The sequence below is a fragment of the Pelodiscus sinensis genome, chromosome 4 (genome assembly GCF_049634645.1).
Source record: "Pelodiscus sinensis isolate JC-2024 chromosome 4, ASM4963464v1, whole genome shotgun sequence".
NCBI classification, from domain to species: Eukaryota; Metazoa; Chordata; order Testudines; family Trionychidae; genus Pelodiscus; species Pelodiscus sinensis.
The window spans coordinates 6,616,795-6,903,893 of NC_134714.1; the positions used below are offsets into that span (position 1 = coordinate 6,616,795).

At 49.4% G+C, this 287,099-nt stretch overlaps 2 protein-coding genes and 1 long non-coding RNA gene across 8 annotated transcripts; 2 read left to right on the top strand and 1 right to left on the bottom strand.

Moving 5' to 3' along the window:
* Positions 1–30,077: 30,077 nt before the first annotated feature.
* Positions 30,078–160,693, bottom strand: TRIM9 (tripartite motif containing 9). 6 transcript variants are annotated; one of them, XM_075926184.1, is made up of 13 exons: positions 159,733–160,693; positions 91,765–91,860; positions 87,486–87,608; positions 68,941–69,051; positions 65,614–65,767; positions 62,217–62,362; positions 53,601–53,739; positions 44,074–44,262; positions 39,735–39,776; positions 38,918–38,941; positions 36,414–36,717; positions 33,340–33,502; positions 30,078–32,267 (listed from the first exon to the last, which is right to left on the bottom strand). In XM_075926184.1, exons 1-13 carry the CDS (start codon positions 160,552–160,554, stop codon positions 32,205–32,207), a joined length of 2,376 nt encoding a protein of 791 aa, XP_075782299.1. In that variant the 5' UTR covers positions 160,555–160,693; the 3' UTR covers positions 30,078–32,204. The 6 variants fall into 6 exon arrangements, 5 of the variants coding, with proteins under 5 accessions (XP_075782299.1, XP_025037098.2, XP_075782300.1 ...); XM_025181313.2 differs by having other exon boundaries at positions 62,217–62,374; XM_075926185.1 differs by lacking the exon at positions 44,074–44,262 and having other exon boundaries at positions 62,217–62,374.
* On the top strand, positions 35,400–43,889 carry LOC142829047 (uncharacterized). The gene is made up of 3 exons (XR_012903244.1): positions 35,400–35,575; positions 41,244–41,341; positions 43,730–43,889. It is a non-coding gene; the product is annotated as an uncharacterized LOC142829047 (long non-coding RNA).
* An 83,562-nt stretch (positions 160,694–244,255) lies between the features above and the next one.
* Positions 244,256–255,815, top strand: TMX1 (thioredoxin related transmembrane protein 1). The gene is made up of 8 exons (XM_075926186.1): positions 244,256–244,463; positions 245,546–245,661; positions 247,423–247,468; positions 248,218–248,346; positions 250,089–250,134; positions 250,231–250,332; positions 250,444–250,513; positions 251,364–255,815. Exons 1-8 carry the CDS (start codon positions 244,309–244,311, stop codon positions 251,540–251,542), a joined length of 843 nt encoding a protein of 280 aa, XP_075782301.1. The 5' UTR covers positions 244,256–244,308; the 3' UTR covers positions 251,543–255,815.
* Positions 255,816–287,099: the final 31,284 nt, after the last annotated feature.

Sequence of the window (287,099 nt, forward strand, 5' to 3'; positions counted from 1 at the left end):
TGTTTGTGAGCAGAAGGTCAAGCTGCGCACGGCCCCTGGTCGGATCCTTCAGCACCTGTGTCAAGAAGTTATCCCCAACATTCTCCAAAAACTTCCTGGATTGCCTGTGTACTGCCGTATAGGTTTCCCAGCAGATGTCAGGGTGATTAAAGTCCCCCACTAGAACCAGGGCCTGCGATCTGGAAGCTTCGCTCAGTTGTCCGAAGAAAGCCTCATCTACCTCATCCACCTGATTCGGTGGCCTGTAGCAAACACCAACCACAACATCAATGCTGTTGTTTGCTCCTTTAAACTTAACCCACAGACTCTCAACAGGTTTTTCTCCCTCTTTATACTGGAGTTCAGAGCGATCGTAGTGCTCTCTTACATATAGTGCAACTCCTCCTCCTTTTTTCCCCTGCCTGTTGTTCCTGAACAATCTATACCCTTCCATGACAGCGCTCCAGTCATGCGAGTCATCCCACCAAGTCTCTGTTATCCCAATTAAATCATATTTCTTGGTCTGGGCCAGGGCCTCCAGTTCTTCCTGTTTGTTGCCCAGGCTTCTCGCATTAGTGTACAAACACTTCAGGTAACCAGTTGATCGCCCTATCTTCTCCATTCGAAACATGGGTCTTCCTTTCTTGCCCCTTCCTCTCTGCATTTCTTTCCGGTATCCGACTTTCCCACTCCCCTCAGGGTTTTGGTCACCGTGCCCCGACGAACCTAGTTTAAAGCCCTCCTCACTAGGTTTGCAAGCCTGCCCGCGAAGATGCTCCTTCCTCTCTTCGTTAGGTGGATCCCATCTCTTCCTAACAATCCCTGTGCCCGGAACAGAGTCCCATGGTCGAAGAAACCAAAGCCCTCTCTGCGACACCATCTGTGCAACCACGCATTTACGTCCTCAATTCGACGATCCCTGCCCAGTCCTTTCCCTTCAACAGGGAGGATGGAGGAGAATACCACTTGCGCTCCAAAATCTTGGATCCTTCTTCCTAGCGCTACATAATCCGCAGTAACACTCTCAAGATCATTCTTGGCCGTATCTTTAGTTCCCACGTGGAGAAGCAGGAAGGGGTAGCGATCCGAAGGTTTGATCAGCTTGGTAAGCCTCTCAGTGACATCCTGAATGTGAGCTCCCGGTAAGCAGCACACCTCTCGAGATTCCAGGTCCGGACGGCAGAGGGATAGCTCAGTCCCTCTTAGAAGGGAGTCCCCGACCACCACGACCTGTCGTTTCCTTTTGAGCGTGGTGGCTGTGGAACCCCCATCCGTAGGACTACACATCCCATGCCTTCCAGTAGATGGTGTTCCCTTCTGGTTTCTTCCTTGTGAGGTCCCTTCCAGAGCTTTCAGCACTGCAGAGTCTGTGGAGAGAGCCTGAAAGCGATTATTTACCTCTATAGCATCGGGGGATTCCCGTGCTGGCCTTTTTCCCCTTCTAGAAGTTACATGCTGCCAGTTCTCTTCTTGGTCACGTACTGCCCTGTCTGGCTCTTCTGCCTGCCATGCTTGAAGGATTAAATGCTGCCTTCTATCGAGGAAGTCTTCATCCTCTCTGATCAAGCGTAGGGTCAACACTTGGGCCTCCAGTCCTCTAATTTTTTCTTCCAAAATGGCGACCAGCTTGCACTTGGTGCAGATGAAATCCGTTCTTTCTTCCAGGAGGAAGACAAACATGGCACATGCTGTGCAGGTAACAACAGCAGACCCCTCACCAACCATCGCTGCTGTCCTGGAAAAGGGATTTAAAAAGAAAGGCAAGAGAACCTCCCAGCCTTCCCTCTCCCCTTCCCAACTCCCTCTCAAAACTCCCTGTTAGCACTCACCTGTTCGCAAGCTCCTTGGTCGCTTGCCCACTGCCTTATAAAACCCCTCCCCCTACCAAAGCTCAGCCAATCAGCAGAGGCTTCTAGAATTCAAACTTTCATTAGAAGCCAACAGTTTCCACCTGCCAATCACAGCCAATCACAGCACAGACTCCATCAAGGGGAGGGGAGGTCAGACGGGAGGTGGGGAAAAAAAAAGCCTCACTCTCAAACACAGGGGAAAATAAATAAATAAATAAACAAAAAACAAAAAAGAACGCACACCAACCCTCACTCACAAACACAAGCTCAGCGCACAGTAAGAAAGCCCCAATAACAAAACACACTTCCCTCAAGAGTCCTGTATCTGCTTCTCCTTCACCTGGAGAACTCCCTCTCAAAACTCCCTGTTAGCAATCACCTGTTCACAGGTGTGTTGACACCCCCCCCAGACTCCTCTCAAATATCCCTAAGGGTACTCGTACCACTGGTTGAGAAACACTGGCCTATTTTACTAGTAAAGAATAGTTAATAAAACCAAACTCAGTTCTTGAAAGTCCTTTTCTTTAATAAAAAACAGCACTTTAAAGTGCTTTAAAGACTAACAAGCACTTTAAAGACTAACAAGCACTTTAAAGACTAACAAGATGGTTTATTAGGGGATGAGCTTTCGTGGGCCAGACCCACTTCCTCAGATCAAATAGTGGAAGAAAATTGTCACAACCATATATACCAAAGGATACAATTTAAAAAAATGAACACATATGAAAAGGACAAATCAAATTTCAGAACAGAAGGGGGATGGGTCCTGTTTTTTGTTTCAGCTACACCAGACTAACACGGCTACATTTCTATCACTTTTCGTTAATGACGCAATACAAGTTAAAAGAATGTTAAGAGAGGTGGTCCTGGTAGACAACTAATCCATGGCTTAACGAAGGTTTACTTTATACCTTATCTTTTTTATCCAGGGAGACAGGGTGTTCACTAAACACACAACCTGAAAACTGCACACAACTGACCTGGACCGAACCAGCCATGTCTAACCCTTCTCATTTAACAAAGAGCAAATTAAAGGATTATTGTGTAAATGGAAGCTTAGGCGCTCTTTGTCCATCAGTAGGTGCTAACTCTGGACAGGAGAGAGGCTCACTGATTATAAATGGTATTTAGATGTCAAGGAGAGTGTGCCCTTTAGTTTGCAACAGGATCTTAAACCCAGAGGAAATAATTATGCACTGAGGTCTGGCAATCCATTGCAATATTAACTTGGGTCCGAAAGGAAGCAGGAGGCTTTTCTTCACAGAGATTGGACAAAGAAGATGAAATGAAACACACAGCTGTTTAAAATGGTCTTGAAAGAGCAATAGGCTGGCGCGTGGACGCCGACTCTGTGGGTGGCTAATGGTGGGCAAGTGGTAGGTAGGCAGGGAAAGATGTGATGTGGGAGCAGGGCTTCAGGGCAGGGGGCGGGGTGAGCGTGAGAAGGGGTAGGGTGAGCATGATTGTGGGGGACGGAGGTGGAGCAAAGGCGAGGGTTTGTGGGAGGGGGCAGGAGAGAGTAGGGACATGGGGGAGAGGCTGGGGCGGGGCCTTGAGGCAGAGAGAGGGCGGAGCCCCCCTGGGGGAAAATAAAAGCCAGCACCTAGGGGGTGGAAATGGAATCTGTCGTGCTGACGAGCAGAGGGATATACTGTGTGCAGGTTTGCGAGTCACATGTGGCCACGGCTGGTTTTATCTGCCCCAAAGCCTCCAGTTTCTTACCTCTATGACTCTGTATGTTGATTTTCGCTGCTGCGTGACATAGTGAGGCTACTCCAAGCGAGCAGGGCTAAACAGGTCTCGTGTGCTCACAAGCGAGTCCCGCTCACCGGCCGCGATGGCCAAGAGGCTGAAAAAAAAGCAAGCAGCTGGCCCAGCTCAAAATCAGCTCCAGTCCTGCCTTGCGTGCACAGATTGTGGAGGAAGGCTTCTGTTACATCCAGGAAGGAAAAGCTAAAAGCTGGGGAAGCAGGTGGCATCAGTGGGCGTCCTGTCCTAAAAGATTTGAACACACCAAACTAACTGCATTGCCCTCTGGGGGGCTTAAAATCTCATCGAATCAGGTCCACCTGCAATAATGCCAGGGACAGAGGCAGTAGAATCAGAACTGTAGGTGCACAAGGAACACCGACTAAACAACTCTAGGAGCTATAAAGGCTGAAGTGCACAGGCCCAAAGTGAAGTGACTCAGGTTGCTAGAACCTCTCCCCCTACCCCATGCAGGATGTCTGAGTAATTACAGATTTCAAAGGGCTGCCAATTTTTGCATCTTCATATTTTACCTGTTTGAAATCTGGATATTTATTCTCAACTTCTGCCAGATCCGGCTGTATTTAGAAAACATGACACACCCATCATATTCCAGCCTCTGGGTAGTTTTCAGTTCTAAAATATAATTAGGTCCACAACCACAATCCATTTACGAGAACACTCTGTTTCCTTTCACAAGGAAATGAACTTACTATGTGAGCGAGAGGAAGAGGTGTAAACAAAGACACAATATGGCCAGTGTAGAATTATGGCACTTTGTCTCTGCCAAATGTAAAGGATCAGCCCACGGAAAGTCACGCTGGGAAAAGTTCTTGGAAGAGGCAACCCTATGCAGAGTGAGGGGAATTGGTAGAGACTTGGGACTCAGAAAAGAAGGACTTCATGCGGCTATGTCTGCGTATTTCGTGACCCCCAATATATCTCATATTGAAATCATATGGCCAGAAACGGAAATTTCTGTTCTACAAGACAGTCTGTTTCTCCCCTACCCCACCATCACTGGAATTAAAAACGGAGATTTCCAAATATCCTATGGCATGGGAATTCTGAAAAACGATTCATAAGTATCAAAATGCTTTATTTCAATAACGTTGAAACATAAGATACAATATTTAATATATTTAATCACATCACAAGATGTCTAATACACTATTATACAAAATTCCAAACAAGCTGATTGTGAAAATAAAACAGTTCAACATTAACAAACCAAGAAAGTTGGAACAACTGGTTTTGATTTTTTTCCCCACTGAAAATGTCGTTGAAATGGGCACATTTCTTGTGCCTGCACCTTTTTACTTGCTACACAGTTTCTTTTTGTACCTACCTGCTCCAACGTCTGCTTTACTTACACAGCTTCAGAATCAACTTTAGCAGCTTGCCAAACCCAGCAAGTTTGCCACAACAACCATGCCACCGCTGGATCCTTGGACATTAGGTGGGGACCACCATGGAGATGGGCATATAATTACCAATTTGAGAGAAGGCAGAGGGGTAGGGAGAAGAAGAGTCATTGATTTTTCCTGCTTACTGCAATATCCCCTCTTTTCCCAAAACAATACACACTAATGCTAGCATTGAGACAAATGCCACTAAACAACAAACATAAAACACAACACACGAGACACATCACATGAGATGCAATTTTTGTTTCTACAATAAATCTATATTATTCTTGATTACTCTTCAGCTGGTAACAGCTCTTTCTGATGTTCTAAAAGACAAAAGAAAACATTTTTCCACCCACTTGGGGGTGGTACATTATATCTTAAAATACTTTTTTTCTTTTACAGATATTCTTGCTGATTTTTTTTTTAATTTGCCTGCAGTTGCCCTAATATTTATCTGTACTCTGGTTTTATAAGCAGGCCAACTTAATAATAACTTTTCCCTTTTTAGGTTGAGGGTGAATTGCCCTACTGTTTAATCATTAAAATTAATAAGATGGTGTACCTCAGTTTCCTTTTTACTGCAGACAAGAGGTGTTTTTAACTACCATTTTATCATACTTAAAGGCTACGTCTTGCGGCATGATTTTCCGCAAATGCTTTTAACGGAAAAGTTTTCCGTTAAAAGCATTTGCGGAAAATCATGCCAGTGTAGATGTAGCCTAGGTATATTATGCATGTAAGCAGATCCATCTGCTGCTGCCACTGTATTTATACAGACACTTTTTGGCTCACTCTGATATTTAAAATGATCAGCAGCTTAGAGTCTCTGCCTTAAAAGAGAAGCAGTACATTTTAGAGTTTTGATTGCTGTTTACTTTAGAATCCTGCTTGTTTGCTATTTTGCCAAAAACAAGAATCCAGAATCTCTTCCCATTGATTTTTTCCTGTTTTTCTGGTTCTGGCTGCCTCTTATAACAGCCACAACTTGATCTATAAAAAAATATGAAGCATTGCAACACCTTAAGGGTTAAATGCTAGATATAAAAAGTCAAGCAACACTAGTTATCTATATCTGGCAAAAGTGTCCTGTCAGTTTTACAACTCTGAATGAAATGGCATTATTAAAACCAAAGCAAACCAATTCCTTTACCCAAAACCTACAAAACAGAATTCCATAAACATACAAAAACACTGGATAAGTCCTAGAAACTTCACACATTTACACAATATATACATACATATACATGCATACTCTTTTTAAACTTGTATTTACACTATTTCCTCATAGCTATAAAAAAATTACATTCCCTTTTATTCATTTGGGGTAGTTAAGTTTTTCACTAAAAAACCCTTATGCTCTTTTAGGAAATTCCACTAAACTGTCCATGGCTAAATTATTTAAATCAGGTTGGCTTTTTGGCTGGATTCCTTTACAGACATTCCTTTGGAAAAGGGCCCATTTTCCTTGCAGAAAGGCTGCAAAGAAGCCAAGAATTCTTTGCCTATAACACTTTTTCTTTTCGGCATTTTCAACAATTGCTCAATTCCTTCCAGACTTCACAGAGTTAACTTTTTACTCTCTTTCCCTTAAATGCTTGCGTGTTTGCTTTCTTGTCTGTCCTGGCCTGATCCTGCTTTCTCTGCTGAATGGCCCCATTCCACAGACACAGGTGTTGTCCTTCACTAATTTAGTAAGAAGGGTGGGCTCCTTAATTAGCCCCCACACTTCCTGGTTCCTTATCCTTTCCTCCTATACCACTCCTGGAAAGTGGTATGGTTCCCAAATCTCCTGGACTGTGTAGGTCCCTCAGATCCCGTTCATGACGCCAGTTGTCATGTGGTTCGATTTTTAGATCCAAGGGAAACCAGGACTCTCCAGAGGTTCTTAACCACTTATTTATTGCAAGCTTTAAGCAGTTAATAGAGTTGTTTACATTTTATGAGCCTTAAAAACAATGAATATGTAATTGAAACCTTAAATCCTATAAATTTTAAAGCAATCAATACAGTGCAAAGCAATGCAAAAGTAATTAATAGAAAATTATTATAATATGATAATTAAGCCCCGTTCATTTACACTTCACCCGTATGCTACCTACAGTACCTTTGATTCCCAGGCTTCAGGACACCAAGCACTGCTGCAGCTAGTGTGCAGGGGGCCCATTACTTCTAGTTACAACATGCAAGACCTGTGGGTCAATCCTGCTTCCTCACTCCCACTGAGTATCTTTTCTACACCTGTATTTACACTCCGCTTGGTTGTTCTAGTAATAGCTACCAATTAATTATGTATTGCATAAAGTACCTATTATGCCCATATTTGGGATTCATCCTGCTATTCAGGCTGTTGCCAAAAACTATATACTTGATTGACAGTTCTATGGCTGTTCCTGTGATTTTTGCTTATAAGAAATATTATGTACCAGTGCCAAGTTTCTCCCAACATTCTTGGCATGGTTTCATTATACCATACTCCCTACGCCAGTATTTCTTACACTTTTTAAGACTGAAGAACACCAGACCAAAAAAAAAAAAAAAAAAAAAAAAGGAGGCTTGCCCCTTTAAGGGCAGCCATTACCCAGAGAAAAGTTCTTGACCAAAAAAAAAAAAAAAAAATCCACACGGAACACACTTTAAGAAACACTGCCCTACAGACTCTTGTTTAAAGCACTCCTGTCTCTCAAGCTCCCTCACCTCGGCCTGGCCTGCATGCTTACATGCACCAGACTTGAGTCAGGCCTCTGTTTCCTTTGTTAGAAATCCACACTTTGGGCAAGACAGCCATCGTTAGTCCGGTCAAGGCAGGGCCGGACAATGCAGACATTATTTTACTGGTCAAGATGGGGTTGTCCAGGCTCCCCTACAGTGTTGCACGTGATGTCCTCCTATCAGCTGAGACACATGATGAGGCAATGGGGATAGATGCTGTCTATGTTGCTTGGATTCTTGAAAGCAAGGTTTTGTTAGCTAAAGCAAGAGATCCCCAGTGTTTCACCTACGTTAGCCCTAAAATAAAAAGCTTGCTTGGCCTAGAAACTTCTATTAGGTTGTGAACCTTAAGAATGTAATTCCGTTGAGTGTGTCTACTTGCTGTATCCTTGCAAATAATTCTCTGGTTTCCTTTTCCCAGTTAATAAACCTTTAGCTCGTTTATTATAGGGCTGTCTACAAGCATTGTCTTTGGTGTGAGATCTCAGGTGCAGTTGGCCTGGGATAGAAACTGATTTTTTAGCACAGGCAGTAACTAAAATATTGTTGTGCTTTTAGAGGTAAGGGACCATCCATCACACATGCAGGTGGGCAATATGGTACGTCTACACAGCGACATTATTTTGAAATAACCGGCGTTATTTCGAAATAACTTAGTTCGCATCTACACAGCAGGCAGCTATTTCAAAATAATGTCAAAATACTGTCAAGCTGGAGGACTTCTTACTCTGAGTCCTGTAACCCTCATTGTACGAGGAGAAAGGGAAGTTGGAAGAAGATGGCTTTATTTTGAAATAAGTGCTGTGTAGACACTCCCAATTTCGAAATAAGCTACGCAAGTGACGTGGCTCAATTTGAGTAGCTTATTTCGAGTTAAGACTTGCTGTGTAGACGCACCCAAAGAGGCCTGCAGACTGGATGTGGTTTGCCAGTGTTGGATGCTGGCGGGCCACCAGACGCTTTATTTACCTGAGCAGGTTCAGCCGCTCACAGCTCCTGTGGGCTGCTGTTTGCCATTCTCGGGCACTGGGGCTGCATCTAGATTACAATGTTTTATCAGAAAAAATGGAAAACGGCACTCCGCAATTTGCGTACCTTTTGCCAATAGTTTTGTCGGGAGCGGCTTTTCCGAAATTTGGCCTGGCCACATTGAGCCAAATTTCAGAAAAACCTCCTCTTTTGGAAGAGCCCTTCTTCCTCGTGGAATGAGGAAGACAGGGATTCCGAAAGAGTGTGTCCGCTCTTCCGCAAAAAAAAGCAGAAGAGCAGACATGTTCCCTGGATGAGGCGGAGTTTTTCTAGTAGTGGTCTAGTTTGTACCACTTTCCACAGCTCCCTTTGGCCGTGAATGGAGAACCGTGGCTAATAGGAGCTGTGAGTGGCTGTACCTGCCAATGCTCAGGTAAATAAAGTCCACCCAGTATTATAGCCCACCCTGGATCTATGACAAAGGTAGGTATGGGGGTGATGAGATGCTATTCTGATAAAAAAGGACTGTCTGTGACTCCAAGCCAGCCTTCCCTTCATTTAACACTCCATTTTTACATCAAAAGGTAATTATGGGGCACTTCCAGCCCACTTAATTAGCCTCATTAGTGTCCATCCTACAATTGCCAGGTACTGCCCTCCCCCCCCCCCCCACACACACACTTCCTTTTTCTGTTATAAATTCTGAGTTCCTGCTATCCCACTCCAGCTCATCTGAGGAAGTGGGTTTTACCCACGAAAGCTCACGATTCCTATATACATATATTTGTTAGTCCCTGAGGTGCCACAGAACTACTTGTTGTTTTTAAAGTTACAGACTAACACGGCTGCCCCTCTGAGACTCCATTGTTAGCTTATTGTGGTGCCTGAAGAATTTACACTGAATAAATTGCTGGTGAAAACAAAGGCCAGGCCTACGCTACAGATTTCTATCACTAAAGCCGTAGCTCAGAGCTGTGAGAAAGCCACACCTCTGAGTGAGACAGTAATACCAGCTGAACTCCCTGGGTAGACAACACTATGGGTGCGTCTAGACTACCGCGTTTTGTCGACGGAAGTTTTGTCGACAGATACTGTCGACCAAACTTCCGTCGACAAAGAGCGTCCAGACACATTGAGTTCTGTCGACAAAGCAAGCTGCTTTGTCGACAGGACTCCGTAGTCTGGATGCAACGTTACAGGCAATAGCACCTTCTGTCGACAGAGTTCTGTCGACAGAAGGTGTTATGCCTCGTAAAATGAGGTATATCAGCGTCGACAAAACTGTTGAGTTCTGTCGACGTTATGTCGACAGAACTCAGTGGTAGTGTAGACGCTGGTATAGTTTTGTCGACAAAAGTCCACTTTTGTCGACAAAACTAGGTAGTCTAGACACACCCTATGTCTGGAGAGTTTCTCCCCCAAACAAAGCTACTTCCTGTCATGCAAGTGGATTCTCTACGCTGATGGGATTGTTTCTTCCGTCGGTGAAGGAATATCTTCACTTAAGCACCCCAGAGGCGCTGCATGGATGCTGCTGGTTGGATGCAGGATTTTAAGTGTGGCTCAGCCCGGCGTGTAAAATCACAAGCAGTTCCAGGTTTATTCCCTGCTTCTAAATAATCTGACTGAGACTGGTGCTCGCATGACAGCTGGCAGGCAGGGAAATCAATTACATTATTTCCAAATCTAACTCCAGCTAGCAAAAGAGAGTTGCCAACCAAAATCAACTGAAACTTTACACTCCATTCCCCCCTTGTAGACTGTACTGCAGATTGAGAGAGAATTTAAACCACTAAACTCTGATAAGGCTGTTTAATAGTTTTCCTCACTTGATTTCAATTGCATTGTTTGAAGACTGCAATTATTGTTGTTCTGAAAAAATAATTAGAATTGCGAAATTGTTGCCTGTCGGATAAAATTCATGAAAAGTAATGTTCGTTTTTTTCAGTCCAATGAATTAAATCATTACTGATTGTCTTAGATTTGCTTTGCACTTGTCTCACTGGTGGTAAGAATTGAACAGGGCTCTTGAGGCCTGATAAGTTTTGCCTTTTAAAAGCATGAATTTTATTATGCAGTTAATACCGCCTCTTTTTGTGATAGCTCTTCTCTTTAGTCCTGGATTCTGATCCCTTTATGAGCTCAGATTTTAAAATTCATTTTAAACTTAATTTAAATGTTATAAAATTCAATTTAAACTTGCAGTATAAAAATTAAAAGCATCCCATATATTGCAAATTCCTCGCACACTACTGAGATGCGTATATATCCTTTATTGAATAAACCTCTTCTTTTCTATTTTAACTTTAAGCTTATAACTTTGCTTTAAGTTAAACATGAGTGGTTATCGTAAACTGTCACCACTATCTTTTTGTACAGCACCTTGCACAATGGGCCCTTGGCTTTTGATCAGGTTTCCTAGGCATTACTATAATATAAATAATTAATTATAATATTAATTAATCATTCAATCTTAATATGAATTAATGAATTAATTAATGGGACGCTAACGCAGCCAGTGCAGTTAGATAGCACTGTTTAGCAAGGGGGCCAGTGCAATCTGCCAGTCACCCTTAAAAATATGGATCCACAGAATATCAAATGTTGTACATGGACTAAATCTGCTGACGCCCACCTTATTACTAAGGCTCTGTCTAGACTACAAAGAAAAGTCAGAAAAAGATACGCAAATTGCGAACTACAATTTATGTATGTTTTTCCGCTTTTCTTTCAAAAGAGGCTTTTAAAAAATTCGGGCTCTTTTCTCCACGGACTGTCACAATCACAAAGTAGAGATAGCAACACTTAGACAGTGGAAAACCGCACCTGCCTTGACTGGTCTTAAGCCGGTTTAGAACACTCCACAGTCTCCGGGGAAGATCGAAACCTTTCAGTTCAGTGGTGGCATCCGGCACAAGACGTAATAAAATAAACTGTCTAAATCTCCAGTCTGGAGAGAGAAGAGCCTGAAGCATGGCCAGTAATAAAACGGGGGGCCATGTGCGGAGGAACCGACTGCACACGCCTCACACCAGCCCTGAACGATTGCTCCGTGAGAAGCCTGATTGGACATGCACTCTGCAATCCAGGTCACCTGGCTTTCTCCCTGCCTCCTCCTGCTCTTCCAAACAGACTCATTCTGATGGCTAAGCACTTTTGTACAGGTTCTCTCCTGCTTTGCCGCCGCTTGGATTTGTTGATTTTGGGCGGGGCTGCTGCCTTTTGACCTAGTTCTGATCACTGCAGCCTGCAGCGGTTCTAAAGCCAGTAGCAGGGCCCTCAGGACCCAGGTCTGATTCAGAGGAAGCAGGGTTGTGGGTCTGCCACAATCCAGTGGTGTCCTGAGTCTGTGATCTTGTGTCACGTTCTTAAGCAAGGCAGGGGAGCTGCTTAGATTCAGGGACGGCTGTCACTGCTGGGGAATCACGGGCTGCATTGATCTTGGGTTTTGTAGTGTGTTGTCGTCAGCAGAGCGGGGGAGCCTGGGCCGTTCATAGACTCTGGTGTGTAGAGTCACACTGTGGTCGGTGAAAGGTGGCTGTCTTAGCCTGTAAGACAGCACGGAATGGCATGGAACCTGCGGGGAAGAGGGCAGGGAACTGCAGGGGGCTGAACAGGGGGGCAAGTACATTCATTATATGCCCCCTATGCCTAGCCATCTGGCAAATGTTCCACGGAAGGGGGTTGTGTGGAGTCTCTGCCGAACGCTAATTCCTAGCTCATCATCGTGGTTACTTTTTTTCTTCTTGTCTCCCCTCCCTCCCACATTCCCTAATTATTTAGAAACTGGAACGTTACTCACTCCACGTCCACTTCGTTGGAAGAAGTGGTCTGTGCCCACGAAAGCGCCCGAAGCCATCGACGTGTTTTGTTAGTCTCTAAGGTGCTGCTAGACTACTCATGGTTTTTTAAGTGTTTCCTAGCTGATCGTCATGGTTACTGTGAGATGTTGGTCTGGGAAACAATGTTAGAGTGAGGTAAAATGTAGGCTTGTATGTTCCCAGAGCGTTGGGAGTGAAACGTGCTGCCACCTGAGGTGTGGGAACCTGACCCAATCAACAGGAGAACAATGAACTACCAGGGAGCCGACCTGAGCTTACCATCTGGGCTAGATGCAGGCTAGATCGTTACAAGGTGTAACACAGTGGGGGGGGGGGGTGAATTGCTAGCCTGCGGAGGGAAAGGGCATGCTGCAAAGCACAATTGTGTTGGCAGCAGCAGCAGCGTTTCCCCCGTGGGCACGAAGAGGGATGTGAACATGTGGTAGTGACTCATCTTTCACACCTCAGTATTGAGGTTTAAAACAAACAAAAAAGGATTTTCTTTTCTTCACACAGCTCACAGTCAACCTGTGGAACTCCTTGCCAGAGGATGTTGTGAAGACCAGGACTTTAACAAGGTTCAAAAAAGAACTAGATAAATTCACAGAGGTTAGGTCCATCAATACTTATTAGCCAGGCTGGGTAGGAATGGTGTCCCTAGCCTCTGTTTGTCAGAGGCTGGAAATGGATATCAGGAGAGGGATCACTTGATGATTCTCTGTTCTGTTCTCTCCCTCTGGGGCATCTGGCATTGGCCACTGTCGGAAGACAGGCCACGGGGCTAGATGGATCTTTGGTCTGACCCAATAGAGCTGTTTTTATGTTCTTATTGCCCTTTGATCTCTGACTGAGCTAGAAATTGACTATTGTCATGTCTACATTAGGATAAGCCAAACTGCTGAAGGGAACACTGTTATGCAAAGAGGGAGAAACAAGCCCTAAACCACTTTTGAAAACAGGCTATTCCAGAAGCAGGAGGCAAGGCCTGGCAGTTATTGTACGGTAGCATGAGTGTCCAATCTAGATTACAAGGGCCCTGGGAGCTCTTTGCAAAATGTCTCTTGCCACAAACCAGAAAACCACAAAAGAACAAAACCAAGGTTTGAAACAACAGATTCCTTGAGGATTTTTGGCACATGGAGCCATGCGATGAACTAGATGAATGTTATGGAAATATTGGGAAATGTATTGACACAAATAGCTCATTTCAACAATGGGCACCCCAGTTATGGACAGCCACATATAGGCACGGGACTAGAAAGGAACCTCAATAGAGTGGCCAGGCATGTGTGCGAAAAGGTAAACCTGGTTTCACGAGGCATACCTGCGCCGGTCGACAAAGGCTTCCTTGTCGACCACGGGGCGTCCAGACTGCCCCGATCTGCTGACAAACAGCTGATCATCAGCTGGTCGGCAGAGCGCGGCAGCCATTTTAATTTAAATGAAGCCGCTATTATTTAAATTGCGGCTTCATTTCCCTATGCCGGTAGCCTAATCTTCATGCCTCTGACGACAGAGGCATGTAGTCTAGACATACCCTAGAACTGGAAGGGATCTTGAAAGGTCATCAAGTCCAGTCCCTGCCCTCATGGCAGGACCAAGCACCATCTAGACCATCCCTGATAGATCTGTCCAACCTGCTCTGAAATATCTCCAGTGATGGAGATTCCACAACCTCCCTGGGCAACTTATTCCAGTGTTTGACCACCCTGACAGGAACTTTTTCCTAATGTCCAACCTAAACCTCCCTTTCTGCAATTGTCCTCAGAGGCCAAGGAGAACAATTTTTCTCCTTCCTTCTTGTGACACTCTTTTAGATACTTGAAAGCCACTATCATGTCCCCTCTCAGTCTTCTCCTTTCCAAACGAAACAAGCCCAATCCTTTCAGTCTTCCCGCATAGGTCATGTTCTCTAGACCTTTCATCATTCTCGTTGCTCTTCTCTGGACCTTCTCCAATTTCTCCACACCTTTCCTGAAATGCGGTGCCCAGAACTGGACACAATACTCCAATTGTGGCCTAATCAGCACAGAGTAAAGCAGAAGAATGACTTCTTGTGTCTTGCTCACAACACTCCTGTGAATGCATCCCAGAATCATGTTTGCTTTTTTTTTTGCAACAGTGTCACACTGTTGACTCATGTTTAGCTTGTGGTTCACTCTGACCCCTAGCTCCCTTTCTGCAGGATTCCTTCCTAGACAGTCGCTTCCCATTCTGTATGTGTGAAACGGATTGTTCCTTCCTAAGTGGAGCACTTTGCATTTGTCTTTATTAAACGTCATCCTGTTTACCTCAGACCATTTCTCCAATTTGTCCAGTTCATTTTGAATTATGACCCTATCCTCCAAAGCAATTGCAACCCCTCCCAGCTTGGTATCATCTGCAAACTTAATAATCATACTCTCTATGCTATCATTTAAATAATTGATAAAGATATTGAACAGAACAGGTCCCAAAACAGACCGCTGTGGAACCCCACTTGTTATGCCTTTCCAGCAGGATTGTGAACCATTAATAACTACTCTGAGAATGGTTATCCAGCCAGTTATATACCCACCTTATAGTAGCCTAACGGTCTTCAGGACATTCCAAGTATGCACAATATAGGGGATTGTTTTGTTTAACTTATTTTGCTTTTCTGTGATTGCGATTAGACATGAATGTATTTTAATACAGGCAGTCCCCGGGTTACATACAAGACAGGGACTGTAGGTTTGTTCTTAAGTTGAATTTGTATGTAAGTCGGAACTAGTACATATTGTAGGGGAAACTCTAGCCAAACATTTCTCCAGAGCTCAGCTTTATTCTCCCACACCTCACTTCCCTCAGTCCTTTATTCTCAAGCTGAGGTGTCTGCTGAGAAAAGCCGCTCCGCGTCTCCCTGGTCTGCTGGGGGGGAGGGGGGGCGCTAGCTCCGCGTCTCCCTGGTCTGCTGGGGGGAAGCAGCTAGTGCGGGGTTGCCTCACCCCGTTTGTAAGTAGGGATCCGATGTAAGTTGGATCCATGTAACCCGGGGACTGCCTGTACAGTGAACCTCTCTAGTTCGGCACTCTCAGGGCCTGACCAGAGAATTTTCCACTCCGCAGGAGGTCAATATTGTCTAGCAGCATTACCAACACTTCTGCTGCTCACTGGGATGTTAGAAGGTAAATTTAGGGGTAAATTAGAGCTAAACAACAGCAAAGGGGGCTGTAAACACACTTTATGGGACCACGGAAACTTGGCCACACCCATGATAAGTGGACTGCCAGCTAACTAAAATCTTTCTGGACAATGGATGTTTCCGGACCAGACAGTTCTGGACTGGAGAGTTTTGACCTGTACTAAACAGTTCTTATGTCTTTTGTGATTTTCCAGTCTTATCTCCAATAATAAATTTATATAGCTGCCTGAGTAAAATAACCTGTTATTAGTGACCTTCGAATTTTGCACGCTAAATGAATCAAAGACTACCAGTGGCTTCATCCACAGGATTTATGAGGCGTGCAGCACAGGCTGCTATGGTTTCAAAGGTCCCGACTTTGACTAGGGATGAGGAAAATTTTCCAGGCTAAAAAATACCAAAACCAAAAAACCCTGACTTGTCTCCTCCGCCTGTGTAATAATTAGAAAATAATTTGCAGAATTGCAGCACAGAGAAAAGGAAGTACAGTCACTTCCTCTTTGGTTAATGAGAAATGACAGGGTGAGCTCCCTCTGGAGTGTTTGGCTCTAAAAATGGCTCAGAGCAGAAGACAGCAAAGCAAGACAGTAGAATTCCTGGGTGTGGTTCCTGCTTAAGAGGTCTGATGTCCCATGTGTACAGTGGGAAGGCAGGAGGAAATCCAGAGACCGGATTCTCCCTGCTGTCAGTCTGGAGACAAACCAATTCCTCTGGAGCTGGTCTGACCACAAGGGGCCATACACAGGACAGGGAGACAGCATTTGTAACGCTCTCTGGTACAAGCCAGTGGTTTTCAAACTTTTTTCCTCGCGGCCCAGTTGAAAGGAAATTGTGGATGCCTGCGACCCAACACTATGATATCTTTTGACTAGAGTGAGGGCTATGGGGTGAGGCCAAGATGGGATTAGCAGGGAGGTGTGGGGCGGAGAGGGCTCCATCTAGGTGTGCAGGGTCTGGGGTGGGGTAGGATGAGGGGTTTGGAATATAAAGGGAGTTCCATGCTGGGGGGCAGGGCAGAGGGATTCAGGGTATGTGGAAACTCTGGGCTGGGGTAGAGGTGGATTTCAGGGGGGGTGCAGGCTCTGGGGTGAGATGAGGTGTTTGGAGTGTGTGTGTGTGGGGGGGGGGGGCTCTGGGTTTGGAGAGGCTCAGGGCCGGGGCAGGGGGTTGGTGCTCCGGGTTTGGACATGGACTTTCCTCTGCCAGTTCCCAGGTAGCAGTGCAGCAGCAGGGGGCCTAAGGCAGCTTCCTGCCTGTCCTGGCACCGCTGACTGTGCTGCACCCCAGAAGTGGCTGGCAGCAGGTGCACCAGGGGCTCTGCATGTTGCTTTCACCCAAAGGCACCAGCCCCCAGAGAGGATGCCCTGGGTGGAGGCCGTGCAGTGGTCTGCAGTGGACAGGGAGGAAGCCTGCTGTGGCACCTGTCTGGTCACCCCACAGCCAAGCCGCCCAGGGCCTGCCATGCCCGACCCAGTCCCAGGTGAAATTGCATGCGAATCCCATGCGAGGTTAAACGGCAGTGACTCAGGTTGGGACGCCCTCTGCTGTCTGTGGGGCGCACCTTCAGAACGGCTGCTGTTCGGCTGGATAATCGTAAAGCAGGGCTGGGGAACCTTTTTGGGGGCGGGGGCTGCTAGCCCGCAGGAAAATCAGTCGGGGGCCGCACACAACTGAGAAGAAAAAAGAAAAAAAGAAAAAAGGACCAACCCTCACTGACATGGCTCCTAACGGAGAAGGAGAAAGACCCTCCTTGCGTTCCCCTCACACATCAGAATCAGTGTGGTCTAGGCTAGTAGATTTTGTGTGCTCCAGTCTCGCAGTAGCCATGGGCCCCCCAATGCTGGGGGAACGCTGAGCCTCAGGGGCTGGATCTAGGCAAGCCGGGGGCCACATCTGGCCCCTGGACCTGGGGGTTCCCCACCCCTGTCTTAAAGCTTTGGAAACATTCTACTGCTGCCCAACCAGGGAGGATGTGGTTAACTGCTCCGAACACTGGAGACTTGCATGGCTCATTAGCCACAGAAGCGGAGAAAAGGAACAAAGCAAGGGAATGAAACTGGCTTTGAAAAGATTCCACGGAGGCCGAGGCGGGTTCCAATTTCCTAGGGACCTGAGCCAGAGCAAGTGGGGGGCGTTGACACCGGAATCGTGGCCCCGCTTGATGACCTTGATGCCTAGGGCTAGTTTATTACGGCTCGTTGAATGATCCGACCACAAGGAACTTAAGTTCTTGTCCAACTTCAGGGAGCTGAATGTCTAGTGTGGATCCTTGAGATGTGTGGCAAGGACACTCGCTCTGAGGACAAAACCAACATTTCAAGCTCTTTATTAAATGAGAGCGCAAGCAAAGCTATAAATCAGACTCCCAAAGAAATAATACAGCTCTATTGTCCCTAGGGGCAACGCCCCTTTTCTAAACAGCTACTTAAACTAGCTTGTTCATACCCTTCAATGAATTCAGTCCCGGTCGAGTGTGGAGTACCTACGCTATGTCGCAGACGCTGAGCTGAGAGCTTAACAGACGAAAACGAAAAGGAAAAGCGACCACTCCGCATGGTGGTTTGCCTGCTTAAAAAGTCGTGACACTGCCCCGGATAGTCATCTCTTTGCCCAACTTTCCTGCCTAGATCTTATTTCCCCACCCAGATAAATCTCAAGTACACTTAACGCTATAGGCCAGTGTGTTATGACGTGTAACCCTCCTTCCGGAAGGGCCCGGTTCAGTATCTAGAAAGGTTCTTTCAACAAGGTGACCAAACTGGCTTGAGCCCCCATCCAGTAAACTGGGAAAGTTCCAGTCTACCCACTAGGTGGTGTTAGAGGCAATTCTTCCCTTCTCGCAAGCACCGAGTCGGAGATAGAAACAGTCTGTTTAATAACAGTCATCTAGCATCAACCTATAGGAACACACATAGACAAAGAAAACCCGTAAGCAAGGTACCATCCCCGGAGTCCACAGGGCAGAGTCTTTTGCTTAAAGATCTTTAGTCCAACCCCCAACTCATATAGTATGGTATCCCCCCACTTCAAAAACCCCACTCACAGCTCTCTCTAGTCAGCGCAGACCCAGAGTCCATAGGTACATCATCCTGATGTCTCCACTCATTGGCTGTGTCTACACTGGCCAGCTTTTCTGGAAAATCAGCCGCTTTTCTGGAAAAACTTGCCAGCTGTCTACACTGGCCGCTTGAATTTCCGCAAAAGCACTGACTTCCTACTGTAAGAAATCAGTGCGTCTTGCGGAAATACTATGCTGCAAAAGTTTTGCACAAAAGAGCCAGTGCAGACAGCTCAGATTTGTTTTGCGCAAAAAAGCCCCGATGGCGAAAATGGCGATCGGGGCTTTTTTGCGCAAAAGCGCGTCTAGATTGGCACGGACGCTTTGGCGATCGGGGCTTTTTTGCGCAAAAGCACGTCTAGATTGGCACGGACGCTTTGGCGATCGGGGCTTTTTTGCGCAAAAGCACGTCTAGATTGGCACGGACGCTTTTCCGCAAAAAGTGCTTTTCTGTTAAAAGGGCATTTCCGGAAAATCATGCCAATCTAGACGCAGCCTTAGGCTATGTCTACACGGGCGGTTTCTTGTGCAAGAACACGTCCACACTGCCATGTGCGAGCTGTGATTTTTCACAAGAGCATCCATGGCAGTGTGTATGCTCTGTGGGTTCTTGCACAAGAAGCTGCAAGTGTAGACAGCCTTAGAGAGAACACTTCCCCCAGCTTTCTGCCCCCAAGCTTTCTGCCCCCAAGCTAATGTCATACACAGTGGGTTAGTGCAGGTTAGCTGCATGCCCCAGGGGGCAAACTAATCCCTGTTGATAGGAGGATGGTGGGAAAAGCCCTTCAAGAGGGGTGACATGACACCTTTTACTTCTGGCCATGTGTCCATTTTGCCCTGAGCATGTTTTTATTTATAATGGAGATTGCCTATCTCCTAGAACTGGAAGGGACCTTGAAAGGTCATCAAGTCCAGTCCAGTCCCCTGCCTTCACAGCAGGACCAAGTACTATCCCTAATTTTTGCCCCAAATGGCCTCTGCAAGGATTGAACTCACAACCCTGGGTTTAGCAGGATTGAACTCACAACCCTGGGTTTAGCAGGCCAATGCTCAAACCACTGAACTATCCCTCCCCCCCATGTGTTACCTACAGAGGCGTGGCTAACGTGGGGGGGAAAGGGGAGGGATTGGCAGGGTGCGTGGCTAATGGGGGTAGGGGGCGTGGCTAATGCGGCACCACCAAAAATTATACTAACCTGCCGCCCATGTGCACAGCTAAATTAATGCTCCATTTGGATTGACTCCGCTGCGTCCCAGCCTGCCCGGTGTTTAATGATGGCTCTTTATCTACCGGGGCGTCAGCCACGTGATCTACCAGTCAATTAGGAGACAGTATTGTAGCATTTAGATAAACGGCAATCGCCACACATAGCAATCAGCATCCTGCAAAAAAATAATTAGGAATCTCATTTCCAAACCATGACTCATTCATTATGGGCTCATTAGCTGCGTGTTTGACAGGGTGCTACCGCCACAGAATCTGAAATAGATCAGACACCAGCAGCAGCTTTTCCATTCAAACAGCTCCTCCTAAATAGCGGTTGGGTTCAAGGCGGTCATTAATTCCTTCCAGCATCGCGTGCTAAGACTTTCAATAAATCCCAGTCAAGAACGCCAAGGGCTAGATCCCCCGCTCGTGTAGCATGGCTGAGTTCCACCGAGTTGAACAAAACTTACACAAGTTGCGTTTTTTGTCATGTTGAAGAAGCAGAGGCACGTTATAGTTAGGCCAGGGCTGGGCAAGATGCGGCCCAGGGGCTGGATCCAGCCCACCGAATGCTTTGATCTGGCTCGCAGACTGCAACTGGCCACTTCCTATTTATATCCTGTTGCCTGTGCCACCGAATTTCCAGGCAGCAAGATCCTATATAAATGGATCCCAGTTCCTCGTCACGGTGCTATTCCAGCCCAGGGCGGAGCCAAGAGTCCTTTAAATAGGTGCAGCAACCCCAAGTGGTTGCTAGGCAACACGGTAGTGGTGGGGCTGGGAGCCTCGAGCCCTTTGCTGTGTTTTTAATTCAAAGCCTCCAACCCCGGACAAGTCCCCAGCCCCGCCCCTACCACTCCAGACCCCGCCCATTCCATCCCAAGCCCCGCCCATTCCGGAGTGGAGCCGGTCCGTGACCACGTACCAAAATTCATTAAGAGGCTCCCCTGCCAATTATTGCCGGCCCCTGAGGTAAGCCCATTTATACAGGCACTTAAAAGCAATGGTGAGTGAGGAACGAACGGGGACACCGGCTCCACCTCTTTCTGCCCGGCCGGTGCCTTCCCTGCCGCCGCCGCCGCTGCTGGTGAGAGGCAGGGTGCCGTGCTAAGGACTCCTGCTGCTGGCCCTCCTGTCAGCTGCTGGACGGCTCCTCCCGCCTTGGGGGAGGGGGTGTACATGAGGCCCCCATGTGCACCCCCCATGCGTCACCTAGGCTTAAAAGTATTAGAAGAGTGAAATATGGTTACTCTGGTGCACGGACATTTTAATTTATAGCCGAGCGTTTGCTCTCAGACGGTGGCGGTGTGCAAAGCGTGTACCGGTGTCGGCTGCGTCCTCCTCTGGGTATATTTCTAGGCGCCTTCTTGGCTGCTGCTGCAGGGAGCCATTTTGCGAGGACCAGTGCAGGGAAGGCTTGTGTATCAGGGCGTGACTCACTGCCTCAGTGACCCACTGCGAGGTGCCATCTAGCCCCTTACCGCAGGGGCAAACCGCCGTCCGACATGGCCACTCCTCATTGGCAAAGGGTATGGACCAGCTGCCTTCTCCTGTCCTGCAGTCTAGTACCTCTCAGGCCTTGAGGGCTAGGCCTGAGCCCAGGAGTTTGGCTGGCCAGAGCTCCCCAGCTCTGCCTGCCTCTCCCCAGCCCTGCTCTGCCTCAGGAAGCCGCCAGCTTCTCTCCTGCTCCCCCACCGAAGCAAGAGTGTGTCTGTTTCCTTCCATTTATACAGCCCCAACGGGGCCCTAATGGTCTGCAGCCCCACCTGTGGCTGCCTGCCACTCAGCCCCCTGGACTGGGAAACTAATTGTAGAATAATTAGTTTCTGGGGGCTGTCTGCCCATGTCTTGCAGACTGCCCTGCGTGGGCCATTCGCAGCAGGATCCAGCCAGGCAGCTAACTGGTCGCAGCCGGGTCGGCTGCCTAAGAACTTGCTTGGCCACGTGTACCGGCAGCCTGGCTTTTACTGCCTCGTGTTTGAACTTCACGTGGCGTTTGTGTGCTGGAGACGATGTATCACCAGGGCCGTCCCTGGTGGGGTGGGGGGCCCGAGCCTTGGAGTTTGTAATGTGCTGGGGGGCACTTCCCACAGGCCGCTCAGGCCCCAGGCCCCCCTCCACCCCCTTCCCCACAATCCCACCCCTGCCCCACCTCTTCCCATTGAGCCCTGTCCCCCTCCCGAGTGCGCTGTGCCCTCCCTCCCTTCCCGTCTCCTCCAGCACCTCCACAGCAGGAGAGGGAGGAGTGGGCAGTGGGCAGGAGGCGCAGGGTGGGGGTTCTAGTAGGAAGGCTGCCACTGACTGCTCAGGACCCCTCATTTTTTTCCCATGGCTGCCACGGCCCCAGAGTACCCTGTTGGCGTCTGCCTTATCGACGTGTGGGGTTCCCCCAAGATGTGGTCACCCAAATTCGCCATCCCCAAGGGATGGGTCTGTGCACAGTGCATCACACGGTACATTCACACACAGGCGGCCAAAGAGGACTGGTAGAAGCAGCCTCCATCCTTGCACTCGTGCCCACCTCTTACGCCACCCGGGTCACTCTTCGCTGGAGGATGGGCCCCACAGCTGGATCTCTGGGTCTCAGTTCTCTCCGCCCCTGAGCACCCTGGTAGCCAGGATCCACGTGCTCAATCTGGCCCTACTTGAAGGGGCTCCAGTCCTGGGATTTCTTCAGAATTTCCTCTGCAGCGGCTAAGCCAGCACAACACTGGGCTTTGGGACCTTGAGTCCGAACAACTTTTGCGGCTGATGCGGTGTTTCCAGACAACAGAGTCCTTAGCACACCCCATGCATTACCCATGCGCCAGCAATTGTTCTGCAGAACTCCCTCTTAATTGTGTTGACGAGCTCCACTTAAAAACCCAGTCTGCACAATGCCACCCCATGTAATTACATGGTAAGTAATGACATGTTTCTGTATTTGGCATGTAATTAATTAGGCTGACTGAGTCCAAAGAGCAATTACTATGTAACGTAGGCTGTGATTTAGCAAGTGGAAATAACAATTCCTGAGTTATTACATGACACACTATGAAATAGTTGGCCACCACAGTAGAATTAATAGCTGTATATACCAGGGCTGACTTTGCTTGTTATCATGTAATTAAATGGTTGCCAGTTAGCAAGTAAGTAAAGGAACATCATAATCAACCGGTGTTATGACTTTGGGCATGTCTACACGAGGAAATTATTTCAATATAAATAAAATTGAAATATCAGAGGGGTGGCTGTGTTAGTCTGAATCTGCATAAACAACGAGGAGTCCTGTGGCACCTTATAGACTAACAGATTTATCGGAGCATAAGTTTTCGTGGTCAAAGACCCGCTTCGTCAGATGGAAATTTCCACTACACGCATCTAACAAAGTGAGTCTTTGCCCACGAAAGCTTGTGCTCCAATAAATCTTTTAGTCTATAAGGTGCCACAGGACGTCTCGTTGTTGATGCAAAATTGAAATAATAACTCCTAAAATAACAAAATTGAAATAGTATGTCTCCACTATGGGGGAGCCTCAAAATTAGTCCGAGGCAGGCTCCCTTAATGTGGACGCGCTACCTCAACTTAGAGCCCCAGGAAGCACTGGGGAGTAATTAGTTCAAATTACTCTGGGGAGTAGTTTTTTCGAAATATCACCGCAGTGTCCACACTACAGATATTTAGAAATAGCCATTTTGAAATAAGTGCTATTCCTCGAGGAGAGCAGGTGTACAGATTTTGAAATAACCAGCCTGTTATTTCAAAATAACGGGGTTGGTCGTGTGAACGCTCCGCTTCTTATTTTGAAATAAGGGGAGTTATTTCGAAATAACTCCCTAGTCTAGATCAAGACTTTGTCTTCTCCAGAATCTTGACAGCACATAAGCAATAAACATAGACGCCCTGCCTTGCACTGCAAACATCTGCATTGATTGTTTGTATTCAAATGCATTGGGCCTGCCTTCTGATCTTTTTATGCTACGTGAGAGATGTGAACAGAAGTGACAGCAGCAGCTGTATTACATCCACTGAAATTAGACTGTTACTGATGGTTTCTTCAACATCACTCCGCCTGTCTGCCGCACGTTTTCAGCAGCAATAGCTCCATTCGGCACCCTCCGCCCACCCCATATGCTTTACTTCACTGTTGCAGACGTGCTCATTAATAATTGAGACCAAACTTGTTTGGTTTAAAAAATAAAGAACAATTCTCCCCGATCTCATCTCTTGCAGCATGTCCCCCTTTTCACGGCGCTCCTTTGTTGGCCAAATGCAATAGTCGGCGATGGTGTGCAGCCGTCGCAGTGGAAATGGCACCGTCTCAGGCTATGTCTAGACTACAAGCCTCTTTTGAAAGAGAGCGTCTAGACGACAAGCAGATTTTTCGAAAAAGCAAGCCGCTTTTTTGAAAGAGAGTCTAGACGCTCTCTTTCGAAAAAGCACAGTTTGCATTCAAGAGCGCCTTTTTTCTTTTGATTTTCTTTCAAAGGAACACGGCTGCAGTCTAGATGCAGATGAAGGTTTTTTGAAGAAACCCTGTAGTTTAGACACACCCTCAGAGATGTTCAGCCAGTCTCTAGGAAAGGAGGCAAGAAGATGAAAGGACTTGCTGCAGTTTCTTACTAGAACTTCCCCTGGGTTGGTGGCCCACTCAGATAACATATACCTATCTCATAGAGCTGAAAGGGACCTTAAGAGGTCAGTGAGTCCAGTCTGCTACTCTCCTAGCAGGGGGACATACCCACTTTTGGCCTAGATCCCTAAATGGCTCACTCAAGGATTGAGCTCATAACCTAGGGTTTAGCAAACCAATGCTTGGGCCACTGAACTATCTAACCCTCCTGTTGCCCTGAGTAATAGATGGTACCAATATTGTTGACTATATATCGAGGAACAGCGCCGGAAGCTTGAAGGCAAAAATCCACTGACTTAAACTTAAATCTACTTTTGGATTCCAGAGACCTACCACCGTGTGTCCTTTAGCTTCTTACGCCTGTTTTACCCGGCCTTTCTCGGATGGATGACAACTCGCCTGTGACAGTAGCCTTAGCAAGGGGGAATGTGTGAGCTGAATACACAGCAGCAGCCCCCGCAGGCATCCTAACAGCCCTCTCTCTCCTCCTCCACCTCACCCTTGCGCCTGAGGCGCTAGAAATTCATTGCTGGCTGTAGCACCGATTCATGACTTCCTTGCTACAATACAACTGCATTGGCTCCACTAGCAGAGGGTTCGCCTCAGGTAAACACAGCCGGCCACCCATGGCTTGGTACTTGGCTTGGCTAGAGGTGTTTAAGTCTCGGCTTGACAAAGCCCTGGCCGGGTTGATTTAGATGGGATTGGTCCTGCCTAGAGCAGGGGGCTGGACTTGACGACCTTCTGGGGTCTCTTCCAGTTCTATGATTCTATGATAAGGGGATGGTTGGATGAAATAACATGATCGTGGTAACTAATTGACCATTCATTATCAGTTGGAAATAGGTCAATGGAGGGATGATAGGAGTTGCTATAGGGAACTTTCTGGGTGTCTGGCTGGTGAGTCTTGCCCACATGCTCAGGGTTTAGCTGATCGCCATATTTGGGGTCGGGAAGGAATTTTCCTCCAGGGTAGATTGGCAGAGGCCCTGGAGGTTTTTCGCCTTCCTCTGTAGCATGGGGCACAGATCACAGCTGAAGGACTCTCTGCATGTTGGGGCCTTCAAAGTATTTGAAGGCTTCAATATTTGAGATCTAGGTGAGAGGATTATTCTAAGAGAGGTGGGTGAGATTCTGTGGCCTACACTGTGCAGGGGGTCAGACTAGATGATCATAATGGTCCCTTCTAACCTTAAAGTCTATGAGTCTATGAGAAGCACTAAGTGGGAAGCTGAGGGAAAACCAGCCGTCTGACACATGGATCACACTATAAGGCTACGTCTACACTGGCAGCTTCTTGCGCAAGAACTCTACACTGGCATGTGCTTCTGTGCAAGAGCATCCGTGCCAGTGTAGACGCTCTCTTGCACAAGAAAGCTCTGGTGGCCATTTTAACCATCGGGCTTTCTTGCGCAAGAAATTCATGTTGCCTGTCTACACTGGCTGTGACAGGGTTGCCTCACCCCATCACTCGCTTACAGCGGGAGACGCGGGCACGGACTCTGCTGCGACGGCACGCCCAGAAACTGGGGAAGCGGCGCATCATCAAGACGCGCCAGTAACGGGGGATGAGGTCACTGGCGCGTCAGTGGAGGAGGGCGACGCACCCGGAAGTGAAGGGGAAGGAGCGGGCATCGGCGTGGGGATATATGAGGAGTCTGAGCGGGGAGAAGGGGGGAGAGCGTGGTTGGAAACTGATGGAGGTACCTGGGGGGAGGGAGAGAGTGTGGACCGACGGCGGGGTGGAGAAGGGGGCGTCCGGCCCGTGTCGGGGTTCAGGGACGTGTGACAGCAACTGGCCGGAGGGGTGAGTTAGGCCCAGGGAGGGCAGTGGAACCCGTGAGCAGGCGAGTTTAGGGGTAAACCCCCACCTGCTACCATCGGGAGCTAGCTCCTGGTGTTAGGGCCCTGGGCCGGGGTCCGGAGCGAGGGCGGGCCCGGACTCCTCACCCCGCCCGGAGGGGCAATAGTTTACCATACAGTGGCACTCGAGGCGCAGCCACGGGACAACTGCATGACACTGGCCTCTTGTGCAAGAACAGTTGCGCAAAAGGGCTTATTTCTGAGCGGGAGTGTCAGAGTTCTGGCACAAGAAGCCCTGATTTCATACATTAGAACGTCAGTTTACTTGGGCAAGGAACACGCGACCAGTGTAGACAGGCAGCAAGTTTTTGCACTAGAGCGTCTGCTTTTGTGCAAGATCGCGCCAGTGTAGATACAGCCTAACTATGTTGGAATCCAGGCATGCCTGCTGGTTGCTAGGGCCACGGGCAGCCTTGCTGTGGAAAGTCACTCCTTTTTCCCCCGAGTTTTGGGGGAAACCAGACACATTGGCCTCTCTGAGGTGGGCACACTTAGTTCATACCCCCCGACTGGGGGCACCCACGCTGCTCAGAGGCTGGGGGAGAGCAGCCCTACTGGCATGGCACTGAGAGGTGGACTTCACGACTCGCTGGCCTGGGTAAATACCCTTCTTGTGGCCGTGCTTAGCTGCAAACTTTGCCGGACGCCCTCCCCTTGCTCTAAAACATACACGCAGGCCCCGACTCTTTCCCTTCCCGTCTTCTGCTGGGCAGCGAGCGAGAGCCCCACACTCCTCTGTAGAGAGGCAAAGGACAGAGGGAGGCTGCTGAGGGCTTGGTTAAAGAATCGGGGGGTGGGGATTGTCGCTAGGGGCGCTCTTTGTCTCCCTCTTGTGCCCACACACTCTAGCCCCTAGAATGGCACCACAGGCCCTGGAGTTGCTCCAGACAGTATCGGTGGGTGGGATTATGAGACTGCTCTCCATGACAACCTCCCTGCTCTGGCGGCTCCGGCACCGCAGCCGGGATCCTGTCAGCACTGCCATGCCACTTGGTGGGTCTAACCCAACTCGCCAGGCTGAGTCACAGCAGGAGGGAGCCCTGGCTAGGGAAATACACCTCAGCCACCATCGGCTGGCAAACACAGACCCTCACTCCAGGCCCTCAGTTCAACTCTCTCCTTAGCACCAAACACTTAGATATGTCTCTAGTTTAAAAAAAAAAAAAAAGGAAGTTTATTGAACAGCGTTGCAGATAGATTCGAATACAAGTTAAGTACAAGGGTTTGGAAACATAAGGTTGCAGGTAAAAGGAGAACATAAGAATGGCCAGACTGGGTCAGACCAAAGGTCCATCTAGCCCAGTGTCCTGTCTGCCCACAGTGGCCAATGTCAGATGCTGCTGTGGAAGTGAACAGAACAGGGTATCATCAAGAGATCTGTCACCTATTCCAAGCTTCAGACAAACAGAGCCTAGGGGCACCATTCCTACCCATCCTGGCTAATAAGTATTGATGGACCTAACCTCTGTGAATTTATCTAGTTCTTTTTTGAACCCTGTTAAAGTCCTGGCCTTCACAACATCCTCTGGCAAGGAGTTCCACAGGTCCACTGTGCTTAGCCTAGGTTTATTAACAAGTTCCTTTCCATCTAATAAGGTATTTCTCACCCAATGTTCAACCCCTACTGCGCTTGTCCAGCCCAGAAAGTTGGGATCCTCCTTTTATGAGATAGGCCTGCTGGAAGAGAAATTTCAAGAAATTTCATCTCAAGAAAGATGTGGAGAAATTGGAAAGGGTACAGAGAAGAGCTACAAGACTGATTAAAGGTCTAGAGAACATGACCTATGAAGCCAGGCTTCATGAACTGGGCTTGTTTAGTTTGGAAAAAAGAAGATTAAGGGGGGACATGATAGCGGTTTTCAAATATCTTAAAGGGTGTCACAAGGAGGAAGGAGAAAATTTGTTCCTCTTGGTTTCTGAGGACAGGACAAGGAGTAATGGGCTTAAAGTGCATCAGGGGAGGTTTAGATTGGACATTAGGAAAAAATTCCTAACTGTCAGGGTGGTCAAATATTGGAATAAATTGCCAAGGGAGGTGGTGGAATCTCCCTCTCTGGAGATGTTTAAGAACAGGTTAGATAGACATCTGTCAGGGATGGTGTAGACGGAGCTTGATCCTGCCTTGAGGGCGGGGGGCTGGACTCGATGACCTCTCGAGGTCCCTTCCAGTCCTATGATTCTATGATTCTAAGAGTGTCTCCTCCCTACTGGAGAATAGCTTGTGCAGTGTCTCCTTCTGCTATGCAGCTACAGCCTGTTGGCTCGTGAGAGGGGTTATTTTGTCTTTTCAATAGCTCCAGCCTGCCTCTGGGTGGGCCAGGAAACAGGGGGCTTGGACGCTGGGTGTTCTCAGGGCTGATGGAGTCGGTTCTGAGACCTCCCCCGAATTTCACTTCCAGCCGTGCTGAAACGCAACGGCCTACCTGTGGGGGCGCTCTGCAGTTGGTTCCCATGCAAACCTTGCGCCGTCACCATGACAACCAGCTAGTTTGCCGCGCTCGGCAGAGACCCCGCAACACAGCCTTCAGGGAACCGCTGAGAAGAGGGTCGGCCATGGGGTAAAGTACCGGCCTGGGCGGATCTGCACAGCGCTCACGGTGGGCTCCCCAGTTGCAGCTTCTGGAAAGGAGGTGGAGGAGTGAGTCCTCCTGGTGCCTGCTCTCTTCCCTTTCCCGCATGGAACTCCCACCCAAGCTCCAGCTGCATTTGCACCCTATGATCTGCATATGGGGGGGACCCTTCCAGCCCCTCACACTAGCTCCTCCTTGCACTAGCTTGCTGGAGACTGAGAGGGGACATGATAGCCGTGTTCAAGGACATAAAAGGGTGCTACAAGGAGGGGGAAGAAAAACTGGTTCTCCTTCACTTCTGAGGAGAGGACAAGGCAGAAGGAGCTCACGTTGCAGCAACGACCGTTAAGGTTGGACATTAGGAAAAAAACCCACTTCCCCACAGTCAGCATGGTTCATCACTGGAATAAATAGCGCAGGGAACTATGCAATCTCCATCACCGGAGGTTTTTAAAGAGCAGGTTAGACAAACACCTTTCAGGGACGGCCTAGATGGTGTGTGGTCCTGCCAGGAGTATGGGGGACTGGCCTAGATGATTTCTTGAGTTCCCTTGCTGCCCTACAGTTCTGATTCTATACTTGTGTTCCTCACCAACACACAGGCCTCCTCCTTCCCAGGGCCACAGTCGAACATAGGCGGTCCCCAGCTGGTCTCAAGGGCTATGTCTAGATGACATGTTTTTTTTCGAAAACGTAGCCTTTTTTAGAAAAAACTTCACTTGCGTCTAGATGGCCACGGCATTCTTTCGAAATTAAATCGAAAGAACGCGGCGTTTTTTTCGTCAGCGGTAAACCTCATTTTACGAGGAAGAACACCTTTTTTTTTTTTTCTGAAAGAGCTCTTTCGAAAAAAGGCGTTCTTGAATACAAACAGGGCTTTTTCGAAAGAAAACAGCCAGATTGGCTGGGTGCTCTCTTTCAAAAAAGCAGATTTTTTTTAAAAAATGGTAGCTGTCTAGACAATCTCTTTAGAAACAAGTGTGTAGTCTATATGTACCCTACGTGTCTGCTGTACAGGAAATTCTGTCACTACAGGTAAAGACCATGGCTTGATAAATGCCCCCAGCGACTGTACAGGGACTCCCAAAGGTGCTCAGGTGGTCACACATGCAGCGTTCTCTCATAAAAGTCATTTATTAGAACAGCAAACACTTGTCTTTAGTACAGCAGTTGTATGCAGTTATGATTGCAGTACAGTGTAAACTACATGGTACAAGTCACTAGAAATCTAATAAGCATCATGAACATCATAAAGAACTGGGAATGTAACGACTATGAAAAACGAGTCCACAGTGGCCCGGCAACTGAGTCTCATAAGAAATTAAACAAATAATCGCTCAGCGTTGTCCCGCAACACAGCTTCTTCTGTAGCCGAGATAAACGAATCCGTTGAAATGAACAAGATAGCACCCATTCAATAAATTAGGAAAACTGAATACTAGAACAACAATATAACAAAAAAAGAATATTCTAAATAGAATGGTAAGCACTAAAAGTAAATGGTTATCTATTTACACAAGGTCTTTTCGCTGGAACATTATTTCAGTAGCTTCCCCTCCCTCCCTACCCCCAGTTCCATTAATTACGTTTTTCTTTTTTTATCAACAAACTCAATTGCTTGGCAGATTGGCAAATAGTTAGGCAACAAAACAGAACTTTTCTCCAGCCCCGGAAATTAATCTACAGAGTGTCATCAACTGAAGGAAAGCATACTAACATGCAGCATGCGGTCTCCTCATGACAGAAACGGTAAACGTTAACGTCCTGGCATTTTAAACACAGTGATCATCATCTGTCATGTTTCCATGTGACATTTGTCTGAATTACCAGAAAGTTGAGCTTGTGAATGGCAGCAGAATGTAACTCTGGTTGATGTGAGGCACAGGTAGGCATAGCAACAAGCATGTTTATTCCTGAGAATGTGAACGCCATGAACCCTTTCCTTGTCTCCCTCTGCTCTCTCCTGATCCCCACGCGACGCTCCCCTCGGAACAGAATGACTCCTCTCTACGAAAAGAAGGACACTGTTGGGTGTTTTTTTTTTAAGGCTAGGTTGTCGCTGTTGCTATAAAAAAATAAATGCTAATATCAAAAGGGCCGCCAGCCGGCCCTGTGAGATATGGCAGCACCATGTCCGATGGCACCATTATGTAGAGCGCAGTTTATAAAGCCACGGCGTGGGCGCAAGTGGTCGCAGCAAGTTGCCTCGCAAATCCGCACTGTCTTGCAGTGCGTGGGGACAGGAGGGTGGTTAACAGCACGGTCCGCCGACTGAGCTAAACCGAAAAGCCTTTGGACATGAGACATTATAGAACCAGAGCTGTTCAATTAACATCAAATTATTCTGTGGAAACCAAGTGACCGTCACCTCAGAAATGTAATTATCTTCTCAAGTTTCCTATCCATCTTCATTACAGTGGTCTGATGAAGCCCTGGCATATCGCTCAGAATTTAAAAGTAGTATCTTTGGACCAAAACCTGCCCCAGGATGCATGAAGGTGGTTCTCCCTGACTTCTGTGCGAGCCACATCCATGCATGAGGGAAGAATTTTTGACCCTGCCTGCCATCATAGATATGACTATCCCCTAATACTTGATGCATTCCACCTGGCTCTGTATAGACTAACTGGTAATCCAAGACCAATGTCTACAAAGATGCTTGAGGGTACTGCACAAGAAAGGCCACAGGGAAAGAAACATCACTGGAGGCAATTTGACTGGCATCAGCAAATGTATGCCCACAAAGGGCCCCCGCACCCCAGTCTCTCCTGGCTTCTTTATACAGCATCTTTTGTCTGATGCATAACTCAGTCAAAAGCTATTGGAAGGGTTTCACTTGCGAGGTCAGCAGCTAAGCTGGTCAACAGCAACCACAGGGTGATGAGGAAATGATAAACCCACGTTTAAAAATAATACCAAACCAAATCAATGGCCCAAACCGAAAAGCTGGCACAGAGGGAACATCTCAGGCTACCTAGGTACTTTATCAGCCAAAAGAGCTAAACAGCAAAGCAAACACGCACAGTACGGTGCTGGAGACGCCAAGCGGGTTTGCCGTGCGGTCGTGGAGTTCAAAGACTGGAGAAGGCCAGTTCCTTCTCTTCTTGCGTGTGTTGTTTGTTTTGGTGTCCCCTGGTTTCCAGTTACCAGCTGAGCAAAGATTTCCCGGCTCCTAGGAGGTCTCGTCTCGACAAGGCAAAGCAGCTCCCCCTGAGAAAAGGCAGCTGGCTTCAGCAGTCTCATTACTGCATGGCTCCCCTGGGCGTGTAGAATTCGGGCACCGGCAAACCGGTGTGGAGCGTCACCTGTAACGACAGCACTGTTACCAGGGAGCAGTCTCTAGACCGCCACCCGTAGGGCTACATCCTGACTTCACAGGCGTGAGCCAGGGGTCGAAACACCACGTGCAAGCAGCGCCGTGTGCCACTGGCCATCGGCTCGGGCTTACAAGAGTGCCCTGGCAGCTGTGCAGGGCTGTGGCAGAGCAGCACTGCTTGGAGTGGGCTTTGCACCCGCAGTGACCACAGGAGAGGAGTTGCACAGGGTGCTTGGTGGCATGGGGGGTGGCTGAAGGTAGGGCTAGTAGCCCCGCCCACAACCCCGCCCCTCTACCTAGGCCCCACCCCCACAGGAGCCAAGCACCCCCATTTCCAAATCACCAAAGGGCGATGAAGTGGGCAGGCCAAACCCAGTCTCGGTGAAAGAGTCTGCTGAGTGAATGAAACAATAAAGCCCCGAAGAGGACAATAAAGAGGCTGGGAGAAGGGAGGGGAAAATAAAACAATTAGACTAAAAATACCAGGCTAGCTCCGAGCAAGATAAACATTAAATGGTCTTCGCTGCGGAGACAGAGTTTGTGAATGATCCAGAGTGCAAGAGAGCCTGTGTTTAGAACGGCCGTGTGTGGAACACGACACAGCACATGCCCCACACCGTGGTAACACACAACGGGGAGCCGGAGGAGAATAACGAGGGCGAATCCTGGAGGATGTTGAGAAACCGAGTTGCCAGGCTCCACTGAGCCAAAGGCAGGGGCAATCCTGTTCTCCTTCCATCCACGGGGGAGCAGAAGCCCAAGGAACAAGCCACGTGTTGTCCAAAGGCATATCTTCGTGACAACGGCTCACCAGTGACCAGCGACATTACGTTTAGTCTTCCAAGCCGCCCAGTTGCACAAAGGTTCACACTCCTGCTAGCAGCTGCTAGAGTATTTTTTTTTTACCCCGTCGAGAGCACTCTTGTGGATAAGATTGGTGGTAAACACACAGAAAGACAGTGCTCCAGAGATAGGAGTTCCCCATCTGGTTGAGATCTTTCGTACGCTGCTCTCGTGAAACCTCTTTCTCCATGTTGCGTGGTACCCGACAAAGCACATACCTGCACGTTCCTGTTCAGACTGACAGCAGGGAAGAACAGGCCCTCCATGTTCTCAAAAGCCACAGGGCCTTGCTGATCTTCGTTGATGGAAAATGTGAGGGTTCTTCTGGTTAAGTCAAGGAGCACTCCCACGGTAGCCCCTTTTGTTATTCCCCCTTCGGTTCTGTTGGGGAAAGAGGAAGTCAGAGGATGTGCATCACTTAATGCTACAGAATTGCTACGGAATGGCCTCCCCAAAATGCACAAAATAGGGCCCCGATACATGGCAGTCTCCAGTGAAACAGGTTTCCGGGGGTAGCCAGGTTCGTCTGCGTCTGCAAAAACAACGAGGAGCCCTGTGGCATCTTAGGGTACATCTACACTAGCTTGTTAGTTCGATCTAGGTAGGGTAATGAGGGCAAGTGGAGTTGCAAATGAAGCCCGGGATTGAAATATACCGGGCTTCATTTGCATGTTCCCGGGTGCCGCCATTTTTAAATCCCCCTTAGTCCGAACTCCGTGCAAGCGGCTACATGCGGCACAGACTAGGTAGTTCGAATTAAAGATCCTAATTCAAACTACTGTTACTCCTCATTCCAGGATCTTTAATTCGAACTACCTAGTCTGTGCCGCGTGTAGCCGCGGGCACGGAGTTCGGACTAAGGGGGATTTAAAAATGGCGGTGCCCGGGAACATGCAAATGAAGCCCGGGATATTTAAATCCCGGGCTTCATTTGCCACTCCACTTGCCCTCATTACCCTACCTAGCTCGAACTAATGAGCTAGTGTAGACGTACCCTTAGAGACTAACAGATTTATTTGGCATCAGCTTTGGTGGATAAAACTTACTTTGTCAGATGCATCTGGCAAAAAACCACTGCATCAGGTGCATCTGACAAAGTGGTTTTTGTCCACTTATACCCAAATAAATCTGTTAGGCCTTGTCTTCACTCCACGGAAGATCGATGTTGCCATGATTGATCTTCCGGAGTTTGATTTAGCGAGTCTAGTTAAGAGCCACTAAATCAAACTCAGAAGGCACCCCTGCCAGAAACCAGTACTCCTGCTCTTGCGAGGAGTAAGGGAAGCTGACAAGAGTGTTTGCTCCTGTCGGCCTCTGGCTATGGGGACACTGCTAAACTTGACTTAAGGTAAGCCAACTCCAGCTACGTATTCTACTTAGCTGGTGTTGTGTACCTTAAGCTGAGCTTCCAGGTCTAGTGTAGTCCTAGCCTTCATCTTTAAGGTACCACAGGAGTGCACGTTGTTTTTCCAGTGAACCAGTGCAGTCACAAAACCCTTCAAGCGATAAATACAGGTGTAAATACTGCACAATATTGTACTTTAGTGAAAATGGGCCAAATTCTGCCCCTTGGATACACACATGGGGCTTCCATTATTTGCAATGGAAGCAGGGGCAGGCAGGTGTGTTTAAGGCTGGAATTGCATCTATAGACAATCGCACTGTTCGCAGAGACCTGAGGAAAGACCAACTTCTCTGAATTTTTAAAACCGTGGCTCAGCCATTCGTAAGGAGCCATGTGGGAAGACAGTGGGAGTTTGCCAGGCTGAGTACAGCTCCCTGAATTGGGTCCAAGCTCTTTATGCAGTCGAGAATCTATGACATAAGAAGTAAGGCAACCATTCCACCATCAGTGCATCTCCTGAAATAATATACATTGGTGCAGTAAGGCTGTGCCACACGTTGCGGTCTGGCATTCCACAAAACAGAACACATGCCACTGTCTATCTTAGAATGTTCTAGACTGTATTACTACAGAGTCTAGTCTAGAATGTTCTAGTCTACCGTAGAACATTCTAGTCTGTATTACTACAGAGTCTAGTCTTACACTGTTCTAGTCTACTGTAGAACATTCTAGTCTGTATTACTACGGAGTCTAGTCTTACACTGTTCTAGTGTACTGTAGAACATTCTAGTCTGTATTACTACAGAGTCTAGTCTTACACTGTTCTAGTCTACCATAGAACATTCTAGTCTGTATTACTACGGAGTCTAGTCTTAGAACGTTCTAGTGTACCATAGAGCACTCTAGTCTGTATTACTATGGAGTCCAGTCTTAGAATGTTCTGGTCTACCATAGAACATTCTAGTCTGTATTACAGAGTCTCACTTCTCACTTAGCAGCTGAGGCCCTGATCCAACTCCCAATGCCATCAATGGAAAGGTTCACCCTACGGGTGAGTCCCAAGGGCTATAAAATCGTCTTGCACTGAGCAGGGAACTCTTGTTTCCATGGTAAGATGGAGAGTAATGATAGACAGCCTCCCAGACACATCTTAATACCATGACTTGTTCCTCCTCTGTATGGTGCCTGCGGACATTTTGTCTTGTTCCTTTCCTTCTAGGTCAGGAAATTATGTGGCGGGAACACACAGGACACACAAAAGAGTAACATGCTGATTTACAGGCGCTAGGAGACCCCACTACAGTGCCTATTCTAAGACAAGTGCACATACCAGTCTGATCTGAAACACAACCCCAATGAGAGTAACCCTCTGAGCTCAACGCTAACGGCATCCAGGCGGGTCTTGCCCAACTACAACCACTTAAGTCAGACGACTGGCTGTCGAAAGCACTTCTGTCTACTCCTCTAATGGAGGAAGAGCCTACGGGAAGAATGCATTGCTTCCAAAATAAGCGTAAGATCCTCACCAACTGGCTTGTCAGGATCCATGGAGACACGTTCTCCACCACAATATAGCACTCCAGATGGTATAAAGCTATCAAGGTTTATTGGCATGAGTCTGGGATAGGTGCTTTACTCACTAGTGGTGAAATGTTCTGCACCGATGGGTGGGCGACCGTTCAGAGGACTAGGAAGCAGAGACAGATCAGGAACAATTCATTCTTAGTACAGAAGGTGGAAAGTTCTTGGAGCAGGTATAGTCCCAAGGATGTCTGAACTAGTTTATGCTAAGTATAAGGACTTCACTTTAGGTGCTAAAGAACAAATTCATTCCCAGAATAAATGTGTGAAGATGCCATGAAAGATGGCTTATGTCAGGGTTGAATTTGGGACGTTGATCTTCGAGAAAAAGCCAGTCTAGAGAAGACCTGATTCCAGGTGGCATACCTGTTGGTGTGTGAATTGTTGTGCATGAACCAGCTCCGGTTATTGTCCACATACATTGCCCAGGCTTTGTCGTCCTTCCCTAGCATGACATCCTTGAGGACATCAACACGAGCCACGCCAAAGGCCGGGTCTGGGTGGTTATCGTATCGGTCGATCGACAGCTCCCAATAATGGAGCCCTTTGGAAAAGCCAGTTTTCCCCAGCACAACCCTGTCATCGTAGCTGTTACAGGTAACAGTCAGGTTGTCATTGGAAAAGAGGATGTCAGAGTGTGCGGAGCCGGGATCGAATGAAAACCAGGCCACTGGAAATACACAAAGGACAACTGTTTAGTATGGCTGAAAGAATCCATTCCAGCAACAAAGGAACACCAACGGGATCAGAAGCACCAGGGGCCCCTTGGCAAGACGGGAGGTCAACTTTGAGGTTCAGCCATGGACTCGGGCTGTGTATATCAGCAAGTACATCAGGGAACTGTCTGGCTATAAACCCAGAGGAAGGTAGAGAGAGACTGGACTGGCTCAGTAGAATCTACCCATGGGAGAAGGCCTCCTTGCTCACAAATCTCTGCCAGATTATCCGCTGGCGATGGAGGCAATTGATACCTAGGCCTGGTAACTGGTAGATCAGTGACACCAGAGTGCCTGATCCTGCGAACGTTTACAGAAAAGCTAGGGGAAGTTATGGTCTAATGGGCGGGCACAGGACTGGGGCTCTACAGAGCAGGTTTTTATTCCTGGCTCAGTCACTGGCCTGCTGTATGAACCTGCGGGGTACTCACTGCTTCCCTGTGTTCCTTCCCACTTTTCACTGGTCATAGCTATGCAGCCTGTAACCTCTTTGGGACAGGGACTGCGTCTCGCTGTTGGTTTGTACAGCACCTTGCACAACGGGGACCAGAATTTGTCAGGGCTGCTAGGTTCTAGTGTAATACAAATATTAATAATAGATACTCTGGAAATAAGAGGTGATTTGCAGGATTGAGAAGGGGCATTAAAGATTAGCTGGCACTCCCTATGTGAGTGTGTGACAGGGGGAGTGCTTGCAGGACTAGGAATCAATAGTACACACACAAAAATCCATCAGAGGGGTAGCTGGGTTAGTCTGTAACCAAAAAAATACCAACTTAAAAAACAACGAATGGTCTTGTAGCACCTTAGAGACTTACCAAAAAATATCGATAGTATCATGGGCTTTCGTGGGCACAGTCCACTTCTTCAGATATCATCGGAAGATGTGCCCACGAAAGCTCATGATACTATCAATATTTTCTGGTAAGTTTCAAAGGTGCTACAGGAGCATTCGTTGTTTTTTATGTTTTTTTTTAAATAGAAAATCTATGTTTACAGAAAAATTAAACATCAAGAAACCTCCTTAGCGAACCCTCAATCTTATTCTTATAAAATCTAGTTCACGTGAGGTCTGGAAAATGTTGAGAAACTCTAGGAATCAACATGATTGATGATTTGGATACACTGGCTGTGTCTACACTGGGCCACTTATTCCAGAAAATCATCCGCTTTTCCAGAATAAGCTGTGAGCTGTCTACACTGGCCCTTGAATTTCCGGAAAAGCAACGACGCTCTACTGTACAAAATCAGCCGCTATTCCGGAAAAACTATTCTACTCCCGCTCGGGCATAAGTCCTTATTCCGGAACACTGTTCCGGAAAAGGGCCAGTGTAGACAGCTCAGTAGTCTTTTCCGGAAAAGCGCGTCTACACTGGCCACAGACGCTTTTCCGGAAAAAGGGCTTTTCCGGAAAAGCAGCCTGCCAATGTAGATGCTCCTTTTCCGGAAAAACTGAAAACGGAATAGTATTCCGTTTTAAGCAGTTCCGGAAATTCATGCCAGTGTAGACACAGCCACTGAGACTTAGACACAATAAATTGGACAGGTATAGATTGAACCTCCCTAGTCCGGCACCCTCGGGACCCGACTGGTGCTGAACCAGAGAATTTGCCAGACCATGGGAGGTCAGCATTGTCTAGCAGCATTGCCAACACTTCCACTGCTCGCTGGGCTCTTAGAAGACATTTTGGGGTAAATTGGAGCTAAAGAACAGCACAGAACACTGAGAGCCAGGACTGGTGGCTAAAAACAAACTTTATGGGACTGCGGGAAACTTTGCCACATTCATGGTAGGTGGACATCCGGCTAACTCAGATCAAGAGGACCACTGATGTTGCTGGACCAGAGAGTGCTGGACTGGTGAGGTTCGACCTGTAGAACATCATTTTTTTGATAATACACAGAGTAAGGTAATTTCATAAACCAGTATCCAAATTTCACGGATGATTTTTTTCTCTCCTGTGGTCTTTGGTGGATTTAATGTAGTTCCAATGTGATCAGACATATCCACAACACAGTCTCACGCCTGGACATACAGTCTCACCCACGGAAACACTGCTTGAAAATATAACAGATTTATGCATTGATTTACTGAGTCTGTTCACAAGCTAGCTCACTTACTGGATTGATAACTCAGTAGAAATGGTTCCATACCTGCCACCATTTTTTTAATGTCAACTGTTGTCATTCCAAATTCCAGGCATGCAGGAAAGAAACAGGAAGTAAAATTGGCATTTATTAAAATAAAGAATCCAGAAATAGATATATTTTTTGCTCATGTACTTTGTCCTCGTACGGCATGAATCTTTTTTATTTTCTTTTTTGTGTAAGTAAACATGGACTCACCAGGGGCCTACATTACAAATGAAGTGCATGTTAAACTGCATGGTACAGGAATAGTTTGGTGAATTTAGCTGAGCTGAGTCAGCTTAAAAAGCTTTGCTTATTCCAAAAAAGAATTACATGGCCTGAATTTGCAAGCTGCAGAGCACTTGCTACTCCAACAGAGATCACCAGGAAATGCAGGTTTTCGGCACCTGTAAAAATCAGACCCAAATCCCTGATTCAGGCAGTTCCTTGTCTAACTTTGAGTGCACGAACAGCCCAGTTATGTACAATGGGGCTAATTATGGACTTAAAGTTTGAAACATGCTTAAGGTGCGGTCCAACTTCATTTTATTTTAATGGTAAGATTGAGAGGGAGTCCATATCCACAGCCTGACTTCAGGTTTCTCCTTAAAATCAAGAGGAAGAACTTAAAATTCTGTCTATACCAAACTAAAATGACTATTCCTCGTTCAAATCCCAGGGATGGAATTTGAGAAACAAGGTGTAAAGCAGGAAACACTCTTTGATTATACCGAGCTGTTTATTTCCTTGGTCAGAAACAAGGCTCAAAATAAAAGTAAATAATAATAAAAATGACCAAACACCAAGTAAGAAACGACTGAATTGTAATAAATATACTTGCCCAATTGAGAGTAAGACGCTGACTGTGTCTCAAAATTGCATCCTATAAAGAGATACTATATTTCACACATCAAAGCTAAGATAGAACAACCGGTCACACCCAAAACCCCCAGCTTGTAAACATTTACAAAATGACCCGTTTCATCCTGTCACCTCAGGCCTGATTCATTAAAAGCCAAAGGGCACGTTCAAGATTTTCACAGTGATGAGTGAGTTTGGGTGCCGTGAAGGGGCCTGATTTTCAGAAAGAGCCGCACAGAGGTTTTCTGACAATCAGAGCTCTTTAAAGTGACTTTGGCTGGGAACCTACAAACCCAAACTACCCCAAACCAGTCAACATTTTGAAGATCCTGGCCTCTTTTTATATTACAGTCCAATGGATTACACCAGCCTCTGAAAAAGGTCCTTTAGCAGCAAAAGGACCTTAATATTTCCCCCATTCGGGAACTCAAGAATTCACGGCATGGTTCAAAAATACTGTCCACTACTTCCTGTGGGGATAGAAATCAGACCAAGATGGGGAAATGGGTAGCTAGCATCCAACATAGGGTGCATCTACCCAGCAGGGCTTAACTCGAAATAAGTCACACAAACTGAGCTACGTCAATTGCGTAGCTTATTTCGAAATTGGGAGCTTCCACACAGCACTTATTTCACAATAGAGCCCTCGTCCTCCGACTTCCCTAACTCCTCGTCCAATGAGGGTTACAGGAGGAGGAATAAGAAGTCCTCCAGCTTGACAGCATTTCGACACTATTTTGAAATAACTGCTGGTTGTGTAGACGCTAGCTACTCTGAAATAATGTTGCTGTGTAGACGTAACCTTGGAGAAAACATTCCCAGTAAAATTGAGAATATCTAATTATTCTGCAAAGATAACTGGAAATCTACCAAAAAGCCCACCCCAAAGCAAATGGATTAAGGTTGACCAAGTACTTGTACCCGACCACTTTTCACGTTAACGTAGGGAGGTGTGAGGTAGCTCTATCACCCTAGTTTAGCTGCTGCCGTATTTTAAGAGCAATGATGCTACAGTGCCTCGGAGAGGGCTAAGCGTCACCAGATAACATGACACTGTGCATTTACTGATGGCATGGGGGACTCTTGAAAATTAGAGGCTGATCACTCCGCAATCTCCTTCTCTGGGTCCCGGGACGTAGCCTGGAGCTCAGAGGCGCAGCCGGGAGACTGTTTCAGCTGCTTCTGGCTGCTGGCAGCTGCAAAGGGCTGAAAGAAGGGGATTCCAAAGTGTGGGAGCTCACCACCCTTTGATGGTGGCTGGGGAGGGGGCGGTGTAAAACCCTCCATTTTGGCTGTGTGCGAATGGAGGCGTCTCCTTGCACGGGGGTCATCTTACTAGGGACGTTTACGCCATCTCTATGGCTGGGTTCTGACAGCATCACAGGCAAAGTTGTTCCCTTGAACTGGCGAGTCTGGCCCAAATGTAGCTTATTTGAAGAAGAAGCTGTTGCAGCTTCATACAAACGGCTCTTCCCTTATTGCTCCTCAGTGACCGATCGAGACAAGGGGATACCTTTGCATCGAGGGGAGAAAGGCACCCGCTGGAGAGTGAGCGGATCCCATTTGGTCGGACTATTTCAGCTCTGGGTGAGTCTGTGATGGCTTTTAATCTATTCGCCTGCAAAAAAAGGGAGGTGTTCTCTTGGGGCCAATGTTTTCCTCTCGCACTTTCACACCAGCCCTTCCAGGCCTGGGACATCCTGTCTATTTCTCACTGCACCTCATGCCGCCCTTCACTCCTGCTGTGTGAAATGACGCAGGGGTTGGTGAGGCAGTTTTAATGAATCGTGCCCTGGGTCCCCTTTCCAAAAGGTTTTTTTTGCAAGGTTTCTGGGCTCCACCGTAACACAAATTTACCATCCGCAGGACAAATAAGTAGAGCCCTGCAAAACTGTGGATATCCACTTTATATCCGCGGATATCCCCATTTGCGGATATGGATGGGGATATCTGCGGCTCATTGTCGTAGATGCAGATACAGATGCGGGTACAAATTTTGTATCCAGAACCCTGCAAATTTGCGGCTATCCACAAGAATCCTCATCAGCGAATATGGATGGGAATATCCATGGCTCATTATTGTAGTTGCAAATACAGATGTGGATACACATTTTATAGCTGAATTTTATAGCTAGAGCTAGAATCCTGTAAATTTAGCCACGACTCATTTCTGCGGATGCAGATACAAATTTTGTCTCCACGCAGGGCTCGACAAAGAAGCACCAAGTTGTTCGAGATGTTTGTAAAATTCCGCCCCCTAATCTCCACTCCCACCCCCTTCCCAGACCTCAGCCTGTGGTCCAAAAGATACATACGCCACACACAGGTATCGATCAAAGCCGTTACAATAGATCTCGATACATTGGACACAAAGTCAAAACGTCCAGTCACGAAACATGGTTCAGGCCAGCAGTGCACAGCAGTACAATGAACAACATAAAAGCAAAAAGAAAAAAAAACGTTGCGGAGAGGGATAGGAGCCCCGGTATATTCTGGCAACAGTCATGCTGCGGCATTCCTCATTCCGCGTTGTGGGATGGAAACGAAATAAAAAGGTCTCCATTCTCTCCCTTGTTTAACCAGAGTAAGCCCGGGGTGAAGCCAGCTGAGTAATGCTGATCTAAACCCAGCCCGATGGGGGAACGAAGCCCTGGGATCTTCAGAAATTAAAAAAAAGTGTACAAAACTGCTTCTCCGTGGTTTCGAAATAGCACCCAAGAGATCTGCTCTGCCTGCCACTCCTTTGCTAATCATTGTTCCCCGCAAGGCAAAGGAGACTGTCTGAGCTTTGCATAGTAAATCAGCCTAAACTCTCGTCACATACCACTAAGGCAAGGAATGAAGAGGCAGCTGTCCCCAACTGTCCCGTTACTCAGAATTATATTCCTGTTCTTTCCTCCCCTCTGCCGAAAAAGAGGCTTTAAAGGTCAAAGGGGCTGATTCCGCCAGGAGTTGAGCACGCACAACCGAAGTTAAGTCAGTGGGGGCCTCAGATGCTCAGCGCCTTTACAAACCAGACTCTCCAGTCTTCCCACATGGCTATAGGGTTGCCAGATGGTTTAACAAAAAATACTGAACACCCCCCTCAAAAAAAGAAACCACCGGGAAAAAATTCTGAGAGGAAAAAAGAGGAGGGAGACTAAGGGTATGTCTAAACTACATGGCTCTGTCGACAGAGCCATGTAGATTTGTTTGTTCGGCAAAGGGAAATGAAGCCGCGATTTAAATAATCGCGGCTTCATTTAAATTTACATGGCTGCCGTGCTGAGCCGACAAACAGGTGATCAACTGTTTGTCGGCTCAGCGTGCTAGTCTGGACACTCCCCTACCAACATGAAAGCCCTTTATCGACCTCCACGGTAAACCTCATCCTACGAGGCATAACGGGGAGGTCGATAAAGGGCTTTCAGGTCAGCGCGGGAGCGTCCAGACTAGCGCGCTGAGCTGACAAACAGCTGATCAGCTGTTTGTTGGCTCAGCGCGGCAGCCATGTAAATTTAAATGAAGCCGCGATTATTTAAATCGCGGCTTCATTTCCCTTTGCCGATCAGCCTAAACTACATGGCTCCATCGATGGAACCATGTAGTTTAGACACACCCTATAGTTGTTAAGCAAAAAAAAAAAAGAAAAAAGAGCGCTGTGCCTTTAAATGGACCTGTGCTCCTTACTCCCCTGCCCCCGCCAGATGCTGCAGCTTCCATCAGAGGGACACAGGAAGTACCGGACATTTCACATGTCTGGTATTTTTTGTTTTTTTACCAGATGGGGGACTCAAATAACGGACAGTCCAGGAGAAAACCAGACACCTGGCACCCCTATGTGTCTATAATCCCCTCGATGCATTTGCATTCTTTTAACTTATCTTTTAAAAAAAGTTCTGCTGGGTGGAGGATTAATCAAACAGCCTGAAACCGAGGTGTAATGAAACAACTTGGACTGCAGCAGCTGAATTGCCTGGGACCATCTCTCCCCAGGAGTCCCTCCGAGGGCTGGGAGCGGGCAGTGCTCCTAACGCCAGTCTGGCTCCTCCCTTGGTTATAATAGCCATCGCCTAAATTATGCACCGACCTGGGACTGGCTATTCCCGGGCGTCGAATGACAGCTACAACGGTACCGTCGCTACATAAAAACGTACACCACAAAGCTACAGCATCCGACTGCCTCTCCCTTCGGAAGCAGGCCACCGACACACAGAACAACGTATCCCCCTGGCATATGAATGTCATGGGAAAAAACAAAACCAAAACGAAACAAACGAATACTTGGGCGATGCCCAAAAGCACAGCTCGAGAGGAAACGCCAGACGTGCTCGGCTCACCGGCTGAATTCAGAGACTGCAAGGAGGAGTGTAAGCTCAGGGGGTGAGACGAGGATCTTAGCTCAAAGTAGGATCTCCCGGGAAAGCTGGGCTGCAGGTTAAGTGTGGAGGAGAAAGGACTCATTCTACGGAGCTGCAGTCTTTCCAAAGGCACTGGGAAAGGGAGGGTCTGCTCTTCTGACTCGGTGTCTAAATACAAGATCAATGCAAATGCCACGTCAGAATTCTGCCGGCTGTTGTCACACCGTTACCTGAGCCGAGACCCCCGGTGCAGAACGCAGACGCCGTCGCATGCAAGGGCTGGTCTTGACACACAAGAAATTCTGGATCACAGTGAAACCGCTCAATAAAGAATCATTAAAAAAAGGAATCGAGAATAAGACAGAGAATAGCTTATTGCCTTTATATAACTCCGTGGTGCGTCCACATCTTGAATACTGCCTACAGATGTGGTCACCTCATCTCAAAAAAGATATACTGGCATTAGAAAAGGGCAACAAAAATGATGAGGGGTTTGGAACGGGTGAGATATGAAGAGAGATTTAAAAGACTGGGACTTTTCAGTTTAAAAAAGAGGAGACTAAGGGGGGGGTGGATGGATGATGGAGACCTATAAAATCATGATGGGTATGGAGAAAGCGAATAAGGAAAAGTTATTTTACTTGTTCCCATAACATAAGAACTAGGGTCACCAAATGAAATTAATAGGTAGCAGGTTTAAAACAAACAAAAGGAAGTTTTTCTTCACACAGTGCATAGTCAATCTGTGGAACTCCTTGCCACAGGATGATGTGAAGACCAGGACATTAACAGGGTTAAAAAACCCCCCAAACAAACAAAAAACCACCCAGATAAATTCATGGAGGTTAGGTCCATCAATGGCTATTAGTCAGGGTGGGTAGGAATGGTGTCCCTAGCCTCTGTTTGCCAGGGGCTGGAAACGGGAGGCAGGAGATGGATCGCTTGATGGTTCCCTGTATCTGTTCATTCCCTCTGGTGCACCTGGCATTGGCCACAGTCAGAAGACAGGATGCTGGGCTAGATGGACCTTTGGTCTGACCACAGTGACCGTTCTTATGTAATAATACGATATCATTGATGCTGTAAACATGTTTGGATCTTCACAAACATCTCTTTGTAGCTGAAGGCAAATCTGATCAGCTTTTCTTGGGCAAAATCCTATTTTTAGATTATCACCTGTAATACCATTAACTCACAAACATCCCACTCTCCCTACCTTTAATATCAGCAATTCACAGACACTTACCTTCCTTCCTCCCCCTTCCCACCCCCCCGCATTCCCCTTCTGTTCTGCAATGTGATTTGTCCTTTTCATATTTGTTCATTTTTTTTAATTGTATCCTTTGGTATATATGGTTGTGACTACTTTCTTCCACTATTTGATCTGAGGAAGTGGGTCTGGCCCACGAAAGCTCATCATCTAATAAACCATCTTGTTAGTCTTTAAAGTGCTACATTGTCCTGCATTTTGCTTCAAATTCTGGAAGGCATCACAATACCGTATCCCACCAAGGGCGATGCCCATCGTATTGTACCCAAGTTCCTGGAGATGAATTTTAAATGTAACCCTGTACGGGTATGTCTACACTACCCCGCTAGTTCGAACTAGCGGGGTAATGTATGCATACCGCACTTGCTAATGAAGCCCGGGATTTGAATTTCCCGGGCTTCATTAGCATAAGCGGGGAGCCGCCATTTTTAAATCCCCGCTGCTTCGAACCCCGTGCAGCGCGGCTACACGGGGCTCGAACTAGGTAGTTCGGACTAGGTTCCTATTCCGAACTACCGTTACTCCTCGTGAAACGAGGTGTACCGGTAGTTCGGAATAGGCACCCTAGTCCGAACTACCTAGTTCGAGCCCCGTGTAGCCGCGCTGCACGGGGTTCGAAGCAGCGGGGATTTAAAAATGGCAGCTCCCCGCTTATGCTAGTGAAGCCCGGGAAATTCAAATCCCGGGCTTCATTAGCAAGTGCGGTATGCATACATTACCCTCCTAGTTCGAACTAGGAGGGTAGTGTAGACATACCCTACACTCTTATCCAATAGACTCATCATAGTAAAAGGCACTTGGTGCAGGATTTGTGTTGGGCTGACAACCTTTCCATACAATGTTGATTTAAATGGTGTTACTAAAAGTACCCTCATTACTCGCTCATTACTGGCATAGGGTGGTGTGTTTAGCAACATCAGAATGTCCAATCTGGGACAGACCAATGGTCTATCTAGCCCAGTAGCCTGTCTTCCTACAGTGCCAATTCCAGGTGCTTCTGAGAGAATGAACAGAATCACAGAGTGACTCGCCCCCTGTTGTGTGCCTCCAGCTTCTGGCAATCTGGATACCTATAGCATGAGTGGTATTTTCTGCCCATCCTGGCTAAAAACCATGGTTGGACCTTTTCTGCATGAACATATCTAGTTTGTCTTTGAACCCTGTGGTAGTTTTGGGTTTCACAATATCCCCTGGCAAGGAGTTCCACAGGTTAGGAGTTTCTGGATAACTCTTTGTATCTATCATACACACCTGATCCTCCCAATGGGAGTTTTGTTCAGAGTGAACCCTGTGATCTGAGGACCTGATCCTGGCTGCTGGAGTTGATGGGAGTTTTCCCAGTCACTTCTATGGTTCTGTCAAGCTGCATGGGTGAGATTTCATGGTCCCACCACAGCAACTCTGGTCCTTTGTGGCCACCCCATTCCCAAAGTGCACTGTCATTGTCTTAATACCCCTCCCGACAGCCTTTCCACTGTCGCAGCAGGGATCTCTGAGCAGAGGTGCTGGGGGGAGTTGGGAGCCTCCCTTGTCCAGTACTTCTGAATGCTTATGAGTCCGATGGTGAGCCTAAACTCCACCCTTTCTTCTAGTTTGCTGACCTTCTACAGGACTTCATATTACCAGCCTCACGGGGTAATTGGTTCTTATGGAGGTCGGGGGACTGGGCACAGCTCCTGCTGAGCCTAATGTCTTTGGACTCCAAAAGAGCTGGGTTGTAGGAGCACAAGGAGCTGCTAGAAAAGGCAGAGGGCTGCTGGCAGACAGCGGGAGGGAAGGAGGAGGTGAGGTCTGAGCCAAAGGGTCTGCAGCATGCACACTGCCTTACAGGCGACGCTGTCTTTTGCGTCTGGCAGCCCCACGACAGGGTATCGGATGGGAACCTTTGGCGCAGGCAGCCGTGCTGTCAGAGGTGTTCTCCGTCCGCACTCCTACGGACTCCTCCAACTGTGCTCCCCCACAGAGCCATGCAGTCACACGTCTCTTAAGCCAAATCTAATGCGCCACACGCCCTCCCCCCCCCCGCCATACTGCTCTCTGCTGGGGAAGGCAGGTTGCCAAAGCAATGTTCTCACTCATTTTTCCCATTCGTGTGCAGAATAAAATTGTGTTACGTGCACTGAGGCAAGTGTGGATGTGCACCACCAGTAGAAACACACGCTGCCAGCTTTTGAGTGGCCGCCCAAGCACACAGCTTCAGGGAAACACTGGGGTGCCAGCCATTCCAGGCGCATCTTGATCTTCCCCTTCTGAGGACAGGACAAGGAGTAATGGGCTTAAAGTGCAGCAGGGGAGGTTTAGATTGGACATTAGGAAAAAATTCCTAACTGTCAGGGTGGTCAAATATTGGAATAAATTGCCAAGGGAGGTGGTGGAATCTCCCTCTCTGGAGATATTTAAGAACAGGTTAGATAGACATCTGTCAGGGATGGTGTAGACGGAGCTTGGTCCTGCCTTGAGGGCGGGGGGCTGGACTCGATGACCTCTCGAGGTCCCTTCCAGTGCTATGATTCTATGATTCTGCGCAGCTCAGTGAACCTGAGTTTCCTTGCTTGGCCTGTTCTGTGTCCTCGTGAAAATCTGTTGTTCGTGGGAGGAGCTGCTTGTGTCCGAACCAGACAGGAAGGCTTTACCAAGCTGCATGCCAGAGCCAGGCAGCTCGGTAACACCTCTCGAAGCTGGTTTCATAGAACCTCTAAGAAATCCCCAGCTTTGGGCACCACAAAGCTAAGAAAAGACAGACCCTACCAGGAAGCAGGCAGCCGATGGAGTTAAGTCTGACTAGTGCACGTTTACAATAACAACGCCCTGTAAGGCTGCTAAGAGAGGGACACATAAATGGTCATCCGAGCACAGGCAGAAGATGCATCTGCTTGGATACTTCTTTTCAGGGCTACCCTACACAATCGCCTGCTTCCAACTTAGGGAGATGAGATGATCTCAAGCTATCATGCGGCCACAATGACTTTCTCTTCCTCGCCAAGAGTCGCCAGAGCGTCGCTGCCGTTTTTAGGTCGGGTGGTTAAATACCGAGTATGTGGCTCTGCATCTCGGGGACACAACAAAGCTCGCGGGAGAATGGTGCTGCACGTCTTGTGGGACGGACGGCTTAAAATGGCTCAGTGCAATGAACAGCCTCAGAGCTAGAAACGCACCCGGCCCAGCTGTAGGCATCTGGCAGGACTCTTAAAAGAGCAAACTGTCATCTCTTAAAATGGAAAACGAAACAGCCCTTTTAGGACAACAGGGAGTCTGTTTAGCAGGATTGCCTGTCTCTGTCTGTCATATTTATGAGGTCTCTATCCCCTGGAGACCTATCGCATGGAACAGTCCCATTGACTTCAAGGAGCAGTCTCACAGCTGTGCTTACGGCTGAGCGTGGGCTGAGCTGAAGCCGATGTCTGCGGATGCCATAACTCTTGAATTTTGGACCTTTCAAATCTCCTGCGACAGCTTCTCCTGTTATTTCTGCCAGGAGAAACTGCCCCAAACAGATACTAGCCCATTGCTAGTTCCTCCTAGGGTTGCCAGATGGTTGAAACCAAAATACCGAACACCTCTCCCCCCCGCCAAAAAAAACACCGGGGAAAAAAAAAGGGGGAGGAGGGAGGAGACCAAAATTGTTGAGCAAAAAAAGAAAAAAAAAAACCCCACCTCCAAGGACTTATTAAACCAAAAAAAAAAAAAAAAAAAAAAAAACCCGCACTAAAACAGCATGCCCCTTTAAGTGCAGGGATAGGAACAGGGGAGCCGATGAGCACTAAGCATTGCTTCCCCTAGGTCTTTTGGCCAGCAGCCATTTTGGGCCAGCAGCCTTGGAGAACCAGGTAAGCATGGGGGCTGGGGTCAGGAGGCTGGGGGTGTTGGGGACCGGGGGCCTCGAGGGAGGCCGGGTGCTTAGTGTTTGTAGGGTTGCCAGGTGCCCGGCATTTTCACCTCTTGGCCGGGGAAAAATTCCGAAAATATCAGACATTTTAAGTGTCCGGTATTCTCTGAATTTTTTTACCAGACAGGAGCCGAAAATAACAGACTGTCCGTGTGAATACCAGACACCTAGATCTCCCCTCTGAGCCTCCTTGCTCTTCACACTGTCTCCCTCCTTAAGAAAGCGAAGTTATTTCACCGCTCCTCTGCCTGTGCTGCGGATGGTGCTGGGGCACGGCCCATGCAGCCCCACAGATCCCTAGAGTCTATTTCAGTGGGCACAACAGAAAGACTTCCCTTGACTACAGTGGGTTTTGGATCAGGCCCCATATGCCAGAGCTGGAAATCAGGAATTAAGCAAATGAACCAGACTCCCAAATGCCTTCAGCTACATAACCTCCCCCCGTAACCCGTTACTAACAAGGCATTAGCAGTCGCGTGGCCGTCTTCTGACTGGGTCTGCTCTTCTTGGCTCTGTCCTCTTCTCTTCTCACTTCCCCGCCTCCTAAAACGCCCCGCAGCATTTTGCAGAGCGGAGCGGGAGGAGAAAGCACTTTGCTAAGCCCAGGTCATGCAAAGCTGCACTCAAAGGCCTATTCTGCTATAGGCCCAAACCAGGAACTTCCACCAGTCCTCAGAGCAGCAGGATTCTGTTCAACGACTCGCTTAAATACCGTTAAGCTGAACCGGGGCACGAGTGATTTCTCTGCTTTGAGCCCAAAGAGCTCCGAGTGCCTCAGAGAGGAGAAAACACTTGGGGCCATATGCATATTTTTTTTTGCACTGGAATAACAAAAAAAGCCACTCAGTTCAAAGACTCCAGTGAACAAAGGACGTGTTTCTGAAAGCCTGTCTCCAGGCAAATGCTGTAAACAGGGCCCAGCAAAAGACCCCTGACCGGCTCCTTTGTTATGTGAGGCCTGCAGGGAGCTTAGACCCCACACTGCAAATATCCATCCCAAGGAAACGGAGCCAGAAGGAAGGGAGAGGGTGTGTCTGGGCGAACGAATGCACTTTAACCCCGGCTACCCCAGTTTCTCCGGTGGACAAATTCCATTCTGCAGGTTTGACTGATTCATAACTTCTAGAAAACATGAGCTGTGAGGGAAGACTGAAGGAATTGGGCTTGTCTAGTTTGGAAAAGAGAAAACTGAGAGGGGATGTGATAGCAGTTTTCTAGTATCTAAAGGGTGTTACAGGGAAGAGGGAGAAAAATTGTTCTCGGCCTCTGAGGACAGGACAAGAAGCAATGGGCTTAAGCTGCAGCAAGGGAGGTTTAGGTTGGACAGTAGGAACAACTTCCTGTCAGGTGGTTAAACACTGGAATACATTGCGGAGGGAGGCTGTGGAATCTCCATCACTGGAGATATCTAAGAGCAGGTTGGACAGACACCTGTCAGGGATGGTCTAGATGGTGCTTGGTCCTGCCGTGAGGGCAGGGACTGGACTTGACCTCTCGAGGTCCCTTCTGGTTCTATGTAACAAGGGCTGGGTTTTCCCTGCTCCATTGTCTTGGGCAGGAAGCTGAATAACAAAGCTCTTTATGGGCTAAAGATTAGAGAGGAATCAGAGGCCCCCTGGGGTGTTGCGAAGGCCCAGTCCAGCTCCTAGTGAGCTCAAGGAAAGGCTTTCTCTTGGCGGTGCGAGGGATGGGAGGAGTGCTGTCCTTTTCTGTGGTGCAGAGGCATCTGGGCCAGAGGACTTTTGGAGTGTGTCTACACTGCACCCTACACTCAAAATAGCGCAAATTGCGTAGCTTATTTCAAGTCTATTTCAAAATAGGCTATTTCGAAGTTTGGTGCTGTCTACACAGCACCAAATTTTGAAATAAAGTGCTATTTCGAGCCATGCCTGACTCCTCGTACAATGAGGCTTACAGGGATGGTGAAACAGCTATTTCGGTGTAGACATACCCTTGGTGTGACCCCGGTGCAATGAGCTGCTCTCAGGGCAGTTGGCCTTTACATGCCCCAGCTCACTACATTGAAAACACTGCCCAGTTGGCTGTCACTGGAGCAAGGTAGATGGCTGGAGACATCGGCTCCCTGCTGGGTTCTGGACTTGGGTGTGGTCCCTCTGGAAGCGATGCAGGTATTGTGTGAACCGGGGTCACCCCAAGAGTCCTCCGGTCCAGACGCCCCTCCACCCATCCATCACTGATGGTAACAGGGGTCTTTGATGACCCATGGTATCTTACCTCATTCTTTTTTTGAAAAATAACAACTACGAGCAGAGACGTCCAAAAGTGCCTACATGAATTAGCATCACAAAACCCTACTGACATCCTCCTAGACTTGTGCTCCCGAGTCCATCGCGAGGTTTGGAAAATCCCACCCCAGCCGAAGTAAGAACTTGTGAACAAAGTTTCCATCTCCAAGGCAGCTGGGAAGTGTTCGCTGCCCCTCGTTTCTCCTCAGGACACAGAACTCTGCAGTACGCTGCCCCGGCGAGGTTCGGTTCCTTTTCCTTCGGCCTTCTCCAACCTGCGTGATGAACCCTAGCACCCCTGTGGATTTCCACGGGAAATCCCCGCTGTCCCAACAGCCTTTCATCATACATCTCCCCCATCTGGAGCACAGGTTCTCCCTAGGTTTGCGCCTGCTTCTCAACAGCTTCACTCGCACTCCTTGTTTTGGGGGACAACATGCGTGAGCGTCAGGCACGGCACGTGTGGCAAATGAACGCTGAGAATCCTACCCCCCTGTCGGTCAGGAGGCTCACAGGAGGGACTTAGCGCACTGTAAATATAAGCAGGAACAAGCTAGAAGGTGGAGAAGCTACATATCGTCATCCGTCTGTACTGCAGCCATGCCCAAAGTAAAGGGCAGCGTTACGGCTTCCTCTCGAATAACCACCGTCATCGCCTGACAACAGGCGGAGTGAAACAGTGGAAAAGGACACGTCCGGATCTGCTCACCCGGGTCTGTGCTGAGGTTTCTGATCACATCTGTCCTCCGCACCGCTCACAAGTCACAGCTGCTGCTGTGTGTTTAAACTGCCTTAGGCCCCAGCACCAGAATGACTCGTTACTTTCTGCTTCCGCTCCTGCCAGTGCTGGGGATGACGGCGTGACGTGGAAGGAGCATGGTTTGGTTAGGCCAGGCTAAGTCTGCTGTGCGGGCAGGTAGGGACATCTTGCTTTGGCTTGGAAAATGAAGTGTTTTGGAAATTATGGAAAGGGGAATCCCTTTGGTTATGCCAAACAGCTGCATTTAGCAATCTCACGGGGGCAGCTGAAGGGGGTGGATATAAGCAGCTTCTGTACATGGAATCAGCGCGACTTTGCTGTTACAGGGTACGGCTAGACTACAAGTTTTTGTCGGAAAAAGGTACGCCAAATGCGCTCCGCCTTTGGTGTACCTTTTTCCGATTCTTTTGTCTGAAGAGGCTTTTCTGACATTTGGCCCATCTAGACTGGGCCAAATGTCAGAACCCTCCCTCTTTCGGAAGCCCCCTTCTTCCTCGTAGAATGAGGAATACAGGGGCTTCTGAAAAAGCGTGTTTGCTCTCCTGCAAAAAAAAGCAGAAGAGCAAACGCATTCCCTGGACGTGGAGGAGTTTTTTCAGGATACCGGAGATATCTTGAACCCCCCCCCCCCCAGTCTAGCCATACCCATATAGAAAGAATTCTGGATGGCCCCACAGTCTTTCTCTTTCTGACAATACACCACTGGGGGCATGTCTAGACTACATGGCTCCCTCGACGGAGCCATGTAAACTAGCTTACCCAGCATAGGCAAAGAAGTGGGGATTTAAATAATCCCCACTTCATTAAAATAAACATGGCCGCCGCACTGTGCCGACGATCAGCTGATCCGGCACAGCACGGCAGTCTAGACGCGGATCTGTTGGCTGGGGAAGCCTTTGCTGACTGATCCCTTATGCCTTGACGGAGCCATGTAGTCTGAATGCGCAGCTCAACAGCACACATCCCAATCACCGCGCGGCCCAGCACAGTCCTTGGTTTCTAAGGAGGGCTTTTTTTTTATTATTATTAATTTCAAGGGAATGAAAGACATTGGAGCTTCGTTTAAAAACAACACGGCCTCTGAGGTGCAAAGCTGCCATCCTTCAAATGCCTTTTCTCAGAGTGGCATGCCTGTCGCCGCATCCCCAGCTTCCCCCCAGGAGAGCGCCGTACCTCGCTGGCTATATTCTCCTGACTGATCACCTTTACTCTTGCCACAGCCGCCATTCCGCAATGCTTGGCTTTTAAACTCAGAGACCACGGAGTTACGCGAGGTGGGTGCTACGGACCCTGTGTGTGGGCAGCACCGTCTCGCTTCTGAGTGGCACTGCTCCAGCGGCTTACCCTCGGACGTCTGCAGGACCAGGGTCTTGCTGTACGGGCTGACGCCGGTTTTGTTGAAGGCTTTGACGCGCGCGCTGTAGGTGCTGTTGAAGTGCAGACCGTCCACGGTGCACATCGTCTCTTTCCCGACGTACACCTCCTGGTTAGCGGGCAAAGAGCTGCGTTAGGGCCCGAGGCACACGCTCCATACTGGGCAGCACACGGGGAAGACTTCCGCAGGAGGTCTGCTGCACCCATCTCCCACCGCGCGCTCAAACGCAGGCATGCTAGGAACGCGCCCTTTTGGCTGTGCTACAGGGCAGGAGATGGATGAGTTTTACCAGCACTAAATCATCAGTTTGTGTCTAGATCAAATTATCTTAGGGCTTGACATTGAAGTGCGGACAAACCGCCCAGCGGCTGTACAGCAAGGCCATTAGGCTGAGCCCTGAAGTCCTTCCTCAAGCAAAACTCCCAGTGAAGTCCAGGGGAGCTCTGCTTGAGGAAAGTTTATAAACTCAGTGAAGGCCTATAACCAGAAACTTGCACCTAGACCAGGGTGGGCAAGATATGGCCGGCAGGCCGCATCTGGCCCATCAAGTCACTGGATCCAGCCTGTGGGCTGCTCAATCTGGCCCACGGGTCAGTGAATCTGGCCCATGGGCCACCTCCCCTCACTGGAACACTGAGGCACAAAGCAGCCAGTCACCTCAGAGCAATCCTCTGCTGCTTTAAGCATGTGGCGGCTCCCCCATGACTCTGCTCTGGGTTCGGGGGGGGGGGGGGGAGAAGGGGCAGGAGGGGCAAGGGGAAGGCTTTGTGGAAACCAGCCAATGAGAGCGGAGAGATTTTGCTGGGGGCAGGAGCAGAGCACGAATCCTCCCCTCCCTCCAGTGCCCAAAGCAGAGAGCCACAGGAAGCAGCCAGCCATTTTGAGCAGCCTCATGCTGTGGCAGGCAGGGAGCGTCTCTCAGGATCCTGCAGGGCTGCTGGCTGGGAGCCGAGTAGGTGAGTGCTTTCTGGCCACAGCCTGCCTCTGGCACCCCGGCCCCTCCCTCCCCTGAACTACCCGCCCAGATCACCACCTCCTCCTGCCCCAGTTCACCATCTAAACCCTCTGCACTCTCCCTCCCCTCCTCTCCCGGGTCACAACTCCCTCCCAGACCCGGCACCCCAATCCCCTGCTCCAGGTCACAACCCCCTCTTTCACCCAAAGTCCCGCTCTCCTGCACTTTGTTTTCCTATCCCGAGCTCCCTTGTGCACCCAACCTCCGTCCCAGACCCCGCAACCCCTCCTCGGAAAAGAGCGGCCCTTAACACCAAAACCTAAGGGTATGTCTACATTGCCACCCTAATTCAAACTAGGATGGCTAACGTAGGCATTCAAACTTGCAAACGAAGCCCGGGATTTAAATATCCCAGGCTTTATTTGCATGTTCCTGGGCGCTGCCATTTTTAAATGCCCGGTAGTTCGAACTACCTGCCCCTGGCTACACGCAGCACAGACTAGGTAGTTCGAATTAGGAGCTTTAATTCGAACTACCTAGTCCGTGCCAAGTGTAGTCGCAGGCAGGGAGTTCGAACTACGGGGCATTTAAAAATGGTGGTGCCCGGGAACATGCAAATAAAGCCTGGGATACTTAAATCCCGGGCTTCATTTGCAAGTTGGAATGCCTACATTAGCCACCCTAGTTCCAAGTAGGGGGCTAGTGTAGACATTCCCTTAGAGTGGCCCCCTTCAAAAATTACTGCCCACTCCTGGCCTAGACACGACTTCTTTGTAAGCTCAGGTGACAAGACCAACACTTTAGTGACAACAAACAGACAGGATGGCCCCCCCCCCCCGACCATTTCACCAATGTGTAATGTTGATGCCAGCGCCACACTGTTCGAATGAACAGTTACCGAGGCCTAATGCTGGAGCACCCAGCAGGGACTCCGGCCGACGTACGACTGAAATCCTTGAGCACGACAGTTACAATATTTGCTTTCAATTAGAGGGGATGTGATTGAAGCTCTAGCGTGCTGTCATTTGGATTGCCGGGGGTAGGTTTGCTCTTGGTTTCCTCGTGAAATATCCTTCACTCTCTCCCTCCTTCCAGGAGTCCTTTGTGTACCTCTGCTGGGATAACAGACAGGAGTAGGCTGTTTAAACAGCCTCGGGGTCAATACGGCATGATACTGCACACTCCTCCAGTCCTTAGGGAAAGACTAACTGACCCATGAGGTTCCTTTGGGAAAAGTTCCCGGGACAAAGAACTCAGAACGCTACCTTGTATTTTTCCAGTGAATCTTGAGCAAATCGATGGGAATGATGTAAAATTGCAGCTCTCCTCTGGAAAGTTACCTGTCAGCGCTCAGTAGTTAGCAGGGCAACTGGCGTGTGTCCACACAAGCAAAGTTCGTTTGGAATAATGGCCGTTATTCCGAAATAACTATGTGAGCGTCTACATGGCAATTCCATTATTTCTAAAATATTTCGCAATAATGGATGGCTTATTCTGGCTTCTGTAAAAATAACGCCTAATCCAAAATAGCTATTTTGAAATAAGGCGTGTGTAGAGGCTCCACTTCTGCTATTTTGAAACAGCCCCTCACCAGGGCCATTCTAAGTTATTCCTCCTGGGGCTGTAAATCGAGATAGCACGTCTACCTTAGGGAAGCCTGCCTGGGACTCGTTTTGAGGCTTCTGGAATAGCTTATTCCAAATAGCTATTATTATAACTATTCCAGAACAGCTTATTCCAAATAACTGTGCAGTGTAGACGTATACCCTTTGAGTTGGGAACTCAACTTTCTGAACAAATGCAATAAAAAGGAAACTACCCCCAGCACTGGGTTACAGAAAATGTGTCACAGTCGTGTTCTAATGCTAACAGGTTTCCTGCTGCCTCACGTCACCCACTGGCTCTCCTACATTATCCTCTTATCACTGTCCAATTGGATGCTCATTGGACTTGATTATGGTAAAACACTCTGCCTCTGGACAGCTTAATTACGCTGCATGTCCTGGCACATGGGTCAGCCCTGAAGATAAACACTGCAAAATACTTCGGCTCGCTTTTACATCCTTATGTCCGGAGTCTTTTTTTCATGGTTTCAGAGAATCTGGCGGTTTGGCTTTAATGCAACATCTAACCTAATGATTAGTACAGCAGAGAAAAGCCACGGCCAGGACTTCCAAGGGCAGGTGGGGTGGAAACCCTGGATTGGAACCCTTCCTTTCTGGCCCGGAGTCCAACTAGGGTTGCCAACTTTGAGGCTACGGCTACATGGCCGTTTTTTTTGGAAGAAGATACGCCCTAGCTCACCAGAGTGCACCTTGCTCTGTCTGGGCCCCGCCCTACCCTGGGAACCCATCTAGGAGAGGGAGAGGGAAGTGGGCAGCTAGAGCCAGGTACGTCGGCTTTAAGCCACTTGCAGGGAGCTCGTGGGCTGCCCCTGTCAAGCAGTTTTATGTCCCTGTTTCTGGACATAAAGGGACTCAGCTGGGCTGAGATCCAGCCATGGGCATACACTGTACCACCAAGGGTGCCCCCCTGTGCAGCTAGATAGGGAGCATTCCCATGTCAGCACAAGGCAAGAGGGGTCAAGGAAACTGGCTCTTCCAGTAATGAATGCCAGAGCACAGCTCTCGGTTGCGCCTGCCTGGCGAGAGGAGAAAGGCCGAAGTGGCAGACGCATGGCACATGTGGGAGCAGGGCTAAGCTGGTGTCTCCTCGAGACATACCCAGTGTTCACCCTTCCTCGCCTTGCACGGCAGTGAGCAAGGGCCCGGCCACCCAAGGGACCCAGCTTGGCTCCACCCATGGCAGCCGCCTGCAGGGACCGGCGGGATCCAGCCCTAACGGGGGACCGGAACTGGTTTAAAGCACTAGGTCGCTCGGCGGCCATGCTGTGAGTCTGAAAACCGGCACGGGCCATGGCTCCTGGGATCACACACATGCCACGTGGGCAGCTGTCTCAGCCCTGAGGAGAACGGGGGCAGAGAACTTAGCATGGCTCGCCCTGCAGAGCCTTTGTCTGATCCCGGAGCAGCGGGGATGGACTCTGAAGCAGCCATGCCCAGTTCTGCTTGATTGGCAGGAGCCGGAGGCTTTGACCGTGAGGCGCCTACAGTGGAAAACTTGGTGGTCCTGAGGCGCTGAGTCCTCCAGTGAGGACACTGACGGGCTGAGTTTAACCAGCCCCCAGTCCCATTGAGAATACATCTGTGGGACTCCGAAACAAAAGGCGATTTCCTTTTACATCCTACCAACGTTCCCCCCATCCCACTGAGCTAGAAAACGTCATTCCCGGCTTGGTCCTCTGCAGCTTTTTCCCATTCAGCTGAACGCATCCCCGCTGTCAACTACCCAGCTTCTGCCCAGGATCTCGCCTGGCTGCCTCACGCAGCGCTAGAGTGCAGGAAACACAGCGGGCTGCCCTCTCCTGCCTGTCCTGAACGGTGATGAACATGCTGGAGAATAATGACGAGCGTGTCGGATCAGAGACAAAAAGCCCCACATTTTAATTGTGTAATTATAGCAATTGAAAAGTCCCCAAGCGTTAAACGCCTCTGATTGCCAGTCGTGCAGCAAACCGCGTCCTGCCATGGGAATGAACAGCCTTTGCAAGGGATGTTTGGCAGCCTACTTTGAAGCAGTCCAGAAGAAGCGCTTGAAAAGGCGTTCTTTGCTTTTCCAAAGCATGCTGATCATCGAGGGCGTGTGACGTTATCGGGAAGGAAGGAGGAAGCGTTGGGGAAAGAACTCCAGCGTTCTTTGTAAGTTCTAGGCATACACATCACCTGATTCTGCATTACGGGAGGAAGCTTCCTGCTCATGAGTAGGAGCTGCAGGATTTAGGGAGTCGGGAAGATCAGTGTAGCCAGGGGAATGTTTCTGTGAGTATTTGCATTCCAAGTGGATTTGGAAGTGGATTTGAAAACAGGAGAAAAGTCCACCTGGACTTGGAAATATTTTCATATAGCTAAAATAGGCAGGAATGCACATTTAAAAAAAATGTGGAGCCCAGTCCTCGGCCACCTCTGTGCTTCCCGGATCCCTGGGCTGGCTATGGTCAACTAGCCTCTAGGGGTGTCACATTACCGAATTGGAGGGAAGCAGCCAGATCGCTGCTGCACCCCTAGGTGGGGGTGTTGGCCCCAGAAATCTGTATAAAAGGGAGCCATGTGGGGTATTGAATGGGAGCTTGTTGTTTTCTGATCCTGTGTACACTGTTTATGTGAGTATATAATGTCTGTGTGTGTAGATCTGTAATCTGTGTGGAAACTGAAGATTTCCCTGCATGTGGTTAAGCATTGGGCAGGGCCGAGCCTGTGGAGCCTGTGGACATGCTAATTACCTGTGGAACAATGGTTCTCAATGGGCCAAAGACACACCCAAAGAATGGGGGCTGTCCTGAGAGCAGCCAGCAGGGAACACAGAGAGGCTGAGGACCAGGTGACCTGGTACATACTAGAAGAGGCCAGGAAGGAGTATAAAGAGGCCATGTGGTCAATGCCATTTTGTTCTCAGCTCAGCACTTCATCCCAGAGGCAGCACTGCAGGGATTGAAGAGCCCGGAAGACCTGTGGACCCATCCTGATCGTAGGATGTGCAATAAGAACTTTTAAACCAGCAGCTGCAACATCTCTGCTAGAGCCTGCATCGAGAACTGGGAGATTCGGTGCATGTAACGTACTGTACTTTAATAACCTTACTCTCAGGCTTTTCTTTCTTGTAATAATAAACCTTTAGATATAGATGCTAAAGGATTGGCCCAGCGTGATTTGTGGGTAAGGTCCAGAGGGTAAATTGACCAGGGATCTGTGGCTGGTTTCTTGGAACCGGACAGAACTTGTTCGGGGTAGGTGGGATTGGGTGCTAGGACCCCCCACCTGTGTATAGGCCCGGGGCCATCTGGGGCACGGATATTGCTGGGGTGTCGGAGGGGTTTTGCTCGGGAGGCTTCAGGCAGGCAGCTGAAGCGCTCTGTGGGACTGGTTTGTGGCCTGTGTGGAAAGGTCACCAGTCGGGGGCTGTAAGAAGCCCCGGATTCGAGCAATTCGCCCTGAGCGGACGCCCTCAGCTGTGCCCAGACACGGCCCGGTCCGTCACAAGGGGTATGTCTAGACTACATGCCTCTGCCGACAGAGGCATGTAAATTAGACATACCGACATAGTCAATGAAGCGGGGATTTAAATATTCCCCGCTTCATTAGAATAACACTGGCCGCTGCATTGTGCCGGCTCAGCTGTTTGTCAGCTCAAAGCGGCAGTCAGGACAGGGATCAGTCGACAAGGAAAGCCGTTGTCGATCGATCCTGTAAACCTCATTTCACGAGGCATAAGGGATCAGTTGACAACGGCTTTCCTTGTTGACCGATCCCCGTCTTGACTGCCGCTTTGAGCTGATAAACAGCTGAGCTGGCACAACGCAGTGGCCATACAACGCAGTGGCCATTTTTATTCTAATGAAGCGAGGGCTATTTAAATCCCTGCTTCATTGACTATGTCGGTATGTCTAATTTACATGTCTCTGTCGGCAGAGGCATGTAGTCTAGACATATCCTGAGTATAACTGAGACAGGGTAGATCAGGCCTTGAGGCCGCCTCCTGGCGGCCTTGTGGTCCTGCCACACCCTGCCCCTAAAGGCAGTAGAGAAGTCCTTCAAGCAGGCTAGAGTGGCAACAGAGGAAGCAGCCAATCAGGGGCCAGGAAGGCCCTATAAAAAAAGCTGCAGGGCCACACAACAGTCAGTGTCTCTAGACTTCAAGATACGCAGCCTGGGAGACTAGCTGGCTGAGACTCATAGGCTTTAGGGTCAGAAGGGACCATTATGATCATCTAGTCTGACCCCCTGCACAGTGCAGGCCACAGAATCTCACCCACCCCTCTTAGAATAATCCTCTCACCTATGTCTCAGATATTGAAGCCTTCAAATACTTTGAAGGCCCCAAGATGCAGAGAATCCTCCAGCTGTGATCTGTGCCCCATGCTACAGAGGAAGGCGAAAAACCTCCAGAGCGTCTGCCAATCTACCCTGGAGGAAAATTCCTTCCCGACCCCAAATATGGCGATCAGCTAAACCCTGAGCATGTGGGCAAGACTCACCAGCCAGACACCCAGAAAGTTCTCTATAGTAACTCCTATCATCTCTCCATTGACCTATTTCTCACTGAAAATGAATGGTCAATTAGGGTATGTCTACACTACCCCCCTAGTTCGAACTAGGGGGGGTAATGTAGTCATACGGAGTTGCAAATGAAGCCCGTGGAACGAGGTGTACAGCTAGTTCAGATTAGGAAGCCTAATCCGAACTAGCTAGTTCATGCCGCGTGTAGCCGCGCGGCACGGGGTCCGACCTAGCCGGCATTTAAAAATGGCGCCGGCCGGCTTTATGCAAATGAAGCCCAGGAAATTCAAATCCCGGGCTTCATTTGCAACTCCGTATGACTACATTACCCACCTAGTTCGAACTAGGGGGATAGTGTAGACATACCCTTAGTTACCAAGATCATGTTCTCAAACCATCCCCTTATCATAGAATCATAGAGAGAGGGGCAGTACTGTGGAGAGCTACTGAAGACTGGACTATGACCAGCCTCTGAGATAAAGCCCTGCCAGAGTGTGGAACAGACTCAGAAGGACGCTACAGAGGACGATGGGCCTGTTAGGTGTGTACCTCGGAAGGGCTTTGTGCTTTGCACACAGGGTGTGGGACTCGGCCGGAGGGCTGAGTTGCGGAAGAGGCTTTAGGAAGAGCAGAGAGTGCAGGCACACACACTCGGCCAGAGAGGGGGCCCTCGCGAGAGGTAACCGTCATGTAAATTCTTCAGCCACGGGAGGGCCGCTTCTAAGCGAGGGAGAGAATTAGGTACAATGTCTGACATGAAAACTGGAGAGAGACAGAGCTCCCCCAAGAGGGAACCTGATGGGTATGGTCATAGCGAGTGACTCCAACAGCTGAACAACGGAAGTTGCCACAGGAGGCCACATCTCTGCGGGGTCCTGCTGTTGCCACTATACCCTTGTAGGATGGGTATGGCCCTGTATCATCATCTATCCCCAGTCACTGCAACAAGGTGACTGTACGGTGCCTTCCGTCACGGCGTTGTTGGCTGATGGTTTCCATAGTCTCTGAACCTGGTGCTTACAACAGCTTCCCCCTGCAAAGTTAGCAGCTGTGTTCTCCATTCACAGAGTCACAGACTCGTACAGCCAGAAGGGACCAATCTGACTATCTCCTGCATCCCACAGGGCAGAGAATACCACCCTGTGGTTTTTGCACCAGGTCCCTCATAATAAAAATAGTCATAGAAACAGGACTGAAGCTGTTGACAAAAAGTGAAAGATTCAGTTCAAATCCAGGGGAGGATGATACTGTATAGAAATAAACTCTTCTACAAACAATGCCAAACTGGCCTGATTTCCCACTGGTTTTCACCTTGGGGAATCGTTTATACCCGTGTGCATCACGACACAAGGCGAAAGGTATTCATGATTCTATAAGGCAGGGGCAGTGTATCGCTGCAGACTGTAAGCCTGCTTCCTGTCTACCAGCAACAGTCCTGCCGCGGCTCCCACATCACTGGCATTGTCCTCAGCTCCAAGGTGCGTGTTAGAAACAGAACCGACGTTCGCAATACCTACCCGGAACTGACCACCGTTCCCGTCATCCAGCTCCAGAATGTATCCTTCCACCTGCACCGTTGATAGAGGGGGCTGTTTCCAGGACAATGTGGCGCTGTTGTTGTGGGTGCAACATTCTTCTAGCTGTAGGATCGGGGGTGCCGGCACTGGAGAGGAAGCTAAACAAAAATTAGTGTAACCCTGGCTTCTACGACCAAAGTGGACACGGGGGCATAGCAAGGGCACTCAAATTGCTGCGAGGCATGGAAATGCATGCACACATTCTCCAATCGATGGAGACCATGTTTATCAGCTTGTCGCCCAGCCTGCATTTCACACTGAGATACGGAGAAACAAGAAGAAATAATTTTCTGAACTTCCTTCCCATGAGTAGATTTGCAGAATTTTGGGTTTCTATCAGCTTGTCAACCTGAAATTTTACTGAGGCTGCCTCCTTTTTCCTTACATGGTCTTCATTATACATTTTACATGAGTGTGAAAACACAGCGCCACGCCTGTACCTTTGAGAGCGTGCTCCCGTACCTCACCCACCCCTCACCACGGCATAACCAAAGACCAGGAGGGCCACGGGAGCACCTTCCTGATGTACTCAGAGAGTCCAGCTGCAGACGGACTGACATGATCACGGCTGGGTGAGAACACAGCCACCGGTGGCAACATCAGTGGAAACGGAGGGTCTAGTTTGTCTCTGGGTTACCCCCGGTTATCACCAGGCAAGTTCACGGAAGGACACCAGTGTATCGCTAGACAGGGGAGTGGTGAGTCAGGCTGTTGTCATTGTGGCTGGGCACCAGATCGTCCCGAGGGCGAAACATGATGGAGCCGTAATTCAGGGCGGCGTGTTGCCGCAATAGGTGTGGTGAGCCACATGTGGCAAGAGATGAATGTGTGTTTCAGTTGGGCTCATGTAGGGCGAGTAAATGTTCTGGGTCAAGGCCGTCCCAAAAGGGGCGTTGGGTCTGGGGCAACCAGTGCCCTAGACACAAGGCCCAACCCCCCACCGTGGTATAATTCAGTGGGTAGGCGAGGCCCGTGTGTTGCTGCTGCTCTTCCACTGACATGCAGACTGTGCACTGGGGCGGTGTCTAGACTACATCTCTTTTCTTGACAAAGGGACGTAAATTAGACACTTCGAAATTGCCAATGAAGCCGGGATTTACATTTCCCACGCCTCATTTGCATAATGGCAGCCGTGGTTTTTTTTTCCGAAATGTGGTTTTCGAAAGAAAAACGGCTATTTAGACGGGGCTCTTTCGGAAAGAAAACCCTTTTTCGAAAGACCCCGTACTCCTCAAAAAATGCGGTTTACAATTTCGAAGTGTCTAATTTACATCGAGAGAAGGGATGTAGTGGAGACACAGCCTGGGAGTAGGGCGGGTTTGCGTTTGGGGCAATTCCAGGGTTTCCGAGGTTCTTGTCCGGACTGGGCCCAGCAGGGCCACATGGCTGAATTCCCTCCGTAGCAGAACATTGTTACCCGACAGCGGGGGGCAGACCAGGCCTCCAGCTGCCGACACCACCTACAAATGCCCAGCGCCGTGTCTCTCCCTCTCGCAAGGGCCCCCGCACCACAGGCTGGCAGCAATGCTGCAGCTGGCACCGTTTACAGGCGCCTCTCCGCCACCGGTGGCTTGGCAGCTTTTTCGGCTGGGTCCTTCCGCTGCACGGCTTCCCGGCAAGGCCGGCCTTACCATGAGGCGAACTGAGGAGGCCGCCTCAGGTGCCAGGCTGGGGGGAGGAGGGGAACCACTAGGACCCAGAGAATTGAGACCTTTCAAAGTTTTGGCCCAAGCGAGGGGGCGTCATTTGAGCTCCCCACCTCAGGTGCCAAATGTTGTGGGCCGGCCCAGCTCCCTGTAAAAGAACAGCACAGCAAAGGGACAGCCCAGGGATCAAGGCGCCGCGCGGGGCAGGTGGAGATGGGCAGGGAGATCGGGAGGGTGGCAAAGGAAAAAGATACGAGGCAGGAAAGGGAAACAGAACTCAGGGGAAAGGGGAAAGGGAAGCCATGTGGACATGGCAGTGCTTAGCTATCGAGGGAATTCTCAGCAGCCCTGAGAATGGCCCCGGCCCCAGAGGAGCAGGTCAAAGCAGCCAGGCGCTGGACCTGGGAGAGCTAAGCCGTGGGGCTGACGTCGGCAGCAGCCTCCCTGGGGGTTATCGCTTGGTCTCGGATGGTTTCTCCGGGGCGCTTCGCGAGCAGGCTCCTCTCCAGCAGCAGCAGCGAGACGCTGGCCTTTCCCAGCTGTGTGCTCCTGACCTGCGGCTGCCGAGCACCCGCTGCCCGGCACCTCAGTTCTGACCTGCTCTCCCTTTGACCCAGTAGCGCAGCCTAGGACGCTCTCCCACATCTGTAGGGCGGCAGCCGCTCTCTGGGCCACAAGCAGGCCCACCGGCGGGGGGGAAGGGCCCAAGGGGGCAACCGCCCTGGAGTCCGGTGACTGAAAGGGGCCTGGGTCTCCCAGCCGCTGTTGCTGTACTGCTGTACTGTACAGCGGCAGCTGGAGCTTCAGGTCTTTTAAATCTCTGGACAGCTCCAGGGTTGGGGGGCTGGGCCAGGTGGTGCTGAGGGCCGGCTGCTCCAGCCCTGCCCCTCCTGCCGGAGGTCCAGCCCCTTCTGGGAGCACGGAGCTGCCCCCTCATCGTGCCCAGAGGCCAGGCAATCCTGGGAGCCCGCACTGGCGAGTCGCCTCCCGGCTCAGCCGGGCTCCGAAGACCTGCAATGGCACTTCCTCCCCCGGGGCGCTGCCGAGGGCGCGCTGGCGCCAGGCTGCGTGGAGGAGGATTACGCCAGCCTTTGAGGTCGCAGATCGGAACTCGGCCTGGTCACGTCCATCCCTCTGTGCCCGCGGAGGGTCGTTCTACGTGCCCGGCTGGGCACTAGGCTACCTGTCCCACCCGCCTCTACAGGAGACTCCGCTGGACTGTGCCAGGGACGAAACACCTTCCCCATCCCTGTCCTGCCATGCCCTTTCCAGCCTGCGCCTGGAACACACTCGTCTCTCAGATCCATCCTGGAGCCCACACACACACCCTGAGCAAGAGACAGTGCTTCCCTCCGGAAACCTACCCTCTCATGAGACACACAGGGTGATAGAAAGGAAAGATTATCCCTATGTCACTGCTGGGAAACTGAGGCACAGAGCAACGGCCTGCCTCCACCCAGGCAGAGCTGAGCACTGAACCTGGCACCTCAGCTCAGGACAGGATCGCCTCTGAGGTTTTAAACCCGCCTTCTCAATTTTGATGTGGAACGAAACAAGTATCTTAAAAAAACAAGTCCGACGCAGATGAAATTCGCTCCCGTTTCTTGCCCCCTTGTGTTTTTCACTAAAGCCAGCGATTGGGGTGAGCACAAGGAGGGGGATTTGTACATGGCCTGCGGACAGGCTCTTACCTTTCATCTGCACAAAGTCGAGCTGGTGGATGGACTGCAGCAAAGGGGCACTGTCCAGGTTCAAATCAAAGTCAGTGGTCATCCGTGGGGTCAGCGTCCCCTTCCCCCACTGGTCCTCGGTCAAGTGCACTCTCCTGATCAGCGCGTCGGAAATCTGATGGCAAGGAAGACCACAGCCTCGGCTATGACACGCCACTCTGGCGGGCGTGCTATAGGGAGAGATGGTGCCTGATGACGGTAACACTCAGCAGGGCCTGACCCCAAAGGCTTGCCCAGGTGGAGTTCTGGCATCGCGACAGTTTCATAATGGCTTGCGTTTCGCCATTGACTTTGTTGGGCCAGGAAGGCACCCAACGGCGCTGGCAAAGCCCTTTGTTTTAGGTGCCGCTTTGGAAATGACTCAAAGCAGAACCGACTCACGTATCTGGAGCTACCGAGCCTCGTAGGTCAAGTGAGTCAGTCCCACCTTACGGAGACGACCCCATGCCCAGAGATGTCAGTGGAAAGATTTCACTGGCTGCACTAGGAGCCCGATCGCATTCTTATGAACTGCTATTGTTCTTGCGAGCCACCGAGTGCGTCTTAGGGCTGTTAAACATCGGTTAATTGAATAGTCGATTAACCTGGTGAATCCTTATAGGCTACTCAACTATTCTATAGTCCCTAGGGGCGGGGCTGGCAGCCAGTGACCCCCGGCCCCACTCCCAAGCAGCCCCCTGCCAATCCATGCCGATGCCTCTGTATCAGAGGCAGCGGTGCGGGGTGCCAGGCCGGAGCTGGTCCACAAGTGGAGACAGCTGAAAAACCAGCTCCCCTCGTGGACCAGCTGCCTGTCACCTTGTGCTGCTGTCTCTGATACAGAGGCAGCAGTGCAGGGTGGCAGCAGCCCCTGTCTAGGGGCTGAATTCCCGAATCTGGCGTGAGCCAGAACTGAGCCAGGCTACCAGCCTGGCTCCTAATACGCTTTAAATGCAGAGCTGCAGCAGAGGTAGATCCCAGACCTGTTGCAAGCCAGGACTAAGCCAGGCTGCTGACCAGCCTGCTAAAAAATTTACTAGCAGGGGGCAGAGGGTATGTGTGCAGTCCATAGCATTAACCAATAAGCTTTTGCTTATTGATGAATCAGTTAATTAACTACACTATTACATCCCTAGGGTGTTTGTATCCCATTAGGCTGCATCTAGACCGGCATGATTTTGCGGAAATACTTTTAACGGAAAAGTTTTTCCGTTAAATGTATTTCCGCAAAAGCGCATCTAGATTGGCATGGATGGTTTTGGGCAAAAAGTGCTTTTGCGCAAAAGCATCCGTGGCCAGTCTAGATGCGATTTTGCACAAGAAAGCCCTGGTCGCCATTTTAGCCATCGGGGCTTTTTTGCGCAAAACAGTTCTTCCCTGTCTACACTGGCCCTCTTGCACAAGTATTCTTGCACAAGAGGGCTTTTTCCCGAGCGGAAGCGTGAAAGTATTTGCGCAAGAAGCACTGATTTTGTACATTACAAAGTCAGTGCTCTTGCGCAAATTCAAGCGGCCTGTGTAGACAGCTGGGAAGTTTTTGCGCAAAAGCAGCTGCTTTTGGGCAAAATCTTGCCAGTCTAGATGCACCCATAAGGTACCTTAGGGCTGCGTGCTGTAATATTTATTCTAGAGATGCAATAAGAATCTTCCTCCAAACTCCTCGCCCAGTGTCCGTATAAGGCAGTTTTCTCACAGGCGGAAACATACAGCGCTTTCTCAAAACATTCCTGTTTTGCCTCCTACCTTACACGCAGCCTTCTCCGCCTGCTTCTCTCCACCATCCGCATAAGATTTTTTCTCCTTACAGAGAGCCCGTTCCTGATGTGCTCGCTCACAACGAGGAGTAATTTGGCACGGTGCCACTGAGATCACCCACAGAGAAAAGTGCTACTCATGTGGGTGAAGGGCATCAGGGCCTGTCTCACAGCGAGTGCCTCTGCATTTCTCATGACCAGCTGGCACAGAGATGTGTCTCCCTTACTCGGCCTTCGTTAATAAGATCTCTAGACATACACAGCTAATACCGGGTCTAATTCTCATGCTACAGCTCATGGGAGTTTAGCTGCTAAGTTCCAGGGGAGCAGAACTGGGCCCCCAAATACTAAGGAACCCTCTTAACATTGTTCCTATTCTAGGCTGAAATTGGCAGGAAGAAAATCTTCCTAGATTCCCTTGCTTGTGCTTGTACTGAGCACAATCTTGTATGCTCACTTGGAGCCCTCTTCTCCACACTACAAATTCCTGAGCCTGCATCACCCCTTGGCACAAGGGAGAGCAACCTTATGTTTGCTGTTAGCAGTAGGACCTGTTACACGAGAGAGCAGAAGCATGCTGGCTGTGTCCCCTCTCCTTGCTGAGGCCCCTGACATGGCTCCTATGTTGGTGGCAGGAAGGGGATGGGGAGTGATGTACAGCTAGAATAGTCCTTTACAAGTATTTTTAGATCTGTATATATGGGATTATTACATTCTCTGCATCTACATATACACACTCATGCACATGCATGTGTATGTACACAGGTTCAGAGAAGGGCAACTAAAATGATGAGGGGTTTGGAACGGGTCCCCTATGAGGAGAGATTAAAGAGACTAGGACTTTTCAGCTCGGAAAAGAGGAGACTAAGGGGGATATGATAAAGGTCTATACAATCATGCGTGGTGTGGAGGAAATGAATAAGGAAAAGTTATTTACTTGTTTCTATAATATAAGAACTAGGGGCCACCAAATGAAGCTACTGGTAATGGGCAGCGGGTTTAAAACAAATAAAAGGAAGTTCTTCTTCACACAGCGCAATCTGTGGAACTCCTTGCCTGAGGAGGTTGTGAAGGTAGACTATAACAGGGTTTAAAGAGAACTAGATAAATTCATGGAGGTTAAGTCCATTAATGACTATTAGCCAGGATGGGTAAGGAATCGTGTCCCCAGCATTTGTTTGTCAGAAGGTGGAGATGGATGCAGGAGAGAGATCGCTTGATCATTACCTGTTTGATTCACTCCCTCTGGGACACCTGGCACTGGCCGCTGTTGGCAGACAGGATACGGGGCTGGATGGACCTTTGGTCTGACTCAGTGTGGCTGTTCTTATGTTCTTATGCTTACCAATAAAATAGTGTGCAATTTTCAGATATTCCTGATGGACCAATTGACCTAAAGATCTGGGGTTGTGCTCCTCCATGGTGTAGCTCCGCTGACTTCACCCCAGTCAGGGCAGGGGTGAACGTGGCCTCTGGGATCTGCGGTCACTCACGCTCCCAGCCAGCCCAGCTGTTTAGCGCGAAGACCCCTGGAAGTGAAAAGCCGCACACCCACCTGTAAAAACCCACTGGGGTCGTTCTCTTTGATGACCTCCAGGCAGTACTCCATCAGGCCCGTGGTCTGCCGCAGCTTGACCGTGCAGTGAGAGATCTGGTCTCGTACCACCTGCAACGAGACGAGGAGAAGAGAGTTTCCAAGGGTAGGTGGAAGCAGTGAGAACTGAAAGGCCTGTGTTAACAGGGGCGTTGCCGCTGGGAACGGGATCAGGCCAGGAAAGGCTCCGACTGACGAAATCTGTCACAAGACGGGAGCAAAAGACCGAACAGAGCATCGTAGGCAAGAGTTAAACAACTGGGCTACGTCTAGACTGGCATGATTTTCCGGAAATGCTTTTAATGGAAAAGTTTTCCGTTAAAAGCATTTTCGGAACAGAGCGTCTAGATTGGCACGGATGCTTTTCCGCAAAAGCACTTTTTGCGGAAAAGCGTTCGTGCCAATCTAGACGCGCTTTTCTGCAAAAAAGCCCCGATGGCCATTTTCACGATCGGGGCTTTTTTGTGGAAAACAAATCCGAGCTGTCTACACTCGCCCTGTTGCGCAAAAGTTTTGCGCAAAAGGACTTTTGCCCGAACGGGAGCAGCATAGTATTTGCTCAAGAACACTTACAATCTTACATGAGATCGTCAGTGCTTTTGCGGAAATTCAAGCTGCCAGTGTAGACAGCTGGCAAGTTTTTTCGGAAAAGCGGCTGATTTTCTGGAAAAACTGGCCAGTCTAGACACAGCCCTGGACTGCAGAGCTCTGACTGTGGGAAGAGCACATGACTGGTATCGGAGTGGGCTGGAGCAAAATCTGTCACCCAAGCATGCTCATTGCTCAGGGACCGCAAGGCGAAATGAAGCACGCTCTGATTTTCTGCGCCCAAGGTGACTGGCTGTTACAGGGATGCAATTTCCCCCCCAGGCCAAGCAGGGAGTTTCTCAAATATAATTTAACCACCTCTGCAGAATTACCTGCCAGACTGAACTGTCCGGAGCCCCCTGTATCTCAGGCTGATCTGCCCACAGATGTAGCGATGCATTAGTGAAAGGATTGCCAATGCATCATTTTCTGTACAGCTCTTGATTTGTATTGACTCTCCATTGGGTGCAAATACCCTTTGGCTGGCTTTAGCTCTCTTTCTCGGAAAGCATTATAGTCTGTTTGATTGCTGGGAAAGCGAAGCCAGAGTAATCGCCTTTGGTTTAATTCCTTGGGTCAGAGATTGCTTTCACTTATCCTGGTGCAAACCAGGTCGACGTCAGGAGCCGTACCAATGGACTGAGAAGAGAATCAAGTCTAGTCTCAGCGACCCCACCCTCGCCGCACAGGAGCAGTCACAGCTCTGGAGAGTGTTAGCTAGTGCACAGTGGCAGTAAAACCAGCAGGGGGTGCTCACAGATTGGTTTTTGGTATGTTCCGCCCCACCAAAGTGGTGAACCCGAGTACGGCTGTGTCATCTTTCACGGCAAGGCTGCAATGAGAGGCTGCCCTCCCCAAGATGTGGGAATGAGAAGGGCACATCAGTTTTTGGCCCTAGACATATTGAACATGTCCAATGGACTTTTCAGTTTAGAGAAGAGAAGACTGAGGGGGGATATGATAGAGGTCTATACAATCATGAGTGGTGTGGAGAGGGCGGATAAAGAAAAGTTATTTATTAGTTCCCATAATAGAAGAACTAGAGGACACCAAATGAAATGAATGGGTAGCAGGTTTAAAACTAATAAAAGAAAGTTCTTCTTCACACAGCGTGTGGTCAACCTGTGGAACTCCTTGCCAGAGGAGGCTGTGAAGACTAGGACTATAACAGAGTTTAAAGAGAAGCTAGATAATTTCCTGAAGGTTAGGTCTATAAAAGGCTATTAGCCAGGGGATAAAATGGTGTCCCTGGCCTCTGTTTGTCAGAGGCTGGAGAGGGATGGCAGGAGACAAATCGCTTGATCATTGTCTTCAGTCCACCCTCTTTGGGGCACCTGGTGCTGGCCACTGTCGGCAGACAGGCTACTGGGCTAGATGGACCTTTGGTCTGACCCAGTACGGCCGTTCTTATGTTCTTATGTCCCGGTAATTATACAGAAGATGTCATTCACTGCTAATTTCTGAGCTGAAGTGGAATATATTGAGAGGAAGGAGCATGGTCTAGTGGTCAGACCTGTAGACTGGAGGCCAATCCTGGCTCGGCCATTGATAACCTGTGTGAACATCCTCAAATCACACCCCTGCTCTGTGTCTCAGTTTCCCTCCTTTATTTGTTGTAATCTTTTTGGGGGAGGGACTGTCTCTCACTATAGGTCTGGACTGTGCCTAGCCTAGACCCTGTTGGCACGAGCATAATACAAAGGATAGTATATTGCCTACAGATCCTATCATCCAATACGCCATCTTCAAATACCAACCAGCCCCTTACGACTCTGCTGTTCCTTCTGCCAGCAATGTCTCGGGCAGCTCCTCTCTGCCCAGGCGTACGCGCTGGGGTTTGGCTCTTGCCGTCAAAGAGCCAGGGCGTCGCTGGGAGTGTTGTTACCGGCTCAGATGATGTTCTTTCCCTAGCACGTTGCAGCGAGCGAAGGTCACTGCTTCCGCTGCGTTTGGTCGCTTGATATGCTTGGGCATGTTACGTTAACCAGGTTAAACGGCAGCCAAGGATCCCCCGGCACAGCAGCTGTTGGCTGTCTTAATCTCGGGGGAGAGAAGGGGGCTAGCCTCAGCTCTCAGTCAACGCTGCCTTTTCCAGGGAAACGGTGTAAATGGGTTCCCTGATGGCAAAGGCGTTGGGACGGTTTCCCTAGTCACTGCCGCCACGGCTCGCTCCTGCTCAGCAGCCTGCTCAGAGCATCCTTTGGGCTGGTTTACACTGGCCAAGGGAATGGCGCACCTGCCTTGCCCAGGGGGAAAGGGAAGTAGGGCTGGGCCCGAGAGTTTCGTCGCCTGCGTGAGCTGAGAGCACGTGCCCACGACAAATCTAACCCCATGGACGCCTGTCGTTAGCGCTGCTCCTCCGGGACTCGGCAGCTCTCTCCAAAAGCCATTTCTGCTGCTCTCGCCACAGTGGTTAACACGTGAGCCTGTACACGGGTTCTCAGCCCGGGGGGTTGCAATCAGGTCGAGGCGAGGGCTTGATTATCCTCCGGGGTGCGGTGGGGGGCGGGGCTTGTGACAACGGGACAGGTCCTGACATTTTCGTCTCTTGTGACCAAGGGTCAGGATCAACGTTCCCTCTAATCCAGGGGTGGGCAATCACTTTTGACGGGGGGGCCACTCCAAGGCTATGTCTACACTGGCGAGAACGGCCGATCTTGCGCAAGGACCCGCAGAGCGTCCACACTGCCCGCCCGCTCTTGCGCAAGATTTACAGTAGGGTGTGGGAACAGAGGGCTTCTTGCGCAAGAGCTACGCTCTTTTCTAACAAGTGCAAGGCCTCTTGTGCAAGAGGGCAGTGTGGATGGGTGGCAGGGGTTTCTTGCGCAAGAAAGCCCTATGGCTAAAATGGCCATCAGAGCCTTCTTGCACAAGAGAACATCCACACTGCCATGGATGTTCTTGCGTAAAAGCACCTGGCAGTGTGGACGTGTTCTTGTGCAAAAGTTCTTGCACAAGAACCCTAGTGCAAGATGTTCTTGTGCAAGAACCCGCCAGTGTAGACACAGCCCAAGAGTTTGGAAAGTGGTTGAGGACTGCACTCTTCCAGGCTATTAATGGAGGAGGTGCCAGATCTGGGATGGAGGTTGGGTGCAGAAAGGGAGCTTGGGGGAAGGGAGGGAGTTTGGGGGAAGGAGGCAGTTGTGACTGGGGTGCAGGGGGTTGGATTGTGACCTAGGGCAGGGAATTGGGGTACAGGAGGGAGTGCAGGGGTTTGGGCAGGAGGGGACTGCGATCTGGGGCAGGGGATTGGAGTGCCGGATCTGGGAGGGAATATGGGTACAGGAGGGGTGCAGAGGATTTGGGTATGTGGAGTGGGGGGCAGAGGGTTGGAGAAGGGAAGGACTGGGGTGCCAGAGGCAGGCTCTGCTAGGAGACTTACCAGCCAGCAGTGGTTCCTGAATCAGTTTCCCTGCCTGCCCTGCCCCTGCACAGGCAGCAGCCATGAAACTGGCAATGGGGTTGTGCTGGGGGTAGGAGCAGCTCCTAAAGTTTTACCCCCTCCCCTCCAGGCTTATAGCTTTTAAAGAAAAACTGCCCCGCCGACGTGTTTCTGAGTGGGGCGAGGCAAGCGGGGAAACTACCTGGGGCTCCCTGCAGCATCCGCAGGCTGGTTCTGGTGGCTTGGCAGGCCGGGGCTGGCCCATGGGCCTAATTTTGCCCAGGTCTGCTCTAATCGTTTCCAACCACTTGCAGATTTTTTTCCCATCCACATGCAGAATAAATTTTATTACGTGCACCAATGCATGTGCAAAAGTGCACCACCAGGAGAAACACAAACCTAGCTGTGGGCACTCTGCTAATCAGCTGGGTGGCACTGGAATCTCTCCGGAGTGGCCGCACCAGTGCCCAGGTTACAGGGAACACCGGGCAAGATACACCAAAGGTGGGGATTCACTTTGCTCATACTCACTTCATGTAAACCCCTGAGATCCCACCGGGGTCATCATTAACCCTTCCCTTCCTGGTTCATTGGGGCTGATTCCCTGTGGCCTTGTAACCTTGTCTAGTCTAGAGGGTGCAACAAACTCCTTGGGTCAGGTGTGACGTAGTGGGGGTACTTGCTGGGCTGTGGTGACCCCTGCTGTCTGGAGCAAGACCCAGCAGGGAAAACCTCGCTAGGCAGAGGTAAGGCCAAACTGGTTGAACCAGTGGCCAGACACCCCCCATGGAGAGGAACAAAGGAAGGGGGAATGCTGCCCTGACTGCGGGGGCAGGGCGGCAAGGAAATTGAGTTAGACTGTGGGAGAGCATGGAGGAGAGCCTAGGAGAAGGGGCTGGAGTTTAGGGGCCCAGTCTCCCCCATCTCAAGGGGGCCTGAGGCATCCTAGCCCAGCTCTGTGGCCAGACTACATCTGTGCTGTGCTGTATCCTGGAGAGGCAATAAACTTCCTCTATTCCACCGGCTGGTGCAGTCTGTTTGTGCCATTTCGGGGTGCAGGAGACGGGGAACCCCCAACGCGCCGTCACACTTCAGGTATCCCGGTTCCAAAGCTCTGCAAAGGCATGTCTACCCTACAATAACCAGCCCATCGCTGGCTCAGTGCAGCTGACTCGGGCTCATGGGGCTGCCAGGTTGTGGCGTAGGCAGTTGGGCTTCGACTAGGTCCTGGGCTCCAGGATCCCACAAGGACAGAAGGTCCCGTAACTTGGGTCTAGCCTGACCTCAAACATATATCATTGATCTGTAGCCCAATAACCTGAGCCCCACGTGGGCCGGCTGTGGCCGTGTCTTTTCTCAGCGCTGACCCCGTGGCTTTCTCAGATTCTCGACACATCGGCAGCCATTCAGGGGGCCTGGTTTGGGCCCAACACCTGCTCTGCCGGCCCACTCCTGGGCCCTAAAGCAGGCGTAGACCAGAAACGCTGATGCACGATGCACTCCGCCTGACGGGACGGCGCGCCACGGATGGGTTGTATAAGCACCGTGCCAGAAGCCCCCAGCAGCAGCAGCCTCCGCTAGCCCCGTCCTGCTGGGAGACGCTCTCCCAGGAACGCGCAGGCTGCCAGCGAGGCATGAAATATGGGCCAGGCAAACCAATCTTCTTATCTGCTTTGCAGCTTACCTCGCCGCCCAGTCCCCACCGGATAATGAATCGGTGCGCCTCTCTCCAGAGCCAGCGCTTTCAAAGTGTCACCCGCGGCGTCACCATCTGCTGGCCCGGGCGCTGCCTGTAAATCTCAGGCCGTTTTGTTTTGGCTCAGCATTGCATTAAGAAAATGGTTTCAAGGGGAGACGAAGGGCAGTGGCCAGTCAGACTAACCCAGGGGCCTCGTGCGATGCACCTTGCTGGTTCACGTGAAGCTGGCTCACACGCGTCGTGCAACTCGCTCGGAAGTATAGCACTCCGAAGCCTACGTGCAACACACCGTGCAAGGGGACGCACAGCTCGAACTGCAGAGGCCAGGCACTGGGAGCGTGCAGAGGAAGCCACTAGACTGCACGTGGGCATTTGAAGGCTACAGTATCATGCACAGCCAAGCCATTTCCGGCTGCCGCCAGCCGAGCCAGTAGCTGGGCCTGAAGCCCGATGAAGGCGATTCCCACGCAGGTCAACAGAGGCTGTGTAGCTGCGTTCAGCTGTGAGCCCCACTGTCCCAGCGCCCCTCCTGCCCCCCACAAAGGCAGGCTCGTCTGTGCAGGGCGGGGGGACTGGCCCCATCCTGCAGTGACTGGGCCTCCCTGTGATTCAGCCCCTTGAGCAGGGGAGAGGGCGGGGGGCGGGAGGGGGGACACGCTGGTGTTTGCAACCCCATGAAAGAGGCTCCCCTGCTTCGAGGCGGCAGATCCTACTGGATTAACCAGCGGCCTGAGGCTTCTACACAGTCACCGTGGCCTCTGCTGCCCATCCCCCTGGCTTCGGTGCTGGTCCCACAGAGGCCCTGGGGGGGAAGGGAGGAGTTTCCCAGCCGAGAGGTTTCTTCTGGTTTTGCCTGTAGGTTTGAAGTTCTGAATCTGGCAGGGAGCTCCCGACCCGACCCTGCCCTTCCCAAGCCCAGAGCTCCAGGGACGCCCACAGAGGGGCACCTATGGTGATGGGGGAAAACGAGGGTGCACCCCATGGAGCATTCCAGCCTTCCCTGACCCCCGAGCCAGGAGCCATGGATTGAGCTGCGCCGTCTGCGCACGCACGAACATAAGAACGGCCAGACTGGGTCAGACCCAAAGCCCATTAGCCCAGTGTCCTGTCTGCCCACAGTGGCCAGTGCCAGAGGGAGTGAACAGAACAGGGAATCATCCAGCGAACCCACCCCTGTCACCCATTTCCAGCCTCTGACAAACAGAGACTAGGGACACCATTCCTACCCATCCTGGCTAATAGCCATTGATGGACCTAACCCCCATGAAACTAGCTAGCTCTTTTTGGAACCCTAGTCCTCATCTTTACAACACCCTCTGGCAAGGAGTTCCACAGGCTGACTGTGCACGGCGTGAAGAAAAACTTCCTTTTGTTTAACCTGCTACCTGTTAAGAGCTTGATTTGATACTGGTTCCCCAGTTCCGCTTCCGGCACTGCTGGGGCGCCCTCTACGGAAGCAGTGCTGCTTACTGCCATCGCAGAAACCTCAGCGTACCATCTCCATGAAGGCTGTGTCTACACTGCACGTTTTGCCGAAAGAGATTATGCAAATGAAGCGTGAGAAAATGCTAATCCACGCTTCATTTGCATTGCCTCCTTCAGCAAAACGTGCAGTGTAGACAAAGCCGAACTGACCAACTTCCGGCTTGAAGCCACTCAGGGCTTTTGCCCTCACGGCTCGCCCGGGGAGGCTGCCCCAGAGCCTCACCCCACTTCTAGTTAGAAATCTCTGTCTCATTGAAATGCAAAGTGCTCCACTTAGGAAGGAACAATCAGTTCCATACATACAAGATGGGAAGCAACTGTCTAGGAAGGAGCATGGCGGAAAGGGATCTAGGGGTCATAGTGGACCACAAGTTGAATATGAGTCAACAGTGTGATGCTGTTGCAAAAAAAGCAAATATGATTCTAGGTTGTATCAACAGGTGTGTTGTAAGCAAAACTCGTGAAGTCATTCTGCCGCTCTACTCTGCACTAGTTAGGCCTCAGCTGGAGTACTGTGTCCAGTTCTGGGCGCCACATTTCAAGAAAGATGTGGAGAAATTGGAAAGGGTACAGAGAAGAGCGACAAGAATGATGAAAGGTCTAGAGAACATGACCTATGAAGCCAGGCTTCATGAACTGGGCTTGTTTAGTTTGGAAAAAAGAAGATTAAGGGGGGACATGATAGCGGTTTTCAAATATCTAAAAGGGTGTCACAAGGAGGAAGGCGAAAATTTGTTCCTCTTGGTTTCTGAGGCCAGGACAAGGAGTAATGGGCTTAAAGTGCAGCAGGGGAGGTTTAGATTGGACATTAGGAAAAAATTCCTAGCTGTCAGGGTGGTCAAATATTGGAATAAATTGCCAAGGGAGGTGGTGGAATCTCCCTCTCTGGAGATATTTAAGAACAGGTTAGATAGACATCTGTCAGGGATGGTGTAGACGGAGCTTGATCCTGCCTTGAGGGCAGGGGGCTGGACTCGATGACCTCTCGAGGTCCCTTCCAGTCCTATGATTCTATGATTTCCAGCCCAATCTTACCGATGGCCAATTTCCAGCCATTCGTTCTCGTGCCTGCACTGGCCCTTCACGAACTCCACTGACCCAGCCAGCGGCCAGGGCCCTGATCCCTGAAGGCCTCAATCCTCAGGGAAGGGCTGACGATGGGGCTACGAGACTGACTGTCTGTTCTGAGGAGAAGCCGGGACGAACTTGATACCACAAGGACTCGCCGGGGGTGGGGATTGATGCCCTGCCAGAGCCCATGTTAGTGAGGATGAACCCTGATAAGCTTAGCAGCAGGCGGGTCGATTCTTTTTGTGACTGCAGTGGGGTTTCTGGGGAAGGCTTGGTGCCCTGCCAGTACAGCAGGCCGGCAGCAGCAGGGCGGTGAGAGACCTTGTCACTGTAGCAACGACACCTCTTACCCGTCTCTGTGGGGAGAGCCAGCCGGTGCGCGTGGGCAGCCTGTCTCTGCTGGGAACCCCCCCGGGCCGGCAGGGGACCATGCACCCTGGGCAGTCCCTGCTCAGAAGGGAGAGACACGTCTGCGCCCCCCAGGGGCTGGGGAGCAGGAAGGCCAGAGGGGCTGCCCTTGCTTTTGAGGTCCCTGTGTCAATAGCCGGGGTGAGCACTGAGAGCAGCCTTCAGATCCGGCCTCTGCCTGTTCACTAGGCCTGAGGAACGCACTCTCTCAGGCTGCCGCCCCCGACTCCCAGCCTGGCCGGTGACCCAGGGTGGACTGAAAAGGCTCCCCTCCCGGGCCTGCCGCTTCGCTTCCTCTTGGCCTCCATCCAAGCCCGGAAGAGCCCGAAGGTCTGCTGGCTTCCTGGCGGGCCGTTGCCATCACAACCCAGGACCCCCGAGGCCCTGTCACTCTGCGAGCTGGCAGCCCCACGCAGAGGAACCGAACGCGTCGCCTCACGCCAGCGCCCAAGCCCTCCAGCGTGTTCACTGTGGCAGCCAAAGACGTCCTGCTGGGAATCAATCCCCCACCTGGTTCCCGGCTGCAGTGTTAGTGTAACCACCATCGGGCCGATTTGAACCTGGGCCCTCTGGAGCTTAGTACAGGAGCCGCTACGGCTTGAGCGATAATGCCAGCTGGCTCCCAGCCCGTGCTGTAGAGGACTCCTGTTCTTAGCTGTTGCTGTGGTCTAGGTGCAACTGCATGGGACAGTGAACCACACTAGGGCTACGTATACACTGGCGCGATCTTGTGCCAGAGATATGCAAATGAGGCTAAGCGTGGAATATCGCTGAGCCTCATTTGCATATCTAATGAGCTGCCATTTTTGCGGAAGAGGCTGTTGTGCCAAAAGGAGCTGTCTACACGGCCCCTTCTTGCGCAAGAAAAACCCTCTTGCGCAATGCCGCTAGTCCTGAAAATAATCAGCGTAGCAGCATTGCAAAAAAGGGTTTTTCTTGCGCAAGAAGAGGCCGTGTAGACAGCTCCTTCTGGCGCAAGAGCCTCTTCTGCAAAAATGGCGGCTTATTAGATATGCAGATGAGGCTCGGTGATATTCCACGCTTAGCCTCATTTGCATATCTCTGGCGCAAGATCGCGCCAGTGTAGACATAGCCTGGGTGTGTGGGTTACACTAGGAACACAGGTAGGGTTGCCAGATGGTTCCAACAAAAATACCGCACACACTTGACATGATATCACAATCGACATGACATCTGATTTAGAAAATACCGGACATTTCTATTTTCTCAGTTCTATTGTCTCCATTTGTTTCCCGGACAGAAAGCTCAAATACTGGACTGTCCGGTTCAAAACCAGACACCTGGCCACCCTACCCACAGGAGCGGAGCATCCCATCTGCCCCCCGCCTCTGCTTTCGTACTCCCCCCACCCTGCTTCCAGCCAGCCGGGAGGATTTAACGTTGTCGCCCCCAGACCCCCCGAGGCCTGGAACCTGGCTGCCTGCTGCTGAATTAGCTCGTCCCGGCGGAGAGGAGGCGAGCTCCGAGCAAGTCTCCGGGTGGTCTGGGCTCAGGGACGCGAACGGCTCCATCTCCGCTCCACACGCTGGGCAGCCCTGACTCAAGCCAGGGCCCCATAATTGGTCATCAACTCTGGGGCCTCGGAGTTATGCCCCGGCACCGGGCAGCCAGGGAGACTGCGCCTCAGTACACTGCTATGAAGGCTGGGTTGGTCTGCCTCACAACTACCACCACATCAAAGGGCTCCGGTGTAGCCCACGTGGTTAGGAAGTGGGGCTGCGCCGGGCCAGTCTCTGGGCTACCTAGTGAGGACTGCTGGGCTGGGGCAGGCTGCCAGACCGATGGGAAGGGCGAGCAAACTGGCTCTCAAGACCACCAGCAGCAGCAGGTTAGTGGCTGTGCAAAGCATTTGCCAGTGGGGATGACGGCCCCATGCCTGCCTGGCCCCAGCCTTCCTCCTGGCTCGTCTCACTCCACCTGACCTGGTTTTACTTCCTGACCTTTGATTCCAGCTCTGAACTTGGGCAATGTTCCCTCTATGGTGGGAACCATCTATGGTGTGAAATACATTGTTCCCATATAGGGCGTGGAATAAATGTTGTTATGCGCACCAAGGCATGTGTGGATGTGCACCACCCACAGACACATATGCTGCCAGCTGTGGGCGCTGTGCTAAACCGCTGGGCAGCATTTAAATCTCTCCTGGGTGGCTGCCCAAGTGCGCAGTTTACATGCAACGGTGACCCTGAGCTTCCATTTTCGGCTCCTGACTCCTGTTCTAACCATCAGGCATGACTCCTGCACCAGGTTCTGGTGGGCCACTCTATCCTCCCCTGCCCCTTTAACTGGTTAACCAATGAAACGGGATTTTACATCCCTACTCCGCACGACTGCCCCCATCCTGGTCACCGTGGTGATACGGACCATGCGGTCAGAGAGGGAGGGAGACCACTGCGTTGTCACTGGGCCCCTGGACCCGGCTGAAGGTGGCGGCCGGTTCACAGTCATTCAGAACCCCCAATTCCCAAGGATGGAGAAACAAACCCAGCTCTCCCGACGGCACCAGAGCAACCAATGCAGATTTCCTCTGCTATTTACCGTGGACAAAATCGCCCGGCCCCATGCTCAAGGCCCCCTGCACTGTTAAAGGGCATTTCAGGTAAGACCAGCAGGTCTTCAGCTGGGAGAAGGCCGTTTAGAGCCCCAGCAGTCTCCTGGATACATGTGCAAAGGCCTCACATTCTCAGGGGTGCAGCTTTCTGTGGCTACTTGCCCTGTGCTGCGTGGGCGTGCTGGCCAGAGCATGTCTGACTCCTCCGCATAACCAGGCAGGAGTTTCTTCCTGGGGAGCAGCTCAGATACCCAGCAGGCCCCCAGAATGAGGTCAGGACCTGCTGTGCATACGCCGCAAGCAGCAGCTGGTTCGCTCTGTTCCTGCAGAGAGCAGTCGGCAGGCGCACTTCCAGGCCATCAGCGATTAGGCGCACAAGAAAAATCCAGCCCCAGCCCTGTACCTGTATTGCTACTCCAGTCTCTGAGCTGGGACAGCAGCTGCTGTCCCTCCAAGCCTTTGGACAGGGAATTAGCCCCCTGCATCGGAGTGGATTTCACCCCCAGAGAGCCCCAGGGCCATATCCAGGTGGATGTCACACTACACCTCTGGGCACAATGCCAGGAGCAGGGATTGAACCTGGCACCTTTGGCTCTCAGAGCCAAATGACTCAGGCTATGTCTAGACTGCAGGCTTCATTCGGAAGAAACTTTTCTGGAAGAGGTCTTCCGAAAAAAACTTTTCCGAAAGAGAGTGTCTACATAGCAAAAGAGCATCGAAAAAGCGATCTGCTTTTTCGAAAGAGAGCGTCCACACTGACTGGACACTATCTCGCATGTCAGCTGTAATTGCTATAGATGGAATGGCCACCAGGGCTCCTGTACTTTTTCCTCTTGCCTCTTCTTTCAAAAGAACTCCCTCTTCCCCGTCCACACACCCCTTTTTGCGAAAGAGCTCTTTTGGAAAAGGCTCCTTCCTCGTAGAAAGACGTTTACCAGTGTTGGGAAAACCCCTCTGTGCTTTCCATTTTATTTGAAAGAACACGATTGCTGTGTGGACGTAAGTGAAGTCTTTTCAGAAAAATGTCAGTTTTTCCAAAAAAACTCTGCAATGTAGACATATCCTCAGTAGGCCTGGGCTGTATCTGGCTGTGATGATGTGTCGGGGTTCCCCTCGATCCTGCAGCCCCGTAGCAGCAAGAACAGACTCCACCAGCCAGTAGAACAGAGCGGGTGTATTGCTCCTCCAGGATACAGCACAGTACAGACGTGATGTGGCTACAGGAGTCAAGGCGAGGATGCCTTAGACCCCTGAGGTTAGGGGGTCCCGCCCCCCCAGACCTTCAGTCCTTAGCTTAGGTTCTTCCCTTCATGTTTTCCAGACAGCAACTGATCCTTCCCCCAACACCTAGGCTATGTGTACACTTGCGGCTTCTTGTGCAAGAAATATGCAAATTAGGCTAAGTGTGGAATATTGCCGAGCCTCATTTGCATACCTAATGAGCTGCCACTTTTTGCAGAAGAGGCTCTTGCGCCAGAAGGAGCTGTCTACACTGCCCCTTCTGGCGCAAGAAAAACCGTCTTGCGCAATGCCGTTATTCCTGAAAATAATGGGATGGGAGCAGGCTCCTTTGGTTCCAAAGAAGGAAGGTGTATCAGGTTTAAACAGACAAACTGAATCTCAATGAAACAACCCTCCCTCCCCAGCCCCAGCCCCTTTGGGGGGCTTAGCCACGTCACTCAGAGGTGTGGGGGTCCTTAAACTGACCTAATTTCCTGGTGTAGACCAGGCCTGCTTCTCTGCAAATCTTTTCTTTAGAAGAAGCAGAGTCTGACATTGCAACATATGCAGAGCAGGAGAGTTTACACTGGTAACCCACTTTCCCAACAAAGCGGGGGGAACCATTTCAGGGCGAAGGGACTGATGCGTAGTTGGGACTTTAAGGGCGCTACGCTGATCGCCATGAGCCAAGCAACTGGCACACAGTTCACGTGGGACAGACACCAGTGTGGAGAAACGGAGCTGGGACTCCTGGAACCATACTGCCCAAATTCACGACAGCTTAAATAAAAGCTTTTTTCCAAAAGTGGCTGCAAACATCTGCCAGATTATTTATGGGCCTGATCCAAACCCCACCACTAGCAATAGAAAGATTCCCGGTGACTCCAGGGAGGTTTGGAAAAGGCGAGAAGAGTCCAGCAACTCTGCGGCACGCATGACATTGCAATGAGAGAGTTGAAAGCAGATTTCAGAAGAACCCCAAGCACTTGGCTCCTGCATAAATAAGGAGAAGGCTCCAGAGGCTGCCCGTGGGTGATTAAGAACATCGAGTATTCATCAGCTTATGGATGGAAACTAGGCTCACATTAATTTTGCATGGAAGCAGATAGGTTACAAAGCTACAAGTCCCGCAATGCTCGGCTACAAACCAAGCTTTGCTGAATTGTGGAACCTGCTGGGAGGAGGCTAATGGGATGTAACTGAATGGGTAAGTTGGGGAGTTTGGCAGTGCAGGGCTGGAGGCTGGGAAGAAGTTCCGAGCAGCTGCATACGTTTTGGTGGGGCTCACTTTGTGAACACAAAGGGACTTTTTTTCCTTGATGTGCTTAAGGGAGGCAGCGACCAGAACCCTTGGTTGCTAATTACTGCCTGCCAGGAAGCATTTTTGTCAGCCACTGCAGTTCACGACAACCTTAAAATAGGCGATTTATTCCAAAAGCTTTTCTTCCCAGTAAGATTATGTTAACTGTAATTTGCATTTTAATACAGCTCCAAAAAGAGTCACAGCTGTGTTCATTCCTGCGCAAGTGTCTTATTTCTTTTTCAGGACTTAACACTGGATTCCTGGAATTTGCAACCAAACCTTGGCCACTCTGAGGTACAGGGGGTGAGCTAGGCTACAATTACTATGCAGGAAGACTAACAGTTCAGGACACCCCATAAAACTCCAAAGTCCGCATGTGGCTGGTGATCACTCTCAGGACTTGTCTACATTGTGCATTAGTCTGCACAGAGGGGTGTACCTTTTAGTTTGCACTAGTGGGTTACGAGCTGTCTGGCTTGGGTCGAACCTGCTGGTGCACACTAAAAATTTCCTAGTGTGGATTAATATAATACTGTTTGAAACAGAGCTACATTAATGCACCTTAGGAAAATCTGAGTGCACATGAGTATAGTTAATGTCTGATACGCTTAAGACGACAATTTACTCCTCCCCCTTCTAGTGTGGATTAAAGCACCGTGTAAACAAACCCTCAGTCTCCTGAACTGATTATTGCAAGGGTCAGGAAGGAATCATTATGCTTTTTCCATCAACTGGGGCACCTTCTATTGGCCATCCCCAAAGGCAGTCGTTGGCTTGATGGACCAATGACTTGATCTGACATAGCAAATCCTATGGCCCTATTTGATCTGACCGAAAAGTGGTGGCTGGATAGGGTAGATTTGGGGATGTAGATTTCTGATTTTTTAGCTGAAATTCAAATACTGAAAAAATGTGGCCAAAAGCAGGGGAAAAAAAGTCAATCTGACATTACCACTGTAATGTCTCATGTTCCTGTTCTCCTTTATCCATTGGGTTCCCTGCTTGGACTACATCTCCCATGATGCACTATGGTCTAGTCTCTTGGAGGCAAATCTAGTGCACCATGGAAGTCCCTGGCCATAGGGCATCATGGAAGATGTAACCCAATGTGAGAGCCTGGCCCACAGAGGGAACCTGATGTACCTAAACTATATCTGCCATGATGCACTGCAGAGGGCATTCCAAATCAAAGCAATTTGGTTCTCAGGCATTCATTTGTTGATGAAAAATTGACAGTTTCCACAGAAAGTGGACGCTATGCGGGGAAAAATTCTCTCTGGAGAAAATCCAACTTTTGGTCCAAAACCAATTTTGACAGAACATTTTTGAGCTGCCTACCGTGCTATGACAATGGAAGCTTCACTTCACCAATGAGATTATTTTCCAAATCCAATAGTCCAGTTGGAACTTTTCACGAGACACCCAATAAATCAAAATCAATGGGCCCATAGGGTATCACAAGCCAGCAAGACTGAAAGGCAAAGGCCATTACATCACCGACATTCGCCTTGCCTCCTTCTCTTGTTTAAAATGGCCATTCATTTCTGGCTGCTGTAGATATCAAATATCTAGTTCCCTCATTAACCCTTTGAAGAAACAAGTAAGAGGTGTGGTAAATTCTCCATCGCCAGGTGTTTTTGAACCAGGATGGAATGCCTCTTTCTACCAGAGGTGCTCTAGGTCCCACAAGTTGGACCAGATGCCCAGGGAGAAGTCTCCTAGCTAGTGTTATGCAGGAAATCACAACAGATCATTACGGTCCTTTCTGGACTTAAAATTTCCAAGTGAAACTAAAGAAGGGCTGTCTCCCCAAACACAGCTAGAAAAACGGGTTATCAGTCGGGGGGAACACACCTTTCCTGGTACAGAACTAACAGAGGAAAAATTTACATCAGTGGTTAAAATGCAGGTGGAAACATTAACTGGAAAGATTCTGCCCTTCAAGGCCAACTTATAAGGCCTATGTGTAATTTGTACAAAATATTTCCAATCGGACAAGTTTCAGTGGTGATCTAAGGGGACACGATGGTATTAATGGTCATGCTGATGCTGCACGTACCATAGGTAGGAAACCTGAATAATCTCATTTCCACTAACGGCTTTGTGAGATGCAGCAGAGAGCCCAGATTGCCAGTGCAAAGTACACACATAGGGGCTGTGTCTACACTGGGCCACTTATTCCAGAAAATCAGCCGCTTTTCCGGAATAAGCTGCGAGCTGTCTACACTGGCCCTTGAATTTCCGGAAAAGCAACGATGCTCTACTGTACAAAATCAGCCGCTATTCCGGAAAACTATTCTGCTCCCGCTCGGGCATAAGTCTTTATTCCGGAACACTGTTCTGGAAAAGGGCCAGTGTAGACAGCCTAGTAGTCTTTTCCAGAAAAGCGTGTCTACATTGGCCACAGACGCTTTTCCAGAAAAAGGGCTTTTCCGGAAAAGCAGCCTGCCAATGTAGACGCTCCTTTTCCAGAAAAACTGAAAACGGAATAGTATTCCGTTTTAAGCATTTCCGGAAATTCATGCCAGTGTAGACACAGCCAGGGTGTGTTTACACAGCAAAGTTATTTCGGAATAATGGCCGAAGGAGTGAGGTGCCTCACGAGAGCTGGGTGCCTGTTTGCCTTAAATGTTTTGGAAAATCTCAGCTCTAATTTCACCTCCCTGGGGTCTGGAAGCATTATGTGAGTAGCCTTTCACCTCCGGGGTAGTGCAGCTGTTAACACCAGCACACCCTGGTCATCTGCAAACAGAATTGAACTTGGGACCTGTACAACTTAGTGCATGAGGCTCTACCCCATGGGCTAAAAGCCATCCAGCTATTAGCTAAGCCTGTAGAGCAGACTCATTATTCTCTCTATAAGTGGTCTCAGTGTCACTTGATGGGACGGTGAACCACCCCCACATGGTATGTGGGTTACACAGGAACAGATCAAAATGCACCGAAGGCAAAAATCATCCATATGCCAAACGCCAGAATAGTCCACTTAAGCCTTATTATCATCTTACTCTATATTTCAGAAACATGCACCTGTCTGTCTGTCCAGCCGTGAGTCTGCTGGTCCAAGAACTTCAAAACGGTCAGAGCTAGGACCACCCCATTTGGTACACAGCTAAGTTATCGTAACTTAGAGCAAGGTCAGGGTTTGGTTGTGCCAAGACAATCCGGAAACATTCTCTCTGCAGAGAGGGGGAGGCTGCGTGCGATCTCCCTGCCCCCAGCCCAATCTTCAGCTCTGAGGGGCCAGAAACAATTGGCCAGTAGGAACTGACCCCGGCCAATCTCTCAGCTCCTATTGGCTGGAAACTACCAGCTGATAAGACCTGAGAAATTGGCCTGGGGATGGGACCAGCGCAAGTTTCTTCCCTGTCCTGGAGCTGAGAGCCACTGTGGGGTTTGCAGTCTGCAGTTTTAAGTGATTTGGGGCTGCAGCAGGCAGGGAGCCCAGCTTGCCTCGGGCGTGCTATAGGGCTGCTGACTTAAGTAAGCGTCTCTCAGCCACAGCCTGCCTCTGGACCCCAGCCCCTCCTGCTCCCCAACTCCCTCCCTAGATCACCATCCAAACCCTCTGCACCACCTTGCCCCTGATCACAGCTCCTTCCCAGAGTCAAAGCCATTTGGACAGCTCAATGCCGGGCCAGTCTCCAAACGCATGTGGAGGGGGAGAGGAGACATGAGAACTTCTCTGCAAGCAGGTCTCAGCCGAACAACTGGAACGTATCCTGATACCAGCCCCGGGGAGCTCAGCGGGACGCGGTTGTGTTTTCTCAGCACCTTTGGGTGACCCACGTTAGTGGTATTGCCCTCTGTCTGCACGGCTGGCTCCTTGACGGACAGTTACACCAGCCAATGGATCCTGCACTAGCCCACACCCCTCGAATCACGCCCCCCCCGATTTAGCCCAGAGCCCGGACTCTGCTTGGCAGCTGCAAGCTCGCAAAGAAGAGCAGGCCGGGCTCCTCCAGGAACCGCAGAGTGACTAACCGAAGGGTAACGCTAAGCAGTCGGCCTTCCCTTCTCCGTCACGTCCCACGTCTGCCTCACTTCATGCACCTCCTCTCCTGCTATCTCTCTGGGGGTTTCCTCTGGCACCCCCCTCTGGAGCACCCGGCTGCCATGTCTGGCCTGAGACCCCGAACATAAAGATGCCTGCCCTACAGACAGGGGAGCCGGCAGCCACGCCAGGTCCCTGTGCAAGGTGGCAGGTTTCACTCTCTGCTCTCAGAATGGGCAGGTTGTTGCGCAGAAGGGGCGGAGCCTCAGGAGTAAGGGGCGGGGCTAGGTGCTGCCAGCTAGGTGCACCACCTGGACAGCAGTGCACCCCGAACACCAGGAATGTGAGCAGTGATTCAGAGCCTGGGCCGCTGGGTCCTTTTGAATGACAGGGCCCTGGGGCAGTTGCCCCCTTTCCCGGCCCCCCTGTGGGCAGGCCTGCTTGCAGGGCAAACACACTTACCGACCTCCTCCTGGCGCATTCCTGTCCCTTCCCCCCATGGCTAATTCAGGGGCTGGTCTGACCCTCACCTCCTACTGACATCAGCAGAGCTGAGGCGTTTTGCCACCTCGCAGGCCGGCGTGGCCTGTCTCCCTGCCCGCGGAAAAGTGGGGAAAGCTTTGTGAAGTGCTGACCGCCGTCTGTGACAGGAGGTGGGTTAAGAGAGAGTGTCCGGCGGGAGACCCCGAGACGAATGACTTTAATCGGAAGGGGGCGCTGAGTCCCCACTCCAAGGCTGGGCTAAAATTACGGCGGGTAAAGAAGCGGCGCAGGGGCTCTGACCTTCAGTTTGTGCTCGTGCTCCTTGTTGACCCGGGACAGCAGCTGGGCCTTCCGTCTGTTGAGCGCGTCGATGAGGGCGTCGCACTGGGCTACCAGGCAGGCTTCGAACTCCACGCTGTTCTCCTGCGTAACAAAGCATGTCTCACAGCCGCGGGGATGTCACCGGCACCTGCTGCCAGCCACCCAGTGGGGGTGGAGGAGGGCCCGGGGCCCCAGGTGTGCGCTGGGAGGAAGGGCTCTGTTGGGTGGTCGCCATTACCTCCGGGACAAACGGCGCGCGGGTGCGTCAGACACGCCTGGGGCCCAACCGTGCAGCCCTCTCTCCGGCAAAGTGCCCGCCGCCTTCCGTCAGGTGTGACGCTTGGGGCTATTTTAGGCTCTGTTTGGGTTAGTTGAGCTACCCCGCACAAGTGTTAAACGAACGTCCATGGGCCACGATGAACCTTCCTGGCGCTGAGCAAAACCTACTCCGGGAACAGTCCCAGCGGACACCGTGGGGCGCCAGGTGCTCCTCAGGGTGGCTCAGCTGGGCCCTGGACACTGTCCTGCAGTGGGGCTTTCTATGTCCATGGGAGGGGAGATGAAGGGGGCAGGCTGCTCTAGGGGTCAGCAAGGGGCTGGAGGAGGCGTGGAGGAGCGCTTGTCTGGAGGGGCCCCCCACACGCCAACTACTCTGACTCCATCTAGCTGGAAGCTCCCATTGGTGGGGCGCATGGGTGAGGGGAAGGAACCAGGGCCGTGTCCAGACTCAGGGTTTTTTTCGGGAAAAGTAGCCTTTTCCCGAAAAAACTTCCCCTGCGTCCAGAATCAAGCCGCGTTCTTTCGAAATTATTTCGAAAGAACGCGGCTTTTCTTTCGATGGCGGTAAACCTCATTTCACGAGGAAGAACGCCTTCTTTCGAAAGCTCCTCTTTCGAAAGAAGGCGTTCTTCAATGTAAAGAGGCCGTCTTCGAAAGAGAACATCCAGACTTGCTGGGTGCTCTCTTTCGAAAAAGCGGATTTCTCTTTCGAAAGATCCGCCTGCAGTCTAGACGCTCTCTTTCGAAAGAGGCTCTTCGATGGAAGGGACTGGGAAGGGACTGGGAAGGGTTGTCTTGGGGAGGGATAACAGTCTGCAGGCTGGGATGCATATAGGAGGTTAGATTAGATGCGATGGGTAAATACCGGAGGAACTGGAAGAGCCGAAACCAGGTGGATTTGATGGAGGATGCATATATTTGTCCCAGTGTTCGAAGGGTTCAACCACTTAGCTGAACTCTTCCTGCCTCCACCTGGTGAAATGGTTACTTTGTGCTGCATATTAAATGTTAATTGCACTAATGACGAGCTGGAGGATGGCACCTGGTAATGTCCTTCAAGCAATTTACCCATGCACAGTCTGTGCAGTGCTGTCAACACGCTTTGTTGCCTTCGGGCTCATGTGCCTCGCGCCCAAAAGATTGCAGATTTGATCTGCACGTTATCAGCACCACGCTAATTTGGGCCTGCAATAATTCCTTAATCCCGAAGAGTTTCACTGAGCTGTCGGAATCTGTATTCCCTTGGGGGTGCTAGTTGGGATGAGAAAACCCTCTGATGGTTTGGGGGCTATTATGTTCATCCGGTCAGATCGGGTGGTTGCGAACCTCGATTTCGGGGGTTATCGAACCAAACAGGAACTGCACACGACACTGAGCTGTACCTCGGTACCCGGCGAAGGCACCACCTCGTCCCTACATCCAGCAGAGTTCCCTCAAAATGGGGCCAAGATGGGAGCCACTGGCCCAGCCTATAACATGAAATCTTGTCAATAAGGCATTTGTTGGAATAACTCACGAGCACTAGGGCGCCGCTAAGGTGACAGCATTGAGTAAGTAGGACTGAGGTTCCCGATTACCTCAGGCAGGGTCTGATTTGGCTACCCTTACTCAGGTGAGACCTCTCACTACATTCAGCAGACTCAGGTATCATTACTTAGTATGTCCGTTGCCGGAGCAAACGGGGCCCCTCCCCCCCATCGTGCTAGGGGCTGGACAAACACAGAACAAAACGATGGCCCTTCCCCCAGAAGTAGCCGCGGCGTCCTCATTGGGAGGGCTTCCAGGCTTAGCGTTGAGGACACGCTATTTACGCGCTTCGCTTGGCGGGGGCCTCCCTGACTTGAAAGGGGCGTCGCGTGCGAGCCAGTGAAGCCAGTGAGACAGCTCGTGCGAGGAAGTGCTCACCAGGAAGGGAGAGGGCTGCACGGTTTAGCCCAGTGGGCCCCCTTGCCCGAGGAAGAACTACAGGCCGGCTAGTGTGGGCCACTCTCACACTGATGTCACCTCGCTCTGACGTAACATCCCTCAGGGGGTTCCATGAGGTGAATCAGGCCCTGAACCAGAACAGGCTCCGGGATAACTCACAGAGGGAAGGACGCAGCTAACTCGGTCACTGTGTACATGAAGTGCGTTCAGGGGAACTAGGCTCCAGATCTAGTCAGTGCTGCAATCCACGCTGCTCCCCCGGAGGCACATTCACATCCGACACGTACAAACCGGGGCCGGGAAGCCTGCTGGATTCGGCTGGCGGGGCGGGAGGAAGGGGAAAGGCTGCCCGTTGGCTGGGAGGGGGCGGGGAAGCGAGCATTTGACTTGGGCAGCAGCGGAGATGGCTGAGGGTTCATCCGCGAGCGCCATGGGGAAGGGAGAAAGTGGCCTGGGCGAACAGCCAAACAAGCTGCCTGCGTGAGAGAGAGCGGCGCTTTACGCGGTCGGAGTCTAAGCCGCGTCTGCTGGAAGCTTTGCTGAACGTTAGCCTCGAAAGCCTGTTTTTCTGCGCCACCCGCTCGCTTTCCCCTCGTGCGGACGGGCGCAGTTCGGACCCACAGTCTTGCCATCCCCAAAGCTTGAGGGACGGGACACTAATCCTTCCACTGAAGAAACCCAGGGGATCAGAAACAGCCAGACTGTAGCACTGCCTCCTGCTTAGGTAGGGCTGGATCCCAACCCCTCTCTCCCACCGAATCGCACTGTGCTGTGAGGAGATTCCTGTTGATTTCTGTGGAGATCACTGCTCCGGGTGAGGGGGTCAGAATCTAGCCCCAAATGGCTTGATTTTACGCCCACAACAGCGTGACTCTGGCAGTATTTCCAAAGAACATTCAAACAAATTCCCTTAAAAATCAGACTAGCATGTTTAAACTCCCTCATTTTGTGGGCATGGCTAGGCAGAGGAATCTTTGCTTCTCCTACAACTGGTACACGGACACCCTTGCTGACTGCCAGACTGCAAATTAGAAGAGACTTTGCATCTCCCACTGGCTATCCATCATCCGTGTTCCTTTGGTGAAGCCAGGACAGGCCGAGGCAGTGTTGTTCTATGGGCAGTGAGGTGGAAGACTGACTGATAATTATCTAGTATAGGTTGAACCTCTCTAGACCGGCACCCTCGGGACCTGACCGGTGCCCAACCAGAGAATTTGCCAGAGGTCAATATTGTCTAGCAGCATTGCCAACACTTCCACGGCTCCCTGGGATGTTAGAAGACATGTGGGGGAATTAGAGCTAAAGAACAGAACAGAACACTGAGGCTACGGCTACACTGTCATTGTTTTGCAGAAGAGGATATGCAAATGAAGCTCTCATTTGCATATCTTCTTCCGATTCTTTTTGCGGAAGAGGTTTTGCCGCTAAAAAGCCCCATGTAGACGGGGTCATTTGTCAGAAAAAAACCCGTTTTGCGCAAGATCCTTTATTCCTTAGAAGATTGAGGTTTACGGGATCTTGCGCAAAAGGGGTTTTTTTTTCTGACAAATGACCCCGTCTACTTGGGGCTTTTTATCAGCAAAATCTCGTCCGCAAAAAGAATTGGAAGAAGATATGCAAATGAGAGCACCATTTGCATATCCTCGTCCGCAAAAAAACGGCAGTGTAGCTGCAGCCGGAGAGCCAGGACTGGTGGCTGTAAACAAACTTTATGGGACTGCGGGAAACTTGGCCACACCCATGATGAGCGGACATCCAGCTAATTCAAATCATGCCGGATCACGGATGTTGCCGGACTAGAGAGGTTCAACCGTAGCTGCTGCTCCTTGCACATTCACGAAGAAGTCCTGGTGACAACCCCTGAGGGAGGGAATGAGTACATCAGCTAGCAGGAGGCTGAGGGAGGAATGCCAAGGGGTCCGTAAATGTGGGGCCAGCTCTGTGTGTGGGAGGGGGGCACCAAGCAAAGACAAGACATGGAGGTGATGCATGAAGTCACAAACGGCGTATTAACCTGTTGGGGGTTTGTTTCTCTAGCGGGTTGGTATGGTACCTGGATTTGCTGAACCATGTTTCGTAGCTGCACCAGGAACTCTTTGGCTTCCTTGGCTCTGTCTGACAATCCATTCAGCGCCTGGGAGAGCTGGCTCTGCACACAGAAAGAAATGCAAAGCAGGTTAGCGATAACCGGGGAATAGAGGAGTAAGGCATGGCATTCATTCACACCGGGGAACATGTACTCTGGCCCCATGTCGTCCATGGAGGAACCATTCTCTAGTGATTGGTCTGGAGTTCAGAGTCCAAGCCCAGACCCCCTTTAGCTGTGTAACCTTGGGCAAATCACTGGTGGTAGCCCCGTGCCTCAGTTTCCCCAAATGTAAACAATGAGAGGAAGGATGGTCCAGTGGTTAGGGCGTTACCATGTGACTTGGGAGCCTTGGATTTGGACTTTTCTGGGTGACCCTGGCCCAGGCACTTAGGGCTTGTCCACACAAATATTTCATTTGCGGCAAGCGAGGGCGTGATTCTAGCTCCCCTGCCATGCACTGTGTCCGTGTGAACCCAGCTGATGCCACTAACAGCTTGTTAGTGAGCACCGGGAAGAGAAGCTGGCCCCAAATGGCCTGATTTTACGCCCACAACAGCATGGCTTCAGAGGTGTTTCCAAAAAACGTTCAAACAAATTCCCTTAAAAATGGGACAGCAGCACTGCAGGTTAGAAGCAGACTTTGCATCCCCTGCAATAAATAGACACAAAGGCTGAACGTTTCAAACTCAGGCCACTAGATCCACAGACAGGCACCCCGGTAAGCAGCCTGAATTTGATGAGAGGAGCACTCAGTCCTATCGTGCATGGCACCTTATAGATTATCGAAACTGGCGACTCTCCGACAGGGGGTCAGAACCAGGGCTGGCTTAGACTCCCGTGAGCCAAGAGCTGGAGCCAAAGCCCAACCCTCACTTTCCAAGGCCCCAGCCTGTCTGTTATTAAGTTCTTCTCCCTAATTTCTTCTATGCACACTGTCGCTACCCTCCAATTGCCTGCCATGAATTGTAATTCATTGGATTATGTTATATTAACACTTCAACATTATTGGGGGAAAACACCCTTCGATAAAGATGTTTCACTGTTTCTGAATCAATCATTGTCGGAACTCCAGTGCAGTGATACATTTTGGAATTGGAACTTTTCATCCTGATTCAGGGGGAAAACAAATTTCAAAAGGCCGGAATTTCCCACAAGCTGGACATACCATTCTGCAGCAAGCTCCACTCAGAATCTTTATGTATTTACCCGCATGGACACCTGAGACGCAGGGCAGTCCTCTAACACTCATCTGGCAGAGGGACACTGAGGCACAGAAGGCATGTCTACACTATGGAGAAGATCGACCCCCCAAATCAAATGCTGAGGGCAGCCCCCTCTGATGATGTGTACAGGAGGCCCCCGCTTTGCGACGGCCTGATTTACGACCCCCCGCACTTACGACCTTTTCCGTAAGTGTGGAAGGGGCCCAAATCCCCCAACTTACGTCCTCGGCCCCGCATGTATGATGGCGTGTGACACCTGTCGTAAATGTGGATTCAAGTTACGACGCCCCCGACTTGCGACGTTATCTCCGGAACGGATCGCGTCGCAAGTCGGGGGCAGCCTGTACTCCTCTTTCTGCGAGGAGTAAGGGAAGCCGACTGGAGCATGTGTCTGGTCTAGTGTAGACATAGGCAGAGGGACTAAGTGACTTGATCAAGGTCACGCAGAAAATCTGTAGCACAGCAAGGGACTGACCCCAACTCTCCGGGGTCCCATCTTAGCACTCTGTCCCTTCGAGCACAAAGGTTACTTACACTGTAGCAGCTTCTCACCTGAGCTACTCCAGCAGAGAATGATAGAGCCACGGGGCAAAACACAATGCTCCTACTAACTAGCTAGCAGTTTTCATTTTCATAAGGCTTTCCTATCTCCCCCCCCGATTTTGAGAAGTGCCAATTCCACATTTGCTCTATGCAATTCTCCGTCCCGTGGGCTACAAGTGCTGCTGTTTCTGTGGCGAAGGTATTTGCTAGAAGACTGGTGGAAAGTGACTGTCAAAGGGGCGCAAGCACAGCCAATGAAAATTCACTGAGAAATGGCCACTACTATTTGCAGCAATTCGATCGCCATGGCAACCTACCTCATCAGTTCTGTCAGACCCTCCCCCTCCCCGGGGACACTGAGGCAGAACAGCTGGGAGGGGGATGAGTCCGAGGTCCACACGGTGCCACCAGGCATCCTGCACAATGCAAAGCCACCCTCCCGCAGTACCCCTGTCCTCTGTGCACTTTGGGAGCCCCCCTGGTGACATCACAGTGAGGCTGGGGGCTGAGGGTGCTCCTCACCCCTGAGAATCAGGCCCCGTGTGTTTCAAGAAGCAGGCCTCGGCTAAGCAGTTCAGCCCCCGATTCCAGCTCTCCTTCCTCCCACCCGTCGTTCCATTTCGAGGCTTTTGCTGTGGGTTTGTCTCCTAAAGTTTTGCAAAATGGAATTGGCAGGAAATCGATGTCACTCGTAAAACCGATTTCTCCTTCCTGATTTTGTTATGGCAGTGCCTCCAAACCCCGGCGCAGGCCCCTCCGTGCAAGGTGCTGCACCGGGGTGCTCAACACTGACCACCGGAACCTTCCCCGCCCCCTGCTCCGCCTCTTTCCCCAAAGCCCCGCCCCCTGCTCCGCCTCTCCCCAAGACCCCGCCCCCTGCTCGGCTGTTACCTCTCTCCACCACAACCGTTCCTGAGTGATCCTCCAACTGACGTGCTTGCTGCCCTCTAGTGGGGGAGGCCAGCTATTGCAGGTAACTAGACTTACCAAACACTGCCAGCTTCCCTTTTCGACAAAACTATCTGGTTGAAAACTGGACACCTGGCAGCCCAAGGCTGGACACGCATCTGTGTGCATTCCCGGTCTCCAGGGTCCAGGAGTTTACAATCTGAACAGACAAGAGGAGACACGGTGCAGGTGTCCAGGGTCTCCCAGCGGCAGAGGTGGGAACCGGCCCAGCTCTCTAGAATCCCAGTTCCAAACTGCAGCTATTATCTCACCTGGCGATCACGAAAGTCTAACAACACCTGCCCCCTCCCCCACACGCACGAGAAGTCCCAGCCTTCTGCCAAGTGGAGCTGTTTTCAATGACTGTACTGCAGATGCGCAAGGGGACGGCCCCTTCCTGCCTTTGAGCCCGCGTTAGAGCAAAGCTTCCTTTGTCAGCGAGCTGGGGGTCGGCGGCTTGACGGCTGGCGAAACGGAGCTCCAGCCGCAAAACTGCTCCTTGCCATCCATCACTCCTGCTTGTGCAGACCAGGCAGCTGACAGGATGATACACAGCAAGGCAGATGCGCAGTGCATAGACAATGCTGCTGAATGAGGGATTAGAGCAGGCAGTCGTAGGCACATGCACAGCAAGCAGAGGGAACCGTAAGGTACAGGAAATCCATCCATCGGCTGTCGCTGCTTTCCCTTTCTCAGGCCCCAAGAACGGCCTCTGTTTATCTAACGCAGTGATTTCACAGAGCGCTGCAGAGCTAGGGAGGGAGGTGGGAGGCAGAGCAGGAAGGCTTCTTTTCTTTGTGGAAATTGAGCCCGGAGGCAGTAAAAACCCTGGGAACTACATTTGGTCACAAAAAAGTAGCTGGGCCAATTGGTCCCAGGAGTTCTGCATTTGCGCCTTGTTAGTGGCTTCTCCGCTGCACAGAAAAGCAGCCCAGAGGTTATTGCTCGTTGCTTTCGTTTTGCAAGCAGGGATGTAAAATCCCAGTTATTCATATAACTAGTTAAACCTTAGAGTTAACCAGTGAACTGGCTAAGTGGGATCCCACTCCCGATCCCCCCCACTCGTGCTTGGGGCTGCTGCTCCTGGCTCCCTCCTCCCCTGTGTTTGGGGCTGCCAGCTTCTGATCCCCCCAATGTGGGTAAGCCAGCTCCCAAGCGCAGCGCACTGCTGCGGGCAGAGGCTGTTCCCAGGTACCGATTAACCAGTCCCCAGTATGGATCACCTGATAAGTGTGATGCTTACCAGGTAACCAATCAATCAGTTACCCTTTCACATCTCTATTGGCAACTAGGGATGTTAAATGTAGATTACTTGGCTAATCGAATAGTCAATGCAATTTACATCGACTATTCGATTAGCCAGTAAGGACTCCCCAGCTGGCTGCACACGGCGATCAAAGCATCAGCGCCATGTGGAACCCAGAGTCTGACCCCGGGCTTTGAAGCACCTGCTCTTCTCCCCACATTTGCTGCTTCTTTCTGAAAGAGGCACCAAGGGACGGGGGGAGCGACTAGTTGACTAGTGTGTCGACTAGTTGTTCACGTTCCGATAGGCAACTCACACTTTCTTCTTGCCTTTGAATTGTCATGGAGATTCTCTGCACCCAAGCTCCAAGTCACACCGCCACGTTAACCCAGGAGATCTGCCTTTCTTTCCACGACAATGCGCTAGCTTGTGTTCTCTACACAGATCCTGGCAGAGGTACAATTCAAACAGCGGCCTCTTGCATTTTTGGATAGGAATGAGTCAAGTTTCTTTGCTGTTTACTTTGCAATTCGCTACACGTAATTTGGTGGCAGTTTTTACACTTGTTTGGGGGTAGGGGTTTTGTTTTTTTTTTTGGCTGACTCTCAAGATGCAATCGAGATACAAAGGCGTATTCTGAGTCACTGACACTCCAGTTCCAAAGAGGATGGAGAGAGGCTGTTCTCAGTGGTGACAGATGACAGAACAAGGAGCAATGGGCTCAAGTTGCAGTGGGGGAGGTCTAGGTTGGATAGTAGGAAAAATTATTTCCCTAGGAGGGAAGTGAAGCCCTGGGATGGGTTCCCTAGGGAGGGGGCAGAATCTCCACCCCTAGGGGGTTTTTAGGTGACAAAGCCCTGGCTGGGTTGATTTAGTTGGGGTGGGTCCTGCCTTGGGCAGGGGTGGGACTAGATGACTCCTGAGGTCTCTTCCCACCCTAGGATTCTATGGTTCTAAGCTGCCCTCCGCATGCTGTCTGGTCTGAATTGCCAGTTTCAACCCCTCTCCCACGACACTCTTGCCGGCTGTGTCCATTGGTTCTGATTTCAGACGCTCTTTCTCCCCTGTTACTCCAAACCTCCGCTCACAACAGGCATGCAGGGAAACAGGAGGAAGGGCTATTGACTGACAGCACAGGAAGGGACACAAGGTCAGAGCGTGCAGTGCCTGGCAACACTCACTAGGCTCAAATTAAAAAAAGAAATTGACATCAAAGAGATTAGATGGAAAACGGGCGTCAACAGTTTAATGGCCCAGAAAATGGCCGTTCTTATGTTCTTAAATGACCTTTCGGCTGCGTTCCCGGGAAGCTTTCATACAACCTCCAGGATTTCTGCATTTCCTCTGTAATTTATTGTGGCAGAGTCATTAGGATGTGGAGCTAATTGACAAAGGCGTGTCTAATAAAAACAGCCTTGCTCAGTGAGTCCTGGATACCTCCCCCCACTGCATCCCCCAGGCACAAAATACACCGAATCAAGGGATGCTGGTGACACTCTTAGCCCATAGAGCAGCAGGGCCTGTTTTGCACCACCCTGGCGCTGGTGTAAATCAGGAGAGCTGATTTCCAGAGTGGAGAAAGATTTGTGTAAAAGAGGTGTGGGATCGGGATCAGACCGTATCAAGTTGATTCCTGACTAGATCAGTGTACCTAGGCGAGGAAGGTGGTGGGCCAAATTCCTTGCTGGTGTAAACCGGTGCGGCTCCATTGCAGGCAGTGATGCTGCACCTGTTTGCACCTGGAGAGAGCCGGACCCACCGTGTTTTAGTGTCTGGCTTTGAGAATTCCAGCACCCAACCACTGTGGATAAAAGCCCCTACTCAGCATTGCAATAACGACCCATTCTGAGGAGCAGACCCCGGCCAGACGAGATAAGGAATGGACACAAATCAGAAAAGGCAACACACAGAAACCTGTTGGGGAACATTCTGACTTGCCCGGGCACTCCTTAATGCAGGGCTACTCAACCTTGGAAGCCCCGGGGCCCACAATGATACTCACAGCACATGCCTAGGGCCGCAACTTAAGTGTGGTTGCATATAGACGCAAATAAATATGCAAATATATGCAAATAGCTTCTTTCACACTGATGGGCATGAATACAAAGATTAAGGCAAGACTAACACAACACGCAGGCCCCATTTAAGTCAGTTCTGCTGATATTAATCAAATGCAATAGTTACCCCATTTCCACCCCTATGACAGCACTTGTAATGAGCAATGACAGTCCAGGAATTGAACTACTACAAGGCATCTCAACAGAAGACCACTCTGTGGACTCACCATGGAGCGTGTTCCCAGTGGAGGCCACGTTCCAAGGATCCCACCCGTGGGCTGCACGTTGAGTCCCACGTAAACCCAAACCGCACCGGGGGATGCAAGCAAACAGGCCGCGGGCATCGCATGTGGAGTAGCCCTGCCTTAATGGAGCTCAAAGTCACCCTACTGTTTCTGGCCAATTTCACAAGCCAGCTCCACAGGGAGGCCTCAGAACTCAACTTCATTTACAAGTTCAGAAGAGGTATGAGCAGAGACATTGGCTCCCTACACTCCACATCCTAAAACAAACAGTGGGTTCTTAAGAACACGTAGTACCTTCTCTATCAGCTTCATGTAGTATGGGCCCTCCAACTGACTATTCTTTCCCCTTTTCCCCCTTCTTTTTCCTCCCCCCCCATCTGCTATTTATTTAGAAATTGGACCTTTAACAACTCCAGTCATCTGAAGAAGTGGGTTGTACCCACAAAAGCTCCAGGATACTACCTACAGCAGTGGTTCCCAAACATTTTTGATTTTTGAAAAACCCTCACTGCTCCTTTTGAAGCAACGGGTTCAACGGGTGCCAAATGAAGAGAAATTAAAAAGAGTGGGACTTTTCAGCTTTGTAAAGAGAAGAGACTCATGGGGGATACGGTAGAGGTCTATAAAATCATGACAGGTCTGGAGAAAGTGAATAAGGAAAAGTTATTGACTTCTTCCCATAACTTAAGAACTAGGGGTCACCAAATGAAATGAATAGGTAGCAGGTTTAAAACAAACAAGAGGACTTTTTCTCCATGCACCGCACAGCCAACTTGTGGAACTCCTTGCCAGAGGATGTGGTGAAGACCAGGATTTTAACAGGGTTCAAAAAAGAACTAGATAAATTCATGGAGGTTAGGTCCATCAATACTTATTAGCCAGGATGGGCAGGAATGGTGTCCCTATCGTCTGGAAATGGGTGACAGGGGTGGGTTTGCTGGATGATTCCCTGTTCTGTTCACTCCCTCTGGGGCACCTGGCATTGGCCGCTGTCGGCAGACAGGACACTGGGCTGGATAGACCTTTGGTCTGACCCCGTCTGGCCGCTCTTATGTAGTTAGGCTCTGACTCTGGACCACTCCTGCCCAGAACAGGGAGTGGATAGCACCAAAAATTGCAACGCAGAGCTAACGCGAGCCGATGAATGAACACAATTACCATGCAGGAAAGCTCTGCTCGGTTTGGTCTTCCAACCAAAACTGGTGGCTCCTTTTCATAAGCCAGCCTGCCCTTTTACTGACACACTCCTCTCCGTGTGCCGAGAAGAGGCGTGTCTAGCTCGCATTAGCATCGCCGGGAGTGAAGCGGTTTCAATCTCCCAGCACCGAGCTGGGAATACATCCCTGCTCTGTGCCTGTTGCGTAACCCTCTTCTTCCGGGAGGGCTCTCAATGGGATTTTTGTCTGTCTTTGATTTTCTGTCGTTGCAGAGCTCGAATGAATGCTCGCCTCTACTGAGACGCAGAGAGCTTGTGCCATGGGGCACCCTGACATTCTGTGACCCCGGTCGGGTGAGGGGGCAGTGCTAAGGGATTCCAGGCAGGAAGACGTGTGTTTTCTCTTTTTCCAGCAGAAATCCCGGAAAGCAGCATTTCAATCTCCCAGGCAGAGGTCAGGTTATCCTGTTACTTCTCCCTTTTCACATCAGGGGAGTGCCGTGGATGTGGGTGGAGTGACTCCAGTTCTGGGCTGGAGCGAGTGAGCGGAGAATTAGGCCAGTTGGTCTCAAATTCAGTCAGTCTCACTTAGACTTGGCATGATAACACATGACCGAGGGTCTCGCTTCTGTAGGAGTCGCGGACGCTTGATCTGTAATGTTTCCAAGGGGGGCAGAGGGAGGGTTAGGAGCAGGGATATCTGGCACTGCAGTGACAGGCGCAAGAGCGAGCTGTTCCCGATACTCACTGTTGTTACAAATCTGTCCCTTGGGTGTGGGTGATCAGACCACGCCAGGGATCTTATAGAGGAGAGTCGAAGGATTGAGGGCACCACGAGGGTAGCATCCTTATATTAGTTCTAATCCGCATATATATCAACAAAGATGTGACGATCGCTTGTATGTAATTGCGAGATATTCTATTCCCCTTTTCAAGCACACTCACACAATCGCACTGATCAGGGGGCCAACCCTGAGAGCAGCTGGAAGAGTCTGGAGATCTGGCGGTGCACACGTCTATTGATTCGTCTCCACTGATGCCCCGGCGCGAAGGACCCTTAGACACTTCTAATCAGTAGCTCTGTCGATGAGTCACCGAGAAACTGCTGTGTACAACTGTCCTCCGAAACTGCTGTATAGGACTTTCCTCTGGGTAGCACACAAACAGTCACTCTTCTTAGCCTGGCTTTTCTCATGTTGTTCGTCCTATAGTCACTTGGTGCCAATGAGTCCCCTGATGTTTCGCCTCTTGGCCTTCGGCGTCTTCTGTCCACTCCTCAATCACACCCTAGCCACACTTATTCCTATTCATTCTTACCCCGTTAATTCATTATCTTCAATACATAAATCAATACAATCTGTAGGAATCATATCACTGTGCCAGAAATCTGTTGTCGGTTCCCAAATTGGACCTGGCAGTGACTGCCCCATCCTAGCCACAGGTCAGTGACCAGGCATGTGGAGAAGACAGGGAGGAAGAACCCCAAGAATATATGTAACCTACACCCCCTCTTGAGTGTAGGTGCTCTGTTGTGTCTAGTAGCATCCTTCTGCTCCCCAAACTGGTTTCTTGATCTTGTCTTGAGACAGGACTTGAGGCAGTCACATGTTAAACTTCCACCATATTTAGCAACATTTTAGCTGTTTCTTTTTTGTTTATCATCATACTGAATCTTCCATCTGACTAGGTGGCTTTGTTCCTTGTTCACGTAGCTTAGCAAGGATTTAGGACGATCAAAGGGGCAAACAACCGCCAAAGTGTGTCTCGGGCAAACAGGCCGCAATACTGTCTGACCATCACTCTCATCATCTGGCACCTCTCCAGGCGGAGAACGGCAGGGAGACCTCATTTCTTCAGCGTAGCTTTGCCAAAAACTTCTGCATGTGGCTTCCCCTACAACTAACCAGGCTGTTTATCCTCCAGGCTAGGAAGGAAGAAGGGAAAAGAGGGAGGTCTTTATTATTATTTCTAATTCTAAATACCTGGCAGACACTCAGATGGGGCCCATGAAAGTATCTCCTTGGGCAGGTGGAGGGCGATTGTAGATGCTGCACCAGTGGGGTGTGTGGCATAAATGACCTCATATAAAAAAATGAGCAAAAGTGTACGTAATCTTTGACCAGCTCTGCTGGTAACATAAGAACGGCCTGACTGGGTCAGACCAAAGGTCTATCTAGCCCAGTGTCCTGTCTTCCAACAGCGGCCAATGCCAGATGCCTAGGGCTGCCAGGTGTCCGGTATTGGCCCAGACAGTCCGGTATTTGTGGCTTCTAGCTGGTAAAAAAAACGGAAAAATACCGGACACGTAAAATGTTTTTCTCAGACGGAAGGCTGCTTGGGACATTCTTCCCCAGCCGTGTCTGTTGGGGCCGGAGGGAACGTGGGGATTTAAAGGCGCAGTGACTCTTTTTTTTTGTGCGTTTGGTTTTTTTTTTTTTGGCTCAACAACTTTGATCTCCCCCCCCCCTTTTTTTTGCTCAACCAATTTTTTCCCCACCATGTTCGGTATCTTTTGTGAACCCTACCGATGCCCCAGAGGGAGTGAATAGAACAGGGAATCGTCTCCTGCCACCCATTCCCAGCTTCAGACAAACAGAGGCCAAGGACTCCATACCTACCCATCCTGGCTAATATGTATTGATGGACCCAATCTCTGTGAATCTATCTAATGAGTATTGTAACACTGAATGCCTGAAGAGTTATAATGGAGGTGGGGGCTGATGTCATGCGCTGTTTTCTTTTTAATGCAGAAGATCCACATCCTTCCGCTCCTGCTGTGGTTACCAAGTGTGACTAATTAAAATTGGGTATTTCATTCAAAGATAAACAGCAGAAGCTGAGGAAGCTAAACTGCTGATCTGGTGTTCCCTGCAGAGATGGAGGTTAGGACAGCAGGCTGAAGCTCTCTCGTTCAGCACCCTTGGGCTCTGACTGGTGCCGCAGCAGAAAATTTGCTGAATCACAGGAGGTCAATGCTGTTTAGCAGCAGCAGCAACACTTCTACTGCTTACTGGGCTCTTAGCCCCAGTCTACACTAAGGCTTTATTTCAAAATTACCTCCCTTAGGTCGAATTAATAAGCGGAACAAAACACTACCAAGCCTGTGATTTTGAAATAACAGGCCACTTATTTTGGAACCTGTACCCCTGCTTTTCTCAAGGAATAACACTAATGTCGCAATAGTTATTTTGAAATATGGTGCTATTTTAGAATAACTACTTCCCCGAGGCTACGTCTACACTAGGGCTGTGTCTACACTGGGCCACTTATTCCGGAAAATCAGCCGCTTTTCCGGAATAAGCTGCGAGCGGTCTACACTGGCCCTTGAATTTCCGGAAAAGCAACGATGCTCTACTGTACAAAATCAGCCGCTATTCCGGAAAAACTATTCTGCTCCCGCTCGGGCATAAGTCCTTATTCTGGAACACTGTTCCGGAAAAGGGCCAGTGTAGACAGCTCAGTAGTCTTTTCCGGAAAAAAGCCCCGATCGCGAAAATGACGCTCGGGGCTCTTTTCCGGAAAAGCGCGTCTACATTGGCACCGACGCTTTTCCGGAAAAAGGGCTTTTCCGGAAAAGCAGCCTGCCAATGTAGACACTCCTTTTCCGGAAATACTTATAACGAAAATTATTCTGTTTTAAGCATTTCCGGAAATTCATGCCAGTGTAGACACAGCCTAGGGCTGTATCTACACTGGCCACTTATTCTGGAAAATCAGCTGCTTTTCCGGAATAACTTGCCAGCTGTATACACTGGCCCCTTGAATTTCCGGAAAAGCACTGACGATCTACTGTAAAATCATCAGCGCTTTTCCGGAAAAACTATGCTGCTCCTGTTCGGGCAAAAGTCCTTTTCCGGAAAACTGTTCCGGAAAAGGGCCAGTGTAGACAGCAGAGATTTCTTTCCCGCAAAAAAGCCCCAATCGCGAAAATGACGAGCGGGGCTTTTTTGTGGAAAAGCACGTCTAGATTGGCACGGACGCTTTTCCACAAAAAGTGCTTTTCCGGAAAAGCATCCTGCCAATGTAGACGCACTTTTTCCGAAAATGCTTATAACGGAAAACTTTTCTGTTATAAGCATTTCTGGAAAATCATGCCAGTGCAGACGTAGCCTACGAGTTTTCTCGGCAAAAAATATGCTAATGAGGGAAAATCTCATTTGCATATTTTCTGCCGATCCGTTTTTGTGCTAGGATTTTTGCGCAAAAACAAGCAGCGTGAACATTTTCTTTTTGCGCAAAGCTCCCTTTTCCCACAAGACCCTTATGCCCCAATGGTATACCGATCTTGCGGAAAAAGGGTTTTTTGCGGGAAAAGAAAATGTCCACACTGCTTGTTTTTGCGCAAAACCCTAGAGCAAAAACGGATCAGCAGAAAATATGCAAATGAGATTGTGACTCATGCAAATGAGCCCCTCGTTAGCATATTTTTTGCCGAGAAAACGTGTAGCGTAGACGTAGCCTGAGTAATTCAAACTAATTACTCCCTAGTGCTTCCTGAGGCTCTTAGTTGAGGTAGTGCATCCACCTTATCCGCCTGCCTTAGACTCATTTCGAGGCTCCCCCATAATGTGGACATGCTAGTTCAGTTTTGTTAAATCAGGAGTTAAGTCAGTTCAAGTAATTTTGAAGTACTTTCCTAGTGTAGACATGCCCTGAGAAGTCGTTTAAGGGCAAATTAGAGCAAAGTAACAGCGCCAAGAGCCAGGACTAGTGGCTATAAACAAACTTTATGGGACCGTGAGAAATTTGGCCACACCCATGTTAAGTGGATATCTGGCGAACTAAAACCGGACCATAGAGGTTGCCAGAGCAGAGAGTGCCGGACTAGGGAAGTTCGACATGTAATAGCGTCCCTTCAAGCGCCGCATTGGTGCGCCCTTATTGGCTCATTCGGCTGACAGTGGATTTGCACCCAGCACCTGCAAACACTAAAACACAGGCCCCTGCCACTTGAGCTAAAACCACAAGCTCTGTAACTGTGGGTTGGTGTGTCTATTCACTAGAGCCCTGCATTCGCCTAGTGAGGATTACACTTAGGACATTTCTGGTCTGAGACATCTCCTTGCCACAGGACAATCCCGTCTAGCTCAGCCAACCTTTCGGTGCAACTGAGACTGTTTCCACCTGAGAACACAATGAGGAAAATCAAGAGGTTGTCCATGGTCCTTACCTGGAATAGGTAAAAACTTGGCCGTTTCCACTGAGTTCTCCATGTGCAATTTTTGGTTTAGTCCAAAACCGAAATGCAGGCTGTTTGCACACACCCAAGGAAACAGCAACAAAATCCCTTGCGAACTGAAAACTAGAAGTTTGCACAGCTCTGCCAGCCAAGCAGTTCTCAGCATCCCCTGCAGTTCTTACAGTCCCTAGTGTGCTGATGGCTCTCTCATGCAGCCTTCTGAATATTAAGGAATGAATGTCGGGTGAGAAGGCAAGTGATAAGCAAAGACAGCCGGAGACTGGAGCAGCTTCAATAGAAAAGGGAGCGGTTTCATTCATCTGTCAATGGATTATGGTGCCATACCATGAAGGCAGGCAGGAAGAACGGCCTGTTGGTTTGATCGATGCACTGGGACTTGTGTTCATCTCTGCTCCTGATTTGCTATGTGGCCTTGGGCAAGTTACTTAATCTGCCTCCTCTGTACAATGGAGACAATAAAATGTCCTTTGGCTGTTTAGAGTGTGAACTCTTTGGTGATAGGGATTCTCTTTTACTCTGAGGCCTGGTCTATCCTAGGACCTTAGTCCAAAATTAGCCCCCAAGGTCGATTTTCTACGCAATGTAATTCCAGAAGAAGAGGCCGTGAAATTCAAACTCTAATCCTGCTTTTCACGAGGTGTAACACTAGTCCCGAACTTGTAAGTCCGAAATAATATTAGTGTGGATGCTCCGGTGATGCTAGTTCAACTCATTAGACTCCAGGAGGCTGCCTGCAGTTCCCCAGAATGCTTCCTGGGTCTCTGAGTCCAAGGCAGGCGCTGTTAATGAGGACACACTACCTCGGACGACATTCAATTCTTCCCCACAGTGGGGACATGGAACTTTGAATTCGTAAAATCGGGTGCCCAGCCGTCGAACTTAGAAAATTTGAAATAATCGCCTAGTGTAGACACGACCTAAGTGGGTGTGTGTGTGTGTGTGTGTGTGTGTGTGTGTGTGTGTGTGTGTGCGTGCGTGTACAGCACCTCTTACAGTGGGCCCAGGTCTTCAGATTGGACCGTTCAGTGCTACTGCAGGTCACAATACTAATACTCTCTTCTTGCTGCAACCCTGCCTATTCCCTTACAGTGCTCTGGGGAGCGGTACCCAGTGGTGACCGCCTTGACTTCTCTACAAGCGCCCATTGTCGAGAGGTGAGTAACTCACGCCAGCTAGCCAGGACCTGCTACGGTTCCCTCCACCGCACCTCCCTGCCCCTCGCCGCTGGCGAGCACAACGGGCCCCGCCCGCCTCAGCAGAGCCTCTGATTACAGATTCCCCTTTCCGTTCAGATTGGCTGCGTGGAGCCTTTCCTGGCGCTACTGCTGATTAATCCCCCTCCCTCCTTCCTCCCCCTCTGCGCCACTAATTTTGGTCCCGCAGCAGCATTAGCAGTCCAGTCACAAGGCAGCCGGCTCATTACATTCAGCGCACCCTCGACAGAGGCCGCGCTATTAATTCCTCGTGAAGGTCATGGAAGAGAGGGGCTCTCATGGCCGCTGACGGGGAGGAAGAGTATCGGAATTCCTTCGCCCTCCGGAAGCCGCCTGGGCGGAGCCGGGCGATGCGGTGAAACCCGGAGCGCTGCTTTGCGTCCCTGGTGAGCTGCCCTCGCTGTCAGCCCGCCCAGACCACCGCCGGCCTGACTGGAAATCTCTGTCATGCCTCAGGCTGGGGGGCCGCGCAGTGACAGGCCCGATCAAAAGCCACAGGAAGTCAACGGAAAGGCAGCCACTGACTTTGAGCAGCGGATCGGGGCCCACAGGGGTCCACCCTGAAAGTCAGGTGGTGGGGCGGGTTCCGTTGTGGCCTAGGAGCAGGCTTGGGGGAAAGATGCTTTCTGATCCTGCCCGAGCATCCCCGCGCTCGTCCTACATCCTTCTCTCTCGGCCTGGCCAATGAGCCCAGCGTCAGAGTGCGGACTGCATCCAACTCTTCCCAAATGGGACATTTGGGGCAGTGCTTTACACCAGGGGTGGGAAGCGTTTTTGGGTCGGGGGCCACTGACCCAGAGGAAAAATCAGTCAGAGGCCGCACACGAGTGAGAAGCAAAACCAACCAACCAAACATTCGTTCTTTGACGCGGCCTCTGACCGAGAAGGAGAACGACACGCTCCACGTTCCCCTCGCACACCACAGACTGGGGGGGCACAGCCGAGAAGATATGGTGTGCTCCAGCCCTCCCCCAGGTCTGAGGCTCCGCACCCCTGCTTTACACAGCTCGCTGTTGGGCCCCTCTCCGTCTGAGGTAAAGCCCCTGAGAGCAGCGAAAAGCCAGCCAGCCGCAGAGGGGAGCGTGTGCATGTGTCAGCCAATGGGCACACCCACACACACACACGGCGCCGTGAGGACGTGAACACAGCGCAGTGTGAGAACACCAGCTGGCAAACGCTCCCCTGGCTGACTGGATTAGTGGGAAGGGGGGAGGGGGAGGAAGGAAGTCAGGGTATGTCTACACTACCCCGCTAGTTCGAACTAGCGGGGTAATGTATGCATACCGAACGTGCAAATGAAGCCCGGGATTTGACTTTCCCGGGCTTTATTTGCATAAGCCGGCCGGCGCCATTTTTAAATGCCGGCTTGTTCGAACCCCGTACCGCGCGGCTACACGCGGCACGGGCTAGATAGTTCGAACTAGCAAGCCATTCTGAACTATCTGTACACCTCGTTCCACGGGGCAACGCGAGAGGGAAATTACCCCCAAAGCATTCAAAACCCAGAAACCTGCCCAGGAAAACAGTTCAGTTACTGCGCACTTCTCTTAGCCTGGGGCAAGCAGCAGACAGGGTCTCCGGACCAGGCAGGGCTCTGGGGTTATGTCTAGACTGCATCTCTCTGTGGGCAGAGGGACGCAGATTAGGCAGGTTGACATTGCAAATGAGGCAGGGATTTAAATATGCAGTGCCCAATTTGCATAAAAATGGCCACCACGTTTTGCCGAGTCAGCACTTTGTCGGCAAAAAGCGGCAGTCTAGAGGGGATCTGTGGAGAAAGAAAGCCTTTGTCGACAGATCCTGTAAACCGCCTTGCAGGAAGCATAAGGGATCTGTCGAAAAAGGCTTTCTTTTCTTGACAGATCCCCCTCTAGACTGCCACTTTTTGCTGACAAAGTGCTGAGTCGGCAAAACGCGGTGGCCATTTTTATGCAAATTAGGTGCAGGATATTTAAATCCCTGCCTCATTTGTAATGTCGACCTGCCTGATCTGCATCCCTCTGCTGATAGAGGGATGCAGTCTAGACATACCCTGTGAGGCAGAATGAGCCTGCAGTACACTTTCCTCGGGCTTATTAATGCCCAGGAGCGACCAGGCCTTCAGGCAGGACTAGAGGGTCCCTGGCCAGCTCCGGGGGACAAAAGGGCAATCCGATCTCCTCTGTTCAAAGGCCCTGACAGAAATTCTCCTCAGGGAAGCACAGCTGCTCTCGAACCCACAGCAATGGCAGAGCCAGACCACATGTGGGTGGAAAAGGACCCCCTGGGTTTTTACTGCCTCCTTTCATACCTGGTGCAAGGCGTTGCTGCCAACTGCAGGCCGCCAGCAGGCGCAGAGATCAGAGTGACACTAGCCTGCCACTTCTGGGGTGAGGCATCTTCCCTATCGTCACGAGGAAGCTCAGCCCCTAAGGACAGTGGGGGTCAGGGTGTGGGATGCTCCATTGTGATTTGAAACCTGGCCGGTTTCACCAAGGTTGGAGGATGCCCCGGGGGCTCCTCAGCACTGACAAGCAGAATTCAGCTGGACAAAGCTCCGATGGCCTGAAATACGGGATTACCAAGTACGTTCGCCTGCACCATTACAGTACGTCTGGCTGGGTCTCTGTCTAGAGGGCCCCTCCGCCCCAGCGGCTGCAGCATGCTCGCTAGTCCAGTGGCCCTCAGCCATTCCAGAGGGCTGCACCCCTCTCCGGAGTCTGATTGGTCTGGCGTACCCCCACGTCTCAAAACAACTTGCTTACGGAATCAGACACAAAAACGCCAAAGTGTCACAGGCCACGATTACGGAACGACGGCTTTCTCGTTTTGCCACGTAACCGTGGTTCACGAAGCGTGGTCCGCGGATAACCGTCTTGCGGTTGGGGCTCGCCCCACTCCTGAAGTGGGAAGCCTGAGCTGGTGCTTCAGTCCTGCGCCCCGCTGAAACCCCGCACCCCCATCCGACTTCTGCACCCATCCTCCCTCCCAGACCTCCCCCCCCCCCTTTGTTTTCATGGGTGGTTGGCTGGTGGTTCATGGAAGGGTCTGTGTTGAAACCACAGTCATATAATTATAAAATCAATCAGAATACAAATATTGTACTTCCATTTCAGTGTATAATAGCTAGACCCATCTAAAAAGGTCTGTAGGAAAAGTTAGTTGATACTGGCTTTGCTTAGTGCTTTTTATGTCGCCTGTTGTAGAACTAGGCAAGTATCTAGATGAGTTGATTTGGCCCTTGGAAGACCTCAGAGTACCCTGAGAGGTGTACGTGCCCCGGTTTGAGAACCACTGTTCTAGTCCTCTGTATAGTGCCCAGCACACAACCGCCCAGCATTGCTACAGCAATCAAGCCTCTTCTGAAATATAGCTGCTGTGTTCAGCGTCATTGCTTTGCTGAGGTCCTTGGGTACCCTTGGACGGGCCATTCTTCCTTCAGTGTCACACCTGAGACACAGGGCAGGCAAGAGGAAAGAAACGTGGCTTCCATGCCTCTCCTGTGGCTTGCACTAAATGCCACCGGGCCTTTTTCAGTTTAGTGTTTGCGGTTCTGGCAGGGCAGGGCACTGAAGGGAGGATCGGATCCCTCCTGGGTTCTTTTTCACCACCGCCGGGAGCAGGGAGGAGAGTGACGGAGAAATGCAGATTGCAAAGGACAAACCGTAACGGCCCAGCACACTACAAGCCATGGATTCGGGCCGTGTGCCATGATGTGCCGCCCACGCTGTGTGCTAAGACGCAACGCCGGTGTGCAGATACGCTCCTGCAGACATGGAGACACTGCTGGGAGAATAGACAGGCGGCGTGGTGAACTGATACTGCACACGCAGATGGGGACAGGTTGGAGAGGTCCATGCTTGTGACTCCCGCTGGGGCTGAGGGTGGCGCTGGCATTAGAATGAAGCAGGTAGCATCCAGAGTAGATCTATTAGCAAAAAGGAGCGGGAGGAACAGCCCTTTACTTTCACTGTCCGCAGCAGATATCCTGCAGAACTGATGTTGCGTGGTTCAGGGAGCATCCGTAGCCGAGTGGCATAGATGACACCGACCAGTTCTGGTGTTGTGAAGTACGAGGGCAGCCCTGGGCTCACCCCACACGTTCAGCTATTCAGGACCTCTGGCTTTCTGCCTGTGGGTCTGAAGATGCTCTCACCCCACAGCAAGCGGTGTGACTACAAAGCGCTGGCTGCACAGGAGGGGGAGAGACACAGTTGCACTCAAGCACTGTAACCCACACACCTAGGCTATGTCTAGACTGCAAGCCTCTTTCGAAAGAGAGCGTCTAGACTGCACGCGGAACTTTCGAAAGAGCAAGCCGCTTTTTCGAAAGAAAGCACCCAGTGAGTCTGGATGCTCTCTTTCGAAGAAGCCCTATTTACATTCAAGAACGCCTTCTTTCGAAAGAAGCACTTTCGAAAGAAGGCGTTCTTCCTCGTGAAATGAGGTTTACCGCCGTCGAAAGAAAAGCCGCATTCTTTCGATTTAATTTCGAAAGAACGCGGCTGCAGTCTAGACGCAGGTGAAGTTTTTTCGGAAAAAGGCTACTTTTCCCGAAAAAACCCCTGAGTCTGGACACAGCCCTAGTGTGGTTACTGAGCAATGCAAGTGGCACCTAGACCACAGCAACCGCTAAGATCAAGAGACCTCTACAGCACGGGCCGCAGGGCGGTCAGGACTCTCCATTGCTAACAACATTCATGCGGAAGGTGCTCTGTTGCTATGGTGATGGGCAGCGGTGCAAAACCTTAACACGGGCATGTTCTCCTGGGACGCCGGGGAGTCCAGCCCGTTCTGAAGCACGAGCCGCTATCGTAGCGCTCCTGCTGTAGCCAACTCGCCACCTGATTCTGAAAACGTAAATAATGTTGTGAGCCAATTAGCCACACTCAACCGGACCAATAGCCACATGTGGCTAGCGTGTTGGATACCACGGCCTTGGAGCACGTGCAGCAGGGAAGATGGATGGGTGAAGGGACTTAAACGCCACACCGCCACCGACTCCCTGTATCCTGTAGAGTTTTCCACTTGTCTCTATAAAACATTGGGGGGAGAGGGGTGCGTGAAAAAGGAGCAATTCCTTAGCACTTCCCTGGAAAGGTAAGTCAGAAAACAGCCTGGAGCTGGGGGCAGTTGCTCAAACCATCACTGGGTTTGTATTAGGACACGAGCGGCAAGCCATAACCGGGGTCTCTCAGGATGTTCCGCGGAGCAGGAGAAACTAGTGCGAGGCAGGGCTTGCCAAACGGAGCGGAGTTTACTGTACGGGTGTCTCTTGGAGGCAGTTTTACTTCCAAAGAATGCTCCAAGCGCTAGGGCTGGCGCTCAAGAGGTGTAAGTCAGTACCGCCCCACCGATTGCTGAGGGGCTACACTGACGTCACCAGCAAAGGAGCTGACCCAGAAAGTACACGTCCTAATTACAAGCAGACCGGTGCTGCTGGCTCCGAGCACGCTTCAGAGAGAGGCTGAACACTCTCCCTGGATATGTCTACACTAGCCCCTTCGTTCGAACTAGGGAGGCTAACGTAGGCATTCGAAATTGCAAATCAAGCCCAGGATTTAAATATCCCACGCTTGATTTGCATCTTCCCGGCCGGTCGCCATTTTTGAAATTAACAAGTCCGGACGAACTACCCGCGTCTACACGCGGCCGGGACCTGGTAGTTTGAAATAAAGCCCTAGTTCGAACTACCTGTTATTCCTCCTGGAATGAGGTTTAACAGGTAGTTCGATTTAGGGCTTTATTTCAAACTACCGGGTCCCTGCCGCGTGTAGACGTGAGCAGTTAGTCCGGACTTGTTAATTTCAAAAATGGCGACTGGCCAGGAAGATGCAAATCCAGTGTGGGATATTTAAATCCCAGGCTTGATTTGCAATTTCGAATGCCTCCATTAGCCTCCCTAGTTCGAACTAAGGGGCTAGTGTAGACAGACCCCCTGAGAGTTCTCCGCTCATCCCAAGAGGAAGCGGATTTTCTGCACAAAGCGCTCATGTTCTTCCTCCAGCACCCCACAAAGTCTGGACTTCTGTCCCCCCACAGGTGCCATTTCTGAGTGCACTGGAGTGCCGGGCAGGAGCTCCGTGCCGTTACCAGGTCACATGGGCACTGTGTGCGGTGCGGGGAGGATCACCGATGGGAGCTGGCAGAATAAACCCCTGGAACCAATTTGAGGGCGGTTATCCGCCTGCAGAGCTCCCTGCTGCAGCGGGCAGCATGACAAGCATTTTCCTGGGCCTTCGGCTGGCTCGCGCCCACGGAAAGGCGGCGCCGAACGCTGAGCACTTGTTTTTGACAGCAGACACCAGCATCTGGCCCGGCAGCTAATCTTCTTCCCCTTTCTCCCACTCCCGTGTCACACCCACCGCTATCTCCAGCCAACAGATTCGGCATGACTACAATGAAAAAGGCGGCTGTCACGGCTGTCTAGACAGAAGCCATCAGGTATCCTGCTGCTGTGCTCACAAAGGTGGGGGCTGCTGGCCAGTCCTAAGGCTCCAGCCAGTTACAGCGAGGAACACAAGTCGTCTCAGAGGTGGGCTGCCTGGGGCTGTTCATGTTCAGCCTGGCGCTACTGGCCTGCTGCTTTGGGCAAACGGGAGACACCTGGTCACCTTATCCCTCCACCAGAAACAGATCCGTCCAGCCTGTGCTTGGCTGCCCTGAGTTCTTCAATGCATCGCTACAAGTCACTGCATTGTCTACTGCAATATCTCTTCACGCACTTTAGCAAGGGCCAGGATCCTCTATTGAACGCCGGGGTGACTGAGGTGAGCAGTTATCCGTTCTGGCCAGGTTCGGGCAACCCAGGGGCCATCCAAAACACCCATCACGCTCAGCCAAAGGGCTCCCCAGCTGGGCATCAGTGTGTGTACAAGCCCTGGGTTAGCAGCAGGGATCGGCAGGGCTGTAACAGCACAGGCCACGCTCCCTGGCTGCTGGAAAGGAAACATTAAGAGGGTGTCTACATTGCCATTGGACATCCATGGCAGGCCCAGACTCGGGCTAGTGGAGTCTGGGTGAAGGGCTGCTTACCTGTGGTGTAGACAGGGTCAGGCTGAGTTTTGGGACCCTTCCACCTTGCCCAAATGTCTACTCCACAAAGAAACAGCCTCTCAGCCCAAGTCAACTGGCCAGTCGCGGGGGTTTATTTGCACTGGAGACATTCCCTGCATGCCCAGGTTGGGATTTCTCCCTGCTCTTCTCAGGGCACGTCATCCATAAGAACAACATCTACTTTGCTCGCCCGGCTAATTAATCAGAAACGGAAGCTCCCGTGTATCAAGGTAGAATCGTTCCTTTTCCACGCCACCATGCCTGCCCCCCCGGCACTGCGCACAGACTAGCCGAGTGCAGCTCTGTTCGCAGGCAGAATACAGTCCAGTGCCCTGGGCTGGGAATCAGATGGGGATTTATCGTCTCAGGCAAGAAACCCTTTCAGAAATCCTTCCATCCCTTCTCGTGCCTCTCAGAGATTTCCCTTCCTCGGGGAGCTCAGTGCGACACCCCCCCACTGAGAGACAGTCTGTGCTCGGCCTTCTTCTGGCCGCTCACACTGTTGCTGTTAGCAACTTTGAATTGACGTGTAAGCCATGTTTGATTTTGCACGGTCTTGGTAATGTGCTAATCTCTGGGAGCAACTCTGGGTCCATTCTCTAGCAGCCCATCCTTACTAGGAGCCCGATTCTCGGTTCCACTAACGCCCTGCCACTGCTCTGACAAACGTAATGCGCTGAGTGAATCCTGAAGTCAGCTGTGCCAACTATCTGCGCAGAAATGGGACAGCTGGCAGAGAGAACACAGACACAGCCAACATCTGCCCGTCATATGCCCACACGATGCCCAGGAAAGCAAGCATAAGAGGGCAGAACTCCCTGACTTTGAGGAAAGTGGCACATAACCATGCTAGGGGTGACGTGAGTCTCCACTGAATGCCAGATCAGTCATAGATATGTAAAGCTGGAAGGGATCTCAAGAGGTCCTCTAGTCCAGACTGAAGCAGGAATAAGTATTCCTACCTCATTCCTGACTGCGGTATAGGCTGCAATCATGTAACACAGCCCTGCATGCCAAAGCAGGACAAGTTACATTACTTTGTCACATATACTCAATATGCAATATACATCACCATCTACCAAGCCTGCTGCGTGCTGAATTTCTTCCATGTCCGGTACTTCTAATAAGTCCCCAGATATGAGCAATCACAAATCGAGGTTCTGAGTGACGGCTCCTTCATACAAGTGCATGAGAAGCAGAGCTGGCCTTTGCTTTGGCGACACTTGCAAATTTGACAAAAGCTGCTCTCCCGGCGACTGGCGTGCGACCAATAAGCGAGCGTCGGTGCACACAGTGGGTAGCATGCGGATATGGAGAAGATGGGAGAGGGATAAAAGAAATGAGCGATTTGAGAGCTCCGGACAAAGGCAGCGCAAATGGCCACAGAGGAATCACAGCGACAGACGGGCCCACCCAGACATGGAAGTGTGTCATTTTGGGGAATGACCTGTCTCAAGGGACGTCGCCGGAATGACTGCGGTCGGCGGCCGTTTGCCCTGGCGTAGAGCACTCAGAGAGAGGGCTGGGAATGCATGTGGGATGGCATTTCCAAATTGCCTAGGAAGCGGGGGAGGAGGGGCGACAGTTGTTGAAGGCAATGATTTTATGTTCTTTGCGATGAATGCGATGGCAGCCACAGGAAAGGCAGGGAATGGTGCATGCAACGAGCAGGGATTTTGCTCAGCCGGCTGCAGGCAGTTTCCCTCTGGAAACGGCACAGATCCCCAGCGGGTGGAAATTTGGGGGGCTCCACTGAAATCAATGGAGGGCTGCTGATTTACCCCACGGAGGACTTGGTCCATTACGACGCACTGACCTTACAGGAAAAGAGAGAGTGCCACAGAACACTCTACATTCCTCTCTGCGGAAGCTGAAAACAACTTCCTCTCCCAAAGCCAGAGGGATCCCCCCTCACCTCCCAGGCAAATGTTGCTAAAGACAAGGAACAGATAGCAGGCTAACCTCTCCCATCTGGCGGAGCTGTGTTCAGTGCAAGGTGCTGCGTGTGCCAGGGAATGGCAGCTTTACATCCCCTCCACAGCTCTCCAGTCCTCCAATGGCCAAACTCATAAGAACATAAGAACGGCCATACTGGGTCAGACCAAAGGTCCATCTAGCCCAGTGTCCTGTCTGCCCACAGTGGCCAGTGCCAGGTGTCCCAGAGAGGGTGGATCAAAGACAATGATCAAGCAATTTGTCTCCTGCCATCCCTCTCCAGCTTCTGACAAACAGAGGCCAAGGACACCATTTTATCCCCTGGCTAATAGCCTTTGATGGACCTAACCTCCATGAAATTATCTAGCTTTTCTTTAAACTCTGTTATAGTCCTAGCCTTCACAGCCTCCTCTGGCAAGGAGTTCCACAGGTTGACAACACGCTGTGTGAAGAAGAACTTTCTTTTATTAGTTTTAAACCTGCTCCCCATTAATTTCATTTGGTGTCCTCTAGTTCTCCTATTATGGGAACTAATGAATAACTTTTCTTTATCGGCCCTCTCCACACCACTCATGATTTTATAGACCTCTATCCTATCCCCCCTCCAGTGTCCATTTGTAACGGGGCCGGCACTCACCTCCCGCGAGCGCCCCCGTTTGGCCGAGTGCGGGTTCCTGCACAGCCTCAGTTTTAAAAGGCCTTGCGGCTACTCCTCCCTCCGGCCGAGTGACACAGCCTTGTGTGCGGTCACTAACCCCTTCCGGGGTACGTCTCCTACAGGCCCAGCCTGGTGCCCTAGGTAGAGAGTCTCTCCGTTCAATGCCATTCCCTTAGTCGGTTGCCTCACTCTGACTGAGGGTGTCTCCCCTCTTGGAGGAAGGTCCTTTGGCCTTTCCTCAGGTCTTTACCTTCAAGTCCATCAGTCTTTCAATCTGTTTCCCCGCTCAATAGGAGAGTGGGGTCGCCAGAGCTTCCCCTCCTGGAGACAACGTCCCAAATAGCCCCCCACTCTGAGATATCCTTGGTTCTGCCTGCCAACCCCCTTGACTATCTCCCTTCCAAGTCTGGGCTCTAACTGAGCTGCTGCTAGTCCTGAGCTTCTTATATAGTCCCTCTTGGCTCCTGATTGGCTGGTTCCTCCACAGCCACTCTAGCCTCCTGGAGGACTTCTTTGTGGCCCTCTTGGCCTTAGGGTCTAGTCCCATTACAAGATTAGAACAGGCTATCTGATTTGTGTCCATTAATTCTTTCCCGTCAAATGCCAGCAATGTCCATCTGCCATGTATACTGGCTGAACTGGACAGTCTCTATGGGAAAGAATTAATGGACACAAATCAGCTATCCAAAAAGGCGACACACAGAAACCTGTGGAGAACACTTTAACCTGCCTGGGCACTCGTTAATGGATCTCAAAATCACCATGTAGTTTCAGGCCAATTCCACAAGCCAAATACACAGGGAAGCCTTGGAATTTAACTTCATTTACACGTTTGGGACCCATCCCAAAGGTATGAATAAAGACCATTACCTGGCTAGCACATCCTAATGACTTAACCAACCAAACAATAGGTACTGAAGAACAATTTGCACCTTCTCTATCAGCTTCATGTAACATGAACACGCTAATTCACTATTTTTTCCCTTCCTTCTCTTCCTCCTCCCCCTCCCCCACCATCCTCTATTTATTTTGGAACTGGACTTTTAATATTCTGTTCATCTGAAGAAGTGGGTTGTACCCAGTGCTTCCTTTGTGACGGTACGCCCCAGGACCGCGTACCGGCACCTATTTTCCCATCACGCTTTAATTGAATGGGATTCCCCTCTGGTGTATGGGCACCTATTTGCTGGGGCGGCTTGGCGCCCAACAGAAGCCCGCTCAGGATACACAGCTCTTAAAGGGGCTGCGACTGCATTTCAGTCCCCTGCACGGCTTTTTTTTTGCTCAACAACTTTGAGCCTGGAATATCGGCACCTTCTTTCTTATAAAAAACGCACTGGTTATACCTATGAAAGCTCATGACACCATCTACACGTTCTGTGAGTCTCTAAAGTGCTGCAGGACTATTAGTTGTATTTTAAGTTTTTCCCATTACAGACGAACTCGAGTGCCCCTCTGACATGTATAAAACGGCAACTCTGCCATCCTTACGAATCACCTCCTTGGATTTGGCTATGGAAGGCATTTTCGGCATTTTCGGTAATCGGTGAAGCACAAATTAGATTTCTAAACTGGCTCTTTTAATTTCCCAAAGGAAGGAGCTGGAAATAACATCACATTTATTGTGTTCATTCCAGTGACCTTAAAACTCCCCAACACTGGCTGCTTTGGCCTGAGACCACAATTGCCAAGTTATTATTTCTGAAGACAAGGCGTTGTCCCTCACTCTTTCAGACACTCCACACAGGTTCCGAGAGCCATAGGAGACTCACAGCTCAGTATGACGTTGTTGTGAAGGGACTTGCCCTCTTGTGGGTGCCCCTTTATGGCCAAGAGTGTGTCTGCAACTTCTCTGCCCTGATAGCCTCTGGGAGTAGAGGTGTCCCAGATGGCTTTTCTTGTTGGGTGCCTGGGACCAGGTTTCTTCTTACCCTCCCTTTTGTGGCTGCTAGGAGTTAAGGGGAACCCAGGCCTGCCCACTCCTTTGGGTCCCGGCCCAGGTACCCTGTAGGTAGCAGTTGCCTGCTCACTGTCACCGCCATCCGCCTTCCCCAAGAAAGTGCTCCATCCAGCCCACTCTTTCAGGGCTTGGAGGTCAGGTTTTCACTTATCTGAAATCTATCACAGCTGGTCTTCAGCCTCTGGACCCAGGTTTCAACCATGTCTGAAGTCCAGCTGCCCCTCAGAGTTGTCCCATGTGCCACTGTCCTCCCAGTCAATCCGTAGGCCTGACCAGGTCAAGCTTCAGGAAGAACTGCCAGGCGCTAGCTCAGAAGCGTCTTTTATATCAGCTTGCTGGACTCTGATTGGCTGCAGCAGAAGCAGACACTCTAGTTTGCCTGGAGGACCTATCTTCTGCTCTTCTCCGTGGGGCAGGGTGTGGCAAGGCCTCCAGCAGGGGGCTTCGGGCCTAGTCCGCCCCGTCACAGCTACACATAGCAGAGACTCCATATGTGGAATCCCAGCTTGCTGAGTTCCTGCAATTCTTGTAAAGGTTCTGGTGGAGAACAGAAGGAGGCGTAGTTTGGGTCATCTGATTCTTCTCACAGCGCTCCTTGTATATTCACCATAGTCTGGGACATACCCTAGCGTGTGTCCCAACCAAACATACTGGCACAAAGAAGGCAAGATTCTGGTCCCACCAACAGATCTATCCTGCCCAATGCTTGATAATGGACAGATGTTGCAGATGATGATCTTAGAAAAAAAATAAAAAAGATAAATCTATTGCTTGTAGTTACGTGCAAACGTCAGAAAGCTGGGTTCAGATAGGGACTGACCAATGGGATATTTATTATTCAAGGGTATGCTAATTTTCCATGATTTTGTTTGGCATAGAGTCCAATCTAGGCCCTATGAGCCTTACCATGCAAACAGATCTGCTGTGTTGAGGCTACTCTTCTTTCCCGGTAGAGTAAATGGGACTCCTTCAGTAAGCAAGATCCCAGACATACTGATCTGTTTGCAATCAGATGGATACAATAAACAATGCAGAACTAGAATTCATCTACAGATTTGACACTTTTATCTTGGACTTGAACAAAGACATTAACTGGTTGGCGCATTACAAAGGCTATTTTTCCTGCTTTTAACATCTGCATTTTCACATCAAAAGCTATGTATGGGACACATCCAGCCCACTTAATCAGCCTCATTAATACAGGTCCTACAATTGACAGGTACTTTTTCTGCTGTCATATCTAGATCTAGATCTAGATCTAGATCTTGGTTCCTGTTATTTCCACTCCAATCATCTGGTGAAGCGGGTTTTACCCACAAAAGCTCACGTTTCTATATATTTTGGTTAGTCTCTAAGGGTACGTCTAGACTACAGGCTTTTGTCGACAGAAGTTTTGTCGACAGATCCTGTTGACAAAGCTTCTGTCGACAAAGAGCGTCTAGACTACATCCAGTTCTGTTGACAAAGCAAGCAGCTTTGTCGACATGACAGTGTAGACGCAAAGGACAAAGTACATGCAATAACGCCTTCTGTCGACAGAACGCTGTTGACAAAAGGCATTATTCCTTGTAGAATGAGGTTTACAACCATCGACAAAACTGCCGAGTTCTGTCGACGTTATGTCGACAGAACTCAGCGGCATTGTAAACGCAGGTATAGTTTTGTCGACAAAAGTCCGCTTTTGTCGACAAAACCCTGTAGTCTAGACACACCCTAGGGTACCACAGGACTGCTCCTTGTTTTTAATGCTATGGGTGTCCATGGAAACACAGAATTAGCACCAAATTCATATCCAGGAAAGACTGGGAAAGGTATCAGCTCATGCAAAATGCAGGTATTGTCAATTCCAGCACGGGACAGACAAAGACTAATAAGATTCATCATTGTAAGCACAACACAAGAACTGGATCTAATTGTAATCTCTAGCGGACGGCACCTAAACCATCTTCTTAGTGAACATTCTGCTGGTCAGAATGAGGCGTTTCCGAAAGTACCATCATCTAAGCCTAGAGCAGCATCTTAAATTTAATTACGCTTTTAAAGGTAATAAATTCCCTGAATACTATTAATTAGCGTGACGAGCAGTTGATAAAACTGAACTTCATTTATCAAAAATTACATTTAATAGGTAACTTTCATTAGCACTGAACTTTCATTATACCACGGCTATGGATGACCCCTTCCCCTTAGGGTTAATAAACGTACATTCCAACATTCACCGCATCTCCCATATAAAGGAATAGCTACTAGGATCTTAGGGGCATAGCAGTTCTTCTCCACCATAGCCAAACACAGCTGTTCTCACCTGACAGGCGTCATGTGCCAATTTCAAACCACAAACAAGTGGCTGAGGGCCAGGTTTTCAAAGGCATTAAGACCCCTCTGGTTGCAGATTAGGTGCTTTTGAAAATCCCACCCGCAGCTAGGCACCGAACTCATGTCGATTTCTAACAGTCAGTCAATTACGGCAAAGAAAGGATTGTTGCCCAAGCCAACCACTGCTTTAGTCGTTTTCTATAAAGGTCTGGATGTTGTACCCTGGACTATTCACAAACAGCTGACACAATTAAGTAATGTCTCAGTTTTGCCATTGACTCACCTGCTACAGCTTTGACTCTGCCTTGAACAGCCCCCTTGATGTATGAAATTTAAAATCTCACATCCCATTAGTTTACAGCCGCTGGGCCTGATTCTGGTCTGCTCACCCCAACATCCATCAGGAGTGGCACTATGGAAGTCAGTGGAATTCCACAAATGTTGGACCAGTGGGAAAGGAAAAGTCACCTACACTGAGGTATGGCAAGCAGCTTAAAGAACATGTCTAATGGTTAAGGTGCTAACCAGGCATTCAGGAGACTCGGATGCTGCCACTGACACCGTAGGTGGCCCTGGGCACATCCCCTAATCTGCTCCATAATAATGTATGGATCCTGTATGTTGGTGATTGGGATATTTGCTGTTAGCTATATTGATCTAATTTAATAAGGGGCTGCAACTTCTTTCTTTTGTTGTTCTTATATAGACCGCTGCCTCCATAACTCCCACTCCAATGCATCCAGGAAATCGTATGCGTCAATAAATCTGTGAGTCTCCAAGATGCCACAGACTCCTCGTTTTAGGAAGGAAAATGTTTCAGGATAAGCCACCTTTCGGAAAACACTTGAGGGTTGTGAAGAGACACTGCCGGGACAGGAAGAGACTTATGGACATGGCAGATCCAGAGGAGGGCAGTAGCTTAGAAGGGTCTCTTGCGGGCTAGGGAGAGTTATTTAGAAGACCATGGCCGAGACACAGGGCCCCTGCTGAGCTGGCTGAAGAAATGGGGCCTGCCTAAGTTACCAACAGGGGATGGTTAGCCTTTAGGTAAGATAGACATTCATGCCGACTGCTTGTTGCAACACTTCTGACTGGTCACTACATTCACCACTGGCCGCAGGCTCCCAAAGGGAAGAACAACATGTGCCAGATCTCTGTCAGACTCACTGGGGAGGCACGGTTGATTCACAGAGATTGCAACCCCATGGGAGAATTGAAAACTACCACCTAGGGCTGGGTAATAAGCCACGAGGCCAGAAACCTGTTGTGACGGCGCGTTGGGGGTTCCCCATCTCCTGCACCCCGAAATGGCACAAACAGACTGCACCAGCCGGTGAAATTGAGGGTGGTTTATTGCTCCTCCAGCACAGCGCAGCACAGATGTAATCTGGTTACAGGAACTGGGGCTAAGAGGCCTCAGTGCCCCCCCTTGAGATAGGGGAGTCCCAGCCCCCTCCCCAGCTCCTTATACCCTGCCTTCCAGCGAGGAACTAACTAACCCTCTTCCAGCCCTGCCCCCGCAGTCAGGGCAGCATTCCACCTTCCTTTGTTCCTCTCCATGGGGGGTGTCTGGCCACTGGTTCAACAAGTTTGGCATTAACTCTGCCTAGTGAGGCTTTCCCTGCTGGGTCTTGCTCCAGACAGCAGGGGTCACCACAGCCCAGCAAGTACCCCCACTACGTCACACCTGTATGGGTACACTCAAAGCAACCAGGGGTGCTCCTGCCGGCCCTGTAACGGTGACACCGGCTACAAGCGACTAAGGGCCAGCGTCTCAGCTGGGGTAATGCTGAACAGCCTTGGCCACAACGGAGCTCTGCTGATATTCTGCAGCAGAAGAGCTGGCATCCAGCGTGGAAGGCAGGTGTTTAACATTGCTCAGCAAGTTCAAACCAGTGGGAGACGGCCTCACGCAGGGGCTGTTCCCAGGGTGCTCTGTTGCTCTTCAGCCAAGGTGAAACACTCGTTGGGGTCACTGCGCCAGGCCCAGATCTCATGCCTCATTGACTCACTTAGGAGCCGTGGCTACTGGCTGCCAGGGGCGTTGGTCCATGGGGAGTGTGCGTGGGACAGGACAATGCATGGGGCCCTACGTACTTTTTCTTCCTGGACTGTTCCATACTGTTCAAGCAATGTGAAGATGCTGATTTAAATGTATAATCAAGGGGAGGGGCTGTGATCCCTCTGTCATCCTCTGAAACTCCCTATCTCCATGTTGCCTGTCTGTAAAACAGGGGGATGGTACCAGCTTTCTCCCACCAGCCTTTCTTCCTGGCCTGTTTTGTTTAGCAGCTCTGTGAGGCAAGGCCTGTCTCTATCCTCTGAGCGTGTATGGAGCCCACCTAGCTACTGTGTGTGGTGCACTGTCCCATGGAGTGGCACTTAGATCATAGAGGGCACATCTAGACGACATTTTTTTTCCAAAAGGAGATATGCAAATTTGGCGCTAATTTGCATATCTTCTTCTGATTGCATTTTCGAAAGCGGGTCTTTCCAAAGTCAAAGTAGTCTGGACATGTTTTTTTTGGGAAAAAACTCCTTTTTCGGAAAAAAAAATGCTCTTCCTAAAGAAAGGAGGCTTGCGCGGTTTTTCAAAAAAGGGTTTTTTCCTGAAAAAATCGCGTCCAGACTACTTTCACTTTCAAAAGACTCGCTTTCAAAAACGCGATTGGAAGATATGCAAATTAGCACTGAATTTGCATATCTTCTTTCGAAAATTTTTTTTCTCCCTCCTCCTTGTGATGCCCTTTTAGGGTGTGTCTAAACTACATGGCTCCATTGATGGAGCCATGTAGATTAGGCTGATAGGCAAAGGGAAATGAAGCCATGATTTAAATAATAATAATAATCACAGCTTCATTTAAATTTAAATGGCTGCCGCGCTGCGCCAACAAACAGCTGATCAGCTGTTTGTCGGCTCAGTGCGCTAGTCTGGACACTCCCGCGCCGACATGAAAGCCCTTTATCGACCTCCCCGTTATGCCTCGTAGGATGAGGTTTACCGGGGAGGTCGATAAAGGACTTTCATGTCGGCGCAGGAGCGTCCAGACTAGCGCGCTCAGCTGACAAACAGCTGATCATGTCGGCTCAGCGCGGCAGCCATTTAAATTTAAATGAAGCCGCGATTATTTAAATCGTGGCTTCATTTCCCTTTGCCAAACAAATAAATCTACATGGCTCCATCGACGGAGCCATGTCGTTTAGACATACCCTTAGATACCTGAAAACTGTTATCATGTCCCCTCTTAGTTTTGACTCTGTGACTCTTTCTGCGTTTTCCTTCCTTGATCCATATAAAAGAATGGAAGACTTGTCAGATGGGATCCAATGCTCCTGAAAAGCCCTTGCTTCCTATTGACCACAAGTCTCTTCTAGATTCTTATCATCCAGCTGCGGGTTCTAGAAAGAGCCTCTATCACCATGGAGCTGTCAGTGGTGCTGAAAATGTCTTCACTTGTTTGAAAAGCACAGCCGGCCACAACTGCTTTTGCCTGATGTCGGCGTGACTTATTTCCAAGAAATCATTTACTTCTGGAAGGGCACAATCCAAAGGATTTTCGATTGTGCCTAGTTGAAAAACTAGTTTCCCATGGTCAACCTGCTTCTTGTTCTAGTTTATTGCATAGAAGCAAAGAGAAAAAAGCAGAGGTTTAAAAGTCAGCCAGTGTTTCTATGCACTCTCAGAGCTCTGTCCCATGCCTCTGAGCAATTAACCAGAACAAATTATCAGCACATGTGAACAGTTAAAGCCATAGAAGCCACACATTATTTTAGCTTTGCTTTGAAGGATGAGACAGTCTCGAAATCCCTAACTGCCCCAGGCAGTGAACAGCAAAGCTGAGATTAATTATTAACTGCTAATTATGTAGCTAATGAATTCTGCTCTGTCTGTGAGTTTCCCAGGAATTGTTTTTCATTTTTCTGGCCCTGTCTGTTATTCGCAATTGTTTGCCAAATAATTTGGGCAGCAAGAGCACAACCTAAGGTTAGTTCCTGGACTGGCTGCTGAGTTTGCCATTCGTTAATTGCACCCCCCCCCCTCAATAATTGGCCAGCAAAATCACATGGGAGGGATGGTTCCTGTTCTCTAATTGGACAGTTGCTAGTAAAAGAGGGCAAGTGCTCTTGCTCCATTATTACTTAAGGCCAATTTTACTGACTGATGTTATAGACTTTTAAAAGTAATTATGACTTTGTGAGTGATTGTATCTGCCAGAGTAGGGCCGGGCCATACACGGTAGCAGGGTCTTGTCAATCTGGAGGAGAGCAAATAAGAGGAGAGCAAACAGGCGAGGTTCTCAGATGAGTAGACAGTGCATGCTTTGGCCATGAGAAACAAACAATCACCCATGTCAAGGCCAGGCTACAGACAGACAGTTTCTTTCTGTTCTGGAGGGCCACATGGAAGGACTGGAAAAACAGCTGAATTTACAGACGCCTCAATGACGGGCATTGTCTAAGGGAGTAAGATATGTTGCCAGAAGTATTTACAAAACTTAGGGGGACACAATCTGAGATCAAAGAAAGCAGCCACAAGCTACTTTAAACAACAATAAAACCAAAGAGCAAGAAAATCTTGGGTGTGGGGTCTGGGCAGGAGCGCGTTGGGGGTGGGTGAGTCTGGGAGGGTGATAGGGTGCAGGAGTGAACTGGGTGAGTGGGGGCCAGGGTGCAGGAGTGAAGTGGAGGTAGGGGTCTGGACAGAAGTGGGGTGCAGAAGCCGCTTCCTCCACCCACCAGGCACAGCCCATGGGTCAGATCTGGATCTGGCTTCCCTGACTCTGGTCCACAAGGCTTGGGGCTCCCAGCAATGGGGCTCCAGCCCCACGGACAGCCCCAAGCCTCGGGGGCAAGGTCCAGGCAAACTGGGGGCTGGATCCTGCCCCTGGGCCTTACGTTCCCCACCCTTGCCCTACACTGTTCCCGAAGAACTACTTTTAGGTCCTGGGCTGCATTTGAGGAGCTTGAAATAAAAGGAGATTGGACTCAAAGCCTTTAGCTATCCATGCCACTGTTGGGTTATCAGAGACACACAGAGAACAATTTAAAGCAGAGAACTTGACCTGAGATGAAGCCATCCTGGATAGATTTCTCACGGAAGAGGATGACCTAATTCAGAACCAGATGGTATGGGAAGGCTGGCATATGAATATCATCTACTCATTAATAGGACATAGCAATGCAAACTTTTAAATAACAAGAAAACACTGTCAAGGTAATTATAAAATGCATTCAGTGTGCTGCAACCAGAGGAGTTATTGAAGTCCTGGTGGGGTTTTGGTTCCAAGCCCCCGTAGGCTGTAAAACTGTGGTCTAGTGCTGCGTTTTGGGTTGAGTGGGTATGTGCTGGGTGGTGGTTGGTGGCCTGTGATATACAGGCGATCAGATGATCTAATGGTACCTTCTGGCTTTAATCTCTGTGGGTACATCTACACAGCAACGTTATTTCGGAATAACTGACATTATTCCAAAACAACACAGTGCACCTCTACATGACAAGCCTTTATTTCGAAATAATGCTCTTCCTTCCATTTCCTGCTGTGCAGACAGCGCCAAAAGTCGAGTTAAGCTATTTCGACTTAAGCTATGCAGTTGACGTCGCTGAAGTTGCGTTGCTTAATTCGACTTTAGCCCTGCTGTATGGACGTACCCTCAGACACCCTGACTCTTCACACTCACGCCAGGAGCTAGTTCTTTGGCATAGTGTAGGGCATTTTGTCTGTCTTCAGTGGTGGATGATTCCTTCTCACCCTCTGGCTTATTTTTGTCTTGTTACTTAGTTTGCGGGTATGTTCTTCCCATTATCAAATCCTGTCCAGCTGGCTTCATAAATGGTCCTGTTTGTGGAAGAAAGTTGGGCCTTACTAAAAGATCCCAGCTGCAATTTTCAAAAATACCTAAGTGTCGTTTTCAAAATAGCGGAGGCACCTAGAAAACCCAAATCCCATTTGAGCACAGGATCTGGGTGCTTTTGGAAATGTTACCCACCATAACACAGGCACAAGGGGCCACAGCTCCACAGAAAAAGACACACCAGTTAGGGCCTCATGAAAATCTCCATGAATATTTCATGGGGACATAAATTGCAGTGGGAAAGAATCATAGAATCTTAGAATACTAGGACTGGAAGGGACCTCGAGAGGTCATCGAGTCCAGTCCCCTGCCCCCATGGCCGGACCAAATACTGTCTAGACCATCCCTGATAGACATTTATCTAACCTGCTCTTAAATATCTCCAGAGATGGAGATTCCACAACCTCCCTGGGCAATTTATTCCAGTGTTTAATCACCCTGACAGTGAGGAACTTTTTCCTAATGTCCAACCTAAACCTCCCTTGCTGCAGTTTAAGCCCATTGCTTCTTGTCCTATCCCCAGAGGCCAAGATGAACAAGTTTTCTCCCTCCTCCTTATGACACCCTTTTAGATACCTGAAAACTGCTCTCATGTCCCCCCTCAATCTTCTCTCTTCTAAACTAAACAAACCCAATTCCTTCAGCCTTCCTTCATAGCTCATGTTCTCTAGACCTTTAATCATTCTCGTTACTCTTCTCTGGACCCTCTCCAATTTCTCCACGTCTTTCTTGGAATGTGGTGGACAGAACTAGACACAATACTCCAACTGAGGCCAAACCAGCGCAGAGTAGAGCGGAAGAATGACTTCTCGTGTCTTGCTCACAACACACCTGTTAATGCATCCCAGAATCATATTTGCTTTTTTTGCAACAGCATCACACTGCTGACTCATATTCAGCTTGTGGTCCACTATCACCCCCAGATCCCTTTCTGCCATACTCCTTCCTAGACAGTCGCTTCCCATCTTGTATGTATGGAACTGATTGTTCCTTCCTAAGCGGAGCACTGTGCATTTGTCTGTATTAAACTTCATCCTATTTACCTCAGACCATTTCTCCTATTTGGCCAGATCATTTTGAATTATGACCCTATCCTCCAGAGCAGTCGCAACCCCTCCTAGCTTGGTATCATCTGCAAACTTAATAAGCGTACTTTCTATACCAATATCTAAATTGTTGATGAAGACATTGAACAGAGCCGGTCCCAGAACAGACCCCTGTGGAACCCCACTAGTTATGCCTTTCCAGCAGGATTGTGAACCATTAATAACTATTCTCTGAGTACGGTTATCCAGCCAGTTATGCACCCACCTTATAGTAAGAAGGGGAGGAGGAGGAGGCAAAAGCACACAGCAATATAGTCAGGGAAAGCGAAGTACAGTTCGTGCTAGGCCAGGGGTGGCCAACCCACAGCTTACGAGCCACATGCAGCTCTTCTCCCCCAAAAGTGCCCCCCCAATGGTCCCCACACTCCCTGGCTCCCCAGTGCTTACTGGGGCAGCGATTCAAAATGGCACCCAAGATGGTGGCTGTCGACAGGAGCCTGATATGATCAAAAAGCCTAAGCTTTCTTAAAGGTGCAGCCTCTTTTTTTTTTTTTTTTTTTTTGACAATTCTACTGTAGCTCTTTGCATTTTTCCGCCGCTGTTTCGGCTCTCTTTGTTAAATGGGCTGTCCACCTCTGTGCTAGGCAATTGATTAAGAAGAGATGGTCACGCCATTGAGGAATAAGGAGGGTACGTGAACCAGCAATGATTGAAAATGGCTTTCCAAAAGAATGCCCTTTCTCAAATTGCTCTTCAATAAGAAAAAAAAAAAGAAGAGAAATCAACAGTAAGGAAGTAACGAAGACACTGTCAACACACCTATGAAGAACAAGCAGGCAAGCAAGAGAACATAGTTGCTAAATATATCCAAGTCATCAGGTCTGCATTCAGGGTCTTATGGGGAGTAGTTAATGAACTCACGAAACCACTGGCAATTACTTATGAAAAGGCAGCGAGAACCAGGAAATGCCAAAGGATTGGAAAATAGCGAATGCAATCGAGGAATAGTCGTTCAGGTGGGAGTCGAGCAATTACCCTCTGGAAAGGGCAACTTAAATCTTGATAAAATAATGGACACCACAGTTAGTGAATAAATCTGAAAGCGTCGAGAAGATAATGGAAGCAGGAGTAGGAAACCGCGTGGTTTTATCAATAACTGTGTATGCTAGATAAGTGGATAGAAGATGGTGAGATGTTAGCAAAGCACTGGACAGAGGGGCTCATGACTTTAAACGTGGATTCACATCGGTTTGGCTCTGATCTGAGAATTGCCAAGCATTGGAAAGGACCAGACATGATGTGTCATGATACAAAGCAATGCACTGTGTGGCAAGGAGGATGGGAGCAAGACCGCGGGGAACCAGAAACGCAAGAGGAAGCCTCCGGGTGACAGGGAGGAGCAAATAAGCCATTTCTGAAGTTAGGAGGAGAGGGAGGACGAAAAGGTGGCAGACAGAAGGTTGCCTCTAAGGATTCAACCTTGTGTTTTAGGCCCCGATTCAGCAAAGCATTTAAGCAGGCGCTTCCCTTCCAATCCAGAGTAGCCCAACCAAAGTCGTAATTCTGAGCAACCTATAACATTTTGAAATACTAATCACATTGTGAATCAACAGCAATAATGGGTTATGACTATGATTTATTAATATTATTATTAGGCCTGAAGGGCTAGGTGCTGTGCAAACACATAAAAAAGAAGGCGGCCTGAACTCCTTAGTAAGGCCCTAGACAACAGGGGACGACGACGAAGGGACAGAAGGAGCACAAGGAACAATGAGACGATATCAGTCAGCGTGAAGAGCAGTTCCCCCGGGCACGTCTTTTGTAGTTGTCGCTTGCAAGGAGGGTTTTAAGGAGGGCTTTGACGGAGGACCAGGAGGTGGGTTGGTAGAAGTTTCCATCAAGCAACTGAAAATTTTCAAAAGTGGACCATCAAGATTGGCATTGTTTGTGGAATAAAGGCAGGGGGATGGCGTGTCAGGAGAGAACGAGAGATAAGAGGCAGGATTGGCTACGCTGGGACGGGCCTTGACACAGATGACAAACAGTTTGCGTTTGATGCAACAGAGAAGGGGCAGCTAGTGGAGGCTGCAAAGAGGGATGACGTGGTCACAGCAATGGGACAGGAAATTATCTCTGCGACAGTGTGTGACTGGACATCACTGGGGCAAGACGGGATTGGTCAAGGCCAGAGAGCAGGAGGCTGCAGCAGCCGAGACACAAACCCTGGATGAGAGATGTCGCTGCGGGGATGGAGAAGGAAGGCCGGATCTTAGAGATGCTATGCAGAAGGAATCAGCCAGATCTTGGCGCAACGTGGAGGTGAGGATCTAGCAAGAGGGCCAAGCCGAAGACGATAGTCGAGTTCTCAGTCTGAACGACAGGGGAGATGTACAGACGTAAATGCCCTTTTGAGCAGCCAGATTGCCTGGGTTTGCAAACAGGACTCTGTCCCTGCAGTGAGGAGTGGCCCCTTACTGAGTCCGAGGAGGGGGGACCACTTGCTGAGCCCAAGTGGGTGGAGCCAGGCCAGGCCCCTCCCCCTGGAAGTCAGGAGATGGCACAGGAAGTATGAAGGGCGGATCCTGCAGCTCAATTGTGCTGCAGCCCCTGGAGGAGACAGACACCTTCTGCCCGCTCCGAGCTGGGAGCCCCACGGAGCTGAGGGTGGGCCAGCGCTGCTGGGGCTGCCGGCCGAACAAGCCACAGAATCGCTGGGACTGCTGCTGGCGTCCACCCTGAGGACTCAGAGGACCTCAGGGGAGGGTTGGAAGTGGCCCGGGGACGCCCGACTCCAGTTTGGCGGCGTGGCTGGCCGCTCAGCATGCTGCGCTGACCCCGTGGTGGTACATCTGCCCCGTCAGCACCTCTCCTCCACCGGCTGTTTGGTGCCCACCCTGCCTCTTCGGCGCCCTCAGGGCCAGAGCTCAGAGACTGCCCGCTTGCTTCGTCCCGGCCTGAGGTCCAGAGGCTCTGACTGCGCGTTTGTTCTACCCCACCTGAGGGGCAGAACCCGTTGGCTGCTCCCTGCCCTGCCTGAGGGCTGGAAGCGTCTAGTTTGTGGCTCTGTCCTGCTGAGGACCCCTCGCTGCCCTGCCCTGCCGAAGGGCTGGACTCTCACACTACGGGCTACATTGACAATTCCCTGACGGACGCAGTGAGGCGGAGCGGGACCCCCACGGGGAGACATCACCACTGACCCACGACAGCCCCCACGGCGAAGGCCTAGGAAGCAGCGCTGCCGTGCGGTCATGTCTACCCCCTCCAAGTTCTCAGTCTTCGATTTGCTCATGTCGCCCGCCGTAAGCCCCAACTTCTGAGTTAGCCAGGGGGCGCTCAGCCCTCTCCTCAGCCCCAGACCCTGCCCCTACAGCACCCTTTCCCCAAACCCTCACCCCAGTCCCGCCCCTTACCCCAAACCTTCACCCTTGCCCCACCACTTTCCACTCTGTCTCCAGAGCATGCCACGTCCTCTCTCTTCCCCTCCCTCCTGCAGCCTCTGAATGCCACCAAACAGCTGTTTCACAGCAGTGAAAGATACTGGGAGGGCGGGGAAGGAGTAGATCAGTGGGGCTGCTAGCAGAGGGGAGGTGCTGGGGGGAGGGGGAAAGAAGGGGGAAATTGGCTACCGGTGAGAGCTGAGCACCTGCAAATTTTTCCCTATGAGCACTCCAGCCCTGGAGCACCCACGGAGTCAGCACCAACACCACCAGCTATTAAACGGCAATATAAAACAATGCACGTTGTGCGGGCATGAAGAAACGAGGCAGTAGCCAGCCCTAGTTCAAACGTGCGTGCGGGGGCAAGGGTCGTCTGAGCCGTGAAGACACAACGTATCTTCCTTGGAATTGCTCGCTTCCTGGTAAAGAGCTCAGCTCTGCTGCAGCAGATGGCATCACAACGCTCAAATAAGCTTTGGAGCCTTTCTGCTTTCCACACAATACGGGAAGAAAAGGCCACTTCAGCCAAAGTGAGCACAAAGCCGTCCAGAAACGACACCCTGTGATCTCTCGTCAAAGGAGCCCTGGAAATAGCGGAACCGAGTCGTCGGAGGCCTGGCCTGATTCTCATTCAGAGGATCTTTGTGTCAGCGGAAGTTCAGCTCCCCGGCTTTTTTTCTTCTTCGATGTTTTTTAAACCGCTGCTTTAACGTAGGAAATATGAGCCTGGGCACCTGCTCTTTGAGGGGTTTCAAAGCTTTTTGAGCTCGAAGAAGGCAACATTCATAAATTCAGCTTCAAACATAACACTCGACAGGGTACACCCACCCTGCAACACTATTTCAAAATAACTAGCGCTGTTCCGAAATAACTTAGTCCGTGTCTACACAGCAGGCAGTTATTTTGAAATAGTGTCAAAATACTATCAAGCGGGAGGACTTACTCTGACTCCTGTAACCCTCATTGTACGAGGAGTAAGGGAAGTCGGAGGGCAAGTGCTCTATTTCGAAAGAAGTGCTGTGTAGATGCTTCCTATTTCGAAACAAGATACACAATTGATGAAGCTCAATTTGCATGGCTACTTTCAAGTTAGGCCCTGCAGTGTAGATGCGCCCACAGGTGTATCTGCAGCGTGCCAGGGTAGTGTGTGCCAGGAAGCCTTGCGTGCCAACCTACAGCTATGCCACACCACAGACAAAGTTGGAAGAGCTAGGGATAGACTCTGTCTGGCACAGAAAGCAACCACACCCGTGACGTGCTGCAGGTGTGAGACACGTGTTAAAAGTGTTTTGCTTCATGGGCAAACAGCAGGGGACCTGAAACTAACAGAGGTTGGTTTCACTCCCCTTGCTACTTGCACAGGATCCGTGACACATGGAGACCCTTGGAAAACTCCCAGATTCCTAATGCAGATTCTCCCCGTGGCTGTCACCTGTCTGGTAAATGGTGGTCATTCCAAATTGTGCCCGGCCTTGTGCTCAGACAGACCAGTTTTCCAGGCACATTTTCAACACCCCAAGCATTCTGGTCTAGTCCTTTTTGAATGCTGGTTCCTGGACTTAAGGCAATGAGCTAACTAGACACAATCCAAATGTACCCCTTGTTGGAGCTTGCCCTTACTGGCAATTCAGATACCAGTAAGAAACTTAAATCTCAGCCCAACCCTTCTCCCCATTCCTGGCTTTAGAACGTAAGAATGGCCACACTGGGTCAGACCAAAGGTCCATCTCGCCCAGTATCCTGTCTGCCGACAGTGGCCAGCACCAGGTGCCCCAGAGGGAGTGGACTGAAGACAACGATCAAGCGATTTGTCTCCTGCCATCCCTCTCCAGTCTCTGACAAACAGAGGCCAGGGACACCATTTCATCCCCTGGCTAATAGCCTTTGATGGACCTAACCTCCATGAAATTATCTAGCTTCTCTTTAAACTCTGTTATAGTCCTAGCCTTCACAGCCTCCTCTGGCAAGGAGTTCCACAGGTTGACTACACGCTGTGTGAAGAAGAACTTTGTTTTATTAGTTTTAAACCTGCTCCCCATTAATTTCATTTGCTGTCCTCTAGTTCTTCTATTATGGGAACTAATAAATAACTTTTCTTTATTCACTCTCTCCACACCACTCATGATTTTATAGACCTCTATCATATCCCCCCTCAGTCTCCTCTTTTCTAAACTGAAAAGTCCCAGTCGCTTTAGCCTCTCCTCATAGGGGACCCGTTCCAAACCCCTAATCATTTTAGTTGCCCTTTTCTGAACCCTTTCCAAGACCAAAATATCTTTCCCTAAGGTTTCCCTACAAGACCTCGTCTGCCCTGCCCAGAGGTCCCTCTGGCTCTGAAGGAAATACTCTAATCCCCGTTCTGTCTGGTGAACTGCCACTCAGCAGTAACTGCCCTGCACTCCAATTAGGGTTCAAGCATTCATGGGCAGAGTGAGTGGATGACCAAGACTGTCTCTTTCTTTCCTTGTGCTCTGCAGTAGGGTTCCATTTCCTGCCTCTTGCCTTGTGTTTCGACAGCAAACTCCAGGAGTCCTGGCTTGTGACTCAGGGTGCCTAGGTGCTATGGAAACACAAATAATAAAAAATCGAGGAGCCTTGCTTCCCTAGAAAGAATCCCAGGTGCAAAGACTCATTTCATGAGCGTAACTCTACCCGAGTGATCCCATTGACTTCAGCGAGTTCTTTGCAAGACAAACGACTATCGACTGGTTCCCGAAAAGCCAGGCACAATGTATCTTTAAGATCAGGGCTGCACCACCCCATCCACACAGCTACATCTCTTGTCTAGACTCTCCCCTCCCCTCCCGCACCGTCCTCTCCTCTGGCCTTGTCGAATGCGACGATGCCCCCTTTCTGTCCAGTCAAAACGCTGCCGTAGAGCTTGTCACTTGGAATACGTCCCCCTCTTAGTGTCCTTCCGCTGACTCTCTTCCCTCACATGGGACTACTTGGCTTGCCTTTCAAGGCACATCAGTGCCTGTCCCTGTCCCCCCGACTGCCCTCTGATGCCGTCCTGTATTGCCTACTTGCTATGTTTTCCAGGCAAGCACCTCGACGCTTTCTGCCCCTATGCATAGGAGGGACTCCCTGAACCTGTCTGCAAAGTTAACTCACTATCCTCGTTCAAATCCCTCCTCACAACTCTCCTTTGCCACGATGCCTCCCAAACACTTGACAAGAGCCAGTCTACTGGCACGCTCAAGTCTCTGCTTCTCATGCTGATCAGCACCGTCTCATCGCTTCCTTGTATTCCCCCAGCTGCCTCTTGTCTTATACTTAGAGTCTATGCTCTTTGGGGCAGGAGCCATATTTTGTGTGTGTGTGTGTGTGTGTGTGTAACCCACATACTTGCTGGCTGTGGATCACTGCCCCACATAGCAGCACTCAGACCACTTAGAGAGAGAGAGAAGGAGTTCGCCCTACAGCCTTAGCTGCACGCCAGCTGGCTTTTCGCTCAACTGTACAGGCTCCTGCACTAAGCTCCAGAGTGCAGGTTCAGTTCTGGCTGGCGGCATTACACATAGAATCATAGAACGCTAGAATTGGGAGGGACCCTGAGAGGTCACCAAGTCCAGTCCCCTGCCCCCTGGCAGGACCAAGCACCATCTAGATCATCCCTGACAGGTGTCTGTCCAACCTGCTCTTAAATATCTCCAGTGATGGAGATTCTACAACCTCCCTGGGCAACTTATTCCAGTGTTTAACCACCTGACAGGTAGGAAGTTTTTCCAAATGTCCAACCTAAACCTCCCTTGTTGCAATTTAAGCCCATTTCTTCTTGTCCTATCATCAGAGGCCAAGGAGAACAATTTTTCTCCCTCCTCCTTGTGACACCCTTTTAGATACCTGAAAACGGCTATCATGTCCCCCCTCAGTCTTCTCTTCTCCAAACTAAACAATCCCAATTCCTTCAGTCTTCCTTCATAGGCCATGTTCTCTAGACCTTTCATCATTCTTGTTACTCTTCTCTGGACATGTACAGTGCCTATCACACCACAGCTGCTTGAGTCCATGATAAGGATGTTAAGGACTAGTCGATGAGCAAATGCTTATCAGATAGTTGTCGACTAGTTGCTCCCTCCTCCTTGCTGCCTCTATCAGATAGAAGCAGCAAAGGCGGGGGGAAGAAGGGGTACAGGCAGTCCCCGACTTACGCGGATCCGACTTCCGCACTTACGAACGGGGCTTTCTCGCCCCGGAGGTCGAGGTGGCGGATTGCTACCTGCGAGCTCCGGGGCGAGAAATCCCCGTTCGTAAGCTGCTCCGGTGCCCCTGGTCTGCTGGAGACCGTCTCCAGCAGACCAGGGGCACCGGGCGGGTTCCCGCGCTTCTCCCGGGCGGGAACCCGCCGCTGCTGCCACTTCAGTCCGGGTGCCTGTGGTCTGCTGGGGACCGTCAGGCACCGGGACTGAAGCTGCAGCCACGGCGGGGTCCCGCGCCTCTGAGACTTTGCCAGAGCAAAGCCTCAGAGGCGCGGCACCCCGCTGCTGCTGCGGCTCTGCTCCCCGTGTCCCTGGTCTGCTGGGGGGGGGGGGGCACAGCTAGTGTGCCCCCCCCCCAGCAGACCAGGCTTTTGTTTTGGACCCTGGGGCAGAGCAGCTGGGGCACTGCCGATTGGTCCTGCAGCGCCGCTCTGGGCACTACTGGACCAACCCGGCAGCACCCCAGCTGCTCTGCCCCAGGTCCTGATTCAGCTGCTGCTGGTCAGTTTCAGCAGCGGCTGAATCAGGACGCCTGGGGCAGAGCAGCTGGGGTGCTGCTGGGTTGGTCCAGTAGCGCCGAGGAGCGGTACTACTGGAGCAACCCAGCAGCACCCCAGCTGCTCTGCCCCAGGCGTCCCCAAGTCAGCTTCTGCTGAAACTGACCAGCGCTGACTACAGGAAGCCCGAGGCACAGTTGCTCTGCCCCAGGCTTCCTGGAATCAGCTGCTGATCAGTTTCAGCAGCAGCTGACTTGGGGACCTTGGGGTTCTTAAGTTGATTCTGTATGTAAGTCAGAACTGGCAGTCAGTTTCAGCAGCGGCTGAATCTGGACGCCAGTTCCGACTTACATACAGATTCAACTTAAGAACAAACCTACAGTCCCTATCTTGTACGTAACCCGGGGACTGCCTGTACTTCAAAGCAGTAGCACCGCACGGAGCCTTGCATCCTGGGCTCCGTGCAGTGCTGCCCCCTTGAAATGCCACGCTGGCATTTCAAAGGGGGCAGCGCTTCCCTATCAACCAATCGAATAGTCGATGCAAAAATGCATCGACTATTCGATTAGTGACTTACACTATATGTAACATCCTTAGTCCATGACAGGGGGCTCCGAGATGCCCTCACAATGCTGTGGCTACTAGGGTATGTCTACACTAGCCTCCTAGTTCGAACTAGGGAGGCTAATGTAGGCATTTGAAGTTGCAAATCAAGCCTGGGATTTAAATATCCCATGATTCATTTGCATCTTCCTGTCCGGTCGCCATTTTTTGAAATTTACAAGTCCGGACTAACAGCCCGTGTCTATGCGCGGCAGGGACCCGGTAGTTCGAATTAAAGCCCCTAGTTCGAACTACCTGTTATTTCTCCTGCAAGGAGGTTCAACAGGTAGTTCGAACTAGGGGTTTTTATTCGAACTACCGGGTCCCTGCCGCGTGTAGATGCGGACAGTTAGTCCGGACTTGTAAATTTCAAAAATGGCAACCGGCCAGGAAGATGCAGGAAGAAGCGTGGGATATTTAAATCCTGGGCTTGATTTGCAACTTCGAATGCCTACATTAGCCTCCCTAGTTTGAAGTAGGGGGCTAGCGTAGACATACCCCTAGTGATAATAAAAATGTATCCAAAGGTATAAAAGGATTCCAAAGCCATATACAACTAGCCACCCAGCATTACAGTGACTCATCGTGCAATATATTGATGCATTTGGTCCCAAAGAGCATGGAGCAAAGTTGGACGATAAATCAGAGAGGAATAATTCCGGGGTTCCACTCAACAATTCTGGGGGGCTGGGTAAGGCATCTCTCATGCGAACATGCTGAGGAAGGGGTACTGGCAAAGCTGTAGCCATTTGCATACTTGAGAGACTTGGAAAATGAAGAGCCTCCTAAATCACCAGATGGGGCTAGTGAGTTTCTGATATTAACATACCTCGCAAAGTACCAACGCTTCCGAAGTCAGAAACAAAATCCCAAAGCCTGCAATTAGTTGGGAGCGTTGGTCCTTGAAGAGTTTGACCGTGCCTTCATTATGCTTTAATTACACTTATTGCCAATATCAAATGCAGAAGGGAAAATACCCCATACCTAATTATCGGAGCTTACCCATTCCTGTCCTTTCGCTTTGAAACCCGGCGTTTCTCTCTTTGGGGAAGGGGGCGGAGTTAAGGCTCAAAAGAAAAGGCAGCAATAACGTGGCTGCTGCAAATGTGGCCATTGCAGGTGAAAGCAGTGCTGCCGGCACTGAGCAATCCCAGGCAGATTGGTTGTGGGACATCCTGGAGAAAGCCTGGTGCTCAGGTCAGCTCCACGGCCAAACGGTTGTATTTACAGTGCCTGACCCCCCAGACCAGGGCAAAGCTTAAACCCAGGGGCTCTGCACCAAGCCCTTCAATCTCTGAAACGGGGATCGCTGCAGGAAGTACCCCCAAGAAACCCAGAGTGACAGGATACCGCAGCCCTCTGATTGGTCAAGTGCCCCCAAGAAACCCAGAGTGACAGGATACCGCAGCCCTCTGATTGGTCAAGTGCCCCCAAGAAACCCAGAGTGACAGGATACCGCAGCCCTCTGATTGGCCAAGTGCCCCCAAGAAACCCAGAGTGACAGGATACCGCAGCCCTCTGATTGGTCAAGTGCCCCCAAGAAACCCAGAGTGACAGGATACCGCAGCCCTCTGATTGGTCAAGTGCCCCCAAGAAACCCAGAGTGACAGGATACCGCAGCCCTCTGATTGGTCAAGTGCCCCCAAGAAACCCAGAGTGACAGGATACCGCAGCCCTCTGATTGGCCAAGAGCCCCTACTTCACTTCAGGGGTTGGCCTACGAAGTTGTCTGGGCAACCACATGGATTTTAGCCTGCTTCCCTTTCGCCTCCAACTCCAGCCTGGCTTCGGCCTTGCCTCCCGATTGCAACCCGCCACGGCCTCTGCTCTCCGGTCTGCAACCCCAGCCTGACTGACACCCTGACTCCACACCTCCCACAGTTGTCTGGCAATTCCAGCCCCTAGCGGGCAGACCTCAGCCCGGATGTGATGCCTACGTCCCAGTCCCAGAGGGTACGTCTAGACTGCAGGCTTCTTTCGAAAGAAGCTTTTTCGTAAGATCTTCCGAAAAAACTGCTTCCGAAAGAGAGCATCCACACTGCCAAAGCGCATCGAGAAAGCGATCGGCTTTTTCGAAAGAGAGCGTCCACACTCATTGGACGCTCTCTCACATGTAAGCTGTGATTACTATGGATGGAGTGGCCACCAGGGCACCTGTGCTTTTGTCTGGAGGCCTCTTCTTTCAAAAAAAGTCCTCTTCTGCGTCCACACACACCTTTCTCCAAAAGAGCTCTTCCAGAAAAGACATTCTTCCTCATAGAATGAAATTTACCAATGTCGGAAACCCCCCTGCGTTCTTTTGATTTTCTTTCAAAAGAACGCAATAGCAGTGTGGACGTATGGGAAAAATTTTCGGAAAAACGTCTGTTTTAAAAACAAAAACCCTGCAGTCTAGATGCACCCTGACAGTGATGTTCTTCTCCCTGCTTCATTCCAACAGCTGAAACTGGAAGTAAAAACAAACCCTCTGTCTCTGAGTTCTGGCTTAAGACTGGTTCTTACAGTGGCATCCATCTTGTTTGATCTCTGCCCTGGACTCTAGGTACCCTGGAAAATGGAGTCCTGAGCTTCTGTTGCCCCTAGTCCATAAGGTAGAAAGGAAAAGAAGCAGCCATTGCTGTAGGAAGGGACTAGAAGGGATAAACCTCTTCCTAATCTCCCCTCTTCACAACCCTGGACTTGTTTTGGGCTTGCAGAAAAGGAGAGAAAAATTAGATGAACCAACTACCACTGGGAGAGGGAGGTGGCATCTTTGAACTTCTTGCAAAATCCATCACCACCTGCTAATGTGACAGAAACCGACAGAGATTCTAGCCAGCAACCCGTGTCACAGACGTATCGACCAATTAGTCATCCGTTAGTAGCTTCGGAAACACAGCACACTCAACAGCAGCCACTGCACAATCAATGCAATAAAAACCTTCTTGCCTTTCACACTCAATATACACTAACATCTGCTATTAGCAAACCGAAGGGGGAAAAATGAGGGGCGTCTACTCTACTTTTTTAAGTGGCTAAGGGCTGAAATTTAAGATAACGCTGGATTCCAGCCCCTCTGTTCTTACAGGATTTTCTAGCTGATTACCATATCGAAACACTGCACTATGGGGGGGGGGAACCAACCAACAAAAATGGAGATGAGGAATGTCACCAGGTTGTGTGCCCGGGAGCTCTGAGTCATGCACGGCCTATACATCTAACTCAAGCTCCAATCAACGTTTGCCTTCCAAGAGAATTCAGCACATAAACCAGATCACAAAGGAGGCAACAAAGCTTTCACAGAACAGGAGAGATGGAACATGGATCCAGGAGTACATGGGATCGAGCGCTGCCCTCTTTGGCAACTTAGGGTACGTCTACACTGCATCCCTAGTTCAGACTAGGGCTGCAAATGGAGACGACTGGAGTAGTTAATGAAGCGGGGATTTAAATATCCCGCATTTCATTAACATGATCTCGCCGGCGCGCTAGTTTGAATCACAGCTGATTCGAACCAGGAAGTGCGCGCCGGGATGCGTTAGTTCGGACTTAAAGCCCTTACTCTGAACTAACGCGTCCCAGCGCGCACTTCCTGGTTCGAATCAGCTGTGATTCGAACTAACGCACCGGCGAGATCATGTTAATGAAGCATGGGATATTTAAATCCTCGCTTCATTAACTACTCCGGTCGTCTCCATTTGCAGCCCTAGTCTGAACAAGGGATGCAGTGTAGACGTACCCTTATAGACTAACGGATATTGGAGCATAAGCTTTCATGGGTGAAAAAAAAGAAGTGACGCCTTTACAGAGAAGTGCCTGTAAATTAAAAAAGAGGGAGCTGGATAAACAATGGACAAGCAGTAAAACACTGCTTTGGGACATCAGAGAGGCAAGTCAACTACTTTCTCAGAATGTACAATTAAGGCTCATTGGCTTTCAGCGCAAAGACTTCAGTTTTGTTTTTACAGCTTCCTTTCACTAAACCTTGCCCAAGACTAAGTGCACAGGAGGGACGGGGGAACAGCTGCCATTTGGGGTGTTATAGCGACTCTGTTGATTTAGTAGTATTCATTATTAATAGTGCATCAAGCCCAAGATGGTTTCCATGTCCATAAACCTGGCCAACTTCTCTCTTCCGATTCCTACATTCAGGAAAGCATTTCAGCAAGTGACACAGTACCTGTGATGCCACCTTTTAATTAGGCATGTGCTTATTGCTCTGGCTAAAGCCGTTGGTATGTTCTGAGAGAGAACTGCACCTTGGATTAACAAAGTCCTTTGCCAGTGAAACAGACAAGACAGACAAAGGGGAGTATTATGCCCTCTTTGCACATGCAGGGAGCTAAGGCGTGGTGATTAAGTGACTCGCCAAAGGTCACACAGAGAGTCGGTGGCAGGGGGGAACAGAGTCCCTCCCCACATCTTGTCAATCCCACTCCGGTTCCTGAATCACAAATCTTTGCAGCGTCCTCAGAAGGGCGCCAAAGAAATGGTCCCACGTTCCCACTCGCTGCCTTATCACTATCTCTCGCATTAAGCCAAGGACTGATGTTGAGAGCTAGAGTCACCAGTATTCTCTAGCTGCTTTGTGCCACTCCGGGGAAATCTAACGAATGGCTGCTTTGAGTCAGCCAGCAGCACAAAGTGGACCAGTGAATCCGGTCCCAAATCTATACCGCCAGCTCTCTATAGCAATACCCTCATGCAGCGGCAGAGAACGTTTGACATGTCAGGCCCGATTCCCCACCCGCTTTTCCTTTCCGTGGAGCGAGAGGGGCAGGCCGTGGGGAGCCAACCATCACCGTGCAATTCAACTCGGTGCTCCGGGGCGGCATTGGCAGGCCTATCAAAACTGTTCCCAAGGGCAGGGTTTAGACGAACCAGGATGTCCACAGCAAGTGGTAGGCAAGGCCATGACCTACCCCTGGCTGTTTGGAGTGAGTGGGGGTGCGGGGGAAGCCATATCTTCTCATTAGCCTACAGCTGCTGTGTGTGAGCAGCGTGCGAAGGTCAAGAGGTAAGCGGGCGGAGGAAAGTGGGGAAGTTGGAAGAATGCCTTGCCCGAGCCGATCTAGCATATGTTGCCAGGACAGCAGAATGGCAGGCAGAATATTCACCGGCCATCTGCTCAGGTTTATGGACGAGTTCATTTGGCTCCGACTTATAAGGAGCTGGGGTTGTGCTTGGAACAGTATCACCATAAAAGAGATGTACGAATGTCCCCACAGGGCTTTCAGCACTACATCCCTCCTCAAAGGGAGAGCCCCAAAACACTTCATCGAATGTCCGATTGAAATGCCTCATCATTCGCTTTGAACCACAATCAACAATCGTATTCACTTAATATCCAGGGTACAGAGGGATTGCGTCCCAGGGCAATCCAGGCTCGAAGCGTGGGGTGGAAAAATGTAGCTACAAACCGAGAGCAGAGGCTTAAATGCATTCTTCAGCCTTTCATTGGGAAAGCAACCTTAGGCTTCCATTACTTTGCCTATACAATTGCCTGTACAATTTGCCTATACACCCTATACAATCCTGCCCCAGACAACTGTGACAAGCCAGGGGAGGAGGGGGGAAGCACAGGCTAACACCCCCAGGTCAGCATGTCAAAAAGGGAAACAAGGACCGGAATGCAAAGTGGCAGCTGTGCACACAGCATGGTTCCACTGACGTCTGTGGAGCTCCTGCTATTTACACCATCTGCAGATCTGGCCCAGCTGACTTTTTGGACTGCTCCAGTCCGATTTTCAAGATGGGATTATTCTGTTTCTGAAAGGCAAATGCCAGCCTCTGATGAGAACAGATTCCGCATTTCAGAATCAGGCTGGGAACTCCACAGCAGGTATTCGAGAGCTTGAGCCAAATTCTACCGCAAAAACCCACATGTTTTGCTCTATTTGCTTCAAGGGAGCAATGCCACTGTCCATCAGCTGAGGATCTCAGCCCTCATCTTTGGGTGCTGGCTTTCTCTGTGAAGCACGGGGAGTCTGCAGCAGTTATGCCATGTTAATATTCAGGTTGGTCCCACTTTTTCAGAGAATAAAAGACTAATCAAATGAAAGATGTAACTAGCACAGATCTTAAAAACCTTTAACTGCTAGATCTTTCCCCTGAGCTGTGTCTACCGAATGCCCTATTAGTAAACAGAGCACTGATCTATTAGCATACAGAGAATTTGATGGTTAATCAGATGCAAAAATGTATCATTGAAATTAGATGTATTTATTCTCTTTTATGTATCTGTGTGTAGTTCAAGAAGACATCTTGCAGCCTTTAGTCTTCACAATCTAATTTACTGCCTGGCTTAAGAGAATGTTCGAAACAAAGACTTGGTTTCTTTTTGTTGCTACAAATTTTGCTCCTTTGTTTAAGCCATTATGACACTACATCTCTGCATCCACCTTCAAAGAGTATCAATCAATCCCAGAATATTCTGTATGGCAAATACTGGCTCCTACTCTCGGCTGAACCCGGCTCACACTCAGTTATACACTAACACCATGGTCTGGCCTGAAATGTGCAAAATAAAGATATGTTGCAACAAAGGCTATATGAATAACAGATGTTTCAGTGTGGTGGTCGAAGTTAAAAAAAAATGGTTTGGACCAAGCCAAAGCACACATTTTCCAGTTTTTCTGGTAAACTGAAAAAGTAAAACAAAAACCAAAAACCATTTTAAATCAAATGAAACTGTCTGACCCAGTTTGAAACATTCATTTCATTTTGAGAGCTTTATAACCTTTTAAAAAAACAAAAATTGAGTAACATTCCAAAACGAAATCTTTCCGAAGCAAAAAATGAAAACATTTTATTTTGACGTTTCTCTCTTAAAAGAAAACTCAGCCGAAACAATTAGCTGAAATGGACCCAGGCCGATTAATTATTTCAGTCCTCCTGAATTTGAATTTCTCAGTGAAAAAATTATTTGCATGAAAAATTTCACACTGCTCTCATGTGACTGGCTTGAGATCTACACAACTGGGGAATTGTATAGACCGTTGCAGGAGCAAGACTGTCATGCAAAAAACCTCGGAGGGGTAGCCGTGCTAGCCTGTAACTTTAAAAAAACAACTAGTAGTCCTGTAAGCACCTTAGAGACTGACTGACAGACAGACAGACAGATAGAATCATGAGCTTTTTTGGGCAACACCCATAAAACCTGTTCCATTTGTTGTTATTTTTTCATTACTTTATTTTATGTACTATTTGAGAAACTCACATTGCACTTGACCTGATTATTAATGGACGACCTTTGATTCATTTATCTATGTAGCATTCTGAAGGGGCAATTGCCTTCTTTCTTCATCCATGTCCTTTTCAGCACTCAAATTGCACCTGGGCTTGGTAGGACAAATATGACAGGGCCAGTCTTTTTTTCTTCTCTGATCTGTTGTCAAACCAGCATCTCATCAGCTAATTCCTTGTTCAAACACAAGTAAGCTGCACATTCCTCAAGACTAGGAACTGCCAGCCGTATTTCTCCCAAACAGAACAGCCACTCCATTCCAGATTAGATCAAATAAATTGGTCCTGATTGTGCACAAATTTTCCCCGTAGAATGTTGGGAGTAATGAGGTTCCCTCCAGCTTCCTCAGGTGGTGTTGTCTCTGGTGATCTAAAGTGATTATGTCCCTTTGAAGCAACGAGCCTGGTTCTGATCTTATTGACAAATGAGTAAACCAGAAGGAGGAACCAGTCGGGTCCAATGCCTCTAGGTAGACACGGCACAAGTGCATTTGTACTTTTTAAATGCATTTTAGAGAGATAAGCAAATAGTTACTTTTAAGCATTTCCCCCTATTTTTATCTATTACCAATGTCCCAGTTGTGCAAAATTATGGATGGGGCCTGAATACAGAGGGGGTCAAACAATAACTATTTAATCTCAGCAGATGCTGAATTTCAAACAGTTAAAACTTTAAAACCAATAAAAAACAAATTGTCAAGATCACCTGCAAAAATACATAACATAAATCTCCTCAAGTCAAATACTAATAAGTTCTCTAGTAGCATTTCTCCTATTTTCCCTATCTGTAAATTTCTGTTATTATTGGTGGAAATATTTTTTCATCAGTTTGTGTGTGTAGAGTGAAACTGACATTTACTGACACTTATGAATCAAAATTGAATCCCTCCAAAGCTAACTATATTTTCCAATGTACAGGAAATTTAGTATCTTTCCCTCATGAGGTCTATATAATAGGAATTGTTTAGATCCTTTACTGTAATTGGAATTCAGAAGTCAGTCTCAATGTTACCTGCATTACGTATGTCAGGGATTAATTAATGAGTCTGGTTTGGTTAATTACTTTCTTGACTCCCACAATTCTTCATCCTGGAGTTACTAGGGAAACTTATATGAGTACAGGCAGTCCCCGGGTTACATGGATCCGACTTACATCGGATCCCTACTTACAAACGGGGTGAGGCAACCCCGCACTAGCTGCTTCCCCCCAGCAGACCAGGGAGACGCGAAGCTAGCGCCCCCCCCCCCCCCCAGCAGACCAGGGAGATGCAGAGCGGCTTTTCTCAGCAGACACCTCAGCTTGAGAATAAAGGACTGAGGGAAGTGAGGTGTGGGAGAATAAAACTGAGCTCTGGAGAAATGTTTGGCTAGAGTTTCCCCTACAATATGGACCAGTTCCGACTTACATACAAATTCAACTTAAGAACAAACCTACAGTCCCTATCTTGTACATAACCCGGGGACTGCCTGTATAAGGAAGAGCGGGGCTGTTTGTAAGGCAATCTGATACTCTCAGCAGTGAAAAAAAAACCCCATGAAATTCCTAAATACACAGGAAGGTGTAGCCAAGATCAAAAATCAAAACTGGAACAAAACTGTTGTCCATTTCATGTTTATAAGAAGAACATCCCCAATTTGCTTTATTTTGGCAGTGCAATGACAAGGATCTGACCCTCATTTGTAATGATTCCCTATGAGAAAAGGACATTTTTAAAAGAAAAAATACATTTCAAAGGCAGCTGTTACTCAGTTTGCAAATGACTTTAAAAAAGAGACTTGGATATGAATGCTACTGAATTACATCAAATGATGTCAGAAGTTTCTTCAAATTCTCAAAAAGAAGATGAAAATAATTTAGAAGTACTTGTTCTTATGTCTAGAAAGCCTAGGCCCTCTAAGAAGGTTCATAGTCTCTGAAGATTAGTCCTTTTCTTTTTCTTTTTTTCTTGAACAACCTTCTTATTTGGTTAAGAGATTAACCACATGTGGTTATTGTCATTGAAATCCAGTACAATTTCTCTGTTATGCACAGCCGGGACTTCAAATAGAGTTATGCAAAGGGCAGGAGCTTAACAGAATGGGGGACATAAATTAATAAATGAGACGATCTATTTAAAATATGACCCCTCTAACCGTGGGGGATTGGTTTTTACTGAAGAGTGAGAAGAAAGCACATGGAAGAACAGAAGCGTAATCTCTTTGGGGCTGTATTCCTGGCTGAACTCCATGGGCATACGCTTTGTTTGTTCTCACTGTGCACCTTGTGAAGCTTAAATATAAACAGCAGGGTTTTTTTGCTCTTAATATCTTTCACTTAATACCCTGTGCAGTGTTTACACTGCATGATAAATTGCCTGCTTGCTTATCATTGGAATGAAGGAACCAAAGGACACATTGCTAATTGCTCTAGCTTCCAATAGAAAAACAAAAGTTTCAGAGGGGTAGCCGTGTTAGTCTGTAATAGAAATAACTTAAAAAACAAATAGTCTTGTAGCACCTTAGAGACCAACAAAAATGTAGTTGGTATCATGAGTTTTCATGGCACAACCCACTTCTTCAGATGAATGGCATTTAAGGGATCCAAGTTCCGAAAAAATAGCAGAGAGAGGGGATGAGGAGGGAAAGGAAAAGACCAAAAAAAAGGGAGGGGGGAAAGAGGGGGGAAGACTATGACAAATTCGAGTTTCCATGCTAAATGAAGCTGATAGAAAGGGTTCTAAGTACTCTGAAGTACCTGGTGTTTGGCATTTTATGTCATTAGGGTGTGGAATATAGTGTGTAATCCAGTTAAGGTCTATGTTTAAACCTCTATTGTAGGTATCAAACTTGCAAACGAAAGACAAATGAGAGAGATCAAAATTGCAAATGAAGCTGGGATTTGAATTTCCTGTGCTTCATTTGCATAATGGCGGCTGCGCATTCTTTCGAAAAAGGGTGTTTCGAAAGTGAAACCGTTTAGATGCGGCTCTTTTGAAAAAAAAACCCCTTTTTCGAAAAATCCTGTACGCCTCAAAAAATGAGGCTTACAGGATCTTTCAAAAAAGGGATTTTTTTCCAAAAGAACCACAACTAGACAGCAGTTTCACTTTCAAAATGTCCATTTTCAAAAGAACGTGCGGACGCCATTATGCAAATGAAGCACAGGAAATTCAAATCCCCGCTTCGTTTGCAATTTCGATCTGTCTCATTTACATCCCTCGTTCGAAAGAGGGATGCAGATTAGACATGTCCTGAGTGGAAACCGGCCTGTGGCGTTGCCATTTGTACAAATGGCTGAAATCCGTTTTCCATTAAAAACAAGGAAGCTGGGCTGAACTGCGTAGCAGGGATGGCAGCAGCTCCCGAGGGCACTGGGTTCCTGGGCAGGCCTTTGAAGTGTCCGCTCCCCCTGCCTGGCCCTGCCTCGGCAGCTTGTCTGCAGGGAACAAGCAGCCAGGCAGCTAAATTGGCACCCAGAGGCATCTTCCCCTCCCCCCCACACTATGCCACTGACAATCGGCAGCTAGTGCAGAGGTCCCCAAACGGTAGGAACATTCAAGGGGACTCCTAAGAACATAAGAACATAAGAACAGCCGTACTGGGTCAGACCAAAGGTCCATCTAGCCCAGTATCCTGTCTGCCAACAGTGGCCAGCACCAGGTGCCCCAGAGAGGGTGGACTGAAGACAATGATCAAGCGATTTGTCTCCTGCCATCTCTCTCCAGTCTCTGACAAACAGAGGCCAAGGACACTATTTTATCCCCTGGCTAACAGCCTTTTATGGACCTAACCTCCATGAAATTATCTACTTCTCTTTAAACTCTATTATAGTCCTAGCCTTCACAGCCTCCTCTGGCAAGGAGTTCCACAGGTTGACTACACGCTGTGTGAAGAAGAACTTTCTTTTATTAGTTTTAAACCTGCTCCCCATTAACTTCATTTGGTGTCCTCTAGTTCTTCTATTTAGGGAACTAATAAATAACTTTTCTTTATCGGCCCTCTCCATAGCACTCGGTAGGGAGGAAGCACCATCCAGTCCTGTTCCACTCCCAGCTCTGCTCTGGTCCCACCCCCAGTTAGGGTCCCCGCCCCAGCCTCGGCCCCCTGACCACAGCCTGGCTACAGCTCTGCCCCCAGCCCGGTGCCGCCCCCAGCCTCAGCTCCTAGCCATGGCTCTGTTCCTGGCTCTGGGGGGGGGAGGGCACAGAGAGGGAAACGGGGGAGCATGTCCCTGAACAGTTTGGGGGACCCTAGGGTAGTGGGACTACCCAGAGCATACAGGCACTTACTTCCCATTGGCTACTAGGCACCTATCTGTATCTTTAGGAACCTGCATAGCTTTGGCAATCTGGTCCCTGATCCTCCTCTGGTGTAAATCAGCATAACTCCTCTGAAATCCACTCATTGTAGGAATCACCACACGTCAGGGGAGCTGCCCTGATTCACACCATCCGAAGATGCGGCCCAGGGTCCATTTTCATCTGCATGTATTTGGAGGGACTTATACTAGTATCAAATGCAGCGCAAAAGTCCTCCAGACCGGGCAGTAAAACTTGCTGTACCAAAGTTGCCTGCATTAATTAGGAATTCCAGTTTGCATATTATTCTGTGAACTGCAGCGCGGGTGGAAAACACCACCTGACAGAAAGCCATACTGCATGAACATTTGTGCTGAGCAAGACTAAAGCCCTTCAGGGACGGGATCCTCAGCTGATGTAAAACGGGGCTATGTCTAGACTGCAGGCTTCTTTCGGAAGAGAGCGTCCACACAGCAAAAGTGCATCGAAAAAGCGAGCTGCATTTTCGACAGAGAGTGACCACACTGAATGGACGCTCTCCCGCATGTAAGCTGTGATTACTATGAACTGAGTGGCCACCAGGGCACCTGTGCTTTTTCCACTTTCCTCTTCTTGCGAAAAAACTCCCTCTTCCCCGTCCACACGCGCCTTTTTCCAAAAAAGCTCTTTCGAAAAAAGGCTTCTTCTTCATAGAAAGAGGTTTACCAACGCTGGAAAAAAACTCTCTGTTCTTTCGATTTACTTTCGAAAGAACGCGATTGCAATGTGGATGTTACTCAGCTTTTGTCGGAAAATCGGCCATTTTTCCAACAAAACGCTGTAGTGTAGACATACCTTGGGGTAACTCAATAAAACATTAGCCTTACTTTGCTTTCAAAGGATCGGCACGCGTCAATATGTGGGGCTGTCGTCACAAAAAAGTGGTTTCCACAAAAGCTTCTTTCTTCAGCAGATGGCATAAAGCTGGGCCAGGCAAGTACATTCGTTAACAATATCGTCTTCCGTTCAGTCCCATGACACTGCTGGCTGCTCGGATTCTCACTGTCCCTGAGGCTGACACTAGCGTGTAGTGTCACTTTCTGTTCTGCACACATGTGCGGAGCAGCAGGCACAACATTTAGTTCACAAGACTTTGTCATTTTATGACATAAGAGATAATCTAAGCGAGCGGGAGAGGTAGCTACGCTGGAGGGCAGGGATAGGATCCAGCGTGACCTGGACACATTGGAGGATTGGGCCAAAAGAAATCTGATGAGGTTCAAGAAGGACAAGTGGAGAGTCCTGTACTTGAGAAAGAAAAATCCCAAGTTGTTACAGGCTGGGGACCGACTGGCTAAGTAGCAGTTCTGCAGAAAAGGACCTGGGGGTTACAGTGGATGAGAAGCTGGATATGAGTCAACAGGGCGCCCTTGTAGCCAAGAAGGCTAATGGCATATTAGGGTGCATTAGGAGGAGCATTGCCAGCAGATCCAGAGATGTCATTATTCCCCTTTATTTGGCTCTGGTGAGGCCACATCTGGAGTATTGTGTCCAGTTTTGGGGCCCCCACTATAGCAAGGATGTGGACACATTGGAAAAGGTCCAGCAGAGGGTGACCAAAATGATGAGGGGGCTGGAGCACATGACCTATGAGGAAAGCCTGACGGTATGTCTACACTAGCTCGTTAATTCGCGCTAGGTAGGCAAATGAGGGCAACCGGAGTTGCAAATGAAGCCCGGGATTTAAATATCCCAGGCTTCATTTGCATCTTCCCGGGCGCTGCCATTTTTAAATCCCCCTTAGTCCGAACACCGTGCCCGCGGCTACACGCAGCACGAAGTAGGTAGCTCGAATTAGGATCTCTAAGTCGAACACCGGTACACCTCGATCCCACTTAGTGTGCGGGTTGGGGCTCTGGGACTAGGATGGGGCGGTTAGTTCCCTAGGAGGGTGGGAAGCACGGGGATTGGTTCTCTAGGGAGGGGGTGGAATCTCCAACCCGAGAGGTTTTTAAGTCCCGGCTTGACAAAGCCCTGGCTGGGTTGATTGAGTTGGATTGGTCCTGCTTTGGGTAGGGGGCTGGACTCGATGACTCCTGGGGTCCATGTGGCGCTGCCACTTTGAAACACCCAGGGAGCATGAGGCCAGCAGGGGACACCCCAGCTGGCTCCGGGCTGCACTTGGCATTTCAAAGCGGCAGCACCAGCTGGAGCCCAGGGTCTGATCCCAGGCTCCATGTAGCTCTGTCGCTTTGAAGCACTCCCCTCCTCCACCCGCTTTACTGCCTCTTTCTGATAGTGGGCGGGGGGGGGGGGGGAAGGGAAGTGACTAGTTGACTAGCCTGTCAACCATCCAGAGAATGGACTAGTCCTTCCCATCCCTACTTCATACCCCGGCAACACTCTAGACCAGCGGGTTTCAAACTTTTTTTCTTGTGACCCAGTTGAAAATTGCTGGTGCCTACATCCCAACATCATTTGACTAACGTGTGGGCTCCAAGATGGGGCTATGAATATGAGTTTCAGCGTGGGGGTGGGGCAGGGCTGGGGCAGGAGGGGCTGACCTTGAGTGGCTCCCAGTCAGCGGTGCAGCAAAGGGGGCTAAGGCAGCTTCCTGCCTCTCCTGGCCCCGCAGACCGGGCTGCGCCCCAGAAGCAGCCGGCAGCCGGTTCCCAGCCAGTGGGAGTGCGGAGCGAGTGCTCAGGGCAGGGGGAGTACGCGGAGTCCTATGTGCTCCCCCCCCCCTTCTGCATTTAGGAGCTGGGCCTGTTGCTGGCCACTTCTGGGGTGCAGCGCAGTCTGCAGTGCCTAGGGCCCACGATACTTTTAGGGGCCCACGAAAATGTTTTAATTTCTTTTAAAATCAGAAGAAAAAAATGAACTTTTAGGGTCGAAGAAAAGGTTTTAATTTTTTTTCTCCCATCAGAAAAAAACGAAACTTTTAGGGCCCACGAAAATCGATTACATTTTGCCTAAAACAGAAAAAAAATAAAATGTTGATGTATTTAAAGTTATAGCAAAAACAATATTTTTGTTTATGGAGGAATGGGCCCACGAAGGCAAAATTGCTTAGGGCCCATGAAAGTCATAATGCAGCCCTGGCTAGGACGGGCAAGGAGCTGCCTTAGCGCCCCCACTATGCATCCTGTAGCAACGAGACCCAGCACCCAACATGCAACGACCCGGCACTGGGCCACAATCCGGAGTCCGAAAACCTCTCGCTAGACTCGGAGAGGGCCTTCTACTCAGCATGTGCTGAGTCCCCCTGAGATTTCAGCCCGGCCTAACCCAAAAGATCTCTGCCTCCAGCCAGAAGTGAGATTCCTAATTCCAGCAGCAGGAACAGGGCTGCGCCCAGCCATGCAGCCAGGGTCTGCCACCAAAGCCTCCTCTTTCCTTCCTGTTTCTCCTGCAGTTGTCTGGGGATCCTGATGTGTCGCACACAACTGCATTGGGAACAAGCCATCAGACATGGTCCGGAGCTTGTGTATTTGCACTGCAAGTGACTCATCAAATATTTCAATGATTTCCCCGGCCTGTTTCCTGCACGTTATGTCAAGGCAGCTAAATCCCTTAATTAGCACTAGTTGCACTAGTGTGGGTGGTGGCAGAGCACTTGGGACCAGGGTTAACGAACAACAGACATTTCCACCATTTGAATTACACTCCCAGTGATATTCCTACCTCACAAACAGCAGGCAACCAAAGAAGGCCCCCAAACAACACTGCAACAGGTTTGGGGATACCCCGAAAAGGGCAAAACCAAACCCAAGCAGTATTTACCCCCAAAAGGCACACGCGCCAGTGACCTCACTGAGTCCAGTAGGGATTTCACTCTTGCTGTGGATTTTACTTGGGAGGTGCCCAGACACCAAGGGGATGGACAGCAGGCTGACACTCATAGGGGGTGCGTCTACACAGCGCTATGCAAACTGCGTATCTTATTTCGATTCTATTTCAAAATAGCTTACTGTGAAAACTGGCGCAGCTACACAGGGATGCCAAAAGAGCACACCCGTTGTTTTGCAAAAGATTTTGAAATAACAGGTGGCATGTTAAGAGGCAGGGTAGCTATTTCAGGAGGCCTCACCGTGGCATTCACCAGAAATAACCACGCGGCTACATTTTCAGTGACTACCTCAGAAAAGTTGTAAACATCTTTACTTTTCAGCGCAAGTCCATTTTGGCATTCTTTGTTGTGTCTTATAGCCTTTCCCCACCATGTGGTCTATTTAGAAGGTAAGCTCTTCGGGACAGAACTACCAACTATTCCATCTGTACAGTGCCTAGCACAATGGGCCCCATGCTTGTCTGGCCTTTTGTCACAGTTGTAATAAGCATTAACTAATTATTATTAATAATAACAACAACAAAAAGAAGCATTATACTCTCAAAGCCACTGCTGTAATAAGCATTAACTAATTATTATTAATAATAACAACAAGAAGGAGACTCATTATACTCTCAAAGTCACTGCTGTATTAAGCATTCATTAATTATTATTAATAATAACAACAAGAAGGAGACGCATTATACTCTCAAATTTCCCACTGCGATCCAGAGGAGTTTTGGATGTGCAAGACATATAGGCTGTGTCTACATTGGCACCCCTTTCCGGAAAAGGGATGCTAATGTGACACTTCGGAATTGCAAATCCGCGGGGGATTTAAATATCCCCCGCGGCATTTTCATTTACATGGCTGCCGCTTTTTTCCGGCTTGGGGATAAGCCGGAGAAAAGAACCAGTCTAGACGCGATTCTCCGGAAAATAAGCCCTTTTCTGGAGGATTTCTTATTTCTTTCAAGTAGGAATAAGAAATCCTCTGGAAAAGGGCTTATTTTCCGGAGAATCGCGTCTAGATTGGTGCTTTTCTCCGGCTTATCCCCAAGCCGGAAAAAAGTGGCAGCCATGTAAATGAAAATGCCGCGGGGGATATTTAAATCCCCCACGGATTTGCAATTCTGAAGTGTCACATTAGCATCCCTTTTCCGGAAAGGGATGCCAATGTAGACGTAGCCATAGGCATCAGACCAAGTAGTGGTTTTCCCTTTGACAGAACAAGTAATTAAGACTGTGTGCCAAGAAAGCCCAGAGAGCAGCAACTTTTGTATATTTTTAAAATGAGGGTGTATACATCCATTTTCATCTAGGGCTCCACAAAGGCCTTTTCAACAGCTGCTGTGGAAAGCAGGTGAGCAAAGAAAAGGATTTTTCTGTGGGCATTTTCAAAATCGCTGCTCTCTGAAGTATCTCTGGGTAAATGTGCCCCACCGCAGCTACTGCTCTGAAATAATTGTCTAAGAGAATGATACGCTCGGCCTGCTTTCGCTGGATGATGAAAAACTGGGTCACTTGATAAAAGGCTGTATAGAGGGAGCTGACTGCTTTTATCCCGAAGCAAAGCAACTTGCATTTAACAGCAGCCGCCTGGACAGCCGCGTATCGATATATCAATATTGCTTTTGAGGCATTCTGTGTTCATCATAGACTTAGCCAAGGGTCACGTTCCTCTTTTATTAAATCGAATAACACGAAAGCTGAGCAAAGCGTAACTCTTTTATAATGATGCCAAGGGCTCACAATGTCCAGGCAGGTTTTGTCATTCCTTCTTGCAAGCTTCAGAGAGGCAGTCGAGCCCGTAATCCATCTCTCCCACAGCAATAGGGCTAAGCAAAGAACGCTGTTGCCTCGTCTTTGAAAGCAGCTTGTTTTTTAGCCGCGCTTGGTTGCATTTAAGGGTCTGATCTGGTGAGGGTCCCCTGGAAGGGACAAGTGGATACCACTTGGTACCTCCCTGGAGGTGCACGGCGTCCTGCCCCCATGGGATTAGATCCAAGGCTTTGTGGCTATACTGCAGCCGGGAGGTGTTCACTAATGATGTGAAAGGTTCATTGGTTAACTGACAGAGGCTGGAGCAGCTCCCCTCAAGGCCTGCAGGGGGCCGGCCGTGGACAGAGGCTGCTTTCATCCCGAGTCTGCAGTGGGCCCAGGCATGCCACAGGCAGGGGCTGCTCCGGCGCGGACTGGCAGCAGCCCAAAGCCCTGCCCTAGCGTGGAGGCTGGGAGTGGGATCCCTGCAGCTTAGTAGTAGTAGTTGCAGAAGAGCTCCACCAGGATCCCACGTAGTCAGTTCACGGGTTCCCCATACGTTTAACCCGTTAACCGATGAAACGGGATTTTACATCCCTAGTGTACTCCCAGCTCGGGGACGCGTATACACAATAACCCGTGTGCACTGATAAGAGCAGCTGAGATCACAGGCCCATCCCAGATCCTAGGTAGGGACTCCGGGGGCTGCCCTGAGCCGCCACGCCCACACTGCTATTTTTAGCTCACTAGCTGGATCCGAGCTAGCACATCTGTCTGTCTGTCCAAGCTGGGACTGGCACCTCCCCGCTGCAGTGCAGCTGAGCCCTACGTGTAAATAGTTGATGCTTTCGATTTATTTTGACTTATGAAATCTCCAAGGCACTGACCTGTGCTCTGGCTTCCCGGTCATAAATTCAGTTACGCAACCACTTCCCATTCAAATGCCAGCTAACAGACCATCCCCCCTAACACATCCACAGCGGAAAATAACACTCATAAGAACATAAGAACGGCCGTACTGGGTCAGACCAAAGGTCCATCTAGCCCAATGTCCTGTCTGCCCACAGTGGCCAATGCCAGGTGCCCCAGAGGGAGTGAATCGAACAGGTAATGATCAAGCGATCCCTCTCCTGCCATCCATCTCCACCCTCTGACAAACAGAGGCTAGGGACACCATTCCTTACCCATCCTGGCTAATAGCCATTGATGGACTTAACCTCCATGAATTTATCTAGTTCTCTTTTAAACTCTGTTATAGTCCTAGCCTTCACAACCTCCTCAGGCAAGGAGTTCCACAGGTTGACTGTGCACTGAGTGAAGAACTTCTTTTTATTTGTTTTAAACCTGCTGCCCATTAGTTTCATTTGGTGACCCCTAGTTCTTATATTATGGGAACAAGTAAATAACTTTTCCTTATTCACTTTCTCCACACCACTCAATGCCACTGGGTCACAGCAGACACCTCAGCGAGCCCTTTGAATACCTGCAAGAACATCCGATGACTCAGGAGAAGGCACAATTTCACATCCCGAGTCCATTCTCCAGGGGAAGAGGAAACACGAATGAGAAACGAAAACTTCAAATGGCACTGAAATCTACTGTGTGGCACTGCACACCAAGAATGCTCCCCTAGAGTTTTATTTTTAAAAAGACAGGAGATTGAAGATACACCAGAAAAGTGTAAGCTAAGAGTAATCAAGACAACCAAAGTCCCAAAGCATGTATGTGTGCTTAACTTTAACATCAACCAAACTGCACATGTGCTTAAAATTAAGCACATAATTAAGCACTTGGTTGCATCAGAGCTAAAGAGCCCCAGAAGACAAGGGGTTAACTGGGATAGGCCCACAGCGAAAACATTATGAAAATGCCTCTTACCCATGATGCTCTGTTGTTCTGGAGACATTTACATGCATGATTTGCTGGGTCAGTTCCTCCACTATTGTGTATCAGCGTAGCTCCACCGACTTCGAAGGAGATGTATTGATTTACCCCAGCTGGGGGTCTGACCACGGACAGTTCACCGTGTGAAAACAGGATGCGCTTGATAAACTAATAAACATTCTCCTCAGTGGGAAAGCGCTGTTTCTCTCACCCATTGCAAAACACAGCATGGCTCTCCCAGTTCAAGTCATTATCACACACTGATGAATAACATCATGCCCATGAGTTTGGTGAGTAGGTCAATACGTGAATCAGACTGCGATATGCAGCAGCAGGATGATAGAGGCGTCAAAAGGTCAGTGAGAAAACGAGTTGCTCCCAATAACATTCATTTGTATTTTGCTAGGATTGTGAAGGATAACGTCGATGGTTACTTTTAAGCTCTTTCTCCTATTTTTCTAGATTTACATTTCCATCGCTGTGGGGAATTATGGGGAAGGGTGAAATCTCAGACCACGAAGGGGTCAGACCATAATGGTTTAATAACAGCAGACGTAGAAATTCAAAAAGTGAAAGCTTCACAATCATTACATATCAACTGACAGCACATGTCGAAATATACAAGGCAAACATCCTTACCCCAAACTCTAAGGCTACGTCTACACTGGCAAGATTTTGCGCCAATACTTTTAACGCAAGAGTTTTTGCGTTAAAGTATTTGCACAAGAGAGCGTCTATGGCCGCTTTTGTGCAAAATCTTGCCAACGTAGACACAGCCTAAGTTCTCCAGAAGCAGTTTTCTTACTTTGCAAATCTGTAAACTCTGATTATTACTGAAGGAAATATTTCTTGTCTCTGTGTGTATATGGTGAAATCAATGTTTACTCACATTACCAGTAAAAATCAAATCTTTCCGAGCCTAATAATAATGTCCTTAACATGCAGCCATTTCATCCCAGCTGTGGCAAGACTGCAGTTCTTTAAATGCCAGAAGAACAACCCTCTTTCAAACACATGCACAACATTGCCTAATGTAGAACAAGCCTTTAATTCCTTTTCTGTTCAGAATAACAAAGCTGTCAAGCAAAGTGACAGCCTGCCAATATAGAGAACGCCCCCCTAACTCCAGCACCCAGTACCCAGTTTACACAGAGAACTGAATTACAGCATGCCTGTCCTGGGGTGTTCTCCACAAGGCAGTTTGTCTCCATATGTTGTGTCAAAACACAACATGAACAAACGAAGAGGTTCCTGGAAAGTATTTCCTTCGGGGTTGGAAGAGTCGGACACACATGTGAATAGCGTTCACATCACCGATTTCCAACCCCGCCCTCCAGATCCTGTTCATTAGAGAGGGGCAATTATTTCAATGTGAGCCCAAGCAGTGAGATTGAGCTATCAGGTTGCATCAGAATACGGATTTCACTCAGCCCTGTCTGCCTGCATTCAAGTCACTTCTGCCCTAGTTACCTTAGTCTGGAGGTCACCAACATGCAAGTGAGCAGGCATGGGATGATATGTACCAGGGGTGGATTTACCAAGTAAAATCATGTTTTTTAATCTCACCAGGAAAAACGAATTTGTTCTGGCTTAAGGAACTTCCTATTTTCAAAACTGTTTTCTTGCGGCAAACCACATTACACCTCATTGCAGTGACCTATTCCAACTGTGGTTACATATGGCTGTAGATTTAGTGTTGTGCAAAGAAAAAGTTAAACTGCAGGTTAAATCTCTCTAGTCTGGCACCTTCGGGACCTGACCGGTGCTGAACCAGAGAATTTGCCGAACCACAGGAAGTCAATATGGTCTAGCAGCTTTACTAACACATCCACTGCTTACTGGACTCTTAGAAGACATTTATCATAGAATCATAGAACTGGAAGGGACCTTGAGAGGTCATCCAGTCCAGTCCCCTGCCTTCATGGCAGGACCAAGCACTGTCTAGATCAGAACTACTCAACTGTGGAAGCCCCAGGGGCCACAATGATATAGCACATGCAGAGGGCTGCAACATAAGTGAGGTTGCATATACATGCAAATATATATGCAAATCTATGCAAATAGCTTCTTTCTCACTGACGGGTAGGAATACAACGATTATGGCAAGACTACACAACATGCAGGCCTCATTTAAGTCAGTTCTGCTGCTATTAATAAAATGCAATATTTACCCGATTTTCACCCATATGACAGCACTTTTAATGAGCAATGACAGTCCAGGAATTTTACTACTAAAACGCATCTCAACAGAAGACCATTATATTGATTTGCCATTATGGAGCGTGTTCCCAATGGAGGCCACGTTCAAAGGATCCCACCCGTGGGCCGTGTGTTGAGCCCCACGTAAACTCAAACTGCACCGTGGGCTGCAAACAAATAGGCCACGGGCCACATGCAGCTCACGGGCCGTGTGTTGAGTAGCCCTGATCTAGATCATCCCTGGCAGGTGTCTGTCTAACCTGCTCTTAAATGTCTCCACTGACGGAGATTCCACAACTTCCCTGGGCAATTTATTCCAGTGTTTCACCACCCAGACAGTTAGGAACTTTTTCCTAATGTTCAACCTTATTTAGGGGTATATTAGAGCTAAATTACAGCATAGAACACGGAGAGCTAGGAGTGGTGGCTGTAAACAAACTTTATGGCACCACGGGAATCTTCACCACACCCATGATAGGTGGACATCGGCGAACTAAAATCATGCTAGACCACAGATGTTGCCAGACCAGAGAGTGCCAGACTAGAGAAGTTCACCCTGCACTAATATATGTGATTATAATACTGAACATCAGGATGTCTGTGTGCATTCTAGTTTGTTTTTTTCCTCATGGAAGTTGTGTGTGTTGTGAATCAGATGTCAATGTTCACAGGAGTGGCCTGAGGCGGGATGCAGCAGCTGGCGCCACTGGCGGAACATGTGATCGGCACCCCCGCCTGCATGGCCGTCAATGGGGTAACATCATCATTGGGCGCCCCGGGTGCCCCGTGATGTCATCATCAGGCGCCATTGAAGGCGGCACCCTAGGCGACGGCCAAGTCGGCCTATAGCCACGGGCTGCCCCTGAGTGTTCAATATTATATAAACAATAGTGAAAAACCTCAGATTACATGAAAATGACAATAAGGAAGAGTTGTGGGTTTGAAGCCTTAAGAAATCCGAAAGATGGAGAGTTGCAAGTCCATGTAGCTATGCAGCATTCTTTAACAGAAGACGCAGTGGACAGACCAAGTCTGTTCCTCAATTCTGAACCCCAAATTTGAAAAGATTCACCTTATGCCTACTGACTTCACTGGCCACTGCCGATATCCCATCTGACTTCACAGAACAGGAGGTGCAGTTGCATCAGTCTTCAAATTCTTTCACAATGTTACAGGGGAAACAGTCTCCTTGAGAGTGGAGGACAGCACTGATTTTGAATATGGAGTCTCTTCTACTTGAAATCAGGTAAATATGGCAGAAAATCAGGATTTTTGCTGAGCAACCATTGCCTGGCAATTTCTTGTTGTTCAGCTAACAATTTATACTGTGCATGTTTTGGATGAAGGAGGCTGGCCAACACGTGTGTGGGCGTAATGGCCTCACGAAATCTCTTCTGGACTTTTGCTTTGTGTGCTGCAAGAATGTTATTGATCAGTAACCATACTTCCTGGGCAACACCAATTGCTGGTGTGTCCCTTTGGAGTGTATGATGTGCCACAGCAACTGGTTTCAACTAACTGATCAAATTCTTTGCTTCTTGGTAAATCACTGGATAATTAATGATACCGATCACTCTCTCCTTCAGGTTCTGCCTCACGATTGAAAACGCAGGATCCCAGAAAAGCGCTGCTGTCTAGACGTAGCCTTTGAGGCAGCCAAGACAACAGCACACAGTTTTAAGCAGAGACTCTGTTTTGTTTTGTCTCTGTCCTTTCATTAGAGCTAAACAGGACAGATTACCACAAATCTAGTACCAGACTGCTAACTCTTTCAGACATTTTCATTCCTGTAGTCTCCTTACAGCCCAGATTCTGGGTTTACACTGGTATTTACCAGCTCCCTGGCCTCAAGTAGTTTTTCCCAGGAAATTTCCAACCCTGCCTCTGAGTCCTAGATTAAAAGGAATTTCTCGGTGTGGGGGGAGGAATGGGAATAGTAGCCCCCTCTCCAATTAGTTGGCTTCATTACAGGAATCTCCTCCCCCTCCCTCTCACAAGGAAAGGCGCATTACAAAGAGAGAGCACAAGAAAGCAGCTGATCAATATTCAGTGAGGCATGTAGCCCCCGGGGAGCTGCCCACCCACTCCCAACCTGCCTCCTCCTCCTCCTCGCCCAACCCCCTCCCCACCTCCAGCTGATTCCGGGTGCACAGAGCTGCCCAGCTGGCACACCAGCAACGCTGCACCAAACCGTCGCCCCTGGCAAACCCGCATGCCCTGTGGCCAGCTCCCGCAGTCCTTACCCCTTCCTGAGCCAACCCCCCCGCTGCGATCCACCGGAGCCCAGGACTCCAGGCAGCACCAGACCGGCTGCTGCTGGAGGACCGGCAAGAATTGCAATGGGGGGACCCCCGCTGCTCCCCCATCCCTGCCCATTCTGGAAAAGGCCCTGATTCAAGGGCAAGGGGGCACTGTGCCCACCGGTGCCTGGCCCCCAGGTGCCACAGAGCAGCCGGGGGGGGGGGGGGGAACGGCCAGCCAGGCAGACAGACAGACCCCCCCAGGACCAGCCAGGCAGACAGACAGACCCCCCAGGGCCAGCCAGACAGACCCCCCCAGGACCAGCCAGGCAGACCCCCCAGGGCCAGCCAGGCAGACAGACAGACCCCCCCAGGACCAGCCAGGCAGACCCCCCAGGGCCAGCCAGGCAGACAGACAGACCCCCCCCCAGGACCAGCCAGGCAGACCCCCCAGGGCCAGCCAGGCAGACAGACAGACCCCCCCAGGACCAGCCAGGCAGACCCCCCAGGGCCAGCCAGGCAGACAGACAGACCCCCCCAGGACCAGGCAGGCAGACCCCCCAGGGCCAGCCAGGCAGACAGACAGACCCCCCCAGGACCAGCCAGGCAGACCCCCCAGGGCCAGCCAGGCAGACAGACAGACCCCCCAGGACCAGGCAGGCAGACCCCCCAGGGCCAGCCAGGCAGACAGACAGACCCCCCCCAGGACCAGCCAGGCAGACCCCCCAGGGCCAGCCAGGCAGACAGACAGACCCCCCCCCGGACCAGCCAGGCAGACCCCCATGGGCCAGCCAGGCAGCCAGACAGACCCCCCCAGGACCAGCCAGGCAGACCCCCCAGGGCCAGCCAGGCAGACAGACAGACCCCCCCCAGGACCAGCCAGGCAGACCCCCCAGGGCCAGCCAGGCAGACAGACAGACCCCCCCCCAGGACCAGCCAGGCAGACCCCCCAGGGCCAGCCAGGCAGACAGACAGACCGCCCCCCAGGACCAGCCAGGCAGACCCCCCAGGGCCAGCCAGGCAGACAGACAGACCCCCCCAGGACCAGCCAGGCAGACCCCCCAGGGCCAGCCAGGCAGACAGACAGACCCCCCCAGGACCAGCCAGGCAGACCCCCCAGGGCCAGCCAGGCAGACAGACAGACCCCCCCAGGGCCAGCACTCACCTTGTGCAGCTTCCACATGGCGCCCAGGGCCTTGACCTCGTGGCTGGAGTGCTTGCCCTCCTCCAGGCACTGGTAGCAGACGGGCATCTTGCACTGCACGCAGTACATGCTGTGGTTCTCCAGCTCGTGGTCCGTGCAGGTGGAGATCTTGCGCGGGCTGAGCCGGCGGCTGACCCGGCCCTGGGCCGGCGGCACCAGGCGGTGCTTGGCCAGCGGGCCGCGGGGCGGGTGGCAGCGCAGGCGGCAGGGCTCGCAGTAGAAGACGTCGCACTGCTCGCACATGGCCGTGGCCTCCTTGGGCGCCTTCTCGCACAGCTGGCAGCGCAGCGCGGCCGCCTTGCTCTGCTGGTAGCGGTCGATCACCCCCTCCAGCACCCGGTTCTTGGGGAAGCCGCGCAGCCCCCGCTCGTCCAGGATCAGGCTGCGGTGGCACTGCGGGCAGGTGAGGCAGGCGTTGCGGGGCACGGGGGCCAGCGAGGCCGGCGGCAGGTGGGGCGGCGGCGGCACGGCCGGCGGGAAGACGCGCACCCCGTTGGGGGACTTCTGGCACGGGGTGGTGGGCGCGCTGGCGAAGCCGCCGTAGGAGCCGTAGCCGCTGTCCGCCTCGCTGTACAGGCTCATCTTGTCCAGGTCCAGGTAGTCGTAGTCGGAGACCTGGGAGCCCGAGGCGCGCCGGCTCTGCGGGGACTCGGCCTCGGGCGTCTGCACCAGGATGTTGCGGGCGCAGGCCTGGCACAGGTTGTGCGAGCAGGGCAGGATGATGGGCTCCCGGTAGAAGGAGCCGCACACGGGGCATTTCAGCTCCTCTTCCATCTCTTCCATGGGGCAGGCGGCGAGGGGCGCGGAGCGGGGCCGGAGCGCGGCGCCTGCCTGCAGCACCCTGGCCAGCGAGCACCTACCCGCTGCTTGCTCCAGCGCTCCGCCGCGCTCCACTGCCGGCCGCCTCGCCAGCCAGCCCTCGCCGCCCGCCCCTGCCGCCCCATTGGCCGCCGGCCCGCCCCCTGCCATCCCATTGGCTCGCCGGGCTCCGCCCATGCAGACAGCGGCGGCGCAGGGGAGGGGGCGCTGCGGGGCGAGGGGAGGGGCTGCAGTGGGAGTGGGGCCGCGCAGGGCGGGGCGGCTGATGACTGCGTGGGGTCGGTCCTGCTTTGGGCGGGGGGGGGTTGGACTCGATGACGCCTGAGATCTCTGCCGGCCCTGGGATTCTAGGATTCCCCGGCTGCCCTCAAGCGCTCCCCTTGCCAGATCTCTCCGGGCCTCAGTTTCCCCATGCTGGCAGGGGTCTGTAGGGCCCCGGGGCGCAGCTCCCGCCAGAGCTAGCTGAGCTGGGCATAACCCAGCAGGGAGCTATTGAAGGAGCTGGCAGGGCCCCGGGTTGCACTAGGCAAGTCTTACAATAACCTGTAAGAAATTTTAAATTGCTTTCACGCCTGGCTGTAGCTCCTTCCTGTTGACGCTGCAGGATTGCGGCTCTGGCTGTGCATCTGGGCAGCCCCCTACACAATTCGGCCACTGGCTCAGCGGGGGCCCTGAGGTGCCCTTGTCATACTAAGCATGAAGACCTGAAGTTTCCTCCCTCCCATCTACTCCAAGCCACGCCCAGCACCCTGCACCTTGTGCGAGGCAAACTGACCTTCAATCTGCAGCCTGCACCTTGTTCTCTGCAGCTGTAGCCCACACACCTGCTGGGTGTGGTGCACCGTCCCATGGAGAGGCACCGAGACCACTTAGGGAGCGAGAATGAGTGTGCACTACAGCCATCGAGTGCCAGTGGGCTGTTAGCTCAAGCAGCAGTAAGAGACTCATGTGCTAAACTCCAGAGGTCCCAAGTTCAGTTCTGTTATCCTGCAGAGGCTAGAGATTTAGCAGCTGTGGCTTTGGATCCCTTTGCAAATGGAGAGTTAGTCTGGAATTAGCTATGCCTAGGAACGGTGCTGTCCCTGAAATGCCCTTTGGACACACTGCCTCTGAGATGAAAATCCCATTTGCTGCCTGGCACCCTGCATTTTTAATTGTTGTTGTGCGGCAGAAGTTTGTATTGCAAATGCACAGCTCGCTGGTAGAGACGGTCACAGAGAAGCGGGGGGGTTTGGTGGCTGGGGAGTGTAGGAAGTGGTGTGGGGTCCTGGAAAAAGTTGGGTAACCCTTCAAACAACACACACTCTTAGCATGTAAAGGATTTACCTAGGCGTGTGGGCGAACACCCCACAGAGCCGGAGGGAGCAGCTCATTCATCTGAGAGCTATCGTGTCAAGGCTCAGGGAGACGTCACCGCATCGTTTCAGAAGGTTTTCTCCATTGGCACAAGGGCCAGAAATATAAGCCCCAGACCTGCCTTTACTTTCAGTGTGTGGTCTCAAGTTGCAGTGGGGGAGGCCTAGGCTGGATATTAGGAAAAACGATTTCCCTAGGAGGGTGGGAAGCACTGGGATGGGTTCCCTAGGGAGGGGGTGGAATCTCCATCCCTAGAGGCTTTTAAGTCCCGGCTTGACCAAGCCCTGGCTGGGATGGTTGAGTTGGGACTGGTCCTGCTTTGCGCAGGAGGCTGGACTTGATGACTCCTGAGGTCTCTTCCAGCCCTGGGATTCTATGGGCACATCTAGACCACAGGGCTCCGTCGATAGAGCCATGTAGATTAGGGTTGTGGGCAAAGGGAAATGAAGCAGCGATTTAAATAATCGCCGCTTCATTTAAATTAAAATGGCTGCCGCGCGGTGCCGATCAGCTGTTTGGCGGCACAGCGCTGTAGTCTGGACGCGCCGCAGTCGACATCAAAGGCATCTGTCGACCTCTCCATTATGCCTCGTGGGATGAGGTTTACCAGGGAGGTCGACAAATCCTTTGATGTTGACCGCGGAGCATCCAGACTACAGCGCGGTGCTGCCAAACAGCTGATGGGCACCGCGCGGCAGCCATTTTAATTTAAATGAAGCGGCAATTATTTAAATCGCTGCTTCATTTCCCTTTGCCATGTCAACAAATCTACATGGCTCCGTCAACGGAGCCATGTAGTCTAGACGTGCCCTATGATAGGCAGGTCCATTGGAACGGTACCTGGTGACTTCATTGGAATGATGTTTCCAGGCAGGCACGGGCCTAAGTGTTTGTAGGACGAGGGCGTACATTTGTTTTTCATGAGGGGTTGGATGGTAGAGCTGGTTCTGTGGCAAGGGGTAGATTTTGCAGGGAACACAGGAGATGCAGAAGGTGCAGAGCACTGGCCGTACTGTGACATCTGCAGGGGGACAGTCCTATGAAGAGCAGAGAAGGAGGAAGGAGACTTTGTGTTTGTTTGTGGCAGAGATGGAGGTTTTCTGTTAGGGTATGTCTACACTTGCCCCCTAGTTCGAACTAGGGTAGGGCTTGGGGGAAAGGTGGAGTGGGGATAGGCAGGGGCAAAGCAGGAGCAAGGCTTGGGATGGGGTGGAGGAGGTTCCTGGCCATGCGCCCCCTTAGGGACAGTCCTGGCTCAAGGCATAGACTTGGCTCAGCAAATCCTAACTGCCCAAGCACAGTTAGCCTAACTACCCTATTCCAGGAGACTGGAACTGAGCTGGCATCAAGATCTAAACTTTTCTTCTCACAGGCTGCGCCTTTCTGGATTTTTCACAGACTCTCTTCATTTTGCAAGTATACTACGAACCGTGGGGGAAGAAAACAGGCATTTCTGCTTCATTCTGCTGGGCAGTCCTCATTTACTGACACCTGCTTTCTGCCCATGGCTGCCTCTGCTAGCACGTTGATTTTCCTGCTTGCATTCCTCTAACTTCCCCTTTGCCTAAATGAGATCATCCTTTCTTGTTTTCCCTATCCCTGTGGTTTCCTGCTGTCACTTTCCACTGTGGCAGGTAGGTGATGCTATTTCTGTTTTAATTCCATGTGTAGCATGTAAATAGGATATGTATTAAGAGGCAAGAGGGATGCCAACTGAAATGCAGCCGCCCAATTCTGGTGGGTTCCCTAAGAAGACCCCTCAGTCAGAAACACTCTGCAGTTTTCTTTTTGACACAGTGGCTTATTTCTTGACTGTGATCTCAGCAAGAATGCAATATTCTCAGGCTTTGATTGCATGCTGCTTATCTTGCTTGTTATCACCCTCCAAGATGTACCCCGCATGGCTCAAAATCGGCAATTAATTGCTCTCCCCAGTCTCGGAATTCATTAGATCAATGTCACTATGATGAGCAATTAAAAGTTACAAGACTGGGAAATTGTCTTGTTGGCTTTTGCTTTCATCCTGTCCTGCTTGCCAGGTTCTCCTGAACAAGTAACGGGCAGCCCTATTGCAGCCTGAAATGGACTCCTGCTTATGCTGTCAGATTGAAGAGCCTACAATTATTTCTGTTGTAACACAGCTGGTTTTAGGGGTGTGTGGAAAACACCACATGCCAGAGGTACAGTAGGACTGTGCTTAGGAATAAGTGCTATTAGTAGAAGTTGCCACATACCTAGAATCATAGAACCATAGAGCTGGAAGAGACCTTAGAAGGTCATCAAGTCCAGCCCCCTGCCCAAGGCAGGACCAATCCCAACTCAATCAAACGAGCCAGGGCTTTGTCAAGCCGAGACTTAAAAATCTCTAGGGATGGAGACTCCACTACTTCCCTAGGTAACCCATTCCAGTGCTTCACCACCCTCCTAGTGAAATAGTTTTTCCTAATATCCAACCTGGACGTCTCCCGCCACAACTTGAGACCATTGCTCCTTGTTCTGCCATCCGTCACTACTGAGAACAGCCTTTCTCCAGCCTCTGGTTTCCACATGTACTTTAACTCTGGATCCCAATTTTCTGCTCTTAACCATTCATAGCTATGTACCCTCCCAACCCACAGATGCATTTACATTGTCTGCTGGGAATGCGGATTAAAATCACGCACAACACATATAGCCATTGGCATGAGCAACAACAGCTCCTAATGAGCTACTAATAGGCCACTGGGCCAAGTGCCTCCAGTAGAGACATCACATTTATTTTATCCTGGATGAATTTGCACTCAGGTCCTTTTCCAAAGGTGGGTCCCGTGGCCCATTGTATTAACTATTCTATATTTGTAAAGAAGAGCTATCCTATTAAAAGGGGATAGAGAATAAGACAGAGAACATCTTAGTGCCTCTATCCATGGTACTCCCACATATTGAATGCTGTGTACAGATGTGGTCGCCTCATCTCAAAAAAGGTATCTTGGCATTGGAAAAGGTTCAGAGAAGGGTAACAAAAATGATTAGGGGTTTGGAACAGGTGCTATATGAAGAGAGATTTAAAAGTCTGGGACTTTTCAGCTTAGAAAAGAGGAGAGTAAGGAGGGGAAATAATAGAGGTCTATAAAGTCATGACAAGTATGGAGAAAATGAAAAAGGGATTTATTTACTTGTTCCCAAGAACTAGGGGTCACCAAATGAAATTAATAGGCAGCAGGTTTAAAACAAACAAAAGGAAGTTTTTCTTCACTCAACACACCTGTGGAACTCCTTGCCAGAGGATGTGGTGAAGATCAGGACTTTAACAGGGTTCAAAAAAGAAAGAGATACATTCATGAAGGTTAGAGCCATCAATACTTATTAGCCAGGATGAGTAGGGATGGTGTTGCTAGCCTCTGTTTGTCAGAAGCAGGACATGGGTGACAGGAAAGAGATCCCTTGATGATTCCCTGTTCTGTTCACTCCCTTTGGGGCACCTGGCATTGGCCACTGTTGGCAGACAGGATACTGGGCTGGATGGACCTTTGGTCTGACCCAGTCTGGCCGTTCTTATGATCCACAAAATCTCTGTCAGATAATCTCAGGGATCTTTCCTGAACACGAAAGGAGAATGGTCAGACTTAAGGATTAGACTCTACCCTCCCTCTTTGAATCAGGGAATCAGGAGGCTGTGAGCCTATATTCTGTATGTCATGGATTCCATCCTGTGTGGTTCTGACTTGAAGCCAGTGATGTTACTCAGATGCTTTCAGTGAGATGTGCTTGAGTTCCTTGCTGAATTGGGGCCATCAGTGGGAAATGAGGGCACTCAGCCCCTCGCAGAAGGGCTCAGCACCTTGCAGAATTGATCCTCGTGTGAATAGCAGTGTGGCTATTGTTTGTGATTTATACCCCATTGGAGGGGTGTTTAATTTTCCCCAGAGGAGTGTTGGTGCATCTCCTTGCTCTTGTATCCAATGAGCTCATTTCGTCTGATCCTTCTTAATGAAATCCACCCTCCTTTTCTGGAATGTTTTTTCTCCCTCTCCCCATTTTATATATTCTCTGTATAATTTCTCTGGACACGTCTTGGAGTTGGGAAACAACATGAGGTGATATGGGGATGTTCAGTCTGAAAGAACATCTGGCGCAGCCTCGACTTCAACTAAGGCTGTGTCTACACTGGCAAGGTTTGGCGACAAAAGTGCTGTCGACATGCAAAAGTCGCTAAATGTGAAAACTGGTCAAACTGGGTTTTCTGCCTCTTTTTGTCGACATTTCATGGCCACATTGTTAGCTCCCTTGTCAACAGAGCAAAGCAATGTGGGCAAGCATCCCACAGGGCAGTGTTGTGGGGAGGCAGAGCTGATCTCTGCGCTTCTTGGAATTCCCTCGTGAGCTCTCTGTGCTAAGGACTGTCAAAGCAGCACAGCAATTTCTCCAGCCCTCCCCCTGCAACAGCAGCCTGCCTGCTGGTGTGTTCCTAGCAGGGCAGAACAGAAGCATTCCAATGATTTGCTCTTTGTTGCCCAAACGGAACAGCTCACTCAGCTGTCAGATACTTCCTGGAGCTTTGAAAGGGGAGGGTGTGTGTGTGCCTGCAGGGCAGCAGAGATCACAAAACACTGAGCAGAGTTATCAGGGCAGGCATTGTGGGATACTGGCAGAAGCCAGTTCTCTCCACAAAACAAACAGCAGAATCCACACTGGCTCTTTGTTAACATTAAAGGGAGGGGAAAAGACAAAAGTCTCTCACAGGGGTAAAAGTTTTTGGTCACCAAAACTGAGTGTTTTTCCCAACAAAAATTGCACTGCAGTGTAAATGCTCTCATTGTTTTGTTACCAACGTGTGCCAGTGTAGACAAGTCCTTAAGCTGTGGTCATCAGACTCTCATTCAGATCAGACATAGGGTTTGGCTGGCGCGAGGTAACATTCACCTTGGAGTGCCCATCCTAAACAGTGATTCTCAGTTGCCATCTGATCTGGGGAAACCTGGTCTTCTTTCTCAGGGATCTTTCCCTGCAAACGTTTAAGGGACTGCGTTCGTCAAAACAGGAGCAGTCCACGCTGTTTTGTTGGCCAGGGCAGAAAACGTTTTGGCATATCCCACCTGAGGTGACCAAAGCAAAAGAAATGGAAAGAAAACCCACCACAATTGGCCCATGAGCAGAGCAGAAATGGATGGCCAATTAGAGTGGAGCAAAAATTAAATAAAAAAGCTGGCCTGGCGCTCCCTGGAGGTGGTCTCCTAGGGTGACCACCTGGCTTGCAATTCCATCCATGTGCAGATTTTTTCCATTCGTGCATAGAATAAATTTTGTTATGTGCACCGAGGCATGATCTAATGTGCACCACCAGTGGAGACAAAACCTAGCGTTGGGTGCTCTGCTAATCAGCAGGGTGGCATTTAAATCTCTCCTGAGTGTCCACACAAGCGCACAACTTAGAGGGAATGCTGTTGGTTCGCCTGGGACTGGCCCAGGGTCAAAATCAATCTCATGATGTTGTGGTCAGGCTGGCACATCCTTCAGGGAGCCAGGAGTGGCCGGTTGCAGGGAACTGCTTTTGTTATCCTGCTTTCTCACGAACCAAGGGGAGGTTGTTTCAGAAGTCCCCCAACTCTCTGTCTCCACGTCCCTGCCTCAGTGGTGGGAAGAGACCTTGTAAATGAGAAACTGCCCCTTCTCTCTTCTCTGTAGCCCTGTTATCTTTATAGAGCAGTTTCCTACGCTGCCTCTTCTGCTTTGTTCTCCCTTGTTAGGTCGTGTCTGTGAGCTTGGGAGGCAGGGTCTTCCTTCAGGTGTGTCAAAGCTGGAGACAGAGGTGGTTTCACTGTCTTTTCATTCCTTGATTTTTTGGGGCTGCCGGGAGCTTGTCTGAAACCTTGCACAACTTCAGTCCTTGGGGCTGGCTGGTGTAGCTGGCACCAGTGGGTATAGGCTACTGGAAGGGTTATGTTGGCAGGGGTCGCTAGGAATGGAACTGTCCATTCCAGCCTCCACTGCCTGCAGCAGGCCCTGTGCTGGACGGTGGAGACAGGAGGTGATGGTCTAGCTCAGTGGTCACCAACCAGTCGATCGGGATCTTCCGGTCGATCTTGGAGCCTCTGACAGGGGATCCTGACTGGTTTGGCCAAGAGGCTATTATCAAGCGCCGGCACTTCAGCTACCTTCCCCTGCCCCTCCCTGTCCCCGCACTGCTGTGCATCTCCTGCCCTTTGCCTTGGAGCTGCCCCTCCCCCTTGCTGTGCAGGGCAGGGGAGGGTGAGAAGGGTGCTGATGTCAGGGTGCCCCCTCCCACTCTGTATCCTATTTTCACAAAGCAGGGCAGGGAGCACAACAGGACTTGGGAGGGAGTTTGCTGGCTGCTTTAGGGAGTGGGGCCATGGCCAGGACAGGGGTGAACCTGCCTTCACCCCACTGCACCACCACCCAGGAGCCACCTGAGGTCAGCAGTGCCCAGCTGGAGCCCACATCCCAAAACCCCTACCTCAGTCATGAACCCCCTCCTACACCCCAAGCACCCCTGCATCCAAAAACCATCCCAGAGCCCCAAGCTCAGCTCAGAGCCCCTCTCACACTTCAAATCCCTTAATCCAAGACAAGAGAGGGAGGATGGAGTGAGCAGGGGCAGGGCCTCAGAGAAGAGGAGGGAGGGTGTGGCCAGGGTATTTTTATCTAAGGTAGATCTTGGATTGCACTTAAGTTCAAAAAGCGATCTTGTGCTTAAAAAGCACTGGTCTAGCTAGCTGGTTATGCCCACTGGGCATTTCTTTAACCCAATGCTGCACACACCAGACATCTTTAAGTTGTCCAGCAAGTCCAGAGCAAAGGGGACTCAGCACAAGGTGCACTATATAAAATAATAACGAGGCACGGAGGGCGGAGTAGCGCAGAATCGAACCGTGCAGCACCAGAGATTTCTCCTGCAACATTTCCTGCACAAAAGGGAGGAGGGGAAAGCAAGTGCCTGTCTTGCCCACAGGTCCACTCTGTTGAATGATTTCTGATCCACTGATCTTGCTTCCTAGCCAGCGTGCGAAAGAGGCAGGGCACGCAGTGGGCTGTGGAGAGGCAGCCCCCGGGAAATCAGTAAAACATTCACATCAGATCCTGGAGCACAAAGCAGCATGGGGCTGACGGCTGTCTGTCGCCAATTAATCTGCCATCTCCAGAAAGACAACCAATCTCTGCCCGTCTGCCAAGAAATGCAGCCCATTAAAAATCTCCCAGCAGGTAAAACTCAGAGCCTGGGTGAGCCACCCCCAGAGTTTTATGAAATTGATCAATCAGCTGGCGGCTGTGTGGCTAATCGTGTTTGAACTCAGAATGGGGCATCTCTCCCTCACCTAGAGACAGAAGCTATTTAACACCCATTCCCGTCTGAAGGAGTGAGAGGAAGATCTTGCAGAAATGCCCAGATATTTGTTTTAAAAAAAGAATCTCTTGACATGTATATTTAAAGATCAGGGCAGAATTCCTTAAAGAGAGAATCACATCCAAACCCCCCTGTGGAGTTTCGTGAGGCTTCGAGGCCCCCCACTGGACTCCAGAGGCTGTATTGCTTCTCAGGGAGCAAGTTGTTTTATCAGGAAGGAAAATGCCTGTGTCCTTGTGTAACCTCAGGCAGGCTCTGAGATAGCGCCCAGGGATGCCTGGCGTCCCTGGGGACTCAGTAGCTGCCCAGTGTCTTTCCAGGAGGGATGTTTTGAAATTCAAAAGTGGGAGTGTCTGAAGTTGAGAGAGAAAATAAGGGGGAGGCTTCACCCCACATCTGCCTCCTCATCTCTCAGCCAACTCCAGCCACAGCAGTCTGATGGCAGATGCTGCAGCGCTGATCAGACAGGGACTGCAGAGTCAGAGGCCATGTCTACACGGCCAACTTACTTTAAGTCAATGCACATCCCCAGCTGTATTTAAACTGCTGTTGTGTACACGTGCGGTGCTCCTTATGCCGGTGGGGCAGGTCCACAGATGCTGCTCCTGCAGCGAGAGACAGAACAGTGTGTGGTGGGCAGCTACCCTGCTTTGGAGCTCACCACCTTCTGCCGCTGGGAGCTCTGGGAAGGGATCGCAGTGCCTCATGGGGCGGGCTCGCCGACCCAGGGTGCAATTTTCCATGTCCCATCATCCTGTGGGCGGCTGACGACATTTCTGGCTGCTTTTCAACAGCCTGCTGTGATGGTTTGGGACCTGGGATGCCAACTGAGGTGCTTCAGATACCATGGAGCCTTCCTTCTCAGTCAGCTGGGGCCCCTTTTACCTGGACTTGCTGACCCAGGCTCTCCAGCCAAGCGCAGAAGCAGGGCCACAGCCAGCTGCTGAAGCAGACAGTGAGATCAACTCTGGCAAGACTCAGCTCTAGGGACTTACCACAGCACCCAGATATTCATCTCCCCCTGCCTTGGAGTTCAACTTCAAAGTGATATGAAGTTAGCCTCCTTCCTCAATGGGATGGAAGATACCCGCTCCCCTCGCCCCCCTCTGTTAGAAGTTACATCAACTGGGTTATAGCATAAACCAGAAACAGGTGTATGAACTAAGGGAAGGTGAATTGTAAGTGGTCAAAAAGGTAGCAAACAAAACAAAGTGGGTCACAGAGAAGATAATACAAAGCTAAAACCAACTGGTTACAAGGAATAATTTCTCACCCTAGGTATTGTTTCTGGTAGAGTCCCTCACAGGCCGGGTAACGCTGTAGCCTGCGTCCAGCAGTTCTTCTCCCTTCCCCCAGTTACAAACCTTTTGTTTCCAGGTGTTTTCAAGTATATCAGGGGAGGCAGACACCAGGCAAGCTGAAGACCATTGTTGTTTTCCTCCCGTGCCTTATATAACATTTCTATAAGGTGGGACATTCATTGACTGATGTCCCCCCCACCTCCCTGTGGAACAGTTCAGCAGTCCAGGATGCAGGTTAGTATCAGGTGACCAGGTCACCTGACTCTGTTGCCCATGAATCAGTAGCGTTATGGAAGCCAAGTCACAGTCCTCGTTGATGGGTGTGACGTAGTGTGGAATTTGTCCACTCTTGTAGCCCTGTGTTCACTCTGTTGTTACATTGACTGTTTGCTTTGTTGTGCTGTATGTGATTCCTACTGTCCTACGCTGCCCTGCAGTGACTCTGTGTGTGTGCGTGCCTCAGTTTCCCCAGGCACTGCAGCACAATCTGCATGAGGAGGGGGAGGCTGGGCATGACTCACTATGGAAGTATGTCAGTCTCTCGCGTCCTGAGGACCAGGTGACAGCAGATAACACCTTGGGCCTGGAAGCAGGACAAAACAGGAGGCGGGGCTGCCTGGCGGGCGATGAGCAGTGGCTGTGAGTGTGAATTAGTTTTTCTGCTGGCGGGGGGATAAGGGAGCCTAGCTGGCCTGGGGAGCCGTCTAGCCACCATTGATGTGTGGCCTGGGAGGACTGCGGCTGGCCCCTGAAGCGAGGGGCTAGCCCAAGGCTGCCGTTGGCCACAGTGACTGGTGCTAGATGGATTGCTGATGAATCCCAGAAGGGGGATGAGAGGCCACTGGAGTGGACACTGCCGGAGAGCAGTATCTTACAAGATGCCCTGATCCAGGAGCGACATGAGTCTGGAACATGGGCATGGACCGCACACGAGGGAGACACCAGCCAGACGGGGATGCCCTGAAGAGAAAGGACGAATCCCCCAGAGCTACCAGCAGGAGGCGCTGCAGGGGTGAGCCGACCCCATGACAGCATCACTCATCTGGGAGGTCCGAGGGGCTACGCTCACTCTCACCCATCCACAGAAATAACCGACTGCCCCCCTCGGCGTCCCAGAGCTCCTACTGCAGGGGCAATTCAGCAATGGATGGGATGAGCAGGGGGCATTTGAGGGCAGGAGAGGAGCTGGTCCTTCCCCAGCACCTCGGGCATGGGACGAATAGAGCAATGAGCTAGGCCGAGCTTTGCAGCAGCATGTTGGAGGGATGTAAGAGGGGATGACGGGATTCCCCAGAGCAGAAAGGAGGAAACGGCAGCAACCGAGACATCTCCCGCCATCCAACTGGGTTTGGCAAGGCCAGAACAGCATCTCCATTCCTTTCTTCATCACTCTGATCCCCACCACCCTCTCCCTGTCGCTCAGGCCTGTAACCTTACCTTTGGCTGTGCCTCTGAGACAGGGTCTGAATCTTGCCGCATCTTCCCACCTAATGTCTCTCAGGCCATGTCTTCACTAAATGGAAGATCGAGGCTGCTGCGATTGATGTTCCAGAGTTTGATTTAGAGAGTCTAGTTAAGACTCACTAAATCAAACTCAGAGGGCACCCCCTGTTGGCAGCCAGCACTCCTGCTCCTGTGAGGAGTAAGGGAAGCCCACAGATGCGTTTGCTCCCATCAGCCTCCACTATGGGGACAACAGAAAATTGAAACAAGGTATGTCGACTCCAGCTATGTTAATTATGAAGCGAGAGTCAGATCTTGACTTGACCTTCCCTTTTAGTGTACAACTGGCCTAAGATAGGCTGACGCTTCCTCCTGTCGGTGCAGCAACGTATCTCAGGCAAGCCCTCAGCTTCTCCTGGATGAGGAGATGTTAGAAAAATTCAGCATGGATGGAAGGAAACAGACTAAAGGATTCTCCTTCCCAGGCAGGCCTAAAACTGCGATGGAGAATCGCTGGCTACATTCTGTTGGCTGTCAGCAGAGGGTTAGCTTATTCCAAATGCCTTGTCATTCTGTGTCTCCCCTCAATGCTGACAAAGCCTGCGCTGTATGTGCCAGGCAGCTAACTGTCGGAACCATGACTGAATTTTCAGACCAGGAAATTGCTAGAAACCCCGGTTTGTGCTCTGATGTCAAAACAAGCCCCATGGGCAACCAGGAGCCCCATTCTGGCCACGGTGCTGATGGCCGGTCAAGTACCAGCCACATACTTCTGAAGGGAAGATCTGAAAATTCTTTCCCAAGCCAGAACCACACGTTACCAATATGCTGCTCTGAGATGGGAGGCATAATGCATCTCTGAGGAGGCAGAGGGAAAGCTGTTGGGATCTGAATGTTAGGTGCAAGGATCTTCCCAGGTGTCCCGTCTGCCCATAATATTTACTACTGAAGAAACAGGTTGGATCCTAAGCTGGTATAGATTGGCATCGCGCCGATGGAATTATGGCATTTGCCACCTGATGAGAATCTAGCCAAGTGCCTGCACTCAGATGTGCTGCACCCGCCATACCCTTTAAACAGAAGTCTTATCCCCCTCTCTGAAATCTTGCTGGCAATTCCTAGTTTGGTGCTGGTTGTGGGGTTCAAGCCTCATCAATGACACAGCATAAATCACAGGAGTCCCTCAGCAACCCACCGATTCATTACCCACAAAAGCCTATGCCCTAATAAATCCGCTAGTCTCTAAGGGTATGTCTACACTACCACCCTAGTTTGAACTACGGTGGTTAATGTAGTCAATCGAAGTTGCAAATGAAGCCTGGGATTTGAATATCCCGGGCTTCATTTGCATCTTGCCGGGTGCCACCATTTTTAAATCTCCGGTAGTTCGGACTCCGTGCCCGCAGCTACACGCGGCATGGAGTAGGTAGTTCGAATTAGGCCATTTTTAAATGGCCACGAGGAGTAACAGTAGTTCGAATTAGAAAGCCTAATTCGAACTACCTACTTCGTGCCACGTGTAGCCACGGGCATGGAGTCTGAACTACTGGGGATTTAAAAATGGCGGCGCCCGGCAAGATGCAAATGAAGCCTGGGATATTTAAATCCCGGGCTTCATATGCAACTTCGATTGACTACATTAACCACCCTAGTTCGAACTAGGGTGGTAGTGTAGACATACCCTAAGACTTGGTCTACACTGGAGTGGAAGGTCGACCTAAGATACACAACTACAGCGACGTTAATTGCGTAGCTGGAGTTGATGTATCTTAAATTGCCGTCCACACAGCGGGAGGCCGACAGGAGCAAATGCTTTATTTTTCGTGAGGAGCAGGAGTACCGGCACTGACGGGGGTGCCTTCTGAGTTCAATTTAGCATGCCTTCACTAGACCCGCTAAATCAAACCCCGGAAGATCAACCACAGCAGCATCAATCTTCCCTGGATTGTAGATGTGTCCTAAGGTGTTACAGGACTTCTCGTTGTTTTTGCAGATACAGACTAACACAGCCACCCCTCCAAGGCCTGGATAGTTGGTGATGTCAATGAGTGCTGAATCTTCAATGAACCCTGGTGTGCCGGGGAAAATCACTCTGCACGTGTGAAGGGAGAAATATTTATTTCAAAGGTAGCTGGTGTTTCTGTACCACAGTCTGGTAAATAGAAAATATCAACCCAAAAATGGGCATAGTTCAATTTTCATTTCATCTTTGCATTTCAACTCAAAATGCATTAATGGGGGAAACAAAAATATGCTTCTTAAATCCCAGGTGTGTTCTAACCCACATCTGTGCTCACAGCTGCAGTCGTTACCCATATTTGTTTGTGTCAGATGGGCAGGGAAGTGGTTTTTTCTTTCTCCTTCATTATCCTAGTAATGGAAGGGTCATTATCCATTCACCCTTTAAGAAGGGAAATGACCTAATTGTGGGTGTGGATGAGACATTTCACTGATGCAATCTTTCAATCCCTAAGCAAAATTGCCACCAAATAATCAATCTCACAAACATTCTTTGCCCCCACGCTGTCGTGTGGTACCTCTGGATGAAACCCTCTGTAAAAGAAAGGACTGAAAGGCCTCTGGAGACATTGTTTCTTCTAGCATGGCTGGCGTGTCTGATAAAAGATGCCTGCAATCTATAATGCATGGTGTGATGTAGTGGTAACGTTCCCTGGAGTCAGCGCTACAAAGTAATTTTTTAATTTGCTGGGGCTGGAGGTGAGACATTACTGCGAGCGTGTTTCCGTGCGCCACCACGGAAATCTGTAAGGAAACGGGTCCATCCCACACATGCGCCAATTGTTGTAAACGTCTCTGCTCTCTTGCATGAAAATGAGAGACAAGCCACGCTCGTTCTAGCTGTACCATTTTGCTCCCAGCAGCAGCAGCTGGCAGGGCCCCACGCTTGTTTCATTCCAGGGATGATTGCTGCTGTATCCTACGCAACTAAAGGTGTTTGTGTGTGTGTGGGTGTGTGTGTGTGGTGGTTTGTGTTGTGCATGCATTAGCCGTGCCTGATGGTTGCCCGGTTGGAATGTTAGAGCGTGTGCAGCGAGAAGACTGCAGCTGGAAACGAGAGTCGGTTCTAAAGCCAGACGTCTCCTTAGGTCGAAATGTCTATCTTGATGCTATGATCGTAACGTGTGTCCAGCTCGAAAACTTAACTGGGGATTTTAATGCTCAGTTGTTATGTAATTCACATGGAAAGTATCTAGAGATAATGCCCAATTCAAGGCCATGTGCCAGGGCACTTTTAAAAATATAGAAGAGAGTTTCTGCTCCAAAGTGCTCCCCATCTCTAGACAAAAAGGACAGTTTTACTGTCCCCATTTTACAGACAAGGGAAATGAGACCCAGATCGAGAGTAAAATCTTTTAAAGTACCTCTATTACTTGGCTTCTGAGGCCCAGCTTAATCACTCGGGAAAACTTTAAATGTCTTGCCCAAGATCACTGAGGAAATCGGTGGCAAAGCCACGAGTTTATTGAAAATCTTGAGTCTTGACCACAGGACCTTCCTTCCTATCGAGTAGATGGCTCTGCTCGTGGGCAAAACCCACCAAACTGTTGTGAATGCTCCTTCTGTATTGGCGGCAGCAGTTTCTGAGGCCAGTGCGATCGTCTGTGCCCAAGAGACCGGGAACTGCAGTGGATAAGATGGTGTAACAGGTTCAGACTCACTTCAATGGTGCCTCTGGCTGGTCTACCAGAGAATTAGCTCTTACCAGCTTTGGGGTGCCCTTTTTTGGTGGTGTCTCGCCTGCCCTTTCCAGGTCCTCCATGGCAGGACTTGCATCCCTCCCTAACTGCAGCGCCTATCACCCTGGGTACTTCCGTCTGGCTGTGCCCACTTGCGGTTCCTCCCCTTCAGGAATGGCTACTCCTAATCTCAACGCTCACCTCAGTGGCCCACTGACGTCCTTAGCCTAGCCCCTTGGGAAGAATGCCATCTGTATTGCTGTCGAGGGGCAGGCTTCCCCCTCGATGATACACGCATCTCTAATGCCTCGGGCAGGCCCGGTCTATAAGCTGGCTTAACACCAATGCCCCTCTACTAGGGTATTTACGGCCCTGAGGCCTGGTCAGATGTCCCTGCTCCCCTACTGGGATGATTATGGCCCTGAGACCTAGTCAAAAGTACCTGCCCCCCTAATGGGGTGATTATGGCCCTGAGGCCTTGTCAGAAGTCTCTTCCCCTCTATTGGGGTATTTGCGGCCCTGTGACCTAGTCCACCGACAGACGGTTCCCTCTGGACTGTCTCCCTGGCGGCTGTTGCTGCTGAGGGTGCAGCTGCTGCTGGAGGGGCAGGTCAGGAGCTCTTGCCTGGGCTCCTTCCCCTCTCGTGGCCAGCACAGACTGAGCCCTTCCCCCAGCTTTTATAGCCAGGCAGCAATCTGAGCATGCCCGGTAGGGCTGCAGGGGCAGGGCTCAACCCTGCCAGGCCAGTGCAGGGCTGGCACGCCCCGTCACAATTGCCAATGCTCGTCACTGGCAAGGGGGGGTGGGGCTGCTGCCTCTTTCTTTCCCCTGACTGGCCCTCTTGAGCCCGCATACCCCCTCAGGTCCAATATCCCCACTACATTTTTTCCATCCATGTGCAGAATAAAATGTACGTGCACCGAGGCATGTGCAGATGTGCACCACTAATAGAAACACATGCTGCTGGCTATAGACATCTGTGGGCGCTCTGCTAATCAGCTGGGCGGCATTTGACTCTCAGCTGGGTGACCGCCCAAGTGCTCAGCTTACAGAGGACACTGCTCAGGTCCCTTGGGACGTGAGCCCAGGAGTTAATTGGGCTGGAGCCATACTGGCTATCTGGCATCTCCTAGCACTGCTCTGTCTATGGAACCAGTCTCTGTTAGGCAGCCGAGACCATCTCCCTCCAGTGCTGGAGAGAGACTCAGCTCCCTTGATTGGCAGCCCTTCTTATAGGGTCTAGCTTAGCTCTGATTGGTTCCCGTCATCCTCCTTCTGATTGGCTCCTGAAACCGTTCTCTCCCAGGGCTGTTTTAACCCCTTTTCTTCCAGTGTGAGGCAACCGCCCCAACACAGTAGGGATGACTTGATCATCTTCTGAGCATGCCCAGGCATTTCCAGAAAAGAGAGAAAATTCAGTTCGCTCCCACTGACTTGAATGGCAAAATCTGACCCCAGTGAGAACTGGATTTGACCCGAGGACTCGTGCAGGGCAGTGAAGATACTGGGTCTTCCTGCCGACCAAAACCAGCAGCGGCCCTTCCCCCATGTTACCCCAGTGTGGTTAGTACAACAGGCCCTCATCTCCACGGCGACGTGTGAGCACCTCCTGGGAACGCAAGGTTGGATTCCGCCTGCTTGGCTCGTGGGGCGTGGCACCGGGCTGCACGTGGGCCGGCTGACCTCCCGGGGCGGCTCACGCGGGACAGTCCTGCTCACCCCGGCTACATAGGAACGCCTGGGTGGCGGCACTGCCCCGGACCACCTCCCCCTGCGTAGAGAGCGTATTAGAGGTGGGCACGGATGGCGCCGCTGGCCGGAGCTGGTGGAACAATTGCTTGGCGCTGTTCCAGCCAGCGCAAGAGAGCACAAGCCCGGATGTCACTTTCTCCACCATCCTCCCCATCCCCAGATGCATTGGGTCTGTCTCCAGGAGCAGCCTCTCGGCACTGCTCCCCACTAGCCAAGCTGCCTTCCTCAATCCTGCATGAGCCAGGCCAGGGGAGGGCTTGGTTTTCAACAGGAGACTGACCTCTTCCTTTTCAGAAATTTCTATGAAAAAGAAATCCTACGAAAAAGAAATTCCTACGTCACCTTCCACAGGAAACCTCCTTCGCTAGAGGTTTCCAGGGTGAACACGGAACAAAGAAACGTGGCCAGCTAGTTCATTCCAAGGTGGGAATTTATACAGAGCAATTCCTAGCTAACGACTCTTTGTGGAAAGCTGTTTCAAAGCTTATGGATGAACTGAATGAAAGGCAAAACCAACCAAGCAACCAACCAACCAACAAACAAACAAAACCCACCCCACCTGCCATTTATCTGGCACATCTCTTCTTAGACGCTACCATAGTAACCAAACTAACTAAAAATAAAAAATGTTTTCATGCGTGTCAGACACAGCGAGCATTCGCTGCTGTACAGCACACCTGACCTGAAATCTGTACTTATGAACAACGTTCTGTGTTACAGTAATTGCTTGGGGGGGAATTGTTACGAGGCTAGAGGTCTTTAACAACTGAATTAGTCAATGTTGCCTTTATTCTTTGGATATTAATGTCATTAGCATGATAATTAGGTACGTAGCCTGGCAGTTTAACATCTGCTTTGATTAGTTACATGGTTTAATGCAGACTTTTTTTTCCCCCAGTACACCTCATTTCTCATTACAATGCTCCATTAAAATAACTCACCAGGCAGGACCTGCCCAAGCTGGAAGAGAACCCAGGCGGTTTAGTGGTAAGGGCCAAGTGCGATGATTTGTCCCAAATCCGAGGACAGTAAACGGTCTAAGGGCTTGCACAGCCACATCTCAGGGTGGGACCCTATTTTTTGCTTATGTGTCACCATTCAACATTGGTGCCCATAGACTTGCCGGGCCCGGGGCAAGGTGTGGGGGAGGGGCTCTGCACTCCAGGAAAGGGCGTGGCCTCAGGTGGAAGGGGCGGGGTTGCCCTCAGCATCGCCCGGCGTTGCGGCCCCTCCCCCCTCCACCAGCCCTCAGGTCACCTGGAGCGCACCATGCAGCACTCTGGCGGCCATTTAAAGGGCCAGGAGCCTTTTGATTCACCAGGCCCCTGGGCAGTTGCTCCTTTTGTCCTGCCCCCATCAGTGGGCCTGTAATTCACAGAGAGCCTGAGACAAAGCTGGCGTCAACCGGAATCTGTTGGCTTCAGCAACCTCTGAATCAGCCCCTAGTGCTGGTTCCACGCTCACCTCGGAGTGCCCACGGGAGGTCTCTCCGCGGCGCTAGCTCAGCTGTGGGGAGAGGACGGGGCAGCCCACGCGTAACGTGGGAACCTGCCACCACTGTGGCGTGGAGCCAGGTGGTCTGGACCATCTGGGGGATGTTTGTCTGCCTTGGGGGCCCCTGGCAAGAACCTCCGGAGAGGGCCCTAGCTCAAGACGGGCAGGTGCCATGAAGATCTCCCCTTCCCTTCTGCCCGCAAATCTGCCGGCGCATCGCCTTCCTGCTCCTTGAGCGGAGGCGGCTGATCCTGGCCGGGAGGGGGGGTCGAAGACCGAACTGCTGTCTCCTGCTGTCGGCCCCTTGGAGAGGAATCCGGACCCAGGCTCGGGGTCACATGCTACGTTGAAAGGAACAAGCCCATCTGGGCAGTTACCCTGGGCCTGATCTAAGGCCATCAGGGATCAGTTGCTGGGAGGTGGGAGCCGCGCAACCAGACAGCTACAGGCCCCAAAGCCAGGGCCGGGCAACCCCCACGCCTGATGGAAGAGCCTTTATTTCAAGTTCACTCGTCTCTATAAACTATTTTAGAGAGTTTGTGCATCTGTGAGTCTGTGTGTCTGCGAGTCCATTTGTTCAAGAACGCCTCCTAAATGGGAAGAGCTAGGACCACCACATTCGGTAGCAGGCAAAGCAAGGGCACTACGCAAAGCAAGGGCAGGGTTTGGTTGTGCCAGGAAAACTGGAAATGCCTGGAATGGGATTGGTTTCCACAACATGGAAAGAGGCTGATCAGAGGGAGAGCTATACTGCAGAGTGACCACCACTGCAGAGGGAGGGGCTTTCCATGGGGCTGGCCACTGGACCAGGTGAGTGGACTCTTCGCCAAACAGTGCAGCACAGAGGGGAGGAGTCAGTCCCCACCTCCCCTCTGACCAGCTGCAGCCTCCCACCCCAGCATCCTGCCCTAATCCTGCACCTACCACAGTCCTGCTCTGACTCCTGCACCACCCCACATCCCTTACCCCTGCCCTGACTCTTGCACCCCTCCACTCAGTGCCCGTAGCTCTCCCACCCCCAAGCCTCTGCCCTGCCCCCCCCCCGAACTCCATCCCACACTTAAATTTCTCATGCATGCTGTTGTATCACTATCGCTCCCCCCCCCCCGCAGCTGCCTGCCCTGACTGCCCCCAGGAGGGGGTGGGATAGGAGAATACCTGTAAGAAATGTAAGTTACTCTCCCCCCAGAACTGCAAGCCACCTTGGGGCATTTCCTATTGGTGCATGGGGACGCGGCAGCGTGATGGATGGCTCGTTCAGGAAGGCCCAATGTGCCACTCGGCAATTTGCTGATGGAAATTTAACAGCCCCGAAGCATCACATTTGCCCGAAGCATATGGGCTTGTTTATTGGGTCAACAGCTTCCTAATGGCCTAAAGAGAAGGAGGGACCCAGTCCGAGAACACGGAACAAGCCTCGATTTCTCTTGGCCGCTGCCTCTTGGAAGGCGCGGCGAGGAGCTCTGTGAAAGGGCAGCGTGCGGGTGGCATCGGTCCCGTCCGCGCAGGGTCAGAACTGGGCTCGCTAACGTCAATCCTCCGCCAGGCCCGAGAGTCTGTTTAAGTGCAGGAGGAGGGGCAGTGACACCCGGAGAGGAATCAATGAGGCTATGAAAACGAGGAGACTGCAGCCATCCATTCTCCTAGCCCGGACAGCCCGCCTCTAATTAAGGCTCTCCCCTGGCAGACAAAGCCCCATTTTTCATCCCGCTTGATGGATGACCCGTGCCAGCTTGGGAAAGGGCCTGGAGAGGAACCGATCTCCTTTCCAGATGAATGGCGGGGCTCACAGAAGAAGCCACGCCCGGACTTCTGGCGATGCAGGGTCAGAGGGAAGATGGGCTCAAAGACAGGAAGTGACCTGTGGCGCCAGGATGAGGCTGAGCAATTTGCTGTCATAGACTCATAGACTTTAAGGTCAGAAGGGACCATTATGATCATCTAGTCTGACCCCCTGCACAGTGCAGGCCACAAAATCTCACCCACCCCTCCTAGAATAATCCTCTCACCTATGTCTCAGATATTGAAGCCTTCAAATACTTTGAAGACCCCAAGATGCAGAGAATCGTCTAGCTGTGATCTGTACCCCATGCTACAGAGGAAGGCGAAAAACCTCCAGGGCCTCTGCCAATCTACCCTGGAGGAAAATTCCTTCCCGACCCCAAATATGGCGATCAGCTAAACCCTGAGCATGTGGGCAAGACTCATTAGCCAGACACCCAGAAAGTTCTCTATAGTAACTCCTATCATCCCTCCATTGACCTATTCCCCACTGATAATGAATGGTCAATTAGTTACCAAGATCATGTTATCTCATCCAACCATCCCCTTCATAAACCCATCTAGTTTAATCTTGAAACCAGATATATCTTTTGTCCCCACTACTGCCCTTGGAAGGCCATTCCAGAACCTCACTCCTCTAATGGTTAGAAACCTTCGTCTAATCTCAAGTCTAAACTTCCTACTAGCCAGCGTATATCCATTTGTTCTTGTGTCCACATTGGTATTAAACTTAAATAATTCCTCTCCCTCCCTGGTATTTATCCCTCTAATATATTTAAAAAGTGCAATCATGTCCCCTCTCAGCCTTCTTTTGGTTAAAGTAAACAAGCCAAGCTCCTTGAGTCTCCTTTCATAAGACAGGTCGAACCCCCATAGCTATTTCCTGGCATTTCAAGACCAAGTCTCCTTGCGGAGTGTAGCCCGAGGCCCAACGTGCTTCAGGAGCAGCCCTGGGAACTACAAGCTGTGGACGACAAACTGAGGCATGTTGGGAGAACTTCCTGGTTCCCGCCAGCATAGACCCTCTGCCCCCAAGCAGGGTCTGAGCACCAGGACTGGCCAAAGGGCAGGACGCTGGGAGCGGAGCCCTGGACTCAGCCGGTGGATGGTGAATACTCAGCAGCACGGGACCCTAAAAATGTGGGGCCCAAGGCATTTGCCTTGCTCACCTTGTCCTGGGGCCAGGCCTGCTGAGCACTGACAGAGCTGGGCGCACGCTGGCTGCACGCAGAGAGGAGGCTGCTGACCTATGAGCCTGTGAGGGGGGGTCACTCACCACCGTAGCGGGGGTCCATCGTCTGTCCCCGGAATCAGTCCATTCCACCCACACAGGCCTCCGCTCACGTGGCGTTTCCCCTCTGGAATCCTCCGATCACATCGTTCTCTTCGCCACACTGCCCTCCGGCAGTGCTCAAGTCACTCGCTCTGAGCCACCCTTCCGGGGGTTTGGTGTCTCTCCGGCAGGCCTTGCCGTAGGCCTAGCAGGCTGGCCAGGTGGCTGTCCAAGCGCCCTGGCCCAGCCTGACTCTCTAGCCCTGCCCTAGCTCCAGAGAGCGTCCTGCTCCCTCGGCAGCCAGGCTCACACTGCCCTGGCTGCAGCAGCCCTTCCCCTTTATAGCTCCCAGCTGGGCCTTAATTGGCCAACGCCGCCCAGCTGGGCTGAACTCCCCGGGCCTGCTCCAGGCTGGGGTTTGGCCCTTAAAGGGCCAGTACAGGGCAGCTGCCCTGCTATAGAGCCTGTTTTACGTTCTGTACAGAAGAAAGCCCATTCCTGGTGGTTTGTCCGAGTGGGTCGGGTCTGAGGCGCACGCACCCTGACCCTCCACGCAGAGCACACCCAGGAGCCTCCGGCCCAGTCTCCCGGAGTTGTGCACAAAATCACCAGGCTTCCCCTCAGTGAAATACGCTCGCCCGGGGCTAGCAAACAGGAGGGGCTACAAAAGGGAGTGGGGAAAACTTCTCCGGCCGTGTCACGTGCCACGGGGTGGAAATGGTCGAGATGCACGTTGAGCTGCCAGCCGAGCTCAGACCGTCTGAGAGCTGGTGCTGGAGCACACAAGCTACTTGAGGCTTGGTCTCCACTACAGGCTTCTTGCACAAGAAGCTTTTTGCTGAAGAAATCTTCGGCAAACACTACTTGCACAAGAGAGAGTCCACACTGCACAAGTGCATGGAAAAAATGATGTGCTTTTGTGAAAGAGAGCGTCCAGACTGCATGCACCCTCTCTCGAAAGGAAACTCTGATTGCTATGGGCACCAGGGCTTTTTTCGATCGCCTCTTTTTGCACCAAAAAACCCTTGTTCCCCATCCCCCCACACCTTTTTATGCAATGTGCACACATAAGTTTCTGGTGAGAAGAAAGGATGCGAGAGCTCGGCTCAGCGTCACGAAGTTGGCCCTTCCCTGTGTTTGCAGTGAGCGTCCTGGAGGGATCTCCTTTCTCAGATGGCAGAGGGATAGCTGAGCAGCGTGCTGCAGGGACAGCTGAACTGGGTGAATCACGCCACTGCCTTGATTCACAGTGAGTGCTGGAGGTGAATCAAAGAAACAGAAGCAGGTATGAGGAGGAATGGAAAACAGGGGGCTAGCAGGTGACGCCGCACTGCTGGCTGACTCCGAAGGTCTGATGACATGGAGATTACATATGAACATGATCCAGCGTTGGGGGTAGGGACAAGACAAAAGCGAGGGGGTGAAAGGGAAAGGCATGCACGTGCCAGAGAGTGGCACAGCTGCTGGGGCTAGGGATGAGCTGTGCGGCAGCCCTGGCAGCTGGGGAAGGCTGTGTCCTGCCACTCAGGGGTCCCAGTCCACAGCTGCGGTTGGGCGGGGCTTAACTGGGGGGGAAAGTTGTGAAGAGGCCTGGTTTCAGGGAAGGGGTGTGGCTTTGGGTAGAAGGGGCGGGGCTCCGGCTGCCTCCTCCAGCCGGGCCTTCTCCCACTGCCCATGACGACAGCTCTGATGTCCCAGAAGACGTAATGAGAATATCATCCTGGGTTGACTGAGCAACTAACCAGAAAGTCTCGGACTTGAGGGGAACTCAGCAAATGCTCGGTGGAGAGCCTATGGCAAGAGATTGGCAGGGCACGTTTTCGGGGGTTCAGCGGGTGAGGCATGTCTACGGGCGCCGGAAGGGAAAGTTGCCGGCAACGCACATGAGGCACTAAAAGACCTTGGATGGATGACGTCGTATACTGGGTGGCTCCAAAGGAGCATTCATCCACAAAGATCCACCGGACGGAGAACGGACGAGGGTTGCAACCCTCCAGGTATGGAGAGCAGCTGGCAAGGCAGCAGGGATAGCCTGGTTTGTCTAAGAACTAGGGTTGCCAGGTGTCCGGTATTGACCCGGACAGACCGGTGTTTTCGCCTCCTGTCCAGTAAAAAAAATTCAGAAAATACTGGACACCTAAAATGTCCAGTATTTTCTGATTTTTTCCCGGCCAGGAGGCAAAAATCCCAGGTGCTTACCTGGTTCTGCAGGGGAGCTGTCCAGCCAGGAGTAGGAAGGAGCCATGCTGGGTTTTTTTTTTTTTTTTTGGTTAATAATTCTTGGGGTCTTTTTTTTTTTTGCTCAACAACTTTGGTCTCCCCCCTTTTTTTTTCTCAACAGAATTTTTCCCTCATTTTTTTTGGGTGGGAGGATGTTCAGTATTTTTGGTTAAACCATCTGGCAACTCTACTAAGAAATGGCTTGTGGGTCTGAGGCTCAGGTCCATGAAGGATCTTTCTAGGCCTGCCTGGCAGCACGAAGGAGCTGTGGAAGAAGTAGGCCCTGCCCTGCCCAACCGATGTGGCCCCAGTTACCATAATATCTGAGCACCTCAGAGTCTTTGCCATTCACCTCACAACACCCCTGGGCTGCAGGGCAGGGCTCTTGGCTCCCCGTTACAGAGAGACCTGACTGCCAGAAAGGGAGTCGTCCAAAGTCATGCTGGAAATCCGCAGCAGATCCAGGATTTGAACTCAGCTCGCCAGTCTCAGGCCTGAGCCGTTGGGCCATTTTCCCTCCTCCTCATGTCCCCTTTGCAGGAGTGGTGAGCTCCCCCATGCTCTAGTGCTGAGGTCCCCTTGCCCCGGCTGTGGTTATGAACAGCACATTTCATTTCACAGAGAGCCTTTTGGTAACCCCCTTCTAATGCCCCACGGGACCTGGGAGGTGTGCCAGCGAGCCACTCATCCGCTCCGCTTGTCATCCCTGTTTGAAGAGGGGCATAAGCCCAGAGTGAGCCAGGGCTGCTAAGCAAGCAGATTTCCTGACCACCCCGGGAAGGGTGTTGGAAAGAGCCTTTTTACGTGAGACGGGAGCTAGCTGGGTGTCTCCTCTAAGGCCTCTGGCAAGGTCCCAGAGGAACATCCATTAGGCGGTGCTGCTGCAAGCTGTGTGCTCAGCTTGCTTCGATTAGCGCAGGACCGTTGAGCACAGCCCCACTGAAGTGCCGCGCCCAGGCGGAGCGTATCAGCGGCGTAGGGTGAGTTTCATGCTAGCTCTGTGGCAAAGGATACAATGAGTGCGCTAACAGAAATCTCCCATGCCCTCCCTGCGGAGAGACACCAGCCCTTGGAAATGGTTTTGCCCCGGCCATAAAATCTGCAGTTCGGCTGGCTCGACAGACCCGTTCGCTCAAGCGCCCAGGTGAGGAGCTGGCGTTGCAACTGAGATGTGGCATTTTGAACATAAGAACGGCCGTGCTGGCTCAGACCAAAGGTCCATCTCGCCCAGTATCCTGTCTACCGACAGTGGCCAGCACCAGGTGCCCCAGAGAGGGTGGACCGAAGACAATGATCAAGCGATTTGTTTCCTGCCATCCCTCTCCAGCCTCTGACAAACAGAGGCCAAGGACACCATTTTATCCCCTGGCTAATAGCCTTTTATGGACCTAACCTCCATGAAATTATCTAGCTTCTCTTTAAATTCTGTTATAGTCTTAGCCTTCATAGCCTCCTCTGGCAAGGAGTTCCACAAGTTGACTATGCACTGCATGAAGAAGAACTTTCGCTTATTAGTTTTAAACCTGCTACCCATTAATTTAATTTGGTGTCTTCTAGTTCTTATATTATGGGAACTAGTAAATAACTTTTCTTTATTCACCCTCTCCACACAACTCATGATTTTATAGACCTCTATCATATTCCCCCTCAGTTTCCTCTTTTCTAAACTGAAAAGTCCCAGTCGTTTTAACCTCTCTTCCTATGGGACCCGTTCCAAACCCCTAATCATTTTAGTTGCCCTTTTCTGAACCCTTTCCAAGGCCAAAATATCTTTTTTGAGGTGAGGAGACCACATCTGTACACAGTATTCAAGATGTGGACGTACCATAGTTTTATACAGGGGCGGTAAGATATTCTGTGTCTTATTTTCTATCCCTTTCTTAATAATTTTGGGCTATGCTCAGTGTGAGGTGGGTCGTTGGGCTCTGGAGGCTTGTTTTGGAGGGTGTGTGAGATGTGTTGGGGTTTTATGGGCACACAGAGTGAAAACCCAACACGTTGCTGCATGGCGATAGCCGCTAGAAGGCATCGATTTCCAGAGCCGTAAGCAGAAATGCCACCGAGAAGAAAATCTCCTTTTTCAGGTTTATCTTCTCTCCCATTGCAGATAAGAAACAGGTACCCGGAATCATAATCCTGTCACCTGCCTCGTTTGGGGGGTTTGCCATCATCAAGCGGTGATGAGCCAGTTGTTCTTCTATGGAAGTGGAACTGGCCCCCGCGAGTTCCCATGGGGATGGGACTGGTTAGCTAGCAAAGTGCAGTCTTAGCCTGGAGGTATTTCTATACGGGGACTATTTCCAGGTGCTTGACAAACTTGGGTACAGGATGGGGCAGCTCAAACTTCCATCACAGGCTAAGGCAGTCCCCCGCTGGCTCTGCCCAGGAGTGAGATAGACACTGAATATAACGTCGTCTTTTTTCTCGCCCATCTCAGTCCCTGGGCTGGCCTGTCCCTGCCAAACCAGGCCCTGTCTGAGAGCCTCGGAAACTGCCAGGCACTTTTCCTGATAATTCGGCAGGGCTGGCTTATAGCATGTGTGAATCATCAGGCAATCCCTCCCCTCTCCCCCATTCCCAGGTTCTGACAAACTGAAGCTATGGACACTATCCCGGATGATTCGGCCAAGCCCCTGAATCTGCTACTACGGCTTAATTCAGGTCAGATCCCAAACTAGAAAGATCCGATTTTCTGCATCTCCTTGGGATGTGGCCCAAGACTGGGGAAACCTCCAGCCTTAGTGCTGTCTAACTCTTAACCAGAATCCAAATCCTAATCCGGGTTAGCCTCAAGCCCAAACCTGCCCCTAAATCCAGTCTGGATCCAAACCCTACTCCCTAAGCCCATCCCTACAAAGCAGTGGTTCCCAAACTTTTGGGCATCACGCCCCCCTTTTTGATTTTTGAAAAACCCTCAAGCCCCCTCCAAATAGCAGCAAAGCTTGTTGAGCAAAAAAAAGGAAAAAAGGAACTGAACAGGGCAGCAAAACTTGAATTTCTTCACGTCCCTCCAGGGGGGCACTCCCCCCAGTTTGGAAACCCATGCTACAAAGAAACAGCGAGTGATAGACGGATGTTGCTGTCTCCGCTGAGCACTGTGCGGTTTTAAAAGCCTGTCTTGCCAGAGAGAGTAGCATATGCACAATTCCACCACGTACCTGACAGCGCGGAGGCAGACTAAGGCGATTAATTTGCCTATAAGTAGCAATAAGAGGTAATTTATCACTAGTTCTTCAGTTGTGAGTGCTGCACTCATGCTAAGGAGGTGCGCTTTTGCTGTTCCTGGGAGGGGCATCAAGGCTGATAGGTAAATATACTCACCAAACGTCATGGCTGTCAGCTGATTGCATTGCAAGGCGGGGTCCCTCCGATTTACTGTTGCAGTTTCACGAAACAACAGGGAAGCCTTTAAAAAGTGAGCGTTAGACATCAACTGCATTGTGATTGGCTGTCTCTGAGGAGGTCATTTCCTTCCTTTAGCCAATCAGAACGGCTAATGACGTTATTGACCCTGGCATAGGAGCGGCGTGGGTAATAAAACAAGCGAATAAGGAAAAGTTCTTTACTTGTTCCCATAATATAAAAACTAGGGGCCACCAAATGAAACTAATGGGCAGCAAGTTGAAAACAAATAAAAGGAAGTTCTTCTTCATACAGCCCACAGTCAACCTGTGGAACTCCTTGCCTGAGGAGGTTGTGAAGGCTAGGACTATAACAGGGTTTAAAAGAGAACTAGATAAATCCATAGAGGTTAAATCCATAAATGGCTATTCGCCAGGATGGGTAAGGAATGGTGTCCCTAGCTTCTGTTTGTCAGAGGGTGGAGATGGATGGCAGGAGAGGGATCGCTTGATCAGTACCTGTTCGATTCACTCCCTCTGGGACACCTGGTATTGGTCACTGTCGGCAGACAGGGTACTGAGCTGGATGGACCTTTGGTCTGCCCCAATACGGCCATTCTTATGAGTTAGGTGGATGTTTTCAGGAAGCTCTTCCCAAGTGTGAGAGGCACAAGAGGCTCCTTCATGAATTTCCTGCAGCTGAGGGAAAGCACGAAGGGGCCAGTTTGAAAATGTACCACGTAGGCAGCGGAGGCTGGGCTGACAGGCTGACTGCGGGCGGGGGGTGAAGGAGAGATGGGTGGCAGAGCGGGGATAAGCCAGGAAGGTCCTTGAAAGTGAAGGCACGTGGCTTGTGTCCTATGTCAGAGAGCGGGGAGCCAGGGGAGGGATGCAAAGCGGGGGGAGGGGCGGTGACATGTTCAAAGCAAGGGGCCAGGGGAACGATTTTTGCGGCAGCCTTTGGAAGAGGTTCCAGCGGGATGAGACTGCATTTGCCAGGCCAGAGAGAAGGAGGTTTCCGTAATCGAGAGCGTGTCTGAGCGGGGTGTCTCCAGGTCGCATACGACGTAGCGTTACGATTAACAATGGGGCAGTTCATTAACCCCCCTCACACACGCGGCTGCGCAAAGCGAGTCATGGCTGTTGCTCAGCTCCCCTGCGAATCTCAGCAGTGGCCGAAACCCTGCTCTGTGCTCTGCTAGGTAGAGAGGCAGTCGCCCTGCCCTCAAAGGGGAAAAAACCCAGCTGCTTTCAGCAAGCTGGCAGCCAAGAGCAGTTCTTCCTCTCTGCCTCTGGACACACGGGCCTGTTTTACGGCTCTCACTGCAGAGCAGCCGGGGACATCCCGTGGGGGGGAATGGGAGGGACCCTGCATGTTTGGCAGCGGTGACTCGCATGCTTGAGAGGTTTCAGAGAGCCGTTCTCTGGTACCGATTGCATTTTTCTGCTGTCATGGCAACCTCTATAGATTCTGGTCACGGCTCTGGCCTCTCCTGCTGCAGCCGGCCATAGAAACCGTACCTAGAGCAATGCCAATCAACGAAGTCACGGGGGACACCCGGCCAGAGGTCAGACGGGCTCTCTGGGAACGTGCTCTAGGAACGGGGATCTCTCTGAATGGCTAGGAAGGATGAAATCCTCCCATTCAGGCTCGGCCTGCATTTTTTCCCCCCTTTGCGCGTGGGAGCAGCGTGCGGGTTGCTGGAGAGAATCCTTACATAAGTCTTCGCCGACGCAGAGCCCGCAGCGAACTCCATTGTGCGAAGCCTCCACGCCCAGAGGTAATTACACAGCCCTGTGCCGCCGGCACAAACTAACAGGCAGGCTGGAGACACATTGGTTTGGAAACGCGGCTCCCTGGGGCCGCCTCATGAGACACATTTCCTCCTCGGCAGGATGTGGGGGGTGGGGGCGGCAGGCTGTCTCTCTCTCCTCGGCTGCGGGGTGGCTGCAGAGCTGGCAGTCTCAGAGAGGGCTGGGGGCAGCAGGGAGTCGCGTTGCCAGTCGCAATGACCACCGGCTTCAGGCTTACAGCTCGCAGAGCCGAGAGTCGTAGATGGATGGATGCACAACAGCATCCCTTTCCTGCCCAAGCAATGCTGTCCGAAACCCGGACGCCAAGGCTATGTCTACACTCGCGGCTTCTTGCGCAAGAACATCTTGTGCAAGGGTTCTTGTGCAAGAAATCATGTGCAAGAAAACGTCCACACTGCCATGTGCACGCTGTGCTTTTGCGCAAGAGCGCCCATGGCAGTGTGGACTCTCTCTTGCGCAAGAAAGCTCCGATGGCCATTTTAGCCATAGGGCTTTCTTGCGCAAGAAATCCCTGCCAAGCATCCACACTGCCCTCTTGCGCAAGAGCTCCTGCGCAAGACGGCTTACACCTGTTAAAAAAGAGCGTAGACGCCCTCTCTTACCACGCTGTACTGTAAATTTCCTTGTGCAAGAGCGGGCGGGCAGTGTAAACTCTCTGCGCATTCTTGCGCAAGAACGTCCATACGTGCGCAAGAAGCCGCGAGTGTAGACATAGCCCAAAGGGGTGTCTAGCCTTTTTTAGAAAAAAATGCACCTGCGTCTAGACTGCCACCGTGTTCTTTCGAAAGTAAATCGAAAGAACGCCGCCATTTTTTCGATCGCGGTAACCCTCATTTTACGAGGAAGAACGCCTTTTTTCGAAAATACTCTTTCAAAAAAAGGCACTATTGAATGCAAACTGTGCTTTTTCGAAAGACAGCAGCTTGCTTTTTCGAAAAATCTGCTTGTAGTCTAGACGCTCTTTTTCGAAAGAGGCTTTTTCGAAAGAGGCTTGCAGTCTAGATGTAGCCCAAGTGTCCAAGTGATGAAGTATTACCTACCAGTGGTTGATGGAGACTAGGAGAGTCTTGTACAGGTTGGACCTCCCTGGTCCAGCACCCTTGGATCTGGACTGGTCCTGGATGAGGGATTTTGCCCGACCAGCAGAGGTCATTTCTGGCCCCCTGCTACCTGCCCCCCCAGCCCTGGCCCGGATACTGGCCTCCCAGCTGAAGCCCCCCACTGCTACCAGCTTCACTGTGCTGCTGGTCCCACTGGGCAGTCCCCCAGCCGGATTCCCAGCCATGAAAATGAAATGTTGCCGTGCCTCAGTTTCCCTTTTTTACACAGCACACCAATTTTGGAATACCCCTTCTCAGGTGAGAAGCTCCAAACTCAATTACAGGTATCAACAGTGAAATGTCAGTATCACAAGGTTTTTTTAACATACATTGTGTCCTTGGGTATATTTCTTAACCGTTTCCAGGGCCCTTGCACAAAATCATGCCCATTGGACGTTGTTACAATTCTTAGTAACAGCAGTACAGTGGTTACCACAGTTGACATCAGCAACAGGATCAAACCCATAGCAAGTGTATCCTGACAATTTTGCGCTTTTTGATTAAAAAAGCTGCAGCCTTCCTCGGCAACACAAGTCCTGCCCTTCCCCCATTGCCCTGTGGGTTTAAATTGTGAACTCTCCGTCTTAACAAAGACAAAGGGCTGGCTGGGTGTGCTCACACTGGCTATGGAATTCCCTTGCTCCCCATAGCTAATCAGGAAGCAAGAAGTCCAGACACTAACCTGGCACCCTGCTTTCAATCTCGTTTTCCATCTAGTTTTCCAAGTGGGCCTCACCGAGACAGGGCCTAGGTGAACTAGTCTGATAGACTTACAGATTCCTTGTTCACTCACAGAACCAGACTGGAACAATTCCTGTTTCAGCCACACACACTCCTCAGCAAGCTGGTCAAACACAGTCACGTGGTCACCAGAGGGCTATTTCATCTCCCTGGCTGCTTCCACCCCATCTGAAACACCCTCCAATACCTTTGCAACTTCCTTAGTCTTGTCCACACTGGATCTTGCAAAACCCAAGTCCCCTTTACCCCCCTCAGGCACAGCAAACTGCTGGCCAACATCACCATAAGGATCCTCTTCCTTATGACCTTCTGTAAGCAAAAGTTCACCTTTCCCTGGCCCTACAGCAACACCCCACCACTATTTACTATGCTTTCTCTCAGAGCTCCAGGGAGAAATCACAGCCAGTGATTGCTACATGCATATTCATAAGCATACATTCAGCAATATGGATCTGAGCAAAGTCTGGCCTTATGGCCTTTATGTAACAACAAACCTAAACATAAATTGCATTGCTTGACATACCAATGAATATAACAAGAAGGCATAATAAAGAGCCTAACATAAATCGTAACTAGGGCTATGTCTAGACTGCAAGCCTCTTTCGAAAGAGCCTCTTTCGAAAGAGAGCGTCTAGACTGCAAGCGGAACTTTCGAAAAAGCAAGCCGCTTTTTCGAAAGGCAGTCTGGATGCTCTCTTTTGAAAAACCCCTGTTTGCATTCAAGAACTCCTTTTTTCGAAAGAGCACTTTCGAAAAAAGGCGTTCTTCCTCGTGCAATGAGGTTTACCGCCGTCGAAAGAAAAGCCGCGTTCTTTCGATTTAATTTTGAAAGAACGTGGCTGCAGTCCAGACGCAGGTGAAGTTTTTTCGGAAAAAGGCTACTTTTCCCGAAAAAACCCCTGAGTCTGGACACAGCCTAAGAGAGCTACTAGGGTCAAGGGAAGGGGAAAAGCAGAGGGGTATGTTCGCCTAGCTAGACACCAAAGGAGGAGGGGGATCCAATTGGCTACACATATCACCATGTAAACATCATTCAGAAGAATGAGGTTCACTGGGGCCTTGCTATATTCAACTCTAATATAAAAATGCAAGGGCACATCCATGAACTATCCCTCCTGGTCACTTCTTCTGGCATCAGAGTTTAGGAGCAGTAGAATTAGTCTCATGCTGTTCCTTAACTCAGACCAAAGATCCGTCTAGCCCAGTATCCTGTCTGCCAACAACGGCCAATGCCAGGTGCCCCAGAGGGAGTGAACAGAACAGGGAATCTTCAAGTGATCCCTCCCCTGTCACCTATTCCCAGCCTCCAATACGCAGTGGTTTAGGGACACCCAGCAGATGGGGTTGCATCCTTGACCATCTTGTCTGATAGCCACCGACGGACCTATCTTGAACATATCCGGTTCTTTATTGAACCTTGTTTTAGTTTTGGCCTTGCCAACAGTCCTTGGCAAAAAGTTCCACAAGCTGATTGTGCAGTGGGTGAAGTTCTTCCTTTTGTTTGTTTTAAACCTGCTCCCTATGAATTTGATTGGGTGATCCCTAGTTCTTGTGTTACGAGACGGAGTAAATGACACTTCCTTATTTACTTCCTCCGTGCCAGGCATGATTTTATAGACCTCTATCCCAGTGTTTCTTAAACTTTTTAAGACAGAGGAAAACCAAACAATACATTTGTTTTATAAGGAACAACAACGACTTTTTGTTGAGGGAAAAAAAAAGAGGCTGGGAAAAAGTTATTGAGCAAAAAACAAAAAAAATAGGGTCGTGGAAAAGTTATTGAGGGGGAAAAAATATCTCCTGTCTTTTTAAGGGTGGCCATTTTGAACTCTGTTGTTCTCCATGGCACACCTCTGACTGCCTTGCAGCACACTGGTGTGCCACAGAACACAGTTTAAGAAACACTTCCCCATCCTATTTTCTCTTATTTCTCTTTTTCTAACCCTAAAAGTCCCAAGCTTTTTAATCTCTCCCCATACAGAATCTGTTCCATATCCCTAGTGACAGACCCAAAGCAGCAACCTGCCACACTCTGGTGGAAGGCAGATAGGGCACTGGATTAGTGTTTTTCTCTTCCCAGAGTAAACTCCTAAGCTACGTCTAGACTACATCCCTTATTTGGAAAAGGGATGTAAATTAGACGTATCGCTATTGCTAATGAAGCGGGCATTTAAAACTCTGCCGCTTCATTAGCATAAAAATGGCTGCCACTTTTTTTCCGCAGGGAGCTTTGCCGGAAAAAAGCGCCAGTCTAGACGCTGATCTTGCGGAAAATAAAGCCTTTTCTGAAAGATCCCTTATCCCTCATGAAATAAGGGGTAAGGGATTTTTCGGAAAAGGCTTTATTTTCCGCAAGATCAGTGTCTAGACTGGTGCTTTTTTCCGGCAAAGCTCTGTGCGGAAAAAAAGTGGCAGCCATTTTTATGCTAATGAAGCGGCAGAGATTTAAATCCCCGCTTCATTAGCAATTGCGATAGGTCTAATTTACATCCCTTTTCCGAAAAAGGGATGTAGTCTAGATATAGCCCTAGGCTATGTCTACACTCGCGGCTTCTTGCGCAAGTACGGCCGTTCTTGCGCAAGAATCTGCAGAGCGTCCACACTGCCCGCCCGCTCTTACGCAAGTAAATTTACAGGACGGCGTGGTAAGAGAGGGCTCCTTGCACAAGAGCTATGCTCCTTTTTAACAGGTGAAAGCCCTCTTGCACAGGAGCTCTTGTGCAAGAGGGCAGTGTGGACGCTCGGCAGGGATTTCTTGCGCAAGAAAGCCCTATGGCTAAAATGGCCGTCGGAGCTTTCTTGCGCAAGAGAGCATCCACACTGCCATAGGAGCTCTTGCGCAAAAGCACAGCTCGCGCATGGCAGTGTGGATGTTTTCTTGCGCAAGATTTCTTGCACAAGAACCCTTGCGCAAGATGTTCTTGCGCAAGAAGCCGCGAGTGTAGACATAGCCTTGGCGTCCGGGTTTCGGACAGCATTGCTTGGGCAGGAAAGGGATGCTTTTGTGCATCCATCCATCTCCGACTCTCGGCTCTGTGAGCTGTAAGCCTGAAGCCAGTGGTCACTGCGCAAGTACATTTACAGTACGGCGTGGTAAGAGAGGGCTCCTTGCGCAAGAGCTACGCTCTTTTTTAACAGGTGTAAGCCCTCTTGAGCAAGAGCTCTTGTGCAAGAGGGCAGTGTGGACGCTTGTCAGGGATTTTTTGTGCAAGAAAGCCCTATGGCTAAAATGACCATCTTTAAAAGTGCTGTCATATGGGTAGAAATCGGGTAAATATTGCATTTTATTAATATCAGCTGAACTGATGTATACGGGGGCCTGCATGTTGCTTAGTCTTGCCTTAATCTTTGTATTCCTGCCTATTAGTGTGAAAGAAGCTATTTGCATATATTTGCATATAGATTTGCATGTATATGCAACTACACTTAAGTTGCAGCCCTTGGCGTGTGCTGTGAGTATCACTGTGGTCCCTGGGTCTTCCAAAGTTGAGTAGCCGTGATCTATAGTAACAACTGGGGAGGGGAGAAGGAACAGAGGGGCAACTGGACTAATTGAGTACAAACGAGGAGGGGTGTTGGATACCGTTCAAGGACGGCGTGTTAAAATTATGTTTGGCAAAAACAAGAAGCTGTTGCACGAGCAATTAAGGAGCCAAAGCCGGTGCATTGGAGATCAGAGTCAACAAAGAATGAGGGGCTGGGTTATTCCACCCAGCATCCCTTGCAAGGATGTTAAAGAAAGAGGCTTGGTGTATGTGGGTGGAGGGGAAGGAATATGGGTAAGATCTGAGTTATAAATTGACCTGGGAATGTGGTTGGCCCTTTGGGATGAGACAAACCTTTTTCATTTGGTGCGACTGGTGTTCATAGCTCTCACCTGTATAAGGTGTGGTCCTGGTGGTGGCTCAGGAGAACTGAAGTCCATGAGGGGTGTCAAGGCTGTTTCCGACACTGGCACGACAAATGCAGAAGTGGGGACCTGCAAAAGCACCCCAAAACCTTGTCTCTACAGGATATGGTACAAAAACTTTCCCCAAAATCCTAATACTCAGATTTTGGGACAATATCCGCTGCCACCATTCAAGTAATTCCACAAAAAAAAAAAAAAAAAAAAAAAAAAATCAGGGAAGTAATCACTTGGGAAATCTCATTCCTAAGGTAAAACTAGGACACCAAAATGAACCAATACCAGGTTAATTAGAAAAAGAAACAAACTTTTATTATCAAAACAAAACTACAGTTGCAAACATAATAAAGTGGCTAGATGGAAAGGGCCACCAATTGATTTAAATACTCAGGGAAAAAGGACCTGGGCTAGAAAGCTTTCATTACAAAAGAGAGGAAACCCAATTACCAGCTCAGACATTCATTCCAAATTCCCAAACCATGAAACAACAAAATCCTGCCGGACTATCTAAACTTTGCCCTACTTACACATGATAAGAGGTCATTTCTTGGAGAGAGACAGGCCTCCCATCTCCTTCAGTCCTGGAAGAAACCGCTCTGCTTTTCAGACAAAGGAGGGAAAAAATAAAAATTCCTTTGTCCCAGTTTGAAATCCCCACTTGCATTGCTATTGGCTGACCAGATACCTGGCTAGGGACAAGAGACATAGTTAACCCCTTGGGCCCCAGGGTCTGGTCAGCACTCCTGATTATGACAAGGGGCTTACTTGCATGGCTTTTTGTTAGCCACTGTGGTGAAGAGAAGTGCTTTTGATGACTGTTTTGGTGTGCCTTATCGTGAGGGACACCCCTCCCCCACAATCTTGGGCTGTAAGGGTATGTCTAGATTGCGGCGCTATTTTGGGATACTGGAAGTATCCCAGATAGCAATGCCTCATCTTTAAACGTGCCCGCTATTTCCCAAAATAGCGGGTGCGCTATTCCAGTGTCCCTGTAACCCGTGTTCCCCGAGGGTTAAGGGATTCATGGGAACAGTGCCTTATTTTGAAATTTGGCCCTGTCTACACAGAGCCACATTTCAAAATAAGCTCTTTCGACCTAGACTTGGAATAAGCTACGCAATTTGCATAGCTCAAATTGCGTAGCTTATTCCGACCAAAGGGTGCCGTCTAGAGGCACCCCAAGTGGCCAAATCTCTATGCAAGTTGCCCTAAATTGACAATCTCACCGGTGTCCCCCAGAATCCTGCTGGCTATGCTCATGAAGAGCCCCCATGGTGTCAGTGAGAGGCTGTGTGGGTAGAGGGGCCCACCAGGCAGGATGGGGACTTTGGAGAACTCTGCCCCTCTCACATCCAAAGTCATGGGGAATGTTTTCCCAGTTTCCTTTTTCTAGCATTTACAGCTTGGCTCATGCTACAGCTACATCTCTGCCTGTGGGCGAAGATTAGCTGGAGTATAAATTGGTGGTGGGTGGTCGGGAAGGTGTCGGCAGCACAGATGGGAGAGAGAACAAGATCTGAGCATCTTAAGTCTTCATCTACTTCTCCCCTTCCATTTGGCAATATACAATTTAGCACAGTCTAAAAAGGGTAAAAACACCTTCTTTTCGGATTGGAGTTTAACAGCTTTAGGCTGGCAAAGCCAGTTGATTTTCAAATGTTTCCAGATTGAGGTCTAAAAAATCACGCCACCTCTGGGCGATGGACAAATTCCATCATTTTGGCTGAGCGAAAAGGATAAGAGGGAAGGTCCTCTTATGGATTGATAAATAGTTAAAAGACAGGAAACAAAGGGTAGGAATAAATGGTCAGTTTTCAGAACGGAGAGGGGTAACTAGTGGTGTCCCCCAGGGTCTGTCCTGGGACCAATCCTATTCAACGTATTTATAAACAATCTGGAGAAAGGGGTAAATGGTGAGGTGGCCAATTTTGCCGATGATACTAAACTGCTCAAGATAGTGAAGTCCAAAGCAGACTGTGAAGAGCTTCTGTGACGTAGTGGGGGTACCTGGCTGGTTTCTATGCTGCTGGCTCTGGGGTAACCCCCACTGGCTGCCGTGGGTACCATGACCCAGCAAAACAGGATGAGTCACTATGCAAACGAGTATGGCCAGCCACCCCCCATGGAGAGGAACAAAGGAAGGTGGAATGCTGCCCTGGCTGGGGGGCAGGGCTGGAAGAGGGTTAGTGAGTTCCTGTCTGGAAAGCAGGGGAGAAGGAGCTGGGGAGGGGGGCTGGGACTCCCCTATCTCAAGGGGAGCACTGAGGCCTCTTAGCCCCAGTTCCTGTAACCAGATTACATCTGTGCTATGCTGTATCCTGGAGGAGCAATAAACCACCCTCAATTCCACTGGCTGGTGGAGTCTGTTTGTGCCATTTCGGGGTGCAGGAGACGGGGGACCCCCAACGCGCCGTCACAGCTTCAAAAGGAAGTCACAAAACTAGGTGACTGGGCAACAAAATGGCAGTTGAATTTTAGTGTTGATAAATGCGAAGTAATGCACATTGGAAAACCTAATCCCAACTATACGTATCAAATAATGGGGACTAATTTAGCTATAACTACTCAAGAGAGAGATCTTGGAGTCACTGTGGATAGTTCTCTGAAAATATCCATTCAATGTGTGCAGCAGCAGTCAAAAAAGCAAATCATGTTAGGAATCATTAAAAAAGGGATAGAGATATCTTATTGCCTCTATAAAATCATAGTATGCCCGCATCTTGAATACCGTGTGCAGATGTGGTCGCTCATCTCTAAAAATATATCTTGGCACTGGAAAAAGTTCAGAAAAGGGCAACAAAAATGATTAGGGGTTTGGAATAGCTGCCATATGAGGAAAGATTAAAAAGACTGGGACTTTTCAATTAGAAAAGAGGACTAAGGGAGGATATGATAGAGGTCTATAAAATCATGACTGATATGGACAAAGTGAATAAGGAAAAGTTGTGTTCCCATAACACAAGAACTAGGGGGCACCAACTGAAATTAATAGGTAGCAGGTTTAAAACAAAAGGAAGTTTTTCGTCATGCAATGCAGTTAACCTGTGGAACTCCTTGCCAGAGGAGGTTGTGAAGACCAGGACTTTAACAGGGTTCAAATAAGAGCTAGATACATTCATGGAAGTAAGGTCCATCAATGCTTATTAGCCAGGATGGGCAGGAATGGTGTCCCTACACTCTGTTTGTCAAAAGCTGAGAATGGGCGACAGGAGAGGGATCACTTGAAGATTCCCTTTTCTGTTCATTCCTTCTAGGGCACCTGGAATTGGCCACTGTCGGCAGACCAGATACTGGGCTAGAAGGACCTTTGGTCTGACTGAGTAGGACAGTTCTTATGGTCTTATATAGCTTTCCAAAGCAGCCTATGGAATTTAAATATCTCTTCAACTCCTATTAATGGAAGGTGTGTGTCTAAATCCCCTTGACCTCTCTGACAACCTCAGCCCTCATGCCCAGGGTATTGCATGCTGTGCATTGCAGACTGAGGCTGATAGCATGCCTCACTGCACCAGATTAATTTTTCTGATCTTATAAATGAGGATGTTTTCTTTGTTCGCCACGTCGCTGTCAGGACATATGGTGCAGAAGCCTCCGAGGAGCAGGCAAACACACCGTGGCATTCTAAAACGAGGGGTGTTAGTTAATATCTTATTTGGTGGTGGCTGGGGACCGAGCATCTGTTCCTTGAGTGTGGGAGGCATTTCACAGGGACAGGTTTGGAATGGAATGTTTCCCAGGACCCCTTCCCCGAGCACGGAGCCAACAGCCCTCCACCTCCAAGTCTGTCAGCCCCCACCGGAGTTCAGTGCTGGAATAGCTTGAGGATCGGGCTGACAAACTCATGTCAGCGCATGGTTCAGGCCGCGGGGCCAGCTGGAAAGCGAAGGATGGAGCGGAGCCGAGATGTCAAAGAGGAGTTTTCCAGGGGAAAATTCTGCTGCTGGTGCTCCACGTTGTAAGTCTGATGCCACTGCACCACCTCCCACTGGTGTAAGAGAATGCAGAGCCAGGCCCATTCTCACTCCCTTTCCACACGGGGGGCAGCGGACAGACTGTTACTTTATTTGAAAAGACCCACCCTGAAGCGATTAGACCCACTACCTGCTCCCCTCCCCCATCCTCTATAAATCCACTGAATTATCAGCTTTGTGCTGTGCTGCTATCTCTGGTGATTACAGGTTAACTGCAGGCCAGTTCTGGCAAAAATGAAGGATGCTCACAGAAATAGAACGCTGCTTTGCATTTTTGGGGGGTGGGGGGGGGGGGAAGCAGGGGCAGGAAAATCGGCCTATACTTGGTGAGCTCTGACAGATGTGTCGACTGAACAATACAGTGAAATGTGTGCAGTGAACAGGCTATATCAAACATAACTGAATGCCAAACAAAGGTTCATCTGCTTTGAGTTCTGGGCAGGTTTGGCTCTATTCATACCTTACCCAATCTGGAGCATCAGGGAGTAGCCGAGTTTAGTCTGTTACAGAAAAAAACAACAAATGGTCTGGTGGCACTTGATAGACTAACAAACCATGTTGTTGGGATCGTGAGCTTTCATGGGCTGTTTTGTTAGTCTATCAAGTGCTACCAGACCATTTGTTGATTTTACCCAATCTGGTTTGCCATTTCCTAAATTCTAATGCAATTCATATGTGCTTATGGGTTTCTGCGCTGGAGTGGAATATCTGCCGGTGGTCATCCAAAAAGCACAAACCAATTAACCAAATCTAATAGGATTAGCTCCCGTCTCCCACAACTCTTTAATGACCTGATAATCAATATTAGAATCCCACACAGGATGAAGAATTAATCACAGACTCACTGGCTAAGGGATAAATGTCCCCAAGTCGCCTGTTTAGAACTTTGATTTCTCAGCCGCACGGAACTGATCCTTCCACATCAGGGCATGTATGAGAGAGGCCCCAAAGCAGGAGTGTCAAAAACGTTCACATAAAGGACGAGTGATAACAGGCCTTAAATAAAGCATATCAGGTGGCAGATATTTTTGGGGGGAGTAGAGTTAAATAATCATCTAAGGGTTAGTTAGAGCAGTGTTTGTCAACCTTTTTTCATAAAGTACCCCATTAAAAAAAATTATCAGTATCTCCAGTACCTACAGTTTTCAGACACACACAATTTTTTTCTACCATTGCAACACACTTGTTTAAACAACTTAATCATAGCAGGGTGGGTGATGAAATTTTTGAGTGTAAAAAGTATAAATATAATAAAGCGCTGTAAAACTTAAAACAAAAATTCACTTTTCTCCAAATTGTTGACATATCCCCAGACTTCTCTCGAGTACCACTGAGAAACAACTAAGCTAGAGCAATAGAGTTATAATAATAAATAATGAAGGTTTCTTAGTAACATATGAGGTGTTAAAACTGCCACACAGCTGGGTGGAATGTTTTGAATTTAGAAATTCAGAACGTGTTCCTTAAAAATTCCAAGTTTTGTCAGAAGAATGGGGAAAATTCACTGTCCCTTTTCATGAAATCCTGCATTGTACAGCCCTCCCACCCACTTTCAATCCGCTCCGTTGTCACCGATGAGATGAGACTCGTGTGGTAAAAGGAGCCGGAAAAAATCCGTCTATAACTGGAAGTACAAGTAAACAGGCAATTAACTGGAAAGCAAAACCTGAGCGTGTCACCTCTTCTAAACAACCTGGCAGACAGATGGCTGAAGAGCCACAAACTTCTGTTCAAGCAGACCCAAAGTGGGATAATAGAAAAGCAACCGCCTGCCGTTTCGAAGGGAAAGCTTAGACATGCTTAGGCACAGAAAGCAGCGTGTGTCGTGAGCTGTCTCTGGGTGAGCAACACTGGTCTGATCTGCTAAAAGTGGCTCCTTGTACATACGGCGTCAGAGAGACGAGTGTCAAGCTGAAATGGGGAGGCGGCCATTTTCCATGCCATGGAACTGTCACTCCCTCTGACTGGTTTATGGACAGCCATGTCGGAGGAGTGGTTCCTTCACTGCTGCGGCTGAGCGTCTACCCTAGAAGGGGACGTAAGGAGGAGGCAGATGTGACGGGTGAAAAAGCCGCGGATGAGGTTGGCGATTTGTGTCGCAGCTGAAAATGGTTGCTTGAGGGAATCCTGAGCCCATCCTTTTGCATTAGGGCCAGGGACGGCTCCTAGCTGCACCTCTGCTGCCTTCCATTAGCCACAAGGAGGGAAAGAGCTTGGACTTTCTGTGACGCAAGCAGATGAAATGGCTGCTTTTCAGCCCCTACGGCTCGCATGAGCCAAGTTGGAAAAGGAGACACAAACGTGCCTCCATGTTGCACCTCTCGGTAGGAGCTTCTGTCACTCAGCTCCATTCAGTGGCTGGGTGGCACTCCATGTAGGAACATAAGAACGGCCACACTGAGTCAGATCAAAGGTCCATCTAGCCCAGTGTCCTGTCTGCCGAGAGAGGCCAATACCAGGTGCCCCAGAGGGAGCAAACAGAACAGGGAATCATCAAATGATCCCTCCCCTGTCGCTCATTTCCAGCATCTGACAAAGAGTCTAGAGACACCATTCCTGCCCACCCTGGCTAATAAGCATTCCATGAATGTATCTAGTTCTTTTCTGAACCTTGCTAAAGTGCTGGCCTTCACAAGATCCTCTGGCAAGGAGTTCCACAGGTTGACTGTGCACTGCGGGAGCAAATACTTCCTTTTGTTTGTTTTAAACCTGCCACCTATTAATTTCATGTGGTGACCCCTAGTTCTTGTATTATGGGAACAAGTAAATAACTTATTCACTTTCTCCACACCAGTCATGATTTTAGGCAAATAGTCACTCTGGAGCAGCACCACAAACATCCTGCTTCTACAGGGAAGAGGTGGGGCTCAGCATGGGAATGAGCCCTCGCCTCCACCCTCTGTTCAGCTCCTCTTATAGCTTGGTGTTTGTAATGCACAGCATGATACTGAAGAGCAAGCAAGGTATTTAGGATGACCCTATTTTCCCCAAGGGAAAATGGGACATCTTCAGCTCTCTGGAGTGCCCCACCACCAGGCAGGACTCACCTGTGGTTTCCCTCTCCACTGGTGCCTGGAACTCCCCACTAGTCACTTACGATGCTCTCTGCCCACCCTGAATGCAAAGCTGGTTCTCCAAGCCCCTCCCCCAATGCCAGTCTGCAAGTGGGGTTGGTCCTCTGAGCCTCCCGACGCACACCCGTAGCCTCCTACCCCCCATGATCTGTGTCCTATCCACATGTCTGAGTGTCGGGCTGGTGGTCTGAGCTCCCCTGCCACCCACCCATGTGTGGGGCCAGCCCAAGGACTTCCCCTGCTGTATGCTGGCCTGCAGGGCTGCCCAAGTCCCCCCTTCATATGGGGGACAGATTGGCTGGTCCAAGCCACTCTCCCCTGCCCTCCTTAAGAATCCAACTTTTCTGACAGAGAAGGCTGGCTCACAGGGCAGTTGAAAAGCAGCTGGAAATGTAGTTGGATGCCCATGGAACGAGGGAATTGAGAAACCTGCATCATGTGATGCTAAACCTGCTCCCTGAGGAATTGCGAAGCCTTCCCAGTACCCGCTGTGGCCACTCATGGTGCACTTCTCTCTGTGTCGAGGCAAGAACTGCGAGTGTGGCTGCACTCTGTCCACACAAGGAGCATAGTGTGGGCAGTTTAATTACAGCCGTGGCTGAACTTCAACACAACTTATGTCAACTTTGTAATGTGCACAGCCTACGTTGTCCCCCCTCTTCCATCACCGTGCTGAGCGCCTAGCTCAGGTCTAGCTCTATAATCTCTCATTTTGCCCTTTTTGTGTCTGCTCTGTGAGTGACAGAGGAGAAAGTGCTCGCCACTCCCTCTTTTGGTGAAAAGGGAAGAGGGTGACAATAAACAGCTGCATTTGCATAAACTGCCCACCCACAATTCCTCTAGTGACACTTGCAAAGTCACCGTAACCATACAGGGACTTGGGTTTGGGGGGGGGCTTCTCAATAAGATTGGAAGAGTTCTTATTGGAGTAACTATGGTTCTTCCGATCACGCCAAGCTAATGTGCACATGGGCTGTGCTCCTCCTGCTGACGTAACAACGCCACCTTGATGAGAGGCAGAGCACTTAGGGTGACGTACAGAACGACTCAGAAAAATTACCCCTCCTCATTGGGGAAAAGGTTATGCACAGGTTTTGCCCTTCCCAGATATGAATTGTGTTCTTCTGTGCTACGGGGACGTCCCTGTGAGAGACAACCTGAAGTGGAAGGAGACAGGAGGTGGGCTGGAGGAATTTGTGGAGCGAGGGAATGCAGAGGACAGCATAGAGTTGCGTGGTGAGGCTCTGCCTCCCTGACATCTTCACAGGGCTGAATCACTTGCGGGGTTAGATGGTGGCGCCTCTTAGCAGCACCAGCAAAGCAGCTCTTTTGGGAGGGGAGACGGACTTGCAGAGCCATTTGGATTCCTGCTACTCACTGATCCAGGCCATCAGTCGGGTTTGGGGAAGACAGCAGTGGAAAGACGGTTACGTGCCGGACATTCTCACTGGTGGGCAGGAAGGGGTCAGAGGCCCCGCGTACCGGTAATGGTGGTGGGGACTGTACAGAGCTATTATGTTACTGTGATTTCCCAGATATGTGGCCAGGTTCCCTTTCCCCTAGTAAAGAGGAGAAACCTAGATATACGGAAGCCGGCGCTTCCAGCTGTCCTTTGCTTACTATTGGCACACTGTGGTATCAAAGGGGAACTCACAAGCATGGTCAGCAAAATTGTTGCGAAAGTATAAACGTCTTGCTCGCCTCCAGTTCGACTGTTATATAACCGGGCCCCCAAAGACTGCTCTTTCCAATCTGCGCAGATAAAAATATCCAAGAAACACAAAGCTCCGTGACTAAGGCATGGCTAAAATAGAAGATGATGCAAATCCTCTCTCAGCTACCTCGTCCTCGTCTGCTTTGTTTTCTTCTGTGCGTCTCCTCGCAGGCAACGGAGCCCAAAGTCGCCATTTGGCTGATGTCACCTCCTGTGTGCAGCTGCCTGCTCTTTTGGGGTCCTGGTCAGTAGAAAACTGCGACCCTCTCTGGCTACAGGAGCCCCAGGTGCCTTGTTGTACGAGTGATGGGCTGGGCTCCTAATGGTTCTTGCTGTTCCACCAGCCTGAGTCTCCTCACTCTGTCCTAGCCATGCCAGGCCCTGAAGCCTTCTCTAGGCTGTGTCTACACAGCCCTGGCTGGCAGCGGGTCTCAGCCTGGGTCCATTGATTGGGACTCCAGGGGCTCACGCTACAGTGGTAAACGAGTGGTGTGGAGGCTGCAGTTTGAGCAGGGGCCTGGGCTCTGAAGAGCAGGGGGATTTTAGGAGCCTGAGACCCAATGCTGGAGTGTTGTCTAGACAGCCCTAGAGACCTGGGCTCTAGAGAGCTGTCTGTACAGAGGGTTGAGCCAGGCTGGGAGACTCCCCACTGAAGGCTTTATAGGTGTAGGGCAAGGGCTAGTTCAGTGGCTTGAGCATTGGCCTGCTAAACCCAGGGTTGTGAGCTTAATCCTTAAGAGGGCGCTGGGGCAAATCTGTCAGCAATGGTACTTGGTCCTGCTGTGAGGTCAGGGGACTGGACTCAATGACCTCACAAGGGCTCTCCCAGTTCTATGAGATAGGTATAGCTCCCTATATTATTATTTATTCCCTCTGATGTCCTGTCTATACTCTGGGGCTATGTCTGCACTCGCAGCTTCTTGCGCAAGAATCTGCAGAGCGTCCACACTGCCCGCCTGCTCTTGTGCAAGGAAATGTACAGTACGGCGTGGTAAGAGAGGGCTCCGTGCACAAGAGCTACGCTCTTTTTTATCAGGTGTAAGCCCTCTTGTGCAGGAGCTCTGGTGCAAGAGGGCAGTGTGGACGCTCGGCAGGGATTTCTTGTGCAAGAAAGCCCCATGGCTAACATGGCCACCAGAGCTTTCTTCCACAAGAGAGCATCCACACTGCCATGGGTGCTCTTGCGCAAAAGCACAGCTCGCGCATGGCAGTGTGGACATTTTCTTGCGCAAGAAGCCTCCCGTGTAGACATAGCCCAGAGGGGTAGCTTTACCAGCTAAGCCCCTACTGGAGACGCAGCAGAGTTTAAACCAAACAGAATAAACCACATCAGCAAAAGGACTCGAACAAACACAGACCAAAACCCAACCCCTTCCCAAATTCCCTTCCAAGCTATGCTGCTTTGCAGCTAAGGCCATGTCTTTGTGACTGGGAAGATTGAGGCAGCGGCCATCGATCTTCCGGAGTTTGATTTAGCGGGTCTAGTAAAGACCTGTTCAATCGAATGCTGAGTGTGCCCCCATCAACGCTGGTACTCCTCCAATTGTAAGGGAAGCATTTGCTCCCGTTGACCTCCCTTTGTGGAGATGGTGCCAAAGGTCAAATTAAGATATATCAACTCCAGCTACACAATTAACATGGCAGGAGTTGTGTATCTTAATTTGACCTTCTAGGTATGTATAGACAAGGCCTAATGTTTGGAAGCAAATGCTTTCTTGCAAGGCCTATTGGCAGGGTGAAACTGGCATTTCTCTCCTTACGAAGTTGGAAACCACCAGCTTGCTGGGGGTTGTACTGCACAGACAGACTCTGGCAGCTTGTCATATACATTGGACTGTAAGGTTTTATAGAATCATAGAATCATAGAATAATAGGACTGGAAGGGACCTTGAGAGGTCATCGAGTCCAGCCCCCCGCCCTCAAGGCAGGATCAAGCTCCGTCTACACCATCCCTGACAGATGTCTATCTAACCTGTTCTTAAATATCTCCAGAGAGGGAGATTCCACCACCTCCCTTGGCAATTTATTCCAATATTTGACCACCCTGACAGTTAGGAATTTTTTCCTAATGTCCAATCTAAACCTCCCCTGCTGCACTTTAAGCCCATTACTCCTTGTCCTGTCCTCAGAAACCAAGAGGAACAAATTTTCGCCTTCCTCCTTGTGACACCCTTTTAGATATTTGAAAACCGCTATCATGTCCCCCCTTAATCTTCTTTTTTCCAAACTAAACAAGCCCAGTTCATGAAGCCTGGCTTCATAGGTCATGTTCTCTAAACCTTTAATCATTCTTGTCGCTCTTCTCTGTACCCTTTCCAATTTCTCCACATCTTTCTTGAAATGTGGCGCCCAGAACTGGACACAGTACTCCAGCTGAGGCCTAACTAGTGCAGAGTAGAGCGGCAGAATGACTTCACGAGTTTTGCTTACAACACACCTGTTGATACAACCTAGAATCATATTTGCTTTTTTTGCAACAGCATCACACTGTTGACTCATATTCAACTTGTGGTCCACTATGACCCCTAGATCCCTTTCCGCCATGCTCCTTCCTAGACAGTCGCTTCCCATCTTGTATGTATGGAACTGATTGTTCCTTCCTAAGTGGAGCACTTTGCATTTCTCTTTATTAAACCTCATCCTGTTTACCTCTGACCATTTCTCTAACTTGCTAAGGTCATTTTGAATTATGTCCCTATCCTCCAAAGAAGTCGCAACCCCACCCAGTTTGGTATCATCTGCAAACTTAATAAGAGTACTCTCTATCCCAATATCTACATCATTGATGAAGATATTGAATAGTACGGGTCCCAAAACAGACCCTTGAGGAACTCCACTTGTTATCCCTTTCCAGCAGGATTTAGAACCGTTAACAACAACTCTCTGACTACGGTTATCCAGCCAATTATGCACCCACCTTATCGTGGCCCTATCTAAGTTATATTTGCCTAGTTTATCAATAAGAATATCATGCGAGACCGTATCAAATGCCTTACTAAAGTCTAGGTATATGACATCCACCGCTTCTCCCTTATCCACAAGGCTCGTTATCTTATCAAAGAAAGCTATCAGATTAGTTTGGCATGACTTGTTCTTCACAAACCCATGCTGGCTATTCCCTATCACTTTATTACTTTCCAAGTGTTTGCATACGATTTCCTTAATTACCTGCTCCATTATCTTCCCTGGGACAGACGTTAAACTGACCGGTCTATAATTTCCTGGGTTGTTCTTATTCCCCTTTTTATAGATGGGCACAATATTTGCCCTTTTCCAGTCTTCTGGAATCTCCCCTGTCTGCCATGATTTTTCAAAGATCATAGCTAAAGGCTCAGATACCTCCTCTATCAGCTCCTTGAGTATCCTGGGATGCATTTCATCAGGACCTGGTGACTTGCTGACATCTAACTTTCCTAAGTGATTTTTAACTTGTTCTTTGTGTATCCTATCTTCTAAACTTACCCTCTCTCTGCTTGTATTCACTACGTTAGGCACACCTCCAGACTTCTCGGTGAAGACCGAAACAAAGAAGTCATTGAGCATCTCCGCCATTTCCAAGTTCCCTGTTACTGCTTCTCCCTCCTCGCTAAGCAGTGGGCCTACCCTGTCCTTGGTCTTCCTCTTGCTTTTAATGTATTTATAAAAGGTCTTCTTGTTTCCCTTTATGCCTGTAGCTAGTTTGATCTCATTTTGTGCCTTTGCCTTTCTAATCTTGCCCCTGCATTCCCGTGTTGCTTGCCTATATTCATCCTTTGTTAGTTGTCCTAGTTTCCATTTTTTATATGACTCCTTTTTTATTTTGAGATCATGCAAGATCTCCTTGTTAAGCCAAGCTGGTCTTTTGCCATATTTTCTATCTTTCCTACACAGCGGAATTGTTTGCTTTTGGGCCCTTAACAACGTCCCTTTGAAATACTTCCAACTCTCCTCAGTTGTTTTTCCCTTCAGTCTTGCTTCCCATGGGACCTTACCTACAAGTTCTCTGAGCTTATCAAAATCTGCCTTCCTGAAATCCATTACCTCAATTGTGCTGGTCTCCCTTCTGCCTTTCCTTAAGATCATGAACTCTATTATTTCGTGATCACTGTCCCCTATACTGTCTTCCACTTTCAAGTTCTCAACTAGTTCCTCCCTATTTGTTAAAACCAAATCCAGAACAGCTTCTCCTCTGGTAGCTTTTTCAACCTTCTGAAACAGAAAGTTGTCTCCAATGCAGTCCAGAAACTTATTGGATAGCCTGTGCCTCGCTGTGTTAGTTTCCCAACATATGTCTGGATAGTTGAAGTCCCCCATCACCACCAAATCTTGGGCTTTGGATAGTTTTGTTAATTGTTTAAAAAAGGCCTCATCCACCTCTTCCACCTGGCTAGGTGGCCTGTAGTAGACTCCTAGCATGATATCACCCTCGTTTTTTACCCCTTTTAGCTTAACCCAGAGACTCTCTACACAGCTATCTCCTACGTTCATCTCCACTTCAGTCCAAGTGTGTACATTTTTAATATACAAGGCAACCCCTCCTCCCTTTTTTCCCTGTCTGTCCTTCCTGAGCAAGCCATACCCTTCCATACCAATATTCCAATCATGCGTCCCATCCCACCAGGTTTCTGTAATACCAATGATATCATAGTTGTATTTATTGGTTAGCAATTCCAGTTCTTCCTGCTTATTACCCATACTTCTCGCATTTGTATATAGGCATCTAAGATACTGATTTGATCTTGCCTCCCTGTTGTGCCCTGACCCTCCTTTCTCCTTGCCATTATAGGCCGTAGTCCCCCCCATTTCCAACCCATCTCCCAGTCCCGCACATTCAGCACTTACCTGTGGGCTTTGCTCACCTGCCCCCGAGGTTTTATCTGAGTCTGACACACGCTCTCAGAATACATTGTGATCTTCTCCCGTAATACGTGCCTGCTGTGGCTCAGAGAGCGATGAAGGGTTTCCGGTCTAATTGGGTCTGTTCAGGGATTGTTTACATTGGATTATGCTCTTTTGCCCTTATTACGTCAGTTTGGTTTGTGTCATGAATTTTTGTCATGCTTCATTTTGTATCATTTCAATGCTCAGTCTTACACACCCACTCAGCTCTAAGAACACATTCGAACACTTTCACCCACTTTGCTTGGTAGCGTACGCTGCAAGTAACCCTATTGATTCCAGTGTGGTTAGCGAAGACAGCAGAGCCTGGCGCATGGTAATTTCATAAGAGCTAGAGAAGGACCGTTATAAACAAGCAGACCTGGTGCCTTTTTGTAGGGCCAGGGAGAGGAGTCACAGAAACCAGCTTTCCAGCCTGCACTCCCCGCTGTGACCATAGAAGGAGGAAATCTGGAGTGTGCAACTTCAGGCAGGGACTCGGTGTCTCTTCCTTGTGCCCGAGGCTGACAGTTCCTTGTCCTATCTCGGCTTCTCTCCCTGCACAGAACTGGCCCAGCCTAGCCCAATGTGGATTTCAGTAAACTCCACTTTGATTGACAGGAGCTAGTGGTCAGAACAGACGGCAAGAACCCTATGGAGCCTTCTATTGTCTTCCGCCTGGGCAGGAGATTTTGCACTCTAAAGGTATGTCTAGACTGCATCCGATGCAGATTAGGCAGGTCGACATTGCAAATGAGGCAGGGATTTACATATCCCATGCCTAATTTGCATAAAAATGGCCACCATGTTTTGCCGACTCAGCACTTTGTCGGCAAAAGGTGGCAGTCTAGAGGGGGCTCTGTTGAGAAAGAAAGCCTTTTTCAACAGATCCCTTATGCCTCCTGCAAGGAGGTTTACAGGATCTGTCGACAAAGGCTTTCTTTCTCCACAGATCCCCCTCTAGACTGCCGCTTTTCACCGACAAAGTGCTGAGCTGGCAAAACGCGGTGGCCATTTTTATGCAAATTAGGTGCGGGATATTTAAATCCCTGCCTCATTTGCAATGTCGACCTGCCTAATCTGCATCCCTCTGCCGAAAGAGGGATGCAGTCTAGACATACCCCAAGTGATCCTGGGGAGTGGGAGGCAGTGTTCCCTGTAAGCTGAGCGCTTGTGCGGCCACTCTGGAGAGATTCCAGTGCTGCCCAGCTGATTAGCAGAGTGCCCACTGCTAGGTTTGGGTTTCTCCAGGTGGTGCACATTCACCCGTACCTTAGTGCACACAAGAAAATTTATTCTGCACGTGTGGAGGAAAAAACCTGCCTGTGGATGGAAAAGATTAGCGGGAATACTGGTGGGAGGGTGTAGTTTGTGCAATGAGTGCCTGTGCAAATGCCCATTCATCATGCCCAGCATGGGTGCATCGTTGGGAAAATCTGTCTTGGTTTCCTCCAGCACGTGCAGCCCCACAGTCACCATTCAGCATTGCACACCTGGCCAGAGTCAGGGCCCAGAAAGGCTGGATGACTCCAAACCCTCCAGATGCGCTGGAGTTCCAACAAAGGAGGCTCCAAGTTTCGGGAGCTACTCTCCTGCTAAGGGGGGAGGATACTCAGACTCAGGTGTCCAGGTCCCTCCTAACCCCTCCACAATGGATGGTGACTACCTGGGGCACCGGGACCCCAAAGTAAGAACGCAGATCTCCTGGGCTACGCAAGGCAGGAGCTAATGAGGGGGCAAGTCCCTACACTAGAGGGAGCAGTGGTTTGCTCCTGTAATTTCCTAACCGATGGGTCATTTCTTTTATGGGTCATTTCCCACAGAGAATGGGAAGTGATTGTCTAGGAAGGAGCACTGCAGAAAGGGATCTAGGGGTCAGAGTGGACCATAGACTAAACATGAGTCGACGGTGTGACACTGTTGCAAAACAAACATGATTCTGGGTGAATTGTAAGCAAGACACGAGAAGCCATTCTTCTGCTCTACTCTGCACTGGTTAGGCCTCAGTTGGAGTATTGTGTCCAGTTCTGGGTACCACATTTTAAGAAAGATGTGGAGAAACTGGAGAAGATCCAGCGAAGAGCAGCAAAAATGATTAAAGGTCTAGAGAACATGAGCTATGAGGAAGACTGAAAGAACTGAACTTATTTAGTTTTGGAAAAAAGAAGACTGAGAGGGGATGTGATAGCAGTTTTCAAGCATCTAAAAGGGTGTCACAGGGAGGAGGGAGAAAAATTGTTCTTCACCTCTGATACTAGGGCACGAAGTAATAGGCTTAAATTGCAGCAAGGGAGGTTTAGGCTGGACATTAGGAACAACTTCCTAACTATCAGGGTGGTTAAACACTGGAATAAATTGCCCAGGGAGGTTGTGGAATCCCCATCACTGGAAATATTTAAGAGCAGGTTAGACAGACATCTATCACGGATGATCTAGACGGTGCTTAGTCCTGCTGTGAGGGCAGGGGACTGGACTTGACAACTTCTTGAGGCCCCTTCCAGTTCCAGTGTTCTATGATTGATCACCCAGCAGTAACAGAGCAACCCCGGAGATGGCAGCAGAACAGAAACCACAACAGAAGTTGGCACTGTGTCATCCCAGTGGATGGAGGACACAGTGCATTCTATAGGGTGGCAGCAGCGTTGCATTTTGTCCACTGAAAATGAGGATGAACCTCTTTGCTAGCCAGCTCGAGTGGCACAGGATGTATGGGACCCAGATGATTAATCCCTTGAGCTCCTGTAATAAGGGCCTGTCTACCCGTCCGTTCACACGCTTCCGCCACCAACAATAAATCCAGGCATTGTGAAGGTCTGATTAAAATTCATTGGAAGCTGGCACTGAGGGCTGCAAAAACAGAGGCGGCTTTTGATGCCAAGCCAAATAATTTAGGCTGTTCCTCCCAATGAGCATGTAAACAAACTGTCTGTCAGACATCCAGCCCAGAGATGGAAAATATTCATAGAGTGCAATGGCTGATGGGACTCGGCCCATGTTTATTTGGTCTTAGGGTTGTTGCAAATAGATTAAACAGCAATGATTTCAGCGGTATAGACCTCTAGTCCAGTTAGATGAATATAGAGATAACGAGTGTGACTTCTGGGTCATTAAACAAAAAGAAATCTCTCAGACTGGCAACTGAAATAACAGTAGAACATGTGACCCACAAATACAGCCAATATTCTGTTTTCTTTTCCAGTTCCGTTGCTACCAAAAGTTGTAGAGACTGAACCTCTCTAGCACAGCATCCTCCAGAACTGACCAGTGCTGAACCAGAGAATTTATATATGGTGACATATCCATCTCTTAGAGCTGAAAGGGACCTTAAGAGATCATCAAGTCCAGCCCACTGCCCTCATGGCAGGACTAAGTACCATCCCTGAGAGATTGTCCCCAAGTCTGTAAGGGTACGTCTAGACTACAGGCTTCTGTCGACAGAAGTTTTGTCGACAGATACTATCGACAAAACTTCTGTCGACAAAGAGCGTCTAGACTACATTGAGTTCTGTCGACAAAGCAAACTGCTTTGTTGACATGGTAGTGTAGACGCAAAGGACAGTTTACATGCAATAACACCTTCTGTCGACAGAAACTCTGTTGACAGAAGGCGTTATGCCTCGTAAAATGAGGTTTACCAGCGTCGACAAAACTGCTGAGTTCTGTCGACATTATGTCGACAGAACTCAGCGGTAGTGTGGACGCAGGTATAGTTTTGTCGACAAAAGTCCACTTTTGTCGACAAAACCCTGTAGTCTAGACACACCCTAAATGGCCCCTTCAAGGATTGAACTCATAACCATGGGTTTAACAGGCCAATGCTCAAACTACTGAGCTAGCCCTCCCCAAATTTGCTGTACCACTGGAGGTCGATATTGTCTAGCAGCATTACCAACACTTCCACTGCTGGCTAGGCTGTTAGAAGACATTTTGGGGTAAATTAGAGCTAAATAACAGCACAGAGCACTGAGAGCCAGGACTGGAGGCTGTGAACAAACTTGATGGGGCTGTGGGAAACTTGGCCACACCCATGATAAGTGGACACTCGGCGAACTAAAATCATGCCGGACCATGGATGTAGCCGGACCAGACTAGAGAGGTTCAACCTGTAATGTGTGGAATAACATACAGAGAGTTGCTCTCCTGGGTGCACATCAAAACAGATTCAGCAAACAGAGTTATCCAAATACCTACAAATATATTAGCTACTGTGGCCATATATTTACCCTGAGCAGGGGCGGCCCGTGCATATAGGCAGACTCGGCATTTGCCTAGGATGCTGCGTTAAACGGGGCGCCCAATGATGACTCATGACCATTGAGGTCTTTGGATGTGGGGGCACCGATTGCGCATTCCGCCTCCAGTTTGGGCTCCAGGTACCGGCAGCTCATCTCGGAGGCAGGGGTGCCGATCGCACATTCCACCTAGGGCTCCAGTTACCGGCAGCTCGTCTCGGAGGCGGGGGCGCCGATCGTGCATTCCGCCTAGGGTGCCAGCTGCCGGCAGCTCGTCTCTGGCCACCCCGACCCTGAGTCACAGGACAGATAGCAGCTGAAAGCCATAAAGGACTATTATGAACAAGCGGTCTGACCTCCGGCCAAGCCCGGGCCATAGATTTTCACATTGTGATTCCTGCCCGGATCCCCACCCCTGAAAGCTGAACAAGACGGGCACGGGATTTAAGACAATCTTGTGTAGATCTGAAGCCCTCAAATGATGGAGAATTTATCACAGCCATTGGAAAGCCATTGAATGACTCATCCCACTCCCAGTTAACCACGCACAGCTTATTGCATTGTTCTGACTTCAGTTTCCAACCTCCAGTCCACTAGATTAAAGAGCCCTCTGGAGTCAGAGCTCTCCTCTCTGGGCAGGTAACAGCAGGCCATGAAAGGCTCCTGTGGATATTTAGTTTACTGGTCACTGATGAGTCTATAGTTTTGGGAGCCTGATTCTGCAGCCCTTCAGTTTGGCTTGGGTGAGTGCTACAGCATGGGCCCTAAGCATGCAGTAAATAAGTACTGTGTCCGTCTGTCCACTTGGCTGGGTATGAACAACTCTAAACTCCAAGCTGCGTCTTTCAGTCTTTGCCTCTGCACACTCATAACTGTTCAAGCAAGTTCTGCTCCTTTATGGGCCAGGCCCTGCTGCCATTGAAGTGAACTGTGTTTTGCCCCCGACTTCAATGGGAGCAAGGTTTGGCTGTGCTCAGTGTTTTGTGATCTCTGCTGCCCTGCAGGCATGAGCCAATGAGTGGGGGAGATGATGTGAGCAGCATCCTTCTCAGTGTGGCAGTAGCTTCCTGGAGCAAAGAAGGAAACAAGGAAGGAAGGATACTTACTCCCCAAGTCACAATACTACCCCAGTACGGTGTGCTCCTGCTGGGGCAGTACAGCTGTGCACCCTCCTCCCCCACCCAGCCTACAGGGTCCAGTTTGGAGAGATGCCCATTTTTCAAGAGGGGGTGGGGGAAGGGCCACACTAAGCTAATACTAAAATAACTTGACAAGCGGAAACAAATCACTTAGCCACAGTAACTAAGCAACCAAGGCAATCCCACTTCTTTAATTATAGAATGTGAAATAATTACATGCCAGCGTAGCCAGCAATAGCAAATCAATCTTAAGTAGCCGAAGTAGCTAGCCAATGAATCCCAAGCACCAATGCCCTGGCAGAATGCTCATAGCAGGGTTCTGCATTTGCAAGGGTGAAGCGGTACAAGGTCATCAAGATACACATGGTAATGATTTTGGGGTCATTTTCCCCTGCCTTCTGTTCCTGGGTATCTGTTCCACCTGACCAGATTGTCACGGGCAGGGGGTTAAAAAAAACCCTTTGAATAAAAAAATCAAGTTTCTTTTTGTGCCGATATAGGTATTCCCCCCCCCCCTTTTTTAAAAAAAATTTACATTAAATAAACCTGTTTAAAATTAAATTTGAAATTATGAAACTTATGAAAAGGCCTAAACAATTTATCATTAATTCATCATTTTAAAATAATACTAAGCTCCTGCATTAATGCACCTGTCTCAGATTTGAATGAGTTAAATATTCCTTTTTAATGACATACAGAAGCAAGGGGGTGGGTATTGTGATGGGGTGCGGTCACAGACGTCCCCATGGTGTTGTCCCCACTGATACCCACCTTCCTGTCCTCTGGAGCTCCTCACTACCCTGTCCTGCTGGATCAAGAGCTCTGGTATCCCCCAGCCAAAGCAACAGAGTTGGGGTAACAGCCCCCCAGCAGAGCAACACAGACACTGAACCACTTCAGGTCTGGAAGGGCTCAGCCCCCAGGAAACCAACCCACAAAAGGGATTAAAACCCCAAACAAATCCATCTCACCCAGGGTACGTCTAAACTACATGCCTCTGTCGGCAGAAGCATGTAGATTTGTTTTTTTGGCAAAGGCAAATGAAGCCGCAATTTAAATGATCGCGGCTTCATTTACATTTCCATGGCTGCCGCGCTGAGCCGACACACAGCTCGCGCGCTAGTCTGGACGTTCCCCCTGTCGACATCAAAGCCCTTTGTCGGCAGCCCCAGTAAACCTCATTCCACGAGGAATAACGGGGCTGCCAACAAAGGGCTTTGATGTCAGCAGGGGAGTGTCCAGACTAGCGTGCGAGCCGACAAACAGCTGATCAGCTGTTTGTCGGCTCAGCGCGGCAGCCATGGAAATGTAAATGAAGCCGCGATCATTTAAATCGTGGCTTCATTTGCCTTTGCCTATGTGTCTAATCTACATGCCTCTGCCGACAGAGGCATGTAGTCTAGACACAGCCCCAGTGTCAAAGTTTTACACAAAGGAAGCTCATAACCCCTCCCTCCCCCCATTTCAATGAAAGAGAGATATGCACAGTGGTTGCTTTCCCCCTCCCAGGTAACAATTATTTACATTGGGCATGATAAGAAGCAAAAGTGTTTTTATTAAGCATAAGAAGTAGGATTTAAGTGGTTGCAAGTAAAACAGTCAGCTCAGAGTAAACTCACTGGGGTGCTGGCTGTGGGAGGGGCTTGGGGTACAGGAGGAGGTGCAGGATGCTGGCTCTGGGATGGAGCTCAGGATTAGGGCTTGGGGTACAGGAGGAATGTGGGGCACTTGCTCTGGGGGTAGGGTTGGGACAGCGGAGCTGAGGTGCAGGAAGGGGTATGAGGTGCAGGGGAGGTATAGGGTGCGGGCTCTTGGAGGGGGCTCAGGGCTGGGGTTTGGGGTGCTGGCTACAGGAGGAGCCTGGAGGTGATGCACTGCCTCCCACTGGGCAGCATTTACTGCCAGCAGCTCCTTGTTGATGGCGCAGTGATGCTGAGGCAGGTTGCCTGCCTGTCCTGGCCCCGTGCCACACCCGGGAGAGGCCAATGCACCCCTGTGGCCCTAGGCATATGGAGCAGGCTCCACGTGCTCCCCCACTCTGCCAGCATCACTTTTAATGTGTTGGATACACAAGGGGAAAAAGCTCTCATTGGCCACAGATCCCCATTCCTGGCCAATGGGAGCTGCGGTGGGCAGGGCATTGCTTGCAGTCAGGAACAGTGCACTGAGACATCTGTCCCCCCGCGTTCCTTTCCCTCCACACACATGGGCCCATGGAGCTGCGCTGGCCGCTCCCAAAACACTCTGGCTGTGTCCACACTGGGCCACTTATTCCGGAAAAGTAGCCGCTTTTCTGGAATAACTTGCCAGCTGTCTACACTGGCCGCTTGCTTTTCCGGAAAAGCAATGACGATCTACTGTAAAATTGTCAGTGTTTTTCCGGAAAAACTATGCTGCTCCTGTTCAGGCAAAAGTCCTTTTCCGGAAAAACTGTTCCGGAAAAGGGCCAGTGTAGACAGCACAGTAGTCTTTTCCGGAAAAAAGCCCCGATCGCGAAAATGACGATCGGGGCTTTTTTCCGGAAAAGCGCGTCTACATTGGCTACGGACGCTTTTCCGGAAAAAGTGCTTTTCCGGAAAAGCAGCCTGCCAATGTAGACGCGCTTTTCCGGAAATACTTATAATGGAAAAACTGTTCCGTTTTAAGCATTTCTGGAAAAGGGTGCCAGTGTAGACGTAGCCTCTGGCAGCGTGAGGCCGGGGCAAGCCTGGAGTTTTCCCAGTGCCAATTGCAATCGATAGGTAGACTCTCCAGGATGGACCCATCCATCACGATTGACCATTTGGTGACCACTAGCCTAGGGACTTTGAGGATCCCCATAGATCCTGTTGATTTCAGTAGGAGTAACACACTTTGGAAAATTCCACTAGGCAGCTACTGTATCTTTAGGCTCATAGGCACCTTTGAAAATCTGCCCCAGGGTAACTAGGAACAATTTCTCAATTCACTAGCCATCGTGAATCGCGTTTAATAAATCCCTTCCTTTGTTTAATAAGTCAGTTAGCTTTCCACGCGAAACAGTTTTTGAGAAACTTATTTTTTCTCGTTGTGTATCCAGCACATTAAAGGTAGTTTTAGTTAACAAAATAAAAACTATTTGAAAATGTTCATGCTGTACACTTGGAATTTAATTCCAGTTTCGATCCAATGCAGCTTGACTCAAATCCCCAGTAAAAACGTATGATCTGGTAAATCAGAAATGTCATTCACACAGTAGTCTAAATAAAAAAAATATGCAAATCAAGAAACTCTGTATCACTGTGCATTTATCTAAGCAATTGTGTGCCCTCCTGGCTAGCAAAATGAAGCCCCAAACTTACATAAAATCTATCTATGGTTGCAAATCTACATGTTTTAATAGTTACCAACCAATCAGAATGAGCCTTGATTAAAAAAACTAACAAGGACAAATGCAAAACAGGATTAAATCAATAATTTAAATCAGCAAGCAAGAACCCATGATTTAAATCTGTTGACCTTGACCAAGTACAATCAAACGTCACAAAGCCAAGGTGCTGTTTAGGCTCAGATTTCGGTTTTAACTGTGCTCCTTCTCATATGTATGTGTATATGTCTACACATGAGCTCTGTTTCCAGAGACACATGCACAAAAGGATTTTAGCTCCCGGTGCGCCAGAGAGAGATTTCTTTAATTGCAACGCCAAGAATTAAAATGGCACTGGGTTATTTTTAGTCAGAGATTTTTATTCACAAGCCAAGAAGCTTTAAAGACTGCTGGAAAACAAAATGGGGAGGAAAATGGCATAGTGGATGGTTAAACCATTGGCTTAGGAATGGTCGCCCAGCCTGGCTTGAGTTCAAGATTTTAGCCATAAGTGTGTGCAACACAGTAAGAAGCAAACGTTGAGGACAAGGCCAGGGTGCAAACACAGCCTGTTCCTTGCAGAGGCAGCCAGTGCTTGCAGGGCAAGAGGACAGAGAGTGGGCACCCAGTGCCAGCAGTTAAAATCCTAGGGGGACACATGACCCGTCTAGGGGAGCATGTGACTCCACATGCCTCCCCACATCACTTAAGGGTCATCATGAGACACAACATGCCCCATTTAAATAATGTTGTACAAGGACAGCAAGGCAGATTAGATTTTTGATCCTGTTCTGCTGCTAGGGGGACCTTCGGTGTTACCTGACCAGCTTCCTCTCCATCCTTTGTGTCTTTGGACTGTAAACACCTTGGGGAAGGGGTGTCTCACACGGGTGGCTAACACGCCCCTGAATAATACTCCTCCCTTGCTGCAGCTGCATGCATGCATTGCACAGCCGGGCGGTGATTAAAATAAGAACGTCTGGTCCGGAATGGAAAACAAAGGCGAGACTAAAATTCCAAGTTAATGAGCTGCTGCAGCAGACAAGTCTTGAGAGTGCCGGGAGCGGGTAGGGGTCTGATTTGGAGCGTTTTCTGTTCCACTGACACCATATGCGGAGCATCCTCCACAGCCATGACGCACAGCCTGTAGGCTGGGGAGAACGACTGTGGCTCACAGCTTGGCGAGGTAAGAGCTGAGCGGTGGTGGGAGGCCAGCTGGAAGAGCCGATAATACTGTAGCAGCCCAAAATGTGTGCCAGCGGGGAGTTGGGGGGACGCTGGGAGACACGGTGAAGATTTAACAGACTTAACCCCCACAAGCTCCCACCCCCACAGCAGGAGCAGCACCAGTGAATATGCACGGAGACACGGCTACCTGGCTACCACGTCCTTCATCTCAAGTTTCTGGTCTCTGGGACCCAGCCCCTGCAGAGAGATCATGTAAACAGGCCCGTCGGCCAAAGCTGCAGCTTCGGTTCCATTGTTTAATCTCCTAAAGCGAGGGAGACAATCAGGGTCGTGACTTCGTTGACAGCCAAAATCTACTAGGGCAGCACACGGGCCCCTTTCTGAGGTAATTTTCCCTCGTGTGGCTGCCACCCTTTTGGGGACTTGTGGCGTAGTGATTTTGACGTTGTCTGGGATGGAGACTACACCAGGCCCCTTGGCGGATGTTACCTAATTTCATTGGAGACCAATGCAGGGTTTCACTGGCATGGAGTCATTCGGTGCTGCTGTTGGATCAAGCGAGAAGGGAATGGAAACTCTGTCACGCACACTCACACTCAGACACTTCACGCACACCCCGAGTGGCACTGAGCGCGCAGAAGAAGCCACGCATGGTGGGTCTGGTGGATCTGCCTGCAGTCACCAATCTGGGCTGGAGAGCTGATTGCACGGCTCGTGGTCAGCGTGCTCCCTTCTCTTTACTGAGCTGGGTGGCCTCTGTCACGTACACCCAGTTCTTTCTCTGTGTCCGTCACCGAGAGGCCCGCCCAGACCTCATTTTCCTCATGCATAGTCATTTCTTCTCAGCTTCACTGCACCTCCGTGTCTTGTCTTTCCCATGTGCAAGCGAAGGTTACATCAGGCCCCACCTAGCCCTTGGCTCCTCTCTGTAGTCTCATGGCTCTTCTCCACAAAGGTGCAGACATTACCTTATTCACACCACCTATACACCCCATTCACACCACTTACATGCCCTATTCACACCATTTACACACACCCTATTCACACCACTTACACATATCCTATTCATACCACTTACACACCCAGTTCACACCACTAACACATATCCTATTCACACCACCTAAACACCCTATTCACACCACTTACATATACCCTATTCATACCACTTACACACACCCTATTCGCACCACTTACACATACCCTATTCACACCACTTACACATATCCTATTCATACCACTTACACACACCCTATTCACACCACTTACACATACTCTATTCACACCACTTACACATACTCTATTCACACCACTTACACACCCAGTTCACACCACTAACACATATCCTATTCACACCACCTACACACCCTATTCACACCACTTACACATACCCTATTCACACCACTTACACATATCCTATTCATACCACTTACACACCCAGTTCACACCACTAACACATATCCTATTCACACCACCTACACACTCTATTCACACCACTTACGTATACCCTATTCACACCACTTACACATACCCTATTCACACCACTTACACACCCAGTTCACACCACTAACACATATCCTATTCACACCACCTACACACCCTATTCACACCACTTACATATACCCTATTCACACCACTTACACACCCAGTTCACACCACTAACACATATCCTATTCACACCACCTACACACCCTATTCACACCACTTACATATACCCTATTCATACCACTTACACATATCCTATTCATACCACTTACACATACCCCATTCACACCACTTACATGCCCTATTCACACCACTTACACATACCCTATTGACACCACTTACACATATCCTATTCATACCACTTACACACCCTATTCACACCACTAACACATATCCTATTCACACCATCTACACACCCTATTCACACCACTTACATATACCCTATTCATACCACTTACACACACCCTATTCGCACCACTTACACATACCCCATTCACACCACTTACACACCCCCATGTACTCCCTTTTCACAGGATAGAATGTTACAGAACTTAAAGATTGTACAAGCAATAGCTGGAATTTACAATGCATGCAAGAAGTTGTAGATCTTGAAACCTTACATGAAAGTTACCTGGCTTACAATAGAAACGGACACAATTTAGAACCACTGAGAGTTGCATGGCTTACAATAGCAGAGAGCCATGCGACTTGCAATGGCTGAAACTGACATGACTTATAATACACAAAGTTACAAGTCTTTCATTCACATTACACTGGATTGGGTGGAGGTTTTACACAACAGTAAATTGTTCCAGTGATTAATTGTTCTCACCGTTAGCAACGCATGCCTTGTTTCCAGCCTGAATTTATCTAGCACCAACTTCCAGGCCTGAGACTGAAGAGACCATCATGAAATATTTGTTCCCCATATAGGTACTTAGACGGGTCAAGTCATCCCTTAACCTTCTCTGTGTTAAGTTCGATCAGTTGGGCTCCCAGATTCGATCACTATGAGGCATGTTTTCTAACCCTTTAATCATCATCCGTACCTCCCAAATATCTTCCTCAATTGCCCCTTCTTCCCATCTTGTCCTATCACCTTCCATGCAAACCTTCTCTTCCCTCTATCTCAGGCCCACACAACATACGGCCCAAGTGCCGCATGTGGCCTGCAGGGGCTCACTGTGTGCCCCGTGCCGACTATGCACGGCGCAGCCCCATCCGATCCGCCGGTCGAGCGGAGGAGCGGAGTGCCGCTGGGGAGGGGGAAGTGCAGCGATTCTCGCCACTGGGCTGCCTGTGTGCAGCTCCGGCGCGAGGAGGCGGGGCACGAGCCAGAGGGCGGGACGCCAGCAGATGCCAGAACGCTGGCATGACATGGCATCGTGACGTCACGGCCGGCCACTGCCAGATTAAAAAAAGGCTCCGGCAGCCTTGCAAACTGGAAGGCAGAAGCCAGGTGGGGAGGAGAAGGGGCTTGTGCTGAGGAGAGGGGGGCAGATCAGGAGAAAGGGGAAGGCACCGAATGGAGACACGTGTGGTTTATTTTATTTATTTTTTTTGCTCGACAACAATGTTTAGCCTGAGTGTTTGGTATTTTTTGGGAGAGCATCCCTGCTTGCAGCCCACAGCTGTTTTCTTTGGAGTAATATGGCCCTCGCCACTTTCCAAGTTGTGCAGGCCTGCTCTATCTCCCCCTGTGACCACCACCACCATGGTGTGGGAGCCAGGAGATGGAAAAGTCCCTGCCTGTGGAAATGTTTGACTTTCAAACTACGGCTGCCCCAGGTCTGTCTCAGCTGGGTTGAACACCTGCGTTTCTCAGCCTCCATCGGGAAGAAAACAGCAACTGCTGCTTCTGCGTTCCAAACAACCATGAGAGAAAATGCAGCTGCTCTCTGAAAAACAAGCTTTGCTCTGGCTTTAGCCTCTCAGGGTCTTAATCCGTGTTGCCGTAAGATGGGTGCTTGTGCGGCAACTCAGGAGAGATGCAAAAGCTGCCGAGATTATTAGCAGGGTGCACACAGCAGGCTTTTTGTTTCCACTGCTGGTGCACATCCGCATTTGCCTTGGTGCGCATCAAAAAAGTTTAATCCGCACATGGATAGAAACGATTCGAGGGAACATTGGTCTTTATGTCTCGCTGTGATGGGCTAATGTATCTTTCCAAGTCATTGTCCTGTGGTGCTATAATGACTGTTGGGGTCCCATGTCTGGTGGTTAATAGGAACAAATCTGATTTGTGACTATGAGTAGCTAGAGAAGTGCTGGGGAGAAATGGCCAGCTACTCGCCATATGCTTCCTACAGTTTCCATCTGAGAAACCAACCAACAAACAGGAGCACAACGGGCAAAACGAAACTTACTTGGAAGTCCAAGGATTAGACATCACGTAAGCTCTGTTGGAAGATGTTTTCGAGCACTGGCCTTGTGCCAACCTGCTCCGGGTGAATTCCATCCCGAGAGACCGACATTGAGTCATTAAGTGCTTCCCGAACCCATAGAAGGCCGTGGAAATGCTCCAGCATCCGCAGGCATTGGACCAGGCCTTAACATTCTCTCTGCTTCCTGTGTCGTCAGCTGTAACTCTTAAGGGCAAGAGGTTCTGAGCCCAGAAACATCGCCCTGCAAAGGGAGAAGGGAAGCTGGGTCACATCCGTGGCTTGAAAATGCCCAGCTTTTGTTGGTGCATCTGAAATGAAGGTATTTTATTGGGCTCTAGCGAGTAGTTATGAAGTGCTAGTGTAACCCACACGCCTACTGTGGTTCTCTGTCCCATGCAGTGGCACCTAGACCACAACAGCAGATTAGAACAAGAGATCTCTATATTACAGCATGAGCTAAGCACGAGCTGGCTTTTAGCTCAGAAAGTAGAGGCTCCTATATTAAGCTCCAAAGGTTCCAGGTTCAAATCCACTCGGTGTCGGTTACACTATGGCTGTGTCTAGACTGGCCAGTTTTTCCAGAAAAACTTGCCAGCTGTCTACACTGGCTGCTTGAATTTCTGGAAAAGCACTGACTTCCTACTGTAAGAAACCAGTGCTTCTTGCGGAAATACTATGCTGCTCCCATTCAGGCAAAAGTCTTTTTCCGAAAGACTTTTGCGCAAAAGGGCCAGTGTAAACAGCACAGTACTGTTTTCTGCAAAAAAGCCCCGATCGCGAAAATGGCGATCGGGGCTTTTTTGCAGAAAAGCGTGTCTAGATTGGCCACAGACACTTTTCCGCAAAAAGTGCTTTTCCGGAAAAGCGTCCTGCCAATCTAGACATGCTTTTCCGAAAATGCTTTTAACGGAAAACTTTTCCGTTAAAAGCATTTCCGGAAAATCATGCCAGTGTAGACCTAGCCTATACTGTGTCTACACTGGTGCGATCTTGCGCAAAAACTTGCTGCCTGTCTACACTGGCCATGTGTTCTTGTGCAAGTAAACTGACGTTCTAATGTATGAAATCAGGGCTTCTTGCGCCAGGACGCTGATGTTCCTGCTCAGGAATAAGCCCTTTTGCGCAACTGTTCTTGCGCAAGAGGCCAGTGTAGACAGGCAACATGAATTTCTTGCGCAAGAAAGCCCGATGGTTAAAATGGCCATCAGAGCTTTCTTGCGCAAGAGAGCGTCTACACTGGCATGGATGCTCTTGCGCAAAAGCACATGCCAGTGTAGACGCTCTCTTGCGCAACTACTTTAACGCAAGAACTCTTGAGCTAAAGAGTTTTTGCGCAAGATCACGCCAGTGTAGACGTAGCCCATAGGGAGTCAGACCCCCTTAGTATCTGTGCCTGTGAAGGGATGTGCATATCCTGCACTGGGCCAGGAGGGCTTAATGCCCTGTGGGCAGAGGAAGTCCCGCCCCCCAGCCACACTGGGCATGCTCCAAGGGCTGGGGTTGTATAAAAGGGAGCAGCTGAGCTCTGTCTGGGCAGGAAGCTGAAGAGAAAGGACCTACTAAAGGAACTCCAGAGGTGGACCAGCCAGAAGCCCAGATGATGGGGCTGTAGACCCAGGAGACTGTACTGAGCCTCCAGGTCCAGCAGAACTCCACATGGAGCCTGATGCTATGGAGCCTGGATGACCTCAATGCCAGATCTGGTAGGAAGTGACCCAGGGAGGGTGCGGAAGTGGTATCTCCCAGGAAGTGGTATCTCCCATCTGAGTGAGCTCAGCATGTTACAGTGGGATTCCCTGCTGGGCTAGTAGCGGATTGTGCCCCCGAGTCGGCATCTGGTAGGGTAGGGTGGGCCCAGACCCCTGTACTGGGACTGCTGCCCCAACCCCCCCAGACTCTAGCCATTAGGCTGTGCTGCCCTAAACCCCAGAGCTGTGTTATAGACTCTGGTCATTGGGCTGTACTGCCCTGCAACACAAGGGCTACTTTGTGGACTCTGGCCACTAGGCCATATTGCTCGATGACGCTAGGACTGATTTACAGACTGTGACCATTGGGCTGCACTGCCTTGGGATGGAGTACACTGACAGCATGACAGTGCCATTTAGTATAGTGTAGTCCAAGACACAGGACTAAATGAATGAACATATAAATTTCCTGTGTCTTTTGTTTCTGTGATTCTGCGACTCAGATCCACTGCCATAGACTGTAATTGAAACAACCTTCAACGGTTTAAAGAAAACAACCAGCCCAAGGCGCTTGTTTTCAACAAAGACCAAGCTGCCGCTGCAGGAAAATATCCTATTAGAACATTTGGCTCTGTGTTGTCATGGAAGTGTCAAGAAAATAAACTGCAGCAATGTAGGGATTGTCTAGACAGTACTGGGTCCTGCCACGAGGGCAGGGGACTGGACTCGATGACCTCTCGAGGTCCCTTCCAGTCCTAGTATTCTATGATTCTAATGACTGGAATGGCCGGATGTTCAAGAGTTCTGCTCCACAGCAGTGGCCGGTTTTTCAACAAACTAGCCACCTTGGGGTTCAGCTTTTTTCAAGATCTGGCCCAAAAGACTCAGTTCTCCTCTTACGTGTGTCCATGCTGTGTTTGAGAGCAGAGTTTATTTATTCCAGGAAATATACCCAGCCCCGAAATGAATAAAGGCAGGAGATCCCCTGGAAGAGATTATAATCTATGGGCCCAGCCTCAAGCAGTGTTCCCTGTAATCTGAGCCATTGGGTTGCCACCCAGGAGAGATTAAAATGCTGCCCAGATGATTAGCAGAGTGCTCACAGCTGGCAGCATGTGTTTCTACTGGTGGTGCACATCTGCCCATGCCTCAGTGCACATAACAAAACTTATTCCACACACAAATGGAAAAAAAATTAGAGGGACCATTGCCCACATGCCCTTCCATATGCAGGCAGCTCTTATGCACCCAAGTAGTTCAAAACCAGGGCTCTATGCCTGAAAGAAAGATGAATGTGCATGAATAAGAGCATGCAGGATCGGGCCCTAACTTGGAATAATGAGTCCTCCCGAGGCAAAAAGTGCCAGAGCAAGAAGGTGCAGAAAGATCTCTGCTCAGGAGATGAACAAGTGGTATGAAGTGATTTCTAGTAGGTTTGTGCAAGAGCTCCCTCTAGTAGTGAAACTCTAGGGCTGCGTCTAGACTGGCATGATTTTGCGGAAATACTTTTAACGGAAAAGTTTTTCCGTTAAAAGTATTTCTGCAAAAGAGCGTCTAGATTGGCATGGATGCTTTTGTGCAAAAAGTGCTTTTGTGCAAAAGCATTCGTGCCCAGTACAGACGCGCTTTTGCGCAAGAAAGCTCCGATGGCCATTTTAGCCATCGGGCTTTCTTGCGCAAAAAATTAAGGTGCCTGTCTACACTGGCCCTCTTGCGCAAGTATTCTTGCACAAGAGGGCTTATCCCTGAGCGGGAGCGTCAAAGTATTTGTGCAAGAAGCACTGATTTTGTACATTACAAAGTCAGTGCTCTTGCGCAAATTCAAGTGGCCAGTGTAGACAGCTGGCAAGTTTTGGCGCAAAAGCAGCCACTTTTGAGCAAAATCTTGCCAGTATAGACGCACCCTAGACAATGTTATTGTAACTCAGACACTGTGTATTAAGGGAGCATCAACAAGCCATCTCCGGACCGCAGCAATGATCCAAGAAGGAAAGCTTTGCCAGAGAGAGGAATTTTTTCTTTAGGGCTGTGGTACTGCTGCATCCGAGTTGTCGGAGAAAATAAGTTGTTTGTGTTTTTTTAATGGGAAAAGGCTGCATCATCAAGTATTGTCATTTGTTGTGGGGTTTAGACTCAATAGCTATATTCTAGAAGGCGAGGACTTGTAGCGTGGGTTCTGTTTGATGGGATTCACTCAGAAGAACTATATTGTACTGGCATCCAGCTGCCCCATTCAGGGTCAGAACTCCATTGTGCTGAGCATTGTGGAAACACATTGACGGCTCCTACCCTGAAAAACCTTCTCTTCAACTCTGCCGTTGTTAGATCTGAGGAAATATTTGCAGGCAGCTATCAAAGTGGTCAGAACACTTCGGTCTGTAAGGGTATGTCTAGACTACGTGCCTCTGGCGACAGAGGCATGTAGATTAGACTACTCGGCATAGGGAAATGAAGCTGCGATTTAAATAATTGTGGCTTCTTTTAAATTAAAATGGCTGCCATGCTCTGTCGACCAGCTGATGATCAGCTGTTTGTTGGCAGATCGGGGCAGTCTAAATGTGCCGCGGTCGACAAGGAAGCCTTTGTCGACCGGCGCAGGTATGCCATGTGAAACCAGGTTTACCTGCGCCGTTCGACAAAGTCTTCTTTGTCGATCACGGCGCATTTAGACTGCCCCGAACTGTCAACAAACAGCTGATCATCAGCTGGTCGACAGAGCGCGGCAGCCATTTAAATTTAAATTAAGCCACGATTATTTAAATCTCGGCTTCATTTCCCTATGCCAGGTAGCCTAATCTACATGCCTCTGTCACCAGAGGCATGTAGTCTAGACAGACCCTAACTGATTCTTCTTGTCTCATCTCAAGAGTCATCTCCACTCTGTGGCCTATAATCAGACTTCCTAATTTTTTTTTTTACTTTAACCAATAAATACTGATAAAGCAAAATAAAAAATTGGTATTTATTCCAGTACACACCAGAAATGGTTACTTGCATCTACATGGAATAATGCAGACAACGGGGTGTAATTTCTAAGGTGAACTTGTGCGGTGCATTAATTGGTCTGTTCAAAATTTCCTAGTTGGTGAGCACTAAAGGCGTGTCTACACAGCAGTGCTTAACTCGAAATAAGCCACACAAACTGAGCTACATCAATTGTGTAGCTTATTTTGAAATTGGGAGCATCCACACAGCATTTATTTCGAAATAGAGCCCTCTTCCTCCGACTTCCCTTACTCCTCATGCAAGGAGGGTTACAGGAGTCTGAGTAAGAACTCCTCCAGCTTGACAATATTTTGACATTTTGAAATAACTGCCTGCTATGTAGACAGGGACTAAGTTATTTCGAAATAACGTTAGTTATTTTGAAATAATGTTGCAGTGTAGACATACCCTAAAGGTCCCCTTTTGCACTCTTGACACAGTGGTGTTTGAAACAGTGCTACATTAAAGAACATTGTGAAGAGATTACTCTGTAGACTGTATACCACTATGTGTACAATTACGTACAGAATACATGTTATTTATTACAGTATTAGCAGATTTACCCAGTGTTACTCAGGTTCATAATTCAGGAATTCCATCAAGTGTATTTTGTTTCTTGATCGCTATAAACTCTTATTGTTCACTGTGTTTTAACAAAAAAGTCTACAACCAATGTAGTTTCCAATAACGTTTTCTTCTCATTTTCAAGACTTAAGCATTGATTTTAGCTGTACCAAAACAGAGCACTACCCCAAAATGTCTCTATTTTATCTCTTTTCTGTAAGGTTGATTGAAAAGCAATCTTATAGCAGGTTCTCCCTATTTTTCTGGCTCACCTTGGTTCAGACTCTTTCAACATTCACGCAGTTATGTCAGTTTTGAGGACTGTACTTGATTGGGTGAGTCTGTCTCATTTCTATTTGTTTTGATGAGACACAATCCCATTCCTGGCACATCCCATTTTCCTGGCACAACCAAACCCTGCTTTAAAGAAGCTGTATACCAAATTTGGTGGCCCTGGCTGTTACCATTCTCCTGATCCAACAAACTCTCTATGATATATCTATGATTTTGGTATATCTGCCAACCCCCAATTTTGGGATAGCTCCATAAACCTCAAAAAAGGCTATAAATAAACCCTAAACATGAAATTGAGAAACCTGAAAAACAGAATCCCTACTGATGACTTAAGACCGTTTTAAAAAAACCAATTAGGTCCTATTCCCTGCGAGTATGTCTACACTGCACAATTATTTCAGGATACCAGAGGTATCCCTAAATAGCTATTCCATGTCTACACAAGCTGCCTGTTATTTCGAAATATTTTTCGAAATAATGGGTGCGCTATTTTGCCATTCTGGTAAACTTTGTTGCACAAGGGATAAAGGATGGCTTGAAATAGTGCATTATCTCATAATTCTGGCACTGTGTAGCTGCACCAAATTTCAAAATAAGCTATATTGAAATAGGTTCTAAATAAGATACGCAATTTGCATAGCGCAAATGGCGCATCTTATTCTGAGTTTGGGATGCAGTGTAGACACACCCTGAGCCTTCTGCTTTTCCTGTATTCCTTGAAAAGCTGACCTCATGACCCGTCTGTATCTCTAGATGCCTCTTATAGGCAGTAAGACCCCAATGGTGTATTTCTGTAGATAGCTTGTAAACAGCTACAAGGCATTTTCTGATTCTTCTGCATGAAAGGTGCTTATACGGCTCTCCTCAACACAGCATCAGAACACCTATGCAGGTGGAACGTGAGTGCATATGGATTTCTCTGTCCTGGGAGACTTATAACCTCGTTCAGTCAACCTGAGTTGGCTTTTTACCGCTGGGTGGTTACTTCAAACCAATACCTCCCCAACATAACCAAATATGCTGCTACTCATGATAGCCATGGTAGATGCTGAGGGACATGGAAAAACTGACTTTACCTGCAATCTTGCAGAGCGTCTGTTTACATCTCCTACGATAGCCGGAGTTATTGAAGACGTGGTGGTGGTGATTACAGTGAAAGCTTCCTCTTGACAATTTAAAGTCCACCCAGAAAACCCTAGTTGCTTTGAAATAGCCTGCTAAGAAATGTAGAGCAGGTTGGCAGACCGTGGGCCAAATTTTGCTCTGTTACTCCTTTCTCTACTGGAGAAACTCGGATCTTAGGGGAGTTACCCTGGGTATACCCAGGCATAAAGGAAAGCAGAATGTGTCCTATTATGTTTGGCGGTCGTTTCTTAAGCTGGGAGGTCGCCTAGTAAGGTGGTTTCTTGCCCAGGTTTCTCAGTGACATTTTCAAAGGCAGAGGCAGGGAGGCATATGTGGGTGAAGGAACATTTTGTGTCAGCCCACACAGCTGCTACCGCACCCATGGTGAAGTGCCGTGTGGGCGAGCTGCACAAAGCTTTTCACAGCGAAATCTCAGATATGCATGCCAGCAAGAACACCCTCTGACTAACCCAGAGCCAACCTATTATTACAAGATCTGACTCAATTTTTCCCTTTAAAAACTGAAAATTGAAATGTGCTTAATGAGACGAGGAGTTGAGCAAAGCCATTTCCTTCCATTAAAATTGGTTTCCTTTGAATTTGCTAGTACAGGATGCAACACTAGCTGGGAGGAATTCTGCCCTGGGTGAGGAATCCCACTGAAATCACCAGGGCTGTTTGTGGAGAAAGGTACGAGAGGTAAACAGAGGTGACAAAGGGAGGCCCTTTGGTGAAACAGCTTAGAGATGGCCACTGTGAGACAAATATCACAATGCTTTGGAGTTTTGACTTGTCGTGGGGCCTTTATTCCAATATAAAGTTCCCAAAGCAAAACCTAAATGACAATAGAGCTAAGGTTGTAGGTAAATATCCCTGTGTGCAAAATATTATGAGAATCATCATCATCAGCGCCCGTTGGTGTCCTTCCATCTTTCCCTGTCCAGTGCGGAGTGGCTTAGGTTCTGTAGACTAGCTCCGCACCAATCTACTATATCATCTTCCCATTCTCTGTGGGGTCTGCCTCTCCTATTCGGACCATCCATTATGCCGAATACCAGGGTCTTAACTTTTCACTCGTTGTTCATTCTGCAGATATGCTCGAATAGCTGTAACTTCCATTGTATAACCTTCTGCAGTAGGTTCTCTTTCAGTTGTATCTTCCTATAGAATTCCTTGTTGGTGACTTTCTGCATCCATCCTAGTCTCAGGATCTTTCTATAACAACTCCTCTCGAAAGCCAATATCCTTCTCTTTGAGTCTTTCGTTATCACCCATGTCTCACATCCGTACAACATGCTGCTAAATACACATGTTTTCAAGACACTCAACTTCATTCCTAAGGTAATCACTTTACTTTTCCTGATCTTATCCAGCACCTTCAAACTCGCTCTTGCTTTCACTGTTCTAGTCACTATTTCCTTCTTACTACAGAGTAATTGCAAGAATGAAATGCCTGAAAGTAAGGAAATCCATAGATAAGGCTCCACAAAAAATCTTAAATCTGCCCCTATATCTTTGCATCATCTATAATACTTAAAATGGCCATTAGTTATTAGTTGATTACTGGACAATTATTGCTTTTGGCCCCAATCCTGCAATGAGATCTGTGGTGATGGAGCACCCGAGCCCAGGAAGAATTCATTACAGGATTGGGGACATGGACTTGTTTTTAAAACAAAACACACGGCCATGTCCGCTCTCTTCTCGCTTGCATGGCGCATTGTTTGATGGGATACTCCAAGGTCTGTGATCTGGATAAAGGTGGATATGGATCTAGAGATGGAGATCTCTGGCTTGCATCAGCAGGATTTCCAGTTGTAGAGGCAAAATGCATGGCTTAGACTAGGTCTTTGTTTTGCAGTGGAAAGGTGAACAGGGGTGCCGTGTTTGGAAAATAGACAGAGCCATATATTGTGCTCAAAATGTAGCTGCCAGATGTGTCAGGTAAGGGCTGAGTCTCCACTATCTATACTAACTTTTGTCAAAGTTCATAGGAATTTTCCATTGTGCCTCAAGGTGCAATGTCACCCTGTTTAGAATAGGAGCTGTGTTCTTTGACGAAAATGCTTTGATGGAGATGGTCTTGCAATAGAAGTGAAGTCATCTGATCCTGAGTTGGAAAGATTCTGGTCTCAGTACCCCATGTTTAAGCCCCAGAGTTACACTGATGTCATTGGGCAGTGTAGCGTTACCATGCTGTGGAGTTGCACTGGTATAACTTGTCCAAGGCAGTGTATTCCACACACAAAAAAGTGGAAAACAAAGGCTGGCTAAGGACTTTGGTGCCCTGGTCTAGGCTAACACAACCAGTGCTCTCCCATCCTCCTTCCTCTAGCTCACTTATTTCCTTATCCACCTGTTAGGATTTTGCTTTTCAAAGGATAAATTCTCTGAGCCGGGAACTGTCAACGTATGTTTGTACAGTGCCTAGCACTGGTTGAAGTTTGTACCTGCTATTGTAACACTGTGATTGTTCAACAGTAATAAAGTCAACTTACTGCGGATAGTGGAGATGCTTTTTTCCTTGGGTTTTAACAGCATTGCTTATTTTCCACCAGGGCTCTTTCTCAAATTACCATGTGTTTTATGACCATTTCTATTCTTAGAATCATAGGATCCTAGAGCTGGAAGAGACCTCAGGACGTCATCAAGTCCAGCCCCCTGCCCAAGGCAGGACCCACCCCAACTAAATCAACCCCGCCAGGGTTTCATCAAGCCGAGACTTAAAAACCTCTAGGGATGGAGATTCCACCAGCTCCCTAGGGAACCCAGCCCAGTGCTTCACCACCCTCCTGGTGAAATAGTTTTTCCTAATATCCAACCTAGACCTCCCCCACTGCAACTTGAGCCCACTGCTCCTTATTCCCATCTGTCACCACTGAGAACAGCCTCTCTCCATCCTCTTTGAACCTCCCTCCAGGAAGTTGAAGGCTGCTTTCAAATCCCCCCTCACTCTTCGCTTCTGCAGACTAAACAAACCCAAATCCCTCAGCCTCTCCTCATAGGTCATGTGCTCCAGCCCCCTCATCATTTTGGTTGCCCCCCGCTGTATCCTCTCCAATGAGTCCACATTCTTTCTATAGTGGGGGGCCCAGAACTGGACACAACACTCCAGATGTGGCCTCACCAGAGCCGAATAAAGGGGAATAATCACATCTCTGGATCTGCTGGCAATGCTCCTCCTAAAGCACCCTAATATGCCATTAGCCTTCTTGGATACAAGGGCACACTGTTGACTCAATCCAGCTTCTCATCCACTGTAATCCCCAGGTCCTTTTCTACAGAGCTGCTACTTAGCCTGTCGGTCCCCAGCCTGTAACAATGCTTGGGATTCTTCCGTCCCAAATGCAGGACTCTATACTTGTCCTTGTTAAACCTCATCAGATTTCTTTTGGCCCAATTCTCTAATCAGTCTAGGTCACTCTGGACCCTCTCCCTGCCCTCCAGCGTATCTACCTCTCCCCGTAGCTTAGTGTCATCTGCAAACTTGCTGAGGGTGCAATCCACCCCCTCATCTAGGTTATTAATAAAGATGTTGAACCAAACCAGCCCTAGAACAGATCCTTGGGGCACTCGGCTAGAAACCGACTGCCAACCTGATATCAAGCCATCGATCACTACCCATTGGGCCCAACAGTCTAGCCAGCTTTCTATACATCTTACAGTCCATTTATCATACCTCATCACAGAAGCTAATCAGATTGGTCAGGCACAACTTGCCCTTCGTGAATCCATGTTGACTATTCCTGATACTTTCACCTCTTCCAAGTGCTTCATAATAGATTCCTTGAGGACCCTCTCCATGATTTTTTCAGGGACTGAGGTAAGGCTGACTGGTCTGTAGTCCCCTGGATCGTCCTTCTTCCCTTTTTTAAAGTTGAGCACTACATTTGCCTTTTTCCAATCTTCCGGGATCTCTCCTGAACTCCACGAGTTTTCAAAGATAATGGCCAAAGGCTCCACAATGACATTTGCCAGCTCCCTCAGTACTCTCGGATGCATTAAATCCGGGCCCATGGATTTGTGTATGTTTAGCTTTTCTACAATAGACTTCCGATAATCCGGCACCTTTGGGACCGAGGGGGTGCCGAATTATCGGATATGCCGGAGTATCAGGTGGTACTCCAGCAGGGGGCTGTGACGGGTCTGCCGGGACCCGCACTGCGACTGGCGGGAGGGGGAAGGTGTCAGGGGGAACGGCGTGGCAAGGGGCGAACCCTCCACCGTTTTGCAGGGAGGCGAGGGAAGCCCCCCGCAACCGCCAGTGACAAGCCAGCAGGGGCTGCAAGCGGCAGTGGCGGACTTGGGGAAGTGGCGGGGCAGAGCAGCTGGGGTGCTGCTGGGTTGGTCCCGCAGCGCCGCTCCCCACCTCACCCCCTCTCCATCGCCGCTTGCAGCCCTAGCTAGCCTGTAGCAGGCGGCTGCGCAGGACTTCCCCATCTCCCTGCAAAATGGTGGAGGATTCGCCCCTCGCCGCGCTGTTCCTCACCGACCCTGCCCCCCGGCCAGACGCAGTGTAGATCCTGGCAGACCCATCACAGGGGTATAATCCCCTTCCCTTCTCCCAGGGAATCCTGCCCATCAGTTCTCTGAGGGAGTCAGTCTGCTCTTCTGAAGTCCAGGGTGTGTATTTTGCTACTCTCCTTTCTTCCTTTGGTCAGGATCCTGAAATCTACCATCTCATGATCACTGCTTCCCAGGTTGTCACCCACCTCTACTTCCCCTACTAGTTCCTCCCTGTTTGTGAGCAGCAGGTCAAGCTGTGCATGGCCCCTGGTCAGTTTCTTCAGCACTTGTACCAAGAAGTTATCCCCAACATTCTCCAAAAACTTCCTGGATTGTGTTTTTTTTTTTTCCTGAATCATAGAGGTGGAAGAAACCTCAGGAGGTCATCAAGTCCAGCCCCCTGCCCAAGGCAGGACCCACCCCAACTAAATCAACCCAGCCAGGGCTTTGTCAAGCCGGGACTTAAAAACCTCTAGGGATGGAGATTCCACCACCTCCCTAGGGAACCCATCCCAGTGCCTCACCACTCTCTTAGGGAAATGGTCCTTTTCTGCAGAACTGCTACTTAGCCAAATCTCGTAGGCCTGGATCATAGCTGTATCCAAACAACGATGTGCTTTGGGTATTTGTAAGATGAACTGGATTTGAGTTTCGCTGGTTGTAGTGGACACAGTCTATTTCTCGTAATTGTTCTGCATTCCATGGTGTGCCCTCCCCAACCCACTCTTAATGTTTCAACAGTTCCAAAACCTACTGAGCCCCATTCTGCTCCACGCTCAGTGACACAGCACCCACCAATTTGGACCCACGTTGCAAAGTGTTACATTTTCGCCGTCTTTCGAAAATGTTCTGAAGAGGCACCCGCGTTTGCCAGACTTTAATTCTGAGTTGGCACTGGATGACTTTCTGAAGTAAACTACCCACATTTCCACTGAATCATGTTCTCTGCGTTTCCTGTTCTGTTTTCCCTGGCATCAACACTGTCACCGTTGGTCAGTCTGTATTGTAGAGCATGGCTTAGACGAGATCTTTGTTTTGTAATGGAAGGATGAACTGGGGAAATATTGCTCCTCTTGGGTGTTGAGGTCAGACATGTAGCCCCGTGGATCTGAGAAGTGAATTGTGACCAGGTGTGTTGGTAAGAGAGGAGCCCGGATTAGTAAATGAGGGTCCGCAACTGAATTCCAACATTCAAACGTGTTTGGAACTCAAGCTTTGCTTTGAGCTTCTCTAGGAAATCAAACCAAGTGCCTCTTCCAGACAGCAGGCGGGTCATTTATGCAGAGATTTTATTTTTTAGCTTGGACATTTGAATGTGACATGTTCATGTGACATTTGTACCATGCTATAGGCCTGATCCAGATCCCACTGGAGGCAACTGAAGAGATTCCCATCAATGTTGATGGACTGTGGATCAGGCCCTAACATAGGCACAGGAACTAGAGGTAGGGTTGCCAGATGGTTGAAACAAAAATACCGAACACCCCGTCCCCGTCCCCAAAATAAAAACACTGGGAAAAAATTCTGTTGGGGGAGGGGGGGGGAGGAAGGACTCCAGGACTAATTGAGCAAAAAAAACACCAAAAAACCAGCATTAAAACAGTATGTCCCCTTTAAGAGTGAGTGGAGGGATAGGAATACGGGAGAAGTTGAGTGCTAAGACCCAGGAGAAGCAATCCCCCTGGTCGGCAGCCATTTTGTGCCAGTAGCCTTATGGAACCAGGTAAGCATGGGGGCTGGGGTCGGGGGGCTGGGAGTGTTGGGGGCCGGGGAGGCCGAGTGCTGAGTGTTTGTAGGGTTGCCAGGTGCCTGGCATTTTCGCCTCCTGGCTGGGGAAAAAAATCAGAAAATACCGGACAGCTCAGGTGTCGGGTATTCTCTGAATTTTTTTACCGGACAGAAGGTAAAAATACCGGACTGTCCGGGTGAATACTGGACACCTTGCAACCCTGACTAGAGGCATGGGGGGGTGCTGCAGCACCCCCAGGCTCCCAGCCTAGCATTGCACTCTGCTGCTGGCGCCGCACCCAGGAACCCAGGTGTTACCCAATACTCCAGGGGCTCTGCTCCGGCTCCACACCCAGGTTCCTGGCTGCTGCCGTGCACACCCAGGGCTCTGTTGCCAGCTCTGGGTTTGGGGGCGCTGCCAGCCCTGTGCGATGGGGGCAGGGCTCTGCTTTGGACCTGTGTGCTGGGGGGCTTTGCTGCCAGCCCTGTGCCCTGGGTTCTAGCTGGCCTTGCACACCAGGGCTTTTCGTTGTGCCAACTTAAGCCATTCAGGCTGAAATTTCCCATGCCAGGTGTCGTCTAAGGCTGAATTTTTGTGAAAGTTTCAGCTAAAAATGGGTCTGCTTTTTGCCCCCAAAATCAAGGGTAGGAAAAAATGTTTTATCCAGGTTAATTTAATAGTATTTTCGCTGGCAAGAAACTACTTATGAACAGTTAGGCTATGTCTATACTACAAGATTTTTGCACAAAAACGGACATTTTTGCGCAAAACCGGTGGCGCGTCCACATCTCTAGCGCGTTTTTGTGCAAAAAAAAAAAAATACAGTAAATCGACAAGACAGAGGGCTTTTGCCAGTAGAGTTATTCCTCTCCCCACGAGGAATAACTCCTTTTTGCGCTACAGTTCTTGCACAAAAAGGCTTGTGTGGATGCTCCGCAGCGGTTTCTTGCACAAAAAGAGCCTATCAGAAAAAGCAGAGGTGCTCTGATGGCCATTCTGTGAGTGGCCATCAGAGCTTTCTTGCGCAAGAGCGTCCATGCAGTGCGGATGCTCTCTTGCGCAAAAGCACATTGCTTTTGCGATGCGCTTTTGAGGTGTGGACATGCTTTTGTGCGAGAAGATCTCTTCCGCAAAAAACATCTTGCACAAAAACCCTGCAGTGTGGACAAAGTCTTAGGGTTGTGAGATCCTCATTCTATTATGGTCTCCATTTTCCTATTGTTTGTCTGGTTTTTAATTGTTTTTCTGCGACATAATTAATTTTGCGAGGTGTTAATCAATGAAGGTGGTGCGACATAATTGGTTAGGGAATTACACTGCAATATGTTAGGATTGGCTAGTAACATTTTAGTAAAATAATTGATTAAGCTAGAGCTAAGCAGGACTCAAGTTTCACTGTATAAACTGGGACTCAAAAAGGCAACCAGCAAGAAAAGAAAAGAAGAAACAGAAAGAAGAAGAAGAAAAGACTTGGAAGAAGAACTCACCTGCAAGACACAGCCTAAGACCAGAGCTGCTAAGAATTCTCTGCATGATCGTGACGTTGCAGCAAGCAGAATCCAGATGAGACTGACCTTGCCTGGCCAATAGGGGGAGTTCTCCTGCCTTGATCAGGATTGGTGAGCATGACCCTGTGTGCTTAGCGTGTGTACTCTGCTTGCTTGGTAACTGTTACACCATGAGCCCTAGGATTTGGATAAGGGTGGATATTTAAATTAACAGGCTTACACCTTGAGCCCTAGGAATTGGGTAAAGGTGCACCCCGAGGCTATGTCTATACTGCACCCGTTTTGCACAAGAAATATGCAAATGAGGCTAAGCGTGGAATATCGCTGCACCTCATTTGCATAATTAATGAGTGCCCACTTTTTGCGCAAGAGGCTTTTGCGCAAAAAGGAACCGTCTACACGGCTCCTTTTTGTGCAAAAACCCCCTCTTGTACAAGAGCCGTTCTTCCCCATTTTTTCCCTGAAAACCGGCTCTTGAAAAGCGGGCGCTAATTAATTATGCAAATGAGGCTCCACGATATTCCACGCTTAGCCTCATTTGCCTATTTCTTGCACTAAACGGATGCAGTATAGACATAGCCCTAGAGTGTGGGAGTGACAGAGAATTGTGTGCAGGTAGCATGCAAGTCATCAGCATAGAGATGGCAGCCAAATTTCTGTTTGTGGATGAGATTATCCACATATAAGATGTAGAGGGATAAGAGAAGGGGACCAAGGCCAGATCTCTCTGGCACTCTCTGCCCAGAAGGGTGGAAGGGGGAAGAGGAGGATCCTGTAAAGGACACACTAAAGGAGCAATTCCAGAGGTAGGAAAAGATCTAGGAGACCATCATGGAAGCTAGCGGACAAAAAGATATCAAGAAGAACACGTCTGAGAATGTCAGTGGTGACTGGCCGATCAAGGAGATGAGTGGCACACTGGCTCTGAATTTTGGCTCCAAACAGGTCATTGGAGACTCTGGCAAGAGCCATTTCCAAGGCAGGTGAGGGATGGAAGTTGGACTGGAGCGAGTCTAGGCTACAACTAGAGGAAGAAAGCCTCCAGGGCATTCGCCTTCCCATATCCCATCCCCCTCTCATCTGTAATTGAAGCAAGTGAAGTCAAGGGCGGCGTTCTGTAAGACGTGGGAGACTAAATGATGCTTGTGTTGTGGGGGCGGGGGAAGCACCAGTGGCCATCTTGGAACCAGTTTTGAGTGGTAACGGGACGGGGCAACTTGTGATCAATCACTTTAAATGGGGTTTTTCTAACGACCCGCAAGGCAGCTGTGGCCACCTTTAGACTATGTCCCAAACCATTGTTAAGTGCCCCCTGACTTATTATCCGTGAGGTGGAAAGCCAGTAGAAATACCATTGAATGGCTGGGTGCATCGCGCCTACACTGGTGAGGGGAAAGGATATTTAAAAGGACTACAAAATCAGAAGAGAGAAAGAGGTTAAGGAGAAGCGTAGGGAAGAGAACAGGAAGAAGGTGTGAGGGAGATAGGATGGGATGGAGTCACTGAGCCAAGTTGAGAGACTAGAAGAGGCAAGTAGATGAGAATTTTGTAATGGCAGAGATGAGGGAGAGAGTTTTAGGAGGGGAAGGGGGCGCAAACGAAGGGGAGGATCATGTCATAGTTTGTCAAATTTCTCTGTGAAGAAGTCAGTAAGACGCTGTGCAGAGAGACAGGAGCTGGGGTGGGGGCAAGAGTTTGAGGCGTGAATCAGAGGTGGTAAAAAGTTGACTGGGATTGTGGACGTGGGATTCCCTTAAGTCGGAGCAGTAGAGTTGTGAAGCTAGGAAGATGGCAGAACTGAGGGAGGCGAGAGCAAATTTGTAGTGGAAGAAGTTGGCTTGCTGATGGGATGCCCATCTGAGATACTCCGCCTCATGAGAGCGTGGGGTGGGGGAAGTGAACGTTAGGCATTTATGAAGGCTGGGGCTTGGCAGGAGGGATCATGCAACTGGGGAGAGGGACAGATAAGGTGATGAAGATGTACAATTTTGAAAAAACGCCTCTAGTTATTCAAAGTCTATGTTCAGAGCAATACCTGCAGGCCGTGAAAGAGTTAAACCAAATAAATCCATCCATAAGACAATACTCATTGTCTGAAACACAATCTGACTTTTTTTTGGTCTTCAAAAATCTTTCTCCTGTGGTTCCCATGGTAACTGCTGTGACGTACACAGAGGGAACACAGCCTTCTTCTAATCATCCCTACACAGCTGAAGATGATTTTTTTAGTCCTTTTAAATGTAAACCTCAGAATTTGCTTTTGCACTAAGGAAACGTGAGAGAACTAAAAAGCAAACCGTCCCTGGGACAAGAAAGATTTACTGTTACTAAGTGAGACACTAATCTAATTATTGAATAATGCACATTTGGTGCAATCTCTCTGGCATGGCCGATGGATGGTGGTTGTGAGAAGGATGTTGTGATGTGGTATCCTCTCAAGAAGAGGACAAAATTGTTATGTTGTGTAACACCAACAGGCAGAACCAAACCTAGGGAGCTTAGTGCATGAGCCTCTACAGCTTGAGCTAGAAAGCCAGCTGGCTCTCAGTTAAGGCTATAGAGCAGACTCATTCTTTCTCTTTGTAAATGCCTAGGTGCCACTAGATGGGTCAATGAAACACCCCCAGAAGGTGGGTTACAAGATATACTGGCATTAGAACAGGTTCAGTGACGGGCAACCAAAATGTTTAGGGGTTTGGAACGGGTCCCATATGAGGAGAGATTAAAGAGACTGGGACTTTTCAGCTTGGAAAAGAGGAAACTAAGGGGGGTTATGACAGAGTTCTATACAATCATGAGTGATGTGGAGAAAGTGAATAAGGAAAAAGTTATTTACTTGTTCCCATAATGTAAGAACTGGGGGCCACCAAATGAAACTAATGGGCAGCAGGTTTAAAACAAATAAAAGGAAGTTCTTCACACAGCGCAATCTGTGGAACTCCTTGCCTGAGGAAGTTGTGAAGGCTAGGACTATAACAAGGTTTAAAAGAGAACTAGATAAATTCATGGAGGTGAAGTCCATTAATTGCTATTAGCCAGGATGGGTAAGGAATGGGGTCCCTAGCCTCTTTGTCAGAGGATGGAGATGGATGGCAGGAGAGAGATCGCTTGATCATTACCTGTTCGGTTCACTCCCTCTGGGGCACCTGGCATTGGCCAATGTCGGCAGACAGGATACTGGGCTGGATGGACCTTTGGTCTGACCCGTTCTTATGTACAAAATCACACAATAGTGCAATGTTAGTATGTGTAGCATCTATCATCTTGCGAGTCTCAAAATGCATTAAGGAATGTGACACCAGACTGAGCAAGAAGCTGCGTAGAGTATATGCCAATACAGCGACGCTCCACAAAGCAGAATGAAAAGTCCCTAATCCTATCAAATTGCATTGCAATGCAAAACCTGCATTTGTAATTACTGGGCCTAATCTAGCTTCCAATGACGCCAATAGCGCTATTCATGTGCTTACAGTTAAGCCGCTGGGGATAATTCATTTCTACTAGTCCAGGGACAGCTGCATCTTCACTGGATTCTTTCCTGTGGATGGCTAGGTGATGTTTGCCTTGTCCTCCCTCCTTCCAGTTATGGAAAGGAGCACTTGAGGTGCAGAAAATTGTCATCACCTAGCACTAACTCCAGTATAGGCCAAGCCCACTTGGTCACTGCGTAGGTTTCCGATAGCCAGCTTTTCCCAAAGGCCTCGGCTAGAACCCTTTTATTGAATTGGATGCTCTGGATGCATAATGGGTAACATTTCATCGCCTGCAGAATACGAAATACTATGGAATGTGATCGGCGAGCAATTTTTCTGCGTTAGGGTTTGGGTCAGTTTTACTGGGTGCCTAGAATTGTATTCGGCACTAGGTCAGGGGCGTTCAAACTTTTTTTTTTTCTCGTGACCCAGATGAAGACAATTGTTGGTGCCCGCGATCTAACATCATTTGACTAGAGTGCGGAGTGGGGCTGAGGAGGAGAGCTTTGGGATATAGGAGGGGCCGCCGGCTTTGGGGGGGATCAGGGCTGGGCCAGAAGGGGCTAACCTCAAGCAGCTCCTGGTCAGCAGTGCAGCGGGAAGGCTAAGGCAGCTTCCTGCTTCTCCTGGCATCACAAACCATGCTGTCTCCAGAAGCTGCCAGCGGCAGATTCCCATCCAGTGAGAGTGTGGAGCTGGTGTTTGGGGGCAGTGCTCAGAGCTCTGTACGCCCCTCGCCCCCTCGTGCCCTTCTGGGAGCTGGGTCTGTTGCTGGTCTCTTCTGGGGCACTGCGCAGTGTGTGGTGCAGGACAGGGAGGGAGCTGCCTTAGTGTCCCACTGGTCACCTGATCCCCCTGCAGCAATGAGACCCAGCGCCGGCTTCTCGTAATCTGCGGGGGATTCTGCGAAATGAGTGCTATTGATCAACTGGTCAAGGTTAGGTCTCTGATAATATCTCATCCAGCAGTTGCCTGATTTGTATGTATAGCAGTCGGATTGCTGAGATGTCTGTATGGCCAGGCAAGTCACTATGGCTAAACTCTGTTCAGTAGGGTCAGCTCTCAGACAGGTGATGTGAGCATGTTGGTTCTCACATTGCATGTTCAGATTTACGCACTGGACACTTTGTTGTTCAGCTCTGTCTCACCAGATCATGCAGTTGTGTGGGGTTTTTAAATAGACATGCAAGTGGAGCTGTTTGAAACTTTTCAAAATTTCCAAATGCGGGCAATTGCAAATAGTGACATTTTTAGGAAAAGGATTTTAAAAATTGACATTTTGGGAACAATTCGTTTATTTGGGTGGTTGGATTTTTTAAAATTTGGATGATAATTCAGATGTGTGCATTTTTGAGTGTAGGAGAAAAAATGTTTAAGGTTGGGATTTTTTCCCCCCACATTTGTTCCTTTATTTCGTCAACCAGGAACAATTTTTCTAGGCAAGGCATAAGATAAAGAAAAGAACAATTCCTTTATTACATAGGTAAATCCTGGGCTTTTTCCCTCTCCCTTTGAGACCATCCAATCATGTCCAGAATTGATAACATCAGCCATTACTACAAGTCAACCACCCACATTTATAAAGAAACAGGACTGGAGATGTTGGATATTAGAAAAACTGTTTCCCTAGGAGGGTGGTGAAGCACTGGGATGGGTTCCCTAGGGAAGTAGTGGAATCTCCATCCTGAGAGGTTTTTACGTCCCGGCTTGACAAAGCACTGGCTGGGATGATTTAGTTGGGGTTGGTCCTACTTTGGGCAGGGGCTGGAATCGATGACTCCTGAGGTTTCTTCCAGCCCTAGGATTTTATGGTTCTGTGTTCGTGGACATTTAGATTAAAGTAATCTAGAAAAAAGTCACTAGTCACTCAAAGGACTAGCTCCAAAGACAAACAGACTGATACAGACTTGATATAGACACAGGGTAAAGGGAATGCTGTCGGGAGCATTTTTGGGAACTTGAGGACAAGGAGACCTTGAACAAGTCTTACGCACACCAGAATATTGAAGACACATTGCCAGGGACAAGAAGTTACAGTAATTAAGTGATCCTGCCTCATCTTTAATATATTGGTAAATATGGCAAATGCCATTAGCAGGCAAATACAAATTCTCCCCAACACAAGTTCCTCATTCTGCTCAAAAGATACCTCAACTCTGCCACCTTCTGCCTAGCATGAAAAGGAACATGAAAAGCCATTCTTCAGCCACACAGTACACGAGTCCCCGGCTTCATTTGTAATTTCAAATGTCTTAATTTGCATCCCTCTCTCAAAAGAGGGTGCAAGTATAGACATACCCTAAGGCTATGTCTACCCTGCAATGCTATTTCGGGTTACCGGAGTAGTCCGAAATAGCTATCCTGCATCTTCACAGCACGTCCCTTATTTTGGGCTTGCTCTTCTGACAGCCCTGTAAACCTCGTTCTACGAGGAGTAAGGGATGTTCCAGAATAGCGCTTTATTTTGAAATCTGGCACTGTGTAGACAGCACCAAATGATGAAATTAGCTATTTCGAAAGAACATCAAAATAAGATACGTAATTTGTGTAGCTCAAATGGCATTTCTTATTTCAAGTTACGGTGCTGTGTAGTTGCACCCTAAGGTGCCACAGGACTCCTTGTTGTTTTGGTAACAGTTTGTTTTTGTTTTGAATGTCTAAGCTGCTCTGTTATGTTAGCAAAGACGGAGTGAAGAAGCCTCCATTCACTGGAAGTGGAAAGTGGGGAAGTCTGTTTTTCTCTGGGAGTTTGTTCCTGTCTGACTTGCCCTCAAACTATTTTTGCCAGCAACTGTTGAAGGCGGGAGATCTAGTCTGCCCCCTTATCCCAGTTGCGCAACATTTTTACTTCTTCAGTTCTGCTATGAATTGACACGGCCTCTTAGGACACAGCAGCGCAGTGTAACGGTAAATGGCATAAGAAAGGGCTTACGCAGTGGGGCCTGAGTGGCAGAAAGATTAGCTCTTTATTGTCAAATGTCAATGAATGTTAATTTCACCAAATTCACACAAACTGACAAACACACATTTCTATTGGTAATAATCAACATTTACAGATAGAAAAAGTGAAAAAAACGTTGCTTGAGAACTTGAGTTAGATATAAAGATATGTACTCTGTCCGCTTCAAGGTGACGTTGACAATTTTTGTGTTTTTTTTAAGGGTTTATCGGGCTTTTACTTTTTTAATCTCCTTGACCGTGGTTAATTCTTGCCTGACCCTCCCCTCGCTTCCCCTAGCTATGAAAATGTGAGTTGATACACAGCTGGCAATGAAGTTTAAATGCCGCAATGTCACCCAAGCGGGGCGTTCCCACAGCGGAGCCATGTTTTACAGGCTTATCCACAAGCACTGACATCATCTGCAACTCTGGGTTCTAGAGCAGCCTGGGCCAGCGGTTCTAGCATGGTCTAGAGCAGCAGTTCTATCACAACCTGGGACCTGGAAGGCAGAGGCCAGCCACGCCCACAGCCAGTCCCCACCCTCTGCTCCCACATTCTTCTTCCTATTGGCTCCCTAATGTTCTGAGCCCGCCTTTAGCTACTTGTCACTCAGCCTGGACCCGCCCATCTAGGTCTCCGGCCGCCCTTCACTTTTGTCATGCGCAAAGAATGACATGCGCGCTCCACGCTCTGACATGCGCGTCTCGCTCGCTCAGAGCTGGCCCATGAAGGGTGCAGGCGGATGGCTACTCCGAGATGCGCATGCGCCGGGAGTGGCGCCAGTTCGCTCTGGGGGGGAGGGGCGGTCCCAGCCCGGACATGCGCATTCTGGGCTCGTCAGGGCGCTGTCGCCCAGTGCGCGTGCGCCGGGCCTCGCTCTTCCGCTCGCGGCGTTGGGCTTTGGACATGCGCAGTCCGTGCGCCGGCGCTACGAGAACGCGGAAGTGCGCGAGCGCCGGGGCGGCTGCGTAAGATGGCGGCGTCCGTGAGGCGCGGCGCCGCGGGCTGGCTGCTCCTGGCGGCGGGGCTGCTGGCCGGCTCGGGGGCGCGGGCGCGGCGCGGCGAGGTGAAGGCGCTGACGGACGGCTCGTGGCGCGAGCTGCTGCAGGGCGAGTGGATGATCGAATTGTGAGTGCGCCCCTCCCCCTCCCGGGGGCCGCCTCGCGCTCCCGGCATGCCTTGCGCGGTCCCGCCTCCTCCAGCCCCCCCCCCCCCCCGCTGCGCTGCGGGGCCCCGCCTCCTGGCCCCGTGCGGCGGGGAGCGACCCGAGAACAGCCCCCTCCCCCCCGCCCCAGCTGTTGTCTCTCCCCCCGCCCCCCCGGGCCAGCTGTTGTCTCTCTCTCTCCCCCTCCCCCCCCCCCCCGCCCCAGCTGTTGTCTCTCTCTCTCCCCCTCCGCCCCCCCCCGGCCAGCTGTTGTCTTTGCCCCCCCAGGGCCAGCTGTTGTCTCTCTCTTCCCCCCCCCCCCCAGGCAAGGCCAGCTGTTGTCTTTGCGCCCCCCCCCCGGCCAGCTGTTGTCTCTCTCCCCGCCCCCCCCGGCCAGCTGTTGTCTTTGCCCCCCCCAGGGCCAGCTGTTGTCTCTCTCCTCCCCCCTCGTTCCCCAGGCAGGGCCAGTTGTTCTCTACCTCTGACAGGTGCTGCCTAACCTCTCCGCACACTTCTGCTGCCTCCTGAGACAAGCTGTCCGGGGCTTGGCTCCCCTGGCGTCTCAGCTACATCTCCCGTGGCGGGGGGCTGGTAACTGGGGTGGTTCTTCTCATCTATGATGCCTGTGTCTCAGGCAGGATGGGGTTGTTTTTTTTTAAACTGAGGCAAGTTTCTCCTTTGAGCAGACTCCTTTCGGTGGCCCTCGCAGTCTGCCATACGCAGTTTTGCTAACACAGTTGTTCTCCTCCTGGGCAATTGTTACTCAGAAGTAGTAAAGGTGGCGAGTTCATAAAGCCTGAGGAGAAGAGTCAAAGATGCAGTGATAGCTGTGAGTTGACTCTTGGGTAATCAGCTCTTTAGTTTGTTTAATCCTTGTCCGTTAACAAAGGGGCAGCCACACCTCATTTTAATTGCTCACTAACCCTGAGTGGGAGTCTGTATTAAGAGATATTAAGTCATTAGACACATTGCTTGCAGTTCGGTGTTTTATATTCTAGGTTTTACTCTGGATAAAATAGCATCCTGTTTTCTCCCACTACACTCTGAGACAGGCTTTATTTTTCAGTTATGCTCCCTGGTGTCCTGCCTGTCAGAATCTGCAGCCTGAATGGGAAAAGTTTTCTGAATGGGGGGAAGATCTTGAGATTAACATTGCAAAAGTGGATGTCACAGAACAGCCAGGTGATCCCTGTTTCTTTGTTTTGGTATATAACACTATACAGATGTTTATACTTTGTGCATCACCCAGAGGTTGTGCTGCTTCATATGCCTTTTTTTTTTTGGTGTGGTAGTAATAAAATGAAATGTTGAGCTTACTTGTTTTAAATAAAATAAGTAGAGGCATTGGCAATAATACAGATACAGCATCCTTAATTGGAGAGACTATTAACAATATTTATGAGTGAGATTTTTCAAATATGCTTAACTGACTTAGAAGCACAAGTGCTAAAAGTCAACAGGAGCTTCTCTTAGAGAGAGAAAGAGAGAGACAGACTTTGCTCTGAAGACCTTAGTCTAAATTGACAGATAAGAGGTGAAGCAGGCAGACACAGGTGAAATAACTTCAGCCCAAAGTCACATAGCTTATCAGTACAGGCAGTCCCCGGGTTACGTACAAGATAGGGACTGTAGGTTTGTTCTTAAGTTGAATCTGTATGTAAGTCGGAACTGGCGTCCAGATTCAGCCGCTGCTGAAACTGACCAGCGGCTGACTACAGGAAGCCCGAGGCAGAGTTGCTCTGCCCCGGGCTTCCTGGAATCAGCCTCTGATCAGTTTCAACAGGCTGAATCTGGACGCCAGTTCCGACTTACATACAGATTCAACTTAAGAACCCCAGGCGTCCCCAAGTCAGCTGCTGCTGAAACCGATCAGCGGCTGATTCCAGGAAGCCAGGGGCAGAACAACTCTGCCTCGGGCTTCCTGTAGTCAGCGCTGGTCAGTTTCAGCAGCGGCTGACTTGGGGACGCCTGGGGCAGAGCAGCTGGGGTGCTGCTGGGTTGGTCCAGTAGCGCCCAGAGCGGCGCTGCGGGACCGACCGGCAGCGCCCCAGCTGCTCTACCACAGGCGTCCAGAGAAAAGCCTGGACTGCTGGGGGGGGGGGGCATACTAGCTGCGACCCTCCCTCCCCCCCCCCCAGCAGACCAGGGAGGCGCAGGCGGGGGACTGAGACGCACCGCGGTCCCGCCGCCCGGGTCCTCTGTGGCTTTGCTCCCCATCTCCCTGGTCTGCTGGAGACCAGGGAGACGGGAAGCAAAGCCTCAAAGGACGCTGGCAGTGGGACAGCCGCGGCGGGTCTGGGCTGTCCGCTGCCCACGTGCTCCCCGGCTTTGCTCCCCGTCTCCCTGGTCTGCTGGTGTCCAGAAGACCAGGGAGACGGGCAGCAAACCTAGTTCGTAACTGCGGATCCGACATAAGTCGGATCCGCGTAACTCGAGGACTGCCTGTACAGAGCTGGGAATAGAACTCAGGACTTCTGTCTTCCTGTCAAATGCCGTATCCATAGATGGTGCTTTCTTTCCAGGATATGTGTGTCAGTTTGCACTTATATAATTACGGGTGAACTGATATTGTGCATTTTTTGTCAAGATTGCTATGGCCTTGTCTACACTGCAGCAGTCCATCCACCAGCCGTCGATTTATCCCGTCTACTGTAGAAGCGATAAATCGATATCTGAGAGTGCTCTTGTCAATGCTGGTACTTCACCAAGATAAGAGTAGCTGGCATCGACGGGAGAGCAATCTCCGCTGACTTTACTGCACACAAGGTGCTGCAGTAAGTACATGGACTTCTGCTACGCTATTCGCATAGCTGAAGTAGATCCACAGTACAGATAAGTGTAGACAAGGCCTTAAATGTGTTTGTGTCTAACAGCTTACTTCATCCCCTCACTCACCAGTTCAAAGTGCTTTAACATTTTAAAAACTGCTGTTTCCTCCTGCAGGTCTGAGTGGGCGATTTGTCATAACAGCACTTCCTACCATCTATCAGTAAGTATTCAAGATCTACAGTAATAGAGAAAATTTGGGTATTTTTGTAATAAATGTTGTATTTCTTGAAAAGATGATTCTATATATTTTGTTTGCTTTATTGAGGGGGCTTTTTACTGTGGAGAGTGGGAAGTCTTGAAGCTCTCTGTAGGGTTAATAATAACAACAGGAGTGCTGTGGTACCTTTAAAGACTAACAGATTTATTTGGGCATAAGCTTTTGTGGGGGGGAAAAAACACTTAATCAGATGCAGCATATTCAGATGCTCAAATAAATCTTAGTCTTTAAGATGTCCCAAAGTCTGTCTTTGTTTTTTGATACAATCACTTAGCCTGCATAGCATGGACCATAGAATATCATCCAGTGTTGTGGGTTGTTTTTTGGGGGGGACAGGTAATCCATATCTTGACCGTGACCTATCTGTGTAGTGGGTGCTTCCATTTTTTAAGCTTTGTGTCTGTTAGCTGGTTTCAGTGCTGCTGTTGCATGAAGCACTGGGAAGAGTATCCTCTTTCGGTAGCAACACTATATGAGTTTAATAAATATCCTATACGATGCTGGTTAAATGATGTTGGTTGCTTTCAGTTTTAAAAGTCAAGATTCTTAGAAAAATAAGAGAGTGATTACAGGATTAAAATGTCATTGAACAGAAATGGTTGCTACAAGAATGGTGTACTGCACCTCTACTTAATAGTTGTAGTGTGTCTGAGATCCTAAGATACTTGTCTAATGTTTTCCTCTTTGAACAGTTGTAAAGACGGAGAGTTTAGGAGGTACCAGGGCCCAAGAACTAAAAGTGACTTCATAAATTTCATCAGTGACCAAGAATGGAAGTCTATTGAACCAGTTTCTTCTTGGTTTGGTCCTTCCTCTTTTCTGTGAGTATCAGTAACTAGATTATTTTTGCCACCAGGCATATGCACTTTCAAGGTTGAGACTTTGATTGATGTGCAATAGCAGTGTTGGGTTCACCTTAAAAGCGTTAATGTAACTTTTTGTTCCCTGTTCAACTTAGTCTGTCTCAGGGACTATTATGCTGGTAAAAATAATCAGAGAATAGTGCACTTCAGTCAACCCTCACATACGTTCTTCAGCAGGTGTGGGGAGAAGTAAAATAAAGCTGACATACCGGGGATTTCCCTGTGCAAGGACAGTTTAATGTCCTTTTTGCAGAGTTCAGAATTTGACACTCTGTTTTTGTTGAGCTGTGCAGGTTTTTCATAACTAGTGCATTTGTTCTGCATGTTTGTGTAGAGCAGTTAAAAATTTGGAAAGAGCATTGTGTTTGCTAGTGATAATTTGGCTAGCAGTGTAAGGAATATGTGAAGGCAGATCAAGTTCAACTGGGATGGGTGCAGGCTGGGAACTGTGATACTGATTGTCCTCCAGTCTCAAAACAATAGTGCTGTTTGGAATGCTATCTAGCCATCCAGTGGTTTTGAGGCACATTGCAACAGCAGCAGATTGCTTTCTTTTAAGTACTGCTATTCTCCTATCCTGTAAATGCTGTGAACTATATCGTTATTTTGGGGGCAGGATGGGATAATAGATTGAGAATTGCATAGCAAAATGGCAGCCATAATCAAGATTATATAATCTGATTTTGGCAAACACAAATTCTGATTTTGGCAAACACAAATTCTTGTATCTTGGACTAGTTTGACAGTTCTGAGAGCATGGGCTAAATAGTAATATTAGGAGCTTTTCTCTATGCATGCACACACTGTTCATATAATAGCCTTTCTGCAGCTAGGTTAACATCAGTGGCAGTCCTGCTCAGTGTTTCTGTGCAATCACCTTTAGGCCTGAAATCTTTGGCCTTTGGTGTATGTATGTCTTTTTAAAAGTCAAGGAAAATTGCAACATCTGTTTTACAAAGGTGTGAAAACACTTCTCCCATTTTATCTGTTTGGAAGTCAAGATGCCTGAGTTTGGAGACTTGGTATTTAACTAATCTCAATGGAAGAGTTGGTTCACAACCAAGTATGACACAAGTAGGCTACTAACTATATTAGGATCAAGTGTACAATAGAAATCTTCAATGTTTGTACCTTAGTCACTATTCATGCCTCTTTTTCATGAGTGCACTTTTGTACGTGTTAGTTACTTGAAAACAAACATAATTGGTACTGTATAGGTACTGCTTGCTCCAAGTAAGAAAACCTAAGCATTTACAAATAAGTTGCACCTGCCGGCCCAGGCACTATAAGTTCTAGGTGGCATGAGGATTTGTAGCTGTCAGAAGCTTTCAGAAGAAATATACTCCGATACCAAATAATACCCAACTCCTGTAATGGAGACCTGTTTCTAGAGCCCTGGAAATCCACCAGATACCAGTTTTTGTGGCTCATGGATGGATGCAGAATGATTTTGGGTAAAGGCCTGCAACTCTGTTAGATATCCATGGATCACTTTTTGTGGATCATGATCTGATGCAGATACAAATTTTGTATCCATGCAGGCCTCTAACTATTTCAGAATAAAGTAGAAGGATAAAGAAGTGGTTAGGAAAACACCTTGATATTTTGTCTGATCAGTAGTAATCAGCATGAAATGTTCATTCTTCTGATTTATCTAAAAAAAGCAGTCTACAGTTTCACTCTCTTCTGATTTATTTCAGGATGAGCAGTATGTCTGCTTTGTTTCAGTTGTCAATGTGGATCAGGGTATGTGCTGCAAATCTGATTTTTGTTTAACTTTAATGAAGACAAACTTGGTATTCTGCCATTCTTGAAATGACTAATGTATTTCTTCCATTTTAGCATTGCCACAGTTATTTTACAGAAAACGTGGGCATACCAGTTTGGGGATCATATGCTATTTTTGCATTGGCAACTCTGTTTTCAGGACTGATACTTGGACTTGTAAGTACAAAAAATTTCAGAGATGAGAAATAAAAGCTGCTTTTTGTATAGAATGATGGATTAATGCAATATAGAAGTTCAGAATTATTAAATGAGAACTTTCCTTTTCAGATCATGGTATTTTTAGCCGACTGTCTCTGTCCATCCAAAAGGCACAGACCACAGCAACACTCTCATCAAAGTAAGAATGCTATGTACAGTATTTCTAAGGATTTAATTTTGATGAAGCATGTCAGTGAATAAATCCTTGTGTAATAAAATGGGTATATAATATCAGGCTTATTATTGCTGGCCATGACACCTTAACAGTGACATCAGTGATATTACATACTCGTGTGACTTATCTAGTGTCTAGGCTTCATAATAAAATCATAATTGGGGTTACCAGAGCAAATGTTGTTTACCATAGACTTCAGATGGTGAAAAATGACTTTTGTATTTGGAGGCTATTTCCTGTTTCATTACCTCAGATTTAATAGAGTAAGCTAAAAGTTTGAACTTCAGCATGTTTTAATTCAATTCCAGTGAATGATCCCAGAGTGGAACTTGTAGTCAGATTGAGGACAAAAGAAGACATGCCTCTTTTTAAAAGGAGGGACTTAGATCTGTAAACCTGATGCAGGAATTTAGTTTAAGATGCTTCGCTCAGAGCTATTCAAGTGAGGTGCGATAGTAATGGGGATTGCTTAATCACTGTTACAAAGACTAGAGAAGAAGGCTCAGCCATATATACCTCAAACCAGTGCAGTTAGGTTGCCTGTCCCAAACATGAGGCAGTCTTATGGCAGGTCATATTCACTCAGTAATTCAGGAACGCTAGCTACGTAATTCCTTTGGTGGCAATTAATCTCTTTAGGCATTTTACGTTTGGTATTAGAATTCCCAACTTCTGCTGGTTTGTGATTAAGGTAGTTAGTATGCCTAGCCTGCTGAAGTTAATATTCATGTGTATCGGAATTCCTAGGCAGACCTTTTTGATGCTTCATAAACAAATAAGTTTTGAGATGAAGGTACTTTCTTTTTCTCCCAAGAAAAATTAATTCCAGAATCAGCCCGGCTCTTGAAAAAACTGGATGAAGAACAAGAAGCAGATGACGAGGATCCTTCAGATGATGAAGCAGAGAGTCAAGAGGTGATAGACAGAAACTCTTCAACAAATGCTGTCAGACAGCGTCCTGTGAACCTTGCTGCTGCAACAGATGCATCATAGTTTTGTATACTGGAGAGTTTTTTGAGGAACAAAAGGTGTGGAATGTACCAGACCCTTCTGCTTGAAGAGAGCTGAAACTTACGTTGCTGTACTGTTTGCTCATCAGTTTCAGAAAAAGCTACCTTTAAAACAAGGCTGTGGCATCAGGTATTCAAAGCTGAAATTTACTGTTGCAACTGATGGAACCCAATGCCATATGTCTGTGGATTGTTGCTAAGAAAGTTTATGTATGGCTTTTTGAAAAATTCATTCTGTGGTTGAGTTGTACAAAATGCAAAACCAGCATTTTGGCAGTATTCTAGAATATTAGCGAAGAAAATGCACTAACATGTTTGCCTGCTAAAGCATTTGAAAAGATTTCTCTGTGTAAATCTTTCCAGATTCATTCTAAAGAAATGCTGTAAAAATGTCCTCAAGTTACAGGACCTTTTCCCAGTTTTTCTGATAAAAATGTACTATAAACTATTTCCAGTGCACTGTTCTGTTAGATAAGTATAATATTGAATGCAGCAAGAAAATTTCCTTACACCAAATAATGCAAACTTAGGTTATTCTCTAACAAAAAATAAAGAGCTGAGACCAATATGCCTCATATTGGAGTCTTAAAAACTGAAAAGTGGCTTGTTAGTGCCAATCAATTGCCTGTTATTTAGGATTGCCCTGTTACGAAACTTGAGTTTTTGCTTCTTAATGTAGACCATTTTTATTCTGTTCCATATTACTCTTTCCTTTCTCTTTTAAATCATATTTAAATAAATATGATTTAAAAAAACTGGAAGTCAAAGTGGTGGAAAAATGTGAAATCTTCAGTTCTGTGCTCAGTTTTTCAGAAGCTTTTGGTACTAAGCTTCCTAATTATCTTTCTTTTTCTTTTTTTTTTTTTTAATGTTCCTTGATATGGAGTCACGGTGCAAAGCCACGGTGTGTGTTTGTAGCATCTGATATAGTAGCTAAAATATTTCTGGTTGCTTTTCTTAACTATTGAGTAGAATGGTATTTTTCTACTTTTGCGTTCAAATAAAAAAATGCTTAATTTTTTATTTGAATGTTTCCTAGATAACTAAAGTGCATGAGTATGTTATAGATGAAGAAAGCTGGAGGCTTGATCTTCTGCGCTCAAACAGAAACTGCACACTTTCTCCTGTTAAACATTTAGTGTGGAAAAACTGTTAAAATAGTTACTCCTTCCAGGTCCTCAGTTGATACATTTCCAGAGTTTGGAGTTCAGAGCATCTCATTTTCTCAAGTTACAGGACCTTTGTATTGATTGCGCAGAGAACTTTCAATGCCTGTCTCTTGGCCTACAGGCCCAGCTATTCTTTTCAAACACCACAGGGCAGGTGGTTTCTTGCCTTTCAGGATCACCCTAATGAAGCTAATTTTATTTATTTTCACTTCTGTGGTATTGCAATATGGATAATTCTAACCCCTTTATTAAAACAAATGAAAATCTGGTCCTGAGGAGTTAAATGATTCCTATAACAATGTTCAGCTATGATCTTTTTTCCATGATACCTCTGTACTCTGATCCAGTAAAGTGTCTGCCTGTTTCATATTACTTTAAGGAGCTGTTTGTTCCTTTAGATTTTAGTAAAGGTTCGTTTTCCATGAGACATCACTAAAAGGTAACATGCTATATAAACATGCTCTTTAAAATAGTCCTAAACATTTTCCCTAACTACAGTTCAAAGCTTTTGTAGCTTTCAGTTAAGATAGCGATGCTCCATATCAGTCTGTTGAAGTGAGTACTCTTAACTATGGTGTCTTCTGACTACAGTGAGGTGACCATGCAGTCAAAGCTGAGAACAGCAAAGGCCGGTACTCTAACTACTCAGCCACCACGATGAAGGTCTGTCATGTGCATTGTGAAGCTAATATGAAATACCTTGCACTACACAGAAATATCTTGCCAGTTGTATTGTCTTTTTCAGAGGAGTAGAATCTCCTAAATGGCCCAAAGGAGATACACAAGTTCTGAGCTTCTCAATTAAAGGTGTAATTCTTCTACTCTGAGACCGGATTCAAATGGCATATGGCAGTTCCCTGCCTGTCTCAGTGACTCCACCTCAGACTGGCTTAATTTACCAGTAGAGTTCTCTGCCTGCCTAAGTGCCAGTTCCCTCAGTTTATTCTGCATTTGGAAAGCTGTCGCAATTCAACCGCATTATATTATGAGCATGTGCCAAGTGTGTCCTTTAATGCTGCCATCTTGGTTTTCTCTTAGAGGGCCATTTTAAACGAAATTAATATATAATGTCTCCATTATCCTTCTAAGGATTATTTGTTCTGATAGATGGTGAGTGTTACTACTGGAATTCTGCATTAGAGAGCCAAAACCAATGAAGATCTCTGTTGCTAATTTCTGAAGTGGTGGTTACAAGTGAAAGATTGCTGCATAGAGTAGGTACAACTTTTAAAAATAGCAGACACACAGTTCTTGCTGGTCGTCAGTGCTGGCGGAAAGATGAAACATCTTAATTGCAAACAGTAAATCTGGTCTGGAATCACTAAAAGGCTCTACTCATGGAAATTATGGTGCCCATTTTAATAATTTTTCACCGCAGAATGACACTTTGAAACCAGAAATGTCCTAACAATATTACTAATTACTTCTAGCAGAGACCAACTGAGAACAAGTCGCTATTAATGAATAACCAAGAGATGTGGAGAGGTTACATTAAAACAAACGTGCTCAGCATTTACAAATACTGTGGTTGGTTTACTACATTGAAAGTCATAAGGGACACTTGAAGTGTCTTAGTCATGTCTTGAAAACACTTCTTCGCAATAAATGACAAAATATGCATTTGTATGTCAGTCAGATCTTGAATCAACCTGCATACTGTGATTATAAAAACATGAGATTCAACTCAGCAGGTATGTTCTGCTGTCAAACAGATCCTCCAGGGACAGTCTCAGAAGTACAAGAAAATGATTAGCTATGAACTGTGTCCTAGTACTTCCTGTTAATCTCGTTTTTGTTAATTTTGGAGCTGTTGATTTGATTTTAAGTTCTGTTTTGGCATTTGTGAAGTTACATTGTTGTAGTTACACTTTCAGTAAGGTAACTCAATCTATTTTGGTCAGCTTTTTAGTTGAATTGTGTTCCTACATTTTAGAATACCAAAACTAATGTGTGTAAAATGGTGCCCCATATAATTAATGCACTTGAGATTTTTATGGGAATTGCCTTAAATACTGTAGTCTAGATCATTGTTTACCAGTAAAATAAAGCAATAACTTATGATTTATTAGGGAGAAGCAGCACTTTATTTGATGAGACATTTTGTTCAGCAGTCAAACTTTCATTTAATTTCAGAGAGGCAGATAGAGCTGCATGTTCTCAATATGGAAAAGTACTTATTACAGATTTGAAATACTGTTTAACCTAGCCTTCCATATGTGCAAATGTAGCTGCTGCTTACAGATGCAGATGTTAGTTTTAACCAAGTAAATTTGTGTACTGTATAAAACAGTCTCTTTTGCCAAGTTACAGCTTTTAAGTGAAGGGGGGAAAAATGTTTTCTTGCTGTTTTCTCTTGCCAGTCTAACATTTGCATAACTTGTCTTTGATTTTCCACTTTTCTAAATGCATTCCTGCCATCCAGGCAAATGATTGAGTTAATTTAAAAATTGCCCCTCAGACATAAGGGTCATTAATTCTGAGTTGTGTGAATACTGCCTTTGTATTACAGAGTTTGCACCTGTGATTGTGGAAATGCTGCATTTAGGTCAATAGGCCAGCTTCATAGGCTCTTCCTCACTGTCTGTCAATCCTTCTTTCATACCTTCACCATGCAATAATAGGTCCTGTGACTATATGAAGTTTCTTCATTTCATCTACACAGAATTACTGTATGCACAAGTTGTTTATCACTCCCCTCATACTGCAGTGTAACAAAGGTATGTTAAATAAGACCCTGTCCTTTATCAGTTTGTGTTTGTAATGTTTGAATATTGCTTTTATAAAAGACAGACTCCCCTTTTCATTCTATTTGGGCTTGAAATGTTATTGTACCTCCTACAGCCGTGTGATGGCCCATACTAACTGGTGTAACATACTGTTTTTAAAGTTGCTTTGTCAAAGCTTCTAAAATATATATTCTGTTGAAACAATGACTACCAGCCTTGGATTCATGAGGGTTTTTTTGGTGAATTTTGAACACGTATTTGGGGTTGGCTTCGCTTTCTACTGCCAGAACAAAGCCAAGCAGATATTCCAATGCAAAACAACACATTGTAACATCATACAGTTAATAAAATAGTTCTACTATGTCTGACTCTCTTTTTAAAGGAGAAATGTTGACTGACATTTTAAATTAAAGTTGCGGTGAAATCTTGTCGCTTTTAAAAATCGAGAATAACATATCTTACTGTAATGTGGCCTGGTCATTGAGCAGCAGCTAGATACTTCCCAATGTTCATGGGAATCTTCCTCCTAAAAGGGTGTTAAAGACAGACAAGTTTGCAAAGTTTGACTCTCCTTACCATGGTCTACAGCCCTATGCTGTGAAACTTCCACAATCAAATGAATTTGAATTGTTTTGAGTGATTGTCTACATTCCCGCTCCTGACAACAAAATGTTTGCACTAGGCCATGGTGCAGCAAGCTACCTTACTAATGGGATACTTTTAGAATACTTTAGGCAGTGTCAAATGCACCCCAGTGAGTGTGTGGGGCTGAAGACAGTGCTGCCAGGGAAAAAGCAGGACAAGCGTAAGAAAGTGCGTGCATAAGACTTTCCTGGTTTGGTGAAATAGGTCAGACCGAATGTAAGCTGCTGTCCTGTCTCTTTGCCCTGCTGGCAACCTAGTTTTCACTTAGCTTCCCTGCTTTAAAACTTTGTGCAAAGTGTGATGGTATTCTAGTGAAGGCTGTCCCTTTCCTAGGAGGTGGGGTTGGTTGGTTCCACTGGTGCAACATAAATGACAAGCTTATGCAACTCTTGCTAAAAAGTGTTCCATCTGATTTTAACTTCCTCATCCACCAGTTATAGTTAGTGACCACCTTACCTAACGGGAAGCTTTCAAAATGCACTTAGTATCAATATCTATGGCCGCTCATTGAAGCATAGCTCTGCATAGTCTGTGTTTCTGCAATGTGAACATTGCCATTCTACAGTTAAATGAAGAGTAAGTTACGTTGAAAGTATGAAACAAATACTTTTCTTCAGCCTGCTTAAATTGAGCATTTGACTCTTACCCCTGCTGTAGTTTTCCTGAAAGTTCAAACTAGTTTGGAGCTAGCACATAGACAAGGGGCCAGTGCTAACAACTAGCTAAACCTCTGCCAAACAGCTTGTAGTTGCTAAACTTTTTGATTCTATTGTAACTCCAGCCAGTTTAAAACTGATTTGAATGTTTAGGGATATTTTTTCCAATTTAGATATGACCTTCAGGGGTTTTGTTTTTGACTAAGTCAAATACATACATTATCCAACTTTGGAGGTTAGTCCAAGGAAAATAGCACAAGAAACACAGCTTTTAATAGTCTCCACAGGTGATGTGATAGACAGCATTACGCCCCAATAGTACATCCCCCAATAGCTGTTTTTTATATACTCAAGATGAGCACATAGAGCCTCATGCACATTTGGTGAGATTTATTCCTGTTTAGACAAAATAGCCCCTTCATTTTACATGTAATGTTTTAAAAAAAATCTATTTAAAGAGTATTATTTCAGGGGTCAAGGAGGTGTAGTCCTTCCACTTTTAAAATAGTCTTAAGGGCAGCAGAGAACACAATTGTAGATCCCCCCCCCTTCCTTGTCTCTTCTATACAGTTTTTCCCCTAATACTTTTTTCCTTTAAGGTTCCATATTTCTTAGCTCTTTCTCCCTTCTTGATGTAACTTCGTGATCTTATCCTCCCTTTGAGTAGCAGTTGCTGGCAGGATAGTAACTTTTTGTTCCTAAAGTGGGGGAGTATCTATTTTTAGAGTGCTGTTACTACTGATTACTAGGCATTTGGCCATATCTTGCTGAAAGGAAACACGTTTCTTCCCTGATGCAGCAAAGCGCTTACGCATATGCTTAATTTGGAGTATGTGCTTCACTTGAATGGAATCAGGCACCTGCTCGACATGTTTTGCTGGAATGCAGATATAAAAGGGGCCCTGTTGAGGATAAGGCTGCTCTGCCCAGGGAAGCTGTCATACCATAGGTAGCTTCAGCTCCCCTCAGTGGTTGATGGTTGCAGACATAAGGCAGGTTTGATTATGCCTTGAACTTGGAGCAAGAGGCTGATGAGAGGAGATTGGCTTCACTGAGCTTTGGGTCTGGCTCCTGCTGAGGCAATGAGAGCTGTGAGTTTGTGCACAGGTGTGACAGCAGCAAGGCCCAACCAGAACGTGGCTATGGACAATCCTATTTTGCCAGCCTCTCCTACACTTGAGGGTCCTTCCACTTGGGCATTTATCGAGTTAGCCTGTGAATAAACAGCCTTTAGCCACACAAACTCCCCCAGGGTCAGTCCTTTTGGCAGCCTCTCCAAGCAGCCATAGGTTGACTAAGGCTATGTCTAGACTACCTGTGGCTTCTGAAAAGAGATGCAAATTAGGTGCAGATTTGCATATCTTCCTCTGATCTCTTTTTTTGAGGAATAAGGGTTCTTTCGACAAAGGGGTTTTTGTGTGGAAAAACCCCATCTAGAATGTTTTTTTTTTCCCCAAAAAATACCTCTTCTGAGAGAGGGCTTGGAAGAAGATATGCAAATGTGTGCCTAATTTGCATATCTTTCAGAAGCCACAGGTAGTCTAGGCGTGCCCTGTGTCTGGAAACTAACTGTGTTGCTTCTGAACGTGGCCCTTCCGAGGCAGGGCTGAGGGGAAACCTGCACGGTGACTCTGCCGATGAATAAGTATGTCTACAGTCTCCCATGCCATCAAGCCTGTGCATATGAGCCAACGCGGCCGTGCCCGGGGCAGGAGGTCCACGCTGAGGGAGAGGACCTTGCTGAGCGCCTACTGCATAATTCTCATCTTCCTCCACAGCCAGTGGGACTGTTGTTTGTGTGTTGGAGGCTGTCTCTGGCTAATAACAGCAGGATAAGGCACTGCTGGACTGTGGCAGGCAGAAGGTACTTACTCTTTGGCTGTGTCTAGACTGGCATGATTTTCCAGAAATGCTTTCAACAGAAAAGTTTTCCGTGAAAAGCATTTTCGGAACAGAGCGTCTAGATTGGCACGGACGCTTTTCTGCAAAAGCACTTTTTTGCGGAAAACAAATCTGAGCTGTCTACACTGGCCCTTTTGCGCAAAAGCTTTGCGCAAAAGGACTTTTGCCCGAACGGGAGCAGCATAGTATTTCCGCAAGAAGCACTGATTTCTTACAGTAGGAAGTCAGTGCTTTTGTGGAAATTCAAGCAGCCGGTGTAGACAGCTGGCAAGTTTTTCCCGAAAAGCGGCTGATTTTCTGGAAAAACTGGCCAGTCTAGACAGTGTTAGTGTTCCCTGCCATGTGCTCCAAGAGGTGAAGGCAGCCTCTCTTCCAAGGATGGGCAAATACTGGTGTGTGGGCTGGATCTGACTGCTGGGGTTAGCCCCCGGCAGCCCCCCACACAGCCATATTTACCTGCAGTTCCCATTGGCTAGGGATCGCTGTTCCCGGCCTGTGGGAGCTGTGATGGCCCGTACCTGCAGAGGCACAGGTACATATAGTGGTAGCAGCCCGCCAGGCTGAACTGCTGCTGTTTTATTGCCCACCCCCCTCTGTTCTGTGTCTGGAGCAGGTCCTGTAGAAAGGGTGTTTTCTAGCTGCCTGTAGCCCCTGGCACTTCAGAATTCAACATCGGGCACCTATCCAGCAGTCCGCTGAGGCAGGCTGGCGGCTGTCCACTGGGCCTGCTTCAAAACCACATCCTGGGAACGTTACACTCCTGTTCTCCATGGTGTGCATTTCCTTGCTCTCATGTCCTGTCTTGAGACCGTACAGCTGGAAGTCTTCCCACCGAACAAGGCGGAGGCTCCCCTGCCTACCCAGCCTTTGTGCAGCTTTGGTTCTGGGGCCTGCAGCCGTTATCCGCTGGCGGCTCCTGTACAGGGCCGTTTGCCTGGGTGAATGGCAGGCACAGTTCACAGACATCTCTGACCCTATCCCCAGCTGTGGCAAGAGGCAAATCCTGGCCTACCTACCTGCCGCATGCCACGTTGCACCCTCTCTTTCAGCTCCTCCAGACCGACTGAGGTTCTGGCCACGCTTTCCCCCACTGCTGTTCCAGTCTGCATGCAGCAGCAACACACAAGCACAAGACCTTGTCAGCTTCTTCCTGGTGCTGGTCCTTCCTCAGTCCAGGAGATGCAAGCTGGATCGGCAGGTTCCCTTGACGTTTTTCCATTCCCTGGTTGGCTTCTGCAAGATCTAATAGTATGATATTTCAGGGGAGGTTTTTTTGTGTCACACTCAACAAAGGCCTGAAAGCCCCTTCATTCTATTGTGCATTATTCCTCTGAGAGGTGATCTCTCTAGACCAAAGGTTATTAGACTGTGGCCGATGGACCCACCTGTGGTCTGCAAGCTCCATTCAGGTGGTCCACAGATTCTTCCCTTTAAGTGCACACCTGGGCAGCTTCACAGGAGAGAATGAAGGGCTGCCCATTGTAGGGTTGGCTCTACTAATTAGGTACCTGGACCCTCGCATGTCAGGTGAAGTGGTGGCCTTGGAGGGGATAGGGGTAGATGGGGAGGCAGTGGGATGAGAAGAGGGCATGGGAGGAATTTGGGCTCAGGGCTGCGGGAGTCAGAGAAAGAGGGGACTTTCCCAATCTCTCTGGGAGAGACGGCCCAGCTTCAGCTGTGGTTGCTGTGATGGTGGAGAGACCCCCTCCTGCTATTAAAATGAGAGTTGTGTGCTTTTACTTGTAGAACAAAAAAGCATTAATAATGAAGGTTTTTTTATATATAGTGATTTTATTCAAAGCTATTTAGCTAACGGTACAAACAACATTAGATCGTTAAGTGGTCCGCCGAGACCCTCAGCAATTTTCAAGAGGGTCACAAAAAGCAGAGCAGTGGCTCTCGAACTATCTACTATATATTTGACAGTTTGTGCGTCTGTCTGTCAGTCCATTTGTTCAAGGACACCTTCTTAAAGGGGCAGAACTAGGACTATCAAATGTGGTAGGCAGCTTTGTCTTAGCATGACTCCAAGCAAGGGCGGGGTTTGGTTGTACCAGGACAATGGGGTGTGCCTGGAATTCGATCCTTTCTCATAACACGGAAAGGGAGGGGTCTGGTAGGAGGCACAGTTATATTGTAGAATGACCACAAGGGGGCAGTAAGGGGCCAGAGATGGGGACTGAGACAGTTGTAACCCATTCAGGCGGCAGGGTCAGAGAAAGGGACAGCTTTCTACTATAGATTTCAGAGAGTTTGTTTATGTATCTGTGTGTCTGTCCGTCCCCCGGCTGGGGTACATGTGCTCCTCTTCCAGCTGTGCCTGTTGAAGCTGCAGCAGCCCTGGACAGACACTTCTCACCTGGCCCCACACTGCTGCAGCGAGGGGGCTGGGGTTGTCCTCTCTCCTGGGGCAGCCTGCCGACTGCACCCCATAGCCCCAAACCCTGTCCTAGAGCTATTATTTAAATGAGGACAACCAAAATGTACTTGAATGAAGGAGCTGAGCAACACTGGGTAAATATTCTACTACGCTATAATTTGGCATCTTGTTGGGGAGGGGATTGCAAGTAAATTGATGCTTGGATAACATAGAGACTGGTGCCATATAAATACTTGAGAAGAAGGGAGGCGACTCGCCAGTGTTCCATCCCTTCTGCAAGTGGCATCCTGTATCCCTGTAATTTTAGCCACGTGCAAATGTAAATGTGTCAGCAAATATCGGCGTCATTCCTGTGCCAGGCATGGGGTTGTTCATCCTCTCGGTGCAGTGGGGATTGCTGCGGTCGCCACAGCTACATGCGGGAGAGAGCGTTTACCCGATTAACATCATTGCGTTGGGTTTGTTCTGGTGCGCTGAAGCCCTGCTATTAACCCCGAAGCCATAAATCGTTCCCAGCTGCCTTCTCTCTGCCGCTGAGAGCTTGTTCACTGGCTGACCACACTGCCTGTTTGTCTCTGAACAGCGTTTTCGTCAATCCTCAAAAAACGAAGAGCAGGATTATGTTGGGGAAGTGAATTAGGGGAGCAGAATAGATGTGCTAGCAGTTATGTGAGTTGCTTGCTTGAGAGTTACCTTAAGTGTTCGTCTTCCTGGCAGGAGTGGTGTTCCTGTTAGGAACAGCAAATAGTCCTCATGAACCATTTCCTCACTAATGCTATATTCAGCTGTGATTCTGTACAAACTGTTCGCGTTGGGCTCTTGCATGTGGAATCTGTTTCAGTTCTGTGATTCCTACATGTAGATGCCAAACGTTCCCCTTTGGCCCTCTTCGTAAACTTTCCAGGTGTTTTCCACACTGCAGAGCTGATCTGTCAGACAAACCAAGAGTAAAACATTTCCCCTTTCTCTTCCCAGTCCATGTCATTGTGTTCTTTTCCACTTTGGAAATGTTTTGGAATAGAAATCCTCTGTGTGTTTATGCAGGACCATTTGCTTAGCAGCTTGAGGTTATTTAGTGAACTGTAATGTCAGCTAGGCATTGTGTCTTTACAAAAGAGCTTTTGTATGAGTGCACTAATGTCAGCTCTATGCCTGCAGATCCAGGTGTGGAAACATAAATAACATGTGATATGGTCCCCTGGGGTTAGAGTTGGGAAGTTTGAATAAACCGTGGTGAGCACCATGATTGTGAGTTCTCTGGACGATCCAGGCCAAGTGAAAGTGCTAACCAATGTACCAGCAGCTGAAGGGAAATCTTTAGAAGAACCATTTTTCAGGCAGATGGCACGTAAAACCATGGTACGCCCACATCTGGAATACTGCGTACAGATGTGGTTGCTTCATCTCAAAAAAGATATATTGGCATTGGAAAAGGTTCAGAAAAGGGTAACAAAAATGATGAGGGGTTTGGAACGAGTTCCATATGAAGAGAGATTAAAAAGACTTGGACTTTTCATCTTAGAAAAGAAGAGACTGGGGGTTGGCGGGGAGGGTATGATAGAGGTCTATAAAATCATGACTAGTGTGGAAAAAGTGAATAAGGAAAAGTTATTTATTTGTTCCTGTAACAAAAATTAGGGGCTTACCAAATGAAATTAATAGGTAGCAGGTTTAAAACCATCAAAAGGGAGGTGTTTATTCACTCAGTGTACAGTCAACCTGTGGAACTCCTTGCCAGAGGATGTGGTGAAGGATACGACTTTAACAGGGTTCAAAAAAGAGCTAGATAGATTCATGGAGGTTAGGTCCATCAATGGCTATTAGCCAGGATGGGTAGGAATGGTGTCCCTAGCCTCTGTTTCTCTGGAGGTGAGTAACGGAGGGATCAGTTCCTGGTGGAGTCCCAATTTGGGACATCTTAAACGGGCCTGGGTAAGTCCCTTTACCATGTGTCAGGTTGGACACCCATCCCCCAAACCACTTGTTACTTTTGAAAATCTCAGTCCTCGCATTTTCAGTGCACCTTTGAGATCCAGAAGCACATAACCAGGATGCTTGTGCAATAATGTTCTGCACTGATAGAATCACAGTTGCAGAATTATACTTCAAAGTATTTTGGTGCTGTTCCTCCAAGGTATGTGCATAGAATTTCTTCTTAAGATAGTGCAGTGTAATTTTAGCTCAAAGGCATGATTGTCTGCTTTTGTTACGTGCATGTTACAATTAATTAATTGGCTAAGACCCAGTGCCCCTCAAACTGATTTTAGAACTGGCTACTCCAAGCTGAGATCTGTTCCACTTTTTGTATACTTTCAAACAGGCAAACAAAAAACTACTGTGGCGTGAATCTCGCAACAGGCTGCTGTAACATAATCTAGAAACTAATGGACAAATGTTATATAGCCAGAAGGAAAACAAGGAAGAGAAGCGAGAAAAGAAGGAACTGTAAGGATTGACTTAAAGGTTTGAAAGAATGCACTATGTATACCTCTAAGCCCTGGTTTGCACCAGGGAGTTATTTTGAAATAACCACCCCTTATTTCAAAATAATAAGAGGAGCATCCACACTACCAAGCCTATTGTTTTGAAATCTGTACTCCTGCTTTCCTTGTGGAATAACTCTTATTTCGAAATAGTTATTTTGAAATAGCAATAGTGTGGATGCTCCGGTGCTGCTATTTCGAAATAATGACTCCCCAGAGGAATTTGGAGTAATTATTCCCTAGTGTTTCCTGGGGCTCTATGTCAACCTAGCGTGTCTACAATGACAGAGCCTGCATCAGACTAATTTCGAGGCTCCCCCATAATGGGGACACGCGATTTCGATTTTGTTATTTCAGGAGTTATTTCTAATTTAGTCATTTTGAAATAATTTCCTAGTGTAGACATGCCCTAAGGGAGAATATAATCATTTACATAGACGTGTCGGGTATCAACCCCACGAAAGAGGAGGTGTTATTCCAAGTGGATACTGAGAACGTAACCAGAGATGATGAAATTAAGGAAAGGAACATTTCGGTTGATTATCAGGAGGAACTTTCCAAATCTGAGAACTATTACACAATAATGGAATAATTTCCCTAGGGAAGTGGTGGACAGTCCATGCCTGGAAATATTAAAAATTGGATTAGAAAAAGTAAAATTACTCTATGCAGGAAGCAACTTTGTCCTGGCAGGAGACAGGTTGGATAGTGGAGCAGGTATTTTTCCTTTTCTAAACGCTATGATTTGCACTTCAGGTAGCTTTAGAGCATTCCACAATGACAGTGGTTACCACAGGGGTGTCTACTCATTGGGAAGAGCATTGAAAAATAGTGCAGAAGCTATACGTCTATGTATGTGTGTGTATTTATAGATCTATATTTATAGAACATGGCATGAAAAAGCTTCATCCGTCAAGCTTAGCCTCTTTTATTCCATACATTTCTCTCAATTCAGGCTTTTTTTTCTTCTGAAAAAGGAAACTGGGTATTTGGAAACAACAGCAAAAGCCCGAATGAAAGAGTGGATTCTGTGTTAAGGTTTTATGTACATATAGTCCTTGGGCCAACATAAATCGGTGTGGAGCTGTGCTAAACTACACAGGCTTAGGGACTGGTTCCTTGTGTCTAACGTGTCTGTAATTGTTGTCACTTCTGTCGAGCTGAGCTGTACCATGCTTCATAACACGGACTAGCCAGATGTAGCATGATTATTTGCTGTCCGAAGCAGAGAATCATATTTTAAGAGCGCTTCAGACACTCATTGTGACCTTTTCAACAGCAGCTTCTACACGGCTGCCCCCTATTTTGTGTACTACAGGATTCTGCATACCATGTATCATATTATTAATATTTTGCTCGGCCAAACACTCATTTGTATGTTTACAAACTGTACACACGTGTCACTGAGCTCATGGGATCTCTGACCCATTTACATGTGAAAATGTAGTTTTAAAACAAAAAGGCTATGTCTACACTGGCATGATTTTCCGGAAATGCTTTTAATGGAAAAGTTTTCCGTTAAAAGCATTTTTGGAAAAGCGCATCTAGATTGGCAGGACGCTTTTCCGCAAAAGCACTTTTTGCGGAAAAGCGTCCGTGGCCAATCTAGACGCACTTTTCCACAAAAAAGCCTTGATCGCCATTTTCACGATCGGGACTTTTTTGCGGAAAACAAATCTGTGCTGTCTACATTGGCCCTTTTGCCCGAACGGGAGCAGCATAGTATTTCTGCAAAAGCACTGACAATCTTACATGAGATTGTCAGTGCTTTTGCGGAAATTCAAGCGGCCAGTGTAGACAGCTGGCAAGTTTTTTCCGCAAAAGCAGATGATTTTGCGGAAAAACTTGCCAGTCTAGACACAGCCAAATTTTAGTGGGGGAGAAAAACATGCCAGTCTAGACACAGCCAAACTTTAGTGGGGGAGAAAAACTTGCCAGTCTAGACACAGCCAAATTTTAGTGGGGGAGAAAATGATCACCCAATGCTGACTGCTCTACAAATCAAGGGTTAAAGGTTGTGGTGTTGACCCTTTTGACAGTTTGCATTCAAAATACAAGACAAATTGCTAACTTCACAGATCAATGTCAGGTGAACAGACAGATACAGGGGGATCTCAGTATCTTTGTGACAGATACCGCAAGGAGTAATCCCACCCTGGAAGGGAGATGGACAGTTTGAGCTAATGGCACTCTTCCGGCTCCAATTTCTGTGATTCTGTGACTCAGGTCTGCATTTTTTGTATTGGTTAAGGGATGTCACGGTAACCGACGTAGAAAATTGCTTTAAACACTGGTCTGTTCATGTCATCGGTTCATTTCCCCTCCTAAAACGGTAGTGACTTCAGACATCGTGGCTCTTTCTCTGCCTGAGTAGTAGTATCAGTAAGATACAGCAGGCACTCGGAGGGAAATACTTTCTCAGGAACAAGTTTCCTTTTCTCCTCAGCTTGCCTTCAACATCCTCATTCGCTTGTGTGACAGGGCGCCTGCCCTGCACTGGGCCTTTAAGCCCAAGGCTCAGGCCTTGAGCCTTAGGGTGGCTGGAAGAACCCAGCTGAAGTGGTTAGGCTAATTAGCCCCCAGCTGTCAGAGATCCGGGAAGCCCGGGTGGCTAGGCGAGCCCAGCTGTCAGCTATAAAGGGGGAAGCACAGTTTGCTGGGGGAGAGCCAGTGGAGGGCTGACTGCAGGGGAAGCAGGAGCTCCTTGGAGGGGGACAAGCTGGTAAGGGCCAGCAAACGCTGGAAGTAGGCCAGCCAAGACTCCCCTTGACTAGGGGCTGGAGACGAAGGCTCTAGTTCGCGGGCCGATCAGGAGGCCGACTAGGTAAGCAGAGCCGTTGCGGCAAATGCCTATGATGAGCAACCCATACAGACTGTAACTTGCCCTGAGAGGGGCTATATGAGGACAGTCAGGGGGCACTGAGGCACAGTGGGGGGGCCTTGCACCCCTGACAGCTTGTCTTGGAAAACCAAACACAGAGCTGCCTTAAACGGACTCTCTCCTTCCCTTGCTCTCTGTCTGGTAGCCAGGATCACACGCTGTTGAGCTGTGGAGGGCGCTAGAGCATTGTCAGTGTGACAACAGCTTCTGCACCTCCGGGATAAAGTGCCAAGATCCTCACCACCGTTTAATCTAACTGGCAACGAGCTCATTTTCTTTCCCCTCGCGACTGCCAATTTGTAGAGCCATAATTCTGTTTTGAAGGATTTCTGCGCCCAGAATCATTAACTCTGCGTTGGCCGCCCACCCAAAATGTGCCTCCTCCAGGGATTTTGCTCACCCCCTCAAACAGCATTTCCCATGCTCCAGCCAAGCGCCTTCCCATCTCTCGTGAATCCGAGCCGCCCAGACCTGTATTTCTATTCATCAGGGACATCGCGGATGGGTTTTCTGGCTGATCGGCAGCAGCAGCTTATTTGCAGCCCTCTCCAAAACTGGCATCCTATGATTAAAAAACAATGAGAGTGTCATATGTTTGAGGGAGATCTGATATTGATAAACACAGCTTGGGAATGGGAACAGATGGGGATTTTAATGAGTTATAGTCGTGGCCAAATGTCGTCCTCCTACCAAGCAGCTCAGTTTTCTCTAACAGAGTAAGAAGCAGAAACAAAAATATTTCGTTTCATTTCACTAAATGTCTTCCCTCCCCTGTGACCTTTCTCTCAGGCGTAGGGTTTAATCCTGCTGCTCATCCCTGTCGTAGCCACCTAAAATCACCAGCAACAGTGAAAGGTCCCCAGTGTATTTCTTGGAGTCGCTGGCACTCCTCTCTTTTCAGGATAAGCCCTTGGCTTAGGGTAGAGTTTGCTTTGCTTGTTAGATCATATTGATTTACTTTTTGTTGTTATGTTGAGTAAGGATCATAACTAAGAGGCACCAGCGAGGCAGAAGCTATGTTTCTTAGGCAATTTGCAAAAGTTTGAAGAAGGATAAGAGTAACCATACTGGGTCAGACCAAAGATCCATCTAGCCCAGTGTCCTGTCTTCCGATGGTGGCCAATGTCAGGTGCCCTAGAGGGAGTGAACAGAACAGGGAATCGAGATTCCTCCCCTGTCACCCATTTCCAGCCTCTGACCAACAGAGGCTAGGGACACCATTCCTACCCATCCTGGCTAATAAGCATTGATGTACTTGTTCTCCATTAATTTATCTAGTTCTTATTTGAAGCCTGTTAAAATCCTGGTCTTCACAACATCCTCTGGCAAGGAGTTCCACAGGTTGACAGTGTGTTATGTAAAGAAATACTTCTTTTTGTTTGTTTTAAACCTGCTGCCTATTAATTTCATTTGATGACCCCTAGTTCTTATGGGAAAGAGTAAAGTGTTCCTTATTCACTTTCTGCATACTAGTAATGATTTTATAGATCTCTATCATATCCCCCCTTAGACTGGGACTTTTCAGCTTAGAAAAGAGGAGACTTTTTATTGTATTTTCATATGGCAGCTGTTCCAAACCCCTCATCATTTTTGTTGCCTTTTTCTGAACCTTTCCAAATGCCCATATATCTTTTTTGAGATGAGGCGACCGCTTCTGTACGAAGTGTTCAAGATGTGGGTGTACCGGGGGATCAGCGCTAAAAGCCAACCGTGTCTCTCAGCCCTTTTGCTGAACTGTTGCTATGTATGTTAACCTGATGCAGACAGGGAGAAATTCAGCCACGGCAGTCCTGCAAGCCCCCTCCGTTGTGGAAGTGCAGTAGTAACAGCCATGTACCTAGGGTGGGAATGATGGACCTCTGCCATCCTGTGTGCTATGGGGCTGGCCCCCCGACCGATTCTGGAGCATGAGGCAGCAGGGCTCAACGGCTGAAAACCACAGCTGGGGGTGCTGTCAAAGGGTCTCCCCGTGGATAGCAGGAGACGCCACCCCTCCGAAGCTCCAGATACAGCTCCCCCACACCCCAAAGCTCGCTGACTCAGTCACGGGGGGTGAATATCAACTTGCGCGAGTAACAATTGCTCCTGACTCATCCTCTAGAGCAGCGATGGGCAACGTGGCCCGGCAAGAGCCATGCACGCCTGCATCCAATCAAAGCGCTGCGACGGCTCAGTCGGCACACCGTACCCATTCGAGGGAGGCAGGCGCGTTTGGCAAAACCAGCTTAAGTGCTTTAGAAGCTGATGCTAAGAGGGAAATCAGCGCATTGCCTTATAGGCAATGCAATCCCTCACGTCGTCTAATCCATCCTGGAGAACACAGCCCCCCGGGCAATTTACTGGTTTGTTGAACTGATTCAAAGTGAAACATTTTGGGTCCGTTTGAAAAGGGGAATATTCTGATTTGGGGGAAACTGACTTGATGACCTGAAATCAAATATTTTATCCCATTTTTCCCGGTTGAAGATTAAATCCCCCCCCCCCCCCAAAAAATCTTTCCGATGGAAAATTCCTGACCCAGCTCTACCTTACTAAATTGGGAAAAAAGGTAAGATTTGGTTACATTCAGTTATTGGGCCCGGATCTCTAGAAAAATCAGGCTCCCAATTTTAAAGTGCTGACTGGCTTCCATCAGGAACTGCAACAGAATCATTGAAATGGGGGCTAGGAAGGATCTTGAGACGTCATCAAGCCCAACCCCCTGCACTGAGATGGGAGCAAGTAAACTTAGACCATCAGTGGCAGGAGTTTGTCCAACCTGCTCTTAAAACCCTCCAGTGAGAGGGACTCCCCAACCGTCTTTGGAAACTATTCTAGAGTTTAACTACCCTGAGGGTACGTCTAGACTGGTGGGTTTTTCCGGGATACTGGAAAAACTTCTCTGCGTCCAGGGAACGTGTTTGCTCTTCCGCATTTTTTGCGGAAGAGCAAACGCGCTCTTTTGGGGAGCTCTGTATACCTCGTTCTACGAGGAATAAGAGCTCTGCCGAAAGAGGTGCTGTAGACGGGGCCAAATGGCGGAAAAGCCTCTTCTGGAAAAGCGATCGGAAAAAGCTATGCAATTTGCGTTGCTTTTTCCCATAAGAGCATAGTCTAGACCTAGCCCGAGAGTTAGAAAGTTGTTCCTAACATCTAATCTAAATCCCCCTTGCTACAAAGTAAGCCTGTTACTTCTTGTCCTACTTCTAGTTGATAGGAAGAACAATCGATCCACCATCCTTTTATCACAGCCCTTAGCTGGGTGTGATTAGCAGGAGGGTTATATGTAACACTGATGTCCTCCTTTTCTCAAGAGTAAACATGTCCCTTTTTATCCTTTCCTTCCAGGTCAGGTTAAAATGTAGACCATCGCTGGCAGGTGATCAGCACTGTGATGCAGTTGCAAACAGTCACCCCCCGGAATGACATGACAAAGGAAATCGTTCTGTTAAGGGCTGTTACAAAGAGGATGGTGGACCACACTGTTGACTCACACACAGCTTGCGATTCACTGTATCCCAGTCTTTTCAGCACTACAGCCACCTGGCCAGTTATTCCCCACTGGGTACTTGTGCGTTTGATTTTTGCTTCCCAAATGAAGTGCGTTGCGCTTGTCTTCATTTAATATTAACTTCAGTAGCTGTGGAGAGAGGCCAACACTTACCCACGTGGACCCTTTCAACTGGGACTGGCCGGGCGCTCTTTTGGAAATGAGGCTCTGCAGGGGCGTACACACCCCATCCTGCCATAGACTTTAAGGGTTTAAGAGACAGTCACTACCTCCTCGGCTGTGGCTAATTGGCTAAACGGGGCTGAGAACCTGCAGAGCAGGGAAAGGAGGCCTCCAGGAACCTGAGGGGACTCAGTGTCAGCCCCAAAGCAGCAGGAAGTGGTACAGGGACCTATAGCCTCTGGGGAGAAAGCACTGGAAGGAGCCGCTCTGAAGGCAGGTGAGTTGCCCAGGGAACAGCAGAGAGTCTGAAGAAGCAGACGGGAGCTGTTCACTGCAGGGGCCCTGGGCTGGAAGCCAGAGACAAGGGAGAGCTGGAGTTCCCTCCCCACCGGAAAGGGGGTAAAAGGCATCTGATGCTAGGGGCGAGGCCTGGGACACTGCACTGCAGGGCTGGGGGCAGGGGCCGTTGACGCAGGGGCATTGAAACAATATGTACGGGGAAGGGGAGGGGAGTCATTGAACCAAACTGTAGCCCCTGGCTATAATGGAAACGATTTAACTCTAGGAGGTGCAGCAGTACCCCTAGCACCTGTGCTTCCAGCACCTATGGGCACCAGGGCTGAGCAGGCTGCTGCCCCGTGCCTGGCCAGAGGGCTCCACTGGCTGGTTAGTGACCCCCTCCCCAGAGGCCTCCTGTTTGTCGGCCTACAAATGCTTTATTAGCGGCGCTGGTTCTTCTCCTGGGTAAGCCCGGAAGGAGCATTACCCTCCGACTCCGTACTGGTCCAGCTTTCTTCAGCCCCACCCTTGTTCCTGGCTGGTCGGAGAGCAGCTGGCTTCCTCCACAGTGTATTGGCTGTGGCGAGGTCCCATTGGAGCAGTCTGCTCCGTGGTCTGCCACTGCTCGACGCAGGGGAGCCGACAGCCTTCGTGGGCTGGTGGGCAAGGTGTGTGTGGGGGTGCCTCTGTGCAGCTGGAAGGGGCGGAGCCTCAGGTGTGTGTGGGGGTGCCTCTGTGCAGCTGGAAGGGGCGGAGACTCAGGCAGAAGGGGCGGAGCCAGGGACAGCCAGCCTTCACAGCTGCCTGGAGCACGCTGTGTGACACTCCAGCAGCGATTTAAAGGGCCCGGGGTGCTAGCTGCCATCGCTGCCGCAGTAGCAGTAGCAGCAGCAGCGGCTGGCGGCTCCAGGGCCTGAGCCAATGTTGCCCTGCTGGGGCTTGGTAGGAGAATTTGCTGGAGGCAGATGATCTCCTGGCCACCGTCTGCAGGGTTCTTGCACCTGAATCAGCTGGCACTTGAATCAGCTGGTGCGGGGCACTGTTGAAATCTGGACTAGATGATTCACCGACGTGATCCTGCCTGACAACTCCTGTCTGCCTCCAGCCCTGGGCCTTTCCCCAATTGACCCTTTGTGTTTGGAACCATGGCTCTTCCCCCTACCCTGCATCTGCCTCCTCCGGCCCCCCCCCCTTGGATTCTCACGCCTGGCTGTAACCAGCCGCTCAGGCTTGGGACTGATTTTGGCACGGATGGCTAGTGAGCATCCTTGGGCAGGAGAGCATCTCGTGGGTGACACGCCTGTGACACAGAAGTACCCTGTCATGCTGATGCCAGGTGTAGCTGATGCCAGGTGTAGCGGGATGCCTGACCCCTTGTTGGCAGCAAGGAGGAAGATGGGAGAGGAGATTGTTCCTACTCCTCGAGGGGTGTGGGCGCGGCAGTCACTGCATCTGGATGAGCCTCCCGTAGACACACCTGAGCTTCCTCCAGTCCCTCAGCTGAGAGCTGGCTCGCACTGCCGCCAGCCCCGGGCTAGGTAGGTGGAAGCCAGAAGGGGCATATTTGCCTGGCCCCCCAGATGTTCTCTTACTGTTGGGCTTCTCCACCTCTCTCTCTCCCGGCCCCTGTCTGAGAGCCGCGGGTAGCGCAAGAGCTCCTGCCCTCCTGCAACTGCTGTGGTCTTCAGGCAGCAGGAAAACTGGCCTGTTTGACTCTGCTGAGCCAGAGCACGGCTTTCCTCACCTCCCTGCCTCCCTCTTGCGCCGTCGGCATCCGCTGGCCCACGTAGGGGGTTCTGCCTGGGAAGTGTATAGGTGGTGAGGGCAGGCAGGGTGGACAGAGGAGTGGGCAGTTTTCACCACCCTGGTGGGGTGCAGCTAGTGCATCCAGCTGAGGGAGCCCCCTCCCCCAAGCTTCCCTCCCCACACACCCTGGACAGGGGCTGTCCTGTGGGCAGCATTAAATTAGGCAGCATTAAATTAATGGAGATTGCCTATCTCCTAGAGTTGGAAGGGACCTTAAAGGTCATCAAGTCCAGTCCCCTGCCTTCACAGCAGGACCAAGTACCATCCCTGACAAATTTTTGCCCCCCAAATCACCTCCACAAGGATTGAACTCACAACCCTGGATTTAGCAGGCCAGTGCTCAAACCACTGAGCTATCTGTCTGCTGGCAGTAGCAGAGCCCAGGCCTGGATCTGTCTGCTCTTCCGTCACCACCATTGACCTGATCATAGGTTTGTAAGCAAAACTCGTGAAGTCATTCTGCCGCTCTACTCTGCACTAGTTAGGCCTCAGCTGGAGTACTGTGTCCAGTTCTGGGCGCCACATTTCAAGAAAGATGTGGAGAAATTGGAAAGGGTACAGAGAAGAGCGACAAGAATGATTAAAGGTTTAGAGAACATGACCTATGAAGCCAGGCTTCATGAACTGGGCTTGTTTAGTTTGGAAAAAAGAAGATTAAGGGGGGACATGATAGCGGTTTTCAAATATCTAAAAGGGTGTCACAAGGAGGAAGGAGAAAATTTGTTCCTCTTGGTTTCTGAGGACAGGACAAGGAGTAATGGGCTTAAAGTGCAGCAGGAGAGGTTTAGATTGGACATTAGGAAAAAATTCCTAACTGTCAGGGTGGTCAAATATTGGAATAAATTGCCAAGGGAGGTGGTGGAGTCTCCCTCTCTGGAGATATTTAAGAACAGGTTAGATAGACATCTGTCAGGGATGGTGTAGATGGAGCTTGGTCCTGCCTTGAGGGCGGGGGGCTGGACTCGATGACCTCTCGAGGTCCCTTCCAGTCCTATTATTCTATGATTCTATGATTCTATAGCCACCCTGCCTGTGATGAAGGTGAGCTCGCAGAGAGAAACCTCAGCTCCCCCCAGCCCCGCCAGTGGCCGCTGTCTCCCTCAGATGGCCGCTCGGCCCTTCCCCAGCAGCCTGCTAGATTCTCCGAGCATCCCCTTCATAGTCGCTGGGGCCAGATTTACAGTCGCGGGGGAGGGCGTGACACTGCTGGGAAGGGGTCAGTGGTTATTAGTGTCTCATCCTGTGCCTAATGTAGCCTGGAACAAGTATCTTCTGCTCCGTAAATCACTGGGAAGTTTAGGATTTAATCAGAGTTGGCAGATTTAGGACCTGAGTTCATGGCCCGTGCTCAAGGGAGCCCTGTTTTTCAATCAGCCACGACACCTTTATTTTTATGGATCACTAGCACCAGGGCTGAGCCTCAAGAAATGATCCGGTGTTTTCGTCCTCCGCTTGGGGGCATCACTCCTGCTAAAAGATCAATTGGAAGAGGAACGGGCTTGTCTCTGCAGCAGAGGAAGCGCGTGGTGAATTTTAGTGAGTGATCTGTATTCACTCCAGTTTGCCTAACCACTCCTTGGTGGAGTTAGGTCTGCTCTCCTGGTTTTTAGGTCTGTAATCATTTCATTGTGCTGGATCTTTTGCGGGGAGGAGAAAAATATTCCCTCTGTTTGGAATCACCCTCTAAGCCTGAAATATTTAGTTGTTTAATTAGTTAGTTAGTTTTCTTGAGCTTACTAGTCTAATCAAATGCCTGGGGGGGCTAGCTTTTCTCACTATATTTCCAAAGTGTGATCCTTCCGGGGATTCTGACTCATCCGCCATAGGAGCAGCTTGTTCTGCTTGACTGGAAGCATAAGCAATATTAGCTGAGACATGATTCCTCACTGCAGCTCTTTCTGCTGGGAGTGAGCTTCTAAACGACACAGGTGGTGCAGAGGGACAGGCACAATCTAGCCAGTAAACATAGCGGCAGCTTGGCCGAATGGTAAATTATTGATAGGAGAGGGACTGTATGAAGTGTAACTCGGCCGGGTTGGGATTCAGTCTTTTGGAAGAAAAGGTTGGAGGGGGGAAGAAATCGCCAGTAATGGCCTCCGCGTCAGCAGGGAACATTGCCTGAGTAAGGAGTGAAGGATCAGGCTGTAGGTTTCAATGCAGGATGAAGGGAGAGACAATCAGATGCCCATGGGAATACCCGGCTCTGATACAGTGTCCTTCATCCATAGCCCAGCCAACAGACCTTGCTCCATGGCAACTGGGATCCAGTGTGGGGTAGCTTGAGCTTAATACTTAAGTCTCTTCTGCCCAGAGCTAGATGACTCATCTCAGCCTCGGCTGCAGCAGGCTCATCAATCTTTAACTGGCCTAGCCACCACGAGAGGGGGCCAGACTGCCCCCCAAGCAAGCCGGAAATGTGAAACAAAGGAAGCACAGTGCCCATTTTACAAAGTGGGAAACCGAGGCATGGAAGTGAACTGATTTCCCCTCAGCAAGCCAGCGGAAGAGACAAGAACAGAAACAAGGTCTCTTGTGTCTCAGGCAGGGCCATCCATCCCCAGGCGAGGGGCCCAGGGCAACCCTTCTGCCACAAGCACCACCCCTCGGCAGCTCCCACTCCACCCCTTCCTCAAGCCCGCCTCTTCTCCGCCCCCATCCCGCTCACTTACCCCCTCCTCTGAGCAACGTGGACGGGGATTATGGAGGCCTGGCACAGCAGCAGCAGGGTTTGCCTTCCACATACTCACCACACGGGCAGTGGGAGCTAGAGGAACCCAGCACCCTGTTCCACCCTGCCACTCCGTGCTCCTGACCTGCTGCACCTCACTTCTCCAAGGTGGCGGGAATGGACCAGCCGGGGTGGGGAGCTTTAACTCCCGCTGCTGCTGAGAAGCCGCGTGCAGCAGGCCGGACAGATCGGAGCTGGCCTGCCATGCCAGGCCCCTGTAATCAGTCATCCCTCCCATCCATACGATGCTTGGGGTGGCTGCCGCGGGGCCCCTAAAAGCGCAGGGTCTGGGGCAGCCATCCCAAACCATCCTACAGATGGGATGGCTCTGGTCCCAGGTCACTGCTCTCTTAGGAGTTAGTAGCTCAGACTCACACAGTTGCTGCAGAGAGGGCTCTAGGGCTGGGAAAGGACAAGGGCTGGGCTGTATTAAGACACTCTAAGGCCAGGTCTTCCCTTAAGAGGAAGATCGACTCTGCCACAATCGATCTTCCGGAGTTCCATTTAGCAGGTCTAGTAAAGAGCGGCTAAATCAAACTCAGAGTGCGCCCCCCATTGGTGCTGGTGCTCCTGTGAGGAATAAGGGAAGCTGACAGGCGCATTGGCTCCCATCGGCCTCCCGCCGTGGGGATGGTGGGGAGATATAGCTGGAGTTGCGTGTCTTGATTCTACTTTCCCTGTTAGCGTAGACCTGAGCTGAGGTGGTGGCCTTGCTTTGTTATGAAGCGTTTGGTTCATCTGGTTCCTATGACTAAGAAAGTTCTCCCTGAGACAAGGGATCTGCCTGGCTGAACCTGTGTCATTGTGCTGCCTTCAATGTCACTAGATCTGCTGTGGCACCAAGCTATGAACTGTGTGCCGTTTGGCATCCTCTGGGAGGGTATGGAATCCATGTTCATAAAGGCAGCTCTGGGTTACTTATGGATCTGTGATAACCCCGTCCAGGGAGGCTTTTAAGGACAGGTTAGGCAACACCCTGTCTGGGATGATCTAGGACCAGTGCCCACGTAACCCTTTTTCAGCACAAGGAGGTGGGCTGATGACCTCTCACGGTCCCCTCCAGTTCTGCCATCTGTGTGTTTACACACAGCTGCGTCTGAAGGACACTTCCCTGTGTAATGTGTGTGGGGGAGGTGATTCTGGCTGCTGGGCACAGCTAGGGATTTCATTAGCTCACAATATCAGCTCCCTGGGAAGGAGGTGGGGGTGGCAGGAGGATCAGTGGCTCAAAGATCGTCTCGAAGGACCACAAGTGCTTTCCCCCAAAGCGGTGGAGTTTGGAGCCTATTATCCGGCCACGCTTGTGTCTGTGGTTTGCCCATGGCAAGGGCCCGTGAAGTCCACAGAAACGTTTCCGCTGCCTTCACTGGATGGCGTGCTAAGTGTACGACCCTCAAACAACACAGGGGGTCGGCAAACTCACGTGCCAAGAGCCCCTCTTTCCATGCGACCGGCGCTAACCCACCAGCTGAAAGGCCGGGGCACGCTTCCATCCTGAGCTGAAATGAGGAATTTGGCCAGGTGACACATTTTGATGCCTTCGCTCATTTATGGGCACATTCGGAAAGCCGGAAATGGAGGATCCCCATTTTGTGTGGTGCATTGGATACACCCACAGGCAGATCCAACCAGCAGCCGGGTTCATGAGGTGACCCATTTCTTAGGCCGGTTGTCGCCCGTAGGGAAGAAAACATTTCCGAGTCAAGCTGGAGGCTGGGCATCGACCAGGCATTGCGTTGCAATGCTAATTTAACACACGCTGCCCTGGCAGTGAGTTTGCATCTAACGGCGGAGCCGGCAGAGCTGAAATGGCAGCTTTGCGGGTTGGTGGTAGAATCCGAGCAGTGGGACTCAGCTGTGCCCCAGATGGAAAGGACCCTGACGTTTCTGCTGTTGTTTTTTTTAAATAGCTTTCTCTCTCCATGCCAGCGGTTCCTTGTGTGTTGCAGGCTGCCTGGCACAGCCTATTAAACTCTCTTGTGTCAGACGGTCCCTCCAGGGCTACTCCGCTCCAGCCGGAGTTGGAACATTTCAGTTCTGCTGCATTCGGGCTTGGGGCTGTCCGGAGAATTAGTCATCCCCAAGCAGTATAGGCAATGGAGCAGCTACAGCACAGGGCTGAGAGGAAGGGGATCTGGACTGGATTCCCAGGCTGTCCATGGCATTTTGGTGGGATTGTGGGCAGGCAGGCTGGACTCGATGCCATGCCCTGCGGGTCTGTCCTACTTTTAGAGGGATCTGCCGGGGGCCTCCGTTTATTGAAATTCTCCCCAAGGAGATTCCCATGTGCCCCCAGGCCTTTCATGTGCTTGATCAGAGAACGTTATTTGGTGTTCCTACTGCTCCCAGGGGTCGCTGGGGTAGTGGCAATGGGGTGTGTGGGTGGGAGTGGGTGATGTAGGGGTCCCATGATGCTGGATGCTGAGTATACCACTGGGAAGGGAAAATCCTGCCCTGGAGAGCTCACGAGCGACATCCAATAGTCCTCTTTTCAAATGCCCTATTGACTCTTCCCCAGTATATCAGTGAATCATAGAATACTAGGACTGGAAGGGACCTTGAGAGGTCATCGAGTCCAGTCCCCTGCCCTCATGGCAGGACCAAATACTGTCTAGACCATCCCTGATAGACATTTATCTAACCTACTCTTAAATATCTCCAGAGATGGGGATTCCACAACCTCCCTGGGCAATTTATTCCAATGTTCGACTATCCTGACAGTGAGGAACTTTTTCCTAATGTCCAACCTAAACCTCCCTTGTTGCAGTTTAAGCCCATTGCTTCTTGTTCTATCCCCAGAGGCCAAGATGAACAAGTTTTCTCCCTCCTCCTTGTGACTCCCTTTTAGATACCTGAAAACGGCTATCGTGTCCCCCCTCAGTCTTCTCTTTTCTAAACTAAACAAACCCAATTCTTTCAGCCTTCCCTCATAGGTCATGTTCTCTAGACCTTTCATCATTCTTGTCGCTCTTCTCTGGACCCGCTCCAATTTCTCCACATCTTTCTTGAAATGTGGCACCCAGAACTGGACACAATGCTCCAACGGAGGCTTAATGGCGTAGGTTGATCTGTCTGAGAATTCTGTTCTTTACTGCAGTGCTCCTGGTGGCTGTGTAGCCTAGTGGCTAGGTCACCGAGTAGGAAAAGGGGCCGGGGGTGGGGGGAATCCCCGTGTCTCCCTGACCCAGGAGCTCTGAACCATCCCCAAGCCACGTCCTTACATTTGGGGTGTGGCTCCAAAAGTCCCGATTCCCCTTAGTTGGGGCTTCTCAGTAGGTTTCCCCCCTTTTCTCAGAGGGATAGAGACAGGGGCTCACTTGTTCCCCTGGCTGCTGAGCAGGCAGCCTCTTTCTCGTGCCCTTAGACTGCTGAACCGGGCTCCCGCCTCTTCACTAGTCAGCCCCAAACGGAGTCAGGCTCCTCCCTTTTCTCCTCCCTCCAGGCCTGGCATTGGTTGCAGGTAAAAGGGGTGGCGCTATCAGAGCTCCGAGGCGTTCTTTAACCCCTGGGAGGCTGGGCCCTCCTTCCTCCCCTCCCTCACGCACAGCTGTTTGGCGTAGCAGCCTGCAATTGCTCCGATCTTCCAGATCTTTTTTTTTTAAGTTGGTATTATGTTAGTGATTTTCCAGAGGATCTAAGGGACAGATCACATCCCCTGGTTGGTAGAGGATCAGGGTCTGTTTCTGTTTCCAGCGAATGGCTACCAGGCTTGAATGTACAAATGAGTTCATGTCAAGTATGAAATGCACATTTCACGCATCCATTTACGCTCCCAACGTTTTGGAAATCTGACCCTTGTATGTAGAGATAGAGGAACTGGTTTCAGTCTTCTCCGCTCCACCTGTCTCCATCCTTTTGTGGTAGTTATTAGTAAGCTCTCTGCTTGCGCTTTTGCTTTCTAGAGCACTGAACCCTGCCTCTTTTTGAGCAGCGTGTGCACTTGCATTTGCGCTGCTCCAAGAGGCCCTGGGGAAGTTTTCCAGGCCTAGTTGCAGTCATTACAAGGGCTGTGGCTTGGCGCTCTCTGCCTTGGACAGCTACTTCTGGACTGTGTTTCTGAGAAGGTGGGTGGCTGAGCTTTGTGTTCTCACCAAATCGTAGTGGCCCTCGTCAGCAGTTTTCCTTCCCCATCCTCTGCCCAACTATTTTCTGGGGCTTTTACAAACCTAGTGGTTAAAAAAGTAAAAGAAACATTTGCTCTGATCTGAGGTTTCGCAGTTGGATTCCGTTTGGGAACGAAGCGATGTTGTGGGTTGGAATGTTGCGTGCCTAGATTTTAAAAAGTCTGCTTTTTGGTGGCCTTAAACTGAACTGAATTCTCTTTTGCTTTCTTCAGCTAAGAAAAGCTGTTTGGGTGAGGCTCTTCCTGGCACCTTACAGAGCTGCCTCTGGCTCCATGGAGAAACATGGCTCACTCTTCAGCTCATCCATAAGGGCCTTATTACAATCTCTAGTTAGTTTTTCTAAAAGACCTATCGCTGCTGTGCTGCTTACAATGAATGGAGTTGACCTATGTAACCTATTGTTGGTCCTTCCCTGCTTGGCTGCCTGTTTTTCACTTGGCAGCTCCTTGCTGCTTCTACAATGTTTGGGAAGCACCTACAGGTTGAACCTCTCTAATCTGACACCCTCGGGACCCAACCGATGGCAAACCAGATAATTTGCCTGACCACAGGAGCTCAATATTGACTAGCAGCTTTGCCAACACTTCCACTGATTGCTGGGGTCTGAGAAGACATTCAGGGCTAAATTAGAGCTAAATAACAGCACAGGATGCTGAAAGCCAGGGCTGGTGGCTGTAAACAAACTTTATAGGACTGTGGAAAACTTGGCAACACCCATGAGAAGTGGACATCCAGCTAATTAAAATCATGCCGGACCATGGATGTTGTTGGACCAATGAGCTCCAGTTTAGAGAGGTTGAACCTGTGGTATTTCCTGGGCACATCCAATCGATGAAAACGATGTTTCTTTCCGTAGCATTAGTGCTTCCTGCTATCTGTCCAGTCGAGGGCTCCTTTTAGGGTCACTGGTACAGATGGTCTGAGCTGTGATGTTTGGATCATAGGACCATAGAAGACTAGAACTGGAAGGGACCTCAAAAGGTCATCGAGTCCAGTCCCCTGCCCTCATGCCAGGACCCAGTACCGTCTAGACCATCCCTGATAGATGACATCAGAGTCAATTTCAAAGTGTCTGTGAATAGCTTTGTGGTTCCAGTGTGACTGCCATAGATGAGATTCTGAAATGAACCCAAGGGTGTTAAGTGCCTGGTCCTTATTGGATGTGAGCATTGAACTCCCTTTGTGCCCTTGGAAAATTCCAGTCCCCAGAGGGATGCAGGATGTCGCTCTACATGGGACGGTCACTGCAGGAGTGAAGGTCTCGCCTGCCCTGATTTTGGTGTAAGTGCCCGACCTATAAGAACCGGAGGGTGGGGCACAGAAGGGAGGCCTGCTCAAAAGGAGACCGGCATGTTCACACTAAACCCGTAAGTCAACCAGTACTAGGTTGACTCCTAGCCACGGCGGTCAGTACTTCTGGGCTTCCCTCCCCGCCCTCCCCCTTAAAAGCATTTTCGGAAAATCATGCCAGTGTAGATGTAGCCTTAGAGTTTAGATTCTAAAGGGCTGGCCCAGCGGGCTCTTGTGGGTAAGATCCAAGGTATAAATTGACCTGGGACCGGGAGAACCTGTTCGGAGTTGGTGAGATTGGTTCCATCGCCTCTCACCTCGGTAGAGTCCGGTGTTAGTTGTGGCACAGGGAAAGCTGGAGGATCTAAGGGGATTTGCTTGTGCAGCTTCTTGCTGGCCAGATTGGCAGCTGGAGGGTTCTGTGTGACTGGTTTGGTGCCTTATAAGAAGGACTCCAGTCTTGGGCTGCAAGTAGCCCTGGCTTTAAGCAGTTCACCCTGATTTGACAGTGCCCCAGACCGCCTGGTATATTACAGGTTCCACTTGGCTCCCTGCTCACTGCCCCTTTCTGGGAATGGGGGAGCTGGGAGCCCAGGTACCGCCAGGTGGGGAACTGGGATCCCAGGCCCAGCAGCCTGGCTGGGAAGGGGAGGCAGGACCCCAGGGACAGCCTGGCTCTGAGCGAGGAGCTGGGCAGCAACTCGACAGGGATCCCGTGAGCAGCTGGGTTCTATCTGTGACTGCCATACACCACAGGGCTCTGAAATACAGTGTCTGCACAGACGCTGCATCACCTAAATACACCGACAGGAGCCCTGCATCTCTAACAGAGGGGGAGTTATTAGGCTGAGACAGTAGGACACTTTGGCCAGGTCTACATGGGGCGTAAATGTTGAACTAAGGGACGTGAATAGTGTAGCTGGAGTTGACATACCTTAGATGAAATTACCATGGTGTCTTCACTACGGGGGTTGACGGGAGAAACTGTCCCTTTGACTCCCCTTACTCTTCTCCATCTGCTGGAGTACCAGAGTCAACGGGTGCATGATCAACAGTTGATTTAGTGGGTCTTTACTAGACCCGCTACATCAACCCCTAGGAGATTGATCCCCACATCACTGATCTTTTGGTAAGTGTAGACAAGGCTTTACATGGACAGGAAGGAACAAGGCTGTAGTGTGTATCTTCCCATGCTTGGGTCACATAAGCTGCCTTATGTTGACCTAATGCTTTCTGTAGATCTGTTTAGGCTTTGAAGTCGATGGAAATGAGAAACCTCTTTTTGAGCATTGCACCCTTAGTTTGTACCCAGACTTGTGTCTCTATTTTCATGCTCCTCTTCAGAAGAGGTGTAACAACTGATACCTTTTGCTGATGTATTTGGGCATTTACTCAGACCCATGCAGACTTGGTGCTGAGATCTATAGACACAGCTGTTCTAACCTATAGTCTCTGTCTCCTTCAGCTTGCTTGAGTTTTAAGGCTAGAAGAGACCCCAGACTTCCTGTGTACCATCATCCAAAACACATCCATGGTAAACTCTGCCTCAATCCCATAACTTCTCTTTGAGCTCTAAGGTAGCTTTTAGAAAGACACCCAGTCTTGATTTTAAAGATGTCAACCACATTCCTAAATGCATGGTTTGAATGGTTATTTACCTTCCCTGTTAAAAATGTGCACATTATTTCCAGTCTGAATGAATCGGGCTGGAATTAGTGTGATTACTGGATTGTATTGTCGTTGTTTTTTCCTGCTAGTTTAAAAGAGCTATCTGTTGTCAGAAATTTCCTTCCCATTTAGGTGTTTTCAGACTGTGATCAAGTGACATCTTAAGGGTCTCTTGGATAAAATCAATAGTGAGTTTCTTTTCTGTCACTACAAGGCATGTTTTCTAGATCATAAATAATTGCCTGACTCTTTTCTGAACCTTTTCTTTTCCAATTTCCCAACATCCTCTCGGAAGCATGGCCCCCAGAACTGGCTGCAGTATCGGTAATGGTCTCGCTAATACCGTCTCAAGAGCAAATCTCCCTATTGCAATAGGATATTTCTCTGCATATACGGCCCAGGGTTGTGTTTGCTTTCCAGTGGCCAGCGGGTTATCTACATTCCTGTCAGTGTCACCACATTCCAGGATACAATCCATCTTGCCAGGGTGTCCTGCGTTCTTCAGTCCTAGACCTATGACCCTGCTTTTAAGGTGCATTAGTTCACTGTGCCTTTTCACGAATTTTCTTCCACAATTTGATCTGAGGAAGTGGGTCTGGCCCATGAAAGCTCATCCCCTAATAAACCATCTTGTTAGTCTTTAAAGTGCTGCATAGTCCTGTCTTTTGTTTCTCCCCATGACAGACCCGTGGGGGTCCTCACCCCCACCCCGTAGCAGAGCGATCAAGCCGCCGCCACGGCCGGTTAGGGCAGCCTTGGCCTCCGGCTCAGTGAGACCAGGGCCGAGTGGAGAAGCGGCGCAGCCCTGCTGCGCTGGAGGTGGGGCCAAGCCACGCCAGCGCTTCCTGACGGGTGCTGGAAGTCTCAAGGGGCGGGGGTCCCGACGCCCCGCCCGATGTCCCAGAACGGGACAGCGCGGGGGGGGGGGCGGGGCACTGACGCTCGGCGTCCATCCCAGGGCCACTTGAAAGGCGGCCAGGCCAGAGGCAGTGGGGGAACGCAGGGAGGAGGCAGGCCTGTCTTGGCCGAAGGAGGGAAGACCTGCCCCCGCGCTGGAGGAACCGGAGTGGGACCTGCGGACCACCTGGAGCACTGAGGAGGACCTGCGGCGGATCTGGCAGGGGTAAGGCCCCGTGGCGGTTTCCCGGGCCAGGTCACCCAGGAGGGGGATAGGAAGCAGCCCAGGGTGGCGCACCTCTGGTGCCCATGGATGGATGAGTTGCGAGATTAACCTCCTTTCCTCGTGCAAGGGGAGCGCTGCACCCTGCACTTAGGACCCCAGGCTGGGACCCGGTGGAGAAGGCGGGCCCAGGTCCCTCTTCCCCCACCCGCTCCTATCCCACGGATTCACGGCCAAGCCGGAAACCCAACCTAGTCACTACAAACCTTTTCTAGACCCCACCCAGGGTACGGGCTAGACTTCAGGGTAGTGGACCTTACCCAACCCTTTCATAGGGGGACTCACGGGTTCGCTGAATCCCCCTCCCAATCCGGGAGAGGGAGATCACACCCGAGGACCTGTCCCGGAGGGCAGGGTACCCAAGAACCAGACCCAAGTCAGGAGGTGGGTCCGCTGACCCCCCTTCCGGGTGGGAGGGGGTGGTCGCGCCCATAATACCCGTCACACTCCCCTTGTGCTATGTGATCTGGATGAGAGCCATCTAGCTCTGGTATGCTCTAGAGATGTCTGATTTCCCTTTCTGACTCCGACTGGCTGTGGCTTTAAGGAATCTCAGAGGTGCCTCCGTGCTAGTCTGTAACTCTAAAAAGGAGTGGTCCTGGGCCCCCATTGAGACTAACCAAATATATTTTGGGGCCCCGGGACCACTCATGGTGTCTTTAAGGTTTGTTCTCGCAAACTTACCACTCTCTGAGAAGATCTTTCATCCCTTTGGCCCTTTCTCACAGCTGCAGGCTGGAAGAAGCTTTCTGTGCTCTCCATGCACATGTTCTGATCTAGGGCTTTGTGATAAGGGGTATCTCAGTTCTGGGAAGGGGACCCGGTGGCCTCAAACGTGGCACTGGGAAGTAGTTGCTTTCATAGGGGGTGAGCGAATGACACTAGCAGTGAGTGTACATGAAAGCGGGGATTGTCCCAACCAGGGGTGGTGATCCTCTCAGAAGATAATGGGCTCCAAACAGGTCAGCCTCTCCCGTCAAGATGATTGTGCAAGCCTGATCAATGTACGTGTGGCACAGCGGGGACCGAAGGCCCCTCTGAATTCAAGGGGAGACGTCGTCTGGTCTGCTCTGGGTGTGTCCATTAAAAATAAAGAGCTGATGAGTTCTTCACGAGGTTGATGTATGGCTGGATGCCCAACACTGGCATGGATTCCTCCCCCACCTGCCCCACCTCAGGTGTCTGGCCTACAGATTAGGCCTTGGGGCATTTCCCAAGCCTCTTGGACAGCCTGCGGCAGAAAGGAGAGTGACTTACAGATGTGGGCAGGACACTTTACGCTCCTCTCTCCTTAAAACGCCCCTCAGCTGAGATTGGAGCAGGTTGGGAATTTTCCCTCCAAAAACATGTCAGCAACACTTAGCCGTTTTCTTATCACCGTTGGGGGGTTTTCATTAAAAAACCTGAACTGTCCCCAAATGTCTTTTATGATTCCCTTTTTCTGTCAGAAAAAATGTCAGCTGAACATTTTTGGCCCGGTCTGGCTGGTCTGTATGCTCTCAACAAGGGCTAGGCCGCTAGTCTGCCTGTTGCTAGTCAATCTCTTTGCTCTTGTCTCCCGGTGATCCGGTGCCCCCCCACCTGTGTGCTGTGTCCACCTGTTGTCGTCGCTAGGGAGTGTGATGTTGTTGGATTTTAATATAGAACATGCAGAACATTGTGGCACCCACTCTTGAGTGTGTGTCCCAAATGTTGTGCAAAGGGGGCCAAGGAAAGTGCCTATGGAAAACTGATGCTTTGTGATTCTGCTTATCCTACTCAGATGCACGTGTGATTTTTTGTATGTAAAGTTATGAGTATTGGCTCTGTACTGGTATTTCGAGCGTTTGCCTCTGAGAGAGATCCACAGGTCTCGCCCACCTATTGTGGAAGGGCTAGTCAGTCAAGTGAACCAGAGTACTTGACTGACAATGGACCTTGGATGGTGCCATCCACGTCTAAGGACTTTCTGGGTGTGTCTAAACTATCAATGGAGCCATGTAGATTAGGCTGATCGGCAAAGGGAAATGAAGCCGCGATTTAAATAATCGCGGCTTCATTTAAATTTACATGGCTGCCGCGCTGAGCCGACAAACAGCTGATCAGCTGTTTGTTGGCTCAGCGCGCTAGTCTGGATGCTCCCGTGCCGACCTGAAAGCCTTTTATCGACCTCCCCGTTATGCCTCGTAGGATGAGGTTTACCGGGGAGGTCGATAAAGGGCTTTCACGTCGGCAGGGGAGCGTCCAGACTAGCGCGCTGAGCTGAAAAACAGCTGATCAGCTGTTTGTCGGCTCAGCGTGGCAGCCATGTAAATTTAAATGAAGCCGCGATTATTTAAATCGCGGCTTCATTTCCCTTTGCCGAACAAACAAATCTACATGGCTCCGTCAACGGAGCCATGTAGTTTAGACGTACCCTCCCTGTCAACCTGCAAGCCAGCAGGTAAGCAACCGCCGCTAAGAACTGAATCCTGCATGGACGGGTGACTTGCTCATGTGACAAACTCCATTTTGGGGAGGTACTTTCACACAAGGGGTATGTCTAGACTACATGACTCCGTCAACAGAGCCATGTAAACTAGTCTACCCGGCATAGTCAATGAAGCAGGGATTTGAATAATCCCCGCTTCATTAAAATTAAATGGCCACCGCGCTGTGCCGACAATCAGCTGATCCGGCACAGCACGGCAGTCTAAACGGGGATCAGTTGACAAGGGACGCTTTTGTCGACCACTCCTGTAACCCTCATTTCACGAGGCATAAGGGAGTGGTCAACAAAGGCTTCCCTTGTCGACCAATCTGCGTCTAGACTGCCGTGCTGTGCCGGATCAGCTGATGGTTGGCACAGCACGGTGTCCATTTTAATTTTAATTAAGTGGGGATTATTCTGTCGACGGAGCCGTGTAGTCTAGACATACCCAAGGAGAACAACTGGATTCCATCCACATGGGCAAGATGATAGAAAAGGTCCCGGGGGCTCCTCCATTTTGTCTTCACTCTAACTCATCACTTTGCAAACAGCTTTGCATTGAATTGAGCTTGGAAGGACTGAAGACCTGTCCTAACACAGGATGTATTCCAGAGACTTTTAAGATAGAAGTTTATTCAATTTCTGCTACAAGCCTGCTCCAGGAACTTTGCAATTGGTGTATGTAATGTGATTCCTTTAACAAGTTTACTCTCAAACTTGTCTTTCTTTTATTAATAAACCTTTCGATTTTAGAGTCTAAAGGACTGGCCCAGAGGGCTCTTTTGGATAAGATCTGGGGTATAAATTGACCTGGAAATTGGCTGGTCCTTTGGGATCAGAAGAATCTGTTTGGATTTGGTGAGACTGGTTTTCACCAGTGCAAGGACTGGTGCTGGTTGTGGCACAGAAGAAGCTGAGATATCCAAGGGGATCGCTTGTGTGATGGCTGGCTGGCCAGTGTAGCAAACAGAAATGCTCTTTGTGACTGGTTTGGTGCCTTGTAATAGAACCGCCCCCACCTGTCCTGGGTTGTAAGCAGCCCTGTTGCTAAGCAGTTTGCTCTGATTTGACCCTCTCGGTGTGTGTGTCCATCCATCTGTCCCTGATCCCTTGGGCCACTAGACACTGTTGCAATACAAAGTGTCATTTTTAAACCACCATCGCTTCTTGGGGTGAATGCAATCTTTGGAAAGGTTGAGAGCTTGTCTGCCCTGCTGGCGTGAAGATGCTACCAATGCCGAGAGGAGAGGCTCTCCCGCTGGTGTAGTTACACTGCAGGTACTTGTCGGCAGAAAGTATGCTAATGAAGAGGTCATTAGCATTTGTCACGCTGTCATTTGCATACTCTCTGCTGATGCTTTTTGCGCAAGAGGTTTTTGCTCAAAAACAAGCAGTGCAGATGTGTCCGTTTTGTAAAAAAAAAACCTTTGGTGCAAGATCCTTTAAGCCTCAAAAAAGGAGGTATGCAGGATCTTGTGCAAGACGGGGTTTTCTCTGCAAAACAGACCCATCTACACTGCTC

Coding starts and splice junctions, on each gene's coding strand:
- TMX1 (XM_075926186.1), top strand. CDS start 244,309: ATGGCGGCGTCCGTGAGGCGCGGCGCCGCGGGCTGGCTGCTCCTGGCG. Junction 245,662..247,422: donor GGATGTCACAGAACAGCCAG/GTGATCCCTGTT, acceptor TTCCTCCTGCAG/GTCTGAGTGGGCGATTTGTC. Junction 250,135..250,230: donor AGTTGTCAATGTGGATCAGG/GTATGTGCTGCA, acceptor CTTCCATTTTAG/CATTGCCACAGTTATTTTAC.
- TRIM9 (XM_025181313.2), bottom strand. CDS start 160,554: ATGGAAGAGATGGAAGAGGAGCTGAAATGCCCCGTGTGCGGCTCCTTC. Junction 91,861..159,732: donor CCATGTGGAAGCTGCACAAG/GTGAGTGCTGGC, acceptor TTCTGTGTGCAG/AGCCAGCTCTCCCAGGCGCT. Junction 65,768..68,940: donor ACCCCAGTGGGTTTTTACAG/GTGGGTGTGCGG, acceptor CCTTGCCATCAG/ATTTCCGACGCGCTGATCAG.